We start from the raw sequence: 288,358 nt of genomic DNA, 5'->3' as shown, positions 1-288,358 counted from the left end.
TTTATGCAGTTTTAAGAGTAAAGCTTAAGTATATGAAAGATGTTTCTTTCTCATGAAATGTAATGTAATTTGCAATGCAGAAGACAGATTTTCATGTTTGTTTGAGCTTTTTGCAGAGTAAGTCGTTATAACTTCAATGCAGAAAATCACTAGTTTAGAGCTCTAAGAACACTAATGCTGTGTTTAGTGCAACTAAGCAAATGAAGAGAAATCATAGCCACAGATGCTGAAAAGCTTCTTTCTCAGTGAGAGAAAGTTGGTTTATGCAGTTTTAAGAGTAAAGCTTAAGTATATGAAAGATGTTTCTTTCTCATGAAATGTAATGTAAATTGCAATGCAGAAGACAGATTTTCATGTTTGTTTGAGCTTTTTGCAGAGTAAGTCATGTTAGAGCTTCAATGCAGAAAATCACTAGTTTAGAGCTCTAAGAACACTAATGCTGTGTTTAATGCAACTGAAGAGAAATCAAGGCCTCAGATGCTGAAAAGCTTCTTTCTCAGTGAGAGAATGTTGTTTTATGCAGTTTTAAGAGTAACACAAGTATATTGAAAGATTTTTCTTTCTCATGAAATGTAATGTAATTTGCAATGCAGAAGACAGATTTTCATGTTTGTTTGAGCTTTTTGCAAAGTCATGTTGTTATAGCTTCAATGCAGAAAATCACTAGTTTAGAGCTCTAAGAACACTAATGCTGTGTTTAGTGCAACTAAGCAAATGAAGAGAAATCATAGCCACAGATGCTGAAAAGCTTCTTTCTCAGTGAGAGAAAGTTGGTTTATGCAGTTTTAAGAGTAAATCTTAAGTATATGAAAGATGTTTCTTTCTCATGAAATGTAATGTAATTTGCAATGCAGAAGACAGATTTTCATGTTTGTTTGAGCTTTTTGCAGAGTAAGTCGTTATAACTTCAATGCAGAAAATCACTAGTTTAGAGCTCTAAGAACACTAATGCTGTGTTTAGTGCAACTAAGCAAATGAAGAGAAATCATAGCCACAGATGCTGAAAAGCTTCTTTCTCAGTGAGAGAAAGTTGGTTTATGCAGTTTTAAGAGTAAAGCTTAAGTATATGAACGATTGTTTCTTTCTCATGAAATGTAATGTAAATTGCAATGCAGAAGACAGATTTTCATGTTTGTTTGAGCTTTTTGCAGAGTAAGTCATGTTATAGCTTCAATGCACTAAATCACTAGTTTAGAGCTCTAAGAACACTAATGCTGTGTTTAATGCAACTGAAGAGAAATCAAGGCCTCAGATGCTGAAAAGCTTCTTTCTCAGTGAGAGAACGTTGGTTTATGCAGTTTTAAGAGTAAAGCTTAAAGTATATGAAAGATGTTTCTTTCTCATGAAATGTAATGTAATTTGCAATGCAGAAGACAGATTTTCATGTTTGTTTGAGCTTTTTGCAGAGTAAGTCATGTTATAGCTTCAATGCACTAAATCACTAGTTTAGAGCTCTAAGAACACTAATGCTGTGTTTAATGCAACTGAAGAGAAATCAAGGCCTCAGATGCTGAAAAGCTTCTTTCTCAGTGAGAGAACGTTGGTTTATGCAGTTTTAAGAGTAAAGCTTAAAGTAAATGAAAGATGTTTCTTTCTCATGAAATGTAATGTTATTTGCAATGCAGAAGACAGATTTTCATGTTTTGGAGCTTTTTGCAGAGCAAATCATGTTATAGCTTCAATGCTCAAAATCAATATTAAGAGCTTCTAGAACACTAATGCTGTGTTTAGTGCAACTAAGCAAATTAAGAGAATGCGAGGGCACAGATGCTGAAAAGTTTGTTTCTCAGGAGAGAAAGTAGGTTTATGCACTTTTAAGATTAAATCTTAAGTACATGAAAGGTGTTTTGTTCTCATGAAATGTAATATTATTTGCAATGCAGAAGACACATGTTCATGTTTTGGAGCTTTTTGCAGAGCAAGTCATGTTAGAGCTTCAATGCAGAAAATCACTAGTTTAGAGCTCTAAGAACACTAATGCTGTGTTTAATGCAACTGAAGAGAAATCAAGGCCTCAGATGCTGAAAAGCTTCTTTCTCAGTGAGAACGTTGGTTTATGCAGTTTTAAGAGTAAAGCTTAAAGTATATGAAAGATGTTTCTTTCTCATGAAATGTAATGTTATTTGCAATGCAGAAGACAGATTTTCATGTTTTGGAGCTTTTTGCAGAGCAAATCATGTTATAGCTTCAATGCTCAAAATCAATATTAAGAGCTTCTAGAACACTAATGCTGTGTTTAGTGCAACTAAGCAAATTAAGAGAATGCGAGGGCACAGATGCTGAAAAGTTTGTTTCTCAGTGAGAGAAAGCAGGTTTATGCACTTTTAAGATTAAATCTTAAGTACATGAAAGGTGTTTTGTTCTCATGAAATGTAATATTATTTGCAATGCAGAAGACACATGTTCATGTTTTGGAGCTTTTTGCAGAGCAAGTCATGTTAGAGCTTCAATGCAGAAAATCACTAGTTTAGAGCTCTAAGAACACTAATGCTGTGTTTAATGCAACTGAAGAGAAATCAAGGCCTCAGATGCTGAAAAGCTTCTTTCTCAGTGAGAGAAAGTTGTTTTGTGCAGTTTTAAGAGTATGCCTTAAGTATATTGAAAGATTTTTCTTTCTCATGAAATGTAATGTAATTTGCAATGCAGAAGACAGATTTTCATGTTTGTTTGAGCTTTTTGCAGAGTAAGTCATGTTATAGCTTCAATGCACAAAATCAATATTAAGAGCTTCTAGAACACTAATGCTGTGTTTAGTGCAACTAAGCAAATGAAGAGAAATCATAGCCACAGATGCTGAAAAGCTTCTTTCTCAGTGAGAGAAAGTTGGTTTATGCAGTTTTAAGAGTAAAGCTTAAGTATATGAAAGATGTTTCTTTCTCATGAAATGTAATGTAATTTGCAATGCAGAAGACAGATTTTCATGTTTGTTTGAGCTTTTTGCAGAGTAAGTCATGTTATAGCTTCAATGCACTAAATCACTAGTTTAGAGCTCTAAGAACACTAATGCTGTGTTTAATGCAACTGAAGAGAAATCAAGGCCTCAGATGCTGAAAAGCTTCTTTCTCAGTGAGAGAACGTTGGTTTATGCAGTTTTAAGAGTAAATCTTAAGTATATGAAAGATTTTTCTGTCTCATGAAATGTAATGTTATTTGCAATGCAGAAGACTGATTTTCATGTTTTGGAGCTTTTTGCAATGCAGAAAATCACTAGTTTAGAGCTCTAAGAACACTAATGCTGTGTTTAATGCAACTAAGCAAAAGAAGAGAAATGAAGGCCTCAGATGCTGAAAAGCTTCTTTCTCAGTGAGAGAAAGTTGTTTTATGCAGTTTTAAGAGTAACACAAGTATATTGAAAGATTTTTATTTCTCATGAAATGTAATGTAATTTGCAATGCAGAAGACAGATTTTCATGTTTGTTTGAGGTTTGTGCAGAGTAAGTCATGTTATAGCTTCAATGCAGAAAATCACTAGTTTAGAGCTCTAAGAACACTAATGCTGTGTTTAATGCAACTAAGCAAAAGAAGAGAAATGAAGGCCTCAGATGCTGAAAAGCTTCTTTCTCAGTGAGAGAAAGTTGTTTTATGCAGTTTTAAGAGTAACACAAGTATATTGAAAGATTTTTATTTCTCATGAAATGTAATGTAATTTGCAATGCAGAAGACAGATTTTCATGTTTGTTTGAGGTTTGTGCAGAGTAAGTCATGTTATAACTTCAATGCAGAAAATCACTAGTTTAGAGCTCTAAGAACACTAATGCTGTGTTTAGTGCAACTAAGCAAATGAAGAGAAATCATAGCCACAGATGCTGAAAAGCTTCTTTCTCAGTGAGAGAAAGTTGGTTTATGCAGTTTTAAGAGTAAAGCTTAAGTATATGAAAGATGTTTCTTTCTCATGAAATGTAATGTAATTTGCAATGCAGAAGACAGATTTTCATGTTTGTTTGAGCTTTTTGCAGAGTAAGTCATGTTATAGCTTTAATGCACTAAATCACTAGTTTAGAGCTCTAAGAACACTAATGCTGTTTAATGCAACTGAAGAGAAATCATAGCCACAGATGCTGAAAAGCTTCTTTCTCAGTGAGAGAACGTTGGTTTATGCAGTTTTAAGAGTAAAGCTTAAAGTATATGAAAGATGTTTCTTTCTCATGAAATGTAATGTTATTTGCAATGCAGAAGACAGATTTTCATGTTTTGGAGCTTTTTGCAGAGCAAATCATGTTAGAGCTTCAATGCACAAAATCAATATTAAGAGCTTCTAGAACACTAATGCTGTGTTTAGTGCAACTAAGCAAATTAAGAGAATGCGAGGGCACAGATGCTGAAAAGCTTCTTTCTCAGTGAGAGAAAGTAGGTTTATGCAGTTTTAAGAGTAAATCTTAAGTACATGAAAGGTGTTTTGTTCTCATGAAATGTAATATTATTTGCAATGCAGAAGACACATGTTCATGTTTTGGAGCTTTTTGCAGAGCAAATCATGTTAGAGCTTCAATGCAGAAAATCACTAGTTTAGAGCTCTAAGAACACTAATGCTGTGTTTAATGCAACTGAAGAGAAATCAAGGCCTCAGATGCTGAAAAGCTTCTTTCTCAGTGAGAGAAAGTTGTTTTATGCAGTTTTAAGAGTATACCTTAAGTATATTGAAAGATTTTTCTTTCTCATGAAATGTAATGTAATTTGCAATGCAGAAGACAGATTTTCATGTTTGTTTGAGCTTTTTGCAGAGTAAGTCATGTTATAACTTCAATGCAGAAAATCACTAGTTTAGAGCTCTAAGAACACTAATGCTGTGTTTAATGCAACTAAGCAAATGAAGAGAAATCATAGCCACAGATGCTGAAAAGCTTCTTTCTCAGTGAGAGAAAGTTGGTTTATGCAGTTTTAAGAGTAAAGCTTAAGTATATGAAAGATGTTTCTTTCTCATGAAATGTAATGTAATTTGCAATGCAGAAGACAGATTTTCATGTTTGTTTGAGCTTTTTGCAGAGTAAGTCATGTTATAGCTTCAATGCACTAAATCACTAGTTTAGAGCTCTAAGAACACTAATGCTGTATTTAATGCAACTGAAGAGAAATCAAGGCCTCAGATGCTGAAAAGCTTCTTTCTCAGTGAGAGAACGTTGGTTTATGCAGTTTTAAGAGTAAAGCTTAAAGTATATGAAAGATGTTTCTTTCTCATGAAATGTAATGTTATTTGCAATGCAGAAGACAGATTTTCATGTTTTGGAGCTTTTTGCAGAGCAAATCATGTTATAGCTTCAATGCACAAAATCAATATTAAGAGCTTCTAGAACACTAATGCTGTGTTTAGTGCAACTAAGCAAATGAAGAGAATGCGAGGGCAAAGATGCTGAAAAGCTTCTTTCTCAGTGAGAGAAAGTTGGTTTATGCAGTTTTTTGGAAAGTTGTTTTTTTATGCAGTGGTTAAGGAGTATGTGGCGCCGCTTTGGTTTAGACGCCGAAGTCTTTTGCCCTGTTTAAATTTATTTATGATAAATCGATTGCGAACGGTGAAGGTGCTCTTCTTTAATGACATCCAGATGTTCTTCCCAAATATATTCTGGGGTCTCCTGGGACCAGAGGATTTATGGCAGGAGAGCTTTGATTTTTGCTCAAGAATGTTTTGAAGTTGAATGCAGTGTGTAGGTTCGGTTTTGACTCAAGCACTACAATGGCATCTAAGTCATGAATTTCTCTCATAAAGTCTGGATTTTTACTCTTCAAGCCAAAGACTGAGTGAGGACTTCAGACCTTAAATATTCCATAAGGAGATGCTAAGTGATTTCATCACAAGAGAGAGATAATCTATAGAGTTTGTTGGCCATTTTGAGAAAAAGAGAAAGACACAAAAAGAGCAAAAACATAGATTGGATGCAACAGTAAAATACAGATTATGTGAGTAATGTGGAACATCAACTAAGTGTAATTGTATTTTATTTTTTTTAATGCTGATATAGACAAAATGGCGGCGCGCACAATCGCAGCGGCTTCTCGCTCTCCCGACAGAACGGTGTTTTCGTGATTTTTGTCTTGTAAGTCGCAATGTTTTTGCACATCTTCGTCTACCTGTCTGTAAGCGCGCATACAGTCGTGAGTTTCTGCTCGATGTCGGCAGAATCACATTTTTTGAGTTAAACTCAGCACACGCCGAAGAGCTGCGGGACCTTGGTCTGTTCCGAAAGCCTACTCCATCACCGACCCCCACTACTGCATCTCGCCCACAGCGGAGGCGCTACAAGCGGCGTGAGAGGAAGCAGAAGAGGGGTAAGCGCGGAGGTATCCGAGCTAGGCTAGCGGCCAACCCACACAAGCCAGCTATCCCCACCATTGTACTGACGAACGTACGCTCTTTGGACATCCGACTACTCCGCTCCACTCAGAGGACTGTAAGAGACTGTTGTGTTTTTGTGTTTACGGAAACATGGCTTAACAACAGCGTACCGGACTGCGCCATACAGCTCGACCAGCTAACATGCTATCGAGCTGACAGAGCTCTCGTCGAGGGAGGTAAGATCCGCGGCGGTGGGCTTTGTGTTTACATAAATGATGCATGGTGTCGCGACGCTGTTGTGGTCTGCAAACACTGCTCACCCCTGGTGGAGTTTATGATTATTAAGTGCCGGCCGTTCTATCTACCGAGGGAATATTCAGCCATACTGCTAGTTGCTGTATACATCCCTCCCAGCTCCAACAACAACATCAGGAGTGAGGCGCTAAATGAACTGTACCAGCACACCAGTGAGCAGCAGACAGCCCACCCAGATGCTTTTCTCATCTTGGCCGGGGATTTCAACCACGCAGACTTAAAGAGTGTGTTCCCAAAAATACATCAACAAGGGGAAAAAATACCCTGGACTTTGTCTACACCACCCAGAGAGGAGCTTACAAGGCCCTCCCCTTCCCCCTCCCCCACCTCGGAGCCTCAGACCACATCACTGTCATGCTAATGCCTGCATACAGACCGCTCGTCAAAGTCATCAAACCAATACACAAACAGATTCAAGTGTGGCCGGAAGGGTCGTCAGAGGCACTTCAGGACTGTTTTGACACCACTGACTGGAATATGTTTAAACAGGCTGCCACATACAACAACACTACAGACCTCCAAGAGTACTCGGAGACTGTCACTGCCTACATCTCCAAGTGCATTGATGATGTAACAGTCACAAAGTCCATCACTGTCCGGGCCAACCAGAAGCCGTGGATGACAGGGGAAGTCTACAGACTGCTGAAGGCTCGGAACGCTGCCTTTAGAGCTGGAGATGAGGAGGGCCTGAAGACAGCTAGGGCCAACCTATCCCGCGGCATCAGAGAGGCCAAGCGACAGTACTCCAGGAGGATAGCCCATCGTTTCAGCGACAGCAGAGACGCCTGTGGCAGGGGATACAGACCATTACGGATTACAAGCCCCCACCACAGACCTGTGACAGCACCATCCCCCTGCTGAACGAGCTGAATGCCTTTGCTCGCTTTGAGGCACAAAACAGCACCACTGCACAGAAGACTCCACCTCCTCCCGGCGACCAGGTGATGACGCTGTCCCCGGACAGCGTGCGGAGGTCCCTCAGCAGGATCAATGCACGGAAAGCTCCGGGTCCTGACAACATTCCTGGGCGTGTACTGAGAGACTGTGCAGTGGAACTCACTGATGTCTTCACAGACATCTTCAACATCTCGCTAAATCAGGTCGTTGTCCCCACATGCTTCAAAGCTACCACCATCCTTCCAGTCCCGAAGAAGTCATCTCCATCCTGTTTCAATGACTACCGTCCAATAACACTCACTCCTATTCTCATGAAGTGCTTTGAACGGCTAGTCATGCACCACATCAAGTCTGTCCTCCCCCCCTCACTTGACCCCTTCCAGTTTGCATATAGGTCCAACCGCTCGACCGATGATGCCATCGCCACTGCCCTCCACCTAGCCCTCACACATCTGGACAAAAAAGACTCATATGTCAGGATGCTGTTCATAGACTTCAGTTCAGCATTCAACACAATCATCCCTCAACAGCTCACACACAAACTGGTCCAGCTGGGGCTCAACACCTCTCTGTGCAACTGGCTGTTGGACTTCCTGACCGGGAGACCTCAAGCAGTACGGGTTGGCAGTAACACATCCAGCACCATCACACTGAACACTGGGGCCCCCCAAGGATGTGTGCTGAGCCCCCTCCTCTTCACTCTGCTGACCCACGACTGCACACCGTCACACAATTCTAACCTGATCATTAAGTTTGCGGATGACATAACTGTGGTGGGTCTCATCAGCAACAGAGATGAGACAAACTACAGGAGCGAGGTGAGCCGCCTGGCCGGGTGGTGCAGTGACAACAATCTCTCTCTGAATGTGGAGAAGACGAAGGAGATTGTTGTTGACTTCAGGAGAGTACACACTCAGCATGCCCCTCTGACCATCAACGGTGCGACTGTGGAGAGAGTGAGCAGCACCAAGTTCCTGGGTGTGCACATCACAGAGGACCTCTCCTGGACTAACAACACTGTAGCACTGGCCAAGAAAGCACAGCAGCGTCTCTACTTCCTCCGCAAACTCAGAAGAGCCAGAGCCCCGACCCCCATCATGTGCACCTTCTACAGAGGCACCATCGAGAGCATCCTAACCAGCTGCATCACTGTGTGGTATGGCGCTTGCAACGCATCCTGCTGCAAGTCACTTCAGCGAATAGTGAGAGCAGCTGAGTGTCCCACCCACCCGACACACAGCTTCTTCAGTCTGCTGCCATCAGGGAGGAGACTGCGGAGTCTCCAGGCGAGGACCAGCAGACTGAAGGACAGCTTCATACATCAGGCTGTCAGGAAGCTGAACTCCCTCCCGTCCCTGCCCCCCTCCCCTCTTTTTACCCCATACAACACTGAACTCTGACACTATGAGACCCCCCCCCCCCCCCCCCCCCCTACGGCTCCCCACACCCCCAGGACCAGCCACCCCCACCTACTTACAAACTGTGACCAGCACCTCTCACTTGTGCAGCATTGGACTGATCACTACCTCATCCAGCATTGACTGCAAACTACCTCCTCGGATAGTCTCATAAAAAGACTGTTCTCCTGTCAATTTAACAGACTGACAAGCTCTTTTTGCACTACAAATATATCTGCACAGTTCTGTTTTTATTTAACTGGTTTGCACTATCTGCCATGCGCCTTATGCCACTTTATCTATTTCTTTATTTTTTTTTTCTACAATGTCCTTACTTGTATAGCTATAGAGTTGTATGTACATATGTTTAAACCGTATTATCTGTATTTGAACGTGTTTAATGTTAACTGTTTACACCAAGGGTCTGAGGGTAACGTAATTTCAATTCTCTGTATGTATGTGCTGTACATGTGGAAGAATTGACAATAAAGCAGACTTGACTTGACTTGACTATCTCTGTCCACTGTGTGTTAGTAGGTGAGAGCAGATGATACTCAGCATGTGTTGGATGTTGTGAAGCTCAGCGCTGGCTGGATTTACTCCTCCACTGACGGCCTGGGCATAGCTCTGCCTCTCTGGCTCGGGTGGGGTCAGCGGTGGAGGAGCTGTCGGGCTTTTGTAGAGCAGTCTCTGTCTGTGTGGGCACTGAAGCTCTAGATGGGGCTCTAGATGAAGTGCTGGGAGGGATGTTGTTTCTTGAGGCATGTTTTGCTGGTTTGGCTGGGTCAGGGCTGGTTCTGCTCCACCTGGGGCTTGTCTGGCTGGTCCTGTTTAGAGTGATGTCTTTAAGTCTTTTTGCTAGTGTATGTACTAGATTTTTATATAGGTGGACATGATCATACAGACAGTCTGTGTCCAGGTCTGGGTGGTGTGCCAATTAGACATTAGGCACAAGGGCACAGTGTCTGGAGATGTTGGCATTTATTTTATTGATTGTGTTCGGATGGAAGTCTTTTCTCTGAAGCAGAGTGGAAAGGATGATTTTTGAGTTGGGGAAAGTGTGCCTTACTTTTTCCACAACAGCACTGAGGGAATCGGACACTCTGTCCTGTTGGCTCCACAGATCATTGGTGCCCATGTGGATGATAATGTGGCTGGGATGGTCCAGCTGAGATTCTGCCACAAGATCCAGGTCTTTATCAGTGTTGGGACACCAGTGTTTAACAGCTCTGTGTCGGGGGAAGAGTTTCTTTATGTCAATGAATTTTCCATTTGAATCAATGAGCAGGGCTATTTCTGGACCGTCTGTGCTGGTTGGTGCTGGGCTGCTGTCAGATGGGTGCTGCTGGTGTTGTTCTGGGGCACTTGACATGAGGCGCTGTGATGACTGTGAGCTGTCTAGTTCGGGTCTCTCTGGGTGCTTGCTGACTGTGGCGGGTGTCTCTGGGGTGGAGGGCAGTGTTTGAGCTCGGTGGATCTGCTCTGGTTCTTGTCTGGTCAGGAGCAGCTCTCTCACCTGCTCTTTCAGGGTCTGGATCTCACTGTGCTCCTGCCCTCTCTCCTCCTGTAACTCTCTGAGCTGCTGCCTCATCTCTAGTGTGAGATGCTCTCTGTCCTGTAGCTGGAGTCTCGGTGTGGCCAGCTCTTTCTGATAGCTGTCTTTGTCTGTAAGCTCTTGACTTGTTGTGTGAGGGCTGACAGACTCTGTGTGATGTGCTCTGAGTTTTGCTAGAGTTCAGTGTGATGCTCCTGTTTGAGTATGGTTTCTCTGAGCTGCACCATCTCCATCTCCAGTCTTGTGATGTGCTCCTGTAGTAAAGGTATAGATTTGAGAAGGGGGGATGAGGGGTCCTGGGCAGGGCTCTCTGCAGGTGTGGGCTTGAGATCTGGACTACTGCTCTATGTATTCTGCTCATCTGAATAGACATTCAGAAAATAAGGCTTTCTCTTGTTTCATTATTGCTCTGTAGTCAGTCTGGAATGTTTTCAGATTTCCCTGTATCATTACTGTGCAATTTTTATGTACAGTTGTGGTCAGAATTATTGGAACCCTTGGTAAATATGATCAAAGAAGACTGTGAAAATTAACCTGCTTTGTTAATCCTTTTGATCTTTTATTTAAAAAAATCACAAAAAGCTAACCTTTCATTGGATAATAAGAATTTAAAATGGGGGGAAATATCATTATGAAATAAATGTTTTTCTCTGATACACATTGGTCACAATTAACGGCACCTTTTTATTCAATACTTTTTGAAACCTCCATTTGTCAGTTTAGCAGCTCTAAATCTTCTCCTATAATGCCTGATGAGGTTAGAGAACACCAGACAAGAGATCAGAGATCATTCCTTCATCCAGAATCACTCCAGATCCTTTAGATTCACAGCTCCATGACGGTGCTTCTTCTCTTCAGTTCACCTTACTCATTTTCTACAGGGTTCAGGTCAGAGGACTGGAATGGCCAGCAGAAGCTTGGTTTTGTGCTCAGTGACCCATTTTTGTGTTGTTTTTGAGGTTTGTGTTTGGATTATTGTACGGTTGGAAGATCCAAACATGGCCCATTATAAGATTTCTAATAGAATCAGTCACTTATTGATTTTTTATCTGTATAGAATCCATGATGCCATGTGTCTGAACAAGATGTCCAGGACCTCCAGCAGAAATATAGGCCCACAACATCACAAATACATTGTACACATGGGGCAGTTTTATCCCTGTGTTCACCAAACCCATCTTGAGTGTTTGCTGCTAAAAAGCTCATTTTTTAGTTTCATCTGACCATAGAAGCCATTCCCATTTGAAGTGCCAGTCCTGTCTGATAACTGAATATGCTGGAGTTTGTTTTTGGATGAGCTAGGAGAATTTTTCTTGAAATCCTCCCAAACAACATGTGGTGATGTAGGGGCTGTTTGACAATTTTTTTTTAAGGTTTTCTGACCCCGAGACTCAACTATTTTCTGCAATTCTCCAGCTGTGATCCTTGAAGAGTCTTTAGCCACTCAAACTCTCCTTCTCACCATGCATTAGGACGATATAGACACACGTCCTCTTCCAGGCAGTTTCATTACATTTTCTGTTGATTGGAAATTCTTAATTATTGCCCTGATGGTGGAAATGGGGATTTTCACTGCTCTAGCTCTTTTCTTAAAGCCACTTCACTAATTTGTGAAGCTCAATTATCTTTTGCTGCACATCAGAAATATATTCTTTGTTTTTTCTCATTGTGATGGATGATTAAGGGAATTTGGGCTTTGTTTTCCCTCCTATTTATATTTCTGTGAAACAGGAAGCCATGGCTGGATAATTTCATGTTCATAATCATCCTAGAGTGCTCAAAATTGTGAATATGAATGGGAGAATACTTCAGAGATATTTTACTCTTAAGAATTTCTAGGGGTGCCAATAATTGTGTCCAACGTGTGTTTGAGAAAAAACATTTATTTCATAATGATATTTCCCCCCATTTTAAATTCTTATTATCCAATGAAAGGTTAGCTTTTTGTGAATTTTTTAAATAAAAGATCAAAAGGATTAACAAAGCAGGTTAATTTTCACAGTCTTCTTTGATCATATTTACCAAGGGTTCCAATAATTCTGACCACAACTGTATGTTCATAGTTATCATTGTGCTGTTGGGGTCACATGGTTCTCTGATTTTCACTTTCCAGCCATTACAGATGCCCTCTTTCTTTACAGAGAGGTAATGGTTGATTACCCTTTATGCCAGACGTTGGGATGATCAGTGAAGAAAATGAGATTGCACAATTAACCAATTTTAAATGAATCAGCAAAAGGGATTTCTGGGTTGTCTTTAAGGAATTTCAGCTTATAGTTTTTGCAGAGTCAGTTGTGATGTCAGAGGGGTACTGTATGGGCACACAGTCTGTGCAGAGTGGGGAGCTCATTTGCATAGGGTGACTCTGATTGGTTAATTTCCTCTGGCTCATTTGAATTGATACATTGATGAATGTCAGAGTGTAGGGTAGTCATAGTTTTAGCTTTTTTAGCATTTTCAGTTTCAAAATGTTTTAAGGTCAAAAAGGTCAATTTTAAGTTGTATGTCCTTGTATTTGAAAATAAATATTGTCCACTGCAGTTAGTTGTACTCACTGCCTCTCCCTCTCTGAACTGTTGAGGTTTATCTTGAAGTATTGTCCTGTGTTTGAATTTCCCTCCGATTTTCCTGTAGGTCTGTACTGCAGTGCTGCTAGAAACTGATCCTCTGCATCAAATATTTGGTTTTAAAAAACAAAAATAGGTTTTTCTGATTTCCTTTTGTGACAGTTCAGTTCAGAATTTGATCTTCTTTCAGATATTTTAAATTTTTGATCTAACTCTCATCTCATAATAGCAAACAAAAAGTAAATTCAAAGAGCTCATGGAACAAATATGTATTTAAAAAATAAATAAATAAATAAATAATAATAATTAAAATAATAATTATAAATAAATAAATGCATGTATATATAATTAAACTAAATAGAACAAATCAATTCTAAGAATTCAGAATTCTATGAACAATTTGAAATTTAGTGTGGTGTGTGTGTGGGCACATGACTGATTTGTTGACTCCTCCCTCTTTTTGTGACAGGCATCAATGTGTCATGCTGCTAGTAACATACAATCTTGTTTTTCACCAAATAAATATTGAAGTTGTGTTTTCTTGTTTAACATTTTAAAGTCAGGGTAAAGTATTTAAAATTTGGGGTAAAATGCCTTTCTAATGTCTTGATAGTTAGGGCAGCTGGTGAGGAAGTGTTTTCTGTGGGTACAGCATGGGCATATGCGGCTCTGGGCAGCCAGTGCTGTCGATGTCTGCCCGTCTCTATAGGGCCTGGATTGATCAAATCCAGGCCCTAAAAAACAAAAAAGCCAGTGGGCCAGATGGTATCCTCAACGAAATCCTCAAGAACACAGAGCACAAATTAAAATTGGCCCTACTAAAACTGTTCAACTTAGTTCTGAGTGTTGGTCATTTCCCTGAAACCGAGGACTCATAACACTCATATTCAAGAGTGGAGACAAATCAGACCCAAACAATTACAGAGGCATCTGTTTAAGCAGTAATCTGGGGAAATTGTTGTGCAATATCAACGCAAGACTTGTACACTTCCTTACAGAGCACAATGTCCTCAGCAAAAGTCAAATAGGATTCTTACCAAATTATAGAACAACAGACCACATCTTCACCCTACACACCCTGATCGACAAATATATTAACCAAAACCAAAATATTTGCTTGCTTTGTAGATTTCCAAAAGGCCTTTGATTCAATTTGGCATGAAGGTCTGCAGTCAAAACTTCTAGAATCAGGTATTGGGGGTAAAACATACAATATTATAAAAACAATGTATTCAAACAATCAATGTGCAAATAAAATTGGAAATAAACAGAATTGGTAGACATATTTACCAATTGTATGTTCCATAATATGAATCATTTTTTCATATTTTTGGTTTTGTTCTAGGTTCATTTTAATTTCACTATAAAGTTGTTCAAAGTAAATTTTCCAGGTGGCTCCATTTTGTATGGCTGTTTGTTCATGATGTCTTTTATGCAGGTAATTCCAGTTGTCCCAGAAATTGTTAGAATTTATGGATTCTTCAATAGTTTTTAGTTTATTTTGGATATACTGTTCTCTCTTTTTTTCTGAGTGTACTTTTATACGGTTTAAGTTCTTCACAATACAGCGTAAATCTGCATTGTTTGGTTGTCTATGTTTTTGGTTTGATAATTGTCTTAATTTTTTCCTTATGGTTTAACAACCTAAATCAAACCATTTTTCATTTTCTTTTATGGTTTTATGGATTTTCTTAGAGGATGTGAGGTTAGATAAATTGGCCAAATATTCAAATATATAATTTATGTTCTCTACAGCTAGACTGACACCATCTCGATTGTGAGAATAAATTCTGCCTAGAAAGCTGTCAGCATACTAAGTATGCAAGTAAGCATACTTTTGGATGGTCATTTGCTGTCACATATTTTTCTGTGCTGTTTTGTGCCCATCTGTAATTCTCTGTTGTACAGCTTACTGGGCTGGGTATGTTTGTATTTGTTGTACTTTTTAGGTAAACAGTAATTTTAGTGTTAGAGGTTTGACTGTGAATGCTCTGAAAGAGAATGGATCTAGATCTGTGAACATGTAATCAACTGTTGAGCAGCCATGAAATGAAACTATAGGTATACCTTCCAAGAGAGTCCCCTCTCACCCTACCATTGACGAGGTACAGACCGAGGCTTCGACAGAACTCGATCAGAAGCTTCCCGTTTTTATTCACTTGGTCATCAGTTATTTCCTGGGAAATAAAATCTCTCTCTCTCTCTCTCTATATATATATATACAGTAAATGCATCATTCATTCATATTTATTGGGAAGTTTACAATGTTTTGTGGGAAGCTCTGTCCAAAAATGTAGTTATTCCCGTTATCTGTGGTGTAATCGGGAAGAGATCCTGTCCTGGCATTTAGATCGCCACCGATCAATACACTTCCCTGGGCCTGGAAGTGGTTAATTTCACTGTGGAGAGATTCAAAGATGTCCTCATTATAGTATGGAGATTCAGAGGGAGGAATATAGAGAGCACATAAGAAAACATCTTTAGTGGTTTGGTAAGGTGCTTGTTGATTTTGAGCCAGATATGCGATTCTTTTTTAAATTGTATTTAATTGTAATTGTCAATTTCTTGTTTGTGCTAGATTACGATCCCCCCTGAATCTCTTCCACGTGTGATTGTAATAATTAATGATTTCATTTTGCCAACAAATGTAAAAATTCAACAATCGTAATATTGCTCTAGAGCAATACAAACTCAAGTTCAACAGTATCAAGGATCAAAGAGTGCATGTGTAAACAAATTACTGTGGCAATTTATAATCAAAAGGGAATTGTATATAAATAATTACAATTAATTATGATTAATTACAATTATTTATATTGGCTGACAGTAATAACTGTAGCAGAATTAAATTGCCATCAACTGATCTGTCCGTCCAGCGAATATTCAGTGTAAGTTCATATCAAATCTAAGAAAGGATATTTTCTTGGCCACAGAAAATACTTTCCTATTAATGCATTAGAGCATGTAGTAAGGATCAAAAATCGTAAAGGGACATTAATTTGCAAGGCAGAATCAGAAACTCATGTAATTTGTGCACAAGAGTTTTATTAACTAAACACTAACACAGACTAGTCAAACAAACATACAATCACTCATACATGGGGAAAGGGCAAATGAGAGTTGATGGATGAAACCATCAGGAAAACCAGAGAATGCAGTTATGGAAAGAGTCATTTAACCACCCGAGTAAAACCATCAGCGCCGTTTATAACGGTTCTATAACTTATACTAAACCTCTGTTTCGTTTAGTTAAATGTACGATACTTGCATTGCCTTGGTTGTGACGAGTGTCCGGAATGCAGTCTCAGATGAAAGTCTTAATGGTTTCAAGGTTTTGGATTCCCGATCACGTTCTTCCGGGTTGAAGAGTGATGATTCCAAAGATGTTCTGAGGTAGAAATGTTCTTCCCAGTTAGAAAGTGAAAAAGAACTAAGAAAGAGATCTGCTGAGGTCCGAGGAGCTTTGGTTGAATGGAAAGTCAAAGCTACAAGGCCTGGCCCAAAACTTAAGGGTCCAGAAGAGTTCTAGCTCACATCCTCCTAGGATCTAACAGAACCGCAGACTGCAGGGGCGTCACTGATGTGAGAGCTTTATCTGCTATAGAGGTCACACCTCTGGGGAGTCAAAGAGCCTATGGTGACTTCAACTTTTGGAGGGAAAGTTTACGACTCTTTGTCTCCATGCATGGTAATTTGCATATGAACTGGACTGGAAGTTGATATACAAACTAATATATTGCATAGGTATCGACATATAATATACACTCAATTAGATCATCCGAAGACAAATTGATGGAGACCAAACATTATATACATGAGGTAATATTAACTAGTGATCTATCATAAGCATGCATAAAACAGGATACAATACACAAAACATATACAAGAACAGTAATAATATACACAAGGACCTGAAGATATGTGTGTTCATTCAAAGAAAGATTTTTCTATGAATTAATTAGAGAAGAGTCCATTTTTATGGCATATGTCTCTTTCCTAAGGGGATATGACGTGAGTGTTGCTCTGCCCGCATTCCTTTGAGCAATAAAACTAGTGTTATCAGATCGGTTGCCATGGAACCTGCCTGAAGTCATTGACAGAAATACCAGCACCCAGTATGTGTATTGGGTGAGGGGTCTGTGACTTTGTTAATCTAATAACTAATTTATTTGTTAAATCAAATGCAAAATTGTGTGTCTGATTGGTCCAAATGCTACACTACAGAATATTAAAATGCAGTAACCAGTAATATTAACTCTATTGTTGTTCGGTTGTTGTACATGTAGGATGATTGGTCCGTGTAGTATTTGTCCTGCTCCCCCTCCATTGACTGGACAGCTGGCTAAAAAGTGAGTGACAAGCTAAACCGGAGCTAAACAGTTTATCAGCTCTCCGCTACAAAAGCAAACAAACAAAAAACACCAAACAAGCTTGTTAATTATTATAATGGCAGTACATCAAAATTCAGTGTCATCAGTTTGCCAAAAAGAACGTTTTACGCACCATTTACACCTGGTAGGGAGCAGATGTAAATTTCTTTCATACCAACTAGCGTTTTGAAAATACAAACATTTTCATTAATCCAAAAATTTACGTCAGAACAGCTTTACGAACGATTTACACAAGAATTTGTTCTGCTCGTGTTTCATGAATGAGGCCCATTGATTCCGGCGCAGCACCAGAAGTTGCGGAGCAATTGAGACGAAACACGGAAGTAGTCATGCACAGAGTATTTGCATTAAATAGCATAAATCCTGCTATTTTAACAGTGTAAATGTTGAAGCATTTTTGGTAACACTTTCCCAAAAACATTTTGATGGTCCCTTTTGAACATTTTGTTGACACCAAGTAATGTTGCAACTACATGTCAACAAACTCTCATTAGAGTATTAGTAGACTGTCTGCGTCATATTTGCTAACTCTTTATTGTGATGATCTCCCAACAAACACTCTACTGACTGTAACTTTGCAAGTACGTCAACATATTTTAACCCTAACCCTATCAGTCTACTGAAACACTACTAATACTCTGAGTTAGTAGAAATGTAGGTGCAATGTTACTTATAGTCAACAGAATGTGTTAAAGGGACCATCAAAATAAAGTGAAACCACATTTTTTAGTGATGTGCATCAATCGGAGTGTAAACAGCGAGAGACGTTGTGGCAGGTGAAAAGCTTTTGGTTAACAGTGAATATTACCTCCGTGAAGTTGGCCCCCCCACCCAATGCAAAATGTCAGAAAAATGTGGTCACTCAGACCCCCCACATACCCCAAATAGTCTCATTTGTTTGTGCTTTGTGTCGTAAAAATTTTTTTGTGCTGCTTCGGTTTTTTAGATATTAAAATATTATTTAGTGATAATTTTGAGGTTTTTAATTTTTTAACCATGACAAAAAGACTGAAAAAAATAATGGTTGTATTTTTAAGTGTTATTGGAAACCAAAATTTAAATTGCACACAAATGCACACAAAATGCTGGCTGAAAAAAGTTGAATATTGAATTATTTTCAGATTTTTGTTTATGACTTTTTGCACCTTTGATAAACATTTGAAAAATGCACAAATTAATATAGAAACATATCAATTTTAACAAGTTTCCTTTGGCCAAATTAGAAGTAATGCTTCTCCCACACGTTCAGTTGAGAACTAGCTGTCTCTGTGCTAGATCATAGATAGAAGATGGGCAATTAATAGTAAATATGTCCAAAACAAGATATTTTTTATATAAATAATATAATCGTTATACAGTCGCATTTCAAGTGTTTATGAGGATTGCGGGAGTATTATCGCGATATGGAGGCGCCTGCACAATCTCTCATATTTTTTTCCTATGGAAAGAACTTAAAATACTAAATTTTTGGATGTGCTTTCTGTCATTCTCATGCAGTCTCCATAAATGGAGCGCATCACAACAATGAACTTGCTCCTGCATTTAAATGATAATTTTGCTACAGTTTTTGCTTGGACATGTTAAAGGGGTGGTTGACATTTTTTAGGCTTGATTGTGTTTATGGGGTGCAGTTTAACGTGTGCATTTGGTCCTCACAGCAGAACACAAGATCCAGGGGGGCCAGGTTGAATCCAGATCCAACTCCTCCCACCTTACATTCCTCTACATACCTCTAAACCAACCCATCTCCATCCCCTGATCCCTAAATCCACCCATTTCCACCCCTAAACCTACCATCTCCACCTCCTAGATGTGGATCCAACCCCACCCCCTGGATCTTTGTTCTGCAGTGAGGGGGCTACTGTATAAACGCGCTGATCATTTTTATGAAGCCCCTCCCTCAGAAATACTCAATGGGCTCAGATTGGTCAGCTGGTCCAATGTGTTGTGACTGGCTAAACCGCCTCTAGTGCGGGTCTAAAGTCCTGCCCCTCACCTCAGCAGCATGTGCTCCGGTTGTATTGTAAACAATGGCATCATCCATTTTGTTTACCAATTTGAGCCCGATTGAGATGCAGAGAATATTAGTGAAGAGGATCATGCAGAACCTGTGCAAGCACGGCTCTTATGGTTTTTGTTTGTTGTTGTCTCATACTTTTAGATATGCTGTTATTTGTAAATGCTACTGCTTCTGTTACCTTTTATTCTGATTAAAACCATGTATAATGCTTAACCATGTCTCATAGCTATGTGAAAATAAGTGTATAAATGGAATAGCTGAGCTGATGATCTGAATGAGAGAGAGAGATGCATAGCGTGTGTAGAGCAGTATGTGCGAGGAGCAGGATTGAGAACTGCTGCTTTAGAACAGATTTTGAAAGTGAGTCCATTTTGAATCGTTAGAAGACAGAATTGCGATTCATATATGAATAGGTTTTTACGTGCACCCCTAGTTTTCTCGTTCTCTTTTCTAAAGCAGCACACAGCCTCGCATCCATTGTTGCATGTTGCCGGGGGCGGGGTTTATCTGGGTTGATGGCATAACAAACTCGGGAAGTAGCTCGTTGTAGTCCCAGAATTTTAAAAGATATCTCCCTTTGCATTGAACTTTAAGCGCCGTTTATGCTCAAACAGCAACATTACACACTAACGTTAAAAATGTGAAATCGCAATCAACCACCCCTTTAAATACATCTAATAAATTTGGGTAATACATTTTAATTTGTAACTTATAAAACATTAAAATGTTTTTAATTTGCATATTAAAACTAGTGTAGAAAATGGTAAATTTAAATTACATAATTGAATTTTCATTTTGCACTAAATTTGCACATCTCTTTCATGCATGAGATGCTGCAAGGGTCGCAACAGTCAAAAGTGTCCATGTTTACGTAGAAAAAAAAAATATGGAAAGGCAGCGCAATCAAATAAAAAAAATCCCTGTAACTACTACCATGTATTTCATGTTTGTGTCATGGTGACAGACTGAAAGCTGCTGTTCATTGTTTCACACACACACAAGGAATTTGACTTGGTGACAGGAGCTTCCAGTACAGAAGAAAGTGCTAACACACGACGTAACCATTACATAACGTATTGGTAATTTCATGACTTACCAATAGGCAACGTAACCACGACGTCGTATGCACGTAATTCCATTACCAACTCACAACGTCGTCAGTACGTCCTCCTAAAGTAACAAGATAACCAAGAACGTCTCAGATAGGTACTCTAATCGTAATATGTTGGTAACTTCATGACTTACTGACAACGTAACTGCAACGTCACTGGCCCGTAATTTCATTACAGGTACATATCAGTGTGTTTTTAGTCTACATACATTATCATTTAAAACACTGCGATTCTTTTAAATATTGTATTGCTACGCAGTACGTTTTTAAGAAAATGTAATTTTACAAAACAAATGTTTATTCGCTTGATAAAAACAATTATATTTTGTAAAATGCAGTATCATAAATTAAACTTAAGACAAAACAAGTGCATAAGTGTCCTTAGAATTATGTGATCACTTGTAGATATAATACATATCTCTGGTTTCAAACCCATTAAACATTTCCACAACATTTGGATTGGGACAATAACCAAATTCAGTTATTAATTTTAAATGCATATCGACTTGTGCATAAATGCCATAAACTTCGTTTATAGGTGACGTTTAACTGAAGTTTACTTAGTTAAGTTTAGCTATTTCATACAGAAATGTTGCATGAAACACAAACCACAGAAACCCTCTTAATATATAAAGTAAAAGTAAATATATTTAATTTACCATAACATCTAGTTCTTCACACCACCAAAAAACAAACAAACAGAAAACAAAGTTTAGTCACGGATTTGTGATATGCAATTCTCAAAATGTCTAAATCCTACAGCAGTACAGTAAAGGACATTATCAATTAATATGTATTAAAAAAAGGACAGTGGTGAAAAACAAAACAAACCAGAAAAAAAAATACAAATATTCAATTTCAAAGGACAATCGTGGCACAAGAAGAAATTACACAAAATTCTTGTTAGATGACAGTGAGCTGCTTACAGATGTTCCACTGCTGTCACAGCAGTGGAATATCTGTAATCAGCTCACTGAAAAAGAAAATAGGAGACAAGCATGTATGTTTTGCTTGACAGGCTAGAATATTGTTTAGTTTGACTGGCCTGTTAATTATTTGTTTATAATTTGCATGCTTGCTGGTATTGTATTTAAGGTTATGGCCACACAAACTTCACCTGCAAATACAGACTTAACATTCAACTTATTTTTATTTTCCTTGCAGAAATTCAAGGTTTGTAGATGAAAACTGCAGATATGGTTTTAAAATTAACATTACATTTTTAAATGTCATAAGGCAAGACTACAACACTTAATTTAATGCAAATAAATAAGACTGTGCGTATGTTTAAGAGAGTTTTCTGTAGATCTTGATGCATTGCAATACTGACTTCAATTTTATTTCTTATTTCTTAAAAAGATGGCTCTTAACACATTTCTTGTTTTACTAAAATGTATATTAGACGGTGAGTGTTTGGAGTATTCATTATGAATAAAACACTTAGATTTTGGTGGGCTTCATCGGCACACTAACCCTAAGTTGGTGTTTTTCCTATATTGACGTGGTTTACAATAAAAAGTGTGAAAAAGAGTGCAATTTGGATTCTTATTGAAACAGCTGCAATTTGGTTCCAGGCAGTAATGGTGAAAAAAGACAATGTTTTCCTTCAAAAATGTAATATATCTTTACAAAGACATGCATGAAGCATAAATATATTGTGGACTAGGCATCATAGTAATTTTCATTGAGCCCACATTAAGAATTTTTTTTTTTTTTAATTCAAGTTTGCATGCGTTTTGTGACACTGTACCATTTAAGCCCATCTTTAAAAAAAAAAAAAACGCTAATTGATGTAATATGATGTATTTATTTGTAAATTAATGTAAAATTAATCACAAAACATTTACTGTTTGCAGTTCAGATGCTTATTTCTTCGGCAGTCCACCTTTCAGTAAAGCTAATGGTTTGACATTGAGATTAGCATTGCGCGCAAGCCAATAAAACTCATCTTTCCATTTAAAGAAAAATTATATAAAATTATAAAGCACTATTTGTTCATGCACAAAAAACCAAAACATTTATCTCATTGAGACATAATATCAATGTACTTCTAGAAATGACTGAAAATTGCAGAAATGTGTTGATTTCTTAAGGGTCCCAAAACACCAAAGTTTTTGGGTGTCTTTGCATGAAGTACCCTGAGACAACATGCATATGAGTGAGGCTAACTCAACATTGCCAAATGTGATTGGTATGCAATAAAAATGTCAGGGAATTAACAAATCAATGGATTGGATAAAATAATGACTAGCATAAAATACGATTTTCCCTTTTTAAAATTTGAAAAAAGTTCAAAGTGGGCATAAAGGGTACATGGCCTTAATGGGTACACTTACCCTAAGTACTGTTAAAACAACTGTCTGAAAAAGTGTGCAATTAACTTTTATGAATAAACGGATAACAAAAATGCATCAACACTGCCTATCAATTTGATTTTTATATTAAGCTAGTTAAACAGTGCCATGCTTCTCAAACATTTTGGGCTGCATCCATTTTTATTTGACAGTCCTTTTTTCCCCCCAAACTGTACGGGAATTGTGACCCTAAAAACATGATACAAACCAAACCATAATTCAAAACCGTTACACCCCTAGTACAGATGCTGTTATACCTTTTTATACTTACGGAGGAGGGGAAACATCTCAATGGGAGTCTGCAAATCTCTATTCTCATTCACCAATATGGGCACCAGCTTGCAGGAGCTCCTAAAATCAAAACCATGATGAAATGCATGGCACATTAAAACACTAAACATATAGGCTACATGACAGAGAAATAATACTGTTGATGTTCATCTGGGTAACTGTATGGCAGGACATCACAACATCAGCTGTGAGATGTGACAGTTCAGTAACTTCTAACAGAGAAGAAAAAGTAAAGAACATACCAACATACATACAAAGTGTAGTTTGTGGGAGCAGATACAACTATATCTGTATAGATCATGGTGGCCTCCATACAAAGGCCAGTTGCCAATGAGTGTCTGGATGATGCAGGGACCACAGCCAAACTTCAGGACAGAATTCTGCAACAGTCAGGTAAGCAGAATAAATTGCACTATAAATAAACCTTACTAAAACAAATGGTAAAGTCACCAGTCAAATTAGTTTGTTTAATCCCTATAAACCAAAGCAATTTAATATGACATCACACACTAATAGTGAAAAATTTTAAAAAATATTTTCATATCAAAAGGCAATACATATGAAGTGAGTGAAGTGACATTCAGCCAAGTATGGTGACCCATACTCGGAATTCGTGCTCTGCATTTAACCCATCCAAAGTGCACACACACAGCAGTGAACACACACCCGGAGCAGTGGGCAGCCATTTTATGCTGCAGCGCCCGGGGAGCAGTTGGGGGTTCGGTGCCTTGCTCAAAGGCACCTCAGTCGTGGTATTGAGGGTGGAGAGAGCGCTGTACATTCACTCCCGCCACCTACAATTCCTGCCGGCCGGAGACTCGAACCCGCAACCTTCGGATTACAAGTCCGACTCTCTAACCATTAGGCCACGACTTCCCTTATTATTCTGAGTAATATTCTCTATATTGCACAAGTCTTAGGGAATAACTTTCTCAATAATTTGCACATGCTTTGATGTGTTTAGGTCACATGGGTTTATAATTATAGTATTGCAAACATGTAAATTGATAAAATTATTATAAGACAGAAAAATGCATATTCTGCATATACAGGTGCTTGTCATAAAATTAGAATATCATGAAAAAGTTGATTTCAGTAATACCATTCAAAAAGTGAAACTTGTATATTAGATTCATTCATTGCACACAGACTGATACATTTCAAATGTTTATTTCCTTTAATTTTGATGATTATAACGGACAACAAATGAAAGTCCCAAATTCAGTATCTCAGAAAATTAGAATATCAATTAAGACCAATGCAAAAAAAATGATTTTTAGAAATGTTGGCCAACTGAAAAGTATGAACATGAAAAGTATGAGCATGTACAGCACTCAACATTTAGTTGGAGCTCCTTTGGCCTGGATTACTGCAGCAATGCGGCGTGGCATGGAGTCGATCAGTCTGTGGCACTGCTCAGGTGTTATGAGAGCTCATGTTGCTCTGATAGTGGCCTTCAGCTCTTCTGAATTGTTGGGTCTGGCGTATTGCATCTTCCTCTTCACAATACCCCATAGGTTTTCTATGGGGTTAAGGTCAGGCGAGTTTGCTGGCTAATCAAGAACAGGGATACCATGGTCCTTAAACCAGATACTGGTAGCTTTGACAGTGTGTGCAGGTGCACGCCACGGTCCCGACCAGCCTTCTCAGGTTGCTGAAGCACCCATTATCGATGAGCTGTCGAATTGCCCCTCCTGTTAGTGGTCTTCTGGACTCTACCCGGGCTGGATCGTATGCTGGATCGTGTGCTGGATCGTGTGCAGTCTTCAGGTGACTTCTGGTAAGTACTGCTACAAAGGTCTTTTTCTGGATCTTTGTAACTTTGTCTCGGGCTTGGGCTGCGACGTCTCTAGCAGATTTCTTCGGTCACTCATCGTCAGGAAGTTGGAGGAACTTCGGACCCGACTGCCACTCGGAGTCCTCAGTTAGGGTATCTGGATTGGCCCCTCTAGTAATGATGTCTGCAATGTTTGCTAGCCCTGGAATCCACCACCAGTCCTGGACGTCGGTGCTGCTCTGAATCTCGCCAACACGGTTTGCGAAGAAGGTCTGGTAGCCATAACTCTCACGCTGTATTGCGTCTGACTATCGACAAGATGATACCATTTCTCGACCTGGAGTCGGCAGTGTCTCTGGAAGTAGGTCTTGAGGCGGGCTGCAAATACGGCTCCACACATCTCAGCTTTCACAGGATCGCCTCTGTGGTCGAGAGGGGTCAGCTTGGCTTTAGATTCGACCAGTCTCACAACGACATCATGGCTGCAGCTCCAGCGAAGATACATCACCGCCCCGTATGCGTGTTCGCTGCCATCAGAGAAAGTGATGGCACTGGGCTTTGCACAGAAATCTGGCGGAGTCAGGGATCTGGCGAAGCGAAGTTGGCTCAGGTCAGCATATTCTTCTAATAGCTTTATAGGATCTTCTCGAAGACCTTCAGACAAGGCAGCGTCCCACGTATCTTCTAAGCAGTACCTTACTTTGGCTTCTTGAAAAGCTCTCCTGACCAGAATGGCACCCTTTTGCTTGACAGGAGTCACAAGGCCGAGTGGGTCGTACAGGCCAGAAACTTGGCTTAGAAGCTCTCTTCTAATGAGTGGATCAGGAGTTTGACTTCTAACTTCTCTCAGCAGATTTTGACCAAAACGCATATTCCTCTTTTTCTTCGAAAAGTTCACTGCCATCAGCTGGTTTGGCAGGATCATAGTCTCTGGTCCTGTTCTGGGCATCTCACTCTTGGGATCTTTCCTCCCACTTTGAAAAGAATAGACCCAGGGCTTCATGTAAAATCCTCCAGCTTTCAGGATGTGCTTGATGTTAGCTGTGAGGCATTTCAGATGGTCAAGGTCGTTGTACGAAGTCAGAATGTCATCGACGTAGGCATCTTCCAGCACACGTCTCTCTTCTTTGAAGTGACTGAATGAAGGCAAGTTTGCAGTCTCTCGCATGGCGACTTGGGCTATGCAACCGGCAGGTTTATCTCCGATGTTGACTCTTGTAATGCCATAATCCTCTATTTCAGCATCTTCACTGTTACGCCACAAGAATCTGTGCAGGTGGACCTCTCGATCTTCCAGCCAGACGGAGTTATACATCTTGCGGATGTCACCAAGGGCAGCATAGACACCAGTTCGGAACCTCAGCAGGACAGCTCTGATAGGGTTCAGGACGTCAGGACCTTTGATGAGAATGTCGTTCAGACTAAGACCTCTGTACTTTTGGCTGCTGTTCCACACTAGTCTGATTGGGGTAGAGACTGAGTGTGGATTCGGTGTGATGAGATGGCTTATGTACCACACTGGCCCGGTCCAACTCTGCAGGACGTCTTCGGACAGCTTTATTGCAGCTCTGTTGTTCACCATCTCATGGATTTGCGCAGTATAGGCCGTCTTCCACTCAGGTTCTTTAGACAGCTGCTTCTCAATTCTGAGGAATGTTGCTTCTACTGCTTTCTTGTTGCTTGGTAGAGTTGCTGCATCTTCTGCCCACGGATACTTAGCGTGCCAGTGTGGTTCAATGCTGTGATCATCTCCAGTTATGTATGTCAAGCCATTTCTCACAAGCTCCATCTCCCTTTCTTCTGCAAGCGTCATTTCTTTACCCCCTGGCTGGCAGTTCCCACAACAACACCCTCCACATCTCGGCTGGCAGGCGGCTCCAATACTTTCCCACCTCCACCACTTCAGAAAGTCTCTGCTGCTGGTGGCGGTGTTAGACTGGGCTTCGTGGTGGTCAGGATACTGGCAGGGAGCTGGGTCTGTTGCAAACTCTCGATACTTAACTGCTGCAGTTCTCATAGATCTCGCAAAGTGAGTCTTAGACGTGTGGGCCTTAAGGATGACTTCCTCGAAGAGATCTGGATGCGTGCCCCCTACTGTCTTGCCGAGTGGACCATCCCAGAGCACCAAGTCACCAATAGAGCGGACTTTTTGGGGCACCAGCTGGCCTTCTTTATGGCTGATCAAAAGCTGGATCTCTCTGGGTCTAATAAGGTCTTTGAGTGGAACATCAGGGAAGATCTCCTGCAGCTTATTAGGTGGAACATGCCTGTGCACGTCTGCAATTCTGTCAAGTCCGTAGCAGATCAGTTGGCGAGACTTGAGGATCCCTCTTAACGTGCTGATACGGATCTTGAGGAGGTAACGCTTGGTTGCAACAGACACCTTCATCCCCCCGACGCCATGGACGACTAGTTCGACATCTTCACTGCGGAGGTTCAGTTTGTTTCAGCTTTATGGGTTATATAATTCGTGTCAGATGCCAGGTCAATAAGTGTCCCGATTCTTTGCCCGTCATTGGCGGTGACGTCAAGGAGCATCAGGATCACGGGGTACTCGTGCAGACCAAGCTCCTCCAGAAGGCCTCTCTTATCTGCAGTAGAGTTGTATGCTCGGGATGCGATGTTGCAGAAGGCATCGCGACCCTGCTGCGCAAGTTCAGGTGGAAGTTTAGAGAGGAACTCTTCCTGGGCCTCGGTGCATCTTCTCCCCTCAGCTCTCACTAGACCAAACTTGGGTCTTTGGGACCGATGTCTGGACAAGGGACAGAGAAGGTAATGGTGTTGGTCTCTGCACTCTGGATTCCCACACAGGTAAGTAGTTTTTCTGCAGGGTTCGTCGTGGACTTCGAGGCACCTCTTACAAGCTCCGAGCTGTTGCACTGAGTCCTTCTCCTGAAGCTTTGTGGTGGTTTTAAACCTTCTGCAGATATAGAGCTTTCTTTTGTGCTTTGGGTCTCCACAGATAATGCAGCCTGCTGATCCACTGCTGGAGTTGGTTGTCTTTGTTCGGGCATACTTTGTTTGAAACCTGGTCTTCTCCTTGGTAAAGTCGATGTCTCTCAACTGCTCTAACTGCTCATAAATGGACTCTTGGGATTGCAGATATGCAAATAACTTGTCAAAACGGTTCTGGTGGTTCACAGCGTTGTTCTGGTCAGCAGCGTCAGTGGTCAGCAGCCAGTCTTTCTTTAGGGACTCTGGCAATTTGCTTTCGATAGATTTTATTACTAGTGGGCTTTTTATGGCATCTGCATTGTCCAATTCATTTAAATCATAGAGGGCTTTTCCAACTGCTTGGATGAGCTCTATGATTCTTCTCGGCTGGTTACCACGAACAGGTGGGATAGCATATACAGGGTCCTTTTCAAAAAATTAGCATATTGTGATAAAGTTCATTATTTTCTGTAATGTACTGATAAACATTAGACTTTCATATATTTTAGATTCATTACAACACAACTGAAGTAGTTCAAGCCTTTTATTGTTTTAATATTGATGATTTTGGCATACAGCTCATGAAAACCCAAAATTCCTATCTCAAAAAATTAGCATATCATGAAAAGGTTCTCTAAACGAGCTATTAACCTAATCATCTGAATCAACTAATTAACTCTAAACACCTGCAAAAGATTCCTGAGGCTTTTAAAAACTCCCAGCCTGGTTCATTACTCAAAACCGCAATCATGGGTAAGACTGCCGACCTGACTGCTGTCCAGAAGGCCATCATTGACACCCTCAAGCAAGAGGGTAAGACACAGAAAGAAATTTCTGAACGAATAGGCTGTTCCCAGAGTGCTGTATCAAGGCACCTCAGTGGGAAGTCTGTGGGAAGGAAAAAGTGTGGCAGAAAACGCAGCACAACGAGAAGAGGTGACCGGACCCTGAGGAAGATTGTGGAGAAGGACCGATTCCAGACCTTGGGGGACCTGCGGAAGCAGTGGACTGAGTCTGGAGTAGAAACATCCAGAGCCACCGTGTACAGGCGTGTGCAGGAAATGGGCTACAGGTGCCGCATTCCCCAGGTCAAGCCACTTTTGAACAGAGAAGCAGCACTGGACTGTTGCTCAGTGGTCCAAAGTACTTTTTTCGGATGAAAGCAAATTTTGCATGTCATTCGGAAATCAAGGTGCCAGAGTCTGGAGGAAGACTGGGGAGAGGAAAATGCCAAAATGCCTGAAGTCCAGTGTCAATTACCCACAGTCAGTGATGGTCTGGGGTGCCATGTCAGCTGCTGGTGTTGGTCCACTGTGTTTTATCAAGGGCAGGGTCAATGCAGCTAGCTATCAGGAGATTTTGGAGCACTTCATGCTTCCATCTGCTGAAAAGCTTTATGGAGATGATTTCATTTTTCAGGACGACCTGGCACGAAATGGTTTACTGACCATGGTATTACTGTGCTCAATTGGCCTGCCAACTCTCCTGACCTGAACCCCATAGAGAATCTGTGGGATATTGTGAAGAGAAAGTTGATAGACGCAAGACCCAACACTCTGGATGAGCTTAAGGCCCTATCGAAGCATCCTGGGCCTCCATAACACCTCAGCAGTGCCACAGGCTGATTGCCTCCATGCCACGCCGCACTGAAGCAGTCATTTCTGCAAAAGGATTCCCGACCAAGTATTGAGTGCATAACTGAACAATTATTTGAAGGTTGACTTTTTTTGTATTAAAAACACTTTTCTTTTATTGGTTGGATGAAATATGCAAATTTTTTGAGATAGGAATTTTGGGTTTTCATGAGCTGTATGCCAAAATCATCAATATTAAAACAATAAAAGGCTTGAACTACTTCAGTTGTGTTGTAATGAATCTAAAATATATGAAAGTCTAATGTTTATCAGTACATTACAGAAAATAATGAACTTTATCACAATATGCTAATTTTTTGAAAAGGACCTGTAGCTCTTCGACAACCTCTATGGCGATAGTGGCTTGGTTCCCATAGCGGTTCTCCAGGACTCTGAAGATCTCGTCTGCTGAGGTGTAAGTAGACAGGCGCAGATCTTTGGCCACTCTTTCATCGAGGCTATCAAGCAGTTGGAATTTCTTCACCTCCATGGACCCAGTTGGTTCGCTTTGCTTCTGCAGAGCCTCCCATTCTTTTCTCCATCTGTAATACTCACGCTGGCTGCCAGTAAACTTTGGTAAAGCTGTGGCTTTAAGCTTTATTGCAGCAACAGAGGCTGCGCTGTGGGCTGTGACAGGTACTCTGTTAGTGTCCTCTTTAATTCTTGCTGCTTTAATCAGGGTGGCCTTTCCTGACACCAGCTTGGGAAGGAGGGTTTCTAGCTTCGTTAGCCGACGATTTAAGTTTTGCTTCTCGACTAGTGGAGCCCAACGGTTCCAGGTCTGGTGCGCTTCTTTGGCTTTATGCACCAACTTCTCTAAATGGTGGAGCATAAAGTCATATGCCTCCAGGGGTGTGTCAGGCTGAATGGAAGAGACATTCTCGCACTCTGCCTCTGCAGTTTCTAGAGCGAGAATCAATTCCCTCTCACCAAATGAGGCCCATAGTGTCTCTTGGATTAGGTGCTTTACCTCTTTTAACTTCTGCTCACACTCTTTCTCCGTCTTCTCGAGGTCGGCTCTCTGCTGGTCGCTTAACTGCATCAGTCTCCTCGCACTGCGCAATGTAAACAGCCTCAATCTCCTCATTTACATCCATCACTTTGGAGCCCTCTGCTGTGAGTCTTTTGAAATTACTTTGTAGCTCCTCCACAGACATCTCCATGTGGGTCCTCATTATATTGTTGGTAAGTCGAGAAAAAAGTCTCTTCACTGTTGTTCGCTCCATTTTCAACTCTTCAAGTGACTTAGACTCGGCCATGTTGCTCTTCTAGCTGTTGGACGAACAGATGGACGGACGGATGGACGGCAGATAGTTGGCTTTCCTCCAGGCCCCCAGGTGGAATTTTCCCCTCTTATGGCAGGCTTTTTGTGGATTCTTCACTGACGTTGCAGCGGTTTTTCACTGTCAAGTGTATTTTACTGTGAGGTGCCCACACTTGAAAAGGACCAGACTTGGGATTTCACTCAGAGCAATATTTATTTTGATCACTTCATGTGGCAATGTAGTAGGATCAGATGTAACAGGTGAAAAACCTTTAAATAAATAAAACAAACATTTTAAATAAACAGGTATTTTCCCAACACAGAAAAGGTCAAATGCATTTTTTACAGGCAACACAGCTTGGTCTTTTACTCTGCATGTTACAAGCAACACTATACCAATTCTAAGCATTTGGTCTTATCAGTATCTCTTTAAACCATGCAGTAATAATTACTTTCAAACGTTATCTGTAACATTTACACATTCCCCACATTAAATACCAAACAAAGTATCCAAACGAGAGTCTATTAAACAAGAGTCCACGTGAGCTTACCGATAGCCCGTCATAATCAAAAAGTCCCAGTTCCTAACAGTGAATGAGTTTGTGCCTCTGCCGACCTCTGTCCGTCGCACACCAGTCAAATGACTAATGCACGTATTTGAAACACTGAACTGGGCGCGAACTTCTAATTTCCCCAACTCCGTTCACCTGGTTGAGCCCGCACCAAAGTGCGCGCACAGTCACGTGCGGGCTAGCAATGCAGAGCGCGCGCAGGGGAGGCGGCATGCAGGAGAAAGAAATGACGAGTACACGGAAGACAGCCACACCTCCACCGGGTTAACGCGACAAATATACAAGTTTCACTTTTTGAATGGCATTACTGAAATAAATCAACTTTATGATATTCTAATTTTATGACCAGCACCTGTATATTACTTAAATTAAGAATTATGCTGTATAATGTGCCATTTCTACATATTTAAAAAAGAAATAAGATAAACTTCTCTCAATATTTAAATTCTTGGTCGCGTGCCAAGCCCGCGATACCGGGCAGCGGGCATATATAAACTGGGGTCTGTGCCCACCGCGCGCACAGCCGGACTCCCCCCTTCGAGTGACATCCCAGCAGTGCGTTTTCCTCAGGTGAATAACCGATTTAGTTAAATTACTTTTTAAAAGTATGGGCCGACAAAAGTAAATGGCATCAAAAACTATGAAGAAAGTAATACAATTTAAGTATAATAAGTTATTATACCATAACAAATATATCATAAACAGTCTGTGGGAATAGTTCGTTTTTCTGAGGGAAATACATTAAATAGCGGCCGTTTTCACCCATGAAACCCATAAAATTGTTATAAAAATGGTCTTTTCCGGTAAATGTAGCACATCTCACAAAAACAACGATTTTCCGTCTTTTTATATAAAGTCCGCTCATCAGCACCGTTAAACACCATTTATGCCGTTATAGCAGTGTGACGTCACTGCTAATGGAGCCAATCCGCTCCATTTGAGAGACGCTCTTTTGTTTGAGAGTTATCTGTTATGTTAACGTTACTTTAAAATAGACCAATTATACAATTATTCCTAATATCTTCATTATTCATATTTAAAGTAGTGCGTTGTCACAGGTTTGACTGCGAGCGCGTGATCTCCCTCACCCTCTCTCTGCGCACACACTCAATCGACATTCCTTTCATTTCCGCTGTAGCGCTCTTATTTAACCCTTTTTTAATACACTACAAATATATGTGGGACTATTAGCAGAAATCACATTATTGTAATCGGAAAGATGATTGACTCACATGTCGCTTGACAAACGCATTGCAATACAGCCTAAATTGTATTTTGCTATAAAACCGACATATTTTGAAAGCTGAGACTTTGGAATATTTGCATGCGCAAAAGGCTAGAATAGCCTCTCTCAAAATATTATAACTATAATCTTTATTCTAGTAGTATTTCAACTTTATTCTCGTAATTACAGTTTTAGTTTAGATAGTTTTTTTTTTTTACGTGGCACTAAAACGCCGTCATACTGATCTGCCAATTTTTATACTAATATTTTTTCCTTGGACTATTCTGTTCATCAATACAGACCCATGTATTATTTAGTAGTGAAATGTTCAGTCATTTCTTCATTCACTTTTGCTGCAAACAAAAGTGGATAAAACGTCTTTTAAATGTATGGCATCCTTTGCAATGTGTTTAACTGCTAGCCACATTAAGATTTTTACTTTAGATTTATCTTCGATATTCATGTTAGCATAATTTGCAGCTTGCATACAACATTTGTAATGTGTACTTTAATGTTTGTGATTAATCCTGTATATTATTTTGATTTCATTTATTGGACTTTGCATCATCCTCCACAGTCTCCTCCACAATTTTGTCTTGCCGCATTTTATTTCAGGGCAAGTAATATTCTTTATCTTCCCTTTAAGGTGCTCTCAGTAATGTTTTATTATTTTTACTATTTATAAAGTAAACTTGGACTTTCATGCGATATTTACATTTGGTCACTTCATGTGTTTTTAGTGATGGGATAGCTATCCAGACATAGGAAATTTTATTTATTTTTTAATGTGTTCATTTTCAAACTCAAGTCCATTTAATTTTTTTTCTAGTCTAGGAGTGGGAAAAATTTATTCAGTTACAAAAGATTCTTGAGACAATAATCACATTTAAAAAGTTTTATAAATTTGTTGTTTCCCCATTGTTTATCTCAGTATTTCAAATGGAAGACAAAACACCCTTAATACCACCACGAGAATAACTAATAAAACGCCAAACCAGCATAATTCCACAGACAGTAAAATTTACTTTTCCGAGGAAAGAACATTATGCCAAGCCGTTTTTACTTTTATTCATTCACAGGACATGAATTCTTGAGATCAACAATTCAATTTTCACTAGTTAACATGCTAATAATTGATATCAGCAATTGAATTTTACTAGTAACAAAAAATTTTAAAAAATGGCTATACAATGACAGATTTTTTAAGAATTTAAGGATGATTGAAATTGAAATCTATTTCTGACCAAGTATTTGCTTAAAGTGATAGTTCATCCAAAAATGAAATTTCTGTCATCATTTACTCTCCCCAAAGTTGTTCCAAACCTGTATACATTTCTTTGTTTTGAACACAAAATACATTTTGAAGAATGCTTGTAACCAAACAGTTTTCGGGCACCATTGACTCCCATAGTATGGAGGAAAAAAATACTATGGAAGTGAATGGTAACTGGAAACTGCTTGGTCACAAGCATTCTTCAAAATTTCTTTCTTTGTACCCTTTATTAAATCACTGAAACCAGATTCAAAGAAAGTATATGGTGATAATTCTGACACTCTAATTGCTTGTGTTCAATAATATATCCCCCACAGCATTTTTTCAGCCCCCATCACAGCCGCTGCCGTCTGGTCCTTTCATAGCCTTTATCAAAAGGCTGCGTGACTGAGGTAAGTAACACTTTAACAGGTAGAGCAATTTTACAAATTTATTGTTAGGAATACAATTTACCATTGGGAACAAGATTGTATTTTGTAATTTTAGACATTTAAAAAAAATGAATGAGGAAAAGAGAGAGAAAGAAAGGCAATATCTGAGATCCTGGAGAGCTGCCAAACCGGTTTTTAAAAATAGAGAAAAAAAAAACACAAGTAAATGATCCAGAACAAGTCCCAGGGTGTCAGACTGACTCTGATGATGCATTAAGTTCTATGGAGGACCACCTGTCCCCTGGAGCATTGTCTACATGGGAAGAAAGTGACTGGGATGATGACTTTGTGGAAAACATGGACCTTGATGAAAATTACATGACTGACCAGGAAGACATGACTGACCATAACGACAAATCATCACTGGGAACAGATCTGGCAACCTGGGCATCCCAATTCCAAGTCAAATACAATGCTGTTGACTATTTATTAAAGGTCCTTCAGCAACACGGCCACACAGACCTTCCATCCACTGCCCGTACATTGCTGAAAACACCAAGGGATCTAGCAACCATCCAAAAATCTGGAATGGAATATTTCCATTATCCCCTCCATCAAAAGCTACTGGAACACCTGGAGAAATACCCTGTTGAAGAGCTGCAAGACCATGACACCATCGATTTGTCTTTTAATGTTGACGGCCTACAGTTATTCAAGAGCTCAGGGAGAGTCATGTGGCCTGTCCTCTGTGCCATCCACCTGAATTCCATTCTTGTGTTCCCTACAACACTAACTTGTGGAAACAACCGGCCAAAAGATCTGCATTTTTTTGAGGATTTTGTTGCAGACCTCCTGTCTAGCGGCATTCGATGCGAAGGTAAAAAAAAAAAATAGCATAAATGTTGTCTGCATCGTCTGCGATGCTCCAGCAAAAGCTATACTCTGGATATTATGGCTGCAATAAGTGTGACCAAAAGTGTGAATGGTTCCACAGTGACCTTTCAGGACACTGAAAACCTCACTCTAAGAACAGATGTATCATTCAGAAGCCAGGTTCAGCCCGAACATCACAAAGACACCACACCACTCGCCCAGCTTTCCATTGATATGGTCAAGAGCTTCCCCATTGATTATATGCATCAATCATGCCTGGGGGTGATGAAGAAGCTGCTACTTAGTTGGACCAGTGGAGCGAGAGGAGTGAGGCTCTCCAGCACTCAAAAACTAGAAGTATGCACTAGGCTTCTTCAACTCAAATGAAATGCCATCAATCTTCTCTCGCACACCTCGAAGCCTGGGTGAGCTAGAAAGATGGAAAGCTACAGAATTTCGACAATTCATGTTATACACGGGAAAGCTGGTGCTGAAAGGAATCCTTGAAGATGACATGTATCAACATTTTCTGGCTTTCAGTGTGGCCATGTGCTTGCTAGTGTCACCAACACTAGTCGAGAGGCATTCGGAGTACGCAGGAAACCTGCTGCACTACTTTGTCTGTAGAGGACGAGAGCTTTATGGTGAGGAGTTTATAGTATACAACATCCACTCTATGCTCCACATCACTGATGACGCTGTGCAATTTAATGGGCTTGACAACTGCAGTGCATTCAAATCATACCTGCATACCATGAAGAGGATGGTGCGAAGTGGAAAACACCCTTTGAGACAGGTCGCCAAGAGAATAGAGGAAAGGCAGCCATCTCCTCTTGAAAAACACAGAGAGAGAAAAACATCAAGTGCCAAGGACAAGGCATTCTTGCTGCATGAAAATGGCTGTGAGATCACAGACAAACTGGAGAAAGATGGAAGAGTCCTTTGCAGGGTTTATCATAATCCTCTACCAATGTTCATCGAGCCATGCCACTCCTTTCTAGTGGGAGTATACAATTACAACAAAAAACAAACATCAATGAGATGGATGCATACACACACACACACACGCACACGTGACCCTGGACCACAACACCAGTCATAAGGGTCCATTTTTCGAAAGCTGAATAAATAAGCTTTCCATTGATGTATGGTTTGTTAGGACAGGGCAATATTTGGCAGAGATGCAACAATTACAACTGAGGGTGCAAAGAAATCTAAATACTGAGAAAATCACCTTTAAAGTTGTCCAAATTAAGTTCTTAGCAATGCACATTACGAATCAGAAATCCAGTTTTAATATATTTATGGTAGGAAATTTACAAAATGTCTTAAATAGAACATGCGCTTTACTTAATATCCTAAAGATTTTTGGAATAAACAAAAAATGTAGTTTTGACCCATACAATGTATCTTTGGCTATTGCTACAAATACATTGTGTTCCAAATTATTACGCAAGTAACATATCAGTAGGATTTCATTTAAAATAAATATTCAAGTTTTAGTTTTCAAAGAAAGTGTTTTATTTCTCATGTTTTAAAGGGATAGTTCATACAAAAAAGAAAATTGTGTCATAATTTACTCACCTTAAAGTTGTTCTAAACCTGTATGAGTTACTTTGTTCTGGTGAACACAGAATATGATATTTTAGAGAAATTAAACATTTGCTGGACTTCACTGACTTTGAAAAAAAAAAATATACTATTGGAGTCAATGGGGACCAGAAACTGTTGCCAACATTCTTCAAAACATCATCTTTTGTATTCAGCAGAACAAAGAAACTCACACTGGTTTGTAACAACTTGAAGGTGAGAAAGCTATGACAGAATTTTTATTTTTGCGAAAACTACCCCTTTCGTGAATTAAGTATTCCTTATTACTTTTTTTTTTTTTTACACCTGGATGCCTAACTTAAAGAGAAAGCGTCAAGGTACATCTGCAAATTTCAAATTAGTAAATTCAGCTCCAGCATTAAAGTAATTAATATTGTGCTTACCATTCAGATGAACCCTTTCCTTGCCTCAAGGCAACAACTGTAAGAAAAAGGCCAAACAAAGGTATATTTTTCCAACTCCCCTCTACTAGACTAATATTATACAGTGTGTGCTTAAATTCAGGCTGATCAAATTACAATTTAATTTCTTAAACAACCCCCATTCAATAAATCACAAGTTATCAAAAATATAAGATTTTAATAAACAGTATTGTAAATAGATAATTAGATTTCCCTGACTATTATTTAATGTGTCAGATTTTACAGGGTTAATTTTAACATTTTAATAGTATTATCTATAGGCAAATTACTGACTAGTTAATTTTTTTTGCAAATTTTACCTTCAAAACCCCCTATATAAGAAATATGGACATCTAAATACAAATCATTTACACATCCTACAATCCTGATAGCAATAAAGACTAATAATGTTTGAACTGAAAAAAAATGTGCTTCAAAGTAATGAGAATATTGAATTCCCAATGTTAACTTATCTAATGAAAAAAATAATTGTGTTTTAACCGTAGAAGCAGCTAAACTTCCAGTTCCACCCAAACTGCAACCAAGTAACTTTTTACCTTCTTTTTACAAATACCACAGCAAATAAAAGGAATACACTTTAGGGGTGTGTGATATACAATTCTAATTTTGTTAAGACAATATTTTAGAGTTTGTCTTGTGCGAGTACTTTTGATATTTTTCATATTCGGTGCACAATAAAAACGATGGAAATCACATTAATTTTGTCTTATTTAAAAGTAAAAAAATAACGTTATAAACTGGTATTAACCGGTTTCGGAACGATAATACACGAGGAATGCAGGAACAGAAACTTTAAAACATCGATTCTGCTCGGAGTGAACCGATTTACACAATCACACCCCCCAAACTGTATGCAAATACTAGTAATTTACTATCTTCCCTCCATCCCACATGTGACCCTTCAGTTCCCCCATCACAAGATTTACCTGAAGGTAGAATTTAAATCAATGTGTCTGAAGAATATGTGGCCTTCAACTTAAGCTTAACAGCTGTGTATTCATCTTGCTTGCAGATGTTGACGAGCCTCCCAGACCATCCTCAATGGCATCAACAGAATATTCAAATGGTAAAGAAATCTGTAGATACATTTGTCAAGAATCAGTTCAGAGCAAACAACAGAGTGGCACATTTATTTTTATACAACATGAGACCACTGTAATGCGCACACAACTTGTTGCAGATCAAGGGCATTGTGTACAGTTCATTCAAGCAGTGGCAGAACATGCAAGATGCTACTTTTAACAAAATAAGAGGGTTATTTTTATTTATTTTATTTACAATTCAAGTAGCATAATTTTAATATTGACTAGCATTTGGTTATTTGAACTTTAGCTAAGATGCCAAATCAAAAAGGTGCTAAGTGTCCGACTTTGTGATCAAAAAGTATACTGGCTTCAAAACCTCTCTGGCAATTTATTTTGAACAAGGAAAATTCTACAACAATCACAGCCTTACTGTAAAGCAGGGGTCTCCAACCCTGCTCCTGGAGAGCTGAAGATTTCAGCTCCAACCCCAATCAAACACACCTGAACCAGCTAATCAAGGTGTTCTGGCTACTTGATAATTACAGATAGTTGTGTTGCAGCAGGGTTGGAACTGAAGTCTGCAGGACGGTTTTCCAGGAGCAGGGTTGGAGATCCCTGCTATAAAGCCCGAAAGATTTCTGATTCGCCCACGATTGCTTCACGATGCCAATCTTTCGTCTGGGACAGCCAAAAATTGTGCAGTGTGTCTCGGGCTTAAAGTGACCTTTAATTTGGAACAAGAGAAACTGGAGTGATTTTTTTTTACATCAGAGATGTGTCACTTTGCTCAAAGCTGATTGATAAAATTTGGTTTTGCGATCTCTAACCCAGAACGTTTCAGGGGCTTGTGCACAGCTATTACAAAAAAGCTAAAACATTCACTGATGATCAAGAAGACAACATGACGCATTAAGAGCAAGAGGGTCTATACATTTGAACAAGATATGGAAATTATGTTTAAAGGGATAGTTCACCCAAAAATTATCCCATGATACACTCATCCTCATGTGATCCTAGGTGTACATGACTTTCTTTTTTTTTTTTTACACAAATCAAATCAGAGATTATTCTACTCCATCACACATCGGGTCAAAGTTTACTCTTCCGCCGTAACTCACTTTGCGTAGTGGTTTGCTGGAAGCTAATTTATACGATTTCATAAAGTTTTAAACATAACCTCCCTGGAGCCATATGGAGTACCTTTATGACGGATGGGCTTCAAATTCCAACACCCACTACCATTATATACATAATTTTTTTATATAACTCTGTGCTTGTCTGAAAGGAGAAGGTCATATACACCTAGGATGGCTATAGGTTAAGTAAATCATGGGATTATTTTCATTTTAGGTGAACTATCCCTTTAAATCTCATTTGTTCAATTAGTTATGTTTTTCTTAAAATACATAAAATGCAGGCTTCCCACAAAAGTTTAACGTATCATTTTGCCTTCTTGCTCAACAATGAATGTTTTTACTTTTTTTGCAAAGATTGTGTAGGAGTCATTCACTGTGAAAGGATGGATCTCAATTAAACGGTCACTATTGGAAAGGGTTCAAACTTGCAGAAGATACTGGAAAACCAATAAAAAAAAAAAAAAAAAAAAGCAGGTGCAGGACTACTCTGCTCTGTTTATCTGCTCAGAAAAAAATAAGGAACTCATGAACTATTAACAAGTCATTTTTTAAAAATGATTTTGTATTGACTACATGAAAACATCTGTAATGTGGAAAAACGCATTCAGAACAGTACCAAAAATAACTTTTGTACAGAGTCATACCCCAAACTTACTGTTTTTCAGGTAATCTATAATTCAAGTAGTATAAGAGTATTCAATAGTATAAGAGAAAAATTTAAGAACAAAACTTTGCATAATTGTCTAACAGAATTGTGACGTTACCTTTTCAGCAGAGAGACAACCATGCACAAGGCCTCCCAGAGATTTTTCAATGCCAAAAGACCTCAAAGGTAAAAGACAACAAGATACCAAATGTGTTTAAATGCTATCAAAAAGGTGTACAACTAGAGGTGTCTAATTAGAGTAGACTATTTTTTAGTCCCGCTCCTGTCCGTGAGGTTATATTCCGCACCCACCCGCTCCTGCTATATATTCATTCTTTCACTTAGAATAATTTTATTCCTGACCCGACCGGATATTGTTAGACCACCTGCTCCCATTCAAATTAGAGCTACTGACCGCTGCCATGTTTTTTTGGGGGGAATTTAATCCCACGTCGCAAAAAATCTGCTTGGAATGCAGACCTCTATCTCTAACTCTTAGGTTAAATTATTTTTTTTGTTGGTGAATTATTCTGTTAATATTTAAAATAAGTTACCTTTTTTTCAATCCTTGAATTAAAAAAAACAAACTATTGTAGAAACAATGCAGGTGCTGCTGCAGAAAGTAAACAGCCTGGCGGCCTCCCAGAGGGAAATTCTACTACTTCTGTGGAGGAACCAGGGTCATCAAAGGGAGGACGATATCTTGGACCTCAAGACAGCTCAGTGCAAGGAGGAATTGGAGGACCTTGAGAACCACCTTAAGGACCCTGAATTTAGAAAGAAAGTGGTGGGTGCCAACTTGAGAAAAAAAAAAAAAAAAGTATCCAACATCATTATACCTTCTCTTTGCAGATTTTATATCAATACCAGTTTCATTTTTTTTAGGATTAGGCAAACTTTACATCTAACTCTTAAAGTGTTAGTTCACCCCCAAAATTAAAATTCTGTCATCATTGACTCACTCTCAACTTCAGAACCTGTATGAGTTTTTTTTATTGTGCTGAACACGAGAGGATATTTTTTTTAAATGTTGGGAACCAAACAGTTTCTGGCCCCCACTGACTTCCATACTATTTATTTTTTTCTACTAATCACCAAACAGCAACTGTTTCATAACCAATATTCTTCAAAATATCTTCCTTTATGTTGATCAGAGGAAAAAACTTCACGAGAGTTTAGAACAACTTGAGGGCGAGGAAATGATGATTCATTTCTGGTATCCCTTTTCCATAATTTTGCAAATGGTCAAATAAATTTCATATAATGAAACTGGTATAAAATTTCACAGCATAGGGAGTATATTATTTATTTTGGTTACCTGCATGCCAACAAATGGCATTTTCTTCCAGACACACCACCTCAGCTTTATTGGTGGGGCCAATCCAGGAGAGTGTGTAAGGAGGATAATGCGGGCAGTAGCCACCAACAATGTATGGAGCCACTACAGCCTGCATGGGAAGCGAAAGAAGCTGACTCTGATTAAAACAACAATGTGCAAAGTTATCACACGTGAGTCACAATAAGTTTATGAGCAGAGACAAATGTGCTACAAATTTGGTACTGAAATAGTAAAGCAGTTTATACACAATTGAACATATAAATAAACGCACTGATAAATCAAGCATGAACAACGTTCTGGTACTTACATACTGTGACTTCTGTTTAATTCCAGATGCCGTCATGAAATGGAAAGATGGTCTTGGAGAGAAGGAGATAAATAAAATAAATTAATTGTTGAGGTATGAAAAGCAGAGAATGTTCTGTAATTAAAAGCCAAACAGAAGCAGTATAAAACAAAAACCCCTGACGATTACAAATGGCCCATAACACGTGCACGAACACGTGAAAATCTGTCATCAATACATTAAAGAATTTCTTCAAAATATACAACCATGAACAATTACACATGAAATTGACAACATGCCCTTTTCAAAAGCACATAGATCTTACCTCTGTAAGATCAACAATTAGAAACAACTAGAATTACATAACTATACCAGTGATACTCAAATCTGGCTCGCGAGATCCACTTTCCTGCAGAGTTTAGCTCCAAACATGATCAAACTCACCTACCTGTGACTTTCTAATGACCCTGAAGACATTGATTAGCATGCTCAGGTGTGTTTGATCAGGGTTAGAGCTAAACTCTGCAGGAAAGTGGATCTCAGGAGCGAGATTTGAGAATTCCTGATCTATACACAAGACCATGCAATTTGTAGCCTACCACTATGCCAACTGATGATGCTTCAAAACTTTTTAGAAATGTATTTATCGATATAAAATACGATCAGTAGATTATAAACTTACCCCTGATTGCGAGTGTAGCTCTATGATAAAAATAAAATCGCCGCGTTTACAATTTGATATCAAACATTCAACAGCTTGGTTAATCATCAGGGGCCTGTACCATGAAGCCGGATTAGCTGGCTAGCCAGGTAGATTTCAGTTTAGTTTGCACCAATCCTGGGTTTTAGGTACCATGAAAGTGGCTTGGCTTTTAGCTGCATTCATTTCCATAGTTACTTACACTCCACGGCTAACCTGCTTATGTTCTGAGTAGAGATTTCAAACTGAAATTTGACCAGTCAGATGAGAGCAAAATGACTCATGTCTGACACAAAAAAAAGTCACTCCCCCAGTTTCTCTTGCTCCAAATTAAAGGTCACTAGTACTAAAAAAAAATGTCTGGCTTTAATGATAATTACTTAGAGTTATTTCATATGATTTATATTATTATTAATCCATTACACACAAGCAATTTTAGTTTTTATATAGTTATTATAAATCATTTATTTTAAATGAATGTTAATATATACAGATCGTATGTAATATAAATAAGTTGTAGAATCAATAGGTAACGCTTTAAAAATGACTGTGACCTTACATGTTCGAGTCTCTATCGCTGTATATTTCCAACTATATAAACTAGCTTAACAAGTTTCACTTGTGACTGCACTGATAAAGCAAGATAATTTATTTTATTTTATTTGTCCTCTTTCATGAACAAGTACTTTTTTCATTGTAAATGCATTTAAATTAATCATATTCTTCAATCTCTTAACCTTTAGCAAAACCTTAATTTTACCTTAACCAAGGCTCGTGATTGGCTCTTCGCCAGTGATGTCACACATTCATGTGCACGTGCTCCACAAACTCAGGATCAAAGCCTGAGTTGACAAAGAAAGTTGATGATCCGCATCATGGTACCAACAGAGCCGGATTGGAGTGGTTTGGTTTTGTCAACTCAAAACTAATCCTGTAACTCTGAATTTGTTCATCTACCATCATGGTACAGGCCCCAGATCTCTGATCAGTATCAGATCTCCGATCAGTATCTCCTGCACCAACCAATCAGCGATTAATTTCAGTGTTGCTAAGGGCTTTCAGCCAATTAACTGTGTGTAACCATGCTCATGCACACAAGTCTACTTTTTCTATACTATTTTTTGCCATATGAATACATTTTACTAAAAAAATTAAATAAAATACTAGTTTGTTCTAAACAGTAGTTCGCCTTTACATACCCCCGATATAAGTGAAACATATGTACCAAAATCGTGACAAGAACTTTCGTCATGGACTCATTAAACAAAAAAAAAGTTTCCTTTATTTCTTGCCACAAAGTAACTTTTGTGACGGTGTTTAAAAGTGAGCGATTTTTACACAAAACGATCTGCTTAAAGATTGCGGCTTCTTTCAGTGTATTATTTATGTTAAAATGTGTTATCACTCACCTTTTTTCTTTCATTTTTCTTGTTTTAGGGACACGTAGGGCCGGCTTTGCCGACAGGCTGCCTGGGGCGCCATCTGCTGGACGGGGCGCAAAATTGCAGAATAATAAAAAAAAAAAAGTTAATTAAATGTATGTATCGTATTATGAAAGCTGCGCACACGCTGTACACTTTTACTGTGCACTGTCCACACACTGCTTGTATTTGTCCATTTCTTTTACTAGATTATACAATCCTAAAAAACGACTGAGTCACTCTGACAGCTGTCAAACTCACACGCGTTGCTCAGCAACCGGGAGTGGCGCGAAAACATCTGACAGCTGGTTTTAGCGCTTTAAATGATGGGGTAAAAGTTCCACCCCTTGGCGGTTGTAGGCTGTAAATGATCATATATAATCTTTTATAACTTTTTTTTAATAACTATGGAATAACTGTGGAGTTGCTTTTTCCTAAGGGGGGGGGGGGGGGGGGGGTGACTCTCGCGTTGGGCACCAAATAACCTAGAGCCGGTGTTATGGATCAACTGGGGATCGTGTTAACTGGGGGTGTGCGCATGCACGCTAATATGTTTACCTGGATTTCCAGCAGATGTTAGACGGCGACAGATTCGTCACTGAGATATTCCACGGATCATAGACTAAAAAACGTTTTTCACCAGTTGTATACATTGGCATCAAGCATAATAAAGCGTTTTGATTCCGCGATGTCCGTACCTGTGTATGTCCCGCGGTTTTAGGGAAGTTTACCATGTTCCGGAGTCACGCTCACAACCACGCCCACTTTAACATGGGACATTAGTGTCAATGGATGATCAAACTCTACTACTAGTACGAACTGAAGTACAAATGGAAGTATTTTCTTTTTGAATATTACTGAATCACATTGTGTCTGTGGTGTGTTGTCATGTGTTATAATGAACAGATATGGGCCTAGATTAAGTTAAAATTAGCAGTAGACCTAAAACAAACATGAATTGCAAAGTCAATTATTTTTTTATTGACAAGCCTGTTCATTGAGTTTACGATTGTTCTTAATCAAATTATTTATTTTCTGAGTGATTATATAGAGAGGGGGGAGGGGTGTGAAGAAAAAAACAGAGATAAGCTACTTTGGCTTGAGTTTGTGTGATTTTGCTCTGCTGATTTTATTATCTGAGATCTCTTTACAGTCAGCTCTGGTGCCTCTGTATACTCTTCCCTGGACATAAAGTTTCATCATGGATTTGTGACTGATCTGAAATCAACATTTTGCATTGGCTTAGAACTCTGTTCAGAACAATTCTGTATTCAGTTTCTTATAATCATATATTCAACTGAATTAACTTAATTTTATATACGTTTGTCTGTATTGTACTGTATATTATGCTCAGTTTGGTGTTTGAATATAAATGTTGTGAATCTGTTTCATTGAACATGTAGAGAACACTGTCTAAAGTTAATTCTAAGTTCACGACTCCTGCTTTTCATTTTACATATAGGCCTGGTCTCTTGCCAGACTATGCTTGTGTTTCCGACCGTAGAGAAAAAATGTTATGAGCAGAGCAGGATTCAAGCCAACTCTTTAATACTGTATGTGTGATGAACACAGGAAGGCATTTTTCCACAATATGTGTGAGCGATATATGTCACATGTATAGAATGTTTACATTTTTAAGGTGACAAAGTGATTGACAGGCGTCTAATAAAAGTGAACCATGCTGTAGGATCTTTCTTACTGCCTCATATCTTATTTTTCTATTTTCCATACTGTCTTTTTTATGAAAGTACTGTGACAATCACTCAACAGCCACAACTTTTTCATGACTGACAGGCAGAGCATGATACTGTGATGATGAATAATTACATATATGGCTAATATTGCAAAAGACAGTATACATCACTAACCTCATAATCATTTGGCATCTTACACAAATATGATACCTCTCTCCCAAACATTATTTAGAATAGGAAAACCAATATTTACTTTATTGCAGACTTCTTGAACTAAAAATATGACAAAGAAGTCTGTCAGTTTCATAAATAATGAGTGTGGGCCTCTTTATATATATATATATATATATATATATATATATATATATATATATATATATATATATATATACATATATAACTTTGAATTATGCCAGTTATCTTCATTTCAGTGGTAAGAACCTCACTAACATTTGGATTCAGCCTTTCTGAAGATTTTAGATGACACTAACACCTGTGAAGAGATAACAACCCCTGCAAAAAAACTTATGATCCCAACTCCGAATCAACATGCAAAACTGCTAAATTATCCTTATATTGCAATCATTATGATCACAATCATTGCCTAAACATGTTTGTGCTTAACTGAATGATGTTCACTACCCAGATCCAGCCCGTTTCCAGTCCAGATGGTGGATCAGCTCCTAGAGAAGACCACAACATCTCTGAATGTCAGTGGAGACCATGTCAACTAGATGTACCCTACAGACAGATCCCCTGCGAAGACCTCTTCACCTCGGCAGTCATCAGCACAACTAAACTGACCACTGAATCAACGATGAACTGACTTTAACTGAGAAATTGACTGTTTACTATTGTCCTCATATTGGAGCTGCTTTACAGCTGAATTGAACTTTCTTTGCATTGACACACTATTTCAGTATTTAACACTGTTAAGCTCCTTTGACACGATCTGTATTGTATAAAGTGCTATATAAATAAAGGTGACCTCACTTGACTTTACAGACCTCTATTATAAAACTGTACATTTCTGCAATATGGACATTACATCAACAGTCATTTCTGAAAGCAGATTTCTCTTCATAGTAAAAAAAGAAGAAAAAGCATTTTATGTAAAGCTGCTTTAAGCTATGTATTATTAAAAGTGTGTGTGTGTGTGTTTGCCTCAACACCTAACTATGTATATACGTTTGTTGAACATTCCCTATTCAGCATAATTCACTGCATTTTATCTGTCACTAATTCGAAATTATATGCATAATGCAAAACTATAGCTTGTTTATCGCTCATTCTTTAGCAATATAAAAAGAAAGGAAATGAAATGCTTGACATTCCTTTGACCACAGCAATATTGATGCTCGAATTCATTTACACAAATTAAGTAATATTTTTGAACAACTGCCTACACACGCGTTGCAAAGAAACAAAGTAACACCTTATTTAATGAATGTACAATTGTCATTAGAATATATATATACACACTGTATATATATATATATATATATATATATATATATATATATATATATATATATTGAAACGAATTTAAGATAGCCTAAACAAATTAATCTGGGCGTGGTCTGAGACGTGACTTGAAAACGCATTAAGACTTCCCTTAAACCGCGTCAGATACATTTGAACATCGACAGGGGAACATAATACAATAATACAAAGTCCATACATAAGTCCAATAATACAAAACATTCACAAATAATGTGGAAAGCTTTGAAATCTGTTCCGTTGAAAATTCCCTGTGACGAATCTGTGGAGGTCCAACGTCTGCTGGAAACTCGGGTAAAACTAATAGCGTGCACGCGCATGTCCCCAGTTCACACGATCCTCAGTTGATCCATAACACCGGCCCTGCATGGAGGAGCAGACGGAGGAGTAGATGTGGAGGAGTAAATGGTTCAATGTTCAAGCTTCTTTAGAAAATCTTCTTTGATCATTTACATGTATAGAAACCTGTTTACCCTTTTTGTTATTCGTGCTTTATATCTATAGTAAAATAACCGAATTAATCAAATTCGAGTCTTTCATATGTCGTTGAAAAGGTCTCTAAAATAGTTTTGGGCAAATGAGGACAAGTTAAATTAGCGACGTCCGCCCATATAGATTAAGAATTAAAATGACCAACTGGTTACCAACACACGACTATAGATCCACGAGGTCGCCACGACGTCGCAGTTACTTACTGGCAACGTCACAAAGTTACGTTGTGGCGACGTATACGCACCTTTCACTTTTCCGGTTGCCACGATGTAACTTTGGTCACCAGATTACGTTGCAGTTACTTAACAGTTACGTATTTGTGTTAGCTGGGTATGGACATAGTGCAAAACAGTGCAGCAGACATAGGAATTACACAGTAGAGATGGAGTATAACACTAATATAAGAAAAACAGAAAATTAAATAATACACTATACAGAAGTAGAAATATAGAGAAATGTATATATTTAAATTAATGTGCTGGGGTGCAGGGCTCGTGATGGGGTGCATCGAAAGACAATGATCATGTATCGACAATAGCTAGAGATATTGTCAAAAGCATCAAAAATTGGCAATAATATATATGTACACGCAACATATTGTTTATAAATCCCAATATGTGGTTTATAGATCAGGTCGTCTGAACGGCGCAAATGTATTGTGTGTTACATGAATGAATCAATTTATGAAGAACAATGGATTGGAATAATTTTTATTTTATGTTACATAACACTATAGTGGTATGTAATATAAAATGAAAATTATTCCAATCCTAAAGAAGGCTTTATAAGAACCGATCATCCAATGACTTCATACGTGAAGCTTCATGCATGTGTTGCTGCGGACCAGTGTCGCATTTTTGTGCAATATGGACACGTTCAGAATTAATAAACTTTTAATAAACTACAGAACAGGGCGAGCCGAAAGCAGCGCGCTTCACGCGGACAGGGCTTATATGCTCCGAAAACATACAAAACACACAGGTCTGTTAAGAGCAATACTTTTAATAAGGTAGCCAGTGCTTAATTAGTAAACTGAGAGGTCCCGGAATAAAAGTGGGGTAACGGATCCGGCATGTGATTTGAGGAGGGAGAGGACCAATCTTTAGTGATTGAAAGCGTGCATCAGTTGCTTTTATATGGTCATGAAAAACCTGGAAAAGTTTTGTAAAAGTAATGGAATTTTATTCCACAAATCTCTGTATAATAGAGTTATATTTAATCAGGTCCTGAATTTGTGTGTATATCGCATAGTTTTACTCATTCCCGTGGCTTTCGAGTTTATAATGAGGGAAATACCTGCAAACATTTATTGAATATAGCATGTAAGTTAGATGAGTAAATAAATCCACACAAAATATCAGATTAAATCAGTCATTTGAAAACAGCGTGAGTGATTCAGCTGTGAGTGAAGGAGTCTTCTCTCCTTCACTCTCTCAAAGAAGCTTCACATCGGCGCATCTTGTCTGCACTACAAGAGCTACTGCACGCTGACCAGAGACATTCAAATATTCTGGTCCAGCCCTAATACATACACACACAGGCTTGTTAGAGTAAGAAAATATTTTATGCAGTCAATACTCCTTCACTTCTGGCAAATTACAACATTCTTTACAATTTAAGAAAGAGTCCATACAATCAGTGTAATCTGTCCAAGTATACATTTACTAAAAAATGCAGTGTATAAATCTCAACACTTTTTACACAATCTGTACACAGACATGTCAAATGGTAATTCGTGTTGAATGTGTTTAAAAATTGGCCATTGCATCATAATGGAATGTAGTGCTGGATCAGATACCCATAGAAGATACGGTACTGTAATTAATAAGACTTCTCATTTCACTTTTTCAAAAGGTATTTGATTTTATTTTTCAAATGTTTTTTTTTTTTTTTTGAGGTGAGGTGCTCTTACAGCAATTTTTTGTTATTCATTAAATGATACAGATATGTTGCCTAAAAACCATACAAACGAAGAGAAAAAATATACATCAAAATAACATTAAACACACAATTCCTTATTGTCTTTCCTCATTTCATTAAAACATTCATGCCCTACAAAGTCCTTTCTGATGGATACTGTACTACACAGAGGAGGTTCAATGGCAATGAAGTGAGAGTATTGTGAAACTGTGATTCTCTCAGCAATTGTCATGGTCAGAAGAGAATAGGGTAATCAGACCTGCAGTATCAGTGTTCTCCAGCATATCTCTCGTAGCCTTTGGCTTCTTAAACAGAGATGGAAGGTTTCGGATATGTACTTCCTTCTTAAACTGCTGTCCAAGGGGTTTCTATCAGTACACACACAAATACAAACACACAAACATTTCAATCAAATAAAATTGCATACAGTTAATCAGACTTTACTTCATTATAGCAGACCAGGAAAATATTGCGCACATTAAGAATTTTTGACTAATTTTGCAATATAAAATATATATTTTTTTTAAAAGCCACATTCTTCTAGGTCAGTGGTTCTCAAACATTTTAGTCATGTACTGCACACGAATGTAAAATTCTTCTGTGTATCCCCCCACACTAGTCACAAAGTATTTTGAAAAAGTGCACATGTAAAATAACTACCTTTTATGAAAAACAATTTGTATGCAACCTACTGTATATTTTTAAATAAATTACCATTAATGAGATGGGTGTGTCTGATATGATAACGGCGATATTTGGCTGTATCGGAGTGGCCGTCGATATTGTTCTTTATGCCAGTATAAGTGCTGAGAAGCCAAAGGTAAGTTGTCGCGAAGGGCAACCAAGTCTTTAACAGTCAATCTGCAGTAAGGTTTATAAAAAATAAAATAAAAAATCACAAAATCTATCTTTTCTGATATAATGTGGTTTTTGTAGAAATGTTTGGATTTGCATTGATATTCTGTGTTTGATGAAACAGGTTACAGCAATACAACACCAGTGTCAAAAAGAACAACTGACTTACTGACTAAACGAGATGTTAAAAAAAAACTAACTTTAAGAAATCTATGAATAAGATGTGAAAAGACATATGTGGATTCATGTTTAACATATACATTTTATTACAAAAATGTATATAATATACATTACATTTAATATATTATTACATTTTAAATGTAATTGCATTGCCTTTAACTCCAAGTCTCTTGGCAGGCTCCTGAATTAGTTTTGATTTTGCATCAATTTTTGACAAGTGCTCTGTTCATTGGAATGTAATTGTGGTACCTCACATGATGGCCTTTACACTATTTGATGGCACATCTAATGTTTTGGAAATACATTTGTACCCTCCTAGGTACAAACCATGATATGCATTATTTTCATGACAGTGACAAATACAATGGATACACAAATCTGTGAAGCTTGTGGTGTAGTGGATGGGCATACAGAGCAGGAATTTTGGGGGGACCCACGTTGGGGTACATCGAAACACGATGATCATGTATCGACGATAGCTAGATACAGTATATTATCAAAAACATCAAATATTGGCAATATTAAGAGTATCTGGCATTTCCAATTAATGTAGGCCTGTTACATTGCTATTATTATCAGGGCTATTATTATTAGGTTACTTTTATTTTTAAATTAATATTACAATTAATTTGCCCCGCAATAATTTCCAGGGGTGCAAACTCGTCAGGAGTGAAAAAGGTGACAAACTAAATAACCCTTTATATTAAACACCTTTATATGATTAAAAGACGTTTGAGCGACAACTACGGTCTACAATCAACAAGGATTGTTGTTAAGATGTTACATGAACTTAGTCAGGGGAAATAAACCACTGTAAATCTTCATTTCAGTACTCAAATTTTTGAAGCAGCTGACGGGCTAAACGCGAGGTGTTTCTCCATCTTGAAACAGGCTGTTACAGGCTGACACCTAGCTATGGCTTAGCGCTACCTGACTTGAGCTGAGTGATACTAATATTCCTATACATTAAAATGTATGCTTTACTTGTAGGTCGAACAGTTTTCAAATAGACTTCATGTCAGAGTAATAGCTTACTGATATGTGAGACAAATGTTAAGGTCGAGACTGAGGAGCATTTTTGCAAAGGGTAGCGAACTAATGTAGCGATAACGTAACTTACAATCTTCATAGCTATCGCAACAGCAGCCTCACGCAAAAAAAAACAAAAAAAAAAACAGCAGCCTCACACGGTAATCACCATTCAAACTGGAACACCATAATTTACAGCAGATACAAATGCATTCCATCCGAAATATGGACGGTTGCCTGCAGCGTCTAAAAATTAGGCTTCAGGAGTGAATTACCTATTTCAAGGTGAGCCAATCAGAGGCAGAGTAGGGCGGGTCCATTCCTTTGCCAACAGGGGAAAAAAAAAACGCTACAGGTGACGTGACACAGATGACTTGCAGATACGACGACGATTACGACCCCCAATTATTATTATTTATTTGTTTACAGATCTACTGTACACTATTCACGTGAATGACCTATTTCAAGGTGAAAACGGTGAATTTCGCTGAAAGGTGACAAGTTTGCAACCCTGATTTCATAGCGCATCACTGCATAACTGACATGCTGTGAGGATAACAAAAGTTTAGGCTATTAACTTCTCATTGAAAAGGTTTTAAAAAAAGGTCTTTTAAAACAGGCTTATTATACAATGAATATAATCCTAAAATTATTAACACTGCAGTCATCAATGAAAATTAAGAGCAGCTTTATTTCAAGCACCGACTTTCAAAAACAAACGGTTTAACATGAAATACCTAATATTTTTTTAACTATGTTCGGGCCACAAGAGAAACATTAAAGGAGTAAATTAAAACCATTACAGTCATGTTAAAAAGTTAGGACACCCAATAGGGTGTCCATGGTTTTCCACCATGGTTCCATACTTCCATTCCATGGTTTTTTGTGTCAGGGCATAATAAAAAAATATCTGGTCCTTGGCAGGTCTTAAATTTTGGTAAATAAAACCTCAGATGAACAACAACATAACACATTGCACTGTGTCATTGTTTGAGAACTTTGCCTCAAAGCTGGTGATTGGAAGATCCAGAAAACACTGGGGAACTGCAAAGAAAATATTAAGTCGCTTAAGTCACTGTTTGAAAAAGCTGCCTGTGAAAAAGGTTCAAACTTGTGTGATGAAAAGTATGTGATTGTGAATGTTTTGTTCTTGCAAGACAAAGATGTTACTCGTTTAATTGTTTCTAGATGTTGTAGACCCATTGTCTTGCACCTCGCACACACCATTCCATGGGCTGGTCACTTGGGACAGCATAAAACATACACTTGCATCAGTTCACGTTTTCATTTGGCCTTCACTTTACAATGACGTACAGACATACTGCAACACATGTGCAACATATGTCAGTGCTGTGTCCCAGCGGGGCCGAGTGCCCTTGTACCCTCTCCCTGTTATTTCTACTCCCCCTTCAGGTGTATAGCAATGGATATTGTGGGGCCACTTGAGAGGAACAGTGTGGGACACCAATACATCCTGGTGATATGTGACTACGTGACCAGGTACCCTGAGGCCTTCCTACTCCGTTTCATTAACACCCCAAAGATAATCCAAGCCCTTGTACAGCTGTTCTCCAGGGTGGGAATCCCTGAAGAGATTCTAACAGACCAAGGGACAAACTTCACCTCGTGGATAATGGGGCAACTTCATCGCCAGTTGGGCATCACCGCCATCAGAGCCAGTGCATACCATCCACAAACAGACGGCTTGGTGAAGCGGTTCAACCAGACACTAAAGAACATGCTGCAGAAGTTTGTACCAGACACAGGACGTGACTGGGACAAATGGCTCCCATTTCTGCTATTCGCTTATTGCGAAGTTCCTCAAGCTTCAACTGGTTTCTCCCCTTTCAAGCTCCTATATAGCTGGCAAGTGCAAGGACCCCTGGACCTGATCTGGAAGAGCTGGGAGGATCCTGCCTGCAGAAAAGAGGAGAGGGATATCGTCCAGTATGTTCTGGAGATCAGGGACCGGCTTGAACGCTATCAAGCACAGAAATGGTGTATTACGAGATACACCATCCAGGTAAGGGGAAAGCTAAGTAGACACATCACATCAACCTGCTCAAACAATGGAAAGAGCTACCTGCGAGTCAAGGGATGATGATGATGGTGAGGGAAGTGACTGAGGTGATGGATGAGGAACCAGAACCAGAGGCCAGGGCACACAGAACCAGCTAAGCCTCCTGGAACAGTTCCCCATTTTGTTCTGCCAGCGGCTGGGGAGGACAGCGTTAATCCACCACTAAATCCACCTCACTGACCCAGTGCCATCGAGACAACGATCTTATAAAGTGCCAGAAAGGTTAGTAGTACACCTGAAAGAAGAAGTGGAAATGATGTTGGAAATGGGAGTGATTGAGCCATCTAGAAGTGAGTGGAGCAGTCCCGTAGTTATTGTCCCAAAGAAAGACGGAATGCCATGTGTCTGTATAGACTTCCGCAAGTTGAACGCCCAGTCCCGTTTCGATACTTACCCCATGCTGCGAATAGATGACCTGCTGGAGAGAATTGGACAGACCCGATATATTATCACCCTGGACCTGTGCAAGAGGTTATTGGCCCCTTGACAAGACTCCAAATAGTATACGGCATTCAGTACACCATCAGGGCTACACCATTTTACAGTTCTTCCCTTTCGCCTGCATGGCGTGGTAATCTTCAGCAACTCCTGGGAGGAACATCTGAAAGAGTCCCTGAAACGCATCCAAGGGGCAGGACTCACCCTCAATGTAAAAAAATGTGATTGGGCATGGCAGGAGATCAGTTACCTTGGGTATCACCTCGGCAACGGCAAGCTGAGACAAGTGGACAAAGTGGAAGCCATCAGATGAGGCCCAAGGCATAGGTCGAAGGAGGAGATGAGATCCTTTCTAGGCCTGGTGGGTTGGTATAGGAGGTTCATCCCTGACTTTACAACCATCAATACACCGCTTACGAACTTGCTGACGAAAGCAGCAAAGAGTCCGATGGACTGGACTGAGGGGCAGCTTTCAGAACTCTCAAAGAGAAGTCCTACAAAGTCCTGACTTCAACCAGAGATTCCTGGTCCAGGTAGATGCCTCAGCCAAAGGAGCTGGGGGAGGTGGGAGCAGAAAAACCAGTAGGAATCAGCAGAAAAGTGTTGCCCAGGGAGACCAGGAACTCGACTGTGGAGAAGGAGCATCTCACTATTAAGTGGTCCCTCGAAGATATTATCTCCTGGCGAGGGAGTTTGATCTGGAGACAGACCACCAGGCACTAACAGACAATGAAAGACCACAACTCCAGAGTTATGAGGCGGTAACCGGACAGTACACGGCCAAGAGAAGGGGGAGGTGATGTGATTAAGTATTTTCCCCTCTGGGTAGAGCACACACACACACACACTCACCAACTACGCTGATTTCCCTTCCCCTCTGTTTGGTTGGCAGCCGAGCGGGTGCACATGCAGCCCATGGACAGTTTCACACAATACATTTCCCTGTTCCACATTCATCCTTTCCCTGTTCCACATTCATCCTATCATACATACTACATGTTGAAATTGAGTGATTGAGCATTAACCGCTTATGATGTCATTGTTGGCAAAACCATTGTTAAATGTGTTAAAGACTGACAAATGTAAAAGGTAAAAACATTAATTCATATTATTGGTTTTATTTTGTGTTTATAAAATATGTCTATTATATATATATATATATATATATATATATATATATATATATATATATATATATATATATATATATATATGTAAAGAGTATAGTGGAAAACGCATTGTTTTAAAAATGGTACAGCCAAAGAAGGGGCAGAGTCTGGCCTACAAAAAGGGAGGCCAGACTCCCATTCATCACTTGTTAACCAAGTTGAAAAGAGCCAATGGTGACTTTCACTTTTGAAGGGAAAGTTTACAACACTTTGTCTTCGAGCATGGTAATTTGCATATGTAACTGGATTGGATGTTCATGCAAAAACTACTAAAGACTCAGAATACTAAACTGTTGCATAGGTATAAACACATAATATTTTGTCATTTAGCTCATCAGAATATGAATTCATAGAGACCAAACATGGTGTAGGTGAGGTTATATTAACTAGTGATCTATCATAACGCATTCATAAAACAGTATAAAATGCAAAAGACAATATACAAGAACAGTAATAATATACACAATGACCTGAGGATGTGTGTGTTCATAAAATAAAAGATTATTTGAATATGAATTAATTAGAGAACTGTCTTTTTTATGGGCATTATGGGTCTATCCTTTGAAGAAAGGTAGTGAGAGGGAGAACTCTTGACATGCCATTAGGTCGTAAAGTTTATCTTGTCTGGCTGAGATTTCCTGGTTACCATGGCAACTGTTCTGCCTTTATGAGGTGTAAGCTGAATTTTGGGGGAAGGGTCCATAGACCCTCATAGTTGGCTAGTTGGTTGGGTGAGGGGTGTAAGGGATTATTTGTTAAGTATAACAAATGTATGTCTGATTGGTCCAGATGCTACAAATTGTTGTTGCCATTATCTGGGAAGAGTAATATGGCCATTTCCAAATAATTTAAAGTTCATCATTCCACAGAGAGGAAGTTTATTCACAAGAGGAAGACACTCAAAACAGATATCAATCCTCCCAGGAGTGGGCGTGCCATCAAATTCACCCCGAGCTCAGTCCGTGTAATGCTCAGAGAAATGGCAGACAACTCAAGAACTTCACCGCAGACTCTACAGGCCTTAGCTAAAACGTTAAATGATAAAGTTCATGACAGTACAATTAAAAAAATATGGGACAAACATGGCATGTTTGGAAGGCTTGCCAGAAGAAAGACTCTTCTATCTAAAAAAGCATGGCAGCATGGTTTAGGTTTGCAAAGTTGCATCTGAACAAAACCATAAGAGAATAATGTCCTTTGAGGAGATGAAAACAAAGTGGAGATGTTTGGCCATAATGCACAGCACCATGTTTGGTGAAAATCTAAAGGGCATATCAGCAAAAACACATCATAGCAAAAGTCACACATGCTGGTGAAGGGCTGATGATTTTGGGCTTGTTTTGTAGCAACAGGACCTGGGCACCTCACAGTCGAGTCGATCATGAACTACTCTGTATATCAACATATTCTAGAGTCAAATGTGTGCCTATCTGTCCGACAGCTAAAGCTTGGCCAAGATTGGATGATACAACAGGACAATGATCGCAAGCCCACCATCAAATCTACAACAGAATGGCTTAAAAGAAAAGAATCAAGGGTTTGCAAAAGTCCAGACCTCATCCTGACTGAAATGCTGTGGCAAGAGCTGTGCATAGACTTGAATATAAACTAGAGCAAATTTGTAAAGAAGAGTTGGCCAAGATCTCTCCAGAATGATGTGAGAGACTGATAAAGTCATAGAGAAAATTATTACTTTTATTAAATTATTGCTGCTAAAAGTGGATTTACAGGCAATTGAATCATAGAGTGTCCTAACTTTGTCACTCATGGCTTTATTTGTTAGATAAATAATGACACGGTGTGATGTGATGTTGTTCATCTGAGGTTTTATTTTCTAAATTTTAAGACCTGCCAAAGACCAGATAATTTTTTATTATGTCCTGATACAGAAAACCATGGAATTCAATAGGGTGTCCTAACTTTATCACATGACTGTGTATACTATATGTAATCAGCATATGAAGTAGATTAATCTCTCACTACTTTCACTTTCGCCTTAATGTTTTAAAACAAAAAAAACAATATTGTGACGTAAAGAGGTTAACAGGTTTATTAGTAAGGCGAAAACAGATGCAGATGTTCTTCAGACATTCCTTTTGAGTTTTCTGAAAGTTTCTTTTATCGGTCATCAAAGTTAAGACATTTTTCATAGTTGATCTTGTGAATAGATTAAAACTGGCCTTCTGACCACAAAATGGGTAAGTCTGCTTTCATTCTCCATTTGCATGATACAGAAATGAGAAGGCTGTAAGTAGCTTCAATAGTCCCATTACTGTATAAAATGACAACATTCAGATTACCTCCTCAGGGTTGGAAGGGAAAATCTCTAATGATAATGACGTTTTGTTTGATTTATGGAGAAAAAAGTTGAGCCTACCCTGTACAAACTCCAAAGAGAAGGTCTTGCGTAAAGATAAAGATTCAGATTCTAAAATGATTGCATGGTGGACAGTAATTGACCAATAAAAAATGAAATCAAAACATGGCAATGTAATTGACCAATCGCAAAGACCCACCCTCCTTAGTTACTGTTGCCATCCCCGACAAACATTGCTGCTCTCACACTACAAATCATGTTCAAAGATTCAGATTCTAAAATGATTGCATGGTAGACAGTAATTGACCAATAAAAAATTAAATCAAAACATGGCAATGTAATTGACCAATCGCAAAGACCAACCTTCCTTAGTTACTGTTGCCATCCCCGACAAACATTGCTGCTCTCACACTACAAATCATGTTCAAAGATTCAGATTCTAAAATGATTGCATGGTAGACAGTAATTGACCAATAAAAAATTAAATCAAAACATGGCAATGTAACTGACCAATCGCAAAGACCAACCCTCCTTAGTTACTGTTGCCATCCCCGACAAACATTGCTGCTCTCACACTACAAATCATGTTCTCACGCAATGAAAAATACATCGCAGAGCAAAGAGGAAACTGAACACGTGCCAACAGACAAGACAAAGTAGGTTACTTCTGGTATGAAATAAGGTCTCAGGACTCTCAGCTTTTTCATTTTTAAAGAAATTCAAACAATAAATACCATTTTGTGGCTCTTTAATGTGGCGTTACAGATCAGAATCAGAATCAGTTTTATTCGCCAAGTGTGCGCAAACACACAAGGAATTTGTTGTGGTTTTTAAGAAGCTCTGGTACATACATGCATACATACATATCTGACATGAGAACAGAAACATTTAAATAAGACTTAACAATAATAATAATAATAATGTGTAAGAATCTGGAACAGAAGATTTATGTACAGATTTGTGCCTCATTTACTCTATATATACAGCTGTTTAGAAAAATATGCATATATATTTACAAAGTAAAGAGAGTCAATAATTAGAGATGGGGAATGAATTGCAGGCATGAATTACAGGACACAGGTAATTCCTGTGTTAGTTGTTTAGGCTGGAGATGGAGAAAAAAACAGTTTTTATGCCTAGATGTTCTAGTGCACAGAGATCTGTAGTGTCCGTCTGAGGGGAGAAGCGCAAACAGGTCGTGTCCAGGGTGAGAAAGGTCTGTGATGATGTTACCTGCCCATTTCTTCACTCTGGAGAAGTACAAGTCCTGAAGCTGGGACACCAATGATCCTTTCTGTTGACCTAACAGTCCGCTGCAGTCTTCTTATATCTGATTTGTTGGATGACCCAAACCACACAGTTATAGAAGAGCACAGGACCGACTCAATAACAGCAGAGTAAAACTGTGTCATGTGCGCCTGTGGCAGGTTGAACTTTCAGTTGATGAAGAAAGTACAATCTCTGCTGAGCCTTTGTCATGATGGAGTCGATGTGAGTATCCCACTTCAGGTCCTGGGAGATGGTGGCACCCAGGAACCTGAATGACTCCACTGCAGTCACAGTGCTGTTCATGATGGTGAGTGGGGGGAGAGCAGGGGGGGGGTTTCTCTTGAAGTCCACCATCATCTCTACAGTTTTGAGCGTGTTGAGCTCCAGGTTGTTGTGACTGCACCAGACAGCTAGCTAATCAACCTCCTGTCTGTAAGCAGACTCGTCACTGTCCTGGATGAGGCCGATGACTGTAGTGTCATCAGCAGACTTCAGAAGTTTGACAGAGGGGTCTAAAGATGTGCAGTCGTTCGTGTAGAGGGAGAAGAGCAGTGGGGAGAGAACGCAGCCCTGAGGAGCTCCAGTGCTGATGGTGCGGGTGCTGGACGTGTATTTTCCCAGCCTCACTAGCTGCTGCCTGTCTGTCAGGAAGCTGTTGATCCACTGACAGACGGAGGTGGGCACGGAAAGCTGAGTTAGTTTGGGCAGGAGGAGGTCTGGAATGATAGTGTTAAAGGCCGAGCTGAAGTCCACAAATAGGATCCTCACATAAGTCCCTGGTCTGTCCAGGTGTCGCAGTGTGTAATGCAGTCCCATGTTGACTGCATCATTCACAGACCTGTTTGCTCTGTAGGCAAACTGCAGGGGGTCCAGTAAGGGTCCAGTGATATTCTTCAGATAAGCCAAAACCAGTTTTTCAAATGACTTCATGACCACAGATGTTAGAGCCACAGGTCTATAGTCGTTAAGTCCTTTATCTTGGGTTTCTTTGGGACGGGGATGATGGTGGAGCGTTTGAAGCATGAGGGGACTTCGCACAGCTCCAGTGATCTGTTGAAGATCTGTGTGAAGATGGGGGCCAGCTGGTCAACACAGGATTTCAGACAGGCTGGTGTCACACCGTCTGGGCCTGGTGCCTTCCTTCTCTTGTTCTTTTTGAAGACCTGGCACACGTCATCTTCACTTATCAGGTGTGGGGGAGAGGGGGGTTGCAGGAGGTGTGAATGGTGTTTTTTCAAACCTACAATAGAACTCATTAAGATCGTCTGCCAGTTGTTGATTCTCCACAGTGCTGGGGGATGGTGTCTTGTAATGGGTGACGGGATTTTGTCCACAGAATGATAAGAGCACACATTTTAACATTTTATTATTTAACACTCAGTATTTTAATTTAAGCGCTGCAAGCCATTAATAAAGCGCTGGACATGGACAAATCTGGTATGCAAAACAAGTACTTTAAATTAATTTCTTAGCTTATTGCCTTTACTGTGGCAACCAACAACAGCACAGGTTAACCCTCCGCATATTTTAATATTTAGTTATATAGAAAACGTTTCAATTCAATCTTTTTTACCCCATTTTAAAGGGGTTATAGGATGCCCATTTTCCACAAGTTGATATGATTCTTTAGGGTCTTAATGAAAAGTCTATAACATACTTTGGTTAAAATTTCTCAATGGTAATGTAAAACAACACCCTTTTTACTCTGTCAAAATCAGCTCTGCAGACATCAACCCGTTCTGTTGAATGTTACTTTAAATGCTAATGAGCTCTGCTCACCCCGTCCCTCACTTCTGTGGGGTGACGGACTGTGCTCTGAGAGACTGAACAATGGCGGTCAGACTGTTACAGCTAGATTAGAGTTAAGCTGGGCAGCATGGTAGCCAAGGCTCACGGTGGATTTCAGCAGCGGCGGGTAATATGGTCACTCCCACTAGTCACTGTCAGTCCTTGTCTTGTGTTTCCCCTCCTCTCGTGTCTCTATTTGGCCATCCTCGTTCCTGTTGATTAGTTTAATTAGTAGTTCATGTGTCCCCAGCCCTGCGTTTGATTAGCCCTCACCTGTTTCTGTTCTTCCTCGTTAATTTCCCTGTGTTTATAAGCCCTATGTTTCCTAGCCCCTGTGTCCGGTCTTCTCGTCAGTGATGTTCGTCTCTCCCCATGCTCCTCGTTTCCATGTGTGTTCAATAAACGGCTTATTGATACCTCCACGTCTCCGCGCTCCTTGTATCCCGAGAGGGAACGTGACAGAAGACCAGACCGAACAGAAGTAAGCGGCGCTTTTCCACCCCCGCCTTTGTTTTCCGTTTTGAGGAAAGTTTTTGTTTGTTCCAGTTTTCCCCCCCCCTCCACGGCGATGGAGTTCGCCGCCCGCCTCCGCGCCCTGATACTCCGCGAGCTACCCTTCGTGGAGTACGCAGAGGAGTTCTGCGGGCTCGCGCGGAGTTCGGAGCTCCATGACGCGGCCATCCTCCACCTGTTCCGGCTCGGGGCCTGTTGCAACTACCCCATGGACCTCCCAGACACCACAGGATTGACCTGGAGGCTGGGGATATACCGGTGTCTGGGAGACTTCCGGGCCCGAGTCGGAGCTAGCCCGCCGTCGTCAGCGGCTCCCCCGAGCCCGCCGCCGCTCGCGCTTCCAGAGCGCCCCCGCGAACTCGCGCTTCCAGAGCGCCCTCCAGTGCCTGCTCCTCGCAGGTGGATTCCTGCGTCTCCGCTGGTCCCAACCAGCACAGCTCCTCCCGAGCGCCCCCAAGTGTCCGCGCTCCCCGAGCGCCCCCACGTGCCGGCTCCACGCATGTGTCCTCCCGCGCCGGCTCCACGCACGTGCCCTCCCGCGCCGGCTCCACGCACGTGCCCTCCTGAGTTCCCGCTGGTTCCGTCCAGCCCTCCTGAGTTCCCGCTGGTTCCGTCCAGCCCTCCTGAGTTCCCGCTGGTTCCGTCCAGCCCTCCTGAGTTCCCGCTGGTTCCGTCCAGCCCTCCTGAGTTCCCGCTGGTTCCGTCCAGCCCTCCTGGGTTCCCGCTGGTTCCGTCCAGCCCCGCGCTGCAAGAGCGCCCGACAGAGTCCGCGCTGCAAGAGCGCCCGACAGAGTCCGCGCTGCAAGAGCGCCCGACAGAGTCCGCTCTGCAAGAGCGCCCGACAGAGCCCGCTCCTCTGTGGCTCCCAGGGGGGAGCTTCCCCAAGAAAATTTTGGGGGGGGGTAAGAGGGTCACAGCCTGTGTGGCCGGGCCAAGGGCCAAGGCCACACGACCCGAGAAAAATAGGCCGTGGCTTCCCGAGTCTCCAGATCCGCCCTGGCCTCCCGAGTCCCCTGACCCGCCCTGGCCTCCCGAGTCTCCAGATCCGCCCTGGCCTCCCGAGTCTCCAGATCCGCCCTGGCCTCCCGAGTCTCCTGACCCGCCATGGCCTCCCGAGTCCCCTGACCCGCCATGGCCCCTGGAACGGGCACCGCCCTGGAGGCCTCCAGAGCGCCCACCCCCCCTCCCCATTGGATGGTGTTAGGCGTGAGGACACGCCTTCCGGAGGGGGGCGTAATGTCAGTCCTTGTCTTGTTTCCCCTCCTCTCGTGTCTCTATTTGGCCATCCTCGTTCCTGTTGATTAGTTTAATTAGTAGTTCATGTGTCCCCAGCCCTGCGTTTGATTAGCCCTCACCTGTTTCTGTTCTTCCTCGTTAATTTCCCTGTGTTTATAAGCCCTATGTTTCCTAGCCCCTGTGTCCGGTCTTATCGTCAGTGATGTTCGTCTCTCCCCATGCTCCTCGTTTCCTTGTGTGTTCAATAAACGGCTTATTGATACCTCCACGTCTCCGCGCTCCTTGTATCCCGAGAGGGAACGTGACAGTCACTTTGGCCGGTTAAATTTTATATACATAAACAGAGCTCGACATTAAAGGTGCAGTAAGACATCTTGGAAAATGCTCATTTTAGCCTGATAGCATTGAAAGCGCACGAAAGCCACCCCTCCTGAACACATATACGCACACAGACCAGATAATCAGAGACAACATTACTGCAGTACATCATGTGTCATTCACCGGTGAGAAAACTTTATGCACAGTTAGTAACAGTACTAACCAGGAAAGAAGGTCAGGTTGTTGATGTTTGCCTGCCATTCTCGCTCTGTCTGCATAGTGTCGGTGAACGCGCTGATAATGTATCCTGTCTGCACGAACAGAGTGCGCAGATGTATGCAAATACATATGTTGACAGGCAGGTAGGAACGCCTCTCATGTTCGGACTGAAGATTTTGATTGGATGAACATTTCTTGATCCTATGCCTTCCACAGAATATGTAAATACTAGGGGTGGAACGTACGGTTCACGGGGCAAATTCCAAATGGAAGTGATCATCCCTATCTCCTTGGAATGGGGACTTTGGAGTGAGCAGGGCACAAAAGTGCCATTATTTAGTCGTTTGGAATGCACATGGCAAAGGGAGAGAGTAATTTCCTCATTATCTTCAGCTGGGTTGCTCCTGTGACAACGCAGCACGGTGTGCGTCAGACATACGGTGTGTATGTATTAATGTAAATACTTTATACTTAATGTATGTTTTGTGTTTGCATTATAGTTTCACCAAAAACAACTGGATCACGTGCAATGTGATGAGCACAGGTGACAATGTAAAGAAAGTAAAGAAAAGTGGCCATACCCCAACAGTCCCTGCAATGAGCCTTTTAAACTGTTCCTTCTTTTTCTTCTCTCCTGCCTTTGATACAGTGGATTGCATGGTCTTCTGATCAAACTGCTCCAGGGCTTCAAAATGGATATCAGGGATCTGATTCATGATGAAACGCAGCTCAGTGTATCGAGGCCTCTGTACAGAAACATCAGAATGAAAAACTCCTAAATCAGTTAATTATGTTTTCTCACCAACATGTTAAGTCACTACCATAATCATTTAAAGGTGCATTCAGTATTACTTTAGCTAGTGTTAACATCACTGTTCTTTGTGTACAAAAAGTAAAACATACCACAGTGGTGTTACATGCCTCACTGCCATCTATGAGGCTCAGCAAGATCATCTCTGACTTACACAGACACTTATTGTGAAAAACTTTTTAAATCAACACCAAGCTACTGCATACACCTTTGCTGATGGACGTTGTTACTGGCTACAAATTGCAGCCAAGATAAGGAACCATGGGAGGCCAATGACAGTAAACTATAATTATAGATGTGATTAAACCACTGGTGTAGCCTTAAAATTCTTTAAAGGGATAGTTCACCCAAAAATGAAAATTTTATGTTTATCTGCTTACCCCCGGGGCATCCAAGATGTAGATGACTTTGTTTCTTCAGTAGAACACAAACTAAGATTTTTAACTGCTGCAGTCTGTCAGTCATATAATGGCAGTCAATGGGACCCACGGCTTTGAGAGTAAAAAAAACAAAACATACACAGACAAAACCAAATTAAACCCTGCGGCTCGTGACGATACATTGAGGTCTTAAGACATGAAACAATCGGTCTGTGCAAGAAACTGAACAGTATATATATATTTTTTGACTCTCAAAGCCGTGGGTCCCATTGACTGCCATTATATGACTGACAAACTGCAACGGTTTTAGTTAGAAATCTTTGTTTGCGTTCTACTGAAGAAACAAAGTCACCTACATCTTGGATGCCCTGGGGGTAAGCAGATAAACATCAAATTTTCATTTTTGGGTGAACTATCCCTTTAAGACATGAAACAAATTCAGTATTGAACAGTCTAAATGCATCCCTTCTAACCAGGAATTATAAACCTCAAATACAGTTCAATTAAATCATCCTTAAAGCATCTGCAGTAACAAAAGCTACATAGGACTTTGCAACTACATAGGAATAGACATCTGCTGGTATTTAGTACAGTTTTGTTATCGTGAGCACTTCAAAAGACTGCAAATAATTCTTGATACCTTATTGTCTAGAGTTAATAATTCTTGAAACCGTATTGTCTAGAGTTTTAAAATGCACATAGCTTCTTTTTCATCAAAGGGTCATTTGGTCCTATTTACATGTTGGTGGGACCAAAAAAGGCAAACAGGTTGAGAATCCAAATTAGAATCCAAATCTGACAAGTAGGTGGTGTAAGAGCAAAAATGCAGCGCTTACCCCAGTTGGTTCTGTAAACAAAGCTGCTTTGGACATCTTTGTGTTTCTGACACCCACTTGACACAGGGTTGTCAAACAGTGTTTACATGTTTTCAAACAGCCACTTAAATTTTGGTATTTGCTATGGTGTTTATCAAACAACAAATAGGTAAAGGCTTTATACACACCTCTGAAAAAAATTAAGGGACCACTCCAAAATGAGGAGTTTCTCTGTTTTTACTATTTCTAGGTATGTGTTTGAGTAAAATTAACATGTTTGTTTTATTATATAATCTACTGAAATTTTTTATCAGTACTGACAAACACATTTGTCATTTAGAGCAATTTAGAGCACTACAAAATTACAAAAAAAAAAAAAATGTAGTGTTTTCAGACCTCAAATAATGCATAGAAAACAAGTTCAAGTTTTAAACAACACAATAATAATGTTTTATCTTAAGAAGAGTTCAAAAATCAATATTTGGTGGAATAACCCTGATTTTCTTTATTTGATGTTTTATGATCATCCATCTTTTTTATCACATTCCAGAGATTTTCAGTGGGTTTCAGGTCTGAAGATTGGGCTGGCCATGACAGGGTCTTGTTCTGGTGGTCCTCCATCCACACCTTGATTGGCCTGGCTTGTTGTCAGAGCAGACAACATTGTCAGAGCAGAGGGAAGCTATTTTTCCTCCAGGACAACCTTGTACATGGCTTGATTCATGTTCCCTTCACTAAGATGAATGCGCCTGATACCAGCCTTGCTGAAGCAACCTAAAGCCAGAATTTAACACTTCCTTTCCCAACTCAAAACTTTTCTTTTAAAAGTTTTTTGGCATGAGTTATTATTTGTTTCCATTTACTTTTGAGATACTACTAGCAGTTTTTGCCACCCAGATGGTCCTCTTGCTAGAGGATAGCGATGACTACTGCAGTGGTTTTTATACTTTTCCTCGTTAAATAAGATTTGATTGAGGTGATCACCTAATCAGTACTTCATTAAGCAGAATGAGGTGTGCCTGTGTTGGAATTCAACAGACACTGGAATGGCTGTCATACACACATACAGATGCTAATTTAATAAACATTTGGAGTGGTCTCTTAAATGTTTCCAGAGCTATATATTTTCATTTATATTTTGTTTATCATAGCCAGTAAGAGGACAAAAATGAAGTTTATCTTTTTGCGACTGCCAAATGACATATGTGACCCTGGACCACAAAACCAGTCATAAGGGTAAATTTTTCGAAATTGAGATTTATACATCATCTGAAAGCTGAAGAAATAAGCTTTCCATTGATGTATGGTTTGTTAGGATAGGACAATATTTGGCCGATAAACAACTATTTGAATATCTGGAATCTGTGGGTGCAAAAAAATCTAAATACTGAAAAAATTGCCTTTAAAGTTGTCCAAATGAAGTCCTTAGCTATGCATATTACTAATCAAAATTAAGTTTTAATATATTTACGACAGGAAATTTACTGAATATCTTCATGGAACATGAATCATTAATATCCTAATGATTTTTGGCATAAAATAAAAATAGATCATTTTGACCCATACACCAATGTATGTTTGGCTATTTCTACAAATATACCCAAGCGACTTAAGACTGGTTTTGTGGTCCAGGGTTACATATGTGCTTCCAAGACATTCAAGATATCACAGCTGAGCTGGCATGACGCACTAGAGACTCGTAGATGAGCAAGGCCAGCTGAGTTAGCGCAGCATTGCAGCCTTCATGTTGCCCATGCATCTGGAGACCCTTCAGTACACTGGTGTAGAGCCACGTCACAGCATCCGGGAGAAGGTTACAGCCAAGCACCTACAAATGAATTAATTCACATATAGACACGCAAAAAGGCAAAGGATTCAAAAGTTAAAAAACTGTCATTTTTATAATGCAGTTCTAATGATAACTGCAAACTGACAGAAATATTTTGGTGAATTGTCTTTTCTAGATAAAAAAATGTCATTAAGAGGGAGAGATAGACAATCAGTACCTGTTTTAGCAAAGTCCAGCAAAGCACACTAGCACACCGTTGACAGTTTATAGTGTCTTTCCAGGAAAGGGAGTTAAAACATATAGTCAGGAGAGTCATATATATATCCTTAAAAAAAAAAAAAGAGGGTGAAAAACATTTTACTCTGTTCACAGAGCCCAAGTATAGAAGCCAACTGATGGAGAGCACAAAGAAATATTTACCTCACTCTGGAGAAGGCACTTGCCCAATTTTGAGAGCTCATCTGAAGGTGTATTCATCTGATTTCCCTGTGAGGAGTCCATCGACACCATCTCCTCGTCTCCTAAACAGAAGATGAAAAAAATACAATTAAAAATACAGTACCAGTATGAAACAGTATGAGCATGGTCCATATGAAAACATTGTAATGTAACAGCTGTCACATGGAGAGGATCACCGTATTAAACCTGAGACAACTGCAGGAGGTGGTCTGAGTCAGTGGCATTGCGAGGGGGGCTCTGGGAGCTTAAGCCCCTAATTTTTTGCCAAAAGCCCCTGATGTTTTTGAAGATAGACCATTCACTTTACAAATAAATGTTTTATAAATTTTAATTTGTTCTCCAAGTACTAGAAGTTCATCTGCCAGTGATCAAAGCAGTCTGCACTGCTGGCTGTGGTAGATGACTGCTTACCTTACAGGTTCATTCCACTAAACATAGCTGTTTTTTTTTTGTTTTGGATATTTAAATAGCCAGATGGTGAACAGATTCAATCACACAATCAATCTTGTTCCTAAATGACAAGGATGCAGCTATGTCTATTTAACCTTTGACATTATACATTCACACTGTAACATTTAAAACTGTGTTTGTGCTGCTGCTAACGCAGAGAGACTAGTTAATGTATTTGAAACATCTTCACAATGTCTTTTGTATCGTTATTGTGTAACATCTGCTTATGATCCTTGATGGTCGTTGGGACTTTATGTCTTAAGAGACCCTTTTAGCCTTTTTAACATTTGCATGTACTTCACAGACCTGGCCCCACATTCTACCTTTATATGGGTGTTACAGTTGGGCAAAAAAGTATTTAGTCAGCCACCAATTGTGCAAGTTCTCCCACTTAAAAAGATGAGAGAGGCCTGTAATTTTCATCATAGGTACACTTCAACTATGAGAGACAGAATGGGGGGAAAGAATCCACGAAATCACATTTTTAAAGAATTTATTTGCAAATTATGGTGGAAAATAAGTATTTGGTCAATAACAAAAGTCCATCTCAATACTTTGTTATATACACTTTGTTGGCAATGACAGAGGTCAAACGTTTTCTGTAAGTCTTCACAAGGTTTTCACACACTGTTGCTGGTATTTTGGCCCATTCCTCCATGCAGATCTCCTCTAGAGCAGTGATGTTTTGGGGCTGTCGCTGGGCAACACGGACTTTCAACTCCCTCCAAAGATTTTCTATGGGGTTGAGATCTGGAGACTGGAGACCCAGCCACGTTTCATCTTCAATGCCCTTGCTGATGGAAGGAGGTTTTCAATCAAAATCTCACGATACATGGCCCCATTCATTCTTTCCGTTACACGGATAAGTCGTCCTGGTCCCTTTGCAGAAAAACAGCCTCAAAGCATGATGTTTCCACCCCCATGCTTCACAGTGTTCTTTGGATACAACTCAGCATTCTTTCTCTTCCAAACACGACGAGTTGAGTTTTTACCAAAAAGTTCTATTTTGGCTTCATCTGACCATATGACATTCTCCCAATCCTCTTCTGGATCATCCAAATGCTCTCTAGCAAACTTCAGACGGGCCCGGACATGTACTGGCTTAAGCAGGGGGACACGTTAATGGGGAAGTCGTGGCCTAATGGTTAGAGAGTCGGACTTGTAATCCAAAGGTTGCGGGTTCGAGTCTCGGGCCAGCAGGGATTGTACACCTACACCAGGGAGTGAATGTCCAGCTCTCTCCACCCTCAATACCACGACTGAGGTGCCCTTGAGCAAGGCACCGAACCCCCAACTGCTCCCCAGTATAAAAGACACCTGTCCACAACCTCAAACAGTCACACTCCAAACTCCACTATGGCCAAGACCAAAGACCTGTCGAAGGACACCAGAAACAAAATTGTAGACCTGCACCAGGCTGGGAAGACTGAATCTGCAATAGGCAGAAATCGAATAGTGAAGAAATCAACTGTGGGAGCAATTATTAGAAAATGGAAGACATACAAGACCACTGATAATCTCCCTCGATCTGGGGCTCCACGCAAGATCTCACCCCGTGGGGTCAAAATGATCACAAGAACGGTGAGCAAAAATCCCAGAACCACACGGGGGGACCTAGTGAATGACCTGCAGAGAGCTGGGACCAAAGTAACAAAGGCTACCATCAGTAACACACTACACCACCAGGGACTCAAATTCTGCAGTGCCAGATGTGCCCCCCTGCTTAAGCCAGTACATGTCCGGGCCCGTCTGAAGTTTGCTAGAGAGCATTTGAATGATCCAGAAGAGGATTGGGAGAATGTCATATGGCCAGATGAAACCAAAATATAACTTTTTGGTAAAAACTCAACTCATCGTGTTTGGAGGAGAAAGAATGCTGAGTTGCAGCCAAAGAACACCATACCTACTGTGAAGCATGGGGGTGGAAACATCATGCTTTGGGGCGGTTTTTCTGCAAAGGGACCAGGACGACTGATCCGTGTAAAGGAAAGAATGAATGGGGCCATGTATCGTGAGATTTTGAGTGAAAACCTCCTTCAATCAGCAAGGGCATAGAAGATGAAACGTGGCTGGGTCTTTCAGCATGACAATGATCCCAAACACACCGCCCGGGCGACGAAGAAGTGACTTCGTAAGAAGCATTTCAAGGTCCTGGAGTGGCCTAGCCAGTCTCCAGATCTCAACCTCATAGACAATCTTTGGAGGGAGTTGAAAGTCTGTGTTGCCCAGCGACAGCCCCAAAACATCACTGCTCTAGAGGAGATCTGCATGGAGGAATGGGCCAAAATACCAGCAACAGTGTGTGAAAACCTTGTGAAGACTTACAGAAAACGTTTGACCTCTGTCATTGCCAACAAAGGGTATATAAAGTATTGAGATGAACTTTTATTATTGACCAAATACTTATTTTCCACCATAATTCGCAAATAAATTCTTTAAAAATCAGACAAATGTGATTTCCTGGATTCTTTCCCCCCATTCTGTCTCTCATAGTTGAAGTGTACCTATGATGAAAATTACAGGCCTCTCTCATCTTTTTAAGTGGGAGAACTTGCACAATTGGTGGCTGACTAAATACTTTTTTGCCCAATTGTATCATTAGGAAACACGATGTTAGCTTTCACTGTTATGCTGATGATACCCAGCTCTATGGGGCAGTCGTGGCCTAATGGATAGAGAGTCGGACTTGTTCGAGTCTCAGGTCCGGCAGGGATTGTAGGTGGGGGGAGTGAATAACCAACACTCTCTCTCCACCCTCAATACCACGACTGAGATGAGACGCTTGAGCAAGGCACCGAACCCCCAACTGCTCCCCGGGAGTCGCAGCATTGGCTGCCCACTGCTCCGGGTGTATTTCACTACTGTGTGTGTACACTTGGTTAAATGCAGAGCACAAATTCCGAGTATGGGTCACCATACTTGGCCACACACCACTTCCCTTTTCCTTTCCTATATTTCTTCGCGACCTGATGAAACTTACCAATTTGCAAAACTAACGGAAAGTATAGTTGATATCAAAAACTGGATGACTAGCAATTGCTTAATTATTTAATTAAATTGAATTATTACTTAGCTAATTATTGGACCAAAAACGTTTGCATGCAATAACCTAGATCACCATCTAATACTTGATGGCTGCTCTGTAAATTCTTCATCATCAGTTAGGAACCTAGGCGTACTTTTTGATAGTAATCTGTGCTTTGAAAAACATGTTTCTAGCATTTGTAAAACTGCATTTTTCCATCTTAAAAATATATCTAAATTACGACCTATGTCAAACGCAGAAACATTAATTCATGCATTCATGACCTTGAGGCTAGATTATTGTAATGCTTTATTGGGTGGTTGCTCTGCACGTTTAATAAACAAACTCCAACTGGTTAAAAACGCAGCAGCTAGAGTTCTTACTAGAACCAGGAAGTATGACCACATTAGCCTGGTTCTGTCAACACTGCACTGGCTCCCTATTGAACATCGTATACATTTTAAGATTTTGCTAATTACCTATAAAGCCCTGAATGGTTTGGTACCTCAGTATTTGAGTGAGCTCTTATCGCATTATAGTCCTTCACCTCCGCTGCGACCTCAAAACTCTGGCCATTTGATAATACCTAGAATATCAAAATCAACTGCGGGTGGGAGATCGTTTTCCTATTTAGCACCCAAACTCTGGAACAATCTACCTAACACTGTTCGGGAAGCAGACACACTCTGTCAGTTTAAATCTAGATGGTGTAAACAATTTATTCTGAAGCATTATTTTCATCAGTGTTCTATCAGCTTTTACATACTTAAATTTGCATATTTTATTTACCTTTACAAAGGCCTTTTTCAACCTTTTTAAATGTATGCATCTTTCATGTCAAATTACAATTAATCAATAAATTAAATATACACTATATGGCTATTACCAGTCAGAGTAAAACATTTTAATTAGTCAGATTTACCCTGCAAAATTACAACTGCAATAAATTATGTTATGAAATTAATATTTTAAATACATTTTTGGATATACAAATAAGAAATGTTGGGGGGTTAATGCATATTTTTAAACGTACTGAACCACCAGTAGGTGGCGGTAAGTCACTTAATGAGTGAGTGAACCGATTCGTTCAAAATGCTGAATCATTCAGTAACAAAACATCGTTGCTTGGAGAATGTGCTGATCATTGTTTGGAACTATTTTTGTTGGTGAAATAGAACAAAACAGTAAATATTGTGTCTAAAATGTAAGTAACGTAATAACTGCTTGACTACTTAACGACTTATTTATTGAACTAAATTCAATATGACATTTGCAATCGTGAAATATTCAGCAAAATAGCCCCCTTGTCATGGTGTCACTTAACTACATCATTTTATGAATTACAAGAGTATCCAGTATCTTATCCAGGGACCAGAGGTTGCGTTAGACTTTAATTTTGTCTGTCATTTTGACGGACAGGGTCGTAAAAATTCTGTCATAATCTATTATTACCCGTCATTTTAATTTTCATATTTTAAATTATAATAACCCATTTAATTGCTTTTACTTTTGTTTGAATTTTTTAATAATGAACCTAAAGGACGAGTACTTCTTAGAATTGTATTTTTAATTTTTTTTATAGAATTTTCGTATTTTTTGGGGGGGGGGGGGGTGGTTATTTCACCTAGTCGCACTAGTGGTGTTCCCGGTCAAAAAATACCGGACTCCAAAAAATTGCTTATGAATCTCTCAATATGCTATATCACCACCAAATATTGGATTCATTCTTTTTGTCTTTTATTTATGACTGGTTTTGTGTTTCTATTTGCATCTGATTTGTAGAACCTGGTCGGAACACACACACACACACACACCTAATTTCAAGATGACACATTCCTGAACAGGAATCAAAGCCCCACTCCCAGCATATGACTGGCTGGCCGATCTCCTCCCCTGAACCTTCTTATCTCAGAAGAACATCTGGATATCTTTAAAGGACAGCACCGTCAAGCGGTTTACTATAAATAAAGTCTACCAGGGCAAAGACCTTGTCAGTTTGAGAAACTCCGGCACAAACCCTCCGACGTCCGAACTAAGCAAAACATCAGATCTCCACGAAAGTGACCTTCCCGCGACCTCGCGTTTCTCCCCAAAAGAGGAACACGCCTTTTTCGCTCTCTGACAGACAAAGAGACGCAATGTTTTCGCTCAAGTATTTCAATAGGGACAAATTAGACTAGTTTCTGCTATTGAAGCAATATACTCGAAAACAATATATACAATATATTTACAACATATATTAAGGTTGTTTTCATGTCATTCATAAGCTTGCTGTGTTAATGGGAACTTATGGAATTGTTGTAATCTTGTGATGTATGATTTTCCTGATCAATATTTGTTCAGTTTCACATTTGTGGATGTGATTATTTAGAATTAAGGATTGTTTAATCTAGGGCTTAACCGCGTAATGGATACAATTGATATGTGCATTTTGGTTATGCAGAATTACCTAATGTTTGATTTGTAATGAAAGCTGATTTCATCAGCAATAATCTGGTGTGGATGAAAATTGTCTGTTCTCATCAATGTATGATTACAATACGAATAGAAATCTGCTGTTAATAATTTCTGCATGTGATAAAATAACTGAACAAAGATAATGTATGCACGGAAAGAAGCTGTGCAGTGCGGGGCTCCGCCCCACAGGAAGAATCTGATTGGGTCAGCCGCCCGTGGATGGATCCCAAATCGGCCCGTTAAAGACAGATACCCAACTGTAACTCGGTTGGTTGGTTGTTGGAGAAAAGAAAAGCTCAAGCTTAAGCTCGTTGCTCTCAGTCATTTAACATCATGATCGAGCAGTGAACAGAGATCCAGACTCAAACTTCCAAAGAGACTTTAACATCTCAAGCCTCAGAAACTGAAACCAACTTCCTGGGAACGTCATCAAGTCAGAACGACGCCAACCAACCACTGAAGTATTCTCGTGACGACGACCTACCAAGCCGCCAATCCGCGCACGATCTTTCCTGAACCGGGACGGAACTGAACTCAACTGAAAGCAAGGAAAGTAAGACAATATTTCCTAAATCTGCTGGAAACTGGTTGTATTCATCGCTAAGAGTAAAAATAGAAGAGTTCCATGCGTGTGATTTCTCTCAGGTTGAAGTTAGAGCATTCTTGAAAATGAGCATTAGAACTAAAACTCTCTTAAGATCAAACAATTCATTGCCTAAATTTGTGTCTGTTTGTGTAAGTCTTCTGTTTGTGTGTGTAGGTTAGCTTAGTATTGTGTTAGAGTAGTGAAATAAACTTTGATTCTATTAAGAAATCTCATGTCTGTTGCTATGTGATTTTTCAAATCTGAAATTATTTGCCAAAGATCGCGTTTACCTACGCTCAAAATTTACCTATGCTAATTTTACCTAATGACAACATTAACTTACCTAATCAATTCAGTATCACTGTGGCCACGGAATTATCTGAATTGTTAAGGCATACTGGTTTAATGCTTGCTGGACAAGTCATTAATGAGGTATATGTTGGACATTTTGATTAATATCAATTAATCATATAAATATTGAATCTTAAGAATGATTCCCTAAAAGCTAAAGTTAGAACAATAGTTCTAAAGTCATTACAGATTAATCGCAGTCCTCATTTATCTGAGAGTAGGTACCTCGTTTTTTGAGTGAAAAAAAACAATAAAAAAATAAATAAATCTACCTCTAGCCATTCGTGCTGCCTCCTCTGTGTTTGCTTTTAAAACGGTTTTGAAAGAGAGACGTAATGTATGTTTTCTTTTTTAAGATGTTGTGTTTGTCATTGTATGTGTTTGGTTTTCTTGAATGCATTGTACAGCACTTTGGGCTGCTCTGAAAGCAGTAGAAATATGCTATATACACTGACCAAAATTATGAACGCAACACTTTTGTTTTTGCCCCTATTTTTCATGAGCTGAACTCAAAGATCTAAAACTTTTTCTATGTACACAAAAGGCCTATTTCTCTCAAATACTGTTCACAAATCTGTCTAAATCTGTGTTAGTGAGCACTTATCCTTTGCCGAGATAATCCATCCACCTCACAGGTGTGGCATATCAAGATGCTGATTGGACAGCAAGATTATTGCACAGGTATAATCGCCTTAGGCTGGCCACAATAAAAGGCCACTCTAAAATGTGCAGTTTTACTGTATTGGGGGTAGGGTTGTAACGATATACCGGTATGACGGGCTATTGCGGTTTGAACGTACATGGTTATCATACCGTAAACATTTGCATATCTACGGTTTAAAAAAAATGAATGAAAAAAAAATATATACTGTATATAATAATATCACCCGCGCATATGCAATTTATTTTGGCTCTCTGTCACTCTGCTGAAATGACAGAGACAGAGATTGTATCTAATCTCCATCCCCGCCGAAAAAAAAGTTTAAATTTGCAGTATGGGAATACTTTGGATATTAAAAAAAAAAAACAAAAAAAAACGTGGGGTTGTCCTTCAGGACGAATCCAATTTGCAAAAAATGTGGACTCAAAGTGGCTGCAAAATGTATTGCCTGCAAAAGCAGGCAATACATCCAACATGTTCTCTCATATTCGCGGACATCATCCCTCCGTGGAGATAAAGGTATGTCGCATTTATAACAAGTTATAAGGCCGTATAATTTCCATGATGCAGAGGAAATCCCGGTGCAGTCGTGAACATGGGATTTACAGTATAACGTTTTCTGTATTTTCTAGTTCGGGGAACTGACACAGTCTCTATAGTGTGATATCTAGGTGAAAGAGTCTCTATGTGCTGAGAATTAACTGACTTCTGTGACGTAAGGCGGCTAGCAGACGGTCGGTTTAGCCAGTCTGTCTGCTTCCTGACCTGGGCCCCAGTTAGTCAAGTACGAACTCTAAGACTATGTGCCATATTTCTAGAGAGAAGAGCGGCACCACCCCAGGAGGGATGAACACCATCTCTTTTCAACAGGTCAGGTCTGCCCCAAAAACTCGTCCAATTGTCTATAAAGTCTATGTTATTCTGCGGGCACCACTTAGACATCCAGCCATTGAGTGACGACAGTCTGCTATGAATCACATCGCCACGGTAAGCAGGGAGCGGACCAGAGCATATTACAGTGTCTGACATCGTACTTGCAAGTTCACACACCTCTTTAACTTTATTTTTAGTGATCTCCGACTGGCGAAGTCGAACATCATTAGCGCCGACGTGGATAACAATCTTACTGAATTTACGTTTAGCATTAGCCAGCACTTTTAAATTTGCCAAGATGTCAGGCACTCTGGCTCTGGTAAACGGACTATGGTGGCTAGTGTCTCTATTTTCACGTTCCGTACAATAGAATCGCCAATTACTAGAGCACTTTCATCAGGTTTCTCAGTGAGTGCCTCACTGAGTGGGGAGAACCTGTTTGATGTTCTGATCGGAACGGAAGAGCGGTGTTTTGACCCGCGACTAGGCCGCCTTACAGTCACCCAGCTGCCCTGCTGCACGGGCTCAACCGGAACCGAACAATGAACAGGACTCCCTGAGCTAGTCGCATCCAAAGCAGTATCTACAGCCCTGACATTCTTACTATCCTCAACTAAAGTTTGGATGCGTGTCTCTAATTCTGAAACCTTCTCTGTCAGCCTAACTATTTCCCTGCACTTATCACATGTGAATCCCTCATCGCCGACAGAGAGCGATAAACTATACATGAAGTGCAAACAACAATAGCAGGAGAAGAAGCCATTACTCACCGTGACTGATGAATGATACCAACTGAACTTAGCACTTACCACTGTTGTTTGATGAACTCATGAAAAACGGAGCGAGAGAGAAATGAAAACGGAGCGAGAAAAAAGAAAACAATAATAGGCGCGAATGGAACCGCGAGTAACAAGCTAACCAGCTGATGCGCTGCACTCGCGGTTTTAAAAAGCGAACGATTAAATTAGTTTGATTAGTTTGATAGATAATACCTGAAATATGGTGGGAATTAAGTTTATTATATTATTAAGTATATTATCACTTTAAACAACTGAGAGTGAAATTAAGGTAAAGATTCAATAAAAGAGCTACAAACGCAAACCTCTCAGCAGCACAACAGACAAGGACAAGAGAAAACCAGTTTTATTTGAGAAAAAACATTGTTAAATACACTAAACTCAAAGGTCTGCTACAACCCGTCAAAATAAAAGTTCAATTTAGCTTGAAGTCCTGACAGAAATAAATTAGCATTGTACAATGTACTTAAAAGTTATGACAACAATAATAATATTCTTTATAATAATTAATTTAAACATTATTTTTAAGGAATATCATGTTTGTCCGTGTTTTAACTTAGAATACCTCTGTTGTGCAGCACTTTGCCAAAAATAGGCGTTGTCTAATTTTCATTTGATAACATTTTAAAACATTAATTAAAATGTTAATGTGTGATATAGATATACATAAGGCTTATGGCTTTATTTTGTAATTGTTTTTGTTTTTTTCCTCAGAAGGGAGGCTTACTTTCATTAAAATGATTTCAAGTTTGTTGCAATAAAGGATTTGTTCACTCAAATAACTTGTTCCTATTCTTTTAAGAGTCATTGTTACTGATAAGATTTATTGTTTAATATATACCATGAAACCGTGATATTTTCTGAGACTATTATCATACCGTGAAAATCTCATACCGTTACAACCCTAATTGGGGGGGTCCGGGGGGTATGAAAACCAGTCAGTATCTAGTGTGACCACCAATTGCCTCACGCAGTGCAACACATCTCCTTTGCATAGAGTTAATCAGGTTGTTGCTTGTGGCCTGCGGAATGTTGGTCCACTCCTCTTCAATGGCTGTGCGAAGTTGCTGGATATTGGCAGGAACTGGAACATGCTGTCGTATCCGCCGATCCAGAGCATCGCAAACGTGCTCAATGGGTGACATGTCCGGTGAGTATGCTGGCCATGCAAGAACTGGGATGTTTTCAGCTTCCAGGAATTGTGTACAGATCCTTGCAACATGGGGCCGTGCATTATCATGCTGCAACATGAGGTGATGGTCGTGGATGAATGGCACAACAACGGGCCTCAGGATCTCGTCATGGTATCTCTGTGCATTAAAAATGCCATCAATAAAATGCACCTGTGTTCGTTGTCCATAACATACGCCTGCCCATACCATAACCCCATCGCCACCATGGGCCACTCGAACCAAAACGTTGACATCAGCAAACCGCTCACCCACATGACGCCATACATGCTGTTTGCCATATGCCCTGTACAATGAAAACCGGGATTCATCCGTGAAGAGAACACCTCTCCAAAGTGCCAGACGCCATCGAATGTGAGCATTTGCCCACTCAAGTCGGTTACGACGACGAACTGCAGTCAGGTCAAGACCCCGATGAGGACGACGAGCATGCAGATGAGCTTTCCTGAGACGGTTTCTGACAGTTTGTGCAGAAATTCTTTGGTGATGCAAACCGATTGTTGCAGCAGCTGTCCAGGTGGCTGGTCTCAGACGATCTTGGAGGTGAAGATGCTGGATGTGGAGGTCCTGGGCTGGTGTGGTTACACGTGGTCTGCGGTTGTGAGGCCGGTTGGATGTACTGCCAAATTCTCTGAAACGCCTTTGGAGACGGCTTATGGTAGAGAAATGAACATTCAATTCATGGGCAACAGCTCTGGTGGACATTCCTGCAGTCAGCATGCCATTTGCACGCTCCCTCAAAACTTGCGACATCTGTGGCATTGTGCTGTGTGATAAAACTGCACATTTTAGAGTGGCCTTTTATTGTGGCCAGCCTAAGGCACACCTGTGCAATAATCATGCTGTCTAATCAGCATCTTGATATGCCACACCTGCGAGGTGGATGGATTATCTCGGCAAAGGAGAAGTGCTCACTAACAGATTTAGACAGATTTGTGAACAATATTTGAGAGAAACAGGCCTTTTGTGTACACAGAAAAAGTCTTAGATCTTTTTCAGCTCATGAAAAATGGGGGCAAAAACAAAAGTGTTGCGTTTATAATTTTGGTCAGTGTAAGAAAGTTAACTATGAATAATTTTCACAATATTAAACAAAAAATTATACAAATTTGCACTGTTTATCACGCTAGTGTGCTTTAATGTTTAATCAGGAAATGTACTTTTAAATGCTTTTATTTTGTACAAAATTGCAAAAATTCACCATTCGCCATTTTTGACAAGTGTGACTGTGCAATTTTGTACAAAATAAAAGCATTTAAAAGCAAATTTCCTGATTAAACATTAAAGCAGACTAGTGTGATAAATAGTGCAAATTCGAATTTTTTTTATCTCATATTGTGAAAATTTTTCATAAAAAATGCTTTTTTCACTCAAAAACTGAGGTGCCTACTTTCGGATAAATGAGGCCTACGATTAATCAGGTGCAAATAGAAACACAAAACCAGTCCTAAATGAAAGAAAACAAGTTGACAAAGATTGAATCCAATATTTGGTGATAATATAGCATAATGAGAGATTTATAAGCAATTGTTTGGAGTCCGGTCAATTTTGACTGGGAACACCACAAGTGTGACAGAAATCCGAACACAACCAAAGGGATATTTTAATCAAATCCACAAATTCATTTGAAGAACCAAATTACCCAGAGATCAGTTATCAGGATTATAAAATCTGGCATCTATCAAATCATCTCAGATGTATTAAACTAGGTACGAAGCCCCTGGGCCCATTTTCGCAAAACATCTTAATTCTACAAGTAGCTCATAACTCGCCGATTTAGGAGAAAAGTTTAAAAATAATGGTTGTCAGTCCTAAATTTAGGACTCTAAGATAAATTTTTGCTCCAAGAGTATTTCACAAAACATTTTAGAACTAAAAATAGCTCCTCAATCTTTGAAATGTTAGGAGTAGTGTAGAGGACTCCTAAGTCATTAAGACCAAGCACAAACTATCCTAAATGGCTGTTGCTGGCAATCTGCCTTGGAACGTAAACATTTTAGAAACATTTGACAATAATGAGCTTTTAAAAAGGTATCGCCTTTGGTTTGGGAGGTTATCCCAACTCCAAATTTTCCTTTGATTATATCCTTGTTCTCATTAATCAGTTGGGCAAGAAGTAACAGCTGTTCTTGCACACAGTTGGCTTTTATTTTACATTTGCATGCCTTACTATCATCCATGATGATTCTACTCTGTTAAGTAAAAGGCTGTTTATATGCATATTAACTAATTGTTTATGAGAAGCATACATGTAAGAGGCTGACAATTAGCTGAGCATATACTTGTTTAATTAGTGACACTTAGCCTGCATTTTAAAATATTTATTTGAATGTGACAATTAACATTTTTATTTTTAAACCTTTATTTGACTGTCAACATAATGTTGTGCTCTACAATATTTCTATGAATAAATCTCTGATAGAGATGCCTCCCCTATCAGCCAATCACTGTGTGCATAGTTGGTAAGCATGCTAAAAACTTTTTACTGCTACTTAGGAGAACTCTTAATGGTAAGATAAAATGTTTTTCTTTAGGCAGCGATCTTAACCGTGTAACAGTCCTGTGCTAATCCTAACACACAGGTTTCTTTTAAAAAGGCAACTGGAATGTCAACGCTTATGAGCCACAGGGTGTGTGTTGAACCCAGGCATTTTTTGCCCGCAAAGTAAGGTATTTTCTTTCTTTTCACGTGTACTACTGTTAATCAAGAAATTATTACTTTTCATAGATAAAAATCTCCTCTCCTCAGTAAAAAAGGTGAATTATTTAACAATTACAGAATCTGATCATGCACCCTTTTATTTTTTGATCTCTCTTTCTCTTAACCTCACAAGCCATGTTTAAATTCCACAACTTGCTGTCATTTTGCAAGTTTGTATCATCTTATGTTGACTCAATGGATCATATCTTCCCCTCTATTCTCTGAGAGTTGTTTTAAGTAGTGCTTGGGGGATATATCACATGTATGGCCACCATGGCACCACAAATATTTTTATCAAAGTATCTACTGATTTTTTTCTTTTCTTTCTATAATTAATACTGTTTGCAGTCTTAATTGGTTGCAATGTTAACAATAACAAAGATAATGATTAATAAAAATGCATTAGGACTAGCATTTTAGACATCTTAAACTCTACTGGGGTTAGACAACCTATCTCACTACCCAGTCACAACACCTAGATATAATCATACTTTAGATATTAATATTGTTCTTTTTCAATTCTATCCTTTTTCTTTTTTTATCATATAATAAAAAAAAAAAAAAAAAAAAAAAACTTGCTACGTGTACTGTGTTAAGCTAACAGACTTGTTATAGCACTTGCATATCATTGCTCTTTTGTTGATTTTGATTGCTTCCATTGTTCTCATTTGTAAGTCGCTTTGGTAAAAGCGTCTGCTAAATGACTAAATATAAATGTAATAGTGTCAAATAATAAATAATAATAATAATAAAATAAGAACAAATAAATTAATGACAATCAATAGCACAAACAAAAACAATAACAAGATACAAATTAAATTAACAGTATTTTTTTCAGTTAGGTCTAACTATAATCTATTCAACTGTAAAATAATACTGGATTTTACAGTAAAAATTAAATTGGAAAAAAAAATCTTCACTGTATAATGAAAGACAGCGGCAGGTTTATTTAGGCTACTGTCTCTTTAAGACCTCGTGCACGGATCTAATATACTGTTACACAGGGCTCTATGCTTACTTTGCTTTTTAGGAGTGCTTGTCCTCCTAATTTAAAAAATTTAGGAGCACCTTCTGATCAATAATCAAAAATTATCCCTCCTAATACGAGGTGACATTTGACTCCTTAAAGTGACTTACAGAGGTATTTTCTTTTTACCTTTGTAGTGGCATCATTTTCATCTATGTCAAATTCTAAAATTTATGTTTGTAAGCTTTTTAAAATTTATATTTAAAACAATATAATAATAAGTAGAATAAGACAAATAAGTTACCAATCATATGAAATTAGTATTAATAAAAAAATTATTTGTACTACAGAGGTGGCACAGAAGAACATAAAAGTGGCTTGTGGGTAAATTTTCAGACGTTTAAATGAGGCTCAGAAGTGTCATGAGTGCAATTAAATTTAGTGGACGAACGATATTGGTTTTTCGACGATATAAAGCCGATATAATGTTATTTATTTTAATTGATATTTAAGAAATTTGAAATCATTAGAAAATGGATTAAATAATGTTAAATAATTCTTGTACTTTAGATGACAAAGTATTTTTCCACAAATAAATACATATTTAATAAAAATACAATAAAAAAAAAAAATTAAACACTGTAACCAACAGAGCACTCCGTATTCTGGGAAGTTTGTGTGCATTGGGAATATGTTTTCAAATAAAGCCAAGGTAACACTCATTTTACATACAGCACACAGTGGAAATGACATGAATATGGGGCAAATGCATAAAGCGCAGCATAATTTAAATGAACAAGTTTAATGTTTGTTGATCGCACGTCTCCAGTGAAGCTGAACTCTCCTCCTGTCCGCATTAAATTCACACGGATCGACCCTCCGTCACACAGAGAACACGCGATCATGCAGGATACAAATTTATGCTTCACAAGATCACAACTGGATCTGACTAAGTTTGCAAGGTTTGTAAAATTAAATGTTCATTAGTCATTCAAAGATTTGTTTAAATGATATAAATGCGTATTTGCTGAATGCTGATGGCAAACAAGAAAGTATTATAATGTTTGCCTTTCTATTACTAATAATAAAAGCAATCGTTATAATACTTTGTATATATTTTAATTCCTTTGTTTAACCATTCTATCTGATTATTAGACAGACTTCTATCCGTATTAGACAGAACTATTAACGACAACATTGAACAAGAGGGAGAGAATCTGCCGTTCTCAGCCACGTCAAAATAAAAGTCCCACCTCGAGCACATCAGCCAAACAGGAAAACTTATCCAATCAAATGTCCTGAAAAATTTCAAATATCGGCCTTGGCGATATATCGGTTGACCACTAATTAAATTCATAAATTCAGGTGGAGATTAATGTTTTAAATATAACATTTTGAATACAGAAATATTAAATGATTTAAATAACTGAAATTATACACTAAAAATAAAACTAAATCCTCCAGCAGGTGGCACTGATTTTATCAATTGATTCATTCGAATGGCTGATTAATTCAGGAATGAAACAAGTGACTGTCTTTATGAATGGATAATCATGAATTACTAATTCACTACATTCATTCAAAAACGCACTTTCATTCATGAATGAAACACTGCTGCATTTGCTTTTAGAGATGCGCAGTGGCTGAGCTGTTACTTTATTTGGAACTATTTTCGTTGATGAAACAGAGCAAAATCAGGCAGTACTTGTTTATTGAACTGTTCTTTTAAATCAATATCCCGCGCCGGGATTGTTCTCTGCTAATAACCTGACTGTGAATGATGCGAGCAATGTTACTATGTTGTCAGTGAGAAGCTACAGCCGTGGCGGGGATGATTTTTGGTGTGCCAGCAGAACAACAACAACGTGCTACATGTTTCTTTACCCCTCATTTTTTTCCAATTGATGGAAATCCGTCATAGCAACGGAAAACTTTAATCCCTGTAGCTGTGAGCTCTGTAAAACCTACTATTTTAGCCAGCCCCCATTTTCAATAAACACAAATTTAAGATAGACATTTTTATTGCACCTCTCCCTTGCACCTATCCTTTTTATTGTACCTCTAGAGCTAAATATTTCAAATATTTCAACCAGTCCAAAGCACTGCTACCACTGTTCTGCACCTTAGTCCCTGTTTGAGCATAACTGAGATATTTGCCATTCTTTATACCAAGTCATAAAGAACTGTCTTCAGCAAAAAAAGAACAAGACATGGAAGAGACTCACCATCTACTTCCTCTTTGTTTGCAGATAGCTCTGGAAATTTTCTTGTAATGCAAGTCACACCTGGAAACATGTTTAAGTTTTTTTACGTTTTGTATAAAAAATTTAATCAAACTTGAAAAGCTTCACATGCATAAGGAAAACTTACTTAGAAGGTCCATGACTTCCCGTGTGACCAGTCGCAACAGCTGCTCTTCCACCACTTCCTGAGTGACATGGTTATCTTCGTAGGCCTCATCCTCCTCCTGAGCACTAAAATATGAATAACAACAATAAAATAAAATATACCTGCAAGCAGTAATTAAGGGGCCAAGCACAACAGAGGCAAAACAAGGAGGTAAGCAAACATGGCAGGGAGCGTCCGACCAATTAAAATATAAAACATCACGTGTAATGTGCAATTGCTTATCACTTTTGACCAATTGGTGGCGCTACCACCAACATGATGTGGTGTGGTCAGTGTTGGGTGAGAGTGACAAGATCCATCTGGGCATCATGCCATCAACTTAATGATAACTTGTACAGTGATGGCCAAAATAATTAGAACACTATTATTTTCACCAGCTAAACAATGGTTTTAAGTCCATTATTTCCATCTTTTGCTATAGTGTGTCAGTAGGAATTAAATCTTTTCAAACAATATCAGTATTTTAAATTTTCAAGCCATTAAGATTTTTTAAAATCACTATGGTGTTTATCAAATAACACAAAAACACCAAATACTTAAATACGCCACATTTTTAATTTATATTTACTGTACATCACTTGCTCACCAATGGATCTTCTGCAATGAATGGGTGTCAATAAGGAGGATAATTATTATGGATTATCAATATTTTGGCCAGATCCTATAATTTAAAGATAAAACAAACTTAATTATGATTTTGTTTTATTACAAACATACAGCATTTCACGATGATGAGATGTTAATTGATGGCCTGGAGTTGTGTTGATTACATGTAGATTATTGTGATGCTTTCAGTAGCAGTTTGAACTCTCATTCTGACGGCAATTATTAACTGCATAGGCTCCATTGGTGAGTGATACAATCAATTGTTGAGTGATACAAGGGATATATTGCTAAATTTCTCCAAATCTGTTCCAATTAAGAAACAAATTCATCCACATTTTCAATAAATTTTCAGCAATTTTTCTTTTTGGGTTAACTATTCCTTTAATATCAAAACTTTCCTCTATCTGAGTGCCAAATAACTTTTCAGCAAATGGTTCGACAGGCTGCCATATAGACTTGGTATAGACATGGTAGAAGAAGAAATTAACAAATATGTTGGTAACACTTTGCAATAAGTTTCATTAGTTAACTACATTAGTTAACATGAACTAAGAATGAACAATACTTCTACAGCATTTATTATTTTTTGTTAATTTCAGCATTTACTAATGCAATATTAAAACTTTAAAAGTTGAACCTTACCTTTTTTTAACTTTAAAAGTAAAAAAAAACTAAAAGTTGTGTTTGTTAACATAAGTTAATGCACTGTGAACTAACATGAACAAACAATGAACAATTGTATTTTTATTAACTAACATTAACAAAGATTAATAAATAGTGTAATAAATGTATTGTTCATGGTTTGTTCATGTTAATTAATACATTAATTTTAACAAATGACACCTTATTGTAAGGTATTACCAACATATTGGATGGCTTTGCACATGATATAACAGGGTTCCTCCACTTGTGATTTTCTAATGCTCTTGAAGATTCTGATTAGCATGCTCAGGTGTGTTTGATTAGGGTTAACTAAACTCTGCAGGAATGGGCCAGATTTGAGGATGCCCGATATTATAATATACAGCTGCATTTTTTTTTAATTTTGTGTCCAGTGCACTATGGACAATCCAGCTGTTCTTCACCTCCTGTTGGAGCAGGGGGAGTGCTCCCTTGAAGACCATACATGGAATTTCTTGGACCTCGTCTACCACACTCATTTGCCAGATGACTGCCTGACGACATTTTATTTCGTGGGCCTACGATGAAATTATCCGGGGAAGGTCCTCGGGGGAGCCTAGCTGCTTTTGTGGAATGGGTGCTGGTGAACTCACTCATGTCTTCAACGCCAATGAGGAAGAATTCACCAGACCCACTCACAAACCAGAGCGCAGCCAACCTTCCACCAGCAAGAGAGAGCTATCGCTTGTACCCACAGCAAACAAGGAGCCAGAGCCAGAGCCAGAGCCGGAGCCGGAGCCTGGCGCGACCAAAGCATCAACAGGTGTTGGCATTTCCCAACAGCACAGCAGTAATGACTTTATGAACTACTTTACTTCCAAGATCGATTCTATCAGAGATAAAATTGTAACCATGCAGCCGTCAGCTACAATATCGCATCAGATAGTGCACTATAGATCCCCTGAGGAACAATTCCACTCATTCTCTACTATAGGAGAGGAAGAATTGTATAAATTTGTTAAATCATCTAAACCAACAACATGTATGTTAGACCCTATTCCATCTAAACTACTAAAAGAACTGCTTCGAGAAGTCATAGATCCTCTTTTGGCTATTATTAATTCATCATTCTCATTCGGATTTGTCCCAAAAACTTTCAAACTGGCTGTTATTAAGCCTCTCATTAAAAAAAACACAACTTGACCCCAAATAATTATTTAATTACAGACCGATCTCAAATCTCCCTTTTCTGTCTAAGATATTACAGTCCCTGTATCGCTGAATACAATGCAAAATAAACTAAATATCGCATTTTTTTGTGATCCTGCATAATTCATCATTTAACAGCAAAATAATCGCAAAAATAAAAATAAAAGCCCTCACATAACATTAATTTATAATCATCTAACTGAATTATCTCTAATTTAATTAAAGTGTCAGTCACATGTTCCAGTACTTTTGGTAACATGAAAAATGGGTGGGTTCAAACAAAAGGTGCCATCTTCTAAATTGTGTATCAGATCCAGATGAAAATACCTGTAAATAAAAGCTGAAATGTTAATCTCTCATCTCATATTCATCTTTTGATGTCAAACCCAAATGTTTACAGTCTACAGCAAAAATAAAGGAATTGGCCTTACTGTTCCAATACTTTTTTAGGGCACTGTACATGCATGTGTTTGTATTTATATATACATAATAAATATACACAGTACACACACATATAATATGTAAACAAAAACTTTTATTTTGGATGTGATTAATCGCGATTAATCGTTTGACAGCACTAATTATATATATATATATATATATATATATATATATATATATATATATATATATATATATATATATATATATATACATATATATACAGGTCCTTTTCAAAAAATTAGCATATTGTGATAAAGTTCATTATTTTCTGTAATGTACTGATAAACATTAGACTTTCATATATTTTAGATTCATTTATGAATAGATTTTTTTGAGCACCCCTAGTTTTGATAGCAGGCAACAACTCTTTCTCTTCTCTAAAGCAGTGTAACATGGCCTCGCCCTTGAGCAAGGCACCGAACCCCTAACTGCTCCCCGGGCCCCACAGTATAAATGACTGCCCACTGCTCCGGGTGTATGTTCACGGTGTGTGTGTGTTCACTGCTGTGTGTGTGCACTTAGGATGGGTTAAATGCAGAGCACAAATTCAGAGATACTTGGCCACGTCACGTCACTTTCACTTTTTTCACTAGTAACTTTGCAGATATTGTTTATGCTCAAACAGCAACATTACACACTAACTAAAGTTAAAAAAGTGAAATCACAATCAACCACCCCTTTAAATTGTATTTTGATAGATAATTAATCTGGTTAATGATTTAATGCACTAGCACTGCTGTAGTTTATAACATCTTCCAAAAGTAAAATGTTACTTCTTCACTGACAAGAAAGCTAATTCCTAGTCACATTAGAACATCTTAGTTTTATCATCTATATATAGATTTTCTACAGATATGTCCAGGCTTGCAGTCTATCATTAAAATTAGAGTTACAGCAAGCCAGGGGTTTTACACAATAAATATGAAAAGAAGTTTGTCAACTTGAAGACAGTGTATACATTTTCAGAACTGTACACAACACAATATGCATACAAATATTGATAGTATTATCCAACACTAAAATGTCTTACCACAGACTGGTCCGTTGGTTGATGATCTGCCACCGAAAGTTCAGTCTCTGTTTTCAACGAAGTAAAAAATAGGAGAGAACATTAGGAAAATCCTGTACTGCAGTCAATATTGTTTTTTGGTCATTTACAGGAGTGACAACTGCATTCTACAACTGGATTAACTTCCAAAAAATTCAGGTAGTCACGCCAGCATTTACAAAAATTCTATGCAATTCTATCACAGAACTGAACTGAACAACCAGTTGTTAAAGGGGTCCTATTATGCTCTTTTACAAAGTCTTGATTTTGTTTTGGGGGTATACTAGAACATGCAGTTTGTTGCATGTTCTAGGTTTGTTGCAGTTTGATTGGATGTTGGTGGAATAAGATTAGCAAACTGTCCAATGCCATCAGATAGGGATGCTAGGACAACAGCCAGACATCTCTTAGAGGGCAAGAAGACAAGGATAGGACTCTCATTGGTTAAAATGCAGTTTCTGCCCTTCACCCACCTAGAGACTGATTCCTAAGGTTTTTGCCTGTGACTGCCATGAAAATTCTTAGGACCCCCAGATGCAACAGCAGTGGGTGAAACAAAGAGAGAGATCACAAAGATCCATCCAAATCCATTCATATCAGTTTTTAAACCTTAAAACTGATGTAAACTACAACACACCCATTTTATAATTATTCAGAGAAAAAGTATTCTCAGTAGCTATTTCCATCTAGGCATGTGACGGTATCAAAATTTCATGTTGCTATAATTGCTAAAGCTTTTATCACGGTATACACTGTACACTAAATGTCAGTGCTTCTCAAAGTCCGGACTCCGGTCCGGATCCGGACCCGGAGGGAATTCAATCCGGACCCGCTTCTATTTCATATTTCAAGAACACTAATTATATTTCCTACTTTGATAAACGCACGTTAAACTTGTAAATCATTTGTTTATTTATTCTTATTTTTTTATGTCTTTTTGGAGAAGGTCTGAAATTGCAGGCGAGATATTGAAACTTTTCCTTCATGACATTTGTTGTCATCATGACATCCAGTGAGCGTATGACGTTTGACGTAATCGGGCGACATTTCACCGCTAATATTTAAATTTTTTTGTTTTGTTTTGTTTTGCTATCACTTATATTATGGCAATTTGTCTTATAGCAGTGCTCAGTGTATACATTTATTTGTGGCGGCTTGTCACAATATCAAAACTGACCGCTACAAATAGATTTTCCAAAAGGCTTATACTTCCTTGAATAAACTGAGCACTGCGCGTTTCAAAAATAAAATGCTGCGCGGGTGTTTTTATATGAATGTATCTTTTAAAAGAACCGTCCGTTTTCTTCAGAAAAGCTTTGATGTCCATTTTCATTTGGTCTTTCCTGTAATGGCTGATAAAGTAGCGCTTATTTGATTACAGTCGTTACCGGGGAAACAGCTATATATCACGCTCCAACAGCGCCTCCTGCTGGCAGAGAATCAACTTGCATTTGCTAGTCTGCAGGAAACACTGGTGTCTGTCAGCAAACATAAACAAAAAAGCATGCTTCAGAACTGTTTTGAGAAGGTGCTTAAGTTTTGAGTCATGTATTATTACTATGAATTAGGCTACTACTACTACTACTATTACTATCTGCATCATATATCGGCCATAGGCTGCCCTGATTTTTAAATATCGGCATTGGCCAGAGAAAAAACATTATAGGTCGACTTCTACTGCTGACACTTAAATTAATTGTTTTGCCACTTTTGCACTTGTTATTAAAGTATTTTGAATGCAAAGGGAACCTTTTTTTTTTTTAAATGAGTGTTTATTTGTTATATGTTATGTATGTTTATTAAAAACACGTTTTGTAATAACCAATTGTTTCCGGACCTTTGACACTGATGAAAATTCAGATTTGGACCTTTGAATGTAGACTTTGAGAACCCCTGGTATACAGTATCACGATATTGAAATAAGTTGCAAAAATGTTTTCATAATACAGTATAACAGGTTTAATACCTTTTTTCTTATAACAAAAAGAACTGAACATTTAAATACAATAAACCAATACAAACAAACTTGCTTGAAACATATTAAAGTGCAAAAGAATGATAAAGAACAATAAGTAACACGCTAGAATAAGGTCTCAGTTAACCTAAGTTAATGCACTAAGGGGAAGTCATGGCCTAATGCACACCATGGGAGAGTTGCAAGAAGAAAGCCACTGTTATCCAAAAAGAAAATTGCTAGCTAAAGATCATGTGGACAAGCCAGAGGACTATTGGAGAAAGGTTTAATGGATGGATGAAACCAAAATAGAACTTATTGGTTTAAATGAGAAGCTACTATGTTCGGAGAAAAAAAACACACTGCATTCCAGTTTAAGAATCTTATCCAATCTGTGAAACATGGTGGTGGTAGTAGTATGGCTTGGGCCTGTTTTGCTGCATCTTGGCCAGGACAGTAATTCACATGCTCTCTCTCTCTCTAATAACTTTGTTATTAACTGCATTAATCTGCTATCAATGCAACGGAGGCGATGAATGAGATGTGGAAGAAATTAATCCTACTCATAATAGCGTTTTAAGTACAAAAACCAGACAAATACCTTGAAATACATCATCTGATCGATGTCTTGAGGTGTGGCAACTGTAGTATAAGCGTAAATAATTGACTCCGGGCCAATGAATTATTAGAAAAAGTTAACGGTCTTGTCTTTCAAAATGTGAGTCTCTGTCATTGTATAAGGGGCATTTGCATATCTAGTCTCAGTATGGCAGCCGCGGTGGACGGATAGGCTACCAAAACGCAAGCTAGCGATCTAAAACAATGGCCTCAGCACCCAAAGGGTTAGGGACTGGGTGACCAGATGTCCCGTTTTTCCCGGGAGTCACAATTCGTTGTCGATTAACTTAAAGTTAGTGAAGGTGGGATAGACGGATTCGCGCTGATAGAAGTGCTCTCTCTCTCGTATGGAGCTTATAATATGACAAAACTATTTGAATTTTGTAAATTTGACTTATTGACAGGTGTCATTTAACAAAACTGAATATAATGTAGCATTTAACATAGTTCTGAATTTTAATTTTTTAAAACTTGAATAATGAACATTTGAAATTATTTTTTTTATGGCAGTTTTTTTTAATAGACATGTATTTTCAAACAGTGGATTTTTTGTTCTGAATTCTTTGAATGCAAATATCCAGTTTAAAAAAATACAGCTTCAAGTTTTCAAGATGAAGAAGAAATTCGGAATATCAAATTCAATATTTAAAATTCAAAGCGCAGAAATTCAGATCATAAAGAAAGTAGGTCAGAGGTCATCCACAGGGAAGAGTAGATGATCTCCGAAAAGTCGAACAAAGCCTTTACTGCGACCGGGAGGGGATATGTTCGGTTCACTTAGGCTAGTTTTGTCCTGGCCACAACATATTAACTCGTGGGAGTGTGATAATATGTTGGGGCCACCATATACATATTTATGTATGTGTATATGTATGTCTATGGAGGGAACAACCATAGATATACTAAATGCCTCATTAGCGACTGTTTCTATGGGCCGCTATACGTAAGCCGTCCACCATATTGTAGCGGTATACTTAACGTCATTCACCATAGTAATCACTGAATAGTCGAAAGATGCCACAATCATACACAGAACGGCTCAACAGCTCTCTGCGAACCTACAGTATGGTGAATGATGTCAAAAATACCGTTCCAAGATGGCGCCCGCATCTACGTGCCTGGAGCGGTTTATAGGGCGTCTATGTCTATGGGAACAACATCCATTTCTCGTGGCCACGAGTTTAATGTGTATAATGTGGTCAGAAGTTAGTGTTAATTTCTTTCTGCTATAACAAAATTATCGAAATGACAGAATCTATCATTTTCAGAAACAGTCGCTAATGAGGCATTTAGTATATCTATGGTTGTTCCCTCCATAGACATACATATACACATATATATATATATATATATATATATATATATGGTGGCCCCAACATATTATCACACTCCCACAAGTTAATATGTTATGATTACTGAACCATAATCAATTCTGGAATATGTGGAATAATCTGAGCACAACAAAACCTCAAGACTTGCCAATACAAGATGGAAACATTTGGATAAAACATTTTGAAAATTTATATAAAGAAATCCATGTCGGCATTTACAGTAGGCTATATAACCAATAATAATAATAATAATAATAAACAAATGTTATGGAAAAAGATGATCAGTTAATGGACTTTGGATGGATAAAAATGTTTTCTATTTTATTTTATGTAATTTATTCACGATAAACTTCATTCGAATGCTGTCTACATCGCACGCAATGCAGTCCGGCAGCCTAGGCCTATGGTTAAAATAATAATGTTACAATTTGTAATAATTAATATAATCTCTGGTTGCTATGGTTTGTTTATGCATTAAACTCGTGACCATGAGAAAAATATGTGGTTCCCTCAACATAGCATCTGGAGGCAGAGTCCTGCACGGGCAGTAATTGACAGAACACCCAACCCATTATCCGACCCGAACCACATTAAATCTCTTACATGAGGTAGACAAAACTCATTTATTAAAACTTTTATTCAAATTGTGAATAGCAAGAAAGTAGTCGGTTTCGCTGGAGGTGCGCAAGCGGTGCTCGTGCACCCAAAATCCTGCCGCTTCCACGGGTCTTCACGGCAGACGCCGCCAGATTTAAAAAAAGAATTTAAAATAAAATTATTTTTGTCGGCTTTAACCAGGCAGAATATTAATGACTAATAGAACATTTAACTGAGCTCATGTTGAAAACATGAAGATACTTTAAAATGTAATAGAATTCACATTGGATGATCCATCAAAAATGTTTTACAGAGATATAAAAAAAATCCAGAGCATGCGTGTACGAGTTGGATTGCCAGGTAAAAATACAATTACATGTAAAATGTCATCGTTAACTAAGCTAGTCCCATGAAATAAGAAATAGCAAATAACTCCTATAATAAATTTCCATTATGTTACGTTATGTAACTATGGCAATGTCTGCCCTGAGACCGCACAAAACACTTCCACTACTAGAGAAAACGGCACCCAGATAGCAAAATTTGTCTGGCCCACATCCTTGCGTCACTTCTGTTCAATTCTGTTCAATTCAATTCAAAACTGGCCAACACACTAAAACCGACTCAAACTATTTCCTCTGGCCCAGATGCAGCCCACACCCTGTAAAATGACTCTTATTTATTGATGTGGCCCAGATCTGGCCCGCATACTGTAGAGTGACTTCTATTATTTTATGTGGCCCAGGTCTGGCCCAAACACTTTAAGCCAGATCCGGCTGAGACTCGGCTTGGTCCCCGAGCAAGCTAAACATTTAGCAGGTTTAGCAGAACCTGCTAAATGTAATTCAGCAGTGAAACACAAAAACAACTATTTAAAAACATTAAAAAGGCTTTTATTATAAAATTACCAAATACTTTAATATAAATATATATTAACAATGAACAAATGCACTACAGTATAAACATTAACACACTTTTTAAACCACAAAGTAACAAGTAAATTATATTTACTGTGTATATATATATATATATATATATATATATATATAAACATTGTGTCATAATTCAGTTCAGTTCTTATCAAATGGCGTCAGAGCAGTCAAGTGAATAATATTGCTGAATATTAAGTGTCTCCAACTAAGCAAGACAAAAGGCGACAGTGACAAGGAACCCAAACAACACCAGGCTCAGTCAGGAAACCAGTTCTCCTCTGACCAAACGAATGAACATGGTGTGATTATTCCAGGCTGCATCACAAGTCAGATTGTGCATTGATACCATTCAGAATATTTCATCCAACTTCTTCTGCTTGAAAAAACATCATGCCAGCAGGTGAAGCTGGTAAAAATGGTCTGTGCAGAGGGCTTGTCTGGTTCTCGTAGTCTTTGCTGAGGATCTGTGCTGGGGCCATCAATGAGGTCTTCACAGGGATCTGTCATCTTGTTGACATGGTCTCCGCTGATATTCAGGGATGTGTTGTGGTCATTCCCAGGAGCAGGTCCACCGTCTGGTCTGGATACCGGCTCGATCAGCTGATTACTGTAACCTAGGGATAAGGGTGAGACAGTAAATAAGCGACTAATATAAGCATTGATGTCATTCTTCTTACAAATTAACAAGTACTTTAGATATTATGGGAAGTGTTGCTGCTTAAACTAATTGGTGCAGCATAAAAATACTTTAAGGGATTTGAATGATAGAAATGTGATAGTGTGTCATGTGTATGGAAGGTTAAAGAGATGGGACTTTTAAACTCACAGAGTGTGTCTGCCTCCTGAAGTCCACCCTTTTGATCTGCCACCTCTTCATAGCCCCCTTGACCTCCATTTCAGCAGCATTAAAGGTTTTCCAAATTGCAGCCTTGAAATATATGTATAAATATATATTGTAAGGTAATTATTAAATCTTAAGCATTACAGTTTTTTACAGCCATTAGGACCAGACTCAGAATTTGCACCTGATATGTTTGATGAATGTTCATGCATAAGTTCATGCAGCAGCTCAGAATTTCTGTAAAAAAAAAAAAAAAAAAATCAGATTACGTATATAAAGTATTCAGATTAAATAAAAAAAAAATTTGCTCATAATCCCCTCCACGGTAAAACAAGTACTTTCATACTGCATATATATGCTTCAAAAGTTCATTCACTCTAAATATTTAACCTGCTCTTGTGCAGCAACATTTTTTTTTTTTCTAAAGAGACCGTGCCTAACAGTTAGGCCTAACGTTACTCATCAACACTCAATAGAACTTGGCAAACTATGTCACGCCGCATCAGATTCCGCCATGTTTTAGGTCACGCTCAGGGGCACACAGTGTAAACACATGCAAATCACCACAGAAAAAAGCTGACAGTTTACTATTAATATTTTTTGAAAACCATCTTACATACTTTTAGAATAAAACAGACTAATAAGTAAATCTCTTTAAATAAAAAAAATAAAAAAAATGGCTCTGTGGTTTGTCTGAGAGGCTGCATATATTCATTATTCAGTCTCCTTCACTACAGTGGTACTGATACAGGCTAACTGCTAAAACACTTTGATTAGAGCAGCAAAACCATGCCTATTTTTTAAAGGGGATAATACATAGCTAGATCTTAAACAGTGGATCGTTTAGCATTGTTATATATCACAATATTGCCCAGTAAATCTGCTCAGTGTAAAGAATTAAGCCATTATAGAGGTAACAGAACTAACTATAAGCTGCTTTGAATCGATGTTTATTGTGGATGCTGTGCAAATAAATAATGAACCAAGTTGAAGATTCCTTACTATTAGAGATGCCGAAAAATGATAAACGATCAAATAAATGAATGAATGAAACTTAATCAAGTGGCCTGGGATCAAAGAGCTGCAACAGATAATATTTCCATATATGATTTTCTTTTATTTGTAGGCTTACAGTTTAATGCAAATCACTGTATATATTAAATCTACAGAGATCAATTATTAAGCCATATCTTATTTGAGTTGTTACCGAGTTTCAGTTTAACTTTCATCTGAGTTCTGTAGTGAATGTAGACATTTTATAGGCTATTATTGTTTATGTGATTCAACTTAAGATCGCGTTGGAATGATTAAAGTTTACTGTATCAACACAGCGTTAATCAAAAGCAGAGGTGTTTCATGCAGACACTGATAAGGGCTAACTTTTTGTTAATGTCTGCAGGAAATACTTCTGCTTTTTCAGCTTTCTAAGGCTGAAAAAGCACGTTTTTTCACACCGGCTGTGCAAAGGGCTATGGCAAATGATGTAAAGTGAGCCTTAACCACTCCAACACGATCTTAAGTAGAATAATAGAAACATTAAATAATATCAAAGTCTATATTCACTATATTATCCAGTCTCCGCTGTAGCTCCCGTGACCTAAATTCCCAGAATGCATTGCTGCTGTGACGACACATTCCCAGACTCTATATATCTAGTGAAGTGACATACTGCCAAGTATGGTGACCCATACTCGGAATTCGTGCTCTGCATTTAACCCATCCATCGTGCACACACACAGCAGTGAACACACACACACCGTGAACACACACCCGGAGCAGTGGGCAGCCGTTTATGCTGCGGCGCCCGGGGAGCAGTTGGGGGTTCCGTGCCTTGCTCAAGGGCACCTCAGTCGTGGTATTGAGGGTGGAGAGAGCACTGGACATTCACTCCCCCCACCTACAATCCCTGCCGGCCCGAGACTCGAACCCGCAACCTTTGGATTACGAGTCCGACTCTCTAACCATTAGGCCACGACTTCCCCTACAGAGAATTTGTAGTCCGTATGCAATCATCTTAAACCTCCTAATAGAAATCTAAATACTCTTCGAGGCATTTAAAACATCAAACAACACGCGACTGAATATTAAATAAATTAAATAACTTACTTTTTGCAGCTGAAGTACTCCTCTTGAGAACTGTGTCCGCCGAAATCTCCTCAGGATTAACCTCCAGATCTTTCTCTCAGGCGCTGATCTCCTTCATTCTAGCAGCGGCCCCTCAGAGACTAAACTAACTCGGGCCAGAGATAGAGACACACAACTACACCGAGTGTGGACCTGCCGCGCGTACAACAGCTTTCAGCCGAGATCGGCCCAGATAGAAAGAGCTGTCTGTCAGCCAGAAGTGCTCTGGCCCATTATCTTCTCACCGATGTCGAGACTGAGCCGACAGTGCCGCATTTCAGCCAGAATCGGCCCGAGTGTGCTTGCTATCTGCGCGACGATTCCAGGATTACGTCGACATAATAATCTCGTGGCCAGACATATTATCACACTCCCACGAGTTAATATGTTGTGGCCAGGACAAAACTAGCCTAAGTGAACCGAACATATCCCCTCCCGGTCGCAGTAAAGGCTTCGTTCGACTTTTCGGAGATCATCTGCTCTTCCCTGTGGATGACCTCTGACCTACTTTCTTTACGATCTGAATGTCTGCACTTTGAATTTTAAATATTTAATTTGATATTCCGAATTTCTTCTTCATCTTGAAAACTTGCTGTATTTTTTAAAACTGGATATTTGCATTCAAAAAATTCAGAACAAAAAATCCGCTGTTTGAAAATACGTCTATTAAAAAAACTGCCATAAAAAAAATTCAGTTGTTTAATTTCAAATGTTCATTATTCAAGTTTTAAAAAATTAAAATTCAGAACTATGTTAAATGCCACATTATATTCAGTTTTGTTAATTGACACGTCAATAATTAAAATTTACACAATTCAAATTCAAATAGTTTTGTCATATTATAAGCTCCATACTCTCGCGCACGCTCCACTTCTTCAGTTCTCATATAGCGCGCAATCAGTTCTCAGTGCTCAAATACACACAGCTGTCCAAATGTCTATCATGTAGAGTCAGAGTATCTCACGTAAATACAGTTGGTTATGGCTTAAGTGAGCGTAAACAGGTGGGTGAAAGCTGAATGTGTGTCAGTATTACATGCATACCTTCCGTCTTAAATGGACAGCCTTCCTAATTACCTGTCATCAAGGTTAACCAACAAAAGATATTAAATAAATGTATACTTGTTAAGTAAACCTACTGTATCTGAAAAATGAGTTTAATTTGTATCTCTACCAACAAATGAAAATTTATTCCAGTTTTTCCAAATTCAATCCTTGATTCAAACTTCTCATAAGCTTAATTGATTTGGTCAAAAGAAAGAAGAACTGATGACTATTTTTGTTTGAAAACTACATATAAAATAGCTACCAAAATAAATACTGGTAACTGCAGTTTGACTTAAAGTAATAACTAAAAGCTGACAAAAATGCAATGACTTTGTCAACTAAAACTATGAAAGACTCAAATGACTAAAATGTGACTAAGACTATTAAGCATTTTCATCTCAAGATAAAGACTAAGACTAAATCAAAAATGCCTGCCGAAATGAACACTGCAAGAGTGTGCATTATTTGTCTAATAATTCAACGGCCCGTCGTCAATTATTCTTTACATATATTTCACATCCTGCCCAATGTTGTCCAACGAAAAAATGCATATTAAAGGCCAAATCATGTAGGCATATATTATGTGCAAAAAGGGTTAAAATCATATTACATTCTAACATTGCAATCTAAAAACAAAAATAATGCTTTTAAAGCAGAATTTAAATTCACAAAACTAAAAATGAAAATAAAAAAGCACAGACTAATTGATTAAAAAAGCTATTTTGATTACCCTATTACAGGTCACTTTACAGTTAGTGCCATCATACAAATCCACTTATTTGTCAATTTAAAATTCTACATAGCAATTAGCAAAATGTAACTTAGATTTATTCCGCTCCTATTTCATTGAGCTCCGTCTGTATGGCATGCTTTTTTTTTTTTTGCTGTAGTGTGTCAGTAGGAAATATCAGTTTACATTTCCAAACATTCTTTTTGCCATTAACTGTAATAATCCAGTGAGATTTTTGTTTGCACAAGGAGTCTGACAACAGCCAGTGCTCCACACAGAGATCTTATTTTATCATCCAGTCTGTCTGGAATGGCATTATGCATTTCTTCTAGCTTTCTTAAGATAGCATATTTTTTCTTTGGTTACATGTGAATCAAATTGGGAAATCTGATCAGATCACACAATTTAAAAACACTAATTACACAGTGCAGTAGTAAATGTATGACTATGAGTATTTACGAATAATTAAAAAAAACACCTAAGACCAACATGCTCTGGTTTGTTAACCACATACTTCCAGATACTGTATATGATATTAAGGTTACCTGCAGCAGATAGGTAAACAGTGGGCCCAGCAAAGGATTGAGGAGGCTGTCATAATAATCATGAGGACAGGACATCACCAGCTGCTTCATGAACAGACGTGAAAGACATTAAGGGAAACAACAAAAACTGCACCTTACAGCAAATCATTCATGAGTCAGAGTCAACAACTACAAGAATCTAAATCTAATGACAGTGGCGTCACTTCCATAATCATAAACCAAGGTGAATATAAAGCTTTATAATAAGGGGTACCTAAATAATCATGTACTAAAATTGAAACTTACTTCAACAAACTAATAATTAGTGAAAGCATGAACTAATCACGAATTAATAAAGACGGATTCATGCCTGAATAACAAAGACTTCAAGTGAGTACATGTTTGACAGTTACTTTTAGGAGTAAACTAAATCATATAGCCCCCACGGACGGACGGATGGATGAGGCACTTATATACGGTTTTATTGTGTATTGCTGAACACCCAAAGTGCTTTACAATCATATGGGGTATCTCTCCTCAACCACCACCAGTGTACAGCATCCACTTGGATGATGCGACTGCAGCCACAGGACAACGGCGCCACTGCTTTCACCACACACCAGCTACAGGTAGAGAGGAGAGAGAGAGACAGAGCCAATCCAGTGAATGGGGATTATTGGGAGGCCATATTTGATAAGGGCCAGTGGAGGGAATTTGGCCAGAACACTGGGGTTACACCCTTACTCTTTATGAGAAGTGCCATGAGATTTTTAATGACCACAGAGAGTCAGGACCTCGGTTTAACATCTCATCCGAAAGACGGTGTTTTTTACAGTACAGTGCCCCATCACTATAATGAGGTGTTAGGACCTACACAAACCACAGGGTGAGTGAGACCTGCTGGTCTCACTAACACCTCTTCCAGAATCTACATTTGTAGATTTCCATGGTTACCACTACATTAAACATATTTTAACTATATGTAAATAAGAATATAACATAATAAGTTGCAATTAAGGCATACTGAGTGTTAAAATGCATTTCAAATATAAAGTTAAGAGGGTATCATTACCCATTTTACTCATAGTAATTTAATAATTTAATAAATTTCATAATTTAAAAGTTCAGTTTATAAGTATCGTAAAGGTATCGATATTGACGAAACTGGACTTTAAAAGTATCGTATTGTATCAAAAACAAAGTAAGCCCATCCTTATTGTCTGAAACAGCGAGACTTGTGGGGTGCTTCTGTGAGAACCTACCAGCAGTGGTCCAAAGGACGACAAACAACAATTTGGGTACAGTGTATATTCCATATAACACCTTACTAGATGGGTGGTCATGATGTTTTGGCTCAACAGTATATATGCATAAATATACATACAAACATACAGTATCTCACAGAAGTGAGTACACCCCTCACATTTTTGTAAATATTTTATTATATCTTTTCATGTGACAACACTGAAGAAATGACACTTTACTACAATGTAAAGTAGTGAGTGTACAGCTTGTATAACAGTGTAAATTTGCTGTCCCCTCAAAATAACTCAACACACAGCCATTAATGTCTAAACCGCTGGCCACAAAAGTGAGTACACCCCTAAGTGAAAATGTCCAAATTGGGCCCAAAGTGTCAATATTTTGTGTGGCCACCATTATTTTCCAGCACTGCCTTAACCCTCTTGGGCATGGAGTTCACCAGAGTAGAGGGCTGCATTGGGATTGGGACCCGCCGGGTCCCGCGGGACTCAACGCAAATCTCGCGGGAGCGGGCGGTTTGAACTTTTCTGCGGGCGGGAATGGGCGGCTAAAAAAAAACACTGCGGGATCGGGAGGTAGCCTAGCGACATGATGTCATTGGCTGCGTCCGAAATCGCATACTACTTGTGTAGGTACTACATTTGAATTCAAACGTACTTCTCGACCGTTAAAAAAGTACGTTCTATATAGTATGAATGAGGGTAGTATGAATGGAATTCGGACGTACTACATCCGCCATGTTCATGAAGTCATCTCATCGATTTACAACGTTTAAACTTTAATAAATCAGCCGTTTACTTTGATTATTTTAAACAAGTGCAATTTAACGACAATGAACAATGTTTTTCCTTGAGGTACTTGCACTTGAAAACAGCCGCGTCGCCGCTTTCCGCCATTTTTCAAATATGACGCCTCCTCTCCCGTGGCATCATGGGATAGTAAAGTGTCCATCGTATGCCTACTACAGAATTCGGGCGGAAGTAGTAGGTCATCCGGGTAATTCTCGCCTACTGTTTTTCGAATACTATGAATTCGGACATACTACTCGCCTCGCATACTGTTTTTCGCATACTATATAGTAGGGAAGTATGCGATTTCGGACGCAGCCAAGGTCAACAAAATCAAAGTACTTGAAGTCTAAAGAAACGCGCGGTAGCCTAAGCGTTTTAGATGTCCCCGATAGCCCAGGCTATATTCATCTTCCCTACCAGTGCGTCAGAATACATGCAGGTCAGGGAAAGAAACAAACATGAATCTCTTTAATAATAGCAATACAATACGTTTTTTTTTCCTGCGGGATGGGAGAAGACAAAATCAATGCATCTCTATTATCGTGCGGGAATAAATTCTCAGAGTTTACTTCAGAGGTGCGGGCGGGAGTGGACATACATATTGCGGGAGCGGGTGGGAGTGTAACACACACGTTGCGGGAGCGGGCGGTAATGGTCAGAAATTCGGCGGGCGCGGGCGGGAGCGGGATGAAGAAAACAGTCCCGCGCAGGGCTCTACACCAGAGCTTCACAGGTTGCCACTGGAGTCCTCTTCAACTCCTCCATGACGACATCACTGAGCTGGTGGATGTTAGAGACCATGCGCTCCTCCACCTTCCGTTTGAGGATGCCCCACAGATGCTCAATAGGGTTTAGGTCTGGAGACATGCTTGGCCAATCCATCACCTTTACCCTCAGCTTATTTAGCAAGGCAGTGGTTGTCTTGGAGGTTTGTTTGGGGTCGTTATCATGTTGGAATACTGCCCTGCGGCCCAGTCTCTGCTTCAGTATGTCACAGTACATGTTGGCATTCATGGTTCCCTCAATGAACTGTAGCTCCCCAGTGCCGGCTGCACTCTTGCAGCCCCAGACCATGACACTCCCACTACCATGCTTGACTGTAGACAAGACACACTCGTCTTTATACTCCTCACCTGGCTGCCACTACACACGCTTGACACCATCTGAACCAAATAAGTTTATCTTGGTCTCATCAGACCACAGGACATGGTTCCAGTAATCCATGTCCTTAGTCTGCTTGTCTTCAGCAAACTGTTTGCGGGCTTTCTTGTGCTTCATCTTATGGTCTGAGCATTGACAGGCTGACCCCCCACCCCTTCAACCTCTGCAGCAATGCTGGCAGCACTCATACGTCTATTTCCCAAACACAACTTCTGGATACGACGCTGAGCACGTGCACTCAACTTCTTTGGTCGACCATGGCGAGGCCTGTTCTGAGTGGAACCTTTCCTGTTAAACCGCTGTATGCTCAGTTTCAGGGTCTTGGCAATCCTCTTATAGCCTACAACATCTTTATGTAGAGCAACAATTATTTTTTTCAGATCCTCAGAGAGTTCTTTGCCATGAGGAGCCATGTTGAACTTCCAGTGACCAGCAAGAGAGCGTGAGAGCGATAACACCAAATTTAACACACCTGCTCCCCCATTCACACCTGAGACCTTGTAACACTAACGAGTCACATGACACTGGGGAGAGAAAATGGCTAATTGGACATTTTCACTTAGGGGTGTACTCACTTTTGTGGCCAGCGGTTTAGACATAAATGGCTGTGTGTTGAGTTATTTTGAGGGGACAGCAAATTTACACTGTTATACAAGCTGTACACTCACTACTTAACACTGAAGAAATGACACTTAGTCACATGAAAAGATATAATAAAACATTTACAAAAATGTGAGGGGTGTACTCACTTCTGTGAGATACTGCACATAAAACAATTCTTGTGTTTATACAGCTGGGTATAGGTAGTCAGGGTAGTGCCACAACATACCATTTGTACAGTGGCAGATAGCCATAGGCTTCCATAGTATTTTTGGTAACAGTTTATTTCGATAGTCCACTTTAGACATTCTACTAACAGTAACTAATTTTGCAACTACATGTCAAATAGCAGAGTATTAGTAGACTGTCTGCTTAATATCTTCTAACACTTTATTTTGATGGGTCCACAACATACAACATACTATCAGAAACTTTGCAAGTATATGTCAACTTATTTTACTAACCCTAAATCTAACCTAACAGTCTATTCTGAGAGTTAATAGCAATATAGTTACAAATTAATGAGAATTAGTTGACATGTAGTTATAAAGTTACTTATAGTTAGTAGAATGTCTAAAGTGGACTATCGAAATAAAGTATAACCATATTTTTATATCTGCATTAGAATTTCCATACAGGTTTGGAAAAACATAAGGGTGAGTAAATGATGACAAATTTAATTTCAAGAATTGCTGTAAATATTTGCAAACTAATCCTGTGCCTCCAATTATGTTTATGATGCAGCCTAAACCTTACCCTAACATGTAGTTAAGGTGGTCATTATTTAGGAATGAATCCATATAAGCCTAGTCATATTTAAGGGAAGTTGTTTATTCATTCTTGATTAGTTCATGCCATCACTAATCATTAGTAATAGTAACGATATTAGGTTCAGGTACCCTTATTATGAAGTGCTACCAACAAATGTTACTGACTTAAGTATGTTTAACTAATAATTCAAACAAAAAATCATTATATAAAGGATATGAACTAAGGGGCGGAGCCTGTGGTCTGGAACACTGTCTAGATGGGTAAATGCAGAACCAACAATCTTCTCTGCCAAGCCTTCTATTGAATAAAAGTCTTGCTGCATGCAGGGACCTGCATTCCCAAGCACGTGGTAACTTAAAAAAAAAAATGACATTAAAGAAAAGGGTAAATAGGATCAGGAAAATTAGTTTATACCATTGGAGAGTTTTTTTTCTTCTTTTAAACAAACAAAAAAGAAAAAAATTGATTGCTCTAACCAGTTATCATAGAGTGAGGAGAAGAAGCCTTGCATGCGTTCAGCAATGTTTCTGTATGCTGAAGAGTCGTAGGCATCTAAAAGTGGTTGAGGAATTCCTGTAGGGAACATCAAGAGTTATTTCTTTAAGATAACGAGAGTCTGGGGTTTTAAAGGCAATGCTGAATTAACTGCACTGACACTGTCAGATGAGAACAAATTTTGAACTGAATTGAGCTAGATAATGACACTCCTGCCTTCAGCAGAGCTGCTTAAAGCTAATTGAATTTGTTTCATAACTGATGAAATATGCAACATCACCCTTATTTTCCGGCTTAATTCTGTGAAGCTGCTTCGAAAATCTATATTGTTTAAACCACTATATAGAAATACATGAGACTCGATTTGACTTTACCAGTCACAGCAAAACCTAAATGATGGTGTTCATAAAAGGACAGGACAAATGAGAAACCTACCTAAAGCAAAATTCTTCTCCACATCCATAATATCATAGACCCTTGTAAAAGTCTTGCTAAGCCGGTTGATGTTCTCTGGCAAGAACAAGCTATTTTGTGTCCTGAAAGGATGAAGAACAAACTATTCCAAACCTTGTTACAATAGTGGAAAAACAGTACATAGCACAGCACAGCATAGCATATACCTATACACTATCTGTGATTTTTTTTCACCATATACTATTCCATATCAAATGTCTGTTTTTCTAGGAAATGAATATCTAGGAAATTACCTAATTTACCTGATAAGAGCAAAAAGGTTAGGCAGCAAGTCCTGCAGGGGCTCCGCACAAGGGTTTCTGTAGATAGGGGCCCCATCATCAGAGGTTGTGCTGACCACAAAGCCTCCTGCTTTTGCCTCCTCAGGATTAGCAGGCCAACGAGCACGCTTTACAACCCCAAGTATGGTGTTCACACAAAGACTAATCTGCCATTAAAGACAAAAGCAAAACTGATGAGATTTACAACAAAATCCAACAGCTATGCAAACACATTAGACTGCATGCATTCATTTGAGAAGTGGTGACACCTACCCGTGACCTGTTGATACCCATCTGATCCTCAGGGTCAGCGTCACCGATCACCTGATCAGCACCAACATATGCCAAGAAGGTAGCAGGGTCCCATAACACACTACACAACACAAAATTAAAGGAAGGTTCATACATCAGACAGCCTCAGATGCATGTACATAAACTAGATATCAATGACTTCATAACATTATCATGTTAAATATCTGTTGAATAAATTCAGTAAACACCTGTCTGGGCAACAATATCCATTCATACCTCTTCATCTCCTCTGACAGCCACTGTGCAGTAATAGGTGCCATGAGTTCTTTCAGAAAGGCTTTCTGCTTGTTATAGTCTTTAAAATGATTGCTGATTAATATCAGGGCTTCCATAAGAGCACACTTCTCCATTTGTGTCAGCAGCAGCTCATTGGAGAACAACCTTTTCACATGCTCATACATCATGTCAAAGCACGGCTACAACGCAAGAAAAATAATCTATTATCATTAGCGTCCTAGAAGGGAATGCTAATATACCGTAACCGGTTTCTTTAGGACCATAACTAAAATCAAATATCATGTTTTGCATTGTAAAGGACTATTTTAGATGCATGCTTCAACATACCATCATCAAATCTGAATAATCTCGACATATCCTAATGATGGAAGAACAGGCATGTCTTCTGAGATTCTTAACAGCTCGCGTTCGAGGTGCCTGAACACATGCACAAAACATCAACAAGACTGTTTGATTAGAGAATGACATGCAGTTTATAAGTAGGGGCACCTTACCTTGCATTCTTCAACCAATTCAAATGTGATGGAAGGAAATATCTAAATGTAAGTGAAAAAAATAAATTTTATGATAGGTTTTTAGCACATCTATCATGCACTAAGTAATGACAAGATCAGAGAAGCAATGAATAGCTGCAACAGTATAAAAAAAGAAAACTTCTCAGTCCTCAGTCTTTTATTATTAGTTAAATTTATTTGACACCCTAAATCAGTGTTTAGACAGTGTTTTAGATGCACTTATTTCAGACACAAGTAAAACTGCAACAACAACAAAAAAGCCCATTGTCAATAGTGTAGTGATGTATGAAGCACTTCTCATGAAGTCACTTTCTAATCAAGTTGCTTTCAGTCAGCGGGGCAAATTGAAAATAAAAATTAAAATAAATAATAATACTAATAAAAAATAATAATAAATTGACCTCACACACAAAACTCCCAATTGAGTGGACTCCAATTGGAATGACACAATTTTGCCTGCAAAATTTCACTGAGCAACAGTAAATATGACTGGACATTTATTCACATTTTTCATATGACATTATATACCTCACCTTAAAGAGTACTTGAGGCAGGAAGTGTGGTTGGTGTGTGACGAAGGGAAAGAGAGTGGATATGATGGTAAGAACACAGGACAGAATGAGAGGATCTCTTGTCTCATAGTTTACAACCATCTGCAGCAGCTCCATACCCTCATCTATGGGAATTTTCTACAGCAATGGGAGGAGAAAAAAAAAACACATCTCAATGACAAGATACCTCTTTAAATCCCTCACCACTGTACCATGAGAGAAACTGGTTGTCTTACCTCCTTTTCAAGAATTTTGAAAAGCTGTCCCAATACACTTTCTGTGAAGAATGTCATGGCATCCCACTGAGCTGCTGACGGAGACAAAGCAAAACAGAACAGAGACCCTTCTTTGTTTTAGTTTCAGCAGATAACAATACTAATTAAGCAGTGTTAAAAGGAACATTCCAGGGTTAAATAAGTACCAGAAACACAATTTACAGCATTATGTTGATTACCATCTGTCAATTATTGTCTGTGGTAGCCAGCATTGGTGAAGCTTAGTTTGTATTGCAATGGTGTTTCAATTGTGAACAATCTTTTAAGTCCATGAATAAAATGAATGAATACAGACATATCATTTACAAAAAATTTTTTTGTTTATTATCTTGTGAATGAGAATCTGTTCAGTTCAGCATGGGAGTCAAACTTAAATCTTGTTCCACAAGGAGTCAAAGCATAATTCAACCACACAGTGAAATAGTGTAGAATAAGTGATGGATAACATTCTGCATTATAATGGTAAATCTTGTTGCAGTCTTTTTGAAGAGGTAAAATCTGCATAGTTTACTGGTACAAGGATACTATATTATGCAATAACAAATTTTTTAACTATTTGTCCTGTTTACAACTCACAAATCAAAAAGAAATGCGATGAACTATTATTTATGTAATGTTTGCTCTAAGGTGATTCTCGAAGGCAAATTTTAATTCTCTGGTAATTAGCCTAGTTTATTAATAATTATATTGTAATTATTAATTGTACTATTATTAATTGTAATTATGGATCATTTATTTCTACTTAAAATGTTTCTTCTTCTTGTTCTGCTCTTGAGTGTATGGCAACCCATAGAACCACTTGCATAAAAGTTATGAAATTTGGTACACAGATTGAGGACAGTCTTAACATTAACCATAACACGGAGTCAAACGATATAAATTTTTTCCCCATGTCATGTTGGGAGTCGGACATACTTTAAAACACACTGGTGTATTGTTACAAAACTTACAAAACAAAAAGTTATGGATTTCATATCAACGATTTCATCAATTAATTTGATGGCGTGATGCCATATGCATCTGAGGGTCTACAAGCTTTGACATACTGACACCAAAATTAGAGCATATCATCGCCATCTCACACTGACCACATTACATCCATTTTTTAACAGCACTGCCAACTGGTCAAAAGCAATAAACCAGTAAATTATATTATACCAGTATATTTATGATTTCTCAGCCATTTTGACTAAAATCACATTAAAATGCCTTTAGTAACTCATTTTTGCAGTTGGTCTGATGCTTGCTACCTTGCTTGCTTCTGTAATGCTTGGCCTCTTATTTTCTGCTAGCAGCTATATGTAGGTTTATATTAGGATATAGAGATTATCAAAGACTAGTTTTGTCCAAAGTTTAGATTTATTTCATTTATGCCATTTTAATTAATTAATTTATTTTGAAGTGTCAGTTTTTTCATTATTATTACAGCCAAACCAGAAGACAGTAGGGATATAACGATATCAATATCGTGATAGCAAATAGTCTCAATATAATCATGATCACACGACGATATGAAATGATAGGTCTTCCGGAAAAAAAGTGTATTTTGTAAAATATATTTAAACAAGTGCTGAGATTAATTGCAATTAATTGCATCCAAAATAAAAGTTTTTGTTTACATAATATATGTGTGCGGACTGTGTATATTTATTATATATATATATATATATATATATATATATATATATATATATATATATATATATATATAAATACACAAACATACAGTCTATATATTTTGAAAATATTTACATGTATTTACATGTCTATATTTATTTTCATATAATTTATTAATATATTTAATATATGAACATAACATTTTTCTGAAATGTATACATGCATGTGTGTGTTTAAATATACAAATATACTAAATATACACAGTACACACACATATATTATGTAAACAAAAACTTTGTTAAACCAATTTAAACAAAAAGTTAAACTTATTATTCTAACATAAAAGGTCTCAGCATGTGTTGTGCTCATTACGTCATCATTTGCGAACATGTCTGCCGGTCTGGAAGTTTTTCTCGGTGGCAGAGCAGGACAATGCCATTGTTATTTCCAACGCATGTTCAGCAAGGATTCCGAAAGGAGGAAAAAAGGCATCAAGTAGGGTTGTGACAGTGAGGAAATTTTCCCACTGGTTAATCGACATGTGTCAACACTATGACGTGAATATTGGCCCGAAGCCCGGCCCTAGGGACATAAAAAAGTAGGAGCCCGACTTTAAATTAAATTTAAAATAATAATTGGGGGCTAAAAGTGTGTTGTAATACAAGCGTTACTGAACATGTACAGAGTAAAATATTACTGAAAATTGATTAGTAATGCCTTACACTACTGCGTTAGAGAAAAAAGTAATACGTTACTGTAATGCATTACTTTTGTAACACCTTACTCCCAACACTGCTTAAAGACTATATAACATTATCATCCTCGTGCACTAAAAACGTTGAATAGATGCATTTCTTTATGCATGAAATATTTGAATATAAATTTGTTGTTAATGAGTTGTTAATTGCAGATAAACCATAGTTCTGTCATAATTCTGTTAAACCATTTCTGTTACAAAGTATTGTGGTGCCTTACACAAAAAATAAAAAACATTTGATGAGTCAGGACTGATGTTTGCTATAGTTAGGCCAGAGCTACTAAAATATCAGTTTAATCAGTGAATCTTAGATTTTGTATTCTCCTGGGTGCACAAACTGCAGATTATGCGAAAATTATAATACAAAAATATGAATTTATCGGTATTGGTATCGGCATCGGGCATGAGAAGGACTTAATTATCGGTATCGGTTAAAATTTTTCATATCGTGCATCCCTAGTAAAACTAATTAAAACCAAAAGCACAATATGGCTTAATCCCTTCATCAAGTCTGTTTTTGCTGCGTGTTTCAAAGCGAAGCACACAAATTGTTCAGAGTGAATGAATGCAGTGAACTCCATTACTGCATGTGCTGTGAGTTTATTCATTGATTTTACAGTGCAGTTGTTTTACGATATATGGCTATTACTGTCATTGTTGTTGTTATTATTATTATTATAATATTCTAATTAGTTTGGCTTCCTAAAACACCAGTGTGAATGTAATTTAGACAGACAGTATACCACAAATAAAAAGAGGGCCGAGTCCCCTTTAAAGTTCTGATACAAAGTCAATTCACTGACTTTTTCTGACTTAAGTTTTCTTAGTTAAGAACATGGGCTGGAGCTCTTAATTTTGAACTCTCAAAGTGCATTAGATAGAATAATTTAACTTCAACTTTAATATCGTATCGTGGAGTTCATATTGCAGTAGTATCGTATTGCGAGATTTTTTTTTTTTTTTTCAAAGATTTTCTTTTGTGGGTACCCATAATCTAATTTAAACATCACAATTCAATAAAAAATATAACAAAAGTAAACAGGAATATGGTTTTGTTTTTTTATATTTCCAATTAATTTCCTAGAGTGATCACTTTTGACCATGAACAACATGTCCATGAAGTGTGACTATTTTCTTTATGACTATTTAGCTTTTTCAAATAGAGTCCACAATTATTATTATTATTTTTTTTTTCACATAGCAAATGCTGCAAAAGTCACCAAATTTCATTCCATTCCAACAAAGTTATGATTTTTAAAAATTTTATTTGGGGGGGGGGGGGGGGGGGGGGGGGGGGGGTTAAAATTACCGAACACCAGAGGGTTCAATAAAATTTGGTATCTAGCATTTTTTGAGGTTTAAGAATTATCTGCTGTGTGTCCGTACACGACCATTTTTTGGTCAAACAATATAATCTTTGTATTAAAATTTCAATGTTTCCAATACACTGAAGGGTATTCATCATAATACAATGGAATGAGATAAATAAAAAAATAAATGAGATACACCATAGAATGAGATAAATACAGAATGAGAAAAATCACAGCATAATTGCAAAAACTGCCCAAAAGTTTGGCAGATGAAAGATTACCTATCATGAGAAAGTCTAGTAACAGTACTCACATGTTGTATTTCCAGTATCTATAGGTGTGCAGATCTGATACTGCACCCATTCCCTTGCAATTTGGAAGGCCTCAAATGGGACAATTTTACAAGCCAGACGAACTGCTTCCCCCTGCTGAGCCCTGAAAGCTGTTTATGAAAAAAAAGTTGTTCAGGGGTTAACCAAACCATTGTAAATGCAGTTTTATTGTATTTTTAAACAATTTGTTCTTTGCTCATTTCTGTAATTTGTTCGCTGTTTGAATAACCATTGAAATTAAAGCATTTTAATTGGTAACTTCATGTTACTAATCAAATCAAATTGGGTTGATTATAAGATGCGCAGGGCCCTGTGAAATCAGTTTTATTTTTTTACAAATTCATTTTTTTTAATTTTTCTGGATTCCAATTTTTTTTCTGTTTTAATTTTCCTTTACTCCATTTAAATGGTTAAATTAAATATTATTATTCAAATAGCATGTCTAATTAATTAAAATCATGAAACTTATACAATTTCACATCAATTTATTATGCCCCTATTATGCCTTTTCGAATATTACCTTTCATGCAGTGTGTCATGTAGCAGTATGTGAACATAAACTTACTGCAAAGTTGTGAAGCCGAAAGTGCACGATATATAAACTTATTGTCTATCAAAAAAAAAAAAAAGAGATTCGGCTCATAAATCGCCTAAACGAGTCGTTAGGATTTTAAATCTTATTTTGTTATGACTGTACGTCACAAAGTAATACATTTGCATAATGTCCACCCATGGGTAGTCATTCGCGCTGTACGCGGTAGACCAATCACAAAGGACTGCCCATCTGACCAATCACAGCAGCTTCTTCGAACTGCTTCGCACGAGTCGTTTAGGAATCATTTAGAAATGAGGTAAAAAAACTAAACTGTTTTTTTGACCTTGGATGCATGTAAACCTGTTTTAGGAGACTCATAAATCAATATTAGCAACCTTAAATATGGCATAGTAGGGGCACTTTAAACATTTAACAAAAAATTATGTTTTATTTTTTCCCACCATATGTTTTGTTACCAAATTTATGTTTTAGCATGTCTAATGGTTTGAATGCATAAACACAAATTTATTCATTAAAATTTATTCTTAAAATAGCATTTTGAAATGTTTTTTCCCCTCAGAAATTCTGTGTTGTGCATTTAAATGTTTCTGGTTATCAAATGATGAAATTAAAGCATAAAACATTTATTTCATTAATCTTTTAATTACTGAATTTTTTTTTTGTGTCATTCCATAAAAAGTCAAGTTTTAATCATTTTAGAAGTAGTAGTAGTTTTAATCATTAATACTGTAATATATTTCTGGCATAATGTCTTAAAGTTAAACTGAACTTTTATTTTGGCAGGTTGCCGTGAACACCTTTACATTTCAGTGTGTTTATGATATGATGCTAATTTTACTCAAATGAATGGTGAAATGGTCGTGAAGTGACTCTTAGATCCTCTCTCTAGAGACGCTGTTCATGTATTTATGTCCTCATTTAGTGAGACGACAGACGCTGAAACCACCGCGAGTCGCACACGCTTCAGTATGTGTGTAGTAAACAAAACTGCCCGTCTTCGCCATTCATTCACAGAGACACGCATAACATGCAGGATTCATATTTAGATAGTAATAATATTCACAGATACTAGTCCATATCACGATTTGATTTAAGTGTCATACCCAACTTTTGATTAATTCATTCAAAGTTTGACAAATTCTATGACATTGCACGTTATACAGTATATTTTATTTTTCTGACTGGATTCTACGATTCCATCTGCATTTTCCGCATCATGATAATAATAGGGCCCTAGATGTGTGCATTTGATTGCCAAAATTACAACTGGACAAAATATTTAAAAATTAGCAACAAGAAATTGTTGGTAAAAAGATGTTTGTGTTGGTCATAGATTGGTCAAATTGAGCTAATTAGTTAGTAATTATAACTCACAATTAAAGAAGCAGTTGAAATCTTCATCACTATCAAAATCCACTCTAGAGAATTCACAACCAGGACAGTCATTCTTGGAGGGAAATCCAGTCTGTAAACGGCAAACAGAGCAGTTCAGAATGATAAGAAGCATTATTCAAGGCTGCTCTGTCTGGTATACACAACACTTACTTTAACAAGATTGATCCTTGCCGCTCTTAAATATTTTATCGCCATCTGGCCAACTACAGGATCCTTTGATAAAATTTCATGTCGGTATAGGTTTCCCCAGGTCATTTGCGTGGACGACCTCAGAAACTGTTTTAAATTATATATAAATAATGAATAAATATGGAATGCATAGTAGAGCAAATTCAGCAAAAAAATCTTGGTTGACCAGTGAGTTTCACTGAGTAACTATTATGCCACTCGACCTGGCTAGGATGAGTAGTGAAGGCAAAAAGAGCTTCCATGTATTTATCCAGATTAACAGGAACTTGTACTTCAATATCGGAACCCTAAAGAGAAATATAAAAATATTTTGTATTTTTCATGACAGAAAAAAAAAAGATTGCAACAACACAGTGATGTGTATGCTTTAACCTCACCACTAGAGAGCAGATTTGGCTACCCATGGCACAGAGAACCTGACACAGCCTCTTCAAAAAAGTGTATGTTCTTTCCACAATGCCGCCTGATGATCTGAATTGTAAGATGGACAGTTGTAGTTATAACTAACAGAAGTAAATTCAGTTATTCTAAACTAAGCTTGGCAGTTTCAAGAAAAAATGTAAACTCACTGGTTACTGAGAGCTGCACCACCTGCTGACCTATATTTAAAGAAAATTCAAAAAAGCAGTGTGCAGTCATACAAATAGTATAGTCATTTAGAGCAGGGTTCCTCAAATTCGGCTCTGGATGGACAGAGTGTTTAGTGCCAATCCTAATCAAACACACCTGAAAAAAAGCTCATCAAGGCTTCGCCCGAAAGCTGCTCTAACTTGACTTGTCAGGCAGCACAGGCTCCCAAAACTGATTTAGGACAGGCTTCTAATAGTTTAATGATCTACAACAAAATAGAGAGTGGTTTGATGATAACCAAGTTAATATTTAATTACTACAATACCAATTTCTTGCTTGAAAGACATCAAAACTGGAAAAAGGTTAATCAAATACATAAATTTACACACAACTGAATACCTATCACAAATTTTAGATGCCACCTTTATTCATTCATTCTCAACTGTCACAGAATGGAATGCACAGGAAAGTGGGACATTACAGGCAGTACTATCTTTGCTGTCTTCAATAATCGATCAGATTAAGGTACATCACAGGATGTGACAATCATTGGATTTGGACATGCTTTGTTACCTTCCTAATTGTCACATGCAAAGTAAGCTTTTTTCAGTTTATGGACGCAGCCAAGGACTTCAGTTACTAAAAAATGTCAAGTGAGTTTGATCTGGGATTGAGCTAAAACCTAGAAGACAGTGCCCCTCCAGATTTAGGAACCCTGATTTAGAGTAAGACGTTTACTCACTGTGCAGCAGACAGGATGTAGTTTATGGCAACTTCATCAAAGAGTAACATAAATGGTTTCCTCTCCTCTAACTTTCCCTGTGGAAGTACAGAACAGGTTCAGTCAAAACTTCACACAACAGTGTTGCTCTTTATTGGTTGTCTATTTTGCACCATTGGCAAATTCTTTCAGAAACAGCAGTCAAGCTTTATTTGCTTTTTACGGACTATTTAAATCGGTCTTCAATAAGTTCAATTTATCCTGTTAAAGTCGATTCTGTCACATTTTACTGCAAGAACAAATACGATGATGGATTAATGCTTTTTATTTGCTGATTAACTAAAAATTATAAAAGAAAGTCTTAATAAATAATGCAGCCAACAATTGAAAATTAGGTTTTTATTGAGTTTCACTATACATGACAAACACAGCAGGCACAATAAAATAATTTTAAAAAGGAGAGAGAAATAAAACAGCAGGATGAATGAATTGAAAAATTAGACATCACAAATTTCTCACAACTGTCTGTATGTGTGATTTCCATTCAGTCATGCTAACATTTTTTTTTTCATATGAGGAACTCTCAATCGTTGATTCAAACCACATACTAATCATAGGAGATTGTGCATCCTTCCAGCATCTAACTATCTGTCGTGCTGCTGTGACTATATCTACAGTAACCTGCAGGGGCGCCTGCAGGATTTCTTCTGAGGGTACACACAAAGATTTATTTTTCCTGAGGACCAAATGATCAGTGAGAGAAGAACGAATGTGTCACACGTTTTAAACAACAACAACAAAAATGAGGTAAAATACATCTATCAAGAGCATGCTCACAGATGAAAACAACAGAGAACAAATCAGTGTTGATCATGTGACGTTGATCCTGGCCCTTGTCTGACAGCTTAAACAATATCTGCAAGGTTACGATGCTAAAAGTTCAATGCAAACGGAGATGGTCTTTTAAAATTATTGCAGCTTAATGCCAACCAAAACGGATCGTAGGAACTACAACGAGCTACTTCGAGGTTTTACACATAACAGCGTATCTAAAAGTATGAGACAATAACCGTAAGCCGTGCTTGCACAGGTTCTGCGCGATCCTCTTCACTAATATTCTCTGGGTCTCAATCAGGCTAAAATTGATAAGCAACATTGACGATGCCATTGTTTACAATAAGTAAATAATAAGTTTACAATAAGTAAACTACCACAGTAAGATATGCGAACACAGTGACTAAAAGTGAACAACAATAAAATAAATCTGCAAAATTAGAGGGAAAGACGGCGAGGATTTGGGAAGAGAAACAATCAATATTATTCAATTTCTTGAAACTCGTGACCAACCAAAGCTGCGTATGGCTTTAAATGTACAGGTATCGACAGCATGAATACAAATGCATAATCATGATGTAACATTTTCTTGCTAACCCATTAATTCTCTTATAAACAAAGCTTTGTACCTCACTTGTGTCAAATTCGCATTAAAATGCGATTTCATGTGAGCAGCAGTGTTTTCCGTAGCACCGCTGATAGAAGCGGTTCTCTGACTGCGCGCTGCAGGCCCACGAGCCAGTTACGTTTGGGATCATTTTATTTTTAATGCCAATAATATCAATTGCAAACATTGTGATCGTGTTTTAAAATACAACGAGTACAATGAAACCATTTAAAGAGGCGCTTTCAGCAGTCTCCATGACGGGATCTAAAACAGCCAACAAAGTAAAATGATCCGTACTACGGCGCGCTCTCCTCATTTTATCAAATTATCATAATCACATCTATTAATTTTTACAGTCCTGCTAGTAGCCTTTTATTTAGCCTAAAACCCCTTTAATTCGGGTGAGAAAGCCTGCGCTTTTTGAGTGGCATTTGCACATCCTGTCATGCTAACGATTAATTGATTAATTGATCGTTAATTTAAACGACAATCGATCATGCAAATGATCAAAAATCGACATCCCTAGTATTGTTGTTAAAGAGCTCCCAGTGGGTCAATGTATAGAAAAATAATGTAAGTTACTAGGACTTTAAAATCTCCACAAATAATTTACCATGACAATGAGAAATTGAAATACAAAAACTACAGAAAACACACCGACTCACGACCGCTCCTACTGAATACCAACCTACTCTGCACTGAGCCAGTGCAGAGCGTGGCAAACGATTCCCTCTTATGACGAAAAATTACACGATTTAAAAAAAATAAAAATCCTTTTTGAAAACGGTCAAAGAAACTGACACTTTTCTACTAAATTTGTGCCCTCGTGTTATTTTAAATCCTGCATTAACTTTTCATACAAGGTTACATTTACATTTAGTCATTTGGCAGAAGCTTTTATCCAAAACGACTTACAACTGGGGATTTATATATATGATCCCCTTATATATATGAACCTTTATATAGGTTATATATATATATATATATATATATATATATATATATATATATATATATATATTAATTTGTAAAAAAAATTAACCAGCAATGTGCTCTTTAACATACAAAAGATGACAGAGTGAATGATAATTTGGTGAATGATTTAAAAATATTCATTACCTGTAGGTAGCCCATTCTAATGTAAAACTTATGGTCGCCTTAGGGCACTTTAAGACCGTCTTCTGAGCGCAAAATGCTTAATAATCTCATAAACCCTTGATTAACTGGTTCAGGTGTGTTTAATTAGGGTTGGAGATAAATTTTGCAGGTTGTGTAGCATCTGCTTATGATCCTTGATGGTCATTGGGACTTTGTCTTAAGAGACCCCTTTTAGCCTTCGACATTTGCACATAATTCACAGACCTGGCCCCACATTCGACCTTTATATGGGTGCTAAATTGCCAATGGTTGCCCCCACTGTCTAAAAGACGTTAGACAGACAGATCTGTTCTTGCCATGGGACTTCAAACACATTCCAGAGAACTAAATGACCCTCGATACCAGACACCAGCGGCCTGGCTGAGCAGTGGACTACCTCCACGAGTACAACACACACACGCATAGACATATTTCCTTTATTTAGACCATAATTAATCAGTTACAAAGGTAACTGGTATATGCATGTGTTGTTTGTATGTTTCCTTATTATATTAGCCTAGTGACCACTCGTTATTTGTATTAGTAAGCTCTAAATACTCATATTCAGGTGTATGAATGTATCTCTGGTTTAATATCTGCTAGATGTCTCTTTCTTGATATCAAAATGATCTACTCTTTATTTCTCAAACAATGATGTACACTGTGACCTCGTGAAATGCATCATACTATTCTTACAGTACTGTGGGAAGAATTACACCGATCGAGCAGAACAGTCATAAAACATGCAAATGAGGTGTCAAGTGAGACAAAGAAAGACTTTCCCGCTGAAACTATGTGCCAAAATTGGTCAAATTGACCAAAAATGGGTGTAACAGGGTCAGATAAAACTTCTCCCACACCCAAAAGGCAAGTTCTTCTTCTCTTTACCTTCGGTGCCCTAGAGACACACATTACTGTGGAAACCTCGCGGCTCCCCTTTCGGGGGGGAGTCCGAGCTTCTGGCAGTTTTGTGTTCAGTAACTGGTGATTTAACTTTGGACCAATCAACCCGTGGCTGGAATGACGAAGCTTTCACTCCTAAAGGAATCCATCAAGAATCTACGCATTATACATGCAGCAAGACACTTTACTCAGCATCAACAAACCAGTGCAAGTAACCGCTTGATAACATTTAGATGCGCTTCTAGGCTTCGACCACTTTTGATTAAGGTGATGTAATTCTTTGATGGTTCTAACAGGTTGTGTTTAGCTGATGTGCAAATCCTCTCTCTCTCTCTTGCGCGTGCTCTCTCTCTCTCTCTCTCTCTCCATGCCTTCCTTCCATTGGCATCTATGTTTAATGTATGTTTGTGTTTAGTTCAATGTTGCATGTTCCCCTGTAGTGTAGTTTAATAAACATCCATATGTATTCACACTTGGTTGTCTGTGTCTGCAGCTCACAGAAACGAGGTCACTTTAACGTTCCGGTTTTGTTACATGCTAATGAGCGATGTATTAATAAGGAAATTATTTTTTGTGACCAGAGAAATAATTTTCCTTAGAGTCAATAGACGATAGAGTCAATAGACGAGACAATCATTTTATTGTACTATTAATGCTACAGTTAATTCCTGAAGATGAATATGTAATTGATAACAACCCGTAATGATCAATTATGTTCATCTCACTTTGAGCTAATTTGCTACAGTTGCTTTGACACAATTTACATTGTTAAAAGCGCTATATAAATAAAGGTGACTTGACTTGACCATGGTAATGTACGCTACACGGATACCCTGCTCTGGACCAAATCAGCTGTGAGCAGAGTGACATTTATCTGATGCGATGAAGCCACTCCCTTGTATCTTTCGCTCCAAATTAATTCAGTCAGAATTTGAGAGATAAAATTGCCCGACTTCTGCGGCTAGTTATTATATTTGTTATATTAATTATAATTGTTTATAATTCATATAATATATTCGTATAATTATCATATGAAGTGGCAATTAATTTTAAGCTTTGCATTTAAATTAAATTAAATATAGATACATATAGAGATGAGCTTTAATATATACAACTTTTAAAATGATTAAATTGTTTTCTTTTTGAGCTTTGTGTGGAACTATATAAATAAATTCAGTTGATTCCTTTGCATAGTCATATTTTCTTTCTGCTGCCTTCTCAAACTTTTGCTGCAGCAAAAAGGTAAAAAAAACACTTTAGTTTTCTCAAAAAATGGATTTAATTTTACCTCATTTCTAAATGATTCGTAAACAACTCATACAAAGCAGTTCAAAGAATCAGTCTCTCTAAAGCCCTCCTTTCCGTGAGCCCTCACTTCTGTGATTGGTCAGATGGCACAGTCCTTTGTGATTGCTTTACCGCGTACAGCGCGTGTCAGAAACAAAACGCCCATTGACATAACGGAATGACAGCCCTGGAGACTTGTCAATACATAGAAAAGATGGTCCCCATTGTACCTTACCAATCCGAGCCGGAGTCTGATGATGAAACGGCTGAAGTGGCTGATCGACAAGAGACTGATGCGCAAGCACGACTGGAGCAGGACGTTTCTCAGTGGTAAGTGTCAAGTGTTACAAGTTTGTGGTAATTATAAGAAGTGATTGCAAGTTGTTCGTGACGTAGAACGTGGGCGGACATTATGGTAATGTGTTACTTCGTGAAGTACAGCAGCAACAGAATAAGGTTTGAATTCCTGAAGACTCGTTTAGGCGATTGAGAGCTGACTTTTTTTTTTTTTGATAGACAATAACTTTATCTTGCACTGTCGGCTTCACAACTTTGCAGATAGTTTATGTTCACCTACAGCTACATGACACACTGCATGAAAGGTAATATTCGAAAAGGCATAATAGGGGCACTTTAATCTTCAGCACACAAGTGATTTGCGCTGACTCTCATGAGAAGTGAATTCAACTGACGCTTTGCTTATGCTCTCCACCATCCGTGTGATTGGCTGTTTGCTGCACGTCACACTTTCAGGTGCATGCACTTCAGAGTTAATCACAAACTTTGGTTCAGACTCTGAGTTGACAGAACGTTCATATTGAGCTTTTTGAGCTCGGTGAACCTGATCTAAAGCAGGTTGGATTTGTTTGTTTGCAGTGCTGTCAGTCAGCCCCTGTGGCCCAGCCCCTATGCAATGTGATGTCATATTGCATAGAGAATCGAAATGGCTTGCCTAGTGAGACTGATTTGGTTTAAAGGGGATTCAAAAATAGGGTGGTTGTGTTCACACACTCCCAACACACATTTATGTCTAAACGTCATGTAAAAGTGGATGTTGCATAATAGGTGCCCTTTAAATTGGCCTGGTATCGATAAGCACTGACGTTAACAGTTCTGCTATCAGTACTGGAGAAATTAAGAAAATACAAATACAGTTGGGCAAAAAAGTATTTAGTCAGCCACTTGTGCAAGTTCTCCCACTTAAAAAGATGAGAGAGGCCTGTAATTTTCATCATAGGTACACTTCAAATATGAGAGACAGAATGGGGGGGATATACTAATATATATATATATATATATATATATATATATATATATATACACACTATACTATATATATAGTATTTTTGTATACTATCTATTGCTTTTTTTATTTCTTATACAATTAACAAAAGCAAAAAAAGGCCTCTAACACTAGCTTGTCCTGTTCTTTTTCTATTCTATCTGTTTTTTTTTTTTTTTTTTTATATAATAATAAAAAAAAAACCTTGGTGCATGTACTACATTAAGCTAACTGAGTCTTGTTATAGCACTTGCGTATCATTGCTCTTTTGTTGATTTTGATTGCTTCCATTGTCCTCATTTGTAAGTCGCTTTGGATAAAAGCGTCTGCTAAATGACTAAAATAAATAAATAAATATGTTAATTTGACTCCAATGATAGCAATGACTTGCAGAATAAATAAAAACAAACAAATAAATAAAATGTAAGGAATATTATGGGAAAATTAGCTGAAAAGAGTTTTATAAAATTTACAATGTTGTCACTTACTTTCCTACTAATGGCAATTAGCAGACACTCTGCTGCCTCCAACTGAAGCTCAGGTTCACTCAGCAACAAACAGAAGATCTCCAAAAGATGGCAGTTATCATTGGTGATGTGGACCAGAGCAACCCAATCAATGTAGCCAGCCAGAGTATTGAGAGTGGCTACACCAACTCGCCAGTGCGCTTTTGCCTGGAAGGAAAAAAAAGGGGGTAATTTCATATGGCAAATAATATTAGGCAGTGCAGAATAAGAAAATTGTAGCAGGGGGAAAAAAAGAAGAAAAAAAAAGGCCCAAGCATAACAGCCTTTGATACTTTTTAGCATGTTAACATCTAATCCTCAAATGTATTACAATGCTTTGCACAAGTATTCAAACCTCTTTCATTTTTTCATGTTTTTTGATAAAATGCTTTACTTTGTTACCATGTCAGTTGTTCAGTCGCTATGCTCTAAACTGGATCTTCTTACAGGGGAGATGAGAGAACAAAAGAAAGTTGTTGCAGATCACGATAGGCGAGTAGCCGTGCTCGAGCAACAGGCTGTGGACTTACAGGATTGCAATAGGCGCAGCAATTTGCATCTGGTTGGATCGCCTGAAGGTTCCGAAAAGGACGACCCTATGGGCTTTTTGAAAAGATCGCTACCGACGTGGCTCCCGTCTCTGGCGGGCAAAGAGATTGAAGTGGAGCAAGCGCATCGCATGTACACAAGGCTCTCCTCAGATCGCGCTAAACCACAGGTTTTCATCTTTAAGCTGCTGCGGTACACGGACAGGGAGCTCATTCTGCGGGCCGCCAGACTTCATGCCCGGTGAAAACTTCAGATGGAGCAATGCTGTCTTTCTTTACAGATTTTTCTCCAGTCACCGCAAAAAGAAGTGCATTTGCACCAATTAGGAAGGAGATGAGAGATGCTGGCATCCAGAATTTTCTCCTTTATCCTGCAACGCTGAAGGTCATTCTCAATCAAGGTGAACCTAAAATGCCACACTCCCCAGAAGCAAGAGATTTTCTCAGATCCCATTCATCCACCAACTCTCAGTGAACACCAGCTGGAAATTTGCTGTCTAATCGGAGAAGAGGTGCTCTACAGTGAACAGTGAAAGACACCTAACCATTTAATGTTCACTTCTTAATTCATAGTTCATTGTGCATACCGTATCGCTTACTGATTATGATATGTTATTTGTTTTAGTTGTATTCTTTATCTCTCTTCTTTTTGTTTTTTAAATAGAAATACTACCTAGTTAATATGTGACTATGGGGCCAAATATTGGTGCTACAGTAATGTGCAGGTTTTTGTTGATGCCATGGACCATATTAAGGGGTGCTGGCAAAGGTTTGTTCTTGGTTTGATCTGCCATAGTTCATGGGAATGTGTTTTGTGTTTTTTTTTAATGGTAACGGGGAGGGTTGGGGGTGATTTAATGGCAGACTCAACTGGTTTTATTTTCAAACTTGTATTTTGTCTTATTATGAGTTGTAATATTAATGGGCTAAATGTCCCTCACAAACGTACAGGTTTTCTGGATTTTTTACGAAGAAGAAAGATTGATATAGTGTTAGTTCAAGAATCCCATTTGAAAGAGGAGGATATACGCAGGTATAATAAGTTTTATGAAGTGGTATCTCACTCATCTTCGGATACTAAAACCAAGGGTGTCCAAATATTGGTGCGGATATTACTATTTTAGAGAAAGGTTGAGATACAAATGGTAGAATAACATATAAAAAAAATTGTGGAGAATAGGAATATTGTATTTCTCTCAGTTCATGCCCCTTGTACTCCTGACCCTACTTTTTTCTCTGTTTTGTCAACCTATCTCTTGAAGTTTTCAGATTTTGAAATTGTATTTGGTGCAGATACGAATTCTGTAATGTCTCATATCCTAGATAGATCTGGACCGGCAATGTGTAACCTCATCCTCGTTGGTGGACAGTTGGCGTTTATTAAACCCTTCTGCTAAGTCTTTCACTTTCTTTTCTGCTACTCATAAATCCTATTTGCGAATTGACTATATTTTAATTTCTACTTCTTTATCTTCAGCTGTTCGTGATGCCGATATCTGTTCCTTATCTCTGTCAGATCATGATGGAAATTTGTGCAGATTATCTTTGATCCCTCGGCCATCTTGTGCCACTAGATGGAGATTTAACCCTAAATTGTTACAGGATGAAAACTTTTGCAGTCAATTCAGAAATAAATTTGCTGAGTTTATTGAAATTAACCAAGGTTCAGTGGATGATCCTCGAACACTTTGGAATGCAGTTAAAGGATTTATAAGGAATAACTCAATTTCATATACCTCTTTCCTTCAGAAAAACCGACACAAAAAGATAGATGAACTGGAATCACAGCTCCAGAATCTGACTAGAGATAATCAGCGTTGTTTCTCAGACAATACACTCAGTAAAATCATGGCGGTTAGGTCCGAACTCAATTCATTACTGAGATCCAGGGCAGAATTCCTGATCCAAAGATCCAGGCAGAATTATTATTTTCAAGGGAGTGGACCAAGCCACCTTTTAGCCCTAAGATTACGCAACAATTAAAAGTTTGCTAATATTTAAACTGTGAAATACCAATCTGGGCTCATTATAACAGACCCAAAAGACATTAATTTCGGCAAAAGTGACCCTGACTCTTTTGCATCTTTTCTGTCCAACCTTGATTTACCTAGGCTGTCAGATTCAGATTCGGAATACCTGGCTGAACCGATCACTCTTCAGGAGCTGGAGTCAGCAATTCAATCTATGAACAAGGGGAAATCCCCAGGCATAGGTGGCATTTCAATCGAATTGAAAACTACTTTTTGGTCGGATTTAGGCCCCCTCATGTTAGATATGATAAATTTTTCACCCATCCATTAATATAGCTGTTATTTCTCTCTTGTTAAAAAAAAGAAAGATCCGACTTCCTGTTCTAAGTACCTGCCACTTTCTTTGATAGGGACTGATGTTAAATTATATGCTAAAGTACTATCTCATCGTCTAGAGAAATTTATGAATAGGCTAGTTCATCATGACCAAACAGGATTCATTAAATGTCGCTCAGCTTCGAATAACTTACGCAGGTTATATCATATTATTAATTCAAAGAATAGTTTGTCCTCTCCTTGCACAGTATTATCTCTAGATGCGATGAAAGCTTTTGACCAGATAGAATGGAAATATTTATGGGTGGTTCTACAGCATCTGGGTCTAGGATTGAGTTTCATAAATATGATAAAAGTTCTGTATGCCAATCCAGCAGCCACTGTTCTCACAGGTGCTGTTCACTCTAATCCATTCTTTATACATCGAGGTACTCAGGGTTGCCCGCTGTTATTTGCCCTATCCTTGGAACCCTTACCTCAAGCGGTCCGACAATCTGAAACAATTTCTCCCATAAATATACGGAATACTCATCATCATATTTCTTGGTTTGCTGATGATATCTTATTGTTTTTGGAGAAGCCGTCACATTCTATTCCTCATGTGCTCAATTTATTTGACCATTTTGGATCTCTCTCAGGGTTTAAAATTAATTGGAGTAAGTCATGTTTACTTCCCCTCAATTCTAAAATTGATTCCATGTCCCTTTCTATATCTATTCCATTGGTTCAAAACTTTAAGTACTTGGGGATAGATGTTTTTCCTTCCCTGCAGGAAATTGTCTCAAAAAACTATAATGGTATTCTAGTCAAAGTATCCTCAGATTTGGAAAATTGGTCTCGTCTTTCTATATCAGTGATTAAAATGAATGTTCTCCCACGTATCAATTTATTTTCTTCGATGATTCTTCTCGCTCCACCGGTTGGCTACTGGAGCAAACTAGATGCATGTGTTTCACGGTATATGGGATGGGAAACGTCCTCGTATTAAACTGACTACCTCACAATGATGTAGATTACATGGAGGTCTTTCTTTCCCTAATTTTAGACTGTATGCTCAAGCCTTTTCCCTCCGCCATTTAGCAGTTTGGTTTGATCCTGACGCTTCTGTGTCTTGGAGAGCAATTGAGGAATCTATTGTTTATCCATATAAATTGATGCATTTTGTTTTTTCGGGAGTTCCGCTTAGGCAGTGTAAATCTCGGTTTGGTCCCATTGTAATCCACCTCCTCTCCACATGGAGGGATGCTGAAAAACGTTCACGACTAGCTAAAAAATAGCATAGGCATTCGCCCATTTTCCACAATAATAACCTTTTGTCAGGCAGTACTCCATTTGATTGTCAGCAAAGGACTCATAGTAAGGTAAACACTCTGGGAGAGATCTATGATGATAGTGGTTTAAAATCCTTCCAGAATCTTAAAACTCAATATAATCTGCCAGGCACCTCCTTTTTTATGTATTTGCATATTAGATCGGCCCTACGGGCATATGGGGTGCCTTGGAACTCTCAACTGCCTGTTCACCCTTTGCGCAAAATAATCGTTCCTTCTGAGCAATCTCTCTCCTCTTCTTCAGTCATCTATCTCTCTAGGTTTGCAATCATACAAACCTTTATCTATTACTACTGTTTGGGCTAAGGATCTTAATGAGGATGTGCATGTTTTATTTTTCCGATCAGGTATGGGGTATGTTTAAATTGTCTTCTAAAAACCCTAATCACCAAATGATTCATTGGAAATTGCTGCATAGGGTTTACTTGACTCCAATGAAACGTTTTTATATGAATCTGTCGTCTTCTCCTAAGTGTAATCTCTGTTCCCAATGAGTTTTAGGCACGTTTTTGCATTTTTTTTGGGAGTGCACCCCTCTCTCACCGTTTTGGACTCAGTTCTCACTGGACCTATCATATTTGTTGGGTACTGAGATATGTTTGACTCCACGCCATTTTTTCATGAATGACTTTTGGGACTTCACCTTGTCCGTCCAACAAAGAAGAGAGAAGTAGGGCACCTTGTGGTCAAAAAAATTATTTATTGCACCTCATAACCCCCCCCCCCCCCACACACCCATAACTGGACACCTATTTGGACACCCCCACCCGTCTAAGTGGCCATCTGTTTCATCCACCCCAGTGATCTTAAGGAATTTATGACAATGTGTGGGCCAATGTTATGTGGTTTAAACTTTAAATGGTGAAATCGTGTTAAATGGGATAAAGGGAAGTTTTTATTAAAATGTTTCACACACACATCAAGAAAAACGATCAAACGTACAACGACTGTTTTTCCCTACAAGTCAAGACGTGCTAGTGTTGTTAAAACAATTTTAGGAAAAACGTAGAAAATAAAACAAAAAAGCATCTGACATGTTAGTAAATCAACAGTTTCTTCTATCATTACCATTTAAAACTAGTTAGTTTGTCAAAGTTATAAAGAAGAAGAGGTGAGCACGTTCGTTCATCTATAACAAAAAGCAGCTCTGACCATCTTACGCAGTGTCCGTCAGATAACCTCACACTTCTGTGTCAAACTGAGAATGAACATACGAGCTTCGGTCAGACCACACCCACTAACCGCCCTCTAAATAATAGCTCTAAAGTTTCCTATTAAAACTTTGGTGCTGAGAGCTCGAAACTTTTGACTATTCACGCCGCCATCTTGCCGGACCCCCCGTTGTTTCGGATTTCTCCCTCCGCTTGCTACGTCGTAATCACGTCACTACTAGAGTACTTAACTGACTGGTTAACGTGGCGCGAATATCCGCCAAAGTTCAGATTTCGCAAAGTTCGTAAATCACGCGTTACGTGCGTCAAACGCCCAAAATGCTCAATTCGTGCCACAGGATGTCTATTCGCATCTTTGCATTGACTTAACATGTAAATCACTTGCGCTTAACGCTTCATTCGCGTCTGGTGTGAACGCACCATTAGGCCTTATTGTAACCTTATAATGTAAAAGGGCTCCCTATAGTTTTAAGCAAAAGCTGAGGTAGATTTTTATCACAAAGAACATTTAAACTATAACAATGTATTTAAAGAAAGAGCAACTTATTCAGTAAACCACATTTTATTAGTTTTCCCCCCTGCTGTACCAAAATCATACCGAACCGTGACGTTAAAACTGAGGTACATACCGAATCATCATATTTGTGTACCGTTACACCCCATAATATATATGGACATAATAATATATTTTATATATATTATATCATTTTATATATATTATATTTATATCATAATATATTTTAGAAATGCACATTTGACAGTAGCTTGAGTTGAGAGTAGCAGGAGCTTGAGTTGGGATGCAGATTATTATTTAAACAAAAAAATTATAATAATTAAAAATTATAATAATGGTATATTTATATACTTGTATAAAATCTATACATAATAGACATATATCATTATTTAAAAAATAAGTAATAATAAAAAAAATAATGATATTTATATACAGGTCCTTTTCAAAAAATTAGCATATTGTGATAAAGTTCATTATTTTCTGTAATGTACTGATAAACATTAGACTTTCATATATTTTAGATTCATTATAACACAACTGAAGTAGTTCAAGCCTTTTATTGTTTTAATATTGATGATTTTGGCATACAGCTCATGAAAACCCAAAATTCCTATCTCAAAAAATTAGCATATCATGAAAAGGTTCTCTAAACGAGCTATTAACCTAATCATCTGAATCAACTAATTAACTCTAAACACCTGCAAAAGATTCCTGAGGCTTTTAAAAACTCCCAGCCTGGTTCATTACTCAAAACCGCAATCATGGGTAAGACTGCCGACCTGACTGCTGTCCAGAAGGCCATCATTGACACCCTCAAGCAAGAGGGTAAGACACAGAAAGAAATTTCTGAACGAATAGGCTGTTCCCAGAGTGCTGTATCAAGGCACCTCAGTGGGAAGTCTGTGGGAAGGAAAAAGTGTGGCAGAAAACGCAGCACAACGAGAAGAGGTGACCGGACCCTGAGGAAGATTGTGGAGAAGGACCGATTCCAGACCTTGGGGGACCTGCGGAAGCAGTGGACTGAGTCTGGAGTAGAAACATCCAGAGCCACCGTGTACAGGCGTGTGCAGGAAATGGGCTACAGGTGCCGCATTCCCCAGGTCAAGCCACTTTTGAACCAGAAACAGCGGGCAGAAGCGCCTGACCTGGGCTACAGAGAAGCAGCACTGGACTGTTGCTCAGTGGTCCAAAGTACTTTTTTCGGATGAAAGCAAATTTTGCATGTCATTCGGAAATCAAGGTGCCAGAGTCTGGAGGAAGACTGGGGAGAGGGAAATGCCAAAATGCCTGAAGTCCAGTGTCAAGTACCCACAGTCAGTGATGCTGGTGTTGGTCCACTGTGTTTTATCAAGGGCAGGGTCAATGCAGCTAGCTATCAGGAGATTTTGGAGCACTTCATGCTTCCATCTGCTGAAAAGCTTTATGGAGATGAAGATTTCATTTTTCAGCACGACCTGGCACCTGCTCACAGTGCCAAAACCACTGGTAAATGGTTTACTGACCATGGTATTACTGTGCTCAATTGGCCTGCCAACTCTCCTGACCTGAACCCCATAGAGAATCTGTGGGATATTGTGAAGAGAAAGTTGAGAGACGCAAGACCCAACACTCTGGATGAGCTTAAGGCCGCTATCGAAGCATCCTGGGCCTCCATAACACCTCAGCAGTGCCACAGGCTGATTGCCTCCATGCCACGCCGCATTGAAGCAGTCATTTCTGCAAAAGGATTCCCGACCAAGTATTGAGTGCATAACTGAACATAATTATTTGAAGGTTGACTTTTTTTGTTTTAAAAACACTTTTCTTTTATTGGTCGGATGAAATATGCAAATTTTTTGAGATAGGAATTTTGGGTTTTCATGAGCTGTATGCCAAAATCATCAATATTAAAACAATAAAAGGCTTGAACTACTTCAGTTGTGTTGTAATGAATCTAAAATATATGAAAGTCTAATGTTTATCAGTACATTACAGAAAATAATGAACTTTATCACAATATGCTAATTTTTTGAAAAGGACCTGTATGTATAGAATCTATGCATAATACATATTACAAGACTAACTAATTTACACCATTGTAGTTTTTTGTCCTATTGGTTGCAAATAATTTCTTATCCTTGACTGTTTATTTATCTTCAGTGAGCTTGAGGTTTTTTTTTTTTTTTTGGGGGGGGGGGGGGGGGGGGGGTCTTTTAAGGCTTGTATTAGTATGTATTGACATTGGTGACAAGGATTATGAAAATTCTATGGTATCAAAGATTTTAATATCATAAAAACCTTTTTAAAAGAAAAAAAATACTATATCGTGATATAAAATTAGTCATACCACGATATAAGATTTTGGTCATATCGCCCACCCCTTCTCACGTCAACCTTTATTTTATTTTCAGTGGTGGAAACAAGTCAGAAGTGTGAAATGTAAACAGAACTCATTGTTCAAAATTGTGAGATGACTCAAAATTCTGAAAAGCCTAAATAGGTGTCCATGAACTCCACTCACCTGCAATTCCTGACCAGCAATGCATTTCTAGAAAACAACATGGAAAAATCGATTCAGTCAATGTACAGTTGGGCAAAAAAGTATTTAGTCAGCCACGAATTGTGCAAGTTCTCCCACTTAAAAAGATGAGAGAGGCCTGTAATTTTCATCATAGGTACACTTCAACTGTGAGAGACAGAATGGGGGGAAAGAATCCAGGAAATCACATTGTAGGATTTTTAATGAATTAATTGGTAAATTCCTCTGTAAAATAAGTATTTGATCACCTACAAACAAGCAAGATTTCTGGCTCTCACAGACCTGTAACTTCTTCTTTAAGAGTGTAAGGTTATTACATATAATATTAATACGTAATTTAAACAAATAGTTTAATTTAGCTCAAAGGGAATCATTTATGATTTTATAGGGATTTGAACAGAATCAGTGTTACGGCGATTCACCGAACGAGCCGTATAACAAACTCTGCACTGGATATTAAAATCCAAAATATAGTGAAAACACTATTAAATAGCACAGTAACGAAATCGACAGATTAAGGCATTAACTTGTGAGCAGAAAACACAAGATACTTCTAAAATATAAATCAGATTTTATTTATATAAACCTAAGACATAAACTAATCTAACACATGAACACAAGCATTCAGACGTTCACACGTTGCAGAAAGAGAGAAAGTGAGGAAAGGATGAGTTTAAGAGAATGGAAATGTGAAATCCCAAGTTCACAGCAATATGTGCTATTGCATAGACCTGAACAACCATCAATCACTTATTTAACCCTCGCTTTGAGTTTCTCAATGAGGCTAAAATTTATATTAAATACACCAATTAGAACCTGTTAGAATCTGGAGGTGTGTTGCTGGTTTTGCCTGTGTAACGGGGTTGTGTCCTCGTTGCAGACAGGGGGGGTTCCCCGAAGTGTCTGATTGGCTGGAAGTTCAGTAGTCTTTGAAGTGACGTCTTTGGGCGTTGGCTTGCTGGACGTTTGAAGAAGTGCAGTACTTGAAGCTGGATTTTGTATCACACTTACATTAACACACGAAACTCCACGGAAAGAAAATAACCTAAACTAAAAGAATAAAAAAAAAAAAGGATGTAACGAGACTAAGTTGTTTTCTTTCTCATTATGGCACGTGGGCCAGGGCACGCGCAAAGAGCAGCACGCACTCGGTGAGAGGGACGAGAGTTGGAGAGAGTAAAAGGCAAGAGAGAGGGTATTTTACGATGTCCTGAGGTTTTAAACTCAGCTTCTGGACCGTCCCATCTGGACGTCCCGACCAACCAGATACGGTCCTTGCTTAGCTAGGGTGTGTTCTTCACATCATAAATCAGCTTGTTATCAGTCACATGGTTCGAATTTTAAAGGCTTTGGCAAAGCATACCTTTCTGAACATGATTTCATAATAAGACTATGATGCACTTGACAAAGAACTGATTGGAAGAAACATTCACATCATGGATTTTCGAGCTCATACATACTAAATATGCAATATTTATCTTTAAGGCTCGAGCTATTCAATAATGATTAAAAGCAAGACATACACAATGAGTGATTAAAACAAGGATATTAAAATCATATGTGGGGTTCTGCATAAAAATGTCCTTTTAGGATGATTTTATGTGCATATGAAAAATAAAGTATTTGTATAGTTCTAAGGAGAACGAAGGAATGTTGGTTTGGACGGTCTTTTATGTGTGGAGACACGCCCGAAAGAGTCTGTAGCTAATGAATTTCTATCACAGGTTTACATGTGAACATCAGTCTTGATTACTTGCAACAAATTTGACAGTCTCCTTCTTGAATTGGAATTATCAATAAGTGTTTCTTTGTCCTCAGTGTTGTAAGTTGTTTGGTGAAAAAGGCTTGCTAGTTGGGAGTTGCTTGCCCCAAACTAGATTTATGACGTCCTGTTCCTTAAGGCCTCTCTGCATTCCAGCTCCTCAGGTTTCAATGTTCCAATGCATCTTAAAAATTGTCTGATTCAGTCTATGATATCCTACATCTCCCCCTTTCGATCGGCGAGGTGTTTAGTTGAAGACGTCGTCGAGCGCTGGAAACACAAAGGCAGAAGAAGCAGACAAGAACACAGCAAACAACAAGACAACACCTCCATAACAGTTACTGTATTGGTGCAGGTCCTCAGGTTATTTGAGGTACAGACGGTTATATTCAATTAGTCAGTATGGTTTAGTAAATTGAACAATTCAATTTGGAAATTGTTGTTCTAATTCGGTTGAATACTTTGATTCTTCGATCGAGTTTTGTGATTTAAATTTGTTTGTTCCTTCTAAGTTGTCTTAACTTATGAATGTTCACCTTTAGTTTCTGGTGGCATCATTTGTGGTAAAATGAATTGACCTATCGTGCATGGAGCTCTCTGGCTTCCATTCAGTTTAGAGTGGCTTGCGGATATTAGGTGTGACGAGTCAATCCTAATATCAGACCTTTGACCCTTGCAGGGTGTCTAGGTGTTTCACCTACTAAAGAAAGAGGGGAAGGAAAAGTATAGGTGAAAGAAGAACAAAACAAAACAAAGCTGCTGTGGGTTTTCCTAGAGTGGTTTGCAACTTATGTTGAGCTAGGATGTCATGTGCAGCTAGGGAGTCATGTACCTTAACTTAGTGTCAGGTGCTCTACCTATTGTGAGGATAGCTGCATGTTTCTTCATGGTGGTGTATGTAACTTTGTTATGCTCCAATTTGTATATTCTACTTGTGAGAAGAATATGTTTGTGGAATGTGTTATCAGTAGATGTGGTTACCTCTGGGTGTAGGTAATGTTATGTGTGTTAATGGTGTAGTGTAGGTGTGGTCAGATCTGTTTCAGTCTGTGTTGTCTTCCCCCTTTTCTGGTATGTCAGTGAAGACTGGCTCTCTGCATCCTTGGCGTGGATGAGGGCGTGTCCATGATCTAATGGGGGTCAGTCCAGCAAGGCAGGAAGTTCTTTAGCAGACAGTCGGAGGTAGTTTGGCATGGCTGTGTGAAGCTGGGATGCAAACTTCGTCTCCTATGTTGCATTCCTCTTGTGCTGCCTTCTGGATGTGGCAGACGTTCTGACCTTCTGTGCTTTGGTGGTTGCTGTTGCACAGACATGAATGTGGTTCTTGAAGTTTAAGTTCATTTAGCAGTTTGTTAGTGAGTGATGGGTGACTGAGGTGATGTTCTCTGGTACCTCAGTTTTCATCAACGGTTGGCCGTGAGAGACTTGTTCATTCTGGGTGGTTGTTGAACAGGTGCTTGTCATCTCTGATATGGTGTTGTACCATGTGATCACCGGCCTTCCGTTCTGTCGCTGGTCACAGCGAGCATGACTCAATTTTGTAGTCATCCGTGTTCAGCTTATCTTGAAGGAACTCTTTCAGTTGTTTCATGACTTGTTCCATGTCTTCTGATGGTAAGCTGTCTTGTTCTTGTGCATACTCAGCGCTGTGCATGTCTGAGTGGTGCTGAGGTGGGTTTCGTTGTCGCTTACCCACACGAGTCGCCCTTGGATGAGTCAGGCGATTACCTTTGAATGTCTGGTTAGGTTTCCAGTTGTTGTGGTTTCTTGAGAAGCGTGTCTGGTCCCATGGATTTTTCCAGCGGTTGGGCTGATAGCTGTCGTGGACATGGGGGTCACGTTCTCTGTGCTCTTGAGGGAGGACTCTGGTGTCGTGATGCAACTGGGTGTCGTCCAGTGCAAAGCTTGAGTCTTTGTTGACAGAGTTCAAGAGTGTGGAGGTTGTGTAACCTTTCTTTGAGGCCATCTTCTGCTTGTTGTAGGCCTTCTGTGTTAGGTCACGCAACTGTTGGATGGTCATGGAGCCTGGACAGGCCATGACGCCTAGATGGTGGCTGACTCCAGGGTGCAGATTTCTTAGGAAGAGGCTTTTGAAGTTCACATCCTCTTCAAGGTCAGGTTCGTTATGTGCACCGAAGTAGGCTTGTCGGAGTCGGTTGTAGTAAGCTTGTGGAGCCTCTTGTCGACCTTGTTTGGTTTCTAAGGCAGTTAAAAGTCCATGTTCAGATTCATAGTCTGTAAACTCTTTAATCAGGACTTCACGAAGTAGCTGGTAGTCTGACTTCGTTCGACTGGGCTGTCGATCTAGAAAGTTTCGTACCTCGGAACTGGCCGTGGCTCTAAGGAGGTACAACCTGTCTCTGTCAGTCACATGAGGTCTCATTTCCAGATAGAAGTCGATATCTTGAAGATGGGCCTGAATGGTGTGGCCCTCTGTGGAGTTCGGGTTGAACTTGCTGATGTTTTTAGACAGCTTGTCGAGGTCTTTGATGGTCATCCCATGTGCAGCTCCGAGGTCTGCTTGGATGGGAGGTTTTCTTTCGTGGACAGGAAAGAGTTCTGTGGCGAAGGCAGGTGAGTTTTTGGGTTGTGGCTCTTCGCTTCTTTCGCTGTATACCAGTTCTTGGATGTGGGACTCTGCTCTGCTCAGCAGAGGTGAGGCTGAGAGCTGTTTCTCTCGCCTTGGCTCTTGTTTCTGCTCATTAGCATGTTTAAGTTCTTTTCTGACCATGTAGAGCTGATCGTTGGTATCGTCTATTTGTTGGGTCAGATTGTCTATTTTAGAACTGTACCTTTCAAGGTGGTCTTTAAAGGCACTGATTTCAGCATTCTTGTCGCTGATGTCATGCTTGGCTTTCTCTAGGAGCTGTTCAGCATACTGGAGTCTGTTTACCAGGTCTTTCTGGGCAGCCTTTGCATGTTGTTGGTCGAGCTGAGCTGCTGTCAGGGCTGCTTGGAGCTCCTTAACTTGTTCCGTTGATTCCTGCTCCCTCTCGTTGGGTGCTTTGAGATGATCTTGAACTTTCACTTCCAGCTTGTCTATGCGGCGTTGAACACGTGTCAGCTCCTCTTGAAGGTGGGTGACGTGCTTGTCGCTCAGTTTCAGCTGGGTTGTGAAGGCATAGCTTAGAGAGCTGGAGATTTTGACTAGCTCCTCGTGGTTGTTGTTCTGGCTTGAATCATGTGTCAGGAATCTTCTCAGGTTTAGGATTATTATTAGAAATAATAACAGTTCAAGGGTCTTGGGGGTGAGGCTGTCTGTCGTGCCTCTCAGCCAAGTGTTCCCATCTTCCCCTTGTGCAAAGGGGTTTGCAGTCTGCGGCATGTTGGCACGCTAGGGAGAAGAGAGACTGACACAGATCTGTGTGGAGTAAAAGCCTATGTGTGGTGACAACTACGTGTTGTGTCAGTGATTTTGAACCACTAATGTAGTGTGGTGGTGATGACTGTGTTGGTCTCAGAGTGTCTAGGTGGTAGACTAAAGATGTGAAGACTTCGTCACTCTAATGAGGAAGAGGGGAAAGAGAGAAACAGGTGAAAAGCAAATTCAATTAAAATAAACAATTCCCTTTTTTTTTTCAAATGAGAAATTATTTATTAAAAATTTTTTTCTTTCAATTAAATGTTATCAAGAGGCAAACAATATTATTAAATCTCTGTTCTCGACAGATGAATATAATAATAATTCTGATATCTCTTTTTAGTCTGACAGGATTGACAACGTACACCTTACAGTTGGACCGCTCACCAGGGAGGCTGCGAAGGCAACGGTTGCTCAAAACTTCTCTATTAAAATTGATCTCAGCGTTGCATGAGATGTTAAAATTTTGATTGCATTTTTAATGTAGGGAGGTTAGGAAGAACGATTACAATCAAATTCGTAAAGATGATTAGTCCTTTTGACAAGATTGTGTATCTCATTCACTTAGAATTGATTGATGGTTCTTACAGGTCCCCACAAATGTGAAAAGTGAAGATGAAAGAAAGCAGGAGAGAACAGGAGAGAAGAGAAAGAGACGTGGATCGGGTCCACTAGCAAGCAGTTATGCCGACTACGAGTTGTTGTCAGTTGCTCCACAACCAATCAACAAAAATAAAATTTTGGGTGCAAGAGATTTGTCTCTTAAATTTATTTGAACTCGTAGTGACGGATAACACTGTCTCCTATTAAGGCTCAGGTGAGACAAAGTGAAATTGAAATTAAATAAATGTCAAAAATAAACAAAAATTGAAATTAAATAAAGGAGAAAATCAGTAAATAAAAATAGTGGCTAAGTGTATAACCAAAACAGGAAGAATGAGGGAATAAAACGCAATAAAGTAATGAGTGAGTATAAGTCTGAATAGAATCTATTAATATGGGTAATAAATCGATTAGATAGAATACGTTTACTTAAACTTTCCAAGTTCAAGACTTATTTGTATCTAAAATGATTAGGCCCAGAAGAGAATAATAGAAGTAAGTTATTGATCATATGAAATGATCTGAGGGAAATTTGAATGATTCCAAATAAATTTAATGTTTCAATTAAATTTAGAATTTGGCACAATTAATAATTGTGAACTAGTATTTCCCTTTCTAGTAAAATGCAAATAAGTGGTAAGAAGTGAGAAATTAGAGAAATAAGAAAGAGAAAGACCAACAAGTCTATTAGTTGAGAGGTGTTTAAAGGGTTAAACCACTTTAGCTTTTCAAACACACACTGTATTAAACCACTGGAGGTTAATGCTAACTGCTAACCTTTGAGGCTAATCTTTAGCATAGACTTGTACCAGGTAAACAACCGTTTCGTTAGCTTAGCAACAGCATGAGTTTGTTTACATCAGCATCGATGTGCTGCGCGTGCGCAGTACAAAGTTGCTCCGGAAGTAGGTTAAGACTTCCGTGTCACGATCGATCGTAACTGTGGAAACCAAAACAAACGTTGCATTGCCAGTACAGTTAAGCATGTTACATGAAATGTCAGCGCATTTCCACACTGTACAAATAAACAACACCGCTTTTAGTTGTTCTGCGATGTGGCGCTTAAACTCTCAGCTCGTTCAGAGTTAAACTTATTAAAATAGCAGCTTGGTGCTGCAAGGAAAACAGTGCTGTATCAGAAGCCGTGCCAGTTTCTCTGGACACATAAACACAACAGGTTTTCTTCGCTGTTGGTTCAAAGTTAAACTTTACTTGATAAAGCTTTTAAAACTCCCATTAAAATCTCCCGGACACACGCAGTGTTGAGCGAGATTAACTTCACTTAGTGAACAGTTACACAAACAGACAAGCGTTATTGTCTAATGTTTAACTGAGGGAGTCATAGATGATTTAACAATGGAACACGCACTGCTAATCAAACTATGAATAATAATGGCTCTGATAAATAGGATTGAGGGACACGCTCAAAACTATTCTTTATACACTGATTTATTTCCCGTTTAAATCACTGCAGTTTAGCTTCGTTCTGCTAACAGACTGAGATTCAGGAGAATAGCTACTGACTGACCTGGAACCCGCAGGACATCACTTCAACTATAAATAAAAGGCATTACAGAAAGAGAGGAACACGCTCAATTTCGACCTTATTGTACGATCTCAGATGTTAACTTTAAGTTCACTTACTGCAGTTTGAGAAGCTCTTTTGCTGACTTCATTCATTCAAGCGGGGCGCGCGCAGCTGACGTCACTCACGCGCACGCGCACACACACACACACACTATAGTCTCGTCTCTCATCCGCGGCAACAGAAAAAGATTAAATAACTCGGTTTATGCTCACAATTTAGATTAATCTGCCCGCATTCTCCACCAATATGTAAGGTTATTACATATAATATTAATACGTAATTTAAACAAATAGTTTAATTTAGCTCAAAGGGAATCATTTATGATTTTATAGGGATTTGAACAGAATCAGTGTTACGGCGATTCACCGAACGAGCCGTATAACAAACTCTGCACTGGATATTAAAATCCAAAATATAGTGAAAACACTATTAAATAGCACAGTAACGAAATCGACAGATTAAGGCATTAACTTGTGAGCAGAAAACACAAGATACTTCTCTTTTAAAATATAAATCAGATTTTATTTATATAAACCTAAGACATAAACTAATCTAACACATGAACACAAGCATTCACACGTTCACACGTTGCAGAAAGAGAGAAAGTGAGGAAAGGATGAGTTTAAGAGAATGGAAATGTGAAATCCCAAGTTCACAGCAATATGTGCTATTGCATAGACCTGAACAACCATCAATCACTTATTTAACCCTCGCTTTGAGTTTCTCAATGAGGCTAAAATTTATATTAAATACACCAATTAGAACCTGTTAGAATCTGGAGGTGTGTTGCTGGTTTTGCCTGTGTAACGGGGTTGTGTCCTCGTTGCAGACAGGGGGGGTTCCCCGAAGTGTCTGATTGGCAGGAAGTTCAGTAGTCTTTGAAGTGACGTCTTTGGGCGTTGGCTTGCTGGACGTTTGAAGAAGTGCAGTACTTGAAGCTGGATTTTGTATCACACTTACATTAACACACGAAACTCCACGGAAAGAAAATAACCTAAACTAAAAGAATAAAAAAAAAAAAAGGATGTAACGAGACTAAGTTGTTTTCTTTCTCATTATGGCACGTGGGCCAGGGCACGCGCAAAGAGCAGCACGCACTCGGTGAGAGGGACGAGAGTTGGAGAGAGTAAAAGGCAAGAGAGAGGGTATTTTACGATGTCCTGAGGTTTTAAACTCAGCTTCTGGACCGTCCCATCTGGACGTCCCGACCAACCAGATACGGTCCTTGCTTAGCTAGGGTGTGTTCTTCACATCATAAATCAGCTTGTTATCAGTCACATGGTTTGAATTTTAAAGGCTTTGGCAAAGCATACCTTTCTGAACATGATTTCATAATAAGACTATGATGCACTTGACAAAGAACTGATTGGAAGAAACATTCACATCATGGATTTTCGAGCTCATACATACTAAATATGCAATATTTATCTTTAAGGCTCGAGCTATTCAATAATGATTAAAAGCAAGACATACACAATGAGTGATTAAAACAAGGATATTAAAATCATATGTGGGGTTCTGCATAAAAATGTCCTTTTAGGATGATTTTATGTGCATATGAAAAATAAAGTATTTGTATAGTTCTAAGGAGAACGAAGGAATGTTGGTTTGGACGGTCTTTTATGTGTGGAGACACGCCCGAAAGAGTCTGTAGCTAATGAATTTCTATCACAGGTTTACATGTGAACATCAGTCTTGATTACTTGCAACAAATTTGACAGTCTCCTTCTTGAATTGGAATTATCAATAAGTGTTTCTTTGTCCTCAGTGTTGTAAGTTGTTTGGTGAAAAAGGCTTGCTAGTTGGGAGTTGCTTGCCCCAAACTAGATTTATGACGTCCTGTTCCTTAAGGCCTCTCTGCATTCCAGCTCCTCAGGTTTCAATGTTCCAATGCATCTTAAAAATTGTCTGATTCAGTCTATGATATCCTACAAGAGGCTCCTCTGTCCTCCACTCGTTACCTATATTAATGGCACCTGTTTGAACTCGTTATCAGTATAAAAGACACCTGTCCACAACCTCAAACAGTCACACTCCAAACTCCACTATGGCCAAGACCAAAGAGCTGACGAAGGACACCAGAAACAAAATTGTAGACCTGCATCAGGCTGGGAAGACTGAATCTGCAATAGGCAAGCAGCTTGGTGTGAAGAAATCAACTGTGGGAGCAATTATTAGAAAATGGAAGACATACAAGACCACTGATAATCTCCCTCGATCTGGGGCTCCACGCAAGATCTCACCCCGTGGGGTCAAAATGATCACAAGAACGGTGAGCAAAAATCCCAGAACCACACAGGGGGACCTAGTGAATGACCTGCAGAGAGCTGGGACCGAAGTAACAAAGGCTACCATCAGTAACACACTACGCCGCCAGGGACTCAAATCCTGCAGTGCCAGACGTGTCCCCCTGCTTAAGTCAGTACATGCCCGGGCACGTCTGAAGTTTGCTAGAGAGCATTTGGATGATCCAGAAGAGGATTGGGAGAATGTCATATGGTCAGATGAAACCAAAATAGAACGTTTTGGTAAAAACTCAACTCGTCGTGTTTGGAGGAGAAAGAATGCTGAGTTGCATCCAAAGAACACCATACCTACTGTGAAGCATGGGGGTGGAAACATCATGCTTTGGGGCTGTTTTTCTGCGAAGGGACCAGGACGACTGATCCGTGTAAAGGAAAGAATGAATGGGGCCATGTATCGTGAGATTTTGAGTGAAAACCTCCTTCCATCAGCAAGGGCATTGAGGGAGTTGAAAGTCCGTGTTGCCCAGCGACAGCCCCAAAACATCACTGCTCTAGAAGAGATCTGCATGGAGGAATGGGCCAAAATTCCTCCATGACCTCTACAAATGATTCAGAATGCAGCGGCACGACTGATCTTCAACGAGCCCAAAAGAGCGCATGTTACACCTCTCTTCATCTCTTTGCACTGGCTACCAGTGGCAGCTCGCATCCAGTTCAAGTCACTGATGCTTGCGTACAGAACTACCACAGGCTCAGCACCCTCCTACTTCCACTCACTATTACGAACCTACATCCCCTCCAGAAGTCTGAGATCTGCTAGTGAGCGACGCCTTGTGGTACCATCACAGAGGCTCAAAATCACTCTCCAGAACATTTTCGTTCACCATTCCTGGCTGGCGGAATAATCTTCCCACCCCTATCCGGAACGCCGGATCCCTGGCAACCTTCAAGCAACAACTGAAAACTCATCTCTTTCGGCAGTACTTGACTTCATCCTAAACTTAAAAAAAAAAAAAAAACTTTCCCTCTATCTTTCTCTCCACCTACTAGCTTGTACTTATTTGAACAATGACTGAGACTTGGTGTTACGAGCACTTCCTCTGTCTGATTGCCTCTTCAAGATTAATCGCTTTTTGTATTCCCCAGTTGTAAGTCGCTTTGGATAAAAGCGTCTGCCAAATGACTAAATGTAAATGTAAAATACCAGCAACAGTGTGTGAAAACCTTGTGAAGACTTACAGAAAACGTTTGACCTCTGTCATTGCCAACAAAGGGTATATAAAGTATTGAGATGAACTTTTGTTATTGACCAAATACTTATTTTCCACCATGAATTGCAAATAAATTCTTTAAAAATCAGACAATGTGATTTCCTGGATTCTTTCCCCCCCATTCTGTCTCTCATAGTTGAAGTGTACCTATGATGAAAATTACAGGCCTCTCTCATCTTTTTAAGTGGGAGAACTTGCACAATTGGTGGCTGACTAAATACTTTTTTGCCCAACTGTATATGACCATGACAGTATTCTGTTGCATGCACCAAACTGTAAAAAATAAATATATAAAATAATAAAAAAAAGTTGTAATTTATTCAGGAATATCTCAAGAACTAACCAACTTCTTGTACTCATTCACATGGAGCTGCAGTATGCCAAGCAGGAAGGTGAAGATACTGTCCATATTCTGTGTAAGGGTGTGCTGGATATCTCGCCGTCTTTGAGTGGGTAATGTCTGAAAGGTGATCACATCCTCAGCTAACCGCAGTAGGACAAGCATTACAAGTTCCGTCTGAGCGTCCTGAAGAAAATTAGAATGTGATTGTTAATTCAAATAGAGAGTAATTTAAATTATTTACAAAAATTGCATGCAAAAGGGTCATTAAGCAGCAAATCAACAAAATGCCCACACTCTGACTCCTCAAGATGCCTGCAGAGCTTAGTTAAAACTAGTTGTGTGGCTGGCGTGTTTAGATGACTCCCAACGCTTTTCATATTATTCAATTCTGTGCAGTGATCAGTGAGAGAAATTAACTTTTTCATTAAGGGGAAGTGGTGTGTGGCCAAGTATGGTGACCCATACTGGGAATTTGTGCTCTGCATTTAACCCATCCAAGTGCACACACAGTAGTGAACACACACCCGGAGCAGTGGGCAGTCAATGCTGCGGCGCCCGGGGACCAGTTGGGGGTTTGGTGCCTTGCTCAAGGGTCTCACCTCAGTCGTGGTATTGAGGGTGGAGAGGGTGTTGGTTATTCACTCCCCCACCTACAATCCCTGCCGGACCAGAGACTCGAACCCATGACCTTCAGGTTACAAGTCCAACTCTCTATCCATTAGGCCACGACTGCCCCATTAAGGAGTGATATTTGCCTCCTTAAAATGATTTCCTGGGTAATTTTAACCTTCATAAGGGCAACTGATCAGTTGTAAGCATCATCTTTTGTCAAATTTATAATTATTAAAATTCTAATAAATTAACAAGACACTTTAGCAATCAATCCAACGCTTCTTTTTGTGTTAAGTGTGTAGGATGAAATGAAAGCTTCTAGAGCAAGGATGGGCAACGTCAGTCCTGGAGTGCCGATGTCCTGCAGAGTTGAGTTCCAACCCTGAAAAAAACCCTCACCTGCCTGTAGCCCTAGTCATCCTGAAGACCTTGATTAGCTTGTTCAGGTGTGTTTGATTAGGGTTGGAGCTAAACTCTACAGGATATCGGCAATCCAGGACCGACATTACCTATCCCTGTTCTAGAGGTTAATGATGCAATTAAAGCACTACATGTAATAGAGAATATAACATGTATTGTGCCAAATCTTTGCTAGTCCTCATAATGCCTGATTCAACAAGTAGATTAAAGTAATTCAATACATTTACGTTATCGAATGTGAATACACACATTTCTAGTGAATGCAATCACTGATAATACTTTTATAAACCGAAGAAAAAAAACTATTACAACAATAGACAAAGATTTAACTGTTAAACAGGAAACTATTTATAACATTTAAAATGTACACCTTATAATCAGTGTCGCTGATGACATACTGATTCAGTGACAATGAGTAAGCTATTATGCCAATTCTGTATTTTCTATTTTCACCCTTGCCTTGTGCATGGGGAATATAGAACCACAATTTCAAGACTTATGCACTGAAGTATTTACATGTAATTGTATTCCTACTGTCACTAACACTAATTAAATAAGTACATCATGATTGTTGTGTTTTTGCAGGAAAACAACAACAACAAGCTGTATCACAGAATTTCTTGAGAAAAAAAGGCAACAAATTCAGTCATTTTAGGCATTAAAACCAGAAAAAGAGTCCCGTGAAATCCTGGTGGGAGTTATGAAGTTAGTACCATTATATTATGTGTCACTGCATAAAAGACACATAAGCTATATCTAAATCATCACATAGATGTAGTTACACCACAATTTCAATTGCATAAATAATCCTATGGGATTCATATTTTTTAAATATTTTGAATATTGAAATATAAAGAGATTTTTTTTAAGCTAGTAATGTTGATAGCTGTGTAATGTTGACTTTTGAGATTGGTCAAAATACCTGCAGACTGCATTCAATGGAAATGCTTCTCACAGAACAGAGAGTAAAACCAGACCATTTCAGGTAAATTATCTGGGGTGATGAAATTTGATTTTTGCCAAAAAGCTGAACAGAAACTGCTACAAGATGAAAAGAAACCGCCATGTAAACTTTTCTGAAAACAACCAGTTCCCCTCAGAAACACATTCATATAAAATTAAATATTTGGATTTTCTTCCTATATTTCGCGCATCATGAACAGTGATCTTGATCTTCTTGTCTGCAACAGTATTTTCTCCTCTTTGTGTCTGTCTTCAACTTCTCTGGCCTCTGTTAGTGGCCCTTTACAAACTAATTATAATAACAACAACGTAATATTTCCACAAAAATGGCATTTTGGAATATGATTGCAATGCAGTTTGTGTGCAAGCATGGAACAGAAGTCTGAAATAAAACAAAAAATGTGCTGTCGATCAGTGCATCTGTACTCCACTGTATAAATTAAATATAGATTAATCATTGTTAAATCTACAAAGTTACTTGGCAAGACGGGTATTTTGACATAGGCTACTTTTGTATGTTTTTACCCATTCAGGCGGCTCGCATGAGACGCGGCTGTCTGCGCGCGCTGTTCACACAGAACACAGCGTGCGAGTAGTGAACGGAGTTGTCTTTCGCACCCGAATGCTTTTTATTCGCTTGAACTTTTAAAATAACAAGGCTTAAAAACACATGCAAATGATGACGTGACGACGCTGCAGTGGCCCCGATTAGCCAAGTGACAAATCGGTCTACTGTCCCGAGCATCCTTCACACTGGCCTCAGGCCATCGGGCACTCCATATTGTCGAGCCCTGTTTATTTGCCTAATGCAAAATGTTGTCGCATATGCAAACAATTTATTCCAGTATAGGATTGCGATCCAAAAATAGGCTACTACATTCACCATGCTGATACCCAATTTTTGTCTTCGGATCGGAGGGGCACTTTATGACCAAAAGTTGACAGTTAACGGATTTGTCACTGGCCTTGATCAGGCCACTGATACGTTATCACAAAAGTTCAGTACTTGCGCAGTGTGCACTGTTTTCTCTCTAAACAGCACACACATCGAGAGTGCAAGCCCAAATTCTCTTTTGCATCTTCTTGCGCTTTAATGGACAAATACACCTTGCCAATTTGAACATTCAATTGATTGGAAAGCATTCAAGTACAAGTATTACGTAAATAACTTTATTCAGAGTGTTCCATGAGCTCAGCGCGCACACAGAGAGCCGTGTCTCAGGCAACATGCAAGTTTCAATACGGACATATACAGACAAAAGTATATCAAAATACCCGACTTGGTGAACATCCTCGAAAACAGTCAGTTATGACTTTAGTGAACGCAAACAGTTGAGAAAGAAATTGGATATTTATAATTGGTCCCACGCATTTAGTCTAAAGTGACAGAGCCTAATTTACCAGCTGCTGTTGGTGTAAAAATGTTTATTCTACATTTAATTAATACAGTGAAGAGTGTGCTGTTGTTTTACATTTCATTATTCAATTTCTGAACACCTACAGACCTACAAACCTAAAGTACTATTTAATTTTGTATATCGGCTCTATTTATTTATTTGCTTATTGCTTTGAATTTGTTCATTAGTTCTCATTTACTGACTTTTCACGTTAAAGTAAAAAAAACCTTGAACTTTATATTCATAAGGCTAGTAGTTTTTGCTGTTTTAGCTTTTGCTGGGTTATTGAAATTGGAATCGAGAATTTTTATATTTAACTGTTAGGCCTACCTAAAAGTTTGGTGTCATATAAGCTTACTTAGAATACAAGATAACATGGGTCAAAGACAACAACAAAATTGTATTTATTTATTTTTTATTTTATTTTTTTCTTGTGGTAGGGCCAGTGAAATAGTTTGCACGGCAAATAAAAATCTGAACCACTGGCCCAAGCAAGCCAGAAAAAAAAAAAAAGCATTGCAGTGGTTTTATGCCCTGGAATGTATTCATACTACATATTAGCATACCTAAATAACATCAACAGTTGAGAAATCATTTTAATACAGTGCATACTCTAAATGTCATATCAGAGACTGCACTTGAGCCCTTGTTCGGGATTCACATGAAAATTACAGTCATAGGGCTGGGAAACATGACAATACATATAGTGGTAATGATATGAAGAGTCTATCGACAGATTGTGATATCACTTACATACTTCTATGAAATATATCCATATGGCGCAGTACTAAAGAAATAAAGAAAAATGAATGAATAACAAAAATAGTGGGATGTGCTTCAGGGTAAAAAGTGTTAAGCGCAACTAACTGCAAAAAAAAAAAAATTTTTTATAAAAAACAGTCCTGCAGTCCTCGAAGTGCGCGCACAAATAGTTACGTGTCAGTCAGGGTGCAAGTACTGCAATGAGTTCTCTTTCGCAACTTATTGTGCTTGAATGGTCAAATACTAGGGCTGTGAATCATTGGTTAGACAGCGAATCGATTCGATTCACTATTCGTAGGTTTTCGATTCGATTCAAGAATAATTTTTGCAAATTCAGAACGATTCAATTCACAATTAAATTAGATTTGATTAGCGATTCGATTCTGCATTCTTTAAGTGCATTCACAGGATTAAATGGATCTCCTAAATTCTTTAAATACTTAGTCAGGGGGCAAATTACAGAGCAGCCTTATGGTTAAAGAATCATAGGTTACAGAAAAAAAAACAAAAAAAAAAACAAACACTTTTGTCCATTGCTAGTTGCTAGTTTAATGATGCTATGGCATGACATATGTAGAAATTTATGTAAGCCAAGATTTTAAAAAGGAGCTTTAAAAGTATTATGCATAGGCTAACATTTTGTCATACCAGGTGCGTAGCCATAATTTCAGACGTTACAGAAATGCCAAATACAATAATTTGATGTATTATTTTTTTTACAAGAAACTCTTTTCTTATCTCTTACTTTGAATTTGCTATAAATCAAATACACTGCTGGACAATAATCAATCATTTGTAAATATATTTTTTTCCTAATGGCAGTTTTATATACTATACAAACAATTATTTCAATTTTCTGCACAGAATAAGGTAGAAAATGTACTTTATAGCTTCTGTACTGTAATAAATGATATGTCAATTAGCACTGCATCATTCATAAATTTTATTTATTGTGTTTATTGTCTTAACATGTCACCAGTTCATTCTTTTTTTATACAGCTTAGCTGCCTTTGTCCATATTAGACATTTCATGGCACACCTTAAGTTCTACGAGTCCGAGATCACTTATCTTTCAGTGCAAAAATTTATCTAATTTTCATAAAATAAAATGCCCGATGTCTGTTTGCCATAGCAATGAACGCTACTTTCATGCATCTGATTAAAAGATAAACCTTGCGCTCTTATTTCAATGTTCTTGTTGTTAATGCTGTGGTTATTTTAAGTTTCCTTCATACATTCGGTTCAACAACATTGTTAAAACACATTTATCGTTCAATGGAACTGTGTGTATGCTTTAGACACTTACATTTTTGCTCTGTCCATGCAATAAATGCGCAGCCATCAACTGCTTGGGTTATGTCGATGGTATGCCCAAGAGCCATTGAAAAACTACAGAAAACTACTTCACTTTAGCATTACTGGCCACAAATACTAAAGAGAGATCACATATCAGCTGCTCAAAAAATGTGTTAATGCGACAAACGGAGCGCGAGCGCAATCCTGTGACAGGCGCTAAATAGTGGAGCACGTGAAGGAGAAATGTGAGGCACGAATACTGTTCAAGGTCTCCATTAATTTGTACTTGTAGTAATTTAATGTGTAGATATTTTGAAGGCATTGAATTGCTATAGAAATCGCGATTCACTTGAATGTTAGTGTTTTAAATCGATTACTGTCTGAAATCAACGATTCAAAAATCCATGTTTCAAGATCAACGCATATGCATCGTCAGGGTTTGTAATCGATGCATTGAGAAAATGAGTGAATCGTTACACCCCTAGAGGCCAAGTATGTTTATCCATACTCGGAAGTTGTGCTCTGCATTTAACCCATTAAAGTGTACGCGCACACACACACACTGTGAACACACACTGGGGGGAGCAGTTGGGGGTTCGGTGCCTTGCTCAAGGGTCTCACCTCAGTCATGGTATTGAGGGTGGAAGAGAGCCCCCACCGACAATTCCTGCCAGTCCTGAGACTCGAACCCGCAACCTTTGGGTTACAAGACCAACTCTCTAACCACTAGGCCACGACTGCCCTTAAGAGGAGGGCTGTAACTAAACTCTGACATGAAGGCATATCTTCAAGAGCATGATCTAGCACACCAGTCCTACAACATCACCCTTTATGTTAGCCAAAAATCTTGAGATACCCCCATAGCAGTAAGGGCCTCCATCTCCTTAAGCATGTCAGGCCAGTGCTGCGGCCACTCTCTCTTGATCATCTCAACAACTATGCGTGAGAGGGCATCCTTAACATGACATTCCTCTTGCAGAATTGGATGTGTACCCTAAAACAGAACATTAAGCCATAATATGAATAAGCAATTTCAATAAACCATGCAATAAGATGATTTAAATTTCCAAAATGCTTACATCTGACACAAGGCCCATAGTGCAGTTTTTCAGATGGAGCTTTTCTTGTGGTGCCATGTCATTCCACTTAAACCTGTTCATAAAAACACGTTCAGCTTAATGCTCAGCATTCATTGTGGTGTACACACTAAAGGGTTTAAAACACTTACTTGACTACATGCTCCAGTATCTGCAGCCCAAAGTGTCTGACCACTGCAGTCTGTGATTTCTCCGCTAACTGAAGACCACATTCAACACAGAAGGGACTTTTCTCTTTGAACTCTTCAATAAACTACAACAACAAGGAAACCTATTAGAGAATTTAACAGCATATAGTTGTACTGCATCATTACACATAATTCATGGTTTAGCATGTGCAGTTTGTGTGACTGATCAGAACAGGCAACAATTTTATATGCACATTGTTTTAAAAGATGGAAATAAGTCAGCAACATATCAGTTGTAATAAATCTGAGACATCAGTGCATATTTTATTTACAGATTACAAAAACATGGGAACATATTAGCGGTTATAATTTTATTGTATATTTTCCTAAGTGAGGTGGAGCCATACTTCAGATATGAGCAGCAAGAAATAGTCTCGTATCCCGTGAGCTTCACATGAAGAAGGCTATTTGTGTTGCACACATCACCTCAGTGTCTGTTAACAAGCACTGTTTGTGTCATTGTGCCGAATGCAGTAAAAGCGAGGATGTAAATGTGCATGCAGCATTTTGTTTATGTATGCGAGATAGTAAAAGAAATGTCGCCTATTCCTACCTTCTTTATGCTTCTTGATACGGTTGGTATGATAAACAAGAACATCAAAACTTATTAAGATCACGATTTGCGCGTATGAATTTATGGGGGGGGCGTGAACGATTAACGGGAGTTGCCAAAACAACGTTATTCATTAATGACCTACATAATATGGATTTATGAATAAATGCATTCATAATATAGCCTTTTAATCGTATTTGAAATTAGACGATAGTTCACCTTCAGGGCCTCCAGGCGGTATGTTTGGCTTGATTCTGCCTCCATCATCACATTCACAGCCTTTATAAGCTCATCGCACAACGCACGTATCGATTCGGCCATGGCTTTTAAACACGTCCAGCAGAAGGAATGTAAAACACCAGTAGATCTGTAAAATGTACTGCACACTCCACTACTAGCTCAGCATACATAGGCGAACATTAAACAAAACGTGGTAGTTGCCTGCTGTCTGTGGACCGCCTTAATCAAGATGGCGGAAATACGTGACCTCTGGGGATTGTAGTTTTTTCCCTCTAAATGTCATAGACATAGCAGTTTCTAAACATCAACTGCGTCCCAGTTCGCCTATACTATGACCTCAAAGTATGTCATATTTTTGTGACTAAAAGTATATACCTTTGTGTTCATACTTTGTAGCAAAGAATAGGCAAGATTTGGGACATAATACCAATGTGCTCTGTGCCATCACTACAAACCAGCCTGTCATTCATCCTGTCACAAAGATCCTCATCATTTATACGTTCCACTGCTCAATATTTATAATTTAATTTAATTGATACTACCCAAGAAATTGTTTTAAATTAAATATAACACAGATAACATTAATTAATATTTGTTCATCTCTCTCAGGGCATCTCTACCTAGGCCTACTTAACTGTAGGGCTTATGTTTGTAGCTCTAAACCAAATTCTCTTCCAAAGCGCTTGTAGATTATCATGAAATTAACAAAAGGCACCGGCTATTTGCACTAATAGCGATAGATGCTATAGCATATTTTTTGGCGATGGATGCTATTTACACTAAGTGCAAATAGCAATGGATTCTATTTACTCTGTTAAAATAGCAAGATTTTCTGCTATTTATACTACGTATTGCATACGTAGTGGCAATTATCTGCACCTCAGTATTGTAGTACATTATAAAACATGCCATAATAACGTATTGAGTGTAAATGACAGTTTTAATTCAAATTATTAAATGGATGCCACCTTATTGGGACAATAAAGCCCTCCCTACACCTACCCGATACTTTTATTTTCAACTTTTTGATTATTTCATTCATTTATTGAAAATAAATGCCTTTCTAATGCAATGAGATTTGAAAAGGGAGAAAAAAAAGTTTGGCAAAAGGTGGGCTCGAACTCGGGTCGATCGCGTCAAAAAGCATATGCTTTACCATATACGCCACTAAAACAGATGCTGAGTTGGCGTCTTTTTTTTAGTATTGACTAACTCAATCACACCTTAGTGGGCAGAATTAGTGTAAATAGCCTTTGCCAAAGAGACGGGCTATTGCACTTAGTGTAAATATACACTCCGTTAACAAAAAAGCAATTAAAGCTGCAAACTGTGCATGCCTGTATGCATCACTTTATTGAACGGCTCTCAAATGCACTAGAAAATTCTGCAATTCGAGATCACATAAGGAGCAAGCTGATATGTTTTTTTTATTTTAATTGTAATTTCATGCACAAGTAAATGTTAGCAGAATGAAAAATATGCGCTATTTTTATTATTTTATTATTATTTTTTATGATTTATTTTATTCATTTTTTTGTTAATTTGAAAAGTATAAATGAAAATGGAAAAGAATTTTCCCAGCCTTTAATGCAGCCAATTCCAATTATTGCTTGTTTTGGGGAGTTTCTTCCTTTACTCTCCTCTCCAGCTGGTGAAATTCATGTTCAATCGGATTTAAATCTGGAGACTTGGGCAATCTAAGACTTTCCATTTCTTTGCCCTTATAAATTCCTTGACTGAACTGGCAGGGTGTTTTGGGTCATTGTCCTGATGCAATATGAAGCACTTCCCAATGAATCTGGTGGCATTTTCTTGAATATTGGTAGGCAAGATGGTTTTGTACCCTTCCAAATTTATTCTGCTACTGTCTTCATACATTAAGTCATCAGTAAAGTTGAGAGGGCCTGTTCCAGAGACAGCCATGCATGCCCATGTCACGACACCACCTCCACCATGCTTTACAGATGAGGCTGTATGCTTGGGATCATTGCAGTTCCCTTTTTTTCTCCACATTTTTGCTTTCCCATCACTTAGATAAAGGTTCATCTTTGTCTCATCGGTCCATAAAGACAGTTCCGAAACTCTTCTGGCTCACCTTTGTGCTTTTTTGCAAACTCTAATCTTGCCTTTCTATTTTTGGTGCTGGTCAGAGGTTTGCATCTTGCTGTGTAGCATCTGTAATTCTGTGTCAAAGTCTCCTGAGGACAGTAGATTGTCAGAGAATCACCCCAGCTTTCTGGAAGTTGTTGGTGATTTTACAGACACGTCTTTTAGGATTAATTTTCACAGCTTTTATGATTTGTCTGTCATCAACTACGGTTGTTTTCTCAGCCGATCAGGTCGTTGTTGGTTGCTGGTTGTTGTCCTTTGTTTTTGCTAGAGCTCTAATTGACTTCCTCTTTTCTTTTAGCATCCAAATTGCTTGCTTTTCTCTCAAAGTCAGCTCCCTCGTCTTCATCCTGGTTTGTGTGTGTCATCATTGAATGCAAGATTCAGAATACAGAAGTAATAGATGTAACTGATACGACACATTCTCTGCTTTTAATATCTGAAGAATTAATGCAACAGGACACAGCTGATCACTTAGAAAGACCTGTGAGGCAACTCTTCCAATACTTATGCTCACATCAGATAGAGGGATGAAACTCTAAAAGTGAACTTCTTAGCTGTAAAACATCTGTGTGTTGAATCACCCAATAATAAAATGTGACATTCTGTAGTTTTGACTCATATTCATAATTTAATTATATTTGTAAATGTCTTGACTCCACAGCCAACAGAGAAATTTTGTCTTTACTGTTCCAATACTTTTGGAGGGCACTGTATATATATATATACACACACACACACACACACACAGATGCATCTCAAAAAACTACAATATCATGGAAAAGGTCTTTATTTTTTAATTCAAAAAAGCAAACTTTCTTATATTCTAAATTGCACACAAACAGAATTATTTCAAGAGTTATTTTGTTTTCATTCTGATGGTTATGACTTACATGGTTATGAAAATTAAAGATTTAGTATCTCAAAGAATTAGAATATTTTCTCAAAGATCAATCATTAAAACATGTACAAAACAGAAATGTTCAAGATCTCCAAAGTAGGTTAAATTATGCACTCAGTACTTGGTTGGAGCTCCTTTTGCAGGACTTACTGTTTCAATGCGGCGTGGCATGGAGACGATCAGCCTGTGGCACTGCTGAGGCATTACTGAAGCCCAGTTTGCTTTGATAGCGGCCTTCAGTATTGTTTGGTCGGATGTTACTTTTCTTCCTCTATGGGGTTCAGGTCATGAGAGTTGGCTGGCCAATCAAGCACAGTAATATCATGGTCAGCAAACCAGTTAGAAGTAGTATTTTCACTGAGGGCAGGTGCTAAAGTCCTGCTGGAAAAGGAAATCAGCATCTCCAAAAAGCTTGTCAGCAGATGGAAGCATAAAGTGCTCCAAAATCTCCTGGTAGATGGCTGCATTGACTTTGGACTTGATAAAACACAATGGACCAACACCAACAGACGTCACGGCACCCAAAATCATCACTGACTTCAGAAATTTGACACTGGATTTCAAGCATCTTGGATTCTGTGCTTCTCCACTTTTCCTTCAGACTCTGGGACCTTGACTTCCAAATTAAATTAAAAATTAAAATTAAAATTTACTTTTAACCCTTTTTTAACCTATGTTTTCTCCATAATTGTGGTTGCGTGTTCTAAACTAGCCCAGGAGGTACCCAGTATTTATATTCAAAATTAATCAAACTAATCAAGCTCAAAATGCAATATTCTATTTTTTTTTGAGATACTGAATATTTAATTTTCCTAAGCTGTAAATCATAGCCATCAGAATTAAAAAAAAAAAAAACTCTTGAAATATTATATAAAATACACTGAACAAAATTATAAACGCAACACTTCTCCAAAGTGCCAGACGCCATCGAATGTGAGCATTTGCCCACTCAAGTCAGTTACTACGACAAACTGCTGTCAGTTCGAGACCCCGATGAGGACGACGAGCATGCAGATGAGCTTCCCTGAGACGGTTTCTGACAGTTTGTGCAGAAATTCTTTGGTGATGCAAACCGATTGTTGCAGCGGCTGTCTGGGTGGCTGGTCTCAGACGATCTTGGAGGTGAAGATGCTGGATGTGGAGGTCCTGGGCTGGTGTGGTTACACGTGGTAAGTGAGTGAAGTGAAGTGAAGTGACATTCAGCCAAGTATGGTGACCCATACTCGGAATTTGCGCTCTGCATTTAACCCATCCAACGTGCACACACACAGCAGTGAACACACACACACCGTGAACACACACCCGGAGCAGTGGGCAGCCATTTTATGCTGCAGCGCCCGGGGAGCAGTTGGGGGTTCGGTGCCTTGCTCAAGGGCACCTCAGTCGTGGCATTGAGGGTGGAGAGAGCTGGACATTCACTCCCCCCACCTACAATTCCTGCCGGCCGGAGACTCAAACCCGCAACCTTTGGATTACAAGTCCGACTCTAACCATTAGGCCACGACTTCCCCTGTGTAATAGTGTAATGTAATAATGTTAATGGCAAGACTAGTTTAAAAGTCAACAACCCACATAGATATGACTACTTTATGTCACATCAGAATCAAGGCTGAAATTACTTTTTAGTGAGTGATTTGGGTATTAAGTAAAGTAGTAGGGTGAAATTAAACAGTTTGATATGACATACAAACATTTGGCTGCGTTTTTTTGTGCTGGTACAGGGGTACTTAGGTCTCTATCAGTAAAGCTTAGCCTTTTCTGTAAAAGGCAATGTCCTCCATAATCACTCTCTGATGACCCTGGAAGACAACAGAAATGATTAATGAGAGTCACTCATCAGAAAACCTAGTAGAGAAAGCTTGTTATCCAGTTCAGCTTTCATGCAATGAAATGCCCATGGGGCAGCTACATGTAATTGAAATGCTAAAGGAATGCATGTTTTTTCTATTAAAAAACAAAACAAAACAAAACAAAAACAACAACTGATTATGAATCTTGAAGGGGCCTAAATAAATAGACAAATAAATAAATAGACAGCATAGCAGACATAGATGGCTGCACTCTGTGATATCATACACTGCCTGTCCAAAAAAAAGTCACCACCTGCATTTAACTAAGCAAATAGGTAAGATCCTCCCATTGGATAATTACTGCATGGATGATTATGTTATGTGCCCAAAGAACAAGGCCAGCTGACTACCTGAATATACTGAATGACCAGGTTATTCCATCAATGATTTTTTTCTAGACATATTCCAAGATGACAATGCCAGGATTCATCGGGCTCAAATTGTGAAAGAGTGGTTCAGGGAGCATGAGACATTATTTTCACAGATGGATTGGCCACCACAGAGTCCCGAGTCAGAACTTAACCCCAGTGAGAATCTTTGGGATGTGCTGGAGAAGACTTTGCGCAGAGGTCCGACTCTCCCATCATCAATATAAGATCTTGACAAAAATGTATGCAACTCTGGATGGGAATAAATGTTATGACATTGCAGAAGCTTATCGAAACAATGCCATGGCGATTGGGTGCCATAATCAAAGCTAAAGGTGGTCCAACGAAATATTAGAGTGTGTAACTTTTTGTTTGGACGAGCAGTGTATTTTGTCATATAAATTAGACATATAATTTGGGCCTACATATAAATTTATTTACAAAACCAAAATTTTAACAATACTGCTAACAATAAAAAAAAAAAAAAAAAAAATATGCTATGCATTAGTAGTCAGTAGATTGTATGAAACCGAATAAATCTAACGTTGTCTTATATTTATAGATGACTTTTAGATATTCATAATGGATTCTTCTTTGTAGTAGCACAGCAGGAATGACCTGGGTCGTTTCACAATATGCGTTCTTGGAATTGAGAAACAGCCCTGGTTTAGTCAGAGAGTGTGGCCATTTTGGTTACAGGTGTTTATATTCAAAAGTTATGTTTTATTTACATTCATCCCAGACTTACTGACATTTAAGGCATAAATGAGTCAGCCATGATTATTTTTTCATAATCCTATGACTTCATCCACATGAAATATGGCTTGTTAAATAACTGAATTAAATTAAAAAAAGTTTTGAAATGGTAATAAAGAAAATCAAAATGGATGGTACAAGCTAAATTTATTGCTTTACCTATATACATATATCCATACAGTAAGCTGAAACACCTGGAACGTTCATGACAAATGTTTAAATAGGAACAAAACTTAAATTATGAAGTCATGACAAATAACGGTCATACCAAAACAAGGCAGGTCATTCCAACAATCATAAATCAACAAATTAATTAATCATTAAAAACAAAACAAAACAACAATTCTCATTTGTAAATCACAGACACAAAAGTGGTACCACAAATATCAAGGATATGTGGTCACATCTTATTTCAACAGGACAATATCCAAATGCATTAACTCTCTGGAGAATGAAGCTAAATAAATTCACATCTTTATTACATTTTATCACTTGTTAAATATAGCCAACAAACCAAAATTAACCAATGAAAGTCATACACAACATAAACAGCTGCACTCATTTCATGTTTTTGCATTTAAATTTTAACCATTTAGATAACTTACAGTGATACTCATGAAACCTTTAAAAATATGTCTGGGCATAATTCACAACAACATCCAAAAAACAAACAAACAAACAAACAAATAATAATTTTGGGGTGAAACTGGGTGTTTCATGAGATTAATCCTTTAACACACCATTCATTTGAAATTTTAAGCATATTTCATGTCAAACACATAAACTCATTTTAAAGATTCTCAAAAATTTATTTTTAATTAATTATTTGAGATCATTTTAATTCACTATGACAATATTTAGTTGATCAAATAAGTGCAAGAGCAGGTTTGGAATACATCACAGCATGGTAACAGGTGCTAAGGGAATGTCTTGGGGTACAACACATCTCACAACCAGCAGAGAATTGTAAAAGATAACTAAGAATTCAGACAAATAATTTGAATGAAAAGATGTGTGTTTGTCGACTACCTGCATGCTTATGCACTCTTAAAAATAAAGGTGCTTAAAATGTTCTTAACAGCAATGCCATAGAAGAACCATGTTTGGTTCCACAAAGAACCATTCAGTCAAAGGTTCTTTAAAGAATCATCTCTTTCTTTTGCCACTTCTTTTGTGAAACAGACAGGTTCTTCAGATATTAAAGGTTCTTTATGGAATCATTTAGACAAAAAAGGTTCTTCTATGGCATCGTGAAGCACCTTTATTTTCTTAAGCGTGTGGGTGCAATAAAATTTTTTTTTTTAAAGATATTATGCATCTTCCTTAAGTTTTTCTTTACATATCCTCTCTTTCCTCCACTGATGTACTTGGGGCAAGTCATTCTATATTGCCAATAGTGTTGTCCACTTCCTCCTCACTGGGGCTGGGCTCTAGCCCCATACTCTCTGTTTGGGACAGCTCATCCAGCAGCTCCTTTCCCGCCTCTCCAGCACGAGACGCCCATAGCACAGCACCCTGTTTCAGCCCGATGGAGCGAAGCAGCTTAGCGTATTCCACAAAGGCTGCACCTATAAGCTTATGTGGAGATGCTGTGGTTAAGGAAGACTGGGAATAGGAAAGTAATATAAAAATAAAAAAAAAACAGAGTAACTACTTACTACATATAACCTAATGTGACCCCTAAAAGAGAATTATCATTCTAAAGAGCATTGCTGTGTCCTAATTCTGCTACTTATATTATACCCTTGTAGGTAATCTTTTTGTGAAGAAAAAGTAAATACTTTTATGTGTAGCAGAAGAGTAGGCAAGCATAATTACATGCATTCTGTCACCATAAATTAGCCTGTCACAGTTAACATCCTCATACACACACTGCATCCACTGCGAGTCCCTAGAACGCAAGTGGATAGCAATGCAAACCTTGAGGCTTCAAAAAACACACAAAGTGAGTACAACAGTAACTAATATTAAGGGCCCCCTCCCACCTTTTTTTGACCATTCCCGTTCTTTCCCTTAGCTGCGCATTCACAGTAATTGAAAGTGAAAATTGAGATTATCATTAATATTCTAACTGTTCTCACTCCGAGTCAAATGCCTGTGCAACACCTGTACAGACCAGTCAAGTTCTTCTACACTGACTCAATCATTTCTTTTTGAACCTTGCCTTATACACAGCATTGTCATGTTAGAATAGAAGAGTCCTGACCAAACTGTTGCTATAAAATTAGAAGCACACAATTCCCTATAATATCATTATATGCTTAAACATTAAGATTTGTATTCATGGAAATTACTAAAGTAGTCAAACCTGTTCATTAGAAGGGGGTGTCCCAATACTTTTGGCAACATAGTGTATTTAATGCATCACATGAATAAAAAATTATTTGATAATGCCGTTTTGGGCATGAAAAGAGCACCAAACAGTTCGGCCTTAGCTACCGAAATATATAAAAAAAGAGTATCTGTAATTTCAAATATACACATTACTTAAATGGTTATAACCTACTTTTATATTTGAAGGAGGTCTTTTGTAGACATTCAAACAACTGTATTAAGTGTGTAACTTTTGACAGTTAAAAAATTAAATCTTAACCTGACTCTATTGCTCTCTCTATGCCATTTCTTCCCATTTAGAATAATCAATTTAGGCAAAATAAAAAAAGTGATGGTGGGCACAGCATTTCTTTCTTTCTTGCATTATTTTTACTACAACCTATAGGGAAAATGGACAGTTATAATAATAATTGTATGTACACATGTGCAACTTAGTATATGCAAATCTGTCTATATCTGTGCACTGGAAGCTTCTTTTCTCACTAAAACAAATTCCTTGTGTATGCAAACATAGTTGGCAATACATCTCTATATCATTTTGCTAAATAGTACATTTTCTTATACCCTTCACAAAAAGAAATAAGCTCAAAGAGTGGTTCAAATAAATATGATTTGAAACAGGATGGAATAATGGTTCTATAAGAGTGAGGTTTGGAGGCATTCATATTCACAGGGCCCAATAGTAACAGGAGTGCCAGGGAGCTCTCATAGATAAAAAGCCTTGTCTAAGAGGCCTTGTATAGGCTATGGGACCCATATATTCCAGCATAAATAAACATTCATTTTCATTGTTGTTGGGTTTTCTGTAAATCAAACTGGATGGTGCAACCTTTAAGCCCAGGCCCCCCCCCCAGGCTCCTTTTAGTCAAGGTAATCCATCTACCCAAGTAATCCATCCCTGGCCCTAGTGGATGAATCAATAGGTGTTTTCCATTTGAACATAAGTGCTTTGTAAAGTGGGCTTCACAGGTTAAGTGAGATTCCTATGAAATTTAAATCAAAAGAGAATGTAGATGATCAGTTTGAAGGGCACTGCAAATGACATAGGGAATATGGGCAGTGGACACTGCATAGGGACCCAATCAATCAGAACACAGCTAATGTCTACAGAAATAATTTTGCTTTGGACAAAGTTGATTCATTCATTAAGGTCTTATGGGTTGCTCTTCATGGTGGCTTTGTGCAGTTTTTGAAGCGTCAACTTTTGGGCATCCCTTGCATTATATGCATCTCACAGAGCTAGATTAATTGTGTGTGCTTGTGAGTGCCAGGGCCAGTCGAGTTTCCACTGTCACCTCCAAGGCTTGATCGGGCCACCTCTGGGCTTCCTCAGGGCCAATGACCAGGGGCTTTTGGCACACTGAATTCAAAGCAGGCCAACTGGGGCTTGAAGAGTGGTCATGAATAAAAGCCAAATTTATCGAAGTCAGGAGATGTAACTTGGGGTAACCCAAGAATCAAAAGAGACAAAGAATTCATCACTGCCTTTACATATATAAAAGCATTAGATTATTCTGAAATGATGCTAAGAGAAATGTCATGTCTGTAACCCGCACATGTGACTATCATGTTCTAATCACTCATTATATAAATTAATGTTAGAATTTGGTACTGTATGTGTGTGTGTTTGATCATATTCTTGTTATAGAAATCATGTTTAAATTATACTCTGCAAGAGTGGAAAATTTGGACCACGTAACTAACAAGATAACGTTGATATATGTATTGGGAGGAGAAACATAGCAACACCCCGAGCTAAGATAAACCTGGGAAACCCCCTTTCCACCACAACACCACAAAACATAGAGGAAAGCAAGTATAACAACTCCAGATTCTAGTTTGAACTGGTGCATATATAAAGTTAATATAAAGTTTCATAGCCTCATTGAAAAAATTGGGTACAAGGGTAAATAAATTGATTGATGGTTGTTGAGGTCTAAAAAATTCCTAGAAACTTGGGATTCCATATTCTCACTCGCTTAAAACTCCTTATTTGATCACTTTCTTTCTTTTTGCAACTTGTGTGAATGTGTGAGTGCATGTGTTTAAGTTACATTAGTATATGTCTTAGATTTGTCCAATAAAGTCTTGTTCGTATTGAAAAGAGAAGTATCTTGTGCTTTGTGCTTACAAGTTAATGTCTTAAACTGCCGATCTTGTTACCGTGATAATAGCGTTTCAGAGAAAGTTTGGGTTGTTGGCAGCAGCCTCGACAGTATGTTTTTTTGTCTGCTTCATATGCGGCCACTGCAGGCTTTGGTTTAAAGATGTGTGTCAAAGTGACACACAGCTGCTTGGATGCTTTAGCCCCTTACTGTGAAACCTTATACAGTAGGGGTTTTCAAATCAGTACTGGGGGCACATCCAGGACTGCACATTTTGTTTATCTCCCTCATTGTATATCTCCTGATTCAACTCATCAGCTCATTGATACAAATTGCAAGACCTGAATTGGGTGTGTCCAATAGGGGAGACATACAAAATGTGCAGCGCTGGGGGTGCTCCAGGAACGGTTTGCAAACCCCTGTTGTACAGTCAAGGCATCTATGGAGAGTGGAGACTGCACCCCAAACTGTACAGTTAATTTATTCTTTTCATTGATGCAACCCCTCTGGGAATGGATGCTCTAACTCACTGCTGGCCGAGGACTCACAAGTAAGCGTTTCCTCCAGTAAAATTACTGGTTAAGTGATACACAAGATCAAGCTGGAAAGACAGTCAAGTACTGCAGCTAGTGCTGAGATGGCTTAACCAACCATAGTTCTTGGAAGCTAGTGGAGCTGCTGACAGCACCCAGCACGGTATGGTGACGAGTCATACTGTAATTTGCAAGAGCACTTAGAAGACAGCTATGCTTCTATGTTCAGAATCTGTGTGGCTGGGATCAAAGTTTTTCATGACCTCCAGACCCCAAGTGAAGAGAGAAAGTTGGAGAGAAATGGAGACATCCAGTCTGACCGTGACACTGCAAAAAGTTGTTAATGTTGCATGTTTCCATCTGGGAGAGAACTCTCCCAACCACATCCAAGTCAGAATAACATTGGTGAAGTACGTTTTGCTTCACTCAACCTGGACGAACTTGATCAGAGCTTCACCACCTTCAAACTATTGAACCATCAAGACTTTCATCCAAGACTGTATCCGGATGATTGTTCAACATCCAAGGCAATGCAAGTATTGTACATTTAACTATACTAAACAGGGGTCCCTCTGTTACAAAGGTGCTGATGGTTCTGTTTAGGTGGTTAGCTGACTCACTTTTACATTCCTTTTCCCACATGTATGTAGGAGTGTGTGTGTGTATGTTCATTTAGACTAGTTAATACAGTATGTGTTCAAGTTTAAGTTAAGTATTGTTTCTATGGTCAGCACTTGCAAACCAAGTTCCTTTAACGAGCCGATCTTGCTACATGCTCTAGTGCATTAATACTGTATTAAAGTTATTTTTCGTGGCCACGAAAATAACATTTCTTAAAGTTGATATTAAATTACACTGAATGTTCGCTGGATGCAGGGGCGGACTTAACCAATAGGTGAGGTAAGCGGCCGCTTAGGGCCCCGGGGAATCAGGGGGCCCCGTCTGATATTCGCGAAACATGCTTGGTAAATGCACCAGTATGTATGTGTTATAGAGAGCGTCAAATGTTCACTCACCACTCAAAGCGAGTTTTGTCAGGTGCGTTCTACAGTTCTACAAGCTTGTGAATCCTCTCATTATAACAATGTGTAGGTAAGATGTAAATAAGAGATTCATTGTGCAGAGAGCTTATTAACGGAACATCGTGAGATTGCGATGAACTGAAGTGAGTGACAGCTTTTAGTGATTATAGACGGAGCGCTCTTTGCGTGCATTCTAAGCTGTTTTGACTGTCTCAGAACAGATATATTCACCTCAGTAAAGAAATTATTGTGTTTCAAGTCATAATTTTATTTGTCTTGATGTTTCAAAATTTTCCTAGGCGTGCCAGCGTGAACTATAAATGCAAATTAACTATAAACTAAAAACACGTAAATGCATGAAGGCAATGACTGGAGATTTTCGCTTAATAGATTACATTTTCAATTTGTTTCTCTGCAAACCCTATCTTATGCCGAACACTTGGAATACGAAACGAGCTGCATGGGATAATTTTTATGACATTTTAATCCTTTTTGCAAAAAGATTGAAGTAGTTTACAATTCATTAAATGGACAAATGCAAGCATTTTTTTTATATAATGTCTTCTTTTGTGATCCGAAAAAAAATATGGCTTTAGAATAGCATCAGGTTGACTAATTATTTAGGCTACTTAATTTGTGAAGGGGTATTGTGTTGGGGCCCCGTACCTGAAATTTGCTTAGGGTCCCTAAATCACTAAGTCCGCCCCTGGCAGGGACGAACAGATTAATTGATTGTAATATTAATTCTGCTGCAGTTACTTTTGGCAGCAGATTTTTTGTCACATTGTTGAATGAGCTGCAATTAAAAGGAAATATCTCCAGTTACTCAATGCAAGCTTGGTTACACTGCATAACCAGAGATGTTTTCTGTTACTCTGGCTGAAAGGATAACATTATAATGACATGGGAGAGAGCTCAAACCTCCTCAGATTGCATAATTTCATGGAAAATGAATAGAAATGCTAAAGTAAGCCCCAAATCAAGTTGTTTGCATTCCTGTGATAACACAAAACTGAAGCAGGCATGATTTTGTGATCTCTTTTTATGTGCACTGAGGACACAAAAGAATAAATTACTATTAAAGTAATTAAATTAAAGTCACGGTAACATTTTTATTGCTAAATCATTGGTTAAATATCAATGATGGCTGAAGTCTGCATGTGAAGTGCAAACACCCACTTCTGTTATGTTTGTTTGTCAGCTTTCCCTTATTGGTGAAATGGTGGGGGGGGGGGGGGTGATGTTGTTCTATGGAAAAATGTTAAAGGCGGGTTTTAGTGTAGCAAAGCTTGATTTCGTTCTTAAGGTCTGCGCCTGTTGTTAGCCCCTGCTTGCACTATAGCCTGACAGTGGAAAAGCAGAAAATGATGAAAGGGATTCATCTACTTTTAGATGAGACCTCAAAACATTTTTTGTCTATCAATAAATGTTTACATTTTCATGGGGTCTTTAATATTTAAGTTTGCAAACAAACAAATAAACAATATATGTATATTGCTGTACTGTTTTGAAAAACTGGAATATGCCTTAAAAGGATATTAATGTCGTCATTTGTCTCCATCACACCATATTTCAAGCAGGCTTCAATAAAGAGTGCAGTGCGGTCGAAATATCTCATGCTGTCAAGAAATGTAAAGATATATCAGTGGCATATCTGAGCATCATGTCCTTTAAAATGCAATTCAAATGTCAAACTGGTGGATGCTACACTTTTTGGTAACACTTTAGAATAAGGTTCCATTTATTAACATTAGTTAACAACATTAGTAAACATGAACTAAGAATGAACAATACTTCTACAGCATTTATTAATCTTAGTTAATGTTAATTTCAGCATTTACTGATGCATTATTTTATTCACAAGTTGTGTTTGTGAACATTAGTTAATGTAGTGTGAACTAAGATGAGTAAACAATGAACAACTGTATTTTCATTAACTAACATTAACAAAGTTTAATAAATAGTGTAATAAATGCATTGTTCATTGTTTGTTCATGTTAGTTAATACATTAACTAATGTTAGTAAATGGAACCTTATTCTAAAGTGTTACCCACTTTTTAATAGAATGCCTAGGATGTGCCATTGTCACCAAGATGATACATAAAACAGCGCCTTTTACAAAGAGTTTATTGACATTCAGACATGACACATAACACATTGAGTGACACATTGATATTCTCACTTAAAAATGTAATATCCATTTTTAAATAATTCTTCAAAAATGAAAACTATAATTTACCCTCAGGTAATTTAACACCCAAATGACTTTTTTTCTTCCATAAAACACACAAAGGAAAAGTTCTAAAGGAATGCCAAGCTGCTCTTTTACGATACAATGAAAGCATACTGTGATCAAGGACTAGGAAAAAAAATACTATAAGGTATACAGTAAGTATCTTCCTAAACTTCTGATGACAATATCTTTTTTTTGTTTTTAAAAACTTGGCATATGCTGTGTCAGGTTTGATATAAACAAAGCCACACATTCTCCAAAACATTTGCTTTTGTGTTCTAAGAAAAAGAAGGCCATATGGTTTTGAAACATCATGAGGATGAGTAAATGATGACAATTTTATTTATTTGTTTTTTTTATTTTACATTTTTTTTATGCTTCATTCCTAAAACAGATATTACATTTTAAAGGATGAATGGGCAACAATACTCTGAATGGGCTAAATGAAAAACAAAAAGAAGAGAAATGCCTACCTGTGAAGCATCTCGGCCACTTTGTGAAAGCATCCTAATGAGAGCAGGACCATGATGGCCTTTGATTTCTGATTTACCTGAGGAGAACACAGGTGCTCTGCCCAGCGCTTCAGCACATCTGAACTTTCTGCTGGGTTCAGACGCACCTGAGAGAGAGAGAAAGAGAAAGAGAAAGAGAGAGAGAGAGAGAGAGAGAGAGAGAGAGAGAGAGAGAGAGAGAGAGAGATCAAGACAGACATTAAGATATATGAGATATATCCAAAGCACTCATTTTCTTCACTATTGACTGTTTGCTGCATATTGATCACATAAAACTGCAGTCTAATTGGCTGGCTGCTCCAATCTAACTGGATGACTTCCACATGGAAGGATTTTTCCATCAGGAAACAAAGCTATATTTATAAGATAGCTGGAGGATATAATGAGTGCTGAAGATAACACTTTGCCACTTGCCATGTCTTTTACCGTGACATCCTAAATTTCAGATTTATCTGTCCCTGACACATAAAATAAAACCATGGTTGGTTGTTTAAGTGGGTAGTTATTGGCCAAAACGAATTGCAAAGAGTCTGGTTTATAGCTCTCTCTATAAGTACATTTGTGGAAATGCATTGAACCATTTCTAACACATTTCTTGCTACGTTTAAATCAGAAGTATATTTCACAGTGTTTATCAGTTTTTATATTGCTAGCAAAGCAATTGTGAATATATCACAAAGAATTGATTTATCACTGGCTCTAGATTGTGTTTGCTCAAAGTACAGTACCTTGGCCAGCCAGGCAGCACGGTTCCACTCTCCATACGTCTGCAGATAACGACAAGCATCTGCTGCTTTGTCGATCAGGCAGAGCAACTGCACACCCTCTAAGAGACAGAGATGCAGAGAGAAACAGTGAGGAGACAACAACAACAACAAAAAAAAAATGTTGAAAGCATTCAAACATTTTAAACAAACACTGAAATCAAACATTTTGAGTAATTCAGGTTAGTATAATATATACATTATCCCAAAATAAAACTGTTATAGATGGTGGGCATCTAGACTAACACATTATACCACAGTGACTATTTTTACATGGACATCAATAATCCGATTTTAATACGATTAAGACAATACTCTGATTAAGAGTCTACCATGTAAACAGAGATTTTTGATTACCTTAATCCGGCCAAAGCCATAATCGAAATAAACACAAATTGAATTAAGACATGTGGAGTATTCCTATTTTAGTCGCATTATTGAAGTGCAGTACAGACATGCAAACACCTTAATCAAACTATTACCGTCGTGTAGGACTTTTTCCCCCACATTTTGTGACAGGATACAGACACGGCAGTGGTCAACTATTTGACGGCAAATAAAAGAGCTTCAACTAGGGGTGCTCTGATCAGAATTTTTTAGGCCGATCACCGATTGCCGATCACAGAAAGCAGTACAGGTACATCTAAATAAATTAGAATATGGTGAAAAAGTTCATTTTTTCTTGTAACATTTCAAAAAGTTAAACTTTCATATATTTTATATTCATTACATGTAAAGTAAAACATTTAAAAAGTTATTTTTGTTTTAATTATGATGATTATGATGATGATTAGAGCTTACAGCTCATGAAAGTCAAAAATCTGTATCTCAAAATATTAGAATATTTACATTTAAGTTTCTATTAATGACCATCCCTACAGTATAAATTCCAGGTATCTCTTGTTCTTTGAAACCACAATAATGGAGAAGACTGCTGAGTTGGCAATGATCCAGAAGACAATCATTGACACCCTCCACAAAGAGGGTAAGTCACAGTGGGTCATTACTGAAAGGAGTGGCTGTTTACAGAGTGCTGTATCAAAGCATATTAAATGCAAAGTTGACTGGAAGGAAGAAATTGGGTAGGAAAATGTGCACAAGCAACAGGGATGACTGCAAGCTTGAGGATACTGTCCAGCAAAGCAGATTCAAACACCTGGGAGAGCTTCCCAAGGAGTGGACTGAAGCTGGAGTCAGTGCATCAAGAGTCTCCACGCTCAGACGTCTTCAGGAAAAGGGCTACCAAGCCACTTCTGAACCAGAGACAACGTCAGAAGCGTCTTACCTGGGCTACGGAGAAAAAGAACTGGACTGTTGCTCAGTGGGTCATTACTGAAAGGAGTGGCTGTTTACAGAGTGCTGTATCAAAGCATATTAAATGCAAAGTTGACTGGAAGGAAGAAATTGGGTAGGAAAATGTGCACAAGCAACAGGGATGACTGCAAGCTTGAGGATACTGTCCAGCAAAGCAGATTCAAACACCTGGGAGAGCTTCCCAAGGAGTGGACTGAAGCTGGAGTCAGTGCATCAAGAGTCTCCACGCTCAGACGTCTTCAGGAAAAGGGCTACCAAGCCACTTCTGAACCAGAGACAACGTCAGAAGCGTCTTACCTGGGCTACGGAGAAAAAGAACTGGACTGTTGCTCAGTGGTCCAATGTCCTCTTTTCAGATGAAAGTAAATTTTGCATTTCATTTGGAAATCAAGGTCCCAGAGTCTGGAGGAAGAGTGGAGAGGCACAGAATCCATGTGAAGTCCAGCGTGAAGTTTCCACAGTCAGTGATGATTTGGGCTGCCATGTCATCTGCTGGTGTTGGTGTGTTTTCTGAAGTCCACAGTCAACGCAGCCATCTTACCAGGAAATTTTAGAGCACTTAATGCTTCCTTCTGCTGACAAGCTTTATGGAGATGCTGATTTCATTTTCCAGCAGGACTTGGCACCTGCCCACACTGCCAAAGGTACCAAAAGCTGGTTCAGTGACCATGGTGTTACTGTGCTTGATTGGTCAGCAAACTCGCCTGACCTATTGTCAAGAGGAAGATGAGAGACACCAGACCCAACAATGCAGATGACCTGAAGGCCGCTATCAAAGCAACCTGGGCTTCCATTACACCTGAACAGTGCCACAGGCTGATTGCCTCCATGCCACGCCGCATTGATGCAGTAATTCATGCAAAAGGAGGCCCAACCAATTATTGAGTGCATAGATATCAACATACTTTTCAGAAGCCTGACATTTCTGTTTAAAATATCCTGAATTTTGGGTTTTCATTATCTGTAAGCCATAATCATCAAAATTTCAAGAAATAAAGGTTTGAAATATTTCACTCTATGTGTAATGAATCTATATAATATATGGGTTTCACTTTCTGAAATGAGTGACAAAAAATATTGACCTTTTTCATGATATTCTAATTTTTTGAGATGTATCTCTATCTGCCGATAGCGATCTTTTTAAAGCCTTCTTTTTATTATGTAGAATTATTTATAGTGATACACCAATCAGGATTTTTATACATTTATTCAGGGCCTGAATTTAATTTTTGAGAATGAATTCCTCTCTTAGGAGACTCTTGTTAGAGGGGATTTTTTAATTTGAGGGGTGGATGGGGTATTTTTTTAGACATTTTTCAAAATATATATTTATCTCACCTAAATGTTTGATCATGCAGTGCATTTTTGTTTTTACAATCGTGCAATAGCTTACACACAGCACAAGTCTGATTTTGTGAGCTGTATATGAGGTGGCCTTTTATGCCAGGTTCACACATAGGCCTAGTCCGTTTGCAGTGCGTATGCAGTCCATGTGTGGTACGTAAGCAGTGCAGAAGCAGCACTGACTGTGCTTTCACACAGGAGTCTGCAACTGATCTGTGGCTGTTTACCATAAACACAACATTTATCCATTATTTTGATTTCAAATCCAAACATTGTCACTGCAAATGCTTTTTCAGCATGTGATAATTTTTTTACACAGTACAGTAATACAATCTTTCATAGACGTGTTTAAACAATAAATATAAGCAAAGCAACACATTATTCAATGCTTTTTACTTTTGCATTTACTTCTAGATTTATATATTAAGTTGCTCAAGTGGCAAATACGGAAGTTCTAAGCGGCCATGCATTATTATAATTTTTCTGTCTTGTTTTCTCGTGATCACGACTTAATTTTCTCGTGATCTCGACATAACGAAAGTTGTTTTGTCGTTATCACGACTTAATTTTCTCTGTGTATTCGGCATGAGAAAATGCTATAGAAGCAGCATCATCGCAGCATCATGGATGATCGTATTCGCTTTTACTTTGATCAGGGACTCACTCAAACTGAAATAATAAAAATTTAAATATGGTATAAGTACCATCCCAAATATTGAAAGTGTTGTGTGAGTGACCGACTACATTGATCCATGATAGAATAGTACTTGTCATGCATATTCATACTCGGACATTTTAGCTCTGTGTCTGTCAGTGATTGACCACTTATACATAAGTGTTCGACACTTGAGAAGGAGGCTGTCGGGTCTGCAACTTTATCGTCGAAGACAATTATAGCAACCCTGATTTTCTCATGATAGCTACAATTACGTCGTGAGAAAATGGTTTTTAGGTTGAGATCAACAACTTTCGTTATGTCCAGATAACCACAAAACAAATTTCGTTATGTCGAGATCACGAGAAAATTAAGTCGTGATAACGACAAAACAACTTTCGTTATGTCGAGATCACGAGAAAATTAAGTCGTGATAACGACAAAACAACTCGTTATGTCGTGATCACGAGAAAACTAAGTCGTGATCACGAGAAAACAAGACAGAAAAATTATAATAATGCATGGCCGCTTAGAACTTCCGTAGGCAAAACATTTAAACTACTTTTCTTACGTTATCACAAACTTACCATTGACAGAAACAGTCAGCTCTACTGCCTTTTACATTTAAATCTTGATTACAAGCAATCCTGCGGTTCCATAAAGAACTTTGTTTTTCTACCTCCACGAGTACCATTTATTATTGCCTTATCTAAAAGTGCCCTTTCCCTTTAAACCTAGCCAAAAAGCCATATGTGTTGACTGTGAAACACAGTAGACTTTAATGATATGCATTTATGGTGTTATTACTACATTTTCGTGCCAATCCATGTTCATATTTACTGCAAACAATGTGCTGTTACTTTAATTCAGCGCGTGCAGTGGAAACGATCTCTGCTCCTGGAACGCACCGCCGGACCGCAGCCGTGTGCAGTGTGGTGATTCACTCACGCTGTTTGTGAAATTACTTCTCACATAAGGTTTTCAAATTACGACATAAAATTAATGCATGTTGAGATTGATTAGATGGTAAAAGTATACAAATATACACCAAAGGAAGCAGTCAGGCCTTTTTACTAAATACGTTGCGCTTAATGTCCTATTGAATGGTGTGTTGAATTATTTCATATGAAAATAAATGTAGCTTAATTTGGTTATATTAGATGTCTTTTTTCTTATTTAACCATAATCATGATATTGTAACTATCGTGTCTTGCTCACTTTTCCGTGAACAGCCGCGTAAAAATCATAACTGGGTCTAATGAAATTCAATAATAACGGCAATCATATTGATCAGTAAAGGCTCATATTTGAATATGTTCTTTTCTTTATTTATGAAGAATTATTAGCATGTGCATGATGTGATTTAGCCTGTGCATATTTGTTCGAAAGCCTGGCAGAGTGATCACAAGATTCTAGGCCATAGTTTTGTAATGTTTACAGAAATTATGCACGTTCTCAGCTTTTTTTTTTTTTAATCATGTTGCGCTGCGTGTCTGTTTTTCTTCAAAGCACCAACTTAGAATGCCTAATGTTGGTTTGATTGCTTGTGTTACATGAGAAAATAAATAATTTTGCCCACCTGATGTTGTAGATTAATGCGGGCGCGGTTCGGCTCGCGGTCTTTATGTCAAACGGTTCTGGTCTGGTACAGAAATAAATTAGTGTTACTGTCGGATAACGGGTCGGGTGTTCTGTAAAGTACTGCTGGCGCACGTTTACCAAACATGACCCGTGGAGAGCTTTAAACCGCTTTGCGTCTCTCCGTCAGATAACCCCATGCGCGTGATATACAGCCATTTACAGGTCTTTCCCTAAACAGTCACACAGCTCATAGGCTATATTTTTCCGCCAAGGGGTAAGAACATAATAATTACGAAAACGATTATTTATTTTTGTTAATTATTATTTTATTTCAGTTCGTTTTTCATGGACTGTTGTTAATTTCATTTTGTTTTTCAAATAGTTTGTCATTTTTATTTTATTTCAGTTAAGAAATAGTTTTTTCATCAATCGTTTTCGTCTAGTTTTAGTTTTAGTTTATGAAAATAACTTTGCCTTCAGCATTATAATTATTTCACCCGCACCGGACAGAGAGGGTGTCACTGCATGTCATGCCAAATCTTTCACAGCAGGTGCGTCATCAGCTTGAGATTGTTTTTTTGAGATCCGCCTTTTTAGAGACCACCGATGCAAAATATGCAGGGGGGGGGGGGGGGGGGGGGGGGACTGGAACTGGGAACCGCTACACTATGGGAAGAAGGCAGGTCAGCGGTGGCAGTGTCATGATCTGGGTATGTTCTACTGAAACCCTTGGTCCTGGCATTTATGTGAATGTTAACCAGAATTAGACCGAATTCAAGCAGCATAGTAATTGTAAAGACGGTGAGCTTGTATTTATGTTTTCCTGTATTCTACACAGTACTAAGCCCTACACAGCATCTACTTGTTTCTTATAAAATAACAAAAACAACATAAAAAAACCACTAAGTTTCTTTTTTTCTATATTCTATCTACTCGTTTTCTTAAAAAATAAAAAACTAAAAAAACAACAACCTTTCTACCTACGTGTACTGCGTTAGGCTAACCAAGACTTGTAATAGCACTTGCATGTTGTTGCTCTTTTGTTGGTTTTGATTTGCTTCTAATGTCTTCATTTGTAAGTCGCTTTGGATAAAAGAGTCTGCTAAATGACTAAATATAATGTAAATGTAAAAGTAACACATGGATTTATATGCTAAATGTCAATATAGTCATGTTATTAATACTCTAATAAAATGGCATGCATTTCAACGTCACACAGATACTGATATGTCATAATATATTAGTTAATATGTATATTTGTTTTAATCTAAGAAGCAGACTATTAGAGGTTAATTATTAAAACTAAATATATATATATATATTTTTTTTTTAAATGTAAAACTATAATAAGAACACTGTAGTTTAAACAACAAAAAACAATATATATTTTCAAGGTGTGCATAATATCTTGGGACAGTTTTAATTATTATGGGTTTGGGACTCTTTTGGCCAGTTTCTTTGTCTCCCTTGCTGATTCACTGGGTCTCTCATGAAACAAAAATACTGTACATGGCACTGTGTGTCATCCTCAGCAATTGCAAATGTCAACTAACAAATGATTTATCTAGCTAGTTGATCGTGATAGTTGATAGCTCTGTAACTCCAATTTCTATAGAGTTGGCAGGGACACTTACCTCAATAGTTCATGTTTAGATACTATAAGATAGTATAGTAAAACATTTTATTACACTTGTGCCTTCATTGTGATGATAATGCTGTATGAAGATCGACCAGTCAACAGTATCTCACAAATCCTTTTGATTGGTCAGATACATTACATAATTGTTATTAATTCAACAATCTTCCTTGGTTGTAATTAAATGCTAAGATGAGAGTCCTTAATGCCCCGTTAATAAAAGGAGAAAGGAATCATCTGACACGCTCACACTCACCTCAAGTGACATGACTGCAACTCACAATATTATTTTGGTGCCACCTGTGGGACCCACTGCATTCTGGTCCATTGTGAGGAAACGATTACATTAGTGGTACCCATGTGGGCAAATTATTACATATGCAATATATAATTTCTTCATTTTCTTAATTTATTTTTATTTTTTATTCTGTCTTTTTTGGGTTTGAAATTGACCAAAAAATACAATACAATAATTAATATTGGTGACTCCTGACAAAAAGCTAACTTATGGCTTGTATTGTATGAAATATACTGTAGAGAATAAGGTTTAAAAACTTTTGATAGTTTTTTTTGTTTTTTTGGAGTTCACTGCCATTGATCAATATTTGTTTTCATTATGTGGATTCAGAAATTCTGGACCTTTGGTAGTACCTAAAATAAAGTCCACTAAAGAGGTAGAGCTTTCTTGCATTTGGCTCCCAAACTCTGGAATAGCCTTCCTGATAACATTCGGGGGTCAGACACACTCTTTCTGTTTAAATCTAGATTACAGACACATCTCTTCAGCCAAGCATTCACATAATGTATCTCATAACCTTATACTCCAGCTATATCTGATCAAATGCACATTATCATTCCTTGCTTAGTTTGAACACATTATCTATTATTCTTTGCTTGATTTGAACAGCAGCTATGCTAATTTTTCTCTATTTGCATTTCTGTTTCTGCCACGGGAAATTTATAAATAGTTAATAGAAATAGTAAATAGTAAAATTTTCACAAATCATGCTGAAATATTCAGAAGAACACTGGACAAAGTTATGATCTATATAGCATTGATTACCGTATTAATGAAAACTATAACAGTAATATGTATTGTTGCATGATTAATTAACAACTGATAAAATTATTTACCCCTAGTAAAAAAATAACAAATTTTGATGCAATAAATATGGTATAATTTAACAGTGTTCATCCATCCAAAACAAGAGAAAACATATTTTACAAACATCTATATCTCGGTCTCTTTTAAAGTGTTAGTGCATAATGAATTTTATTTGTTGGGGTTACTATAACACAATTCTTAACCCACTCCAGACCTCACTAATTTTCAAACCCTGGCTGCAGCCAAGTTTGCAACGATTTGTATCGTGAAAAAATGCTATACAAATAAATGTGAATTGAATTGAATATGGAAAAAGAGCTTAGACAAAGATATCCTTTAGTGTTATATACAAGAAAGAAATCATACAGGGTACAAACAAAGCTGACTCTTTTTGCTCTACCTGCCAGCTTGCCGTTTGCAATCATATTTGTGGCCACCAGTTTAATGGTGCTCTGAGACGGGCCGGATGAGGTGATGGTGGTCACCAGACAGGCTTTGAGAGAGTCACAGTAGTAGCTGGAGTTATCTGCACTGGTCTCCAAAAGCAACTGCACTGCACGGTCCGTCTGATGAAGAAAGAAAAGATAATAGTTGATTCTGATCATTATTAGTCAACTGAAATATTTTAATTGTATAGAACATTTAAATTCAAATTACAGAACATTGGTGTCATATTCCACTTTCCAAAAGTAATAAGACTGCAAAGCACAGCTTCCAGAGGATTTACTGTATAATATTGTGTTCACCTATGATGTGGTATAGGGCTAGTTGTTTCATTTCATCTAAGAACCTTGCACATCAGATGATAAATTGTAAGCTTATTAAGAGGGCATACATCACTCCAAGTAGACTGTATAAAATGAAAGTTAGATCATACCCTTACAATAATTTCTGTAATAAGACTAGGTGTAAACTCAAATATGCATATGCTCTGGGAATGTCCAACAATTCTGGACATTTGTGTGCACTGTTCTCCCTGATATTCTACACCCAGAGATACCACAGGATCCCATACTCTTCCTGCTAGTGGATGATTCTACACACAGCAAAAAAAGGACTTTATAGGCAGCTGGTACAGCTGCCAAAAAGACTGTTTTAAAGGATATAACCACCTCTACGACTTTTACTTGGCTATCTTACTTTAGAGATTTCACTTTAATTGAAGGCACTACTTGCCAAGCTTAATGGAGCAAATTACAGGACTGTTCTGGCCAGAAAGTACTAGAACTGGGCAGAAATTGCTGAGGTGTTGTTAGACAAGCTAAAGCCTGGATCTCCTATCTCATATATCTGGTCTACCTTTTAAGGTGGACATTTTTTCGTGGCATCTGTTTGTATATAGTACTTATGATTTGTGATTTCATACATGCTGAAATTCTAAAACAGAAATTTTGATGACAAAAAAAAAGTGTTTAATATCAATTTTGAGATTACTAGTAATCTTTCCTTCCTTTTAAGGTGTGATAGTATCAACATTACATTCACAACAATAACAATAGTAATAGTAATAATAATAATGTTTTATTATTGGAAATTATTATCTCTAAGACAGGAATATATTACAATTGTAGTAGCCTACAACTTGACTGTAAAATAAAAAAAAGATATTAAGAATATTAATTATTTTACCACATTCATAAGTTGAATTCTGTACTAATGCTTAAGTCTACATTTGAGTTTTAAGATTTGAGCCAACACTTAGGGTGTATTCACACCTGTCTTGTTTGTTTCGATTGAATCGAACTCAAGTTTGTTTCCCCTCTTGATGCAGATCTTTTGGGAAGGTAAGAATAAAGCAATCACACTCGTGTGCGGACCAAACAACTGTACCGAGACCCAGCTGAAGATGTGGTTTCGCTTCCAAACTAACTCTGGTATGGTTGAATGGATAAACCAGTGAATGGATGACCTTAAGCACACGTGTGGTTTTGTTTATAGCTTCTGGTTCACTTGCAAAAAGGGCAGTGTGAAAGTGAACCGCACCAAACCAAAAAAAAAAACAAACAACACCACCGTATTTGGTCCGGACCAAAGCAAGTGAACTAGTGGACTTTCCTGGTGGAAAATTTGGAGGAAAGGTTTTTAATATGTACCTCCCCCCTTTTTCAAGGGACCAAAAGTAATTGGACAATTGACTCAAAAGCTGTTTCATGGACAGATGTGGGCTATTCTTTCGTTATTTCTACATCAATTAAGTAGGTAAAAGGTCTGGAGTTTATTCTAAGTGTTTCATTTGCATTTGGAAGCTGTTGCTGTGAACCCACATCATGCAGTCAAAGGATCTCTCCATACAAGTAAAACAGACAATTAGGCTTCAAAAACAAAACAAATCCATTAGAGAGATAGCAGGAATATTCGGAGCGGCCAAATCAACAGTTTGGCACATTCTGAGAAAAAAAGAACACACTGGTGAGCTCAGAAACATAAAGTCCTAGACGTCCACGAAGGACAACAGTGGTGGATGATCGGAGAATCCTCTCCATGGTAAAGAAAAACCCTTTCACAACACCCATCCAGTGAAGAACACTCTCCAGGAGGTAGGTGTGTCACTGTCAAAGTCTACAATCAAGAGAAGACTTCATGAGAACAAATACAGAGGGTTCACCACAAGGTGCAAACAAGGCCAGATTAGACTTTGCCAAAAAACATCTAAAAAAAAAAGCCAGACCACTTCTGGAAAAGCATTCTTTGGACGCTGGAATTAAGGTCAACCTGCACCAGAATGACGGGAAGAAAAAAGTATGGAGAAGGCTTGCAACAGCTCATGATCCAAAGCTCACAACATCATCTGTGAAACATGGTAGAGGCAGTGTGATGCATGAGCTTTTTTGTGATGACGTGACAGAAGCAGCCGGATGAATTCTGAAGTTTATAGAGATATACTCTCTGCCCAGATTCAGCCAAATGCAGCAAAGTTGATTGGATGGCACCTCATAGTACAAATGGACAATGACCCAAATCATACAGCAAAAGCAACCCAGGAGTTTTTGAAGGTAAAATTGAATATTCTGTAATTGTCAAGTCAATCTCCTGATTTCAACCCGATTGAGCATGCATTCCACTTTCTGAAGACAAAACTAAAGGCAGAAAGACCCACAAACAAACAACAACTGATATCAGCTGCAGTAAAGGCCTGGCAAAGCATCACAAAGGAGGAAACCAAGTCTAAAAATGGTTGTAATTCCTAAACATTTTATGCCATATTTTTGTTCAACCCCTTGAATTAAAGGGATAGTTCACCCAAAATGTAATGTTAATCTGCTTACCCCAAGGGCATCCAAGATCCAAGTAGGTGACTTTGTTTCTTCAGTAGAACACAAACAAAGATTTGTAACTCAAACCGTTGCAGTCTGTCAGTCATATAATGTCAATAAATGGGACTCACGCCCTTGAGAGAATGTCCATGGGGTAAGCAGATAAACATCAAAATTTCCTTTTTGGGGCGAACTATCCTTTTAAAGCTTAAAGTCTGCACTTCAATTTCATCTTGATTGTTTTATTTTTAATTCTGTTCTGGTGGCACACAGAGCCAAAATGTTGAAAATTTAAGTTAGTTATTTTTTATCTTTTGCTGTAGTGTGTCAATAGGAAATATCCGTTTACATTTCCAAACATTCATTTTGTCATTAATTGTAATAATCCAGTGAGATTTTTGCAGTTTTTAAATCAACTTTTAAATTATACAATTTGTATTTGTTGTTGAAATATAATAATTTACACAGTGGCTGTCATAACATGTTTCATAAAAAGATGTATTTAAATATACATGAATTGATTAAGATATCACTAACAGGTAAAGTAAAATATAATGAGTATCTAGTCTAATACTTTGCGAAAGGCGTTTTAATCACATCTTTCCGCGAGTGAAACACTGATTGTGCGATTACATGAGGCATGAGATGTTCATTCATGTTTACTTCACGTTAAAACTAGAGGCAACGAGGAAGGGATATTCATCACATTCACTCGCTGCTGTTAGAACTGAAGCATTTACACAGCGAGTTGTCACGCCTCATCAAAGAGTGCCAAAACGGCATTTATTGTCTAAATTTCCTGAAAAAAAATGTAATGATTTGTTTGGTACACATGTGTACTGAACCGAAAGACTATGTATAGAATACGTGTACCGTTACACCCCTAATATATGTGTACCATTACACCCCTAATATACATGGCTGTCCTTTGGGCGGTGCAACTGGTGTAGTCGCACCGGGCCCCGCGGCTTTGAGGGAAATTGAAGGCATTGAATGTGAATCCTTTTTTATTTAGGTGGTATCTTTCATTTTTGACTAATTGGACCCAACAGGTCAGAGTCAATCACACTTTATCGGAGCTGAAAGGTATTAGCACAGGTGTTCCACAGGGATGTGTTCTCACAGGTATCAAGGTTTGTAGAGTGGTGTGATTTAAATAATCTTATTTTAAATACAAAAAAGGATATAATCTTTGACCCTAGATCAATAGGTGACCACACCGGTGTTTATACATGAAACATCAATTAAGCAAGTCCGTTCCTACAAGTATCTTGGTATCCATATGGAGAATAAATTTAGTTGGGAGATTATATTTTCTGCATAGACTTTTTTGGAGTGGAGCAGAAAATCGTATATTTATTTTATCCGGCAGTTATAGAGAGCACAATTAGATATGGCAGTACGGTATGTTTTGGTGACCTTACAATTCAGGTAAAAGCTTGCACTCCTGGTGTGTGACAGCAATGAAGACCACTGGGAGAAAGGAACATTTGTCCCTTGAGTCACTGTATGAACACTCGGTTCTTAGGTAAACAAAATCTTAGCCGACCCATTTCATATACATATATTCACACAGAGTATGAACTGTTGCTATCTGGAAGATGGTACAGATTTCCAGTGTGTAGGTATAATTTAGGTGTAAAGTAATTTATTTCTATGTCAATTAAAATATTAAAGTCCCCTCTAGTCAAATATTTTATCCCTTAAAACTCATCTTTGATCATCAAAAAGACATATTTAAATGTTTTTTTCTTGTGAAAATAATTTTCTCATGCCTTAAAATGGCTTGAATTAGCCCTGCCTCCAGTCAGTCACACCAGCCAGCGCCTCCTGATCCACTGAACTGTAGTACAGTGTTAATTTTGGCAGGAATTTTTGATTTAGTTAAGTCTTTATCTTGAGATGAAAATGCTTAATAGTCTTAGTCACATTTTAGTCATTTGAGTCTTTCATAGTTTTAGTCGACGAAAAGTCATTGCATTTTTATCAACTTTTAGTCAAACTGCAGTTACCAACATTTATTTTGGTATCTATTTTATATGTAGTATTCAAAGAAAAATAGTCATCAATTCTTCTCTCTTCTAGGGATGGGTCACGATTTTCGAATATTCGATTAGTCGATTTATTCATAGAATATCGAATAGGTTGTGCGATTATATTTGTCTAAAAATTCCCCATGTTTTCGGTGCTGATGCGGTGGTGACACGTAAGCGTTGCCAATAATGCACCTAAAAGCTGTCAAAGACAACAGAAGAACACACTCTCTCACGCAAACGCTGTAGACTTGCAACTAAGAACGATGTCAAATAAGAGTTCTGTGCGGACCACAAATATCCCCGACTGGGTTAGAGGTGTTCTGAATCCATACTGGGAAAGGCACGGAAAATTAATAACGCGTTATACGGAGCCATATGGTTAGCCGCATGCTAGCGATCAGTGTTGGTCATCTTACTTTAAAAAAGTAATTAGTTACAGTTACAAATTACTTCTCCCAAAAAGTAATTGAGTTAGTAACTCAGTTACCACACTGTAAAAGTAATTAGTTACTCAGCAAAGTAACTGTGGCGTTATTTGTTATGTTCTATAACGCTGTTACGTTCTACATCTTTAACGTTTATATTAACTGATTGAAGAATAAAAACACTATATACAGTATTTTAGAGCATTTGGTATTTATTTGAACCCAACAGATTGCAGCCTGCCATATGATGCATAGAAATAAAACCATATAGAAAATAAATATTGAAAATAAGATTCAAGTGCAAAATTAAGACACACAAATGTAAACAACAGAACACTATCCTACTCTTAAATATTCCGTAAAGTAACAAAATTAAATATTGAAAATAAAATAATATTCACACATTCTACATTTAATAATAATAATATTCTACATTTGGACTTGGGTTAGCAGCTGCAGCAGCAACAAGTGTCATATTCGCATGGGTTGATGTAAGGTGCTTCATTAGATTTGAGATACTTGATGCAGACGTGGATAACGTTTTTTTCCCTGGACATAGCGTGCATGTTACATACACATTCTTGCCTTTAATTTCCATGAGTGAGAAGTAGTGCCGGTACTTCCAGTTAGAAAACGCTACCTTTGAATTTCCCTGGCTCGTCGCCATTGTCGCGGTCTTGTGTGTTTAGTGGTAGTAAGAGTGTGCAATGAGAGAGCGTGAGCAGGGCATCCGCCCACCCAGCCAATCATCATCGCATTTGCAATGGTGTCATCATCCCCACCACTGCTCTCTCCAGGCAGCTGATGTGTAGCCAAAGCCTGACACCTCCTCGCGCTTTATTCAACCAAATTGTAGTAACGCGCCACTTTACATTCTCAGTAACGATAACGGCGTTGCAACGATGGGAAAAGTAATTAATTAGATTACTCCGTTAATGAAAAAATAACGGCGTTATACTTAAACGCCGTTACTCCCAACACTGCTAGCGATAGCCTGTTACATTACAGTACACGCAGTTTCACTTACCAGCAACAGAGTAGGACGATGGCGAATGATTTGCAGATCCTGAGCACTACTGACAAACATCTAATCTTGTAAAATGTGTGGTAAGTACTGCCGCTCCATAATGTAAACGTGATCGCGTATCTCCAAAGTGAAAGTAAAACGGTCGCGCGCATGCGCATTCAAAAGCGCTTTCAATGCCCTGCATGTTAATTACGGCTCACTGATGCCCGCAGTTAATATACAGTATAATTACCCAAAGATATAATTGCAAGAGAAAGTATTGGAACTAGGGCTGGGTGATATATCTCATGCGATATGCATGCGCATCTCGTCAGTAAAGCTGGTTCCTTGATTAGCGGTAAATCTCCATCACTTGTTTTCAAATTGAGCGGCATTTAATACATGGAGCCGTAGATCACTGACAAGCTAGGCAATATCGCGTTCATTATCGCAGATGAATCGCCTTCGATTTTCGCGATATTGCCTAGCTTGTCAGTGAACTACGGCTCTGTGTATTAAATATTTATATGTGTTTATATTTATATGTGTTATATATGTGTATTTAATACCTTATATGCTAATGGATGGACTGCTATGTTAATAAGTGCTGTCATTCTGTTAAGTTTATTATATTAATATGTTTCAGCATGTTACAATCATTATATGGCTTGAGGTATATTTTGCATGCTAGTGATATAAATCTATCCCTTGACGCGATTGTTTGTTGAATTTTGTGCTGTAGCAAACAGAGGGCTGTTTCAAACCGTGTTTCTGGGTCAGCCTTTGGGAAACTACAGTTTTAAGGAGAAAATACTCAGCAATGGTGTTGATTAATGGATTGGCATATGGTTTGTCTAAAAGCATATTAAAAACACCACATAGACAAATAAACAACATAAAAAACTTGATTTTCACTACGGGGGACTTTAAATGATGAATGAGTGTCTTTTAAAGGTAGGTGGTTTTTCCCCCCTCTCTCTCTCTCTGTGTATTGTTGTTTATGGATTTAATGTTCTTGTTAATGTTTTGTTGTTTGTTGATCCAATGGTCTTGTTAATTTGAAGACCTCGAGTCCAACACAAATTTTTCCTTTGGGGACAATAAAGTGTATTAATTTAATTGAATTAGTTAACATTAATAAGCATATTATCTCATATTAATATATGTTACCTAATGATCTGTTAAGCATTATGCAATGCATATTAATGATTCAGTAATTAGTTATTATATACAGTGCGTGCTTAATCATTAGGTAGGTTGATATTCTGATCATATTTTTTTCCAAGCACATTTTACCAGTTCCAAACATCAATCTTAATAACTACTATTAATTTTGTATTTAATCATTTATAAGTGATATATAATTGTTCATGAAGGCTGGAAGTGAAAAACTCTTTATATTCAGGTGTGCAGAATTATCCAGCAGGGTAGTTCCTAGAGAACCAATTTCTCCCTTGGGCCGTTTTCCTGGTTGTGTTCGCTCCGGTGGCAGGAACTCTGAAGCAGCCGACAGCAATCTTTTTGCGTGGCATTAACAAACGTCAACAACCTGTGAGTGGAGGACGCTGTGATCACAGCTCTTTTTGATGTGTGTCGTGGATTTCATAATAACGGAGATGGAATGTCAACGCACAATTTACTCGATTACAAGAGCAAAAAGTTGGGCTAAGAGACTAAATTCTTAATGACAACTTGCAGTGTTACATATCATCGAAGCTGAGAAAAGAACACAACACTGCAGACAACAGATAAATGCAATTATTGCTGTTTTCCATGTTTGTGGAGTAAATGTTTACATGGCTTTTTAAGAATGCCGGGTAGCTGGTGTTTTACGTGCGTTTCCAGTCAGTGTACACTTACGTTACAATAGTTCCTATGGAACTGTTTTAGACCCTACTCTGAAGTAGGAGCTAATTTAGTTCCTCCAAACAAAGTTTCTGGAACTAAAACCGTTCCTAGGTCCTTGCGGTGCGAACACACCAAAAAGTGGGTAGTTGCACAATTAGTTCGGGTACTATGAAAAGGTTCTCGTGGTGCGAAAGGCCCTTTTGCTTGGGTAAAAAAATCCTAAAAATATTACCCTCACTTAATAAGAATAACATGCTGAAGTATTGTGAAATACATTAAGACTAATTTTTTATATGCTTTATGGACAGATAGGTTGAGAGTGAGTCTTGAAAGACCAATACCACATCCTCTTGTACCATTTTGTGAAAAATGTATCTTCCAGAATCTGGCAGTAAATTTTGGTCCATCTCCTATGCTGAAAAGTCTGTCTTGCAAGATTGACTAAAAATGAGCTCCCAAAACTTACTGCCAGATTCTGTATATAAATATTATTATAAATATAATACATACATAATGTATGTGTGTGTGTGTGTGTGTGTGTAACGGGGTGAACAAGACGTGAGATGTGCGGATCTATTTGCAAGCTTATATTAATAAACAGAAAAATAACAGGCAGGGTCAAAACACCAGCAAACGGGTATGGAACGGGCAAGACACAAGAGTAATCCTAGGGCATGCGTGGGTCCTCGATCGGCGAACAATATCCAGAGTGCTTGAGAAGAGGGGTAGTCCGATAACCTGAGCAATAATCCAAACGAGGTATACACAGTCCGAAGCGGTGAGACAAGGGTAAATCCACGATACAAGGGCGGGAAACAGGAAACGAGACTATAAACAAATCAAACTAAACTTAGATTTAGAAAACCCAGAATGGCTCGGTAAGGCAGCTAACACTAGGAGAGTGTTACATGCAGAACAATACTCGGCAAAGACAGAGGAAGTTCGAGGCTTATAAAGCATGTGTAATCAGTGCAATCAGCTGTGTGATCAGAGCAATGTGAGATTGGTGACAGCTGTGTGTCGTCAGTGCAATGGATGATGGGAATTGTAGTTCGTGGGTGAAGTGCAACAGTAGTGTGGTGCAAAAGTCAATGTGATGGAGAAGTGACCTCTGGTGGCTGACTAAATACTTTTTTGCCCAACTGTGTGTATATATATATATATATATATATATATATATATATATATATATATATACACACACACACACACACACACACACACACACAGTTGGGCAAAAAAGTATTTAGTCAGCCACCAATTGTGCAAGTTCTCCCACTTAAAAAGATGAGAGAGGCCTGTAATTTTCATCATAGTTTCATCTGACCATATGACATTCTCCCAATCCTCTTCTGGATCATCCAAATGCTCTCTAGCAAACTTCAGACGGGCCCAGACATGTACTGGCTTAAGCAGGGGGACACGTCTGGCACTGCAGGATTTGAGTCCCTGGTGGCGTAGTGTGTTACTGATGGTAGCCTTTGTTACTTTGGTCCCAGCTCTCTGCAGGTCATTCACTTCAACTATGAGAGACAGAATGGGGGGAAAGAATCCAGGAAATCACATTGTCTGATTTTTAAAGAATTTATTTGCAAATTAAGGTGGAAAATAAGTATTTGGTCAATAACAAAAGTTAATCTCAATACTTTGTTATATACCCTTTGTTGGCAATGACAGGTCAAATGTTTTCTGTAAGTCTTCACAAGGTTTTCACACACTGTTGCTGGTATTTTGGCCCATTCCTCCATGCAGATCTCCTCTAGAGCAGTGATGTTTTGCGGCTGTCGCTGGGCAACACAGACTTTCAACTCCCTCCAAAGATTTTCTATGGGGTTGAGATCGGGAGACTGACTAGGCCACTCTAGGACCTTGAATTGCTTCTTACGAAGCCACTCCTTCATTGCTCGGGCGGTGTGTTTGGGATCATTGTCATGCTGAAAGACCCAGCCACATTTCATCTTCAATGCCCTTGCTGATAGAAGGAGGTTTTCACTCAAAATCTCACGATACATGGCCCCATTCATTCTTTCCTTTACACGGATCAGTCATCCTGGTCCCTTTGCAGAAAAACAGCCTCAAAGCATGATGTTTCCACCCCCATGCTTCACAGTAGGTATGGTGTTCTTTGGATGCAACTCAGCATTCTTTCTCCTCCAAACGCGACGAGTTGAGTTTTTACCAAAAAGTTCTATTTTGGTTTCATCTGACCATATGACATTCTCCCAATCCTCTTCTGGATCATCCAAATGCTCTCTAGCAAACTTCAGACGGGCCCAGACATGTACTGGCTTAAGCAGGGGGACACGTCTGGCACTGCAGGATTTGAGTCCCTGGTGGCGTAGTGTGTTACTGATGGTAGCCTTTGTTACTTTGGTCCCAGCTCTCTGCAGGTCATTCACTAGGTCCCCCCGTGTGGTTCTGGGATTTTTGCTCACCATTCTTGTGATCATTTTGACCCCACGGGGTGAGATCTTGCGTGGAGCCCCAGATCGAGGGAGATTATCAGTGGTCTTGTATATGTCTTCCATTTTCTAATAATTGCTCCCACAGTTGATTTCTTCACACCAAGCTGCTTGCCTATTGCAGATTCAGTCTTCCCAGCCTGGTGCAGGTCTACAATTTTGTTTCTGGTGTCCTTCGACAGCTCTTTGGTCTTGGCCATAGTGGAGTTTGGAGTGTGACTGTTTGAGGTTGTGGACAGGTGTCTTTTATACGATAACTAGTTCAAACAGGTGCCATTAATACAGGTAACGAGTGGAGGACAGAGGAGCCTCTTAAAGAAGAAGTTACAGGTCTGTGAGAGCCAGAAATCTTGCTTGTTTGTAGGTGACCAAATACATATTTTACAGAGGAATTTACCAATTAATTCATTAAAAATCCTACAATCTGATTTCCTGGATTCTTTCCCCCCATTCTGTCTCTCATAGTTGAAGTGTACCTATGATGAAAATTACAGGCCTCTCTCATCTTTTTAAGTGGGAGAACTTGCACAATTGGTGTACACACACACACACACACACACACACACACACACACATACATACACAGTGCCGTGAAAAGTTTTTTTCCCAAGTAAATACAAAATGCAGTTTTTAAATGATGATTTCATTTATTAAGGGAAAAAGCTGTCCAAACCTACCTGGCCCTACGAGAAAAATAAATTGCCCCCTCCTGTTAAATCATGAAAGAACTGTGATTAACCACATTATTATAGAAAGCAGAGTTAAATTTCACTAGCCAAACCCTGGCCTGATTACTACCAGACCTGTTGAACCAAGAAATCACTTAAATAGAACCTGGCTGACAAAGTAAAGAATGCTTAAAGAGCAACACATCATGCCGCATTCTAAAGAAATTCATAAACAGATGAGAAACAAATTAGTTGACATGTATCAGTCTGGAAAGGGTTATAAAGCCATTTCTAAGGCTTTGGGACTCCAGCGAACCACAGTCAGAGCCATTATCCACACATGGAGAAAACTTGTAACAGTTGTAAACCTTCCCAGGAGTGGCTGGCCTACAAAAATTACCCCAAGAGCGCAACGACGACTCATCCAGGAGGTCATAAAAGAACCCAGAGCAACATCTAAAGAACTGCTGGTCTTCAACAATAAGAGACTGGGCAAAAACGGCATCCATGGGAGAGTTCCAAGGCAAAAGCCTCTGCTGACCAAAAAGAACACAAAGGCTCATCTCACATTTGCCAAAAAGAATATCTTGATTACCCATAAGACTTTTGGGCAAATATTCTGTGGACTGATGAGACAAAAGTTTAACTTTTTGGAAGGTGTGTGTCCCGTTACATCTGGCGTAAACCAACACAACATTTCATAAAAAGAACATCATACCAACAGTCAAACATGGTGGTGGTAGTGTGATGGTCTGGGGCTGCTTTGCAGCTTCAGGACCTGGACGACTTGCCATAATTGATGGAACCATGAATTCTGCACTCTATCAGAAAATCCTGAAGAAGAATGTCCGGTCGTCAGTTTGTGACCTCAAGCTCAAGAACACTTGTGTTATGCAGCAGGACAATGATCCCAAACACACCAGCAAGTCCACCTCTGAACGGCAAGAAAAACAAAATTAAGGTTTTGGAGTGGCCAAGTCAAAGTCCGGAAATCCGATTGAGATGCTGTGGCATGACCTTAAACAGTCCATTCATGCTTGAAAACCCTCCAATGTGGCTGAATTAAAACAATCTTCAAAGAAGAGTAGGCCAAAATTCCTCCACAGCAATGTGAAAGACTCATAGCCAGTTATCGCAAACGCTTGATTGCAGTTGTTACTGCAAAAGGTGGCACAACCAGTTATTAGATTTAGGGGCAATTACTTTTTCACGTAGGGCCAGGCAGGTTTGGACAGCTTTTTTTCCCTTAATAAATGAAATCATTGTTAGAAACTGCATTTTACATTTACTCAGGTTATTTTTGTGTAATATTAAAATTTGTTTGATAATCTGAATCATTCAAGTGTGACAAATATGCAAGCAAACAGGAAGTGGGCAAAAACTTTTTCACACCATATATATATTTCTAAAGCCACTTTTTTGTAATGTCTATTCAATGTTTTGCTTATTTAATTATCTTAGTGAATTATCTTTTGGGGGTAATTTTTCAGCATAATGCTTAAAGGTGCCATAGAATGCATTGATACAGTATTTTAAATTGTTCTCTGATATCTACACAGAAGGTATGTGGCTTAGGTAAGGGCAAAAAATCTCCAGAAACGATTTTACATGTCCATTTACAACCCTAGAATTTCTCCCTAGAATGAAACGGTCTGTTATTGGCTTATTTGGCAGGGTCATGAATAATAATGAGCTCTACTCTGATTGGCTGTTTCACAGTACGGCTCATCAGCAAGAAGGAAGCACAGGGAGGAAAATATATATTTAAATACTTTCTCTCGCAGTTATATCGTCGGGTAATTATACTGTATATAAAACGCGGGCATCATGGAGCCGTTATTAATATGCGAGGCATTGAAACTGCTTTTGAACGATCCATCGATCGCGTTATAGTTTCACTTTCAAGAGACGCGATCACACAAACTATGTTTACATTATGGAGCAACAGTACTTACCACACATTTCACAAGATCAGATGCTTGTCAGTGGTGCTCAGGATCTGTAAGTCATTCGCCATCATCCTCATCTCTCCTTACTGAGAGTGAAATCGTATGTACTGTAACAGGAGCTAACCATGTCCCTTTAGTGGCTCGCGTTATTTGCTTTCTGTGCCTTTCTGAATACAGACACCAACCCATCCCTGCACTTCACACCCCCTGCACGGCCTGGAACATAAAATTTATTTTGTTATTTTCGCTGTTGTCCGCGCTTGTTTATTTACAATACCTGCAGAGCTTCTGATGGTTCGGCCGGCTTAGAACAAGGGCGGGTTTATGCAAATGTTGGGGGCGTAGTGATCCCGACTGTTGCGTCACAGTCGGTGTTATGTTCTGATTCGCCTGTTTTTCAGTGGTCTTTTTTAATCACGAGATTTACATATGAAGGAGGAAACTATGGTGTTTGAGGCTCACTGTATGTCATTTCCATGTACAGAACTGTTATTATTTAAATATGCCAGGGTAAAGACAGTTTTTCATTCTATGGCACCTTTAACAGATTAATTAATCTGCACATCATGTAATTAATTAGATTAGAAATAAAGTTGTAATAAAATTACTGTATCAATGGCTGTGTCCAAATTCAGGGTCTGCATCCTCCTTAGGATCCTTCCTACCCGGTTGAAGGAGGAGGGATCCTCCGACGTCCGCAAAACCCGGAAGTCGGTGTTTGTGAATTTGGACAGCCTACCCTTCTTTCAGTTCCCTCTCTTACCCGTTGCTCATATCCTGTCGCCTAGCAACCGTGACAGCGCCAAGCAAGAAGCGGGAAAATGGACAAACAAAGAGTTATTCTCCTCATTTTAATTCTTTTGGAAGAAATAAAGCAATTAAATAAATTAAATACGTTCTTTGCTCGTTGTCGGAGAGTTTTTTATATCAGACTACAAGACAGCCACATCCAGGTAAGCCATTATAGCCTATTTTTATTTGTTTTTAAGTATTCTACTAATTTCTCCTACAAATTCATTGAGCCGAAGCATAAACTTTAGCTTGTTTTGTCAGAGAAACTCCTCTCCCACTCCGCTACCGCTCGCTTCGTCCGCCATTACGCTCTGCCGAAAAGAATTATGGGATAGGTAGGACGGGAAAGGATCCACCACACCCATCCTTCCAATTCGGGGAAAAGGAGGACGTATTTGTGGGCCGCATTTGAAGGATCCTACGAATTTGGACAGCCTTCGTCGCGGCGCTGTGACGTAACATCCTTCAAATGAGTACTCCGAAGGATGCAGACCCTGAATTTGGACACAGCCAATATCTTACTTTGGGAAGTCGTGGCCTAATGGTTAGAGAGTCGGACTCGTAATCCAAAGGTTGCGGGTTCGAGTCTCGGGCCGGCAGGGATAGTAGGTGGGGGGAGTGAATGTACAGCGCTCTCTCCACCCTCAATACCACGACTGAGGTGCCCTTGAGCAAGGCACCGAACCCCCAACTACTCCCCGGGCGCCGCAGCATAAATGGCTGCCCACTGCTCTGGGTGTGTGTTCACGGTGTGTGTGTGTGTGTTCACTGCTGTGTGTGTGCACGTTGGATGGGTTAAATGCAGAGCACGAATTCCGAGTATGGGTCACCATACTTGGCAGTATGTCACTTCACTTCACTTTGTGGAAGAATTAATAAGTATATTGTCTTAAAAAGTACTAAATGATTAGTAAACTTTAAGCCACTTTTAAGCCAAATGTTAGTATTTTAACTGCATTTTTTTACTGTATTATAATGACATATATAAACTCATCAAATGCATTTTGTAGCTTACCTGTCCCAGCAGCAGAAGCTGGTCAGCACACTTTTTGGTGTGTTCATAGCTGGATCGTTTCACTTCTTGAAGACGAACACGCTCCAGCTGAAACCTCTAAATGAGAGAGAGAAAAGTGATTTAGAAGTAATTTTGTGTTCCGTAGATGAAAGTTCTGGGTGCAAGAAAAAAAAAAAAAAAAGTTTTGATTAACAGTATTTGTGGAACATGTCACAGAAAATCATTTGTTTAAATGTGAATTGTGACAACATATAACGATGCAGGGATGTCCACTAACTCCACTAGTATTTGCACAATTTATAAAACCCCTAGCAGCAGCCATTAGACAAAATGACAATATTAACAGATCTGACAATATTACCCATAAAATATTATTACATGCAGACGACATCCTACTTTATATAGAGAACTAGGGCTGCATGATAAATTGCATGCAAATGTCATGCGCATCTCGTCAGTAAAGCCGGTTCTGTGATTAGTAGTTAATCCCCATCACGTGCTTTTAGATGGAGCGGCATTTAATACACAGAGCCGTAGATCACTGACAAGCTACACAATATCATGTTCATAATTGAAGGCGATTCATCTGCGATGATAACAGTAAAGAGGAAACCGCTGACGTGTGATGCGCTCATATCTCTAGGTCACATTCACACATAATGCCCTTTTGTGTTGAGCTTTATTGTCATTCCGCTACATGTGGGGACATACAGTGGAACGGAATGTCGTGCCTCGCAGGACCACGGTGCTACATAAATAAAGACATACAACAATGAAGTAAAAAACACTATAAACCTATACACAACTAACCTACTGACAGATTTAACTATAAGTATACTATATATAAGTATTTATCCTATACAAACTAAAAAATAGAAGATAAAAAATACAAACTATACGAATGCTTCACAAATACTGTACATGTGCAAAGAGAGACATTTTGAGTCAAGCAGCTGGTTGGGGAACAGTGCAGGATGATTTGTAGTGCATGAGCATGTAAACATACATATATTGCTGAGTCTTTTGTGGGATTGTGTACACGCAGCAGTGTGTGTAAAGTGTCCAGTGCACATAGAGGAGAGTGTGTTACTACAGGTGGTTTGTACAGGCCCACTCACCTGTGTGTAGCACACTTCGAATTGCACAAAAAAAAGTTCCATACAGTTTTTTCTTTGGTGTGGTAAGGTTGGGGGGGGGTGTTTGGGGTAGGGCGTGGTCCATGTTTCAGCAGGTAGGGGTTTGCATGGGGCTGAAGATCGGAATTGAACTTCTTTTAACTTGAGCGCTGCCTATTTACAATGCCATTTCATACATGAGACTCTGCAAAAAGGCATCCAGGCTCAATATTTACATTATTGGTGGAGATAGACACATGATTGTCATACTTTCATTCAGTTAAATGGGTCCATGTTTACACAGAAAAAAACATGGAAAAGCAGTGCAATCGGATAAAAAAAACCCTGTAAAGAACTACTACTGTATGTCGAATATTTCATGTTAGAGGCTGAAAGCTGCTTGGAGCTCTTAATTTTGAACTCTCAAAGTGCATTAGATAGAATAATTTAACTTTAAAATGGGAAAAAAAAAATTTGCTTAAATTTAATTTAATTTAGAAAAGTTAAACACAACACAGAATACAGACATATTTTTTCAAGATGCAAAAAATGAAACTGTACAACTGTACACTTGATAAAAAATGAAAAATAAACCTCTGCAATATCATAGAAAAAAATGAAATAAAAATTCAAGTGTACAGTTTCATTTATTTGCATCTTGAATTAAACATTTCTGAGTTCTGTATTCCTGTCACGGGTGGCTGGAGCAAGAAGCTCAAAGGAGTGCAAAGGAGGCAGATAGTCAATCGAACAAAGTCTTCCACGTCGTTTTCACTTAAAACGACGTGAGACAGGACAAAGAAACAGGGGAACGGCAGGGCTATAAATACTGAACCAAACGAGGGACTAATGAGTAAACTAACAAGGAACAGGTGATAAGAATGACAATCAAACTAAACAAGGACAGGAAAATGACCAAATAAGGAAAACCAGGAAGAACAACGGGGCAAAACAGAATCAAAAGTCTGACAATCCCTCTGTGTTTTGTTTGTTTGCTTTTTCTTTTAGGAAGATAAGAGAGCCTTTAAATTTCTTTTGTAATAGATATGCTTATAAATCAAGAACAAGGCATTTATAGCTGTATTTATAAACTGCTTACTAATGACTATTAATGTTGGGACAATGCTTTATTAAGGATGAACTGGCTATTTACTAAAGCTTACCTAACGATTCATAGCGTGCAGTTATTATAGTGTTACCTTAATGTTTTGGAATGGCTGAATCAAAGTCCAGACCTTAATCCAATCAAAATGTTGTGGAAGGACCTAATCAAGCAGTTCATAGGAGGAAACCCACCAACATCACAGAGTTTAAGTGGTTCTGCACTAAGGAATGGGCTAAAACTCCTATTTTATTGTGCAGGACTGATCAGCATTTACAAGAAACTTTACCTTCAGTTACTGCAGAAAAAGGGGGTTAACACCAGATACTGAAACAAATATTTCACATACTTTTGCAACACACAGATATGTAACACTTGATAATTTTTCTCAATAAATAAATGACAAAGAAAATATTTGGCAACACTTTATTTTAAGTTGTCCATAAGTACTTAGTAGTAGCCGTTGTAATTACATGAAACAAAATGTACTTGCCATGTAACTAAGTTATGGAACAACCTGTAATTACAGTTTGTAATTATGTAGATGTAATAGGCAGCTACTGTTACACATATGTAAAAGACCGATTGTTACATATGTGTTGCAGACTTTATACAACGTAATTATAAATGTAAGTACACAGACATAAGCTACTTAAAATAAAGTCAATCAAGATTGTACTTAAGTGTACTTCATGTGCATCTATACTGTACACCTTATCCAGCTGCACTTTAGTTTGATTTAACCCATCAGTAGACAGCTTAAATACATGTAATACCTTTCTATTTACATTAAAATTACAGAATATTACACAGGCATAAGCTACTTAAAATAAAGTGCATCAATATTGTACTTAAGTGTACAAGTAGCTATGTAACAGACTCGGCCTGTTACATATGTGTAACAGTAGCCGCCTATTACATGAACAATTACAAACTGTAATTACAGGCTGTTCCATAACTTAGTTACATGGTAAGTACATTTTGTTTCATGTAAGTACAACGACTACTACTAAGTAATTAATTACGTAATTACTCTGTATTATGACACCTTAAAATAAAGTGTTACCAAATATTTTTCTCTCACTTGTTTGATTCGGTTCTCTTTGTCTACTTTCAGGACTTATATGAAAATCTGATGAAGTTTTGGGCCATATTTATGCAGAAATATAGACAATTCTAAAGGGTTCACAAACTTTCAAGCAGCACTGTATACACACACACACACACACACACACACACACACATATATATATATTCAGGTAAGTGTGTCTTTTGCCTTAATGTGATTTCAACATCCATCTGGAGATGACTTCCACTGCAGACTTCCACTCATTCCTTGCTTTATTCAATCTCAATCGTTTACCACCATAAGCACTAACAAATCAGGCCCTGAACCTCAAACCTCAACTTAATTTATACATGCAACTGTATCAGACAACATTTTGGTAAAACCTTCAATCATATGTGATCATGTCTTTATTACATTTAACCTACATCTTACTACCTGTGTACCACCAATTCCTCTACAAGTTACCTTTAGGCGAAACCTATGCTCCCTTTTACTCTCCCATCTTTCCTCTGTAGTGTCATCCTCTCTTCCCTCTCCCACCCATTTCTCATATCTGGATGTGAATACAGCAAATGACACTTTATGATCCATTTTAATATCTGTCTAGACAGGCCATTGCATACTACCCCTTCTAACCTAAAAAGTTGTCCCATGTATCACCACCTATAATGTATTTTGCTGTGTAGTCGTTTGGGTGGCTTGCGAATGTATCAGTGCTTCAGTAGCGATGTTAGCATGCCATCCTTCAAACAATCTTAACCCTTGTTAGAATTTTAGCTTCTCCCAAAGTTCTGTCTGTGGGATATAATTTTATACCTGAAGACCAAAGGGCTACAAACAACAGATTCTGTTAGGACCTCCCCACTGGAGATCCTGCAATCCACAAGACGTTCCTGAGGAATGCTTTTCCTTTGTTATTCTAATGTGATGGATCATTTGGTTTACACCTTCATAGGTACAGTTACATTATTTATTTCACAGAATAACCAACTGAACGTTAACCAATCAGGTTTCAAAAGCAGCCATTCAATTGAGACTGCTTGGCTGTCGGTCCCTGTAGCCCTGCAGATAGTGAAAGCTGATTCCAAATCATCAGTTCTCATTCTGCTGCATCTATCTGCTGCTTTTGACACTGAAAATCGTCAGATTCTCCTGACTACCATCACAGGAACAGCACTCCACTGGTTTGAATCTTATTTCACAGATAAGTCTTTCAGGGTTTCCTGAGTAGGAGAGGTATCCAAAGAACATCAACTGGTCACTGGGGTTCCCCGGGGATCAGTTCTTGGACCCTTCTTCTTCACCATATACACTACATCACTGGGACCCATTATACAAGCACATGGTTCCTCCTACCATTGCTATACTGATGACACACAGCTTTATCTTTCATTTCAACCAGACAATCCAACAGTAGCTGCATGGATCTCAGGCTGCCTGGCGAACATCTCGGCATGGATGAAGGAACATCACCTGCAGCTCAACCTGGCAAAGACTGAGCTTCTTGTCGGAACATTGTAAAGACAGCTCGATCATGCAGGTGTGCATTGCACAACATCCGAAAGCTCAAGCTCTTCCCAACAGAGCATGTTACATAAGTTCTTGTCCAGGCCCTTCTGGCTGGACTTCCATCATGTGCAGAATGCAGCAGCACGACTAGTCACGACTTCCCACGCCTGCAGTAACTGACAGAACACCTGACACGTTATCCGATAGCAACCCTAATTTAATCCTATACCCAACATTAAAAACTGCGACCCGAACCGCACCTGCATTAAATCTCCTACATTTGGTAGACAAAACTCATTTATTAAAACTTTTATTCAAATTGTGAATAGATTAAATACAAAAAGCTATCAAAGAGTGCTCCCTTTAATATAATCTTTACGGCTGCCAATCAGTGGCAGCTCGATTGGCTACATTGCTCAGCGTGTACTGGACTGAGTCAACATACAGTGGTGTGAAAAAGAGTTGGCCTCCTTCCTGATTTTTTTTTTTTTTTGCATGTTTGTCATACTTTAATGTTTCAGATCATCAAACAAATTTAAATATTAATCAAAGATAACAAGTAAACACAACATGCAGTTTTTAAATGAAGTTTTTTTTTATGAAGGGAAAACAAAATCCAAACCCACATGGCCCTGTGTGAAAAAGTGTTTGCCCCCCCTCCCCTGTTAAAACATAACTGTGGTTTATCACACCTGAGTTCAGTTTCTCTAGCCACACCCAGGCCTGATTACTGCCACACCTGTTCACAATCAAGAAATCACTTAAATAGGACCTGCCTGACAAAGGTAGACCAAAAGATTCTCAAAAGCTGCACATCGTGTTGAGATCCAAAAAAAATCAGGAACAAATGAGAAAGAAAGTAATTGAGATCTATCAGTCTGGAAAAGGTTATACAGCCATTTCTAAAGCTTTGGGACTCCAGCGAACCACAGTGAGAGCCATTATCCACAAATGGCAAAAACATGGAACAGTAGTGAACCTTCCCAGGAGTGGCCGGCCGACCAAAATTACCCCAAGAGCACAGCGACGACTCATCCAAGAGGTCACAAGACCCCACAACAACATCTAAAGAACTGCAGGCTTCACTTGCCTCAGTTAAGGTCAGTGTTCATGACTCCACCATAAGAAAGAGACTGGGCAAAAATGGCCTGCATGGCAGAGTTCCAAGACGAAAACCGCTGCTGAGCAAAAAGAACATAAAGGCTCGTCTCAGTTTTGCCGGAAAACATCTTGATGATCCCCAAAACTTTTGGGAAAATACTCTGTGGACTGACGAGACAAAAGTTGAACTTTTTGGAAGGTGTGTGTCCCATTACATCTGGCGTAAAAGTAACAGCATTTCAGAAAAAGAACATCATCCCAACAGTAAAATATGGTGGTGGTAGTGTGATGGTCTGGGGCTGTTTTGCTGCTTCAGGACCTGGAAGACTTGCTGTGATAAATGGAATCATGAATTCAGTTGTCTACCAAAAAATCCTGAAGGACAATGTCCGGCCATCTGTTCGTGACCTCAAGCTGAAGCGAACTTGTGTTCTGCAGCAGGACAATGATCCAAAAACACACCAGCAAATCCACCTCTGAATGGCTGAAGAAAAACAAAATGAAGACTTTGGAGTGGCCTAGATTCCTGACCTGAATCCTATTGAGATGCTGTGGCATGACCTTAAAAAGGCGGTTCATGCTCGAAAACCCTCCAATGTGGCTGAATTACAACGATTCTGCCAAGATGAGTGGGCCAAAATTCCTCCACAGCGCTGTAACAGACTCATTGCAAGTTATCGCAAACGTTTGATTGCAGTTGTTGCTGCTAAGGGTGGCCCAACCAGTTATTAGGTTTGGGGGCAAGCACTTTTTCACACAGGGCCATGTGGGTTTGGATTTTGTTTTCCCTTCAAAATAAAAAACTTCATTCAAAAACTGCATGTTGTTTTTACTTGTGTTATCTTTGATTAATATTTAAATTTGTTTGATGATCTGAAACATTAAAGTGTGACAAACATGCAAAAATATAAAAAATCAGGAAGGGGGCCAACACTTTTTCACACCACTGTAGTCTTGGCTATTGGACCCGCAACACCCCCGTGCCTGTCACCACCTGGCTTGCACCCGCATCGCAACCAAAAGATAAATATCATTCCACCCGTTACATTAAATTTAAAGGAAATATGTTTGAAATAGAATTATTTAAAAACACACAAAATTTATTTCACAGTGGAGTGGTCACATAGGGTGAAAACCAAGCCGGGGGACAAAGACTCAGAGCATTCTTCTCTAGTTGGTGCTGTGGCTATAATATCCTCTTCCATGGGAAGTCGTGGCCTAATGGTTAGAGAGTCGGACTCGTAATCCAAAGGTTGTGGGTTCGAGTCTCGGGCCGGCAGGGATTGCTCCCCGGGCGCCGCAGCATAAATGGCTGCCCACTGTTCCGGGTGTGTGTTCACGGTGTGTGTGTGTTCACTGCTGTGTGTGTGCACGTTGGATGGGTTAAATGCAGAGCACGAATTCCGAGTATGGGTTACCATACTTGGCCGTATGTCACTTCACTTCACTTCACATAATATAACCATGTGTTGTTCAAGTGTCATGAAACCCCGCTGTTTCAGCACTGGTCTTTCACACCTTGGATCGGAAAAAGACTCCAGAAATGGGTGTGGAAAAGTGGTAGGTGGGGAGAGGGGAGAAAACAACCAATAAAACACAGACCTACTCATTATACAGACAAATGAATATTAAAATATCTTTAAAACAGAAAGGATAAAGGCAGTTACTTTCTGTTTATTCCTCTTTGAATTTTCGTACTGTATCGTTTGCTGTGTATCACAATAATCTGTTGTGTCATTGCGTTCGTGATCAGACGAGCCACAGCTGCCAGTGTATCAGCGAATGCCCTTATTGCATCTTTTATTTGAAGAAGACATATGTTGCTCGTGCTGGTTCATGTTTGGAGCATGGGAGAATATGAAATGTGTTCACAAACTCCTATGAACTATGATCCACGTAGCGAGTGTTGTTAATCTCATCGCTGCACTCAGCACAGAAACTGCTCTCTCATGTGTGCTCCACATGTTGTTACATATTAAATATTGTTACGATCATGTTTACAGAGGTGAACTGACAGCGCGGAAGCTTTTGCATGAAATTTGAATTGTCCGCTGTGATCGATTGCTTCAGTCTGTTCCTGTCTGTTGTGCTGCTGAGAGGTTTGCGTTTGTAGCTCCGCTTTTTTATTGAATCTTTACCTTACTTTCACTCTCTGATGTTTAAAGTGATAATATATAACTTAATTCCCACCATATTTCAGGAAACTAATCTAACTAATTTGATTGTTCGCTTTTTAAAACCGCGAGTGCAGCGCATCAGCTGGTTAGCTTGTTACTCGCGTTTCTCGCGCCTATTATTGTTTTCTTTTTTCTTGCTCCGTTTTCATTTCTCTCTCACTCCGTTTTTCACGAGTTCATCAAACAACAGTGGTGAGTGCTAAGTTCAGTTGGTATCATTCATCAGTCACGGTGAGTAATGTCTTCTTCTCCTGCAATTGCTGTTTGCACTTCATGTCACATGTATAGTTTATCTCTCTCTGTCGGCGGTTGATGAGGGATTCACATGTGATAAATGCAGGGAAATAGTTAGGCTGACAGAGAAGGTTTCAGAATTAGAGACGCGCATCCAAACTTTAGTTGAGGACAGTAAGAATGTCAGGGCTGTAGATACTGCTTGGGATGCGACTAGCTCAAGGAGTCCTGTACATTGTTCGGTTCCGGTTGAGCCCGTGCAGCAGGGCAGCTGGGTGACTGTGAGGCGGCCTAGTCGCGGGTTAAAACACCGCTCTTCCGGTCTGATCAGAACATCAAACAGGTTCTCCCCACTCAGTGACACACCCACTGAGAAACCTGATGAAAGTGCTCTGGTTATTGGCGATTCTATTGTATGAAACGTGAAAATAGAGACACCAGCCACCACTATGGACTATCCATTGTTTATCGGGAGCCAGAGCACCTGCCATTTTGGCAAATTTAAAAGTGCTGGCTAATGCTAAACGTAAATTCAGTAAGATTGTTATTCACGTCGGCGCTAATGATGTTCGACTTCGCCAGTCGGAGATCACTAAAAATAATGTTAAAGAGGTGTGTGAACTTGCAAGTACGATGTCAGATACCGTAATATGCTCTGGCCCGCTTACCGTGGCGATGAGATTCATAGCAGACTGTCGTCACTCAATGGCTGGATGTCTAAGTGGTGCCCGCAGAATAACACAGATTTTATAGACAATTGGACGAGCTTTTGGGGCAGACCTGACCTGTTGAAAAGAGATTTTGTTCATCCCTCCTGGGGTGGTGCCGCTCTTCTCTCTAGAAATATGGCACATAGTCTTAGAGTTCGTACTTGACTAACTGGGGCCCAGGTCAGGAAGCAGACAGACTGGCTAAACCGACCATCTGCTAGCCGCCTTACATCACAGAAATCAGTTAATTCTCAGCACATAGAGACTCCTTCACCCAGATATCCCACTATAGAGACTGTGTCTGTTCCCCGAACTAGAAAATACAGAAAACGTCCAAACCAAATTAAGAGTAACAATTTAATTGATGTTCAACAAATAAAAAATGTTTACAATACAGAGAAACAATTAATAAAGCTTGGCTTACTGAATATCAGGTCCCTTTCTACAAAAGCACTTTTTGTAAATGATTTGATCAATGATTATAATCTAGATTTGCTCTGTTTGACAGAAACATGGCTAAAACCAGATGAATACATTACTTTAAATGAGTCCACCCCCCAAGATTACTGCTGTAAAAATGAGCCACGTCCAAAAGGTAAAGGGGGAGGTGTTGCTACAATTTATAGCAATATTCTCAGTATTTCTCGGAGGGCAGGCTTTAAGTATAACTCGTTTGAAGTTATGGTGCTGCGTATAACATTATCTAGAGAAACACGTGTTAGTGATAAGTCCCCTGTGATGTTTGTACTGGCTACTGTATACAGGCCACCAGGGCACCACACAGACTTTATTAAAGAATTTGCTGATTTTCTATCTGAGTTAGTGCTGGCTGCAGATAAAGTCTTAATTGTTGGCGATTTTAATATCCATGTCGATAATGAAAAAGATGCATTAGGATCAGCATTCACAGACATTCTGAACTCTATTGGGGTGAAACAACACGTTTCCGGACCTACTCATTGTAGAAATCATACTCTAGATTTAATACGGTCACATGGAATTGATGTTAGTGGTGTTGAAATTCTGCAGCAAAGCGATGATATCTCAGATCATTATCTAGTCTTGTGTAAACTCCATATAGCTAAAACTGTAAATTCTACACCTTGTTACAAGTATGGTAGAACCATCACCTCTACCACAAAAGACTGCTTTGTAAGTAATGTTCCTGATTTTTCTCAATTCCTCAGCATATCCAAGAGCGCAGAAAAACTTGATGTAACAGAAACTATGGACTCTCTCTTTTCTAGCACTTTAGATACAGTTGCTCCTTTATGCTTAAGAAAGATCAAAGAAAACAGTCTGACTCCATGGTATAATGAGCACACTTGCACCTTAAAGAGAGCATAGCACTTTAGATACAGTTGCTCCTTTATGCTTAAGAAAGATCAAAGAAAACAGTCTGACTCCATGGTATAATGAGCACACTTGCACCTTAAAGAGAGCAGCCCGGAAAATGGAGCGCAGATGGGGGAAAACAAAACTAGAGGTATTTCGTATATAGCCTGGCGGGAAAATACCCTATCCTACAGAAAAGCATTAAAAACTGCTAGATCTGATTACTTTTCGTCTCTTCTAGAAGAAAACAAACATAACCCCTGGTATTTATTCAATACAGTCACTAAATTAATGAAAAATAAAGCATCAACAGGTGTTGGCATTTCCCAAAAGCACAGCAGTAATGATTTTATGAACTACTTTACTTCCAAGATCGTTTCTATCAGAGATAAAATTTTAATCATGCAGCCGTCAGCTACAATATCGCATCAGATAGTGCACTATAGATCCCCTGAGGAACAATTTCACTCATTCTCTACTATAGGAGAGGAAGAATTGTATAAATTTGTTAAATCATCTAAACCAACAACATGTATGTTAGACCCTATTCCATCTAAACTACTAAAAGAGCTGCTTCAAGAAGTTATAGATCCTCTTTTGGCTATTATTAATTCATCACTGTCATTAGGATATGTCCCCAAAACCTTCAAATTGGCTGTTATTAAGCCTCTCATTAAAAAAACACAACTTGACCCCAAAGATTTAGTTAATTACAGACCAATCTCAAATCTCCCTTTTCTGTCAAAGATACTAGAAAAGGTAGTATCCTCGCAATTATATTCCTTCTTAGAGAAAAATAGTATTTGTGAGGAATTCCAGTCAGGATTTAGACCGTATCATAGTACTGAGACTGCTCTCATTAGAGTTACAAATGACCTGCTTCTATCATCTGATCGTAGTTGTATCTCTTTATTAGTTCTACTGGATTTTAGCACTGCGTTCGACACTATCGACCACAACATACTTTTAAATAGACTAGAACACTTTGTTGGCATTAGTGGAAGTGCATTAGCATGGTTCAAATCGTACTTATCTGAACGGCATCAGTTCGTAGCAGTGAATGAAGAGTTATCATATCGATCACAAGTGCAATACAGAGTACCTCAAGGCTCAGTACTAGGGCCGTTACTTTTCACGCTTTACATGTTACCCTTGGGATATATTATCAGGAGACATGGTGTTAGTTTTACTGTTATGCTGATGATACTCAGCTCTACATTTCTTTGCGGCCCAGTGAAACATACCAAATTGAGAAACTAACGGAATGCATAGTCGATATAAAAAACTGGATGACGAGTAACTTCTTACTGCTAAATTCGGAAAAAACAGAGGTGTTAATTATCAGACCTAAAAACCCCACATGTAATAATCTAGAACAATATCTAACACTTGACGGCTGCTCTGTCAATTCTTCTTCATCAGTTAGGAACCTAGGTGTGCTGTTTGATAGCAATCTTTCATTTGAAAGCCATGTTTCTAGCATCTGTATAACTGTGTTTTTCCATCTCAAAAACATATCTAAATTGCGACCTATGCTCGCAACGTCAAATGCAGGAATACTAATTCATGCATTTATGACCTCAAGGTTAGACTATTGTAATGCTTTATTGGGTGGTTGTTCTGCACGCTTGATCAACAAATTACAGTTGGTCCAAAATGCAGCAGCTAGAGTCCTTACTAGAACCAGGAAGTACGACCATATTAGCCGGGTTCTGTCAACACTGCATTGGCTCCCCATCAAACATCGTATAGATTTTAAAATCTTGTTAATTACTTATAAAGCCCTGAATGGCTTAGCTCCTCAGTACTTGAGCGAGCTCTTATTACATTATAGTCCTCCACGTCTGCTGCGTTCTCAAAACTCTGGCCATGTGATAATACCTAGAATATCAAAATCGACTGCGGGTGGCAGATCCTTTTCCTATTTAGCACCCAAACTCTGGAACAATCTACCTAATACTGTTCGGGAGGCAGACACACTCTGTCAGTTTAAATCTAGATTAAAGACACATTTCTTTAACCTGTCTTACACATAACACACTAATACACTTCTATTATTCAAATCCGTTAAAGGATTGTTAGGCCGCATTAATTAGATCAACCGGAACCGTGAACACTCCCCATAACACATGATGTACTCGTTACATCATAAGAAGAATGGGATCTACGCTAATATTTGTCTGTTTCTATTCTGTTTCTCAGTCCGTGTCCAGATCAGATGGTGGATCGGCGCCGGAAGATGATGTATGTGGCCCTGATCGCCGGCGGAGGCCGGACACCTGGATGAGCCCCAGGGACATATCCCTAGTCACCGTAGCCACCCGATCCGGTCCTTATCCAGCCCAGATGGTCACTGCAGTCACCAGATCCAGTCCGTATCCAGTTCAGATGGTGGATCAGCACCCAGAGACGACCTCTACAGCCCTGAACGTCAGCGGAGGCCAAGACACCGATATGAGCGCCAGAGACAGATCCCCAGTGAGGACCCCGCCATTTAGAGAGCCACCGGGAAAGACCACTGGAACCAGTTGAGCCCTTACAATCTGACTTTGCTGCAGTTGGAATTGAACTGCTGGTTCGTTTGGCCAGAGGAGAACTGGCCCCCCGACTGAGCCTGGTTTCTCCCAAAGTTTTTTTCTCCATTCTGTCACAGATGGAGTTTTGGTTCCTTGCCGCTGTCGCCTCTGGCTTGCTTAGTTGGGGACACTTCATTTCCAGCCATATCGTCGACTTGATTGCAAAAACACTATTTAAACTGAACTGAGCTTGATGATGACATTCCTGAATTCAATAATGAAATGCCTTTAACTGAAAATCTTTTTTTAAATTTTTTAATTTTACATTATTGACACACTATTTTCCTTTTTTGATATTGTGCAGTTGCTTTGACAATTTACATTGTTAAAAGCGCTATATAAATAAAGGTGACTTGACTTGACTGCATAATACAGCGCAGAGGTTGGATCTTAAGAGTTAACTCTCATGAATAACACTGAAAAAAGCTCAGAAAACTGATGACGTAGACGTACTGTCCAGCCACGGCAGCCAATCCACACTCCAGATTAACTTACTTTCCGTGACGTAGGGTCAACTTTGCTTTTTGAACCAGAAGAACGAAATTGCTTAAAAAAATGAAAAATAACCACTTTTACCTAAATAATACACATAAGGAGTGCTAAAGTTGTTTTCACAACCTGTTCATATATGTTAACATCTCAAAAATGTGTTTTAGGGTTTCATGACACTTTCAGTACATGAACTGTCAGCGGCTCATACCTGGAAGAATGAGCTTTCACATAGGATGTCGTGGCAAATATCCAGGTGGCTGCTCTGAGGGCCCTCAGCTGGTGTTTGGCCTTCTGGGACAGATCTGCTGGGCTGGCAGCTCTGGGCAAAAGACCGGATGTAATGAGCAGCCACTGTCCAAAACTGAAGGTCTGATTCATCACCAAACAGCCTAATAACAAATAAATGAATGAGGCTTTTCCTACTGTCAAGAGAGTTAGAATCTATTATACACACATTTTTTTCACATATTTGACATTGACTGTTGTGGAAAAAAAATGAATTATGTTGACTGTGGAAAAAATTAAAATTCTTTAAATATTATACACTCCACTTTTATTGGTAGCTAAAAAAAATTGTTACATTCCATTAATTTGAGATAACAAGCAGTGTAATATTTAAGTGAAGCTGTTTAGTATAACAGCACTGGGATGCTGCACTGTTTGTATCACTTCTCATCTGTATTCACAGCATGCTAGACAGGCTATCTATGAGTTGTCATGTAAAATGCAATGCTTGATCTTGCATGACCTTGCATCTTTCCACTCTAGTCTATGTGACTCATGAAAATATTAAAGGAAAGAAGGAAGTAAAGAGGGAAGTCTATAGAGAAGTCTATAGAGAAGTCTATACACGCAAAACAACGAACACCATTAAGGTCCACAAAACTGTTATCAGATTTCTTTATAAAAAATGATAAAACAGAAATAATAAATCAAAAATAAGTATTGAAAATGTGAATATATGCATTACATGAGTTTAGGGTAAATAATAGTGTTCTATAAAATGAAGTGTTCTTAGGTTCTTAGGTGCTCTTGTTGGTATGCTATAAACCCTTGCATAGAGAGAGACGTGGAGTTATAATTTGCTGCTCATGACTTACTTTACTTACTTATAGTCATTTAGCAGACGCTTTTATCCAAAGCGACTTACAAATAAGAAAAAGTAACTAAAACTAAAAGTTAACACTCTGTAAATACTCTATACACACCCATTTAAGAAAATACAGAAATTAAATAAAATTGACAAATGCATACAACAACATTTCAATAGTAAACATAAAAAGGGAAAAAAATAAAAATAAAAAAAATAAAATAAAAAACGATACTTATATCCTTTGCCGGTGTCCTAGCCCGGTGGAGTCGCACGGTAGAGTATTCATGACACCAGACTACTTCATAAACTACCACCAGAGTTGTGCGCAGACTTCTGTTTACATTATGTCTGACTCAGTGTATACATTACAGTTTTCTAATACCCAATTGGGAACTGAGCTGTGCTTTTCACCTCAAAAAAAAATCTTGGGCTGGTCCCCACATCCAGCCCTGAAACCTTGCTGGTCTCGAACAAATTAACCTATGATGTGAGTAGGTGGAGCTTCCACTACAGACCACAGTTTTAAAGGCACTATTTTTAAAAGCCGACGGAGGTCAGGTAAATTAAAATTAACAACAAAAATGAAATGTGTCAGTTCAGCAGTGGTCGGCAGAAGAGACCAAGGCTCTGCTTCTGCAAGAGATAACAAGCGATTCTGGTCATATATTGGTGGCGTAGACGGTTCTGCTCCCTGCCAGTGGAAATGCAAGCAGGTTCTGAACGATTGCCACACTTGGCTGAGAACCGTCTTCAGCTCCAGCAGTCTACAAGCAGCCAAAGCTGTCTCACCAGGACTGAAAGCATCTATCTCAGCCCGGAAAAGAGGTAAAGTACCACCTGTGAGAGCTTTGAATATTTACGTCAGTTTGTGACTTTTCATCATTACAGTTCCAGAAATATGAACCAAATTGCAAATTACTTTTTTTGTTGTAGTGCCACCTAGTGTATGGATGTGTGTGTGCATGAGCCTGAATAATGGAGGTGGAAGACTCCTAACTTGGTGTAGTTTTAATGATTCTACTAAGTTATGTGTCTCTATGATTTATGGTTTCTGTGGTACTGACACTTTTAGGGATCAGAAAAATTAAAAGAAAAATAATCATAAAATCTTAAATTCAATAGGGTTCCAGGATCAAAGGTACTGTGACCCCTAAATAGGAATAATTACAAACAAATACAAGAAGGTTCTAATACTGAAAATGAATCTAAATGCATTCTCAATTAATACTGTGCACAACCCTGCTGTACTGACACTTACCGGGACACAAGGAGGCAGCGTTGTAGCAAGTTCAGATTTGGATCCTGGAGAACGCTTTTGATGTCACTAAGTGGGAAGAAAATATTGGATGCTCAGGGAAATAATAATAATAATACACATAACAAAAATGAATAAAAACATCATGTGAGACAGGGCAAGGTGCTATTTAAAAAGCTTAATGTGAACCATTTGAGGATAATTTTGTCCCTGCTTGTATTTATAGGTACTTCTTTGGGAAGTGAAATAAATTTCCCTGAATAAACATACTTGAATTATAGAATAATTGTAGAAACAGTTCTGTGCCTATTCTGGGAGTATACATACTTAGAAAGAGAGTTGAGTTGTTCCTGGATCAGTCCCTTGATTTCATCTTTTTCTTTGTAGTCTCTAAGGATGGAAGCACAAAATACAAGTCACCAGTTTATCTTTTGTCTGTTCAATTGTACAGCCCACACGGTAGGTACTAGGCATTTTGTTTTACTACCTACTGTAAGTATGATAGGAATAGATCAAAATAAAATTCACTAACTTTACAAAACTGACGCTTGCGTTCTGCAAGTGAACGATGCATTATAGTGCCATCCCAAAAAGGCACAGTGTCACTTTCACAGACTTTTTCATTAACTGCTCCCTCCTGATGGAATGACCTGCTCAACTCAATCGGAGCAGCTGAGTCCTTAGCCATCTTCAAGAAACGGCTAAAAATACATCTTTTACATTTTTATTTGACCCTCTAACTCTAGTACTCTCTATTCTAATTCTATTTTCTATTATTTATTTTCTTTAAAAAAACACTTGACCCTCTATATTTCTTTTTCTTCAAAACAAGAATATAATAATTTTCAATCTCTTATGTCAAAAAGTATTTTGAGAGAGTTACATGTGATAACAGATGTGATGAAACAAACTATAACCATGCTGAAATAACTAGCTTGTGCACAAGTTTTACACAAAAGGAGCAATATTTAAATATGCTATTGGGATGTGCTGGATTCAGCTTTACATGGCCTGTCCAAAAAATGTTGCACAATATTTTGTTGGACCAACTTTAGCTTTGATTATATTGTTCATTCATTGTGGCATTGTTTGGACAATGTCATGCAACATAACAGCATTTATTATCATCAAGAGTTGCATTCATTTTTGCTTGAGATCTTGTATTGACAATGGGAGAGTCAAACCACTCTATAAAGTTGACTCTAGCACATTCTAAAGACTTTCAATAAGGTTAAGCTCAGGACACTTTTGTGGCCAATTCACAAGAAAATTATTCCTCATGCACACTGAACAACTATTTCACAAATTGATCTGGGTGAATCTTGGTATTGTCATACTGGAATTCAGACATGGGTGCGTTTGAGAAGTAAAAAGCTATGCACCGCTTCAGTTAAGGTTAAAAGAACTGTTGCAAAACAACATAAGAGACATGTTAATCACTGCCGTGATCATGGCTCATGAAATAGGGCAAATTTTATGATATTTTGTCTTTTTCAAGTATGACAGACCACATAAGACATTAGAGTGAGAAAATAATGAGTGAATTTTAATTTTTGGCCAGGTCATTACTTTATATCTAAATTGTAGACTTCTAAAATCTCATTCATCGATTGATTGAAGATTCCTTAATAATTAATAAAATATTTTGTCTTTGCACAGTCGTGCCTGCTTCATATCACTAAAAGGGCAAACAACTGGCCCTTCGCAAAAACCTGTCCCTCCTTAGTTACTGTTGCTATGTCCGACAAGCCATGTCGTTCTCACACTACACATGTTCTCGGGGGAAGTCGTGGCCTAATGGTTAGAGAGTCGGACTCGTAATCAAAAGGTTGCGAGTTCGAGCCCCCGGCCGGCCGGCAGGAATTGTACTTGGGGGAAGGGAATGTCCAGCGCTCTCTCCACCCTCAATACCACGACTGAGGCACCGAACCCCCAACTGCTCCCCGGGCGCCACTGCTCCGGGTGTGTGTTCACGGGGTGTGTGTGCATTTGTTCACTACTCACTGCTGTGTGTGTGTACTTGGATGGGTTAAACGCAGAGCACCAATTTCGAGTATGGGTCACCATACTTGACAATACGTCACAACTTTTCTCACGCAGTAAAAAATACATTGCAGGGTTAAGAGGAAACTGACAACACGCCGAGAGACAGAACAGAGCAGGCTACTTCTGGTACGAAACAAGGTCTCAGCTTTCAAATTGTCATTTTTTAAGAAATTTAAACAATAAATACCGTTTTGTGGCTCTTTAGATCGCTGCAGCAGCGCAGTTCAAGAAGCACGTGAAACGATCGTCTTTTCATATTTACATGAAATAAACATGAATCAGAACATATTTTATTTCAACTGCGGAACGATGTCAATACACACAATTTTTCAAGATTAAGTTCACCGAAGGTATGGTGCATTCAGGTCATGTCTAACAGTTCATATTTATGAGCTAAATGCACATGAATGCCACCACAAAGTCGTAATCACCAGTGGGGAGCTCAGGATTTTCTTTAAACAACTATCTGTACGAGTTGGGGGCGTGTCAATGAGAAACATGGCGACTTACTAGCTCGTACCTACGAGCATCCCAGGAGGACTTGAACGCAGCAGTAATCTACCCACTTTGACTCACAAGCTCTCTTAAATCCAATGCAATTTGGTTTCAGACGGAAATACTCAACAGACTCTGCCTGTTGCTACTTCCTGGAAACTATCAGGACATATGTGGATCAGGGAAGGGTGGTGGGAGCAGTCTTCCTTGATCTGCGTAAAGCTTTTCATACTGTCAATCACCAGATACTTTACAGTAAATTAAAACAATATAGTCTCTCAGAGCACACCCAAAACTGGATAAGATCTTATTTGAGTGACCGACATCAGTGTGTACAAGTGAATAACATCCAATCTGCGTTTAGAGCCACCTCGATGGGAGTACCGCAAGGGTCCATTTTGGGACCCTTGCTTTTTAGCATCTATATAAATGACCACCCTAGAGTGTGTTCGGACGTTGACGTAATCATGTACGCTGATGACACGGTGATCTTCACTTCTGGGGAAAACGAGCTGGAGGTTGCTGACAAATTATCAAAAGAGATGCAAAAAGTTGCAGAATGGTTGCAGACGTCCTGTCTGACTTTAAACGTAGATAAAACGGTTTCAATGTTTTTTTTAAAATAAACGTAAATTACAACTAACTCAAGAAATTCAAGTTAATGGACAAAAAATTTAAAATGTAAATGAAACAAAATATTTAGGTCTGATACTTGATTCGAACCTTGGTTTTAAAAGTCACATAAAAAACTTGGTAATAAATTGAAATTTAATTTGATGAACTATAAACATATCAGAAATTCATTAACTATGGAAGCCTCAAATATATATCTTAATACTATGATTGTCCCACATCTTCTGTATTGCATGTCTAGTTGGTCTCAGGCGTGTAAAACAACGTTAAAATTACTTGAATCATTATATAAAAGGGCCATAAAAATTCATGATAAAAAGCCTCGCCAGTACCATCATTGTAAAATACAAAGTAAATACAACATATTGAGTTTTGAAAACCTCATTAAATATAATCAAATTTCTGCTCTATGTAAAATTATCCATAACATCGCTGCTCCCCCTTTGAGAAAATTTGTCACACTAAATTCGGAGAAAATTTCTAGAGCCACACGGTCGACAGTTAGAGGAGAGTGCAGTGTTCCCAGACGTAGAACCACATATGGCCAACAAGCGTTCTCTTATAAAGCAGTGAGCCTTTGGAATACTCTTCCAAACGAAATTATTTCATGTACAAACTATAGTACTTTTACACGCCTGACCAAACAGTGGTTATTATTAAAGCAAACCTGTACACACTGAATGACTGTGATATGAATGGTGTAAATTGTGAGTGAGTGAGTGAGTGATAGATTCCTGAAGTGGAGAGTATTTTTATGATGTGAGTGAAGTAATGCTTCCATGTATTATTTTGTATATATTTTATGAATTTGTGTAAGTATAACATCAACCTGTCCAGGGACTGCGGGTGGAAATTAGCATTTTTTGCTATAACCTGGCACATGACATCTCTTCTTTTTTAGACTAATGTTTTTTGTGCATTGTCCCTGATCAAATAAATAAATTCAAATTCAAATTCTTGTCTGATTTGTTTGTTGGACAAAATGGCGGATTCGGCATTATGATTGGTCAGATCACCTGTCAATCAAGCTCCCTGAGAAGGGTCAATTAATAAAAAAATATACTGTTATATGAGCATGACTGAAAACTAAATGTCTAAAAACTAAATGTATTACATAAGTGTTACAAGTGTTACATACATGACACATTAAAGAGCAATAAAATAGTATTTATTGTTTGAATTTCATAAAAAATGACAAAACTTGAAAGCTGAGACTTTGTTTCCAACCAGAAGTAACCTGCTCTGTCTTGTCTGTCGGCGCGTTGTCAGTTTCCTCTTTCCTCCGCAATGCATTTTTCATTGCGTGAGAACATGATGTAAGGCGTGAGAGCCGCATGGCTTGTCGGACTTAGCAACAGTAACTAAGGGAGGCGGGTCTTTGAGAAGGGTCAATTAAGTCAACGATTTGCTTCCTATCTTGGGTGTATCTTACCCAATATATTGTTATACTAAAAAAAAAAGTAAATAATATATTTTTATTTTATAATGCCTTGGTGATCAGTTATTGCGTCCTGTATTTGATGTTATAAACAGGGGCCTGTGCCATGATGGTAGATGAACAAATTCAGAGTTGCAGGATTAGTTTCAAGTTGTCAAAACCAAACCACTCCAATCCAGCTTTATTGGTACCATGATGCTGATCATCAACTTTCTTTGTCAACTCAGGCTTAGATCCTGAGTTTGTGGAGCGCGTGCACATGGATGTGTGATATCAGTAGCGAACAGCCAATCACGTGCCTTGCAACACAAAGCAAGTGTGATTCACTTCCCGCGAGAGACAGTCAGCGAGATTCAAAACTCTTTTGTTAAAGGATAAGAGATTAAAGAATATAAGGAATTTAAACGCATTTACATTGAAGTACTTGTCCATGAAATAGGTCAAATAAAAAAATTGTCTCGCTCTATTAATGCAGTCACAAATGAAACTTCTGAAGTTGGTTTACTATAGTTGATAATATATAGCGATGACTTGAACGTGTAAGGTCACACGTAGCCATTTATAAAGCGTTATCTACCGCTTATTTATTGTACTTACATTGAAACTAAATGCTTTATAATAATTGTTAAACTAAAATTGCTTGTGTGTAATGGATTAATACAAATATATTCATATTATAATTATATAAATCATGGGCAAATAGTAATAATCATTAAAGCCAGGCAATTTTTTTCATTTACTTTTTTTTCTTTCTTTTTTTTGCGTCAGACGTGTAACTTTGCTCACATCTGATTGGTTCAATTTCAGTTTGAGATCTCTAACCCAGAACATAACCTGCCCTGGAGCAGGTTAACTGTGCAGTGTAAGTTACTATGGCAATGAACGCCACTAAATGCCAAGCCACTTTCATGGTACCTAAAACCCAGGATATGTGCAAAATAACTGAAATTTACCTGGCTTGCCAGCTAATCCGGCTTCATGGTAAAGGCCCCAGGGGTAAGAATTCATGAAAATAAATGGGCTCAAACCATCAACCCCACTGTACTGTACTTAAACATTGATGAAATCATCGAGTACCAAAAATAAAGTACTGGTACCTATAACAAGTCTGTTCAAAAATGGAGACTTTTTTTAAACTTGGCCTTTCGTTTCCCACATATCTTTTCATTTTAAGACATAAGGAATAAAACCTTTGTGTCTAACGCCTGTTTCACACATACTCCGTTTGCAGTGTGTATACAGTCCATGTGCGGTTCGTATGTGGTGCAGAAGCAGCATGGACTCATTTTGCTTTCACACAGGATGCATTTGCAGTCCTCTCCTGATCCGCGACTGTTTACCACAAACACAACCTTTATCCCAAACGTTACTAAAAATGCTTTTTCAGCATTGTGATCCACTTTTATCGCAGTACAGTAATACAATCTTTCATAGAAATATTCACGTTTAAACTCAATAAATATAAACAACGTATTAGTCAATGCATTTGACTTCTAGATTTGTATATTAAGTTGCTCAAGCAAGTGGCAACACATTTAAACAGAATAGCCTACTTTTTTACGTTAAAAGAAGGCTATCATAAACATTTTAAATTAAAATATACCACTGACAAAAACATTCAGCTCTCATGCCTTTTCTTTTGCTTTTAAAACTTTATTACAAGCAAACAGAATATGTGTGAAATAGGCATAAAGGTCAGATTTTGTCAGTGATACGAGCAAAGACGTAACTATCACAACAGACTAGAGTAAAATGTGCTGTGAATGACTTTTGAATGGATACAGATGTGAAAAAATAATGAAGCTGTCACATACACATGAGTGATGTCCATAGTGAATGTGTCGGACCATGGCTGCAGTAGCAGAAAGGCCTTCAGTGTGAGAGCAGCACGTGGCAATAGAAGATAGGGACACCACACTGGATCTGAAACAGAGACAGGAACTTACATACATACACCATAAAAGTCTACTGTACACCACCAAGTCTGACATGATGGAAGGACCCACTAAAGATATATCACTGGAAAAAAATCACATGTAAAGTCGAAGCATACTTTATGCACATATAAGCACAAGGATGAATACAGCCCTCAACACATTTATCAGATACCCAAATGGTATTTTGATGAATTATTTTGATGGGTCCACAACATACAACATACTGACTATCAGAAACTTTTCTACTAACCTAAACCTAACCTAACAGTATACTCTGAGAGTTAGTAGACATGTAGTTGCAAATTAATGAGAATTAGTTGACATGTAGTTACAAAGTTACTTATAGTTAGTAGAATGTCTAAAGTGGACTATCAAAATAAAGTATAACCTGCATTTTAAACCAAAAAGTTCCAGTCTTACTTTAAACTAATTATAACTGTTGTACACAAACCCTGAAACACAACATTTGGCATTATTAGGTGTTTACACAACACAGCTTTTAAACTAAAAACTTTTTAAAGACTGACCTGTCAGGTCCTGCTCATCCATTCTATAACTGGCAGACTTCATGGCCATCTCCAGCACTCTCACGCAGCCATCATCTGATGCCAGTACTACTTTATCTGATGTACACCAGTCAATATCCAGAATCCTATAAGTCACATTCCGCCCCACTCTGATGCTGCTCACCATCTGCACCTGTAGAAGTACGTGACAGTATAGTCTTTAAAGAAAGCCATTTCTATAACACCAAAAAGGAGAACACATTGCAGGATTCAGTGAAGTCAGGATAAATGAATAAATAAATGAATTAATAAAATAAATAAATAAATCTTTACCTAGCGACAGTAATGAACTTTTCCTTACAGCCATATTTTTTCTCTTATAATCTTCATAAGGGCAAATTTTATAACCTTCATAAAGAAGATGATCTTCCATGTAAACTCTTAAATTCACTCAGTAAATGCATTTTTATTGATAATGAGGCACTAGAGGGATGATGATGCCAATAAAATTAAACCAATGCATAAACAATTCATCTTAGTACAGCAGAAGTGGCACAGAAGCTTCAACTGAAGTGGCATTAAGTGTATATATATATATATATATATATATATATATACACACATATATATATACACACATACATATATATATATATATATATATATATATATATATATATATATATATATATATATATATATATACACACACTGTTTAATGCAGGTCAGAGATGCCACAAATGCATTTATACTGCAGTTACAGTTGCATAAATGATGTTAGGATATTTATGGGAACTCTAGCCTGCTAAGGTGAGATAGTAACAGATTACCAATGTTGTTTCCATACTAGAGAGACTTTAACAGGTCAACAGCGTTCTGAGTCTCTAGCCTGTGAGGAAAGAGACACTAAAAGATACCTCACGATCTGACTGTCTCACGGTCTTTCCAGAAAGACAGTAACAGAACACACCAAGTTCTGGGGCTCTGGCCCATGAGGAATTGACCAAGTTTAGGACATTAATGCTCAATTTAAAGTTCAGATTTCTGCATTATTATACATATATGTGTGCATATGTGTCAATCCATTTGTGTAAAGTTAGTTGATTCATTCAGAACTGTGATATATAGAGGATATTTGTGGCCCTGGACCATAAGGGTAAATTTTTTGAAATTGAGATTTATACATCATCTGAAAACTGAATAAATAAGCTTTCAATTGATGTATAGTTTGTTAGAATAGGAAAATATTTATGACTGTGATACAACTATTTGATAATCTGTAATCTGAGGATGCAAAAAATCAAAATACTGAGAAAATCTCCTTTAAAGTTGTCCAAATGAATTCCTTAGCAATGCATATTACTAAACAAAAATAGATTTTTGATATATTTATGGTAGAAAATTTACAAAATATCTTCATTGAACATGATCTTTACTTAATATCATAATGATTTTTGGCATAAAAGAAAAATCTATAATTTTGACCCATACAATGTCTTGCTGGATATTGCTACAAATATACCAGTGCGACTTGAGACTTTATTTATTTATATTTTTGTGGTCCAGGGTCACATTTCGGGAAAGTGTAGACAATATACATGCCTTAATGGCTATTTGTTGACTACATGTATGGGAAAATGTGCAGTCAAGAATATACCTTGACAGGGCAAAATGTTATTATAGTAATATTGACTTTTGAGAATGACTGAAACTCAGCAGATGGAAATGCATTTTGCATATTGTTTTTTTTCAATTTGCATGCTTGCTTCACCTGAAGTTACTTCAGTTACAAGTTAACCAATTCACCCCAAAATTTTGGTCAGCGGAAACTGTGATCATACTGGTTAATTTTGCAACCTTGGTTCCCTGAGATGAGGGGACAAGATGCTATGGGGAAACACCTTTCTCCAAATATTCTGCAGCCCTGTTGAATCATGACAGTGATTCAACAAAAAATGCTCAACAACCCAGGAAATGAGAAGAGGGTAGCATTTTCTGTTTCAAGTTTTTTTATTCCATCACACAGTGGTGTGTAAATCAATGACAGCATTGATAAAGCACAACTCTCTCACACCTTCAGCACACATCCCTATAGAAGAGCTTTACTACCACTGAACTTCGCTGTGGAAACCAGGCACTTACTTTAATCCTCCTCTAGCAAAACCACAACATTTTGGATGCTGTTAGATCCAAAATGTTGTGGTTTTGCTAGAGGAGGATTAAAGTAAGTGCCTGGTTTCCACAGCGAAGTTCAGTGGTAGACACTTCAGGCTTTCTATAGAGAGAACTCTCATGTTTCTGTGTTGAGTATTTGCTGAGTTACACTTCATTTTAGTGACGCGTTACTGAAAACAGATCGCGGAGATGGAAAAGACAGAGAGCGCACCCGGTTGGTTTTCTTTTTTTCCCCAAAATCACAAAGTTTTGTAATCGTGAGTGTACACAAAAAAAATTTGACATTTAACAGTTTCGATTGATGTATAACACTTATCTGTGTGACCAAAATCAACAGAGTATTTTTAGTGTCTTTTGCACTGATCTTAAAAAAACCGAGCTGGTATCGCCGGCGGGTTAAAGTCTAGGCCATTATAAAGATTGGAAGAGAAAGGACATTTTTTAACATAACTTCGATTGTATTAGTCTGAAAGAAGAAAGTCATATACATCTAGGATGGCTTGAGGGTGAGAAAATCACAGGCTACTTTTCATTTTTTCATCTGTTTAAGGCACTGCCTTGTCTTATTGCGCTGAAATGTATGCATGTGCATTAGCTGAACCATTTCTGGCTCAATCAATGTATTAATCATTCGACCGACCGACCGACCGACCGACCGATCGATCGATCGATCAACCAATCCATCCATCCATCCATCCATCCATCCATCCATCCATCCATCCATCCATCCATCCATCCATCCATCCATCCATCCATCCATCCATCCATCCATCCATCCATCCATCCATCCATCCATCCATCCATCCATCCATCCATCAATCAATCAATCAATCAATCAATCAATCAATCAATCAATCAATCAATCAATCAATCAATCAATCAATCAATCAATCAATCCATCCATCCATCCATCCATCCATCCATCCATCCATCCATCCATCAATCAATCAATCAATCAATCAATAAAAAAGTAAATACACACCTCTTTGGTATCCCAGACCTCAGCTCCATCTGTGTACATCACCAAGAGTTTTTGGTTGCCTTTCCCAGGAGCAAAACGAATCTTCTTCACCCACCCACGGTGTGTAGGTACAGCCCTGAAATATGCAAACAAATCTGACATTTTAAAAACAAACTAAAAGCAACTCAAATATGGGATTCACATAGTCATATATTTCCAGCTCTGTCCTTTTTTAGGTTTCATTTCAGTTAGGATGCTGTCGTATACAGTAGTTTACAGAGTTTTGGAATTAAATCAGTTTGCACACAAACATGCATGGGGACACATTTTCCTTGCTGAGTCTTTAGTAATAAACATTTGTACCTTGAAAGACGAGCCTTTAGGTCCCAAAAATTGAGGTTTCCATCTACATCTCCCAGAACTAGGGTGTCTCCTTTCCATGCAATACAGGAAATGCTTCCCATACTGCCCTGGAAGAGAGTAGAAATGCTTAAGTTTCTTGCACACATAGGACACTGCTAATATGTGATAATCAGACAATCAGAATATGATATGTGATACTATCAGTTGTCATAGACATTTGCTATTTGATATGGTGCAAGGATCCTCTTGGAAATACTCTGTTTATTATTACTAAAAATGAGCAGGATACCATAATTTTTCCTGACATGTAAGCATTTTCTATAATTGGACATCGGTTTAGTAACACTAGATACAAACAAATTTTGTGAAAATTTGACCAAGAACATAAGAGTAGATTTCAACAAAATTCAGCAAGCTCAGTCAAATATAGTATAATAGGTAATGATGTTCTTGGCATGACCCAAGGAATCTAATAAGATCAGTCTCATCATGCCAATAGGCAAAACTAATAAATCATTATCATTTTGATGACCAGGTGGCACTGTCTCCAAACTTTACCTCAGGGCATGGTGCCAATGATGTCTTTTGTAATTAAATTCTTCTTCTTGTTTTATTATATATTTATGTACTGTTATATATATATTTATGTGTGTGTGTGTATATGTGCATGTTGGACCGAAAATCACAAGACTGCTCAAGGCGATATCAGATTTATATGTCCACTATTGTGAGTGTTAACCCTTTAAAAGTTTCTCATTACAAAAAAAAAAAACACAAACAAGAAGAAGAATTTAATTACAAAAGACAGTATGTATCATTGGCACCATGCCCTGAGGTAAAGTTTGGAGACAGTGCCACCTGGTCATCAAAATGATAATGATTTATTAGTTTTGCCTATTGGCATGAGACTGATCTTATTAGATTCCTTGGGTATATATATATATATATATATATATATATATATATATATATATATATATATATATATATATATATAAACCGTTCAGTGTTCATCTCTTGACCAGTAAGAGACACTGTGCAAAAACTGCTTATAACATGGATGCCACAGCACCATATAACCAATAACCATATTTATTGAAAAGATGACAACTTGATGCAAACATGGAATAAAGCAAGGTCACTGCAATGACAACAAAGTAACAAACTAATGTTCAAAATGTCAAAAATTGCATACTGAACAACTGTTTTGCATAAAAAAAAGTTAAGCAAGCATCTCGAACATTCAGAGAAGTGATGCAACAAATTAAAAGAATAGATGAACAGAAAAAAAGACACTGATAATCAAGAATATTAGATCCTGATTTACTGGTTATGCTGAAGAGAGAAACGGGCTGCTTATGAACACAAAATAGGCACAGTGAAATAAAAATAAAATAGATCTGAACAAATGATCAGAAATAAGTACACTGTGAAAAAAGCCCCACAGGAGATGAAAGGATAATGAGGACAAAGAAGGGAGCAATTTTCTCTTCATCTCCTCTTTCATCAGAAAAGTTTGAAACTGCAAATGTTATACTCTCAAAACACTACAAGGGAATGTCAGAAAATAATTTTTATCCATACAGAGGAGTATGTACAGCTGTATCAAGGATATCCCATGATGTCCAAAATGTGCAAACACAGAATTCGCCTTCTATACACATGGCTACTTCTTAAGACAAAACAGGCTACAAGAGTGCAAAAAATAAAGGTTTATGTATTAAGGAATTATTTTGTATTATTTGGATATAACCTTGACTTTCTCACAAAATGCGAGAATGAGAAAATGTAGCATTCACAATGATAAATAAATACACTGAGAATACAGGATTGTTTCAAACTAATTTTCAGCTTTCAATTGTTTCAATAAAATTGTCAATTGACTTGACCATTTTTTTTATACTTTTATATAACAATATTTTGTTATAATGTTATAATGAGAGGATCTGCAAGTGAGCAGAACTCAGCACTGAACAAAAACGGCGTTTTGAATGGTGAATGGGTTCTGATGAACTAATTGGCTATTGTGATCAAGAAATCAACAGATAATGGCTACATTGCTCAACGCTGCAAAAACACAATGAAAATAGAAACCTTTGACACTCTGCTAATACATAAGCACTGGAGTGACTGCCAGAAAAAGAGAGGAAAAACTGCTCGCCAATGTGCTATTGTTTTGGAGTACATTCCAGAAAATCCCTTGCTCACAAATATTACAATGCAAATACTGCATGACAATGCCATGATGGGCCAGACTAAAATCTACCCATATATCCTTATGTCTGGGTTTTGAATCGAAGATGTTGATAATTTCATCGTAATCCAAATTTTCTGTTAGTATAGATGGCTGTTTTTATTGTAAACATTCAAGGGAACTGTTAGTTGGAATCCAGACAGACAGAGCTATCAGCACAAAGAACATAACATACTACTTACTAATTACTAAGATACTAATTAGCATATTACTGTTGTCCTTATTATTATTAGGCAGACAGTCGTGGCCTAATGGATAGAGTCGGACTTGTAATCCAAAGGTTGCGGGTTCGAGTCTCGGGCCGGCAGGGATAGTAGGTGGGGGGAGTGAATGTCCAGCGCTCTCTCCACCCTCAATACCACGACTGAGGTGCCCTTGAGCAAGATACCGAACCCCCAACTGCTCCCCAGGCGCCGCAGCATAAATGGCTGCCCACTGCCCCGGGTGTGTGTTCACGGTGTGTATGTGTTTACTGCTGTGTGTGTGCACTTTAAAATGCAGAGCACGAATTCCGAGTATGGTTCGCATATATGGTTCGTATATAGTTCTAATGAAACACATGACAACACAAACCACATTTAAAGTCGTATTATTATAAAAAATTATAATTTTATATATAGTGTATATATACATATACATACATATATATATACACAGTCAGGTCCATAAATATTGGGACATCGACACAATTCTAAAATGTTTGGCTCTATTCACCACCACAATGGATTTCAAATTAAATGAACAAGTTGTGTTTTAACTGCAGACTGTCAGCTTTAATTTGAGGATATTTACAGCCAAACCAGATGAACGGTGTAGGAATTACAACAGTTTGCGTATGTGCCTCCCACTTGTTAAGGGACCAAAAGTAATGGGACAGAATAATAATCATAAATCAAACTTTCACTTTTTAATACTTGGTTGCAAATCCTTTGCAGTCAATTACAGCCTGAAGTCTGGAACGCATAGACATCACCAGACGCTGGGTTTCATCCCTGGTGATGCTCTGCCAGGCCTCTACTGCAACCGTCTTCAGTTCATGCTTGTTCTTGGGGCATTTTCCCTTCAGTTTTGTCTTCAGCAAGTGAAATGCATGCTCAATCGGATTCAGGTCAGGTGATTAACTTGGCCATTGCATAACAGTCCACTTCTTTCCCTTCAAAAACTCTTTGGTTGCTTTTGCTGTATGCTTTGGGTCATTGTTCATCTGCACTGTGAAGCGCCGTCCAGTGAGTTCTGAAGCATTTAGCTGAATATGAGCAGATAATATTGCCCGAAACACTTCAGAATTCATCCTGCTGCTTTTGTCAGCAGTCACATCATCAATAAATACAAGAGAACCAGTTCCACTGGCAGCCATACATGCCCACGCCATGACACTACCACCACCATGCTTCACTGATGAGGTGGTATGCTTAGGATCATGAGCAGTTCCTTTCCTTCTCCATACTCTTCTCTTCCCATCACTCTGGTACAAGTTGATCTTGGTCTCATCTGTCCATAGGATGTTGTTCCAGAACTGTGAAGGCTTTTCTAGATGTCGTTTGGCAAACTCTAATCTGGCCTTCCTGTTTTTGAGGCTCACCAATGGTTTACATCTTGTGGTGAACCCTCTGTATTCACTCTGCTGAAGTCTTCTCTTGATTGTTGACTTTGACACACATACACCTACCTCCTGGAGAGTGTTCTTGATCTGGCCAACTGTTGTGAAGGGTGTTTTCTTCACCAGGGAAAGAATTCTTCAGTCATCCACCACAGTTGTTTTCCGTGGTCTTCCGGGTCTTTTGGTGTTGCTGAGCTCACCGGTGCATTCCTTCTTTTTAAGACTGTTCCAAACAGTTGTTTTGGCCACGCCTAATGTTTTTGCTATCTCTCTGATGGGTTTGTTTTGTTTTTTCAGCCTAATGATGGCTTGCTTCACTGATAGTGACAGCTCTTTGGATCTCATCTTGACAGCAACAGATTCCAAATGCAAATAGCACACTTGAAATGAACTCTGGACCTTTTATCTGCTCATTGTAATTGGGATAATGAGGGAATAACACACACCTGGCCATGGAACAGCTGAGAAGCCAATTGTCCCATTACTTTTGGTCCCTTAACAAGTGGGAGGCACATATGCAAACTGTAATTCCTACACCGTTCACCTGAATTGGATGTAAATACCCTCAAATTAAAGCTGACAGTCTGCAGTTAAAGCACATCTTGTTAGTTTCATTTGAAATCCATTGTGGTGGTGTATAGAGCCAAAAATTTTAGAATTGTATCGATGTCCCAATATTTATGGACCTGACTGTATATATAGTAACACTTTAGTATAGGGACCAATTTTCACTATTAACTACTTGCTTATTAGCATGCCTATTATTAACAAATTGGCTGTTTATTAGCACTTCTAAAGCACATATTGAGAACTACGCTGAGTCAAATGAAGATAAAGATGTGTTCTGCCATCTTAAGTGTTTATTGAACCAATCAGATATGAGTATTGACTGCCTTGCCCTCACACGCTTGCTAAAAGATGGTTTCGGACACTTTGTGCCCTATGCACACAAGAAATCATTTGCAACAGTTTTTTTTTTTCACACAGAATAGTTTTACACGGTCAATCTGTTTTGCAGTTCTTGACACAGTTGTTTTACTTGCAGAATGCTGTCCACAGGCTTGCAATGCTTTTGGACGTATTTTGGTGAAAAAATTTGCCAAAAGTATATGCGTGGAAAACTGGAAGTCAGAAGAATACAGATAATGTTTGTTTTGTGTTAGTATAAGGCTGCGATTTCACAATACATGAATTAAACTTACAAAAAAAATTATAAAAGTCAGTAAATCTCTTTTTTTCTTACACTTGAAACACAATTTACGCAATTATAAATCTTCGCAAAAAGCGCAAATTCTATTTACGCTTGCTATCTTATGTACACTTTTACAAATCTTACATTGCACATGCAAATCTTTTAGGCATCATTTTACCTTCACAAGTGTGTCACTTAAAACAGGCTTTGAAATTGCTAAAGAATTCTTGATATCTTAAATACTGTTGTCATGGTAATGCATCAAATGTTAATACTCTTTTCAGGTGTTTTTAATGCTTTTAGAATTCCTACAATTTCATGAAATTTAACACCAACATTAGAGTTGTTGCCTGTAAGACATATAGTATCAGAGGTCGCGTTAACAGAAAATTCTCCGTCATTGATGGAATTTTTTTAGCAGTGACGGAAAAATCTGAAGGCCGTCCGTCGCTTTGGCAGATTACACTGAGGGTGATCTATTGTTATTTATAACTGTAATTCCTAGGCATGTCCAGTTGGTGGCGAGTGTGCTCCAGTGAGGCAGCAGAGCGCGATCGTCTCCAGAACAAAAATAAAAGTCTTTTGCTATGCCTTTGATTACGCACAGGCGAGTATTAGTAAAGCGAATCGCTTGATCTGAGGTGTCTACAGCAATCACGCCACATTAAAGAGCCCCAAAACGGTATTTGTTGCTTGAATGTCCTAATAAAAATGGACAGAATTTGAAATCTGAGACTGTATTTCATAGCAAAAGTAACAACGCACACATTCATCAAATGAAAACAGCATTGATTGGGAGTTAAGAAAAGATATTGGATCATAAAAATAAGAATCTATTAAAATAGAGAAATCGTTTTTTTTTTTTCCCAGCACTAGCATATCTTATTGTTTTTAGTGTCTTCCGCTGTCCCTGCGGTGTGTGTTGAACATGAAAAGTGATGCAGTCTCTGTTAATCTGTTCTCTTCATAAATAAATAAATGCATAAGCCTATATGCTCGTCCTTTAGGTTCATTATTAAAAATGAAAACGTGAACAAAAATGAAAGCAATTAAATGGGTTATTATAATTAAAATAAGAAAATTTAAACGATGGGTAATAAAAGATTATGATGGAATTTTTAAGACCCTGTCCATCAAAATGACGGACAATATTAAAGTCTAACGCAACCTCTGTATAGTATACAGTTTTTTTGTTTTTTTTTGTGTCATTTCCATGATTTCACTTTAACAAACCACTCCTAGAGATTTAATCATATCAACATCATATTTGGTGAGTCTAAAAGTACATTTCAAGACATTTCAAGATCATGTATGACAGAGCAAGTAAATCCTGTATTTGAGGCTTGTTTACTTTTAAACTTTTAACAAAAAAAATTTAACAAAAAAAAAAAATATATATATAAAAAACCAACTCGTACACAGGATGCAAAACACACATGAAGGACACTCACATCAGGTGGAATACGTGCCCCATCCTTTACAGTGTTTCCTTCCACGGTGATGTGATAGACCTGACCATCTGTGTCAGTAAACACAAAGTGTTCTCGAGCTGATATGCCCTGACTCATTTCAGATTTACTCTCAGCATCCTGCAACAGACTGACAGAAAACAACAGAGTATTGTTTGATTAAAAAACAAACCACCTAGTAACAAAGCACTAAGCATTTGAAGTGCAGTAACAACATACCAATTTACAGATGATTAGTGAATCAGTTCTAGAAACGTGTGCTATAAATGCTATAAACCTGAATTACTCACTTTCTTCATGGAACACAAAATGAGAAATGGTGAAAAATGCACTGTCTACCATTTTCTATACAATAATGGAAATTTAGAACTCAAAAGAAAAAAGCACAAAAAAAAGTTTAATAAAAGCAGTCCATCCAACTTCATGCACCAAGTTTAAATGTGCACAAGCAAAAATAACATTTAAGCTGCAGCCGAGAGGAAGATTTTCATTAAATTTCAGTGTTAAGCTCATAAATAGTCTAATTAATTATCAATCTCTCTGTACTTCACAAGATTTGGAATATAATTGAAAAGTTGTATATAATAATTTTATGCTACTTTAATGCAGATTTTGAAGCTTGACAGGACCTGGTCATTATTTGTTTTCATTATTCATAAAATCTCTTTTTGTGTTCTGAAGAAGAATGAACAACAAGATGATCAGTAAAGGATGACAGCCATCCTTTTTGGGAAATCAGACCTGATAACAGAGGACTCCACACTGCTCTGCTCAGCATCAGCGAGGGTGGTCTGTCTGGCCATGGCCTCTCGTGCAGCAAGATGCTTTTTCTTCAGACTTTTAAGGTTATGTGATGGAGACCACTCCTGTTCACACAAATAAATGTTATAATGAGTCACACTGAAACATACATAATGTCTTGGTTACTATTGACTATACAGTAGTTGTCATGTCAATGTACTGACACACTAGGCACTTGGGAGCCCCAAACACCTGTGATACTTTAAAAAATAAATAAGTAAAAGGGCAAGTGAAAATTGGTGAGGAATTTGCATGCACCACTCCACAACACATACAGGCATACAAGGAAATGGTGTGCATCTACTCATTCAAGTTTCTGCCGAGGAGCCAAGAGCCATTCAGTGGGTTGTTTAGTATTGCGGTACGAGGGACACATCATCTCGTTCCCTCCATTATTAAAGGGAGGTTACAACAGTAACCAAGACGTTCCCTATCTGTCAATGTACTGACACTAGGGGTCCCTATGGAAAATAGCATAACAAACTGTGCTGTGTTACAAAGTTTTGCTGTGCAGATGTCGGCAAGCTACTGTGTGCTGGGTAAAAAGTGCATTTGCAACATCGTAATCTACTCAATGCCCCACAAAAGCCGTACAGTCCTTTGTACCATGCAGGGACAAAAAGGACATGGCTGGACACTTTTTCTAGAATGACCCATGCCCATAGAAATACTATGTCCATCCAAGGGCTGAATGTACGGTGACATATCAGTGTGATAGCTACATATCGCATGCCATGGCGCCAAGTTTGACTCGGGACTCAAGTTTGATGCCAGTGCTGAAACAATCTCACATCCATCAATCCAAGCAGTTTTACAGCCATGAAGGATGTCATAAAACCCAGGAGTCCCTGAAATTGGTGGAATTGCAGCTGAAACTAAGTTGCGTAACATAGTCTGACTGTCCTGATGAGACAGTGTGATGGGTTGGGCAGTGCTAACCAGGCCCCCAAACTCCATTTGAGTCGCACCAGAGGGACTATCATTTTTGACGTATCTGTAGTAGGATGCCGTTGGTTGCCACGTCGGGAAGCAGTGCGTCCTGACCCTGTGATCATTCAAAAACAATTGCTTGGCTCTGAAGAACAAATCTGAATGAGTGGATGTGCACCATCTCGTTTTATATCATATTTCATGGTTTCATGCCCAATTTATACTTCCGTATCAAACCAAAGCATCAGCTATGCCATAGGCCATTGGTCTCAAACTCAATTCCTGGAGGGCCACTGCTCTGCACAGTTTAGCTCCAACCCTAATCAAACACACCTGATCCAGATAATCAAGGTATTCAGGATTACTAGAAACTTCCAAGCAGTTGTGATTTGGAGCTGGTTGGAGCTAAACTCTGCAGAGCTGTGGCCATCCAGGAATTGAGTTTGAGACCACTGCCATAGGCTGTGTGTATTCTCGCGTAGCCAGACCTTCAGACTGACGGCTGAAGGTCTGGAATAAATGGCAGCTTTTTTTTTTTTTTTTGTCGTGATGTATTGTCAAGTATGGTGGCCCATACTCGAAATTGGTGCACACCCATCCAAGTGCACACACACAGCAGTGAGTAGTGAACAAATGCACACACACACACACACACACACACACCGTGAGCAGTGGGCAGCCATGCTGCAGCGCCCAGGGAGCAGTTGGGGGTTCGGTGCCTTGCTCAAGGGCACCTCAGTCGTGGTATTGAGGGTGGAGAGAGCGCTGTACATTCACTCCCCCCACCTACAATCCCTGCCGGCCGGGGACTCGAACCCGCAACCTTTCGATTACGAGTCCGACTCTCTAACCATTAGGCCACGACTTCCCCATCATTGGCCAAGGCCCGCCCATGATGCCGTTTGACCAACATGTTAAACAACCAATCACAGTTAGTTTTGTTCAGTGTCACGTTTCGGTGTGTGGAAATGTTGCCACAATAACATATACACAACTCTCGGACATATTTGAAAGATTCTATGCCGCAAACTTTAAATATTTCACATAATTTTGAAAATCCAGCGTTTAGTTGACACTGATTAGCGCTCGTCATCATCACAGTTGTAAACACGACAGCTTTCTTCTTTCGTGAGAGGGTTTGGCGTCACGGCATCTTTGTTTCCAGGCGGAACGTTAAAGAATGTGACACGTCTCCCGGAAATCCTGTATAATTCAACCAATTCGACGACGACTTCGAAACTCTTGAAGTGTTTCCAGATAAGTGTGCCATATGCATCAGACGTTTAGCCAACGTTCCGTGGGCGTGATGTCTGAGGCTGAGACTAGGCTGTGTGTAGCCACCCAGCTTTATATCAAGCTGATGTAAAGCTGCTTTGACACAATTTCTATTGTTAAAAGCACTATACAAATAATAGTGACTTGACTAGCAAGCGTAGCCTGATGTGCACCTCTCCAAAAATGTAACACCGGGTCTATTCTACACGGACATCAAGCGCTATGATTGGTCTGCTAGAAGTCCTCCCTTCTTTTTTAAAATCAAACAAAGCAAAGAACAAGTGTCTTATCTTTTATTATCCAACATGGCATTACACATCACTTAGTTGTCCGCGACAAACAATGTTGTTCTGCCATGGTACAAGTCCTTGTGGAGATTGAAAAAATGCCATCTTCTGTGCCGCTGTCGCCTGCTTTTTTGCAGTTTTAAATAAATTATCTGTTCTTGGATATTTATTTGCCGTATCACGGCTGATGCTTCTCCAACAAGCTGCTTCTTCTACGGCTTTTGCCTTGATACTTTGGGTTATACCAGCAACATGCCTGTGGATGCTGCAGACTAGCAGCCTGTATGTGTAATTGCACGTCGACGTGGACAACGATGCAGAATTATAAACGAAAACCTACGTAGAGGCTACGGTGTAGGTCAGACACAGAAGTATAAATCAGCCTTTATGTATGGGTGAGTGGTACATGCAAATTCCACTCACCAACTCTCATTGGCCTTTTCTCAAAATATCAGAGGTGTTTAGGGATCCCAAGTGTGACCCTAGTGCCAGTACTTTGACACATCATCAAAGTGACTGACAGATAAGGGAATTAAGATTTTTCAATAAACTGCACATTTTTACATTTTCAGAGCAGCAAATTGAGATCAAGGGTGCTAAAGTTTTTTTTTTTTTTTTCAATTTTCTCAAAGTATTTTCATAGCTATTCCACAAAATAGCATCTTACATGTTTATTTACACTTTAACACAAAAACTATTTAATTCTGCTCAAAGGTGACAAATGTGTTAACACAAAAATTGCATTATGTTATGAGATTAATGCTATTTTAAACAGCGAGTGAGGGAGGGAGGCAGGTAGAATCCTCAGACTCCACTCACCGTGGGCATGCCAGTTCCAGTCAATTTAATCCCTGTTTTATAGCAATGCACAGCCTTCATTGAAGAACACACACAACACATCACTTGCACATACGGACTTCCAATTTTCTTATGTGCTAATAGATTTTACTGTGCTTCAAACGCATCCCAAACGCTGTAATTTCAAGTCACGAGAACCAATTTTACCCATAGTTTCAAGTTCAAGTTCAAGTCAGCTTTATTGTCAATTCTTCCACATGTACAGTACATACATACAGAGAATTGAAATTGCATTACTCTCAGACCCTTGGTGCATACAGTTAACATTAAACACGTTCAGATACAGATAAATACAGTTTAAACATATGTACATACAACTATATAATTATACAAATGAGGATATTGTAGAAAAAAATAAGAATTAGATCGATAAAGTGGCATAAGGCGCATGGCAGATAGAGTGCAAAACCAGTTAAATAAACAACACTGTGTAGATATATTTGTAGTGCAAAAGAGCTTATCAGTCTGAGGACATTGTAGAAAATAAAAACAAGAGAGATAGATAAAGTGCATAAGGCACATGGCAGAATAGATGGAGTGCAAACCAGTTGAATGTACAAAAACAAAAACAAAACTGTGCAGATGTTTTGTTTTGTTATGAGTGTAGTGCAAGAAGAGCTTATCAGTCTGTTAAAGTGACAAGTCGAAGTGACTGTTCGGATAGTTTTTGTCAGACTATCCGAAGAGGTAATTTGCAGTCAACGTTGGATGGGTAGTGATCAGCCAATGCTGCACAAGTGACAGGTGCCGGTCACAGTTTGTTGGTCGGTGGGGGGGGGGGTGTCACAGAGTCAGAGTTCCTAGTGTGTTGCTGTGTTAAATGGGGGTGAAAGAGGGGAGGGGGGGCAAGGACGGGAGGGAGTTCAGCTTCCTGACAGCCTGATGTATGAAGCTGTCCTTCAGTCTGCTGGTCCTCGCCTGGAGACTCCGCAGTCTCCTCCCTGATGGCAGCAGACTGAAGAAGCTGTGTGTCGGGTGGGTGGGATCGCCTGCAATGCGGAGGGCTTTGCGGGTGAGACGGGTGCTGTAGATGTCCTGGAGGGAGGGGAGAGAGACACCAACGATCTTCTCAGCTGCTCTCACTATGCGCTGAAGTGACTTGCGGCAGGATGCGTTGCAAGCGCCATACCACACAGTGATGCAGCTAGTCAGGATGCTCTCGATGGTGCCTCTGTAGAAGGTGCACATGATGGGGGCCGGGGCTCTGGCTCTTCTGAGTTTGCGGAGGAAGTAGAGACGCTGCTGTGCTTTCTTGGCCAGTGCTACAGTGTTGTTAGTCCAGGAGAGGTCCTCAGTGATGTGCACACCCAGGAACTTGGTGCTGCTCACTCTCTCCACAGTCGCACCGTTGATGGTCAGAGGGGCATGCTGAGTGTGTACTCTCCTGAAGTCAACAACAATCTCCTTCGTCTTCTTCACGTTCAGAGAGAGATTGTTGTCACTGCACCACCCGGCCAGGCGGCTCACCTCGCTCCTGTAGTTTGTCTCATCTCTGTTGCTGATGAGACCCACCACAGTCGTGTCATCCGCAAACTTAATGAAAATGTTGGAGTTGTGTGATGGTGTGCAGTCGTGGGTCAGCAGAGTGAAGAGGAGGGGGCTCAGCACACATCCTTGGGGGGCCCCAGTGTTCAGTGTGATGGTGCTGGATGTGTTACTGCCGACCCGTACTGCTTGAGGTCTCCCGGTCAGGAAGTCCAACAGCCAGTTGCACAGAGAGGTGCTGAGCCCCAGCTGGACCAGTTTGTGAGTGAGCTGTTGAGGGATGATTGTGTTGAATGCTGAACTGAAGTCTATGAACAGCATCCTGACATATGAGTCTTTTTTCTCCAGATGTGTGAGGGCTGGGTGGAGGGCAGTGGTGATGGCATCATCGGTCGAGCGGTTGGACCTATATGCAAACTGGAAGGGGTCCAGGGAGGGGGGGAGGACAGACTTTCCCAAGATGGCGCCGCTGTGTTCGGACGCCGTGCGGGTCGCTCCACTGAGACTTGCTTAAACCTACTTTTTTCCCTACTTTTACTTTCTCTTTTTACACATTTCACGTCGGCACTGATCACCTACAACATAGAAACACTTTTGGACATTGGAAACCGCTACACCAACCTGCTTCAGGACACTTTATCCACGAATCCTGCGTGGCCTCTGGAGATTCTTCGGAACACGGAGACGAACAATAACCCCCCGAGGCGACGGACCAAGAAACACCGCGGGAAGCGCGCTGGAATTCGAGTCAGACTCAGGAAAAGGGCTCACAGTCCTCCTCTTCCAAGCATTCTTCTTGCTAATGTCCAATCCTTGGAGAATAAGATGGACGATCTTAGAGCCAGGATTAGTTTCCAACGGGACATAAGGGACTGCAACATCCTTTGTTTGTCAGAAATGTGGCTTTCGTCCTCGGTCCCGGACACTGCTGTAATGCCGAGTGATAACTTCTCTGTCTTTCGGACGGACAGAACAGCAGAGGCCGGTAAATCCAGGGGTGGAGGAGTATGTTTCATGATCAACAAGAAATGGTGTGATCCCAGGAATATCTCCATTCAGTCGCGTTCCTGCTCGCCTCATCTGGAACATCTTTCCATTATTTGCCGCCCATTTTATCTGCCCCGGGAGTTTTCATCGATCATTGTTACTGCTGTGTACATTCCACCACAGGCGGACACCGGCTTGGCTTTGTCTAAACTTCACGATGTGCTCAGCGGCTACATCAACAAACATCCTGACGCTGCCTTTATCATCGCGGGGGACTTTAACAAAGCCAACCTCAAGCAGGTCATGCCGAACTTTTATCAACATGTATCCTGTCCAACTAGAGGACCAAACACACTGGATCATTGCTACACTCTATTCAAGGATGCCTACAAAGCCCGCTCACTACCGGCTTTTGGCAAATCGGACCATGCCACAATTTTTCTTACACCGGGATACAAACAAAGGCTCGTTCAGGAACCTCCGGTGCAGAGAGTAGTGACGCGCTGGTCCTCCCACTCAGAGGCTATGCTGCAGGCGGCGCTTGATGACGTCGACTGGGACATGTTCCGGGCGAGTTCTTCTGACGTCAGCGAGTTCACGGATGTAGCATTAAGCTTCGTAAACACGCTAACCGAGCAAGCTACAGAAACAATAACGATATGGACATTCTCCAATCAGAAACCGTGGGTGGACAGAACAATCCGTGCCGCGGTTAACACACGCACTGCCGCTTACAATGAGGCTCTTCTGTCTGGGAATACGAGCGAGTACAAAGCATCGTGCTATGCTCTCCGACGCGCAGTAAGAGCCGCCAAACACAGATACAGAGAGAGAATTGAGTCTCATTTCCAGCTCAACGACTCTCGACGGATGTGGCAGGGACTGAGGACCATCTGTGACTTCGGAAACAAATCCTCCGCGGAGGTGAGAGCAGATCCGTTGCTGGCCGACGAGTTAAACATCTTCTACAGCCGCTTCGATGGCAACGACGGCGGCGCGTCAGGAAGCAGCAGGCAGAGCAGCGATGATCCTGTAATCACCGTGTCGGAGGATGAGGTTCGGAGGGCGCTAAAGAGAGTGAACGTCAGGAAAGCAGCCGGTCCTGATGGGATAACCGGCCGTGTTCTGAGGTCCTGCGCCGATCAGCTCGCTGGTTTGTTCACTTCCATTTTTAATGAGTCCCTTGCTACCTCCGTGGTTCCCACCTCATTCAAAAAATCCATCATTATCCCTGTGCCAAAGAACAATAAACCCTCTTGCCTGAATGACTATCGCCCAGTTGCCCTCACATCTATAGTCATGAAGGTTTTTGAGAGACTTGTAAAGAGCCACATCTGCTCCTCCATCCCTGATACTTTGGACCCTCTTCAGTTTGCCTATCGTCCAAATAGATCCACGGACGATGCCATTTCTCACGTTCTCCACTCTTCCCTCACACACTTGGACAGCAACAATGGGAATTATGTAAGGCTGCTATTCATTGACTATAGCTCAGCTTTCAACACTATAGTCCCCATCAAGCTGGCATCTAAACTCACTGACCTCGGCCTAAACTCCTCACTCTGTGACTGGATTCAAGACTTCCTCACCGGCAGACCTCAAGTGGTGAAAGTTGGCCAGTTCACCTCAAACACCATCACTCTGAACATAGGAGCCCCACAGGGCTGTGTCCTGAGTCCCCTGCTCTACTCTCTCTACACGCATGACTGCGTGTCCTCTCACAGCTCCACATCCATTGTTAAATTCGCTGATGATACTGTGGTTCTGGGCCTCATCTCCAACAACGATGAGACCGCATACTTGGATGAGGTAGAGAGACTCACATCATTAGATTAGATTAGATTAGATTCAACTTTATTGTCATTTATGCAGAGTACAAGTACAGAGCTAATGAAATGCAGTTAGCATCTAACCAGAAGTGCAAGAATATAGTGTTTTATATACATATAAGTGCAGAGTAAGTGAAGATATGATTTACAGAATATACAGTGGAATTGCTATATACAGTATTGAGCAGAGTATATACAGAATATAAAATAGGAATGCAATGTAGGGATTGTATGTACATTATGAACAGAGCAATGTAGATTATATAGATTACAGATTATATATACACATTATGAACAGCAGAAACGTGAGAACAGTGGTAATAAATAAATACAGCTGGATGAGTGTGCAAAGTATTGATAGAACAATGTATTCTATGCAAAATAGCAGTAGTGCAATATTTTATAGAAATAGTTTACTGTGCTTGTACAGTAACAACTTTAAACAGTTTATAGTGTAATGACTTGAACGATGTGCAGTCTGTGCAAAATATGAGTAGTGCAAATGCATGTGTTTAAAGTACTGTGACCAGTGCAGTAATAAGCAGGTGCAGGTTAGATTGGTGGTGTGGCGTTCAGAAGTGTAGATTGGTGGTGTGGCGTTCAGAAGTGTTCATGGTGATCATGGTGATCATGGTGCCAGGACAACTGTCTCTCTCTGAATGTGAGCAAAACTAAAGAACTGATCATGGACTTTAGGAAGAGACAGCAGCAGCCCTACACTCCTCTTATGATCAGTGGGACCCCTGTGGAGAGGGTGAGTAGCTTCAAGTACCTCGGCGTAAACATCTCCGAGAACCTGACTTGGACTACACACATCCAATCACAGGTTAAGAAAGCCAGGCAAAGACTGTACCATCTGCGACAGCTGAGGAAATTCAGGGTCTCACCAGCAATCCTGAAAACTTTCTATTCAGGGGCCATAGAAAGTGTACTGACTCAGTGCATCTCAGTGTGGTATGGAAACAGCTCCAATCAGGACTGCAAAGCACTACAGAGAGTTGTGCGCTTAGCTGAGCGCATCTCAGGGTCTGCTCTCCCCTCTCTGCAGGACATCTACCTCAAACGCTGCAAAAGTAGAGCTGTTAAAATCTTCAAGGACTCTAATCACCCTGGTAACTGTCTATTCACTTTGCTACCATCTGGTAAGCGCTTCCGTAGCCTGATGGCAAAAACTGAGAGACTTAGGAGGAGCTTCTTCCCCCAGGCCATCAGGCTCCTAAACTCTAACTCTGTGTCATAATATCACTTGACCCCATGTAATATCACCATATCAACAAGCTATTCATAATTTTTCTCTACCATGTAATATCACCATATCAACAAGCTATTCATAATTTTTCTCTACCATGTAATATCACCATATCAACAAGCTATTCATAATTTTTTCTCTACCTCATATTGCTGCTATTCAAATACCCTGTACAACTTTTTGCACATTATTTTTTTGCACATTCCTCTCATTACTATTTGTCAACAACATACTGACCTGCACATTTATATTTATATTTTTTATCCTATCTTATCTTATTTTATCTTATCTTTTATTTTATGTTTGTACTTCTTCTTAATATTTGTATACTATATAATTGCACTGTCCTTGGAGCGGACCTGACCTACATTTCACTGCTGGTTATACTCTGTATAATTATGTATGTGACAAATAAAACTCTTGAATCTTGAATCTTGAGACTTGATGTGGTGCAAGACTAGCCGTTCAAAGCACTTCATGAGGATGGGAGTGAGTGCTATTGGACGGTAGTCATTGAAGCAGGATGGAGATGACTTCTTAGGGACTGGAATGATGGTGGTAGCTTTGAAGCATGTGGGGACAACAGCCTGATTTAGTGAGATGTTGAAGATGTCTGTGAAGACCTCAGTGAGTTCCACTGCACAGTCTCTCAGTACACGCCCAGGAATGTTGTCAGGACCCGGAGCTTTGCGTGCATTGATCCTGCTGAGGGATCTCCTCACACTGTCCGGGGAGAGCGTCATCACCTGGTCGCCGGGAGGAGGTGGAGTCTTCTGTGCAGTGGTGCTGTTTTGTGCCTCAAAGCGAGCAAAGAAGGCATTCAGCTTGTTCAGCAGGGGGATGGTGTTGTCACAGGTCTGTGGTGGGGGCTTGTAATCCGTAATGGTCTGTATCCCCTGCCACAGGCTCCGCGTGTCTCTGCTGTCGCTGAAACGATGGGCTATCCTCCTGGAGTACTGTCTCTTGGCCTCTTTGATGCCGCGGGATAGGTTGGCCCTAGCTGTCTTCAGGCCCTCCTCATCTCCAGCTCTAAAGGCAGCGTTCCGAGCCTTCAGAAGTCTGTAGACCTCCCCTGTCATCCACGGCTTCTGGTTGGCCCGGACAGTGATGGACTTTGTGACTGTTACATCATCAATGCACTTGGAGATGTAGGCAGTAACAGTCTCTGAGTACTCTTGGAGGTCTGTAGTATTGTTGTATGTGGCAGCCTGTTTAAACATATTCCAGTCAGTGGTGTCAAAGCAGTCTTGAAGTGCCTCTGACGACCCTTCCGGCCACACTTGAATCTGTTTGTGAACTGGTTTGGTGACTTTAACGAGCGGTCTGTATGCAGGCATTAGCATGACAGTGATGTGGTCTGAGGCTCCGAGGTGGGGGAGGGGGAGGGCCTTGTAAGCTCCTCTCTGGGTGGTGTAAACAAAGTCCAGAGTGTTTTTTCCCCTTGTTGGAAAGTCTATGTGTTGGTGAATTTTTGGGAACACACTCTTTAAGTCTGCGTGATTGAAATCCCCAGCCAAGATAAGAAAAGCATCTGGGTGGGCTGTCTGCTGCTCACTGGTGTGCTGGTACAGATCATTTAGTGCCTCACTCCTGTGGTTGTTGCTGGAGCTGGGAGGGATGTATACAGCAACGAGCAGTATGGCTGTATATTCCCTCGGTAGATAGAACGGCTGGCACTTAATAATCATAAAATCCACCAGGGGTGAGCAGTGTTTGCAGACCACAACAGCGTCGCGACACCACGCATCATTGATGTAAACACAAAGCCCGCCGCCGCGGATCTTACCTCCCTCGACGAGAGCTCTGTCAGCTCGATAGCATGTTAGCTGGTCAAGCTGTATGGCGCAGTCCGGTACGCTGTTGTTAAGCCATGTTTCCGTAAACACAAAAACACAACAGTCTCTTAAAGTCCTCTGAGTCGAGCGGAGTAGTCGGATGTAGTCCAGTTTATTGTCCAAAGAGCGTACGTTCGCCAGTACGATGGTGGGGATAGCTGGCTTGTGTGGGTTGGCCGCTAGCCTAGCTCGGATACCTCCGCGCTTACCCCTCTTCTGCTTCCTCTCACGCCGCTTGTAGCGCCTCCGCTGTGGGCGAGATGCAGTAGTGGGGGTCGGTGATGGAGAAGGCCTTCGGAGCAGACCGAGGTCCCGCAGCTCTTCAGTGTGCGCGGAGTTTAACTCTAAAAATGTGGTTCTGCCGACCTCGAGCAGAAACTCACGACTGTATGCGCGCTTAAAGACAGGTAGACGAGACGAAGATGTGCAAAAACATTGCGACTTACAAGACAAAAAACACGAAAACACCGGTTTGTCGGGAGAGAGAGAAGCTGCTGCGACTGCGCGCGCCGCCATCTTAGTTTTACAAAAACTGTATAGTTTTAAAGCAATAAAATGTTTTAAGAACACTCAGTATAAGCAATAGAGAGAGTTGCATGCGCCTGGAAACAAAGATGCCGTGACGCCAAACCCTCTCACATTGTGAGTTTGATACAGTACCAGGGCAGTGACAGTAGGGAAGTTCTTGGCCATCTCACGCAGCAAGGCTCCTGTGCGGACATCCCAGAGTTCCAAAGGTTTATCTCTAAACACCACCACCAGGTACTGCCTAAAGAAGACCAATTAATTTGTTTAGATCAAAAAGTGTTTCCCATATTAAAAGTAACTTGCATTAAAAGTAATGAATACTGAATGAACTTGTACCCTTAAGCCATGGTCTGACTGAATACTAGATATTAGAGAGGAAAACCATTTAATGCACAGGTAGTTCCAGTCAATTTAATCACCATTTTATATTAATACACAGTCTTCATTGAAGCACATGCACACACACACTTGCACATAAAGATCACATAAATATCCAAGAGCAGATAAAAAAAAAAAATGGTGAAAGTAAACACTTTTATTTAAAAACAAAAATAGCTTAGTTACTGGATTGCTACATTATACTTAGCAATGAGGGAGTAACATTGCTGTTATTAAAGTTTTTAAACACAGAGACACTTTACAGACAGGTAATTCTCACAAACATGTTTGTTTCTGTGAATCGTGGGGACTTTCCATAGACTTCTATTACTTTTTTTGCTGAGCAAACGGTACTTTTTGTCCCCTAACCCTAAACCTACCCCTTTCAGAAAACCTATTTGCATTGTTACACAAATAGGTTTTATGAAAGGTTCGGTTCTAGAGAGCCACAGTCCTGCAGAGCTCAGATCCAACCCTAATCAAATACACCTGGTCAGACCAGTATGTGGTCAGTAGTGATGCGCGGGTCGGGTATTTTTCCAACCCGCGGGTCCCGCTTTTATGAAATTATTTGGCCCGCCCCAGCCCGCCCCGCACCACTGTATATATTTTTACAACCCGCCCCGCCCAGCACCCGCGACCATTAAATAGACATACTAGGCACTGTAATTCAAATGAAAACAGCCTTTATTTCAGCCTGAAAGTGCTTGGAAACATCGCCCTGTAAACTGGCAACAACATATGATTATGAATATGAAAAAAAATGTCAGTGGTTATTTAGCGTAGGCTGTAAACTGTAGGCCTGCCCTATACAAATCTAAAATAATTTTTTTTTTAGCCTAGATTACAAACGCTGCTTTGTAAATGTTTAAAATGTGTATCATTATCTTGTTATTAATATGACCATTTACAAAGCAGCGTTTGTAATCTAGGCTAAAAAATGTTTTATTTTAGATTTGTATAGGGCAGGCCTACAGTTTACAGCCTACGCTAAATAACCACTGACATTTTTTCATTTATCACACGGAAATGTTCATTTAGCGTTTTTACGTTCGCTGTGCAAAAAAAGAATGGCATCCACTGTACCGGGGTTTAATCTATTTCGCCTGGACTCCAGCACCCGGCCAGCAGAGCTGAATGTGCGCTCGCTTGATGCGCTTGTGGCTGGGATACAATTTCTCCCGCACCTTGTCTTCCATATTCACTTTTATTTCTTTGTTTTTGTTGTGACTGGCAGCGGTAGCTGCTTGGCGCTTTCGTGACTTGTCACGTGAAGTAACCTTATCAAAGAACTTAATAAAACATGACAATAGATATTCCCAAATATTTAATATAGGCTATAGGGAATTGCGCGCAACATACATGGATTTTTTTTTTTTTTTTTTTAATGACCCGCCCCAACCCGCCCCGCAAATAAAGTGACAATTTCTTTACCCGCCCCAACCCGACCCGCGGGGTCCGCGGGTTACGAGACGACCCGCGCATCACTAGTGGTCAGGGCTTGACATTAAGCATTCTCATGTGGTTGTCCTTGGTTGTCCAAACACATTTGGTTTATTTAGTTAGTTTTTTCTTTTTAAATAAAATAATGAACAAACTAATAAAGTGTGATAACACTATTATATTTTAAAATAAAAAAGGAGTATTAAATACAAAATCAAATAATTTTATATTAAGCTTTAAAATAAAATGCTAATATTTACTTTTTTATATATGATTTTGAAAAATCATATATAATTTTTAAATTAGAGTTTAATTTAATCAGTAAATTAGTATAAGAAGACATTTGGGCTGTTACCAAACAAATTAAATCAGTATCAACAAAATTCCTCTTTGCAATGCAGAGGAAACACAGAAGCTGCACCTGAAGTGGAATAGATATATTTACCCACTGTTAATGCAGCTCTGAGGGACATGGAATGCTTTAACCTGCAGTTACAAATGAATAAATAATGTTTTGATACATAAAAGGTTGAATACTGATATTTGAAATTATTAAAAAAATACTGTAAATGTGAAATTAAAACCACCAAATCAAAATCAAATCAAATCACTTTTATTGTCACATCACCACAGCACATGTGCCTTCGTGAGTGAAATTCTTGAACCCACTGCCACCCACTGGTGAATTCTTCACCAGTGGGTGGCATCAAGTCACTCTTAATAAGCGAGTCATCAGTGCTGTGGCTGTGTTTGGAATTATTTCTGTTGGTGAAACAGAGCAAATACAGGCAATATGTAGTATGTTAACTACATATTGAATAATGTTAACTTCTTGTTTATTGAACTGTTATAAAATCACATTTGTAATCATGATGATTTTATGAGCAAAAAAAACAGTGCTTGATCGTTGTGTGATATTGTTTAACTATATGAAATTTTATAAATATGCATACATTTTCTGCCCCCATAACTTGAATTTTCTGATCATTCTTCATGCATTGTAATACTGAATCATGCAGTGAAAGAACGCACTCGCACGAGCTAGTCTAACCTAGACTTCTTTACGTAATGTATGCGTGCACTCTGTAGGTTTGTTTTGTTTGATTCTTGCCATATACTCGTTAAAACAACAATACGAAATTATCGCAAATGATATCGCACACCTCTACAACAAAGGCTATATCAAAAAATGTCTCCTTTACTTGCCCGTCCAAAACATCCACTTGTCCCAGACAAGCGTTAATGTCGAGCCCTGTGTGGTACTGTAATTCTGCCACAGAGATACACTAAAAACGGAGAAGACGACTTGGGCTATGTGTATAAACCTTGCGTGCGGTATACAAACGAACATGGAACAACACATTTAATAATCTGTGTTAATGTTAGTTAACAAAAAGACAATTGTTCAGTGTTTGTTCATGTTGTTGTTGTTGTTGCGTGACGCAGCAGTGTCTGACTAGGGTCGAGACATGGGGTGATGACATCATCGTTTCACAAAATATATGGATTGGCTGTACACACAAAAACGCAAAGTTTTTCGTTTTCAGAATTTTATCCACTCTGGGACCCGGTTTAAAAAATAACGGTTTCACTCTCCCAAAATACGAGATGCGTCTGGACGAAACGGCAATCTGATACAAGTTTTTTGCGTATACAGCTAAACACGTCTCCGTGTGGACGGGGCCTTAGATTTTCAAAACACTTCGTTCTATATGATTTATAAGATGTTTTCCTCATGGGGACCAAATATGTCCCCACAAGGTCAAAATTTACTGGTGATTATACTTGTGGTGATAATGTAGGGAATAACAGGTGTACACACACACACACACACACGCACAAACTTTCTTTCTCAATAATTCAATCAAATAAATGTAATCTTACCATACTATTTTTTCTCTGTCTGTTTGAAAGCAGGCAGGGATAATCCATGGCTAGGTGTGCATTACATGATTTTAGCTACACATTACACATAATGAGTTGTTCTAGACCAGTGCTTCTCAAACCTGTCCTGGGGACCACCCCCTCCCCCACTGAATATCTTACACAGGATATATATCTTGCTGTCTTATTTGTTTGATTAACCGATGAATGACTGAACAGTTTCAAACTGCAGTTTGGAAAGTGCTAAAGGTGAAAGTTTTGAAACAAATGAAATTAACAAATGAAATTAAATTATAGAATAAAATAAAACAAAACAAAAAATTTTAATAAAATTTGTATTTGCAACTGGACAACATATGTTACTCACTTCAGATGTGACACTTTAATCATTTCAATGGCTGGTTCATCGTTCCCACGTTCACCTCGAAATGCAAAGCACCGCCCTGAGAGAGAAAGCACAAAATATAAATTATGTGTAAAATGTTCAGCACAATAAATACATTAATGAATGAATTAATTTAAAAAAAAGTACTCAAATTTATAATAAAACAAAAAATATAGGCCTGATTAAAATTATTAGTTTGATATGGATTTAGGCCTCGTGTCCATCAAAGCATTTTTATCCAGTTGAAAATGCTAGGTGGCCATCTGAAAGTGCCCAGCTTGGAGGAGCAGTGACCCATGGCTAACAAAATGCTTACTTTTCACATACAATAACATGGCTTCTTGTTTTTTTCTTTCTTTCTTTTTTTCTTTTTTTATTTAATCATGTGTTCAATTTAAATTACATTAAATTACAGTGCTCTAACATTGTAACTAATATGAAGGAATGATTTAATATAAAGCAATCAACAGTTTTTTAATTCATGGACATTATATATTTTGGCATGTCTTGCAGGGCTCTGTGTCAAAAATGATAAATACTGAATAAGTATGTGCATGACCTGCTGAAATGCATCAGCGAATTATTAAATATACGTTTCAAACCTTTTATTTGTGACATTAATGTGGACACTGTAGTGGCAAAGTAAGCAAGCATTAGAAAAGTATTACTTATAATTTCCCCATTCAAAGTAATCACAAGCATTTTGGTTGACTACCTACTGTATTTAAGCAAGTAGCAAAGACTGTGGTGGCTTAAAGGGCCTGAAACATGTTTGTATACTCACAGAAATTATTGTTAGATTGCTGCATCACAACATGTGAACACTTAATCTCCAATCAACTCTTCATCAGCATTGCACTTTTTCAGTCTCACACTGGACTATTCTTCCACATTATAGCTATTGTAACATACTAGTCTGACCAACTGACAGTCTGAATGTTAATTGACCCTTTGCAGGGAGCTTGATTGACAGGCGATCTGACCAATAGTAACTAAATTTTTGTCTGACAACAAACCAGATAGGAGAGTAGATTAACGGTGGACTTAAACATGAAAAATGTTGTATTGACATCTTTCCGTGGTTGAAACAAGATACCTTCTGATGTTCATCCATGTTTATTTCATGCTATAACTAGTAAAGAGGAAGAGATGATCGGTTCACGTGCCACTTAAACTGAGGCGCTACAGAGATCTGTCACGACACAAAGAGCCACAAAACAGTATTTATTGTTTGAATTTCTCACAAAATGACAAAATTTGAAAGCTAACACTTTGTTTCACACCAAAAGTAACCTGATCTATCTTGTCTGTTGTCGCATTGTCAGTGTTGTCTTTGCTCCGCGATGTATTTTTCACTGCGTGAGAACATGAGCACCATGGCTTGTTGGACCTAGCAACAGTATCCAAGTAACTAAGTAACTAAGGGGAATAGTAACTAATGGGGTGAGTCTTTGCGAATGGTCAATTGAACTGAATGTTGTAAGACACTGGAATCACTCGACACCATCAAATCTTCCTTGATCTTTTGACATAAGGGATATACTGTAATAAATGATCGTGACTTTAACAGTAAATGACCATAAAAATGCTACAGTAAAACTGGTTACGTGGTTAACAGTTTCCATACAATATACAGTGAACAACTTTAATAGGTCTAACTTTACATTTAATGTAATTTTATACATTAACATTGTTAACATTGTTTTTTTAAAGTGAAAAAGAAGTCATTGTATAATCTACAGTGAAAAACTGTTAGATTATTAGATCTATTTCTAAATCTATTTTTATTCCAAGTAATGGAATATGTTGTATCTTTCATTTGTCCAATTTGTGCCAGTGGATGGGCCAAAAAGACTGAAGACAGTTCAAAGTAGAAAACAAGTAATTTTAGCAGCTTGGTTTTAATAAAAGCTGTTTTTGGACTAATAAAGAAGTTTTCAGGTTCCGAAATGTACAATGTTTTTATAGTACAATTACACTGTTAAAAAAAATATAATAATTATGGGAAAATACTGACAAACAGTTTTTCACTGTACAGTTGTGTATAGTTGTTTAACTTTTTTAAAGGTCAGTGGCTCATTATGAGCCTTTTATTTTTTTTATATCTATAGCAACTGCTTTTCCATTTTCACTTTAATTTGTTAGAAGCCTCATTCATGAAACACGAGCAGAACAAATTTTTGTATAAATCGTTTGTAAAGCCGCTCTGACGTATTCATGAAATTCAAGTCGAATTCATGAAAATTCAATTTTTTTTCAAAATGTTAGTTGGTATGAAAGAAATTTACACTTGCTCCCTACCACATGTAAATGATGCGTAAAACATTGTGTTCTTTTTGGCAAACTGATGACACCGAATTTTGATGCATTGCCATTATAATATTTTACAAGTTTGATCAGTTTTTTTGTAGCTGAGAGTTGCTAAACTGTTTAGCTTTGAGTAAAACGCAGCGCTTGCCACTGTCACATTTTAGCCAGCCGTCCAATCAATGGAAGAGAGGCGAGACAAATACTACACCGACCAATTATCCTAATAGGACAACAACTGAACAACAATCGAGAAGTTAATATTGCTGGGTTACTGCATTTTTATATTCAGTGATATTCTTCAAAATGAGATACTAGTAATACGTTACTGCTGTGGATATTCCTTATCATAACAAACAAAAACGCAGTGCCACCAAAACATTCTCAAGCGCCACCAGCTGGCCGTTTTTAGAAGAGCGCCTGACATTTTTCAGATGGCTAAAAACGCTTTGGTGAACACATGTTATTGAATAGTTATTGTTAGGCATATGACCTATTACGTTTTTTTGCATTTGTGCTATATGGAGCCAAACCTGAGAAAGTAGACCAGAATAGTCCACTGCATTCCTGGACATGCAATTTGCATAGCTGTAATTCATAGGCAGGGATTATGCTAATTGTGAATGAGTGTGCACAAGCATTAACATACAGTGCCCCAAAACTGAAAGAGGCTGCAGTGAAAGCCTGGAAAAGCATCACAAAAGAAGAATGCAAAAGTTTGGTGATGTCAATGGGTCACAGGCGTGATGCAGTTATTGAAAGCAAAGGATTTGCAACTAAATATGACGTCTTTTTCACTTTAATCTATGTTAATTCTATCCGTTCCAATACTTTTGGTAACATGAAAAATGGGTGGGTTCAAACAAAAGGTGCTATCTTCTAAGTTGTGTATCAGATCCAGATGAAAATACCTGTAAATAAAAGCTGAAATGTTAATCTCTCATCTCATATTCATCTTTTGAAGTCAAACCCAAATGTTTAGTCTACAGCAAAAATAAAGGAATTGGCCTCACTGTTCCAATACTTTTGGAGGGCTCTGTACGTATGTTTAACTATCAAATCAGACGTTTACGAAGCGTTTGTGAATCCATAGAAAAATTAATCGCCTGCGTTAACGAGCTAATTTTGACAGCACTAGTAATTTCATGTATGTTATATGTGCAGCAGCAGCATCTCTGTGGATGTATTGACAGAAGCAGCAGTGTTGCAGATCTATTCCGCCAAGACCAAATACATTAACATTGTTATGTCCATATCACGGCAATCTTTCCGAGAGTTGTCATGACACAAATATAGTTATCGTTGTAAGCATTCTGGGTGTGAATGGGTTTGCTAAACTTGAATATTAACAATTGCAGCAGTGATGTTTGAATAATGAAATACCACTGAAACTGAACAAAGTAATTTTTTCAATCAATATAAAAATACCAGTGCGTAATGTGTCTGTGTGTGTGCTTTACCTGTACGTAGGTCCACATGTTGCAGTTCATTCCTCACAAGTCCAAGGTTGTTGGGAACAGAGGTGGCGAAGGACAGAAAACTAGTCAAACTAACCCATTCAATTCCTCTGTAAGAGATGAGGATATTAGAGAATAAAATTAGAAGAACTTTTTTTTTTTTTATTAATCCAGTAGAGATGCTTTACAGCAGAATATAAATTAGTCTCATATTTTATTAAGTCTGCATCAATACTGCTCTTTTCCTGTTTATTACAGTGAAGCTGCTTTTTAAAGGCAGGGGTAGGTGACTTGGTTGAAAAACATTTGTTATGCTGGTTAAAAGTCTCTTCACAACCCAATAGCAATCACTAAGTTATGTGGTCTTAATGTATTTATATCATCTGTGGAACGCGTAGGGCCATAAAATGTTGGTCCAACCATATCCCTCGGTCCGAGGGCTAAGATAAGCTGTCCTACCTGCCTGTCAACATGCATATCTGCATACCTCCATGCACCCTATTTGTGCAGAAATTATGTGTTTTGGAGGAGATGTGGCCTTGGAGAGTGATTTGCAGGGAGGGTGGGATCTTACGCTTTCAAAGCTAGCTTGCTATTTCTAGCCTTTCTGAAACGGCCTACCATATTTTTAATAACAATCTGTATTGTATAAAGAACTATATAAATTAAGGTGACGACTTTTATTTTAAAACATTAAATTATATAGCTCCTTAAGGGACTGATTCTACAGGCGCTACATAAACTTTGACTGTATTTTCTGAATTTCCTCTTTTTCCACTTACTGCACAATTCACCCATAGCTCAACAACATGCTTAGCTATCTTTACTTAACCTCTTGTAAACTTGTAAATTAAATATGTAAATTTATAATAAGGCCTTTATTATAAATCAAAACAGACGGATTCAAAAAAATAAAAAGCAAAGAGTCTGGAGAAACTTCTCTGTGTTCAGAATAGGAAGTAAGAAAGAATGATGGACTGTCTAATGATACGGAGCAGTGGTGTGTCTTGGCTAGGGGACTCAAGTAGACAGCACTAATGAGACACAAAATGGCCACATGATTAATTAGGCCACTTCTCTCAGAATTATGCAGATAATATGGAAATGAGAAACTTCCATAGATTGAGGGTACAAGACTGGGGTAACATTTTTGACTTTCTGCGTGTGTGGCACCATGAAAAGGCAGTACATGAGTGTATAATACAGATCTGATTATGCTTTAATGTGTTTTTGGAATCAATTAAGGTGGAGACATCAGGGACATTTTGTTCCCTATACAGTTCATTTTATTCATGATAAAGCACATTTCACCCAATGGTTCTGTGTATCCCTTTGCAACACCCTTAGCAAAATAAACAATTAATATAGTGTCAAAAATGTTCCCTGTATTACACATTTCAGCAAAATGACCTGTTTATTATATATTTAATGAATTATGAGTGACCCTTGCTGGCGTTATGTTGCATCACCACCTTCAAAGTCTTCTTATATGGGAGATACATTTATGTGTGCACGTGTCTGTGTGGTAGCCCACAGTTGTAAAGGGAATATTTCTGTACTTATTAGTTTTCTGTTTCAGGTATGGTACTGCATGTCCATCAATGCACACCGTAATGATGCTTGCAAACTTGTGCTGTGTTGCAAAATGTCCTGTTTTAAACTAAAATACAGAGAACAGATGTTTTCTTAAGAAAACAGTCATTGCTGAGAGATGAGAAGATGTAGTGTGTGGGAAAATATCATAGATGGTCAATAAATAAATAACACCGTGGATGAGAACATTTCCTATTTTCTGTTTTTGTTTGAGCTCCATAAGATGGGCCATGTTACACCTAGGACCATTTTCTTGGCATTTACTGTTACTGTCAGGAAAAGTAAATGCCAAAATGTAGTTTTGCCAAATGCCAAAGTCTATTTTTTAGTGGAAAGGATAGTATTTAATGAATTGAAAAATTTAATTGAAAAAGTAACATATCAATACATACATTTTTGGTTTTAATATTTTTTTATTGCTTGGTAACTGTTTTATATAAGCAATAAAGTACTCGAGGTATGCTGTATATCTTTTTTTTTGCTGTATAAAAAAAAAAAGAGAGGCAGTCGTGGCCTAATGGATAGAGAGCTGGACTTGTAACCTGAAGGTCGTGGGTTCTAGTCTCAGGTCCGGCAGGGATTGTAGGTGGGGGGAGTGAATAACAAACACTCTCTCCACCCTCAATACCACGACTGAGGTGAGACCCTTGAGCAAGGCACCAAACCCCCAACTGCTCCCCGGGCGCCGCTGCTTCTACATCGCTGCCTGTTTAGAACCCCTAGGAAAACATTATTTTTAATGAAGTTCTGACTATGTCAGTAAGAACAAGGTCCTTTGTTCTCTTCATTTTTTCAGCGGACTCGTTTAAAAACAAGGCACAATTCAATGCAGGATTTTCAGAAAGATTGAAACTGAAAGACGATGCTGTGTAGACTATATTGGATCTGACAATGATGTTACACCACACATGTGAGTATCTGTTTTACATGGTCACTATTGCTTTTGTCTGTTATTACAGGTCGTTTGATATGTACTGAGCATTTACACTTTTTTTAACTTTAATCATAGCAGTGTCCATGCGTGGAATTCTGTATAGTTCATTAAAAAACAAACATTGCAACATTGATGGCTCAAGAAGGTGTAATTGTTCAAAGAACATATTGTTCCATTTTAAAATTGCAACCCTAAAGTGTTTTTCAAGTGTAATATTTCTGTAAAGGCTAGGGACAGAAAAATTGACATTTCCATAGAATGACTTTTGACAATAATTTGCCCATCGCCCATTATAGATTAACTAACATGATGTATAAAGATGCAAACTGCATTTACTTACAGTTTAATTACCGGGAATATTTCGAATAGCCTAAAAAAGGAAAAAATAAACCTACTGCTGTGTCAACCCCCATCCCCCCACCTATACCCCCCTAAAAATAATAAGTGCATGACGCCCCTGTTTGTTAACATTAGTTAATGTATTCATTAATATGAATGAACAATGTACAATGCATTTATTACATTTAACTATTAATCTTTGTTGGTTAATAAAAATACAGTTGTTCATTGTTCATGTTAGTTCACAGTGCATTTGACAATGTTAAAATAACACAACTTGTGATTTTAATAATGCATTAGTAAATTCTGAAATTAACATTAACTAAGATTAACCAAGGTAGTAGAAGTATTGTTCACTAATAATTCATGTTAACTAATGAACCTTATTGTTATGGAAGCATATATGTAGCTAAATTCAATTTGAAATGTAATATGCAAAATGGCAATGTATTTCTGTATTTAAATTTACATTTTCCCATTCCATATGTGCAACATTTAGTGGAAAATGAAAATTCAATTATATCATTTAAATTTGCCATTTTCTACACTAGTTTTAATATGCAAATTAAAAACATTTTTAAAGCTTTAGAAGTTGCAAAATGAAAATGTATTACCCAAATTGATTAGATATGTTTAACATGTCCAAGCAAAAACTGAAGCAAAATTATAATTTAAATGCTGTTTTTCCTAAATGCATTTAGACCTAGGGGTAGGACACTTGGGATTGAATTTTCATCGTGAGACCGCGTGATAATTGTAGCAAAATGCAATGAGAGTTTCAAAATGCATTCTGAGCCAAAGGTGCAGCAAAAGGGTAGCAAAATGGTGATTTAAATGTCTTTTATTTTTCTTAAATGCATTGACACTTACATATATGACGTCTCAATTGCATTTTCATGAAATACCCCACGATGAATATAGTTTAAGTCATTGTGGATTTGAAAATGCATTCCGAGCCGTGCACGCCCCCTAGCTTTCAATCATTACAAGGCGGGGCTCGGCAACAGGACACACGATAGGTCAATATTCACCATTAACCAAACGCTTTTCACCTGCCTGAACATCTCTCACCATTTACACTCAGATTGATGCACATAAGCAAACAGACAGTGCTATTCTACACATATGTACTACCTTACCTTATATTTTATTACTTATTTTATTTTTAATCCGTAAAATAGTGCATTCCGTGGCCCCTGAACAGGGACGTGCAGAGAGTTCCTTTTTTCAAAATGATTCAAAACTGTCCCTCTCAGACAAATATCAATGATAATTGTGGTCAATAAAACAAAATGCATTTGAATAATGTGATAATGATAATGTGTACAAAACGGTAACTAATCGCTCAAATGTCAGGAAATTCCTGTTTATTTTTACATATTTGTCAATCTGAAAAACTCGTTTCTTAAAAAAATAAAAATTGACTGCAAGCTTGAATGGTAGTGCATATTGTTACAAAAGTTATATTTTAAATAAATGCTGTTCTTATTTCATTTTTTATTCATCAAAGAATCCTGAAAAAAGTATGACTGGTTTACAACATTGTTAGTAAATCAGCATTGCATAAAATGTTTTTTTTTTTTTTTTACTTTTTATAAAATTTTCTTCCTGAAACAGCAGTAACAAACAAAAAACAACTGTGCAAATTCAGAACCCACCCCAACCCATAGTAAAATAATTTTCACATGGATTCCAGAAAAGATGACAACATCAAACGCTGAATGACACAAACTTATAGTTTCCACCTAGATCCATGCACACGAGAAGTTGAGAGTTACATCGAGACAATGTCCAACAAACACACAGTCCAGGTTCGTCCATCCATTGTGTGAGGAGGACTCCAACGGTTGACTAGCAATTTTTTGCTGCTATGAGAGCAGCTAACAGTAAATATCTTTGTTGGACGGACAAGGTGAAGTCCCAAAAGTCATTCATGAAAAAATGGCACGAAGTCATCATTGTTACTGCTATGTACAATCCACCACAGGCAGACACCGGCTTGGCTTTGTCTAAGCTTCGCGATGTGCTCAGCGGCTACATTAACAAACATCCTGACGCTGCCTTTATCATCGCGGGGGACTTTAACAAAGCCAACCTCAGGTAGGTCATGCCGAACTTTCATCAACATGTATCCTGTCCAACTAGAGGACCAAATACACTGGATCACTGCTACACTCAGTTTAAGAATGCCTACAAAGCCCGCTCACTACCGGCTTTTGGCAACTCGGACCATTTTCCTCACACCGGAATATAAACAAAGGCTCGTTCAGGATCCCCCGGTGCAGAGAGTAGTGACGTGCTGGTCCTCCCACTCAGAAACTATGTTACAGTCGGCTCTTGATGACGTTGACTGGGACATGTTCCGGCGAGTTCTTCTGACGTCAGCGAGTTCACGGATGTAGCATTAAGCTTTGTAAACACGCTAACCGAGCAAGCTACAGAAACAATAACTATAAGGACATTCTCAGAAACCGTGGGTGGACGGAACAATCCGTGCTGCGGTTAACACACGCACTGCCGCTTACAATGAGGCTCTTCTGACTGGCAATACGAGCGAGTACAAAGCATCGTGCTATGCTCTCCGACGCGCAGTAAGAGCCGCCAAACGCAGATACAGAGAGAGAATTGAGTCTCATTTCCAGCTCAATGACTCTCGACGGATGTGGCCGGGACTGAGGACCATCTGTGAATTTGGAAACAAATCCTCCGCTGAGGTGGGAGCAGATCCGTTGCTGGCCGACGAGTTAAACATCTTCTACGGCCGCTTCGATTGCAACGGCGGCGGCGCGACTCTGCCGGCCAGCGCCTCAGGAAGCAGCAGGCAGAGCAGCGATAATCCTGTGATCATCGTGTCGGAAGATGAGGTTCGGAGGGCGCTAAAGAAAGTGAACGTCAGGAAAGCAGCCGGACCTGATGGTATAACCGGCCGTGTTCTAAGGTCCTGCACTGATCAGCTCGCTGGTTTGTTCACGTCTATCTTTAATGAGTCCCTTGCTACCTCCGTGGTTCCCACCTCATTCAAAAAATCCATCATTATCCCTGTGCCAAAGAACAATAAACCCTCTTGCCTGAATGACTATCGCCCAGTTGCCCTCACATCTATAGTCATGAAGGTTTTTGAAAGACTTGTAAAGAGCCACATCTGCTCCTCCATACCCGTTACTTTGGATCCTCTTCAGTTTGCCTATCGCCCCAATAGATCTACTGACGATGCCATCTCTCACGTCCTCAACCCTTCCCTCACACACATGGACAGCAACAATGGGAATTATGTAAGGCTGCTATTCATTGACTATAGCTCAGCTTTCAATACTATATAGTCCCCATCAAGCTGGCTTCTAAACTCACAGACCTCGGCCTAAACTCCTCACTCTGTGACTGGATTCAAGACTTCCTCACCGGCAGACTTCAAGTGGTGAAAGTTGGCCAGTTCACCTCAAACTCCATCACCCTGAATGTAGGAGCCCCACAGGGCTGTGTCCTGAGTCCCCTGCTCTACTCTCTACACGCATGACTGCGTGTCCTCTCACAGCTCCACATCTATCATCAAATTCGCTGATGATACTGTGGTTCTGGCCCTCATCTCCAACAATGATGAGACCGCATACTTGGATGAGGTAGAGAGACTCACATCATGGTGCCAGGACAACTGTCTCTCTCTGAATGTGAGAAAAACTAAAGAGCTGATCATGGACTTTAGGAAGAGACAGCAGCGGCCCTACACTCCTCTTATGATCAGTGGGACCCCTGTGGAGAGGGTGAGTAGCTTCAAGTACCTCGGTGTAAACATCTCCGAGAACCTGACTTGGACTACACACATCCAAACACAGGTTAAGAAAGCCAGGCAAAGACTGTAACACCAGCGACAACTGAGAAAATTCAGGGTCTCACCAGCAATCCTGAAAACTTTCTATTCAGGGACCATAGAAAGTTTATTGACTCAGTGTGGTATGGAAACAGCTCCAATCAGGACTGCAAAGCACTGCAGAGAGTTGTGTGCTTAGCTGAGTGCATCTCAGGGTCTGTTCTCCCCTCTCTGCAGGACATCTACCTCAAACGCTGCAAAAATAGAGCTGTCAAAATCATCAAGGACTCTAATCACCCTGGTAACAGTCTATTCACTTTGCTTCCATTTGGTAAGCGCTTCTGTAGCCTGATGGCAAAAACTGAGAGACTTAGGAGGAGCTTCTTCCCCAGGCCATCAGGCTCCTAAACTCTAACTCTGTGTCATAACATCACTTGACTCCATGTAAATATCACTATATCAATAAGCTATTCATAATTTTTCTCTACCTCATATTGCTGCTATTTAAATACCCTGTACAACTTTTTTGCACATTATTTTTGCACATTCCTCTTTATTACTGTTTAAGTCAACAACATACTGACCTGCACATTTATATATTTTTTTATCTTTTATTCTATTTTATTCTTTTATTTTTTCTTAATATATCCTTGGAGCGGACCTGACTTACATTTCACTGCTGGTTATACTCTGTATAAATGTGTATGTGACAAATAAAAATCTTGAATCTTGTGTAGGCTAATAATGCCTCATTTGTGTCGCACTTCAGGTTATTCATAATTTTGCTCATAACTGGATCATCCCTAATCATGCTGCACACAGTTACATGCTGTTAAATGTTTGTTGGATGAGTATTAGGATATTATTATCTATGGCCAAGATGGTAATATTCCAGTCTATAGACATTTTAAACATTTGCTTCTCAGCAGAGATAATGGATGGTGTTTTTAATCCAATTACTTAACAACATAATTGATTCAAACTCTCGCTTAATTAATCAGGGGGAAATGGCGTCCGTTTAAATAAGAAAGATAACTAATAAAATGAGGGCAGCCTGTGTGTCATAGGGTCTAAATTCTGCAATGAATTCAATAACAGAAGCATCAACTTAATTTTATTAGTTTAGATCGGGATGGGAAATTCTGGTCCTCGAGATCTACATTGCAGCATTTAGCTCCAACTCTGTTTGAACTTTACCTGCCTTGTAGCTTTCTAGTAATCCTGAGGACATTGATTAGCTAGTTCAGGAGGGTGTTTGATTAGGATTGGAGATAATCTCTGCAGGAAAGTGGATCTCGTTGGCCAGAAAATCATAATGCAAGCTGGAAACACTGTGGAATCATATTTTTAGCGAACACGTTTATAGGAATCCAACACCCATATCCGTGTACTGAGTACACGACTGTGTACTTAACAGCTTTAGTAAGGAAAAGAACTACAATCCAATAGTGAATTTTGAATAAAAATCAAAATAAAATAGATGGCTGAATATAAAACAATTGATTTAAAGATGCAGATTATTTATATATTAAGATTATCAGCAACAATCACTGGCTTTGTCTGCATATCTGTCTTGCAATGCAACAAAAAATAATGAAATTTTATGATGAAGAGGTGCTCGGTGGATTGACTGTCAGAGCATGACTGCAGTTTTCATAAACAAAATTAAGGGAGAGAATGTGCAGGGTTCAAAACTAACATTTAAAAAAAAAAAAAAAACAGGTGTGAAAAGTGCATATTGTATGTAATGCATCAGAACTAAAAACCACTCTTTAGTTGTATGATATTCTAACATAACAGAATGCATGTACAGGTATATGATTACAGAGTAAACCAAGGCTTCTTACCTGACTTCACAGGAATGGACACTTAGCTCTTTGTGCAGGAGGCCACTGGTTAAGTTGTACACCAGTACAGAGCCATTGCTTGTTCCTAATGGGCAAACATGTAAAACACAAATAAATGCTGTAATTGGCAAGTTAATATGACTGGATTATTATTTTCATTTTTAGTTTTTTTGCCTTTGATTACACATACTAATCATCATCATCTTAATCATTACAATAAATAAATAAATAATTTGTGCACATCCTCAGAAATTTTAAAACCGAACAGAACATCATTCATCCGGTCAGTGGAGGAGAGAAGGAATTGAAAGATGTGGCACTGAGAGGAGATATGACTGAGAGTGAATGAGGAAGTCTAAGAGGAATTGAAGCGTTTCAGAGGGTTTATTGTGCTGAAATGTGCTGATAAAATTAGTCTATGAATCATCATTCTACTTATTCTGGAACTGCAGTGATATTATCGATGCTTGCATGTTTATTAATATGTTTTATTAAATTGTGACCAAACATCCACTGAATTCAATGAAAACAATTGACCAATCGGTAAGCCCCTCCCCTCGAAAGCAGATAATCCAATGGCAGTCGAGTATAAGTCGCACGGGGAGCAGAACTCGGATATTCTGTAGGTTTCAGCGCCATAGAGAAAAATTGGAAGGTCCAAAGTTTGCATAGTTTTTATGGTGTTTATGCTTCAAAAATGGAAAAACTATGTTCCTGGGGTACTTGTAACACTGATTCCAGGTATCCTGAGAGGATGGGCAATGCATTTATTTTATTCTATTTCCTAAACCCAAACAGAACAAATCAAAATGTCCCTAAGCATTCACCCCAATCCCACTGAAGACAAAAACGTTCATTTTCTGGTTGTCATACTCTCAAGTTACAATTTTCTTCTGCTCAAGCATAACGTTAATGTCATCTTGTGCTTCAGCAAGGTATCTCTGGCTAAAACTAGCTAACGTTAAAGTCAGTGAGTCCATACTAATGTACAAACCTAAATAGCGGACTGTTCTCGCGTCTTGTACAGTGTAGGGCAAAAACACATAAATGAAGGTCTACATTTCACTGTCTCTTAATATTAAACTGCTTAAATGTAAATTAATTTAATTGTACCCTGTGATACATGAACAGTGTCGATCCGGGATGTTTGTCATTCGCAATCATGACGAACGTAACTTCAGACTTCTCCCGCTTGCATTGTGATAAACCCTCACTTCCAAATTAATACCCACAATATTTATTTTAAAATCTTTTATATACAGTGGGGATCGAAAGTTTGGGAACCCCTTGCAGAATCTGTGAAAATGTGGATAATTTTACCAAAATAAGAGAGATCATACAAAATGCATGTTATTTTTTATTTAGTACTGTCCTGAGTAAGATATTTTCCATAAAAGATGTTTACATATAGTCCACAAGACAAAAAAATAGCTGAAATTATTAAAATAACCACATTCAAAAGTTTGGGAACCCTTGGTTCTTAATACTGTGTGTGGTTACCTGGATGATCTACGACTGTTTTTTTGTTTTGTGATGGTTGTTCATGAGTCCCTTGTTTGTTCTGAACAGTTCAACTGAGCACTGTTCTTCAGAAAAATCCTCCAGGTCCTGCAGAATCTTCAGTTTTCCAGCATCTTTTGCATATTTGAACCCTTTCCAGCAGTAACTGTATGATTTTGAGATCCACCTTTTCACGCTGAGGATGATTGAGGGACTCAAACACAACAATTAAAAAAGGTTCAAACATTCACTGATGCTCCTGAAGGAAACACGATGCATTAAGAGCCAGGGGGTGAACTTTACCAAAAATGACTCATACAGCGGCGTAAAAAGACTGTATGAGTCATTATAATCAGTAATTATGTCCCCACTGGATGCAACAAAAGCCTAGTTTATAATGGGTTTTAATGTTTTTGTGTCATCGTGCCGGGACACGGCATCACAATACCGTAAGGGGCATAACATTTCCGTGACACGCTTGAGGTATTCGGCCAATCAGAGCACACCTCGCTTCTCAGAACGATGAGCTTTGTAAAAATCGACACGTTTCAGAAAGGCGGAGCATAGTGGAGCAACAATATTGTACAGTAAACCGCATAAACATCTGATCAAACTCTGTTTTGAGTTTGAGCTCCATCAAGTTGATTCTTTATCGTCTATTATCTTAAAAATTTTTTATACACTATCATTTTCGTTTCTATAACATGTGAATATATCCCCTATAGCACTCTAAAACAAAACCAATCAGAGTGCCTTGTTATCACTAGTTTTATTTTGATTTCTCGAGTCTGCTATTAGCTTATAGCCTGTTAGCATCGGCAGCATGGCTGCTGCTAATACTCTATTCACACACATTACCATTGTTTCACTGTTACTTGCTTAAATGGCGGATTTGTGTCTACCTTTGAGTGCAGGTGAGGACACGTTTGAGCTGCATTCGGTGCAGCTGGAGCTGGAAGCCGTGGAGAAGCAGATCCGCGACCTGTTGGAGAAGCAGGCCCAGCTGAGAGAGCGGAGAGCCGCGCTGGAAACATCCCGGGCTGACGCTCACAAGTCCGGGGTAAGTATACAGCACGCTGCTAACACTCCCACCACCTCTACTCTGTGTGTTTCTCTGCACAGACCCTGTGCACCCAGGATGCGATCTTCCCAGATGTCCTTCAGTCCGGCGCCGGGACGCCACGGACCCTGGGTGCACCATCAGCGGAAGACGCGAGCTAGGCCCCGGGCGATGACCTCTCCGCCTCCGGTCTTCGAGATCTCCACCCGGAACCGCTTCGCTCCCCTCCGCGAGACGGAACGCGACGCTGTGATCATCAGAGACTCCATCGTCCATCACGTCCGCGCAACGTTAGCGGAAGGTAAAGTGCACACTCACTGTTTCCCCGGCGCTCGTGTTCTCGATGTTTCTGCGCAGATACTGCGCAGAAGGGCGACGAGAGCATTGGTGCTGTACGCGGGGGTTAACGACACCAAGCTGCGACAGACGGAGACACTGAAGTGGGACTTCAGGAGCCTGATCGAGATGGTACGCAGCACATCGCCCGCGATCTTCATGTTAGGACCGCTTCCCACGTATCGACGAGGAAACGAAAGGACTGCTCTTTGTTAATAATTGGAATCTTTTCTGGGAGTGTCCTAGGCTTTTCCGTGCTGAGGCCTGCTCCCCAGCAGAGTCGGAGCAGAACTCCTGTTGGACAACATCTCCAGGACGCTACGCTCCATCTGACTAGTAAGACGATTCTCAAATAACTGCTATGGTGACTTTTGTTCTACACACTTAAATGATAGAAGCACTTGCGTTGTCCAATCTATACAGACTGTGTCTGTTCCCTGAATAGTGAGGTCAAAATATAAATTTAATGCAGGATCTAGAAAAAATCTGATCGTGATTAAACCAGAAAAACGCAAAATAAATGAACAAAAACAATTTTTAAAGCTTGGGCTCCTAAATATGAGATAACTCGCACCCAAAACAGTTATTGTAAATGAAATGATCACAGATAATAATTTTGATGTACTCTGCCTGACTGAAACCTGGCTGAAACCAAATGAATATTTTGATCTAAATGAGTCTACTCCACCAAGCTACTGTTATATACATGAGCCCCGTCAGACTGGTCGTGGCGGCGGTATGGCAACAATATATAGTGATATTCTCAATGTTACTCAGAAAACAGGATACAGGAGGTTTAACTTATTCGAAATACTTCTGCTTAATCTTACACTGTATGCTGATATGCAAAAGAAATCTCTCCTGTCTCTTGCTCTGGCTACTGTATATAGACCGCCAGGGCCATATACAGATTTCCTAAAAGAATTTGCAGATTTCCTGTCAGATCTATTGGTTAATGTTGATAAAGTGCTAATTGTCGGAGATTTTAACATTCACGTTGATAATACAAATGATGCGTTAGGACTTGCGTTTACTGACCTAATAAACTCTTTTGGAGTCAAGCAAAATGTCACCGGGCCCACTCATCGTTTTAATCATATGCTAGATTTAATTATATCGCATGGAATTTATCTTACCGATATAGATATCGCACCTCAAAGTGACGATGTTACTGATCATTTCCTTGTATCGTGCATGCTGTGTATTACTGATATTAATTATATGGCTCCGCGTTTTTGTCCGGGCAGAAATATTGTTCCAGCCACCAAAGACAGATTCACAAATAACCTGCCTGATTTATCTCAACTGCTCTGTGTACCCATAAATACGCATGAACTAGACGAAATGACTAGCAACATGGGCACTATCTTCTCTAATACATTAGAAGCTGTTGCCCCCCTCAAATTGAAAAAGGTTAGAGAAAAACGTACTGTGCCATGGTACAACAGTTATACCCATTCTCTCAAGAAAGAAACTTGTAATCTTGAGCGCAAATGGAGAAAAACTGACTTGGAAGTTTTTGGAATTGCGTGGAAAAACAGTATGTCCAGCTATAGACAGGCTCTAAAAGCTGCCAGGGCAGAGCATATCCGCAAACTCATAGATAATAACCAAAACAATACAAGGTTCTTATTTAGCACAGTGGCTAGATTAACAAATAAACAGACGCCGCCCGATCTAAATATTCCCCCACAGTTTAATAGTAATGACTTTATGAATTTATTTACTGATAAAATAGATAACATCAGAAATACAATAACAAATGTATATTCTACTGCGTCTAGTATTTCAGCTTCATTCATCGCACCCAAAGAAAAACTGCAGTGCTTTACAACTATGGACAGGAAGAGCTAAATAAACCTATCAATGCATCTAAACCAACAACATGTTTATTAGATCCTGTACCTACTAAACTACTGAAAGAGTTGTTACCTGTAGCAGAAGAACCGCTTCTCAATATTATTAACTCATCGTTAACTTTAGGTCACGTCCCAAAACCATTCAAGCTGGCGGTTATTAAGCCTCTTATTAAGAAACCACAACTAGATTCTAATGAACTGGCAACAACGACACAGATGACAACTACTTGACAAATCTGTGCAACCCTAAATTGAATGGGATGCATTTCAAATTGTGAGGTTGTTGGAGATACTCAGCCCAAAAGAGATATGTATTGTGGCTAAGAGAGCTCATGCTGCAACTGAAGAAAACATATGTAAATTGAAAAAACACCAGCAAATTAAGAAAACATCATTAGTTTGACAACACGTGCTGCAAATACTCACAAAGCAACCAAATACATATATGTGCCGCAAATACTCACAGTGCAATCAAATACAGAAACTCTCAGAAAATAGAACAGACTACAACAGAAATGTTTCAAGGGGACTCAAACAAGTAAGATACCCAGATTACATAATTTTTCACAATTAATTGTGTAGGCTACGGAATCATACACATCAGGATTTTAAAATAAACAATTTCAGGTCATCGACAACACCAACAACAATACATATTGAACAATAAGCATGTACCAGCCAGGTTCATCACTTGTTGGGGTCCCCTTGAAACATTTCCATTGTGGTCTGTGCTATACGCTGTGAGTATTTGCAGCACGTGCTGTCAAACTGATAAAAGACATTTGCTTAATTTGCTGGTGTTTTATTCTATTTGCATGTGTGTGTTTTTTTCCAGTTGCACTGCATTGAGCTCTCTAGGACACTGTATATATGTTTGTTATAAAGTCCACGGAATCATTTGCCACAAAATAATGAGCTGGATGTACACAGGAAATATGTAGTATGCACCACAGTGTCATACTACATGCATACAGGCAATTCATAGATAATTTTCCATAACAACAGAGTTTTACAAGCAGGTTACACTTTATTTTGATAGTCCACTTTAGACATTCTACTAACTATAAATAACTTTGTAACTGCATGTCAACTAATTCTCGTTAATTTGCAACTACATGTCTACTAACTCTCAGAATAGACTATTAGGGTAGGCTTAGGGTTAGTAGAACAAGTTGACATATACATGCAAAGTTTCTGATAGTTGGTATGTTGTACATTGTGGACCCATCAAAATAAAGTGTTAGAAGGTGCAAAGTTACTTACTGTTAGTAGAATGTCTAAAGTGGACTGTCGAAATAAAGTGTTACCGACAAGCAAGAGTAATTTCAGATCTGAGTGCCTGAGACAGCTAAAAAGCTTCATTTTTATCGGAGAAGACCAGGCTCTTGGTTTCAGTTCAAAGGCTCTTATGGATAGTATGTAGACTAAACTGACTGACACTGATACATCTAAAATTGTACAATTGTCTAGCTTCAAATGTCACACCAGTGGAGTCAGTTTATTTCCCTCAAGTGCTAAATAACCACTCATCAAGATCGCTTCTTTAAAGTTTTGAGATTGTTGAAAAAAATCAGCTCTTGGGAACGATTCAGCAACAGTCCTTGCGCATTGAGGCAGCAAGAGTGTCTGAAGTTCTGTATCATCCCCGAGGCACTCCTGAAAAACTGTGCTATGGAGTTACTTTAGAAAGGCATCCATCAAGAGGAATTCACATTACATGGTTTTAAGGGCTTGGTGTGCTTGCTCATTTGGATGTATAGTGCATTCAGGGAGCTACAAAATATCATAAAGGCTGAACCACTGTGTTGACTCCAATAATGAGACGACGACTGGAGAAAATTAGACCACCAATCACAGAGCTCAAACTGCAATTTAAGATCCACTGACTAAACTGGGTGAAACCTCATTTGGAACATATTGATATTTCTATAATGCAGTATAACAGATCTTCACATACTTATGAAGTCTTTAAACTGTAATATATTTTTCATATCTCTGTTACTGAATAACAGATGTAACTCAATTAGAGCTCTATTTTTAGCCACAGCTAGTTCAAATCATACATTAGTCTACACATTGTCAAAATTTCATTTGGTTTGTAAATTGTGCACTTGAGTTTTTAATATCTGTGCAACGCTTTCAATCTTTGCAGAATCTTAAAAAAGAGTAACACAACAGCTACAGCATGGCCTTGCTGTGATGAATGACATTTGCATAAGAATTTATCACAGTTTTGTCATTTCAGCTCATATAATTTTGTTCTCTCGGCTCATTCACTTTGCTGTCAAAAAATGAGGTCTCACTTACCTCTATATACTATACTAGACTATACATTACTAATGTGAAAAACAAACAAGCTCACAATATGTGCATCTTAATACATTATATGCTACACTGATTTTGAGAAGACCGATGACAATGCAGTTAGAATGATAATTCATTATTTAGCCAATGACAATGCAGTTAGAATTACTCCAAATTCTGGTCTGTGGGCTAATGACTCATTAGGACAGTAAATGGACACCACCTACTGATAGTTTTAGCTTCATATTTAAAGTTCATTAAATAAATAAGTAAATCTCAATATCTATTGAAAAACAATCTGGCATTATTTATGCCACCTCTGAGCTACATTAAACAGTCTAAAAAAAGAAGAAAATATAAAGTGAAAATATTGTGATGGTATTTTTGTCAATATTGCACAGATAGTGTCAAAGAGTTTGTATATTTATAAAAATGTTGTCGATTAAAAATCTGTCTACATTATTCTCTAAACATATAATTCTAAGGGCCTGTTTACACCTGATCACTTCATGTGTTTTCTCTGTTTGGATATCAATTAGATTTTTTAAAATGGTTTAATTTACACTTGGCCACATAAATGTGTCAATTCCCGCGCTATATGCAAATTTGACAGAGTTCACGTCAACAAAAGCAACAGATATGCACCACATTTTATTCTTCATAAGCTAATTTTAAGATCAAAGACCGCAACAGGTGAGAGCGGTATCAGCACTTGAAAGATAAGTTAGTCTTACTTAGCGGTTTGCAATATGCCAATTTTTGATCGTGGACAATTAAAATGTCTCCATGGCCTGCTTTTGAAGAAATATCGTAGTATCGTGCTACAGCGCACATTCTATCAGATGCAGTTCTGGCGCCTCTGTCTCAATATACTGTTCAATGCGACATACGTTCAGATTAAATGTTAACTCTGCAGCAGAGTTACACTCACAGGACACTGCATTTATTCACAATCACAAAAGTGCATTATTTGAATGTGCTTTAAAGCCTTGCCGGTTTAACATTTAATTCACGTGCTGTTCTGACATGCGCTTTTTTGATCGTGCACAACTGAAGCGCGTGCACAATAAGATCCTGTCAAACAGCGCCTGATTACTAGACTAAGTTGTCTTTCGCATCTGATTTCACTTCTAATAAATGTCAAAATTGTATAAGGTTTACATATAGTTAGTTATGTCTAAAATGAAAGTAAATAGTTGAGAGAGAAACGGATGCATGCAGCTCGTAAAGCGACAGAACTAAACATGCTGCTGCCTGTCATTAAAGGAATAGTTCACCCAAAAATTAAATTTCTGTCATTATATACTCACTCACATGTTGTCCCAAACCTGTATTAATGTCTTTCTTGTGCTAAACACAGAATAAGATATTTTGAAGGTGGGTAACCAAACAGTAACTGGTCCCTACTGACTTCGACAGTAGGAAAAAATAAGTCAACTGCTTGGTTACGCATATTCTTCAAAATAACTTTTATGCTCAGAGGAATCACGTGACGTGCTCATGAACCTAGTCGCACTTGAGTAGCGCTCCATACGTTTGGCCTCTTTTTGCAGATTTTTTCGTTTTGTTTTAAGTTTTATTCATTGGTGGTGCTTTACCTGATGGCATGCAGTCGTAAACAGCAGGAGTTGTCTCCGTCAGCTTCTCCGATTAAGAAGAAATCCAAGTCACCGAACTCAAGCGATATGATGGACAAAATGGCAAACACTGTTACACACTTTGAGGACATTCTAAGAACCGAGTTGACGGCGATGCGGATGTCGCTTCTCACGTGTCAGTTGTTCAGTCGCTATGCTCTAAACTGGATCTTCTTACAGGGGAGATGACAGAACAAAAGAAAGTTGTCGCAGATCACGATAGGCGCGCTCGCGCAACAGGTTGTGGACTTACAGCATCGCAATAGGTGCAGCTGATTCTGGTTGGAATGCCTGAAGGTTCCGAAAAAGACGACCCTATGGGCTTTTTGAAAAGATCGCTACCGACGTGGCTCCCGTCTCTGGCGGGCAAAGAGATTGAAGTGGAGCGAGCGCATCGCGTGTACACAAGGCTCTCCTCAGATCGCGCTAAACCACGGGTTTTCATCTTTAAACTGCATCTCATTCTGCGGGCCGCTAGACTTCATGCCCCGGTGACAATTTCCGACAGAGCAACGCTGTCTTTCTTTCCAGATTTTGCTCCGGTCACCGCAAAAAGAAGTGCATTTGCGCCAATTAGGACGGAGATGAGAGATGCTGGCATCCAGAATTTTCTCCTTTATCCTGCAACGCTGAAGGTCATTCTCAATCAAGGTGAACCTAAAATGCTACACTCCCCAGAAGCAGCAAGAGTTTTTCTCAGATTCCTTTCATCCACCAACTCTCAGTGAACTCCAGCAGAAGAGATGATCTAAATGGTAAGGTGACTGTGTCTTTCACTGTTTACTTTAATGTTCATTTCTTAATTCATAGTTCATTGTGCATACAGTATCGCTTACTGATTATGATATTTTATTTGTTTTAGTTCTATTCTGTATCTCACTTTTCTTTCTTTATTTTTTATTATAATTTTTTTTTTAAATAGAAATACTACCTAGTCAATATGTGACTATGGGGTCAAATGTTGGTGCTTCAGTAATGTGCATGTTTTTGTTGACGCCATGGACCATATTAAGGGGTGCTGGCAGATCAAGGTTTGTTCTTGGTTTGATCTGCCATAGTTCATGGGAATGTGTTTATGTTTTTTTGAATGGTAACGTAAGGGGGGGGGTGGTTTAATGTTAGATTCAACTGGTTTTATTTTCAAACTTGTTTTTTTGTCTTATTATGCAGTAATTTTGTTTGATACCTATGACTGACCTTAATAAAAGTTGTAATATTAATGGCCTAAATGGCCCTCACAAACATACAGGTTTTCTGGATTTTTTGCGAAGAAGAAAGATTGATATAGTGTTAGTTCAAGAATCCCAATTGAAAGAGGAGGATATAGTTTTATGAAGTGGTATCTCACTCATCTTCGGATACTAAAATCAAGGGTGTCCTAATATTGGTCTGGAGGACTTTAAATATTACTATTTTAGATAAAGGTTGTGATACAGATGGTAGAATAACACATAAAAACAATAGTGGAGAATAGGAATATTGTATTTCTCTCAGTTCATGCCCCTTGTACTCCTGACCCTACATTTTTCTTTGTTTTGTCAACCTATCTCTTGAAGTTTTCAGATTTTGAAATTGTATTGGATGCAGATATGAATTCTGTAATGTCTCATATCCTAGATAGATCTGGACCAAAGGAATCACACACTCAAGCTTTGTGTTCTGACAAACTTCGGCAATGTGTAACCTCATCCTCGTTGGTGGATAGTTGGCGTTTATTAAACCCTTCCGCTAAGTAAAAATAAATAAAAATAAAAATAAAAAATAACTTTTATGTTCAACAGAAGAAAGAAACTAATTCAGATTTAAAACAACTTGAGAGTGAGTAAATGATGGAATAAAAATAAAACACTATGACAAAATTTTTATTTTTGGGTGAACTATACTTTGAATGTTAATAACACAAGAAAACAGAAGAAAAAAAAAATCACTCACTGCTCATGACTAGTGATCGACCAATATAGATTTTTTTTATAACTGATACCAATTATTTGCATGTTTATGTGCCCCATAACCGATATGCAGAACCGATATTTATTCACTGTTATAAAGTAAATAAATAACTGAGTGAAGTAAGTTCATACTTCACTTAGGGTTTTCCTCCTTTCAGTCATCTTAACAACAACAAAAAAGGTTGAAAATTAACAGTCTTTCATGTTAAATTTAATCTTCATATTACAACAATAAAAACATTTTATTTATAAAAAGCATCATCAGCAACACTGATATTAACAATAAGCAAAAGAATGTTTTCAAATGGAGAAAATAAAGGACAGGAGTCATATCAACTATTACAAACCCATATCTGATTATGGTAAAATTCTTAAATATCTGGAAAAATATCAGTAAATCGATATATCGGTCGATCTCTACTCATGACTAACAAACTTTAATACAGTTGCTTATAAAAAATGTATAATTGTATAATGTATAATGTTTTATTTTAATATTTGTTCATTCTATTTCTTGAATGTTAGGCTACTGCTAAATACTGTACCTGAAAAATAAAGCACTGTTTGTTTAATTTGTATTTGTAATGTATACCTTTGTTCTTATTTTCTAATAACAAGATAAAATAATAAGATAAAATAATGACAAAAATGTTTATCTTCGCCCGCTTTGGCCTAAATGTCTGCCATTCTTTTCATTTTAAATGTTGTCACCTTGAAAGGCTTCTTTTTTTTTTTTACAATAGGGAAATTAGTAGTAATTAGTAAAACCAACATGACAAAGAATTGTAATAAAATCGTGAATCATGATATTTTTTCATCAAGATTTTCTTCTTCCGTGTTTAAAACCTACATCGTGTTGATTTCACAATTTTTGGCGTGGCAAAGGACTATAGTACATCGATGAAGCGTCTGTGTCTATTAAATTATTCATGCGTGTCCTTATCCTATGAGAAGATGTTTCACTTAATTATTCACAACAGCATGTGTTGATTTGCTATGACAGATGTGTCAGACTGCGAGATCGCGCACATTAACTGAGAGAACCGTTCATGGACTCGAAGGAGTTTGTTTTTGCTTTGCAATATGTTTTTACAGTTTCTTGACACAACCCATCAAAAGGCTTATAAACGCTGCAGAATAAGCCTTAAAAGTTATCAGAGGTGCAGCAGCGCGTTCATATACAGTAGATGTTTCCGATGCGGAGCGCAAATGGCTGTGCATTTATTTGTTTTTAACTTGATGGGAGCAAACTGAAACTGTCTGAAACCAAAGTTGTGTGTTGTCTGTCTCCCCTCTTCCCCCTCCACTCCGCAGCACACAACGCCCACTTTTTTTATTGTTTTTTTTAAAACTGTGGTGAGAACTAACCAGTGCTGAAACAGGGGGTTTAATGACCCATTAATCAGCATAAAACTGTATATTAGAAGCTAACATAAGCAGTAGCATTTACAAAGAACAGCATATCTGAGACATCAACAAAAAACCATGAATGAATTCTGAAATGTCCTGTAAGAGCCATAAGTCACTTTCATAAGTCACCAACAATTTTGCAACAAGCTTGATGAACTGTTGACAAGCTTGATTCATCTGTATGGAGACTGACTGTCATAAAACTCTAAAAATTATTCATTCAATTATGATTATTCAATGACTAAAACTATTCAATGATGTTAGGGCTATTGGATGATTGGCTTAAAAAATGTATTCTGTGGTAGACTGAAGTTGTGTGTGTGTGTGTATGTGGGCAGAGAAAGAGGGAAAAGGGAAATTGTGATATTAAAAATAACTAATAACTAATATTAAAAATAACCAACATTTACTTAATGACTAACTTCCACCCAACTCCTAGCCAGTTACAGACAAAAAGCATTCAAGCCAAACTAAACTTATTCTGGGCTAGACACTCATGGCACAAGCAAACCACACCCAAGACAAAGCCAGGAAGCCACTTTTCAGGATTTTAAAATGTCTTTATACGTGACCCGTGCTGGCAAAATGAGTAGGAATGCACATAAGCTAATTTTGAGCTACAGGCAAAAAAAAAAGTTTAAAGATTTTGGTTGAATTTCAATTTTTCACAAAAAAAAATTTAATTTAGCCCTCGTCTAGTGATCCCAATGCTCCAAATAGTAATTAAACATCTAAAATTATATTTTTTTGTAAAGTTGCTTCCACCAGCACGCGATCCCAATAAATATACACATACCGTATACACAGAATTACAGGATTTAAGTAGGTTATTCTTCACGCAAACATAATTTAATATTGTCTTAAGTATGTCTTAAGTGAACGTTTGGGGAACTGTTGGGGAAAAAATATGATGTGTAACCTTATATTAGATGCGTGCAGCACAGGTCTTAATATATTGCCTTTCAGTCTCAATGTTAATATAACAATAAAAAAAAGATTTCTGCTCTTGATTGAACTGCTTTTGTAGTTTTAATAATCAGTGTATTTGTAATGAACACTCTGAAGTGATTTTTACATTTGATTATTATTTTTTTTTCTTTGAATGCTTTTGTTTAGGTGTACAATGAAAATATTAATGCACTATTTGTTTCTTTCTTACATTTGTTCTCCTGTTATTGTTTTTGCATCTGTAATTATTTTTAATAACAAAAAATTAAAAATAAAAATGGCTATATTGTGATTATTCAAATAGTAATTAATATTACAACAGGAAGTGGAGGAAACAATGCACCGTTGCTAGGTGAGTTTGCTTTGGAACCTTCAGAAAAACCTTCTACTAGGTGATTTTGCTTCGGAACCTTTAACTCAATTTTTCTCAGAACTGACTTTGCTGACTTCATCGAATTCAAATGGGTGTAGCTCAGTCACTTTTTTGTCTGATTACAATAAATCATACATCATTTTGAAGGTCTTTTAATGAAAATAAAATAACTCATTTTTGGAAAATTTGCTCATTGTGACTGATTTTGCCAGCACAGGTCACATATGTTGTGTTTCATAAGGGCTGAGACTGTACACCAATACTTTGCTGTGCTGTGGCATGTTTAACTGTCATCTGAAGAATGGAGAAGAAAAATGTATCTGGTCTTTGCATGTGAAGTACTCACCCACAGCCAATAAGGGCTGGTAGTGGTTGATGTTCTTTGTGGTGAGCGGAGGGCACATCCGGAGGGAGAATGGGGGCAAGGGCAGGCCAGACAGCAGACCTGTCAACAGGAACTTCAGATGTACTTCTTGCTGACCTGCCAGGGGTCGTGGGGAGTCCACTCCAGAAATCAGACTGTGACCTGGAACAGGGACAGATGACATAATTTATCTAACACCATATCAACTGAAACAACAGAGCAGCTGTTTAAGGATGCTATAAAGCCAACTGAGAGAAGGTGACAATTAAATCCAGATCATGAAAGACCAGGTTTGTTTTGCTCATTGCTCACGCATGAAGTGACCAAGTGTAAACATACCCATTGGGTGTTGTTACCTGGATGATCCACAACCGGGCATTAATTACATATTTATATAGTCCCTTAATTGTACTCAATGTGAAAGGAGGTGTGTAAGCTTATGACTACAACTGTAAATGGATTTTTGATAGTAACAAAAAAGAAATGACATTAAAACATTGGCATCAATTATTGAGAAGATAAGCTATTGCAAATGAATTCATAAACTATAGTCCACAGCTTACTGCTCACAGCAAGTTTTTTTTTTTTAATCAGTCCTCATTTTCTGAACTGCATTCTTTAAAATACTCTTTATGTTCCAAGGAAAAAATGAAGTCATACAGGTTTAAAACTTCTTATAAACCCTAAAAGCCCACCAATAGCATTGATTAAGCATAGAACACAAAAAAGTGCTCTTAAAAGCTGTTCAATGCCTAAGATTAAAGACATAACAGGAGATAAGCCATACGACAGACTAAGAATGTTATCAAGGCTTGTTTCTAAAAGAATAAATAAGATGTAGAGATAAAAGCCTCTTGCTGACAAAGACAGACAGAAGAGTGTGGCCTCAGGTTCTTCCGTCTGAAAATATCTCCTCAAGCCAAAGGCAGGAGAATGAAGCTGGAGACTCTTTAAATGTGGTATATGTAGAAGCTAAAAGGAATGTGTGTGTGTATGTGGGAGGATGGCTATCTTACCTATCATTGTATTCAGAGAAAGATCTGGGATGCATTTTTGATTCTGTTGTAAAGGTGTTCCACAGAAATTCAAGGGGGAGAACAGAGGTGGCAAGCCAGAACTGAGGGGGGAAAAAGATGTACTGTAGGTAACTCTCACAAAACAAATACATATTTTATTTTTATTTTTTTTAACCATAAATATGTTTTGCTTTGTGGCATTATTTTCAGAATTAAGCACATTTCTCTACCAAATTCTCATTTGTACAATATTCTATGATTTTTTTGTAATTGTATTATTATCATTACTAAAATGACTAAAGTTCAGAACATTTTTATTAAAGCAAGCATATACACTATACAATAAATACTATACAACTATGATTGCACACTTTTTTTTTTTGACATGAAAATATATTTTCAATAACAGTTCTGAAAACGAACACCATTGGTTGAGTCAGAAAGTAACATGTTAGATACGGCAGATTAATTAAATTAGTATAAAAACTATGTGGTATTTAAAACGGCATAAAATTGATGCTCCAAGAAGGTATATCAAGTAAAGCAAGCAAAGCCTTCATTATAGTATTATTTTCAAGTCTGCTACTAGTCTGTAATGTCTTACAATATAAATGCGTTTTTTATGTTTAAAGAACTGTACCTCAGGCTTGAAGATGATTTACTGGCATGAGCTTTGAGCTCCCACAGCATTATCCTTCCATCACTGACTACGAGGGCTGCACTGTTCTCGTTGACAGGACAGATCACCACTCGGTAGGGCCGCACTGTCTTAGTCACACGGATAGCGTCACACTGGGAGCGGAGATCATATACCAACTCTTGGACATTCTGCTCTGGATCAGTCACTGGAACAACACAACACATCACATATTTAAGATAAATTATCACATTTTTCATCACAAGTCAAGCAAAAACAGGGAAAGAACTTATTCAGGGGTGTTGTTGGTGCAACATGAACCATAGCTTAGTTGCATAAATATACAATTCAAGATGTGGAGTCACAGATGAATTACCTGTCATTTATAAAATATTTAATTAATTTATAGGATTACCCATATCATTCCTGTCATTACATTTTCAGTAAAAACAACTATACTATAATATGTACACCTTTATTGTGGTGAAAAAAATTACTTATATGCCCTACCCCCAGATGGACAAAACCTGTCTTGCCTGTTTCATTAGGAGAAGGTGTTGTGGAACGGCACACACGCAGTGTGATGCAACCGTTCTCGTGGAGGCAGTAAAGAGCATCTCTCTGGGCACAAGGAATCACCTGCAAACAAGACAAAAAAGCATTAGCCTCAATGTTTCATATAAATCATATAAATTCCTAAAATATAAATATGATACAAATATGATTTTTTGAGAAATAAGAGCTACAGGTGCCAAGTTGACGGATTTTTGATGCATTCTAAAAACATTCATGTGCAGGCTTTTGATGGCTGTTCATAACGAAATAACTCAGGTTCTGACATAATGCAATTTTATATAAGAATGCAAACACTTAAAAGGATTAGTTCACCCAAAAAATTAAAACTGTGCCTTACATATATATATATATGTATATATATATACACACACACACTATATTGCCAAAAGTATTGGGTCATCCCCTTCTAATGAACAGGTTTGACTACTTTAGTAATTTCCATGAGTACAAATCTTAATGTTTAACCCCTTAACTGTCACCCCCCCCTTTTTGAAAGTGCACTATTTAAAGTTAAATTGTAATAATTCATGAATGCTTTTGAATACAGACCTAAGATTGGTCTCCAATCCAAGATTGTCTGAGAAGACAATCAGCAGATTATTGCAGAAGTGACATAATTTCAAAAAACGAAAGTAAAAAGTTTAAATTTACTGTAAATAACATGTACGATACTATTATTATTATATATTATATAAAATAAATATTTAACAAAATATATTTTAATCGCATCATACCCAGAAAGATTTGAGACAGTAAAAGTGCTTCAACTAAGAAGGGTTTGAATACTTATGCAATGTACGTACTTCAGGTTTTCCTTTAATAAATTTGCTAAGTTGTTACAAATCAGTTTTTTGCTTTGCCATTATGGTGTATGGAGTGTGGACTAATGTGGAAAATAAATAAATAAATAAAATAAAATAAAGCAGTTACTGCATAAGGCAGCAACATAAATGCGAAGAAAAAATGAAGGGGTACGAATACTTTCACAAGGCACTATATAACGCTGCTTACAATTAATGTGACATCTATTTTAGTAATTTCATGTTTGTCAAAGAAAAAATGAAATGAAAACAGACAGTGGCTATGTAGTTTTCAACTGGTTTATGAACAAGACCACTCCACTTCATATTGTCCAATGAAATTTGTTCTTGTTTGAGCAAGATGAATACAAACCAATACAAGCGCATAATGACAATGACATCTCAGACCGATATCAAAAAAAAAATAAAAAAAAATGTAACTTTGTTTTGTACACAACTTCTTTCAATATTCATTATAACTCAACTACATTTTGTTTTATTGACAACAATATTATTGTTGATAGTTGCTGAGTGGGAAATTTACTTTTGATTAATTTAGGAAAAAGCCCCCACATGTGCCTAAATAATCAGTAATGAGTAAATAAGTAAATATCTGTTTTTCATATTCAAATTGGCCTGTGTTTGTACACATACCACTGTTTCTATGTATACTGAATATTAAAAACATGTTTAAATCTGGTTTCTGGTCATGGAAAAACTAGAGCAAATTTGTGAGGTTTTACTGTGTATGTGTGTGTTACTGGCTTATGCCAGGCTCTCACGGTCAGCCTAGACAGAGTATGAGTGCTTGCAGCTGCACCATCAGTCATGCAAATTGCCTTCCTGACAAGTGCTTTATAACACTTAATGTGTGTGTGTGTGTGTGTATGCATTTTAATGCACAACCCCCCCCACCAAAATACAGATCAGAAGATGCACTGGCTTTATCCAATACACAAACGTGCTCGAGAAAGCACATGTAAACAGGTCAATCTTAAAAACAAGTGGCATTTGTATCCCACATATGTGTGTAAATGATTTTGAACACCAGTAAACAAATAATGCCAACTTTTACTGTGGAAATATGAAATGGTAAAATGATAAAGATAAAGCAAGATCACATGAGCACTGTGTCAAATGTCTGTGAACGAGACTTAGTATGTGCATGCTCACAACAAACACACACAGACATACAGTACATTGACCACATAGAGAGTGCTTGTCTGGGTTACACTTTATTTTGATAGTCCACTTTAGACATTCTACTAACTATAAGTAACTTTGTAACTACATGTCAACTAATTCTCATTCATTTGCAACTACATGTCTACTAACTCTCAGAGTAGACTGTTAAGTTATGTTTAGGGTTTGTAGAATAAGTTCACAATCAGTATGTTGTATGTTGTGGACCCATCAAAATAAAGTGTTAACCTTGTATGTGTGTAGGGATGTGCTGAACCTATCTCAAGAATCATTATCATGGCCGATTAAGGATATATATATATATATATATATATATATATATTTTTATAACTGAACGGTATCGGCTATCCTAAGCCCGAAACTTTATTTTATGTCAGCTGTCATGCAGGGGTCGTGCAGTAGGTGGCGGTATGTACCTGGAAGTGTGTTTGGCAATTGCAAAGGAAAAGGAAAATTACAAGGAAAATTACAAAAGGAAAAAAAAAAGATGCTCAAATGTGTGTGAAGGCATGAGAACAAATGAGGTCTTTTCTAATGCATCACTCACATTCAAACCTCCGTGTTTGGCAAATTTGATGCACACTTTTATAACGAATCGCTCAAAAAAAATGTTTTATCATTTATTTTTATCTGACTATTTGTGACATTCTTGTCAAAGCGTTGCTATGGGTTGAATATTGCTTCCTACTTGACTTACACCTCAAGCTTTGTGCTTGCTAACCTAATCTCCATTTTTGTTGACGTTGCAATTATTCTGCTTAATGTAATATAAAATGTGAGTTGTTTATATCAGTGTTCCCATATTTATAATTGTGACCACATAGTCTGTTGACAATATCAACCATATATGCTTTATCCATGTGTGCCTTTACACATTTCCGCTCATTTTCAGGAGGAGAAAACAGTCACATCTTCCATGTGCTTGAATTGAGGAACGCTGTGATCAACATCAATCGTGATTTGTGTGGCATGATTTTTGTTAAAGAAGACCACGGTGCTCATGTTCTGCATATGACAAGATATGCATTTACAGTATTTGTGTCATTGTGTGTTCTGTACCAAGAGCCCTGTATGTGTTTGGTTCTGTACGGATCACATCTTCTAACAATTGTTCAGATGGCACAATGCAGTTAAATAAGCAAAAATATGTGATTTTTTGTTTTTGCCATTTGGTTTCAGTTTAAATCACTTTAAACTGAAAAAGGCACCCTTTCTGAAACGGGAATGCACACACACCTGTATAAAGGGTACGCCAGAGCGCTCGATGGCAACCACTCCAACGGTCTGACTGAGCTCTAAGTCTAGGATGAGGATTTCTCTGGGGTACAACAGCAACATGTGATTCCTCTTAGATGGTAGATATGACAGCTGGAGACAGTCATTAAGAGTCACTGCTTCAGCCCTGCACACAAACACACACACAGGTCACATTTAAAACATCAATTTATCCTGGCTGTTTCAATGTTTATCTAATCTGCTGTTATGTACATTTATAAATCACAAATCAGACAACTATGTATCTTTATTCAAAGGTGTTCAATGGTAAATGTTCTTGCATAGCCAATTGGATTGAGCGACAAACTTGACTGATCGTAGGATGCATATTGCACGAAAAAAACAATAACATTTCTGTGAATCAAGGATAGGTTTTAATATGTCTTCCAGGAAACAAAATTGTATTTAAAAAGTTGATTAATGCTTGTGAGGAAAAATGAATCAGTTCGCCAGCACAAACTTTCTAGAAAAAATTTGCAGTATGGTAAAATGGCTCATACATCATCTACAGTCTGGATTACTTTTCTTGTTTTTGTTTGTTTCAATTTTCTGGACTCTGTTTTAATGGTTAAATAAAATTTTAATTTTAATATTTTATTAATTTTGTGCAATAATATTGATTTATTATTTTTTGCTATTTGCAAGAACCCACAATGCCATGTATCTATGTGAGATGTCCACACATGGCCCCTTCCAGGCAGATTCGTATTATTACGTTGTTAACTGGAAATTCATAATTACTGACCTGACGGTGGAAATGGGAATTTCCCATGCTTTAGCTATTTTCTTACAGCCACTTTCTAATTTGTTAAGCTTAACAATCTTTCGCTGCACATCAGAACCATATTCCTTGGTTTTACTCATTGTGATTGATAATTAAGGGAATTTAGCCTTTGTGCCTCATATTTATAGTCCTGTGAAACAGGAAGCCATGGCTGGACAATTTCATGTTCGTAGTCACTCTGGTATGCTAAACACTGTAAATATGAATGGGAATATACTTCAAAGATATTTCACTCATAATAATTTCTAGGAGTGCTGATAATCGTGGCCAAAATGTAGTAGAAAATAAAACATTTATTTCATAATGTGATTTTTTTTTCTGATGTTGTCGAATGCAGCCTAAAGAGAACATCACAGAATGCTTTTTGAACAGGATTTTCCAGGACATTTGACATTTTCTCTGATTTATTCATGGAGTATTCAGTTTTTCACACAAAACAATGTCCTGTGGCACTTCTGGGTTGCGCTAAACTTACGTGGGTTTCTCATTGGTGATGAGCACTTTGACCTTATTGAGGGCCTTTTTAGCACCGGTATGTTGAGCCGCAGCAGGTTTGCTATGGGCAGGGCTGGAATGAGGACTGGCGATATAAACCTTCTTACCTCCACTTCCCGGTGGTTTAGAGTGTGAGAAATCTGTGATAAACACTATACCCTCACTGGTAAGCACTATGACATAGAAAAGAACAAACAGCAAAAATTAGAGAAACAGTTTTGTAAAGTGGTATTTACTTAATTAAACTACATTACACCATATATTATGCACTATACTAATAACTTTTATTAGTGATGCACAATACCATTTTGTACCAAACAAAGATACTGCAACCAGTACATCAGCACTGCTGAAAGGTTCAGTACAGTACAGTGAGACTAAGTGGAACATCATATAATGTTTAACATAATAATTGTTTTGTTAGATTTATTGATTTAAGCAAAGTGTCCAAGCTGTCCACTTTAAACAAATTAAAGAGAAAGACCAAATTCAAAAATTCTATTTAAATATCACTTCCAGCAACCGTATCTGTGCATCTCTAAGTACTATTAAGAATATAATCTGATATAATACATACATGCCAGATTAGAGGGCTCAAAGGGGTCAAAGGAGAAAGACAGGATGTTCTCAGCATAGCTCTTCTTCCAAAGCTTGGTGCCAGTGTCTCCATTCCACAGAACAATATAGTTGGGAGGGTGGACAGCCAGAAGAAGATCACGAGAAGCATCCTGAGCCCACAGCCAGTCCATATCTGATGCAGGGTATCAATATCCACAAGTATCAATATCAATGAAAAATACACAGCTATTTTGAAGGTAAAAAAGTGGATTATTTTGCAATGGCCAAGTCAATTTCCCGATCTCAACCTGATTGAGCATGTATTTCACTTTCTGAAGACAAAACTAAAGGTAGAAAGACCCACAGACAAACAATTACATTTGAGCCCCTGAAAATGGGGGGACTGTGTATAAAAATGGTTGTAATTCCTAAGCTTTTTGTGTTATATTTTTGTGCAAATATATATGGACCTAACTGTAGCTGCTAGCAGCAATACGGGGCCAGGCCCCGAAGGTATAGCATTTTGAAGGAGGAGTAGCGAAAAAACTGAAAACTGTACTTTTAAAAAATGGCTACTACTGTAATGGGCAGAGTTTTAATGTAAGCTATAGAATGGAATCAGCATGAAGACAAAAATCAAATATGACCTACAAGTGTGCCAAATTTCATAATTTGCCTGTTCCCGTCATGCTGCCACTGACTCCAATTTGGAAATAATAATAATATAGTAAACTAAAGGCTTGGACCCATATGTTACTAAGGCAGTTTATGCTGCACTGCCTTTAACTAATTTCTAATTTCTATAAAAATGTATTTATAATTGCCTTACAGTATTTTTTGATGTAATGCAATAAATAATTACAGCATTACAGTAATGATTATTTAATGAAAATCACCATGAAAATGGAAATCATGGCTATTAAAAACAATAAAAAAGTGGTAATGGAAATTTGGGCTGAATGTGCTTAATTCTTAATTAAAATAAGGTCACAATGCAAAACATCTAAATGGATGGTAATGAGAATTTCAGTTGAAGATGTGCTTGATTAACAGTTAATCAAAATAACATCACAATGCAAAATATGTAAATGGTCCTATAGCAAGCTTTTCTTTATGCAAAAGACCATATCAAAGAGTGTGATATGCCTTTACATTAGTACGGCACTGATTTGGCCATAGGCAAGAGGACACAGGCCAAGTGCCACAGGCACTGTGCTGGCCCTACTAATACAGTTTTGCACAACTGAGAGAGCAATATATCAACTGAACAAATATCATATAATATAAAGTTATATAATTATATTTATAAAATAAAGAAAAACCAAAGAATGTCTCTCATGTGTGTAACCACTTTCTTCCGCAATAAATTCATAACTGCCATTGTTATTTAAACAGACACTTATATACTACAGAGCCCTCCAAAAGTATTGGAACAGTGAGGCCAATTCCTTTATTTTTGCTGTAGACTGAAAACATTTGGGTTTGGCATCAAAAGATGAATATGAGATGAGAGATTAACATTTCAGCTTTTATTTACAGGTATTTTCATCTGGATCTGAGACACAACTTAGAAGATGGCACCTTTTGTTTGAACCCACCCATTTTTCATGTTACCAAAAGTATTGGAACATGTGACTGACAGGTGTGTTTTGTTGCCCTGGTGTGCCCTATTGATTGATTATTCAAACAATAAATAGCACTGAATGTCTGCACTCAGTTTCAGATCCGTGCAGACTGCATTTATAGTTAGTTAGACGTGTACCCAACATGAAAACCAGAGAGGTGTCTATGAGTGAAAAACGAGCAATTGTGAAGCTGAGAGAAGATGAAAAATCAATCAAACCATTGCACAAACACTGGCAATAGCACGTACAACCATTTGGAATCTCCTGAGGAAGAAAGAAACCACTGGTGTACTAAGTAACACACCTCAAATGGGTAGATCAAGGAAAACATCTGCAGTTGATGACAGAAACATTGTGACAGCTGTAAAGAAAGACCCTAAATTAACTGTTAGTGACATCAGCAACAACCTCCTACTGTTCGCAGAAGACTTCATGAACAAACGTACAGAGGATACACCAGATGATGCAAACCACTCATTAGCTAGAAGAAAAAGAGACGAGCCTCAAAAATTCTGGGACAAGGTTTTATGGACCAAAGTGATGGAAATGCTTAAGTTTGGAGAAAAAAAGGATCTGCTCATGATCCCAAACATACAAGCTCATCTGAAATACAGTGTACACAGGTGTACATTATAGTACACATTACACAAGTAATGTAATGGCTTAGGCTTTCATCGCTTCTTCTGGGACAGGTTCATTAATCTTCATTAATGATGTAAGACATGATGGCAGCAGCAAAATTAACTCAGAAGTCTACAGAAATATTTTGTCTGACAATTTACAGAAAGATGCAACCAAACTGATTGAGAGATCCTTCATCATACAGCAAGATAATTACCCAAAGCATAGTGCCAAAACAACAAAGTTCATCAGGGGCAAGAAGTGGAAGGTTTTAGACTGGCCAAGTCAATCTCCATACTTAAACCCTGTAGAGTATGCATTTTACCTGCTAAAGAAGAGACTGAAGGGAGTAACCCCCCAAAACTGAAAGAGGCTGCGTTGAAAGCCTGGAAAAGCATCACAAAAGAAGAATGCAAAAGTTTGGTGATGTCAATGGGTCACAGGCTTGATGCAGTTATTGAAAGCAAAGGATTTGCAACTAAATATGAAGTCTTTTTCACTTTAATCTATGTTAATTCTATCTGTTCCAATACTTTTGGTAACATGAAAAATGGGTGGGTTCAAACAAAAGGTGCTATCTTCTAAGTTGTGTATGAGATCCAGATGAAAATAGCTGTAAATAAAAGCTGAAATGTTAATCTCTCATCTCATATTCATCTTTTGATGTCAAACCCAAATGTTTTCAGTCTACAGCAAAAATAAAGGAATTGGCCTCACTGTTCCAATACTTTTGGAGGACACTGTATATACTATTTGATATATAAATTGATGTAAAAAGTCCATACATGGACATAATTTATATCCGTCTATAGAAGTAATTTCTAAAGTTCATGATGAATACAATTCACTGACTTTGACTGGTGGTCTAAATAAAGGACTATTTTACTCAGAGCACAGAGTTTATTTTAACACAAACTTAGTAAATAGGGTTCTTACCCTGAATAGGTTTGGTGTGTTCCTGGATCTCACAGTGTGCCATACCACTCACCACATCCCACACAATAATCTTCCCTGCTGCATCTGCAGATGCCAGGCGAAGAGAGTAGGGTGAGCTGAGACTGTGGTGGTAGTTTTCTCTGGACCATTTTACCTAATGCAGTAAAAATAGGACACAACAACAAAAAAATATTTTTTTTCCCCATTTGTATATTCTGATGCAGTTACTTAAGTGTTCTGAGTGGTTGTGAGCGTGTTGCTAAGGAGTTGGACCAGTCAAACGAGCCCACACCTAAGACATCCTTCAGTTTGCATGGCCTCTTTTCAGTGAGAGTCTGGGGGATTTTTTTTAAGTAATCTTATTGGTGACTTTTCAATGATTGTTTAGAAAAACACTCACTCACCACTCCTTAAAAAGCCACATGATATGAGGTATAATACATATCAGACGCAAAAATGATACAGGACAGGTTATACTGTGATGTTTTAATACTCTGGGTTAGTGATGTGTAGGATATCAGAGACTGAATCAGACAATTTTAAGATGCATCAGAACACTGAAACCTGAGGAGCTGGAATGCAGAGAGGCCTTAAGGAACAGGACGTCATAAATCTAGTTTGGGGCAAGCAACTCCTAACTTAGCAAGCCTCTTTCACCAAACAACTTGCAACACTGAGGAAAAAGAAACACTTATTGATAATTCCAATTCAAGAAGGAGACTGTCAAATTTGTTGCAAGTAATCAAGACTGATGTTCACATGTAAACCTGTGATAGAAAATCATTAGCTACAGACTCTTTCGGGCGTGTCTCCACATAGAAGACAGTCCAACCAACATTCCTTTGTCAAGAACATGCCTTCGTTCTCCTTAGAACTATACAAAACTTTCTTTTTCATATGCACATAAAATCATCCTAAAAGGACATTTTTATGTTGTACCCCCATATCATGTTTTAATCAAATAATATGTCTTGCTTTTAATCATTATTGAATAGCTCGAGCCTTAAAGATAAATATTGCATATTTAGTATGTATGAGCTCGAAAATTCATGCTGTGAATGTTTCTTCCAATCAATTCTTTGTTAAATGCATCATACTCTTGTTATGAAATCATGTTCAAAAGGTATACTTTGCCAAAGCCTGTAACGTTCAGACCTCTGACTGAACAGATTTATTAGAGGGGTGGAGAAACAAAGCAATACCCCAAGCAAGGACAGTATCTAATTGGTCAAGACGTCCAGATGGGACGGTCCAGAAGCTGAGTTTAAAAACTCAGGACATCGTAAAATTCACTCTCTTACTTTTTACGCTCTCTCTGACTCTCGTACCCTTGTCCCTCTCACCGCGTGCGTGCTGCTCTTTGAGCATGCTCTGGCCTCCTGTGCCATAATGAGAAGGAAAACAACTTAGTCTCGTTACATCTTTTTTTTATTCTTTTACTTTAGTTTATTTTCTTTCCGTGGAGTTTCGTGTTCTAATGTAAGTTTGCTACAAAGTCCAGCTCCGACCCGCTTCAAACTTCAACCAGAAAGAACTCCGCATCCTCAGCCAACGCCCAAAAGACGTCACTTCAAAGACTACTGAACTTCCAGCCAATCAGACACTTCGGGGAACCCCCCCTGTCTGCAACGAGGACACAACCCCGTTACACAGGCAAAGCAAGCAACACACCTCCAGATTCTAACAGGTTCTAATTGGTGTATTTAATATAAATTTTAGCCTCATTGAGAAACTCAAAACGAGGGTTAAATAAGTGATTGATGGTTGTTCAGGTCTATGCAATAGCACATATTGCTGTGAACTTGGGATTTCACATTTCCATTCTCTTAAACTCATCCTTTCCTCACTCTCTCTCTTTCTGCAACGTGTGAATATGTGAATGCTTGTGTTCATGTGTTAGATTAGTTTATGTCTTAGGTTTATATAAATAAAATCTGATTTATATTTTAAAAGAGAAGTATCTTGTGTTTTCTGCTCACAAGTTAATGCCTTAATCTGTCGATTTCGTTACTGTGCTATTAAATAGTGTTTTCACTATATTTTGGATTTTAATATCCAGTGCAGAGCTGATGTTATATGGCTTGATCAATGAATCGCTGCCGCCTCAGTGATATATGTGACAACACTGAAGAAATTACACTTTGCTACAATGTAAAGTAGTTAGTGTACAGCTTGTATAATAGTGTAAATTTGCTGTCTCCTCAAAATAACTCAACACACAGCCATTAATGTCTAAACCACTGGCCACAAAAGTGAGTACACCCCTAAGTAAAAATGTCCAAATTGGGCCCAAAGTGTCAATATTTTGTGTGGCCACCATTATTTTCCAGCACTACCTTAAAGGATTAGTTCACTTTTAAAAAAACTTTTGTTGATAATTTACTCACCCCCATGTCATCCAAGATGTCCATGTCTTTCTTTCTTCAGTCGAAAAGAAATTAAGGTTTTTGATGAAAACATTTCATTGGGACCCAAACGGTTCAAGGTCCAAATGACAGTTTCAGTGCCGCTTCAAAGGGCTTTAAACGATACCAGACGATGAATAAGGGTCTTATCTAGCGAAACGATCAGTCATTTAAAAAATAAATAAAAAAGTTTAAGTTTTATAAGCACAAATGCTCGCCTTGCTCTGTTCTGTGATGCGCGTTCGTGACGTCACGTAATACGCAATGACGTTGAAAAGGTCACGGTTGACTTAGGTGGAAGTACCGAGTCAGTGTTTACAAATGTGCGGAAGGAGGACCATATACACATATTCAAATGTCTTTGTGTCAGTTTATCGTTTAAAATGCCCATTTCGTGTGCGTATTCTGGGTGTTTTAATATTAAAAAGCCTACTGACTCGGTACTTCCGCCTACCTCAACCGTGACCTTTTCCACGTAATTGCGTATTACGTGACGTCACGAACGCGCATCACAGAACAGAGCAAGGCGAGCATTTGTGCTTATAAAACGTATACTTTTTTATTTATTTTTGAAATGACCGATCGTTTCGCTAGATAAGACCCTTATTCATTGTCTGGTATCGTTTAAAGCCCTTTGAAGCTGCACTGAAACTGTCATTTGGACCTTGAACCGTTTGGGTCCCAATGAAGTCCATTTTATGGAGAAATGTTTTCATCAAAAACCTTAATTTCTTTTCGACTGAAGAAAGAAAGACATGGACATCTTGGATGACATGGGGGTGAGTAAATTATCAGCAAAAGTTTTTTTAAAAGTGAACTAATCCTTTAACCCTCTTGGGCATGGAGTTCACCAGAGCTTCACAGGTTGCCACTGGAGTCGTCTTCCACTCCTCCATGACGACATCACGGAGCTGGTGGATGTTAGAGACCTTGTGCTCCTCCACCTTCCTTTTGAGGATGCTCCACAGATGCTCAATAGGGTTTAGGTCTGGAGACATACTTGGCCAGTCCATCACCTTTACCCTCAGCTTCTTTAGCAAGGCAGTGGTCATCTTGAAGGTGTGTTTGGGGTCGTTATCATGTTGGAATACTGCCCTGCGGCCCAGTCTCTGCTTCAGTATGTCACAGTAAATGTTGGCATTCATGGTTCCCTCAATGAACTGTATCTCCCCAGTGCCGGCAGCACTCATGCAGCCCCAGACCATGACACTCCCACCACCATGCTTGATTGTAGGCAAGACACACTTGTCTTTGTACTCCTCCCCTGGTTGCCGCCACACACGCTGAACGAAGGTCTTACGGGTTTGGAACGACATGAGGGTGAGTAATTAATGACAGAATTTTCATTTTGGGGTGAACTAACCCTTTAAGTTTTGAGCCATATATTATTACTATGAATTAGGCTACTACAACTACTACTGAACTATCTTGTACCTTTTATGAGATGAAGGGGGGAAAGAAATCGGCCAAACATATTGGCAAAAAAAACGCAATCATATATTGGCCATCAGCTGCTCTGATTTCTAAATATCGGCATCGGCCAGAGGAAAAACCCCTATCGGTAAACCTCTACCCGTAAGTAGCACTTTCCAGGGATGAGAATCCATGAAAAGCATTATTACACCATTTCTCTAAGGCTGCACAAAATATTAAAACCATTTCACAAAATATACTATAGCATAGTGCTATTATGAATTCACAAAGGCTGCGATCCAAATAAATAAATATATGCACTGCAGGTTTAATATGCACTTTATTTATAGGTTATGGTCATCTCCGTTCACAGCAAATGCTGTTCCACACAAACAGTTATCATTTACATGTGCAGACTGTCTCAAACTCCATCTTTGCATATACTGTGAGTCTGAGTTGCCTATAATGTTCAGCTGGGAAAAATGTGCACCATTCTATCTGATTTATAAAGTAAATCATTTATAAACCTACACCAACACAGGAGAATACATCATTATCTTACTAAATACAATGACTGTTCATCATGACAGAATAAAAGTATAAACCCTCGCTCTTAGTTTGCATGTTTTGATGGCCACATGTTCTTGTTCGAAACATTACAGTGGCTGTAGTAGCATTTCTATCATCTGTTTTAGCTGATCGTCAGGCCATTTGCACCCTCTCCAGGTATAATACATGATATAATACATAACGTACATAAGTTATGATTGTTGCATTGCATTATGTATTTTAACTGTTTTCTTCAATAAAACCATATGATTACTTTTGATATTTTATTTGAAGCAATTATTGCCTCTTTGCTATTATTTATGTATTTTAAGTCATTTTAAAGTCTATTGTTCGCTTGTTAATTGTTTGCTTATTTTTATTACCAAAAACAATCCAATTACATTTACATTTAGTCATTTAGCAGACGCTTTTATCCAAAGTGACTTACAAATGAGGACAATGGAAGCAATCAAAACCAACAAGAGCAACAACATGCAAGCGTTATGACAAGGCTCGGTTACTACGCAGTACACGTAGAAAGTTTTTTTTTTTTTTTTTTTTTTTTTTAAAGAAAACAATTAGATTGAATATAGAAAAAAGAAACTTAGTGTTTTTTTTTTTTTTAAAGAAACAAATAGATAGAATAGAAAAAAGAAAGCTAGTGTTAGTTTTTCAAGAAAAGCTAGCAGCTAGAAAATAAATATGCAATTGATAGAGGGTCAAGTGTGTGTGTGTTTTTTTATAAATAAAAAGATGACAGATAGATCAAATAGAATTAGAATAGCAAGACAATAAATTTATTAATCATAACTTTAACAATAACTTTATTAATCATCAGAATAATCGACCGATTACTTGATGAACAAAATAATTGTTAGGTGACATCACTAAAACCAACTTGATGACACTTGCAATGCTTTATGGCAGTGGTTCTGAATCTGGGGTACACGTATACCTGGGGGTAGTAGGGAAGGGGATACATGAACAAAATACTGAAATGTCCTGATAATTTAATTATATCGCACTCTTAAATATAATTCAATAGAGCATGTGTTTCTTACAGGCAAAATATATAAGTGCGTGCCCCTTCTAGTGCACAAAAAAAATGGTAGTGCCATATTTTGCAGTCAAAATATGCACCTCTGTTTGCTCACGTGCGTCAACCGGTGTGTAAACAGTGAGAGATGTTGTGGCAGGCATGACGCTTAGGTGCGATGGGAGGTACGATCTGTTACGGATTAAAAGAGAGGAATAAAATATAAGGTAATGTGGCAAATAGGTAAATAAATGTACAAGTGCACTGTTTGCTCACGTGCATCAATCGAAGTGAAGTGAGAGATGTTAAGGCATGCATGACACATAGGATGGATTAGGATGCGCACTCCATTATGGAATAAAAGAGAGGAAAAAAATATTTAAAGTGCCCCTATTATGGATTTTTGAAGATTACCTTTCATGCAGTGTGTAACACAGCTCTAGGTGAATGAAAGCATCCTGCAAAGTTTTAAATCTGAAAGTGCACCGTGTATAAAATTATTGTCTCTCAAAAGAATCTAAGAAGAGTCGACTCTGAATCATTGAAACGAGTCGTTTTAAAAACGAATCCCAAGCCGTTTCAAGTTGACATCAACACGAAACATTAGCATATTGCCTGCCCTCTTGTGGGTCCTTTTGCAAAATGCAAATTCATTCTTTGCCACTAGGTGCCGCTTTTGGAGCAGTAGAATAGTGGTTTCCCCGGTAACACTGTACTGTGCTCATAAATGCTGCTTTATCAGGCATTACAGGCATGATGAAATGAAAATGAGACCAATCGGACCAACCACCGCAGATTAGCGTCACGCAAAGGAGGGGATTGGAAAAATTAATCGTTGAGCGAATCGTTTGGGAGTCGTTGAGCAAATAAGGTAAAAAAATAAATGCATATAAGACATTGAAAGTGTTTTTTGTCCTTGCATGCATGTCATCCTGTTGTTGGGGACTCCCAAAACCAAAATATGAAACTTTCATTACCCATAATTATGGGTAATGAACACTTTAAGGTAAGGTGGCAAATAGGTAAGCTTAAAAGTGTAGAAGGAGAGGAGGGCTGCCTTGTCAATTTTAACATGTATGAAGGACGTTAAATGCCTGGAGGGGTACGCGACTGTAAAAAGTTTAAGAACCAATGCTTTATGGGAATAGCCCTGTTTGCCATGATATTTGTTACTGTAACAGGAACTTCTCTAAGGTGGTCGAGAAGTGCATAACAAATCACAATTCTGAAAACAAAATAACAAATTACAAATGCAAATGCAAATCTAAAAAACAAAAATAACAATTCAGAAAAGACAACAACAATTCCGAAAACATTATAACAAGTCAGAAAACACGACAAATCCAAAAACAAAATAAACTGTGTTACTTTAAGACCATCTCCGAACTGTTCTTCCTGTATACCTTGATTGACAGATGTCTCGTCCAGTCAGCGATGAGTAATCTATTCTCACAGCAATGGCGCTGTCTCAAACTATACCTACCTCTTCCGGTTTGTCTGATTTGTCATTGTGTTTTCTGACTTGTTACTTTGTTTTCAGATTTGTCGTTGTGTTTTCTGATTTATTTTGTTTTTTTAGATTTGCATTTATTTGTAATTTGTTATTTTGTTTTCAGAATTGTGATTTGCACTTCTTGGCCACCGTACTTCTCTGATGGCAAATTTTCCTTTGGTATTATAGCAAATTAACCAAGGAAAGCATAAGTCTACTATTCAACTTTGTTTTGGTCAAATGAACAATGCTGTGACACAGTGTGTGAACAAACATTTAAAACCCACCTTGACCACACTGGCTTTGTGTCTCTCTAGGACCTGAATGGTCTGAGCCGTTTTTGGATCAATGATGAGGATACTAGAGTGACAGCCTTGAGCGATCAGTCCCTGCCATCCCCTAAACAGAAAGAAAGGAAACCGATTCGGAAAAGGAAAACAGTATCAGAGAGAACCTAACAAGTTTAGAAATCACAATGTATAAACACATTACTTTCTCTCTCTCTCTCTCTCTCTCTCTCTCTCTCTCCACATTACAGTTATGAACGAGTTACAAATGCTTAAAAACCACAATACAAATAACTTAAAGGTAGGCCTGGGAAAAGCAAGGAGTAAATTTTACTTGACAAATTTCACCTGAGATTCAGAGACAAATTACAGGGGGTAAAAATGACTTCAGAAAGTTGGCAGTATCATAATGTCATTTTCTCTCAGATATTTGTAAGTTGTATTTTCACACATAGATTGGTAAATTTATTAAAATCTGTTGAATTATTTATCTTTGTTGTATTATATGCCAATGGTGACTGTTGGAATTGAAAATTTTATAATTTTTTTTCTTTCCAATGTTTGCATGTCTGTAACTCAAGAAGTTTTAAAGATATCTCAATGCCCTTTTACATTTAGGACATTTCAACGTTTCTTTTGATCTCTTCATTTTTAAGGCTCTATATGGTTAATTTCTAGATAAAAAAGGGCTCTCAACATGGCTCCAGGAGTAAATTTTTAAATTGTACACAAATTGGACATTGAGTTGCGTTGGGCTCCCCATATCTCTGGAACTGAAACAAATGGGACCTTAAACATTAAAATGACAAAAGAAAAGTTTATTAACTAATTTTTTCACTGTTATACACTTGGCACTATTATGCACCTCCTGATCCAGAATCCAGAATCTCCCAATCAAAAACACAGACTATGCGAGAAAGACGCAGAAATGAGTAATCTCATATGTAAGCAGATGCATATGAAAAATAATGCAATTATCAACAATAAACAGCATATAAATAAAAACTGCCTAATGTTACCTAGTCAAATGTCAATCTAGTGAGTGGTAAAGGATTGTGCAAGCTTTGGGGGTTCTGATGGAAGCGATCTACTGCATATTTGCTTTGATCATCTTAATGAATGTGATCCATATGTAAAATTTTATACAAATACAATTTTCTCAACTTTTTGCTCAAAATGTTGTTTTTATGATACTCACCTACGTTAAAGTGTTGATAAAAAAATGCTTGTAGCTAGAATACATTTTTAAGTAGAGGTTGTGTTCTTTATTTTGTTGCGCTGCATGTTCAGATATTCATACAACAAAATATTCTGTGGGCAATTCAATTTTAGAAAAAAAAACAATCAAAAATGCTGGCAACTTTTTTCAAAAACGCTGGCGGGGAAAGAGTTAAGTATCAGAATTTTAAATGATATTGACATCTTTAATATTTCTTGAGTTACAGACACACAAACTTTGGAAAAAGAATATTTATGGAACACAGACAGATCTGTTCTATGCAGTTGTTTTGATACAGGGAAACCAGATACATTTCTAGTTTCAACATTATTTGTTCTTCAAACATTATCTTTATAGGAAAAAAAAACTATCAGCTAATTGCAAAGTGACCCACATTTGGTTTGTGAATACTGAAAATGTGTACAATTTAACTGTTTACTCCTGGAGCAATATTGAGATTGCAAAAGATTGTAATCACTGGAATGTGACCAAATAGAGCCTTCCAAATGAACATACCAAAAGAATAGTTTGGTCACAATCGTCACTCCTGCCAAACAGCCGTTTCTGCTACACAGTTTTATTTTTAAATAAAAGATTTGATTATGCATATTATATACCAGCAAGCAGATGCGACCAGAATATGAACCCAATAAGCTAAATTGCATAAACATTTCCCCTTAAAGAACATACACATAGAGTGCATAGCTGTATGTGTGTATATATATATAGAGGGGGGGTGCTTTTGAAAACTTTTTATAGGCGCATAAAACTTTATAGGCGGTGGTTGACCCAACTACCCGTCTTTTTTGGGTCATAATGTTTTTAATATGACAGAAACTGTATTTAACATGATCATAGTTAAAAACAACAACATTGTACGCTATTAATTGTAATGATTTAATTTCCATGGTTATTCAAACAACGAATAAATTATATAATGTCAAGCCCTGTATATATATATATATATATATATATATATATATATATATATATATATATATATATATATATATATATATATAGTATATGTGAGAGAATCTCGCGGAAAAATCAACACAAATGAACGCAACTGCACACAGAAGAAACATAAAAATGTAACTTTGTTTTTATATTTATAACATAGAGCCTAGTTAAGCAACATGACACGACCAAGAGAGGGAAGTTCCCTGAAAACCATGATTGCAAATTTGAAATTTTATACAAGAGTTAAAACGAGTAGTTAATATACATTTTAGTTCAATATTTGAATTTCAATTTATAAAAAGGATATATTGTCAACGTTGACTGTTTTTGCTCCATTTGGTTAATTAAAATAGTTCCAAACAAAGATCACAGCAGTCACGCATGATGATTTGCGTTTTTGAATTTTGAGTCAATGATTCAGTGGTCCATTCATAAAGACAGGCCCTGCGTACTAATGTTCATACTATCCATCCTAAATAGTATGTGAGATAACAATAAGTGTGTCCCAAAGCATAGTATGTTGAAAAGAGTATGCCAAAAGTCCCCGTATGGTCTACTATTTCAGGTCGAAGTGTGGATCCGTGCACACTCTACTGGCTAAAATTGCCCACAATCCATTGCGCATTGGCAAAGGATTTGGTCCAGAACTACAAACACGAATAAAACGCGTTAGAAAAAACTACAAACTTGGCGGATGCGCACGATAAACGGTTAGGTAGAGAGGTTTGCAAAAAGGGGTTTGAGTTAGTAATAATCAACATTTAACCTGGTAAAAAATATTTATTTATTGTTATCCATGTTATATTTCATCTGCAACAGCAATGTGAACTTTTATAAACATCCATTTGGTCTTTAACTTTTAAATGCATCATTATGCAGAAAATATGAGCAGAGTTCTCTGCATGAAAGACCTGCGACGGGCAGATCAACGAGCTATTATTTTCTCTCCAATACGGTAGTAAGTTAAATGATATGAAATGTGGAGGATGGTAACTGTGATAAGATGATTGACAGGCCAGTTTACAGTGGCAAGGGTGCGTGTAACAGATGCGACAGAGCGGTCCTTTAAAGACGCAGTTGTGTGACGTGATAGTATGTCCCAAAGCTTGCCTACTCTTCTACTACACACTCAAAAGTGTGTACTTTTTCTTCACCAAAAGAGTACATACTTTTGAACAAATCGTTTGAAGGCATGCTTCAATGACTCATTAAGATCACTTGCTGCCACCTACTGGCGGTTTACTTTCATAGTAGCCTATCTTTGTATTTTTTCCAACATTTCATATTTGTATATTAAAAAACATATTTTAAAACACAGAGCTCACAACATTATTTATGCTGTTATAATTTTGCATGCAGTGTAAATGCATTCGTGCTATATTTCAGCTACATTGAACTGTCTGTGTAAATGCATCTGAATGCCGCTCCAGACACTTCTGTTTCTTCTGCCGTGGAAAGATCGATTTTTTAGATACTGATGATTGGTAACAGCCCTATCATCTTATTATATTAAGTGAAATTATTAATAAAATGTAAGAATTTGATATGAAAGATGATGCAAGCATTTAATACGGTTAGGGAAATTTGCCCTTTAAATAGGTCAAAAACGACCTGGAAATCAATTGAAATAAATTTTTGTATGCAGTATTAAGTCATATAAAACAATTTCCCATCAACAAAATTGTGGCCAGTGAAAATGCTGGGTGGCTAGTAAATTTTGAAAACCACTAGCTAAAGTGGCCGGTGAGAAAAAACGTTAATGTCAAGCCCTGTATATATTTTATATACATACTGTATTACAAGAATATAGGAAACTTAATTTTTTTCTCTTATTTCTCTCTTTTAATTGGCTTAGAAATCAGATACACAGTTGAAAATAACTAGGGATACACAATATTATCGGACTGATATTGGAATCGGCCGATAATGGCTTTAAATGTAAATAACGGCATGGGCCTAATATGAAACATTATGCCGATATGTCTTGCCAATAAGAGGAATACATTAACTCACATGTGCTCAGGGAGTGCTAGTGATTAGATTCACAGTTTTGGATTGCTGAATTTTAAACTGGGAATGACACATTCGGTGTGTGATAGAGTAAACAGTGATCACGTGCAGCTGCAGCCTCCCCGAGGTCCTAATGCCCGTTCAGTAAGGATATTTAATCTGTAGGGGGCGCTGTTGGCCTACTTCTAATTAAATTAAAAATAAAATTGCCTACACAAATAACATTTAGACTGTGTTTCTGATTAAATAAAGCAGAAATTGATGTCATAAAATAATGAGTATATTTTGATTTAAAGGTCAGAAGCTATAGCTTACATGGAAAAAAATCACAAACATGATGTAAATTAAATAATTTTAAATATACTGATTTATTCATTAATGTGTAATATGTTTTAATTTTTAAACAAATCATAAGCTATAAAAGGTTTTCAGAATTTGTACAACTCTTTAGAGTTTAGACCATCTACAAATGTTAAATCTTAAAACAAAATGTTAGGGTTAACACTTTCTGGGGAAAAAATGCAGCGATTGATATATAGTTTATTTATATTTATTTTCAAAGCTTCAATGTACTTTCAAAAAAACATTCATTATGCAAAATAGGACAATATGCAAAATAGCACAAACACAATATACTAAATAGACAATTCAGTTTAACATTAAATACATAAAAAACTAAATGTTTTTGTGTGCGTGCATGTGTGCGTTTATAGACTACAATATTGGCTAGCGGCAGCTGGGCACTCCTTATTTGTGTGAATGCTCTTTATGGGAAAATACTTATGCAATTTAGCTTATCGGGTTCATATTCTGATCGCATCTGCTTGCTGGTATATAATGTCTTATATTTAAAAATAAAACTGTAGTTTACAGCAGAAACGGCGACAAACGATCGTGACACCTGGCACGAACTCTGACAGCTGATACATAAAAATGTATAATAATAGTAATAAAATTGTGGAAACTTTGCATCATCATTTAAAAAAAAAAAACACCACCGCACGCCACTGAGAACAGTGTAGTTTTTACCGAGCAAACAGTAAAAACAGCGAGAAAAACCGTGGCAGCTGCCACGAGAAACCTGGTATGTCACCGGAAGTGGCGCTGCGACCTGCCACTGCCAAGATTTCCACCTGCCCTCTCTCCACCATTGGCATATAAAGCAACAAAAAACTAAAGTCAACAGATTTTACTAACAGACCTACCGATTTCTTTTCATTTTCCAAGTAATTTTTCCCCCCTTTAATCTGGCTTTACAAAATGCATACGATACATAACACACACACACACACACATACATACATACATACATACAGGGGCGTAGATTACGCGGGGCGTAGATTACCCCCACTTTTTATAAAAAGTAAATTCGTCCCCCGCACTTTTTCATCGGACAGTTGTGTTCTCGACATGTTGAGGTTTTAATGGAGCAATGTATATAAATGCAGAATGATTTAAAATTCAAAGAGACAAGATATACATGACGTTTACGTTTCCATGGCAATCAGTCACTCAGTTTGTGACGTCACTACATGCCCAGGCTTGCACCCGCGGTCCCGCGCTGTATCCATCATTCATTACAGGTCGAGATGAGTTCAAAGCGGCAAGAAACTCTTCACTCCTTTTTTACGAAGAAGTCAAGCAGCGTAAGTTGGCATGTGGGATCCGAATAGTGTTGCACAATGTTGAGTGACTCTGCCTATTGCTCTTGTTGAATAATTAGCAAGTTTTGATGTTCATTATATGGAGAAATAAAAAGCTGCCTGGACAAACATGCACTTATTTATTTTCAGTGTATTTTTCCGTAACTCTTTTGTAATGTCTTTTATTTTAACACGTATATATGTTATCAGAACCCTTCAAATAAGAATAAAGATAATGTTGAACTGAGTTTTTACAGCGTTTGCAGCATTGTGACATGTTTAACTCTAATGTTCAATTCTACATTATGTATTTCAGTCAAGCACTGACGATCGTAATTTAGGGGTGCTCTGTCATTATTGCACTAATTTTAAGTTTTTATGTGTTGTCAAGAATGAACAAGAAACAGTTAGCCTAGGTTTGTCAAACTTCACAGGTGAGAACAACTGATAGAGTGGCTTTTAACACCTGGCTGTTTTTACATTGTATAAAATCTATTAATAAACAATCGTTTGTAGGATTATATATGGACCAATCATAAGAAACACATAATTAGTAAAATATAGAAAAATAAAAAATAACATTAGTATGATGAACAACTTCTCAGCTATCATTTTTAACTACAATATGTAATTATTAGCTTGCATATTGGTTGTTTATTAATACTTAAGCACATATTAATTCTGTATTCTTCATGACCATATTCTGCATCCCATAATCCTAAACTTAACAACTACAACGACTACCTTACAAGCTATTAATAAGCAGTAAATGAAGAGTTTATTGAGGCAAAAGTCATAGTTAATAGTGAATGTGTTCCCCATTCTAACGTGTGTAAATAATAATTTAGGATACAAATGATTGGTTATTGTCCAGCAGTGTACTTAATGTGTTATTTTCTTCTGTATGTCACTATTCCCTGTATGTACATGTTTCAAACACTACTTTATTTGCTATAGACAGAGGCAGAAGTGAATACAGTTGAGAGTGAATGAAGCAGAGAGTTTCAGTGAGGCTTCAGAGGTAAAGATTATTTACAGCATTGTCTATGATAAGATATTTCTTTTAACATAGACTAATCAGACTAATGTATAATAGAACAGAACAGAATAAAGAAGTATGTGAATGTGCAAGTATCCATTAATGTGTGCCATGTACTCTATAACACACACAAAATACAATCTGAAATATGTAAACAATAGTACCCTTATAAGGACATCTTTGTAACTTATACTCAAAAAGGTGCACATATAGAGTACCAATATGTACCGTAATGTACAACTATGAAACTTTTTGGGGTAAATAAGGTACAAAGATGTCCTTTTAAGGGTACTGTCCCAGCGACAAGCTGTTGTATTTCATTCTTTCTTTTTCTTTTTTCTCTCTTTCTTTCCTTCTGTTTTATAATCATATATAATAATATAATAATAAAGCATATTAAGCAAAAAGGTATGATTAAAAATAAAACCTGTCAATTAGACAAGGGTTACCTGAAAAAAAACAGGTATAACACCAGACATTCCGTCCCCCCCACTTTTGAAATGATGGCTAGGCCCCTGCATACATATACACACACACACACACACACACACACACACACATAAACAAAATCAAATTTGAGATCTTTGGTTGTGTTGACACTATTTGTTAATCAAGAATGTACATACATTTTAATGTTAACGACACGTCATGTAGTGCGCGTAATCCTAATATTAACAATTTTTTATTATTGCCATTGATTTTATTATTGTCATTGTGATGAATGTGAATACTCAATAAATAATGCAACATCACGCAATCAAAAGAAGATTAACGTGACAGCTCGATTGTTCGACTTCTCGATTTAATAATGAAAATGTACCGCATGCCTACGCAAACAACGCGTTGTTGTAAACTGCAAACTCTGGGGTTTGTTGACAGTCAATATTGTCTGCAGAAGCTAAAGCTACTCACCAGTCTACTGCTGTCTTGTTCTGTAAATTAAGGGTTCCGGTCAATGTTCGTGCAGCCAGTTTAATATTGACCGTGTATGGAATCATGGTTGAAGCCATATGTCAAAACTACATGAAAAAGTGGAACGTTTTGGTTCGTTAAATGTAATGAATTGTCGAGCTGTGTTATTAGGAAGTGTTTGCGGTGCGTTTCATTACTGCTCCGTCCAGAAAATGTTCCGTCAAATCTATAGTACCCCCGGGTTACAATGCAGTGATTATCATGTACCCCGTCGTATATTTGTCTTAATATACTGAATACAAAAATAAACGCATTGTTTTAAAAAACGTTTATTTTTATTATTATCGCATATATTTTGTTATTATATATTATATATTTTATTATCGCACTTTCATATACTTTGCCATTTTGTGTAATATCACTTTAGTTAGCAAGTCGGTGCCTTATCCTATTAATGTAAAACTGTAAGATTGATATAGTTTATTTGCCATAACTTTCTTTAACTATTCACTTGTTATTGCCTTGTTTAGCCGCTGTGACTGATGTTATAGAAAATTACAGAAAAAAACAAAAAACGTGAGCAGCAGGCATCTTATGAATTCGGACATAGCTCTCTAAAAATATAAAAAAATCTGGACGATAATATGAAGATTTCAAAATATGACTAAAATCAAATAATGTAAGCAAACTCTCATTCTGATTACTGGTGAGCTAACTATTCTATTAGCATCTTGTTTATTTTTTGCCCATTGAAGAAGTTATAACTAGGCCTACAGTTTTATACCCTAGCTTGAGTAAATTTCCAAATGTCTAATATCCTTTTACCTATAACAATCCTACGTATTAAACACATAATACATTATATTCTGTAATAATCTCTGTTATAGATTAGTGATTAAATTCTGTGGAACTTTCTCAAAGTGTGGCGGTCAAGCCAGCTGCAGTTTGAAAATACACAGCAAAGCTAGTCGCAACTGAAGATAAAAAAAAAAAAAAAAACACTGTACATGTGTGCAGGGACAAGAGAAAGAATGCACTTGTCATGTTTCGAGGTTTTTTTTTTTTTTTTGTACTTATGTATTTATAAGTCAGTGTCTTAGAGAGTATTGTGCGTTTCTTTGAATAATGATCTTCTGTATTGTAGATGTGTTTACAGCATGTTTATTCGTAAGAAAAAATAATAATTATATATATATATATATATATATATATATATATATATATATATATATATATATATATATATTTGGAAATTGCATACCTTACATACTTCCGGTGATGTAAAGTGACGAATTACAAATACTCTCATTACTGTAAGTAGTTTTTCTCACAAATTGAATTTGTACTTTATTAAGTAGTTTAAAAGCACTTTTATTTTTACTTGAGTAAATTTTTAGTGCTGTATCGTTCAGGAGACACGGGAGGCCATGGCGGATCAGGAGACACGGGAGGCCATGGTGGATCAGGAGACACGGGAGGCCATGGCGGATCCGGGGACACGGGAGGCCATAACGGATCAGGAGACACGGGAGGCCATGGCGGATCCGGGGACACGGGAGGCCATGGCGGATCAGGAGACACGGGAGGCCATGGTGGATCAGGAGACACGGGAGGCCATGACGGATCAGGAGACACGGGAGGCCATGGCGGATCAGGAGACACAGGAGGCCACGGCGGGACTATTTTTTGGGTTGGCCGAGATAGCACAGGGAGTAGTCTACATGGCATCACTAGGTTCTGTCATTCTGAAACATGGCTTTTCATATTATTGCTATGCTGATGACACTCAACTCTACCTTTCATTCCATCCTGATGATCTGACGTCAATCATAACTCCTTCAAAATCACCCAGAAACCTTGGAGTTGTGATTGATAATCAACTGAATTTCTCAGACCACATTGATAGAACTGCAGATTTGCTTTATACAACATTAGGAAGATCAGGCCCTTTCTTTCGGAACATGCAACACGAATCCTTGTTCAAGCTCTTCCTCTGTCCAGGCTGGACTATTGCAATGCTCTCTTAGCAGGTCTTCCAGCCAGTTCTATCAAACCATTACAATTAATCCAAAATGCTGTTGCATTGCATGAATGAAGTAGATAGAATATAAAAAAAGAAAGTGTTAGTTTTACAAGAAAAGCTAGCAGTTAGAGAATAAATATGCAATTGATAGAGGGTCAAATGTGTATGTGTGTGTTTTAAATAAAAAGAAGACAGATAGATAAAATAAAATTAGAATAGAGAGTGTTAGAGTCAGAGTTAGAGGGTCAAATAAAGATGGAAGAGATGAGTTTTTAGCCGTTTCTTGAAGATGGGTAAGGATTCAGCTGCTCAGATTGAGTTGGGCAGGTCATTCCACCAGATAGGAACAGTTAATGAAAAAGTCTGTGAAAGTGATTTTGTGCCTCTTTGGGATGGCACAATAATGCATTGTT

The 288,358-nt window shown here is 38.3% G+C and overlaps 2 protein-coding genes across 3 annotated transcripts; both read right to left on the bottom strand.

The window, feature by feature from the left end:
* Window positions 1-49,255: 49,255 nt before the first annotated feature.
* LOC306882668 (exportin-5-like) lies at window positions 49,256-147,068 on the bottom strand. Of its 2 annotated transcripts, none has more exons than XM_079437475.1 (33): window positions 146,817-147,068; window positions 145,988-146,109; window positions 145,839-145,911; window positions 145,616-145,753; window positions 139,310-139,492; window positions 128,118-128,144; window positions 119,729-119,914; window positions 113,212-113,288; window positions 112,469-112,498; window positions 112,277-112,370; window positions 112,103-112,186; window positions 111,861-111,986; window positions 111,690-111,780; window positions 109,741-109,869; window positions 105,705-105,778; window positions 105,451-105,606; window positions 104,897-104,938; window positions 104,730-104,819; window positions 104,382-104,581; window positions 104,127-104,226; window positions 103,836-104,020; window positions 103,555-103,655; window positions 103,101-103,197; window positions 102,841-102,977; window positions 98,060-98,157; window positions 87,324-87,370; window positions 83,375-83,478; window positions 83,230-83,289; window positions 66,908-67,008; window positions 66,705-66,812; window positions 66,389-66,526; window positions 63,274-63,438; window positions 49,256-49,649 (listed from the first exon to the last, which is right to left on the bottom strand). In XM_079437475.1, the coding sequence occupies exons 1-33, from the start codon at window positions 146,916-146,918 to the stop codon at window positions 49,500-49,502; spliced, it is 3,615 nt and encodes a 1,204-aa protein (XP_079293601.1). In that variant the 5' UTR covers window positions 146,919-147,068; the 3' UTR covers window positions 49,256-49,499. The 2 variants fall into 2 exon arrangements, with proteins under 2 accessions (XP_079293601.1, XP_079293602.1); XM_079437476.1 differs by having other exon boundaries at window positions 105,705-105,775.
* Window positions 147,069-152,950: 5,882 nt separating this feature from the next.
* LOC306882667 (WD repeat-containing protein 11-like) lies at window positions 152,951-286,141 on the bottom strand. The gene is made up of 29 exons (XM_079437474.1): window positions 285,923-286,141; window positions 278,137-278,248; window positions 270,955-271,108; window positions 267,792-267,965; window positions 267,195-267,387; window positions 265,897-266,062; window positions 262,618-262,720; window positions 262,085-262,289; window positions 261,445-261,545; window positions 260,411-260,590; window positions 246,689-246,773; window positions 238,174-238,280; window positions 234,389-234,464; window positions 230,449-230,557; window positions 218,994-219,118; window positions 218,235-218,382; window positions 211,738-211,844; window positions 211,396-211,510; window positions 208,260-208,431; window positions 207,610-207,718; window positions 201,511-201,573; window positions 201,187-201,252; window positions 199,044-199,224; window positions 185,416-185,511; window positions 170,361-170,526; window positions 162,290-162,387; window positions 161,523-161,668; window positions 160,355-160,434; window positions 152,951-154,401 (listed from the first exon to the last, which is right to left on the bottom strand). Exons 1-29 carry the CDS (start codon window positions 286,018-286,020, stop codon window positions 154,199-154,201), a joined length of 3,738 nt encoding a protein of 1,245 aa, XP_079293600.1. The 5' UTR covers window positions 286,021-286,141; the 3' UTR covers window positions 152,951-154,198.
* Between the last annotated feature and the right edge of the window lie 2,217 nt (window positions 286,142-288,358).

Source organism: Barbus barbus (assembly GCF_936440315.1).
Source record: "Barbus barbus genome assembly, chromosome: 16".
Taxonomy (NCBI): Eukaryota; Metazoa; Chordata; class Actinopteri; order Cypriniformes; family Cyprinidae; genus Barbus; species Barbus barbus.
The sequence above is the reverse complement of the archived record's forward strand: the minus strand, read 5'-3'. Positions and strand labels throughout refer to the sequence as shown.

Bases quoted from the DNA above. Each gene is read 5' to 3' on its own strand.
- LOC306882667 (XM_079437474.1), bottom strand. From the start codon at position 286,020: ATGGCTTCAACCATGATTCCATACACGGTCAATATTAAACTGGCTGCA. The intron at 267,966-270,954 runs GTAAGAACCCTA...ACCCTGCATCAG, and splicing joins ACACACCAAACCTATTCAGG to ATATGGACTGGCTGTGGGCT. The intron at 154,402-160,354 runs ATATCCTTTTAA...CAGCATCTCCAC, and splicing joins GGAGACAAATGACGACATTA to ATAAGCTTATAGGTGCAGCC.
- LOC306882668 (XM_079437475.1), bottom strand. From the start codon at position 146,918: ATGGCCGAATCGATACGTGCGTTGTGCGATGAGCTTATAAAGGCTGTG. The intron at 105,779-109,740 runs GTGAGTACTGTT...TGTCTCCGTCAG, and splicing joins AGATACTGGAAATACAACAT to CAGCTCAGTGGGATGCCATG. The intron at 104,820-104,896 runs GTAAGGTGCCCC...GCATGTGTTCAG, and splicing joins AATTGGTTGAAGAATGCAAG to GCACCTCGAACGCGAGCTGT.